We start from the raw sequence: 288,358 nt of genomic DNA, 5'->3' as shown, positions 1-288,358 counted from the left end.
GCAGCCCCATTGATTGACTCCTATGGGGAAACTAAATTTATGTTTACACCTAACACCCTAACATAAACCCTGAGTCTAAACACCCCTAATCTGCTGCCCCCGCTATCGCCGCCATCTACATTACACTTATTAACCCCTAATCTGCCGCCCCCGCCACCGCCGCCACCTACATTACAGTTATTAACCCCTAATATGCCGCCCCAATGTTGCCGCCACCTACATTACACTTATTAACCCCTAATCTGCCGCCCCCAATGTCGCCGCCACCTACATTACACTTATTAACCCCTAATCTGCCTCCCCCAATGTCGCCGTCACCTACCTACAGTTATTAACCCCTAATCTGCCGCCCCAATGTCGCCACCACCTACCTACACTTATTAACCCCTAATCTAATACTTACCTGTAAAATAAACCCTAAGCTAGCTACAATATAACTAATAGTTACATTGTATCTAGCTTAGGTTTTATTTTTATTTCACAGGCAAGTTTGTATTTATTTTAACTAGGTAGACTAGTTAGTAAATAGTTATTAACTATTTACTAACTACCTAGCTAAAATAAATACAAATTTACCTGTAAAATAAAACCTAACCTGAGTTACACTAACAACTAACCTTACACTACAATTACATAAATTACATAAAATAAATACAATTAACTAAATTACAAAAAAACAAACACTAAATTAAACAAAATAAAAAATAAATTATCAGATATTTAAACTAATTACACCTAATCTAATAGCCCTATCAAAATAAAAAAAGCCCCCCCAAAATAAAAAAAAACCTAGTCTAAACTAAACTACCAATAGCCCTTAAAAGGGCCTTTTGCAGGGCATTGCCCCAAAGAAGTCAGCTCTTTTACCAGTAAAAAAAAATACAAACAACCCCCCAACAGTAAAACCCACCACCCACACAACCAACTCCCCAAATAAAATCCTAACTAAAAAAAAACTAAGATCCCCATTGCCCTGAAAAGGGGATTTGGATGGGCATTGCCCTTAAAAGGGCATTTAACTCTTTTTCAAGTGCCCAAACCCCTAATCTAAAAATAAAATCCACCCAATAAACCCTTAAAAAAGCCTAACACTAACCCCAAAGATCCACTTACAGTTTTTGAAGACCCGACATCCATCCTCAACGAAACGGCAGAAGTCCTCATCGAAGCCGGCAGAAGTCTTCATCCAAGCGGCTGAAGTCTTCATCCAAGCCGGCAGAAGTCTTCATCCAGACGGCATCTTCTATCTTCATCCATCCGGCGCGGAGCAGCTCCATCTTCAAGACATCCGGCGTGGAGCATTCTCTTCAATCGACATCTTCTTGCAGAATGAAGGTTCCTTTAAATGATGTCATCCAAGATGGCGTCCCTTGAATTTCGATTGGCTGATAGAATTCTATCAGCCAATCAGAATTAAAGGTGAACAAATCCTATTGGCTGATGCAATCAGCCAATAGGATTGAGCTTCAATCCTATTGGCTGATCCAATCAGCCAATAGGATTGAGCTCGCATTCTATTGGCTGATTGGTACAGCCAATAGAATGCGAGCTCAATCCTATTGGCTGATGGATGAAGATAGAAGATGCTGTCTGGATGAAGACTTCTGCCTGCTTGGATGAAGACTTATTTTACAGGTAAGTATTTAGTTTTAAATAGGAATTATTTAGGTAATGATAGTAGGTTTTATTTAGATTTATTTTAATTATATTTAAGTTAGGGGGTGTTAGGGTTAGGGTTAGGTTTAGGGGTTAATAAATTTAGTATAGTGGCAGCGACGTTGGGGGCAGCAGATTATGGGTTAATAAATGTAGGTAGGTGGCGGCGATGTTAGGGGCGGCAGATTAGGGGTTAATTACTGTATGTAGGTGGCGGCGATGTTAGGGGCGGCAGATTATGGGTTAATAAATGTAGGTAGGTGGCGGCGATGTTAGGGGCGGCAGATTATGGGTTAATAAATGTAGGTAGGTGGCGGCGATGTTAGGGGCGGCAGATTACGGGTTAATAATATTTAACTAGTGTTTGTGATGCGGGAGTGCGGTGGTTTAGGGGTTAATGTGTTTATTATAGTGGCAAACTTCAAAAAACTCCAGCCACCATATCAGTTAAAATACCTTTATTTTCTTATCCTGGGTCCAAACATACAACGTTTCAAGCCAATGTGGCTCTTTGTCATGTTGGTACATGACTAAGAGCCACATTGGCTTGAAACGTTGTATGTTTGGACCCAGGATAAGAAAATAAAGGTCTTTTAACTGATATGGTGGCTGGAGTTTTTTGAAGTTTGTGATTGTGCTGTGGACCTGGCAAGTCTGCTGCTCCGTGCCCCATAAAAGAAAGATTCAGGTGTGCTGTTTTCCACTTTTTGGATTTTTTTATTATAGTGGTGGCAATGTCCGGAGCGGCAGATTAGGGGTTAATAATTTTATTTTAGTGTTTGCGATGCAGGAGGGCCTCGGTTTGGGGTTAATAGGTAGTTTATGGGTGTTAGTGTACTTTTTAGCACTTTAGTTATGAGAACGCAAAACTCTTAATGGCAGCGCTATGGGAATCCCATAAAAAAACGTCATTTTTAAGAGTGCGGTACTGACGTTGTGTTACAGGCTAAAAGATTTGCGGTACACCTATACTAACATGACTTGTAATGGCTGCATTGCTGTTTTAACGCTGAAAATACTATATTTTCAGCGTTAAAAGACAAACGCACAGACTTGTAATCTAGCTGATTGTTTAATATTGTGTATATTAGCAGTTTCCATTGGAAATAATGGCAACAAATCCAAATCCAATATTTGTATATTTGTATGAACTGAATGCCTGCATGGATAAAGTTCAGTCAAACCAAACGTTCGAAACAAATCCGAAAAAAAATCTTTCAGACTAAACAAATTTTCCACCTGTGCACAGAATATGTTGTACCTCAACATTTTCCCAATAGCTACGTCCTTTTGGGGAGGAACTTTAAGAAGCCAATCAAGATGCTTGTCATAGGACTTGCAAGAAATCATGCATCTGGCATGCACAGACACTTTATTTCCCTATGAAGTCTTGCAAGATAATGGACAAATTCCACATGATCACAGTAAAGCAAAGTGTGAAGTCTATGTAAAATATCTTCCTTTTTACATAGAGATGTTCATGTTATATTTTTAATCAGTTTTTTACAGATATGCTGCATCACTTTCAAATAATTTAGCACATGGGCAACACATCACATAAAGAAAGTCCAGTAAGCAATTAATTTTATTAACAAGCGGAATCTTCTAGGTCATAAAGCCAAGACATACCACCTACTAAACTATGTGAAACAACCAACAGTTCTATGAATTTTCAGTTCCTTCCTGACTGATTTTTAGATAAACTATGATACTTTGATATTCTACTTGCAATATAAAATCAATATAAAAACGTTCCAGACCAGGGCTTGTGTGTTCATATGAAATTTGCATGAGCTGAATAATATATACAAGCCTACAAGTTATTCATATAAGTAGGTAGACTGAAATGTTTACTTTTTTTCATACTTATATACACAAGGTCAATCACCCTATAACCTATTCATACCAGAGTGGGCAAAAAGATAACTACCAAACCTGTACATTATGCTACATATACTGTTTGAGTAAAAACACTCAACACTAAATATTGAGCAAAATAACATATAATAGTATGTTCCATTTATAAAATAAATTAAATTAAAATAAAAACAAAATTGTCCATTGGAATGCTTCTTTACATTTACCTACCCAGAATCCTTAACTGCACTGTATGATGTGGAAATCTGTGGGAATCTTGTCTGGCGTCTATAACTGTTCTGTATATAGGTAAACCAAGAGCATTTTCAATGCTCCAGTGACATCTAGAGCTCACTTGTTAGAATAACATCCTTACCAGTTGATACACAAAAAATAAATAAATGATGAACTAGAGCTAGCATAAAAGAAAGCTGCAGAATGAGAGCATTGGTATTTTGCTACTATACACATCTATACGGGTCACGCCATATGAATATTGTCAATCAGCTAGATTACGAGTTTTGAGCGCTATAGGGAAATTAACGATCGCAACATTTTCAGCGTTATTTCACCTCCCTATAGCGCTGCTATTACAAGTTTTAAAAAAGCAGGCTTGCGCGGGTTATATGGTTGCGTTGAGCTCCATACCGCACCGAAATCAATCGCTGCTTTGACATGCTTGTGCACAATTTCCCCATAGACATCAAAAAAAGCCTAACACCTGCGATCGCAGAAACAAATGCTCCGTAACACTGCCCCATTGATGGCTATGGGGAAATAAAAAGTTATGTTTAAACCTAACACCCTAACATAAACCCTGAGTCTAAACACTCCTAATCTGCTGCTCCTAACATCGCCGCCACCTATATTACAGTTATTAACCCCTAATCTGCCGCCCCTGATATCGCCGCCACCTACATACAGTAATTAACCCCTAATCTGCCGCCCCAATGTCGCCGCCACTATACTAAAGTTATTAACCCCTAACGTAACCCTAACACCCCCTAATTTAAATATAATTAAAATAAATCTAAATAAACTTTACAATTATTAACTAAATAATTCCTATTTAAAACTAAATACATACTTACCTGTAAAAAAAAACTAATCTAGCTACAATATAACTAATAGTTATATTGTAGCTATCTTAGGTTTTATTTTTATTTCACAGGTAAGTTTGTGTTTATTATTATTATTATTATTATTATTATCGGTTATTTGTAGAGCGCCAACAGATTCCGCAGTTTATTTTAACTAGGTAGACTAGTTAGTAAATAGTTATTAACTATTTACTAGCTACCTAGTTAAAATAAATACAAATTTACCTGTAAAATAAAACCTAAGCTACCTTACACTAAAAACTAACATTACAATAAAATAAAATAAATTAAATTATTAAAATACAATTTTCTAACTTACAAAAAAAATAAACACTAAATTACAAAAAATAAAAAACAAAATTATCAAAAATAAAAACAAATTACTCCAAATCTAATAGCCCTATCAAAATAAAAAAACCCTAGCCTACACTTCCAATGGCCCTTAAATGGGCCTTTTGCGGGGCATTGACCCAAAGAAATCAGCTCTTTTACCTGTAATAAAAAATACAAACACCCCCCCAACAGTAAAACCCACCACACACCCAACCAAATCCCCCAAATAAAAAACTATCTAAATAAACCTAGCTGATTAGAACAGCCAATAGAATGAGAGCTCAATTGATGTGCCGCTATGTGCAGCAGACATGATATGCTACTTCATATCATGCCCGCTCGCACATTGGTAAATAGGTACCATGGTCCATATCTTCCTGGCGAGACTTCTCACCAACAGTCTCTACTTTGGACTTAACATTTGTTATAAGTGTATGGAATAGTGGGAAAGAATACAATGTGACATGATATAGATAAGTAGTTGAACAGTTAAGTTTATAACAAATATTAAATACAATTGAAATATAAAATGGATCCAGTGACCTTTTGCAAGTTATTCCCTTGAATTGTTATTCGCAGGCAATCTAGCATAACATTGGAGGGAGGGGAAGGAGGGGGGGGACTCGGGGAGGGAAGTAGGGAGAGGAAGGGGTAAAATTAGCTCTACTGTAGTGTATGCTGCGGGATTGCAGAGTTTTATACTTTGTCACGCATTTTTAGTGGCATTCCACCTCATGAGCATCATTTAGTGGGTGCCAATCTTGCCCGTCCCATAGAAGTGGTATCTCTCTAAGGCGAGCAAAGCATCAACCTGATTTTTCCATAGAGTGAGATTGGTGTTTCTTGTGACTTCCACCTTTGTGATAATAGAAGTTTAGCACTGTTGATCATAATGTATAACAGTGAGGTTTTAGCTTCTTCTTTGAGGTTAGGTAGTTTATGTAAAAGAAAAATACTCGGGTTCACTGGGATTTGAGAGGAGAGTGTTTTGTTCATGTATGTTATTATGTTTTCCCAGTAAATTCCTAGTTTGGGGCAAGACCACCAGATGTGTAGGAGATCAGCTGTCTCATTGCAGTTCCACCAACATTTATCACTAGCGTGTTGTAGATTTTTTTTTGTTTTAGAGGGGTTAAGTACCATCTGGACAAGAATTTTGGCGGAGACAGAGGCTTTTTTTATGGATAAATATTGATAACAAAATCCTATAGAGGGATGAGATTGTGTGATGTGGGGGTATTGTAATGAGTATAGGGTTTCATATGCTGCTACAGGTTGGGTGATGTTTCTTTTTTGCTTATGAGAGTTTAAAGGGACATTATACACTCATTTTTTCTTTGCATAAATGTTTTGTAGATAATCTATTTATATAGCCCATAAAGTTTTTTTTTTAATTAATGTATAGTTTTGCTTATTTTTAAATAACATTGCTCTGATTTTCAGACTCCTAACCAAGCCCCAAAGTTTTATGTGAATACGCTCGACTACCTACTCCAGCTTGCTCCTGTTTGTGTAAAGGGTCTTTTCATATGCAAAAGAAGGGGGAGGGGGGGGAGTGTCTTATTTGCCACTTGCAGTGGGCTTTCCAGCTACCTTTTCAACAGAGGTAAACTGACAGCTTCTAAGTAAGTTTTTAAACAGTTTTATACTGAATTTTTATATCAGTATCTGTGCATATTATTCTTTATAGTAGTGTCTATTACATGCAGTTATATGAAAATGAGTGTATACTGTCCCTTTAAGTAATATGATAGTTGCATGTTGGTAAACCATGAGGAGGGAATCCATTCTTCCCTCTCTAGGACTCTCTGTCTCAAGCTTACTTTTCCCTTTTCAATTATATTTTTCCAGGTATGTGTAGGGAGCTGGGGGAGTATCTTGTAATCTCTTTAAGGGGTGGGAGAAAAGAGAGTTCAGGGTTATTTATTAAAGGAGTTAATAGAGATGGTATTGAGGAGACATGGGTGCTTGTTGCCAATAATATTTCCCATTGAAAAAAGAATTCCGTGAGAAGGGGGTAGTTCTGTATGGTGGAGCCACCCCAACCATCTTACATTGGACATATGGAGTAATTCTCTGTCTAATTGTACACATTGCTTTTTGGTTGAATTATGGCTACAATCTATTAGTCTCTGTATTATTGTTGTTATACTGTATCTTGCTCTGGTTGTTGTTATACTGTACATTGCTTTTTGGTTGAATTATGGCTCCAATCTATTAGTCTCTGTATTATTGTTGTTATACTGTATCTTGCTCTGGTTTTTTTTGGGACTCTCGGTTTCGTGGTGCCCCATATAAATTGCTCTATGTTTCTTAGTAGCTGGGCTATGAAGTCTTTTGGTAATGGGATTGGCAGGGTTTGTAAGAGATATAAAGCAAAAGGTAGGATGTTCATCTTAATCACGTGGATTCTACCAATCCACGAGAGTGGTTTGTTTTTCCAGCAGTATAAATCTCTAATGATATTATTTTGCAGATGTTTATAGTTTGATAAAAACAAATTTTGCATGTTTGCTGTCAATACTATCCCTAGGTATTTTAAATGTGCGGGTTGGAGGCATAGGGGGGCATGTTCTTTTCATGTCTTCTATGATATGGATCGGGGTGTTTAAATTTAGTATCTCAGATTTATTCATATTTAGGTGAAAGTTTGAGTGTTTTCTGTATTCTGTAATGGTGTCAAGCAGAGGATTTAATGAATTTTCTATGTCAGTAATTGTAAGTAGAATATCATCGGCATACATTGCTAGCTTGTATTCAGAAGTCGATGTAAGGATATCTTTTATATGAGGGTTAGTTCTAATTTTGTGGGCTATTTCAATGGATAGTGCAAAAAGAATAGGTTACAATGGGCCATTTTTTATATCAAAGGGTTTTGAGAGAATTGTATTAACCTTGACCTTGGTAGGGTAAAAAAAAAAAAATCACTAACAAAACTTTGCAACGGTAATTCCCATAGGGTCAGCTCCTAAACCTCAGACCTGTTGGGAGAAAATCCGTACCTCACATTAAGTTCAACCGATCCCCAATCTAATGTTTGTTAATAAGGTGCCCATCTGGGATGACAGTGTTTGAAGCACAGAGTCACCCCTCTGCAAGATATAGGTCTTAACATGGAAAACTCTGGGACAATGAGAGATCTTGAATCCAAGTGCGCGGGGAGGCCCCCTGATCTGTTGCAGTCTCAAGTCACAGCCCCAGGTGCTCATCTCTCTGATCCACGGGAACCCTCCACAAGTAAATAGCCTAGTGGTGCTGAGATAAGGGGTGTTACCTCGTTTTTGGGTGTCAGATCTCGGGTGCTCTTGAGCGTTTGTTGGGCTGACTCTTTCCCTCTCATGAACTTCGGATCCTACCGTAGGGCGCTGTGTCACAGCGAGGGTCCGGAGAGACGATTGTCAGTTGTGGCTAGGTTTCAGCTCCGGGAGCGGTTTGGAGCCATGGCAACCAGCTTCTAATGGAGGGAGTCGCTCCGTGTTCCCTGTGGGAGAGGAGGTAATATAGTGATCCATAATTGTGAGGACCAAAGAGCTGAGATTCCTTTAAATCTGGCGGTAAAACTGCGTGATCGCTTCTTGCATCGCACACTCCCAAGCTGTCACAGCCTCCAGAGCCTCCATTTTTTGCACTGTTAGACTCCCTTTCTCCGGATAATAAAGGAGTAGATTTGTTTAGCCCCTAACAATAAGGCTTAGAGCGATGTGGACTTGCTAACCCCGGGTCACTGGGGTGGGGGTGGGGGGGGTGGTGTTGCTGATTTTTCTGTTAGGCCGCTTCTTGAGATCTGCCACTGATTCAAATGGCGAGGATTCTGGGAGGATAAACTATAGTTTTTTAGTATCATCTGATTTAGCAGATATTCCTTGTTTGGAGCAGGCTATCCATTTGAAGGGATGATAAGTGTAGAAGACGATATTCGGCAGATTTTTTAGAAGTTATACAGAGCCTCTTATTTTGCGGCTTATCATGGCCGCTGCTTGGACATGCCCCCCTATGTATATGTTTTTAACCAGTGCTAGGCATAACACATCTGTCAGTATGTAATCAATATAAGAATAGGTGTTATGTGGGTGTGAATAAAAAATGTAGTAATACGTGGTAGGGTGTAGAACTTTCCTATAGTTTATTAATTTTTTTTGACAGTTGGCGCATAAATGTTTTTTGTGCTTGGTTAGGGAAATATACATTAATTACCATTATAGGTCTATCATACAGCAACCCGGTCAATATTAGAAGTCTGCCCTCGGTGTCATGTTCTATGTGTAGGTTCTGGAAGGGGATGTCCTGTCTGAGAAGTATGCCTACTACAAATGGCTACTATTTGTTTTTGCAGGGCCTGAGGAGAAATAGGTTGTTGGGTATTTGTGGTGAAGCCATTTGGGTTATTTTCCCTTTTTAAAGTGTGTCTCTTGAAGGAGTATGATTGCACTTTTTTGTTTATATAAATCAGTCAATATATTTCTTTTTTGTGGAGTTTTGAAACCCTTTACATTTACCGCAGTGAAAGTGATAGGGAGAGCACTGTCGTTTTGAGAAATCATAAGTGCTGTGAAGTGGAGGCCGGTGAGGAGGAGGAAGAGCGTTAAAGTAGAGCAATTTATGGGCATAATGATTATTCCATAAACGTGAATGTCCACAGTACCAGTAATATAAAAGTTATCTTTATTGACAAAAAAACAGCAACGTTCCGTGACTAGTGTCACTTAATCATGCTATATATATCACACACTGAATAGCCTCTTTTAAACTGTTTGGCTTGGTGCCATTCATTTGTGACCTCAGGCGCCATCTAGTATCAAAAGTTAGTTATTACATCTCTTTTATGCAACTTTTATGATCATTAATACCTTATTACACATTCATTATTGTTATACATTTACTTCTTACAATAACTAACTGTATACATACATATTTTAATTAAATTGAAATCAGCATTACTGCCTTTAATACGGACCATACTTTTACTGAACCAGGTACCTACAAATGGCTCACTTAGACACCAGCCCTTTTACCAGAATACTGACCGTTCAAAGTCCCTATTCATACCATTAGGGGCCATAGACCCCAATCTATTAATCCAGTACATTTCTTTTTGTTTAAGCAATTTCTCATGATCACCTCCCTTTCTTTGTGGGCACACATGATCTATTATTTGCTACCTGAGTTGGCTTATATTATGACCCCTTTCCAAAAAATGATGGGATACTGGGGCTTCCTTGTCCCCACATCTAATATTGGAGTGGTGCTGACTCATTCTATCCTTAAAGGGACAGTCTAGTCAAAATTAAACTTTCATTATTCAGATAGGGCATGCAATTTTACACAACTTTCCAATTTACTTTTATCATCAAATTTTCTTTATTCCCTTGGTGGTATTTTTTAAAAGCTAAACCTAGGAAGGCTCAAACTGATTTCTAAACCGTTGAAAACCACCTACTAGCTCAGAGCATTTTGAAAGTTTTTGACAGTTAGACAGTACTAGTTCATGTGTGTCATATAGATAACATTGTGCTCACTCCCGTGGAGTTATTTAGGAGTCTGCACTAATTGGCTAAACTGCATGTCTGTCAAAAGCACTGAGATAGGTGGGCAGTCTGCAGAGGCTTAGATACAAGGTAATCACAGAGGTAAAACATATATTAATATAACAGTGTTGGATATGCAAAACTGGTGAATAGGTAATAAAGGGATTATCTATCTATCTATCTATCTATCTATCTATCTATCTTTTTTTTTTTTAAACATTTTTTTTTATTGAGGTAAGGTTTGACATGTAAACAAAGTATTAAAGCATACAGAACATAGTACATTATGAGTATAGATATTGGCAATGTCCATTAGCAAATCGACATGGTAGCGGATGAATATTTTGTTTTTTAACAACATAATGCGAACATGTCAATCAAAGTCTGAGCCTTTTTTCTCGCTTAAAGGGCCACTCTTGGACCCCTGATCAATGCAAAAGATTGTGGTATCAGAAGGCTATCTGCAATAGAAAAGACCTCTCATGGGTCTTATGTATACCTCAGATTTTAAGATTTTATATTACAATAACTAAAATGAACAAATTCTAAAGGAATGAGACAACACTTTAAACTCTTACAGGCATTATATACATATAAAGAACTTTTAGTCCAATCGAGAGTAACAGTAGAGGGCACGCCAACACAAAATAGATTTGTCATATGAGACGGGGGGAGCACAGCCATGTATCTAATTAGAAGTTGGTATATTATATTATGAGCCTAAGCTTATATGCATATGAATTAATGTAGTACCTTATTACAGAAACTATATAAGGCAAGTATCTGAAAAGTATGCTCCCAGAGCAAAGACTTGTATGAACTAGTCCACTTTAGGAAGCTGTATGCAGGGCGATACTAATAATGCTCCCCTCAGCTACAGTCACTATTGCCCTGACCCCATGCAACAGAATAAAGGCTAGAGTGGGATGAATAACAATGGACCTAAATTGACCCGGGATCCAGCAGCATATATTATGACCTACCCCAACAAGAGCATACATTACTAGCCCTCTCCCCCATTAATATGTATACAGTTATGGTGCAGCTACATTAATAGTCTTGGAAAAGAAAGGCAGCTTTTTTAGCGGCTCAGCAGAGGAGACTAATGGGTGGCACACATGCACAGAATGACTCGCAGTGACGGATTGTGACTGAGCCATGGGAGTCCAGTTATAGCAATTAGGCACAGTACAGTAATACACTATGATACAGTCCTACATAGACCGGAGCTCAACTTAGGAACGCAGTATAATCAAAAGTACCGGGCTACAGCTAAGCATAACATCAAGACTTTTTTTCTGTTTGATGGGAGATACCTACGACCTTCGTGTTCCAAGTCATCAAAAGCAAGGTGTAGGGAAGTACAGAGTTTCAAATGCTGCGGCTGTATCCTGTGCCGTTATGTCAGTCCTCAATGAGCTCTATCTGTTCCCCTATGCGTACTCATCGTGCAGGCAAGCTTGAAAAAGTATGGGGACTTGTCTGGGACCCCCCAGGGTCAAAAAGTCGGCATAAGCAAAGTGCGTCCACATAAGCTAAGGGTTGACAGAGCATTCCCCAAGCGGCGTCCCAGTCTGACACTTGATCTCTGTTACTCACTCTTTTAACCAGGAGACCGCTATGCGCAGCCGAGAGCCTCAGCTCCGCAATCCAGGTCTCTGCAGGAGCGCTTTTCTTGTGGTATGTGGACTTTATCTCGGGAGGTGTCAGTTTCCCCCCTGTCGCTCTCCTCTCACAGATATCATTTAGGTGGAGTGTTAGGTAAGTTGTTTCAGGGCTTGGGAGCACGACAGTCTCTTCAGCACTGGCTGCTCTTGCAATTTCCGTTGCGATCCACTGTTGCCCTGGGACTTGGAGATGCCTCACGTTAGTGACCGGGGCGGCAGCTGGATATTCAACTGTAGCTGGAGGGTTCTGGACGGGTATATTCAGGTGCGTGACTGCCATAGTCGGGCCTCGAGTTTGCGGTGCAGTGCTCGGTAAGTTTGTAGTAAGCTCTTGAAAACTTGCAGCTTTGTCAGTTCGCTCTGTAAGGGCTCTTGGTCTCGCATGGCTGCGCCCAACTTGTCCGATCAGCTCATGCAGACCACCACACTCGGCTTCCCAGGTCTGCTTTATCTTCAGATGGTGGTCTTGCAGCAGCTTTGTCACGGCTGCGAGTAACTTTTCAGCACCGAACGCCATCTTTAGCGGATACGTGCTGATGAGGAAGGCACTAAAATCACCTTCTATCTATCTTGTATAATAGCATCTGTACCAAATAGACATAAGTAGTGTTGATTCAAATTGAAGTATATCTTGTAGTGTCTGTGCACTGTTTACCCGGCCTATATTATTACCGGGGGGGGGGGGTGTTGAGGGCCTCTCTCTGACGAGTTTGCCTTAGGCCTCAACGCTCCGGATTGGTATGCGACGGTGGAATACTCATAAAAAAAAAATACTTTTACTTTATCTTGATCTGTAGCAATCATACATAAAGGTAGTATATCAGGATGGTTATTAAATTCACTGATAATAGGCAGATTAACAGTGATCCACGCGGAGCTCCCAATATTGCTACCATTCAAGGTGCTGCCCAGAGACACGCCCCCATTATCTATCTTTTTAAATAATAAAAAATCTGGTGTAGACTGTCACTTTCACTTTTATCTCTCCAATATAGATGAGGGAACAAGGACACTTAATTAAATACACAGCATAAGTTGTGTCACATGTGAAGAAATCCCTAATGGTCAATTTTTGGCCACTTCTAGGATGTACAAATTCTTTTCCTCTGATTATAGAATTACAGCTCATACATCCCAAACATGGGTAACACCCTAAGTTCTTTTTACTCAAATAGCTTTGTCGTTTTTGTCTAGCTGGACCTATATCAGACCTCACAAAATGGTCACTCAGATTCTTAACCCTTTTATATGCTATCAAAGGCTTTTCCTTAAAGGGACACTCAGGTTAAATTCATTTTTCATGATTCAGATACAGTATGTCATTTTAAACAACTTTCCAATTTACTTCCATTAAAAAGAATGTGCACATTCTTTTATATTTACACTTTTTGAGTCACCAGATACTACTGAGCATGTGAAAGAATTCACAGACTATACGTATATGCATTTGTGATTGGCTGATTGCTATCACATGGTACAAGGGGAGTGGAAATATACATATCTTTAAAATTTGTTATAAAAAAACTACTAGTCATTTGAAGTTCAGACTAAGTGCTATTGCATTGTCTTGTTATCTTGCATTTGTTGATTATGCAAATCTAATGTGTTGACTGGTCCTTTAAATTCCTCCACCTGATTATTGCATTTTTGAAGGATAGGCCAATGTTTATTTATTATTTTAGCTATTTGGTTACCATGTGAACTGTACTGTGAAGAGAAAACAATTCTGTTTTTGTTCTTATTTGCCCTAGGATTTATTTCTCCCAAACCTTTGCTGCATTTATCTATAACATCTTGTGGATACCCTCTATTGAGAAATTTTATTTGCATTTATTTAAATCTTTTACAATAATTCTCAGGTTCTGTAACTATCCGTTGCACCCTCATTAGCTGGCTTTTAGGGAGTGATTCTACTAGGTGACGTGGATGAAAGCTGTCGTACTGTAGGAGTGTATTTCTATCTGTTTCCTTCGTATATAGATCAAATTCTAACAGTGTCTTTCTTATATACCCTGGTATCTAGGAACATTATACTTTCTTCACTATAGTTTAGTGTAAATTCCAAATCTCTGACTGACAAATTTAAATCAGCAACAAATCTAGTCAGGGAGTCCACGCTACCCCACCATACGCCAAAAATATAATCTATGAAGCTCCACCAGGTGCCCCCAAATGATTTAAACAGTCCATTTTAATAGATTACTTTCTCTTCAACCATATTCATAAATAAATTGGCGTATGATGGGGCTACGTTGGACCTCTTATCTGGATAAACCAGTCATCTTGAAATATAAAGTAATTCCAGTATAAGATAAGCCTTAATAATTCCTCAACAAATTCACATTGCTGTTGTATAAAGCTGATTTCAATTTAATTAAAATATGTATGTATACAGTTAGTTAGTTACTTAGTAAGAAGTAAATGTATAACAATAATGAATGTGTAATAATGTATTAATGATGATAAAAGTTGCTCTTGTAAAAAAACAGAATTTATGCTTACCTGATAAATTACTTTCTCTTGCGGTGTATCCAGTCCACGGATTCATCCTTTACTTGTGGGATATTCTCATTCCCTATAGGAAGTAGCAAAGAGAGCACACAGCAAAGCTGTATATATAGCTCCCCCTCTAGCTCCACCTCCCAGTCATTCGACCAAAGGTTAGGAAGAAAAAGGAGAAACCATAGGGCGCAGTGGTGACAACATTTTTTACCTGACTTAAATGCCAGGGCGGGCCGTGCACTGGATACACCACAAGAGAAAGAAATTTATCAGGTAAGCATAAATTCTGTTTTCTCTTGCAAGGTGTATCCAGTCCACGGATTCATCCTTTACTTGTGGGATACCAATACCAAAGCTTTAGGACACGGATGAAGGGAGGGAACAAGACAGGTACCTTAAACGGAAGGTACCACTGCTTGCAAAACCTTTCTCCCAAAAATAGCCTCCGAAGAAGCAAAAGTATCGAATTTGTAAAATTTGGCAAAAGTATGCAGTGAAGACCAAGTCGCTGCCTTACAAATCTGTTCAACAGAAGCCTCATTTTTGAAAGCCCATGTGGAAGCCACTGCTCTGGTAGAATGAGCAGTAATTCTTTCAAGAGGCTGCTGGCCAGTAGTCTCATAGGCCAAACGGATGATGCTTTTCAGCCAAAAGGAAAGAGAGGTAGCAGTCACTTTCTGACCTCTCCTCTTACCAGAATAGATAACAAACAAGGAAGATGTTTGTCTGAAATCCTTAGTTGCTTGTAAATAGAACTTTAAAGCACGAACTACATCAAGATTGTGTAATAGACGTTCCTTCTTCGAAGATGGATTAGGACACAGAGAAGGAACAACTATTTCCTGGTTAATATTCTTGTTAGAAACAACTTTAGGAAGAAAACCAGGCTTGGTACGCAAAACTACCTTATCTGCGTGGAACACCAGGTAAGATGAATCACACTGTAAGGCAGATAATTCTGAAACTCTTCGAGCAGAAGAGATAGCTATCAAAAACAAAACTTTCCAAGATAACAACTTAATGTCTATGGAATGTAAAGGTTCAAACGGAACCCCTTGAAGAACTGAAAGAACTAGATTCAAACTCCATGGCGGAGCCACAGGTTTATAGACAGGCTTGATTCTGACTAAAGCCTGAGCAAACGCTTGAACATCTGGTACCTCTGCCAGACGCTTGTGTAACAGGATAGACAAAGCAGATATTTGTCCTTTTAAGGAACTAGCTGACAATCCTTTTGCCAGTCCTTCTTGGTGAAAGGACAATATCCTGGGAATCCTAATCTTACTCCATGAGTAACCCTTGGATTCACACCAACAAAGATATTTCCGCCATATCTTATGGTAGATTTTCCTGGTGACAGGCTGTAATGTCAAAGATACTATGTTGTAGTATACAATAATTTAAATGAATCACAACTGCTGAGAGTATAGGAATTGTAGCAAGGTTTAAACTGGATAATAACATAAATTACTAAAAGAAGTAATGTCAGAATCCAAGTAAAAACTTAGCAATTTCTTATAAGGAAAAATAGCATTAGATATTTCTATAGTTGTCTCAAGTAAATGAATACTGGAGGAACAACAGAAAAACCGTGTCTATAACCAGAGAAAAAATAAACAGTGTTAACACATCAAAAATAGCTACAATGTCAATATAGACCTGACACATAATATATCATAAGTATATGAGTAAATTTGGGTAGGAGGTATTGTAGCAAAGATAGCAACTTGCAATAGGGCATGCGGTTACTAATAGTACCTGGAGGGTAAACAAAAGATTTGGAAATCTGTAGAGAAATCTCACAGCTTGTAGCGGAGAAGCGGTTGCAGCGCTGGAGCCGACAGGTTGGCGTGTGATGTTACAGCTCCACGATGCAGGGCGGAAGAATCAGCTGTATGGAGCAAGCTGGCAGCAACGGCTGAGCAAAGAGTCAATCCGATATCAAGAGAGGTAGGCTGGTTACAGCAGGAGGAGTTGGTGAATCCGGAAAGGTTGGTAATTAGTTGAATTCTCAAGAGGTAACAAAATACTAGAGCTCCGTTTGAATCACACTATGGTTAGTGGAAAACAATAACAAGCAAAGTGGAGAGGGGGGAGGAGGCTTAAATAGTGTAGCAGGTGAACTGATCAGACAATTAAAGGGATAGTCTCAGTAAAAGTAACAGGGTTGTTGTTAGGCAATATGTAATCGTGACACAGGCTTTCTAGCCTGAATCAGAGTATCTATAACTGACTCAGAGAACCCACGCTTTGATATAATTAAGCATTCAATCTCCAAGCAGTCAGACGTAGAGAAACTAAATTTGGATGCTTGAACGGACCCTGTATTAGAAGATCCTGCCTCATTGGCAGTGTCCATGGTGGGACAGATGACATGTCCACTAGGTCTGCATACCAAGTCCTGCGTGGCCACGCAGGCGCTATCAGAATCACCGAAGCCTTCTCCTGCTTGATTCTGGCAACCAGACGAAGGAGGAGAGGAAACGGTGGAAAAACATAAGCCAGATTGAAGGACCAAGGCGCTGCTAGAGCATCTATCAATACCGCCTTGGGATCCCAGAACCTGGACCCGTAGAGAGGAAGTTTGGTGTTCTGACGGGACGCCATCAGATCCAACTCTGGGGTGCCCCATAGCTGAGTCAGCTGGGAAAATATCTCTGGGTGGAGTTCCCACTCCCCCGGGTGAAAAGTCTGACGACTTAGAAAATCCGCCTCCCAGTTGTCTACTCCTGGGATGTGAATTGCTGAGAGATGGCAGGAGTGATCCTCCGCCCACCTGATTATTTTAGTTACTTCCGTCATCGCTAGGGAACTCTTTGTTCCCCCCTGATGATTGACGTAAGCTACAGTCGTGATGTTGTCCGACTGAAATCTGATGAATGTGGCCGCCGCTAGTTGAGGCCATGCCTGAAGAGCGCTGAATATCGCCCTCAGTTCCAGAATTTTTATCGGGAGAAGAGTTTCTTCCCGAGACCATAAGCCCTGAGCTTTCAGGGAGTCCCAGACCGCACCCCAGCCTAACAGACTGGCGTCGGTCGTTACGATGATCCACTCTGGCCTTTGGAAACATATTCCTTGAGACAGGTGATCCTGAGACAACCACCAGAGAAGAGAATCTCTGGTCTCCTGGGCCAACTGAATTTGAGGAGACAAATCTGCATAATCCCCATTCCACTGTTTGAGCATGCATAGTTGCAGTGGTCTGAGGTGTATCCGAGCAAAAGGGACTATGTCCATTGCCGCAACCATTAGTCTGATTGTCTCCATGCACTGAGCCACAGATGGCCGAGGAATGGAATAAAGAGCTCGGCAAGTAGTTAAGAGTTTTAGCTTTCTGACCTCCGTCAGAAATATTTTCATTTCTACCGAGTCTATCAGGGTTCCTAGGAATGGAACTCTTGTGAGGGGGGAGAGAGAACTCTTTTTAATGTTCACCTTCCACCCGTGAGACCTCAGAAAGGCCAATACTATCTCCGTGTGAGACTTGGTTCTTTGGAAAGTTGACGCCTGAATTAAGATGTCGAATAGGTAAGGCGCCACTGCTATGCCCCGCGGTCTTAGAACCGCCAGGAGGGACCCTAGCACCTTTGTGAAAATTCTGGGAGCAGTGGCCAACCCGAAAGGAAGAGCCACAAACTGAAAATGCTTGTCCATAAAGGCGAACCTGAGAAACTGGTGATGATCTTTGTGGATAGGAATGTGCAGATACGCATCCTTTAGATCCACGGTAGTCATATATTGACCCTCCTGGATCATTGGTAAGATTGTCCGAATGGTCTCCATCTTGAATGATGGGACTCTGAGGAATTTGTTTAGAATTTTGAGAACCAGGATTGGTCTGAAAGTTCCTTCTTTTTTTGGGAACCGCAAACAGGTTTGAGTAAAACCCCAGTCCTTGTTCTGCAATTGGAACTGGGTGGATCACTCCCATTGTATGTAGATCTTCTACACAGCGTAAAAACGCCTCTTTCTTTGTCTGATCTGTAGACAAACGAGAAATGTGGAACCTTCCCCTTGGAGGAGAGTCCTTGAATTCTAGAAGGTATCCCTGGGCTACAATCTCTAATGCCCAAGGATCGTGTACATCTCTTGCCCAGGCCTGAGCGAAGAGAGAGAGTCTGCCCCCTACTAGATCCGGTCCCGGATCGGGGGCTACCCCTTCATGCTGTCTAGGTGGCAGCTGCAGGCTTTTTGGCCTGTTTACCCTTATTCCAGCCCTGGTAAGGTTTCCAGTTTGCCTTGGGCTGTGAAGCGTTACCCTCTTGCTTTGCAGCCGGAGAGGATGAAGCGGGGCCGTTCCTGAAATTGCGAAAGGAACAAAAATTAGCTTTGTTCTTTGTTTTAAAGGCTTTGTCCTGAGGGAGAGCATGGCCTTTCCCCCCGGTAATATCTGAAATAATCTCTTTCAATTCAGGCCCGAATAGGGTCTTCCCTTTGAAAGGAATGTTCAAAAGCTTGGATTTAGATGACACATCGGCCGACCAGGACTTTAGCCATAGCGCCCTGCCCGCCAAAATGGCGAAACCTGAATTTTTTATTTTATTTTTTTTTTCGCCGCTAACTTAGCTATTTGGAAAGCGGCGTCAGTGATAAAATAATTAGCTAGCTTTAGAGCCTTAATTCTATCCATAATTTCCTCATATGAGGTCTCCGTCTGGAGCGAGTCTTCCAGCGCCTCAAACCAGAAAGCAGCTGCAGTAGTTACAGGAATAATGCAGGCAATAGGTTGGAGAAGAAAACCTTGTTGAACAAAAATTTTCTTAAGTAAACCCTCTACTTTTTTATCCATAGGGTCTTTAAAAGCACAACTGTCTTCAATTGGTATGGTTGTGCGTTTAGCTTGTGTAGAAACAGCCCCCTCCACCTTAGGGACCGTCTGCCACGAGTCCCGCATGGGGTCAGATATGGGGAACATTTTCTTAAAAACAGGAGGGGGGACAAAAGGGACACCTGGCCTATCCCACTCCCTAGTAACGATATCCGCAATCCTCTTAGGGACCGGAAACGCATCCGTGTAAACAGGGACCTCTAGGTACTTGTCCATTTTACACAATTTCTCTGGGATCACCAAAGGGTCACAGTCATCCAGAGTAGCTAATACCTCCCTAAGTAAAACACGGAGGTGTTCTAGTTTAAATTTAAAAGCCAATGTATCTGAATCTGTCTGGGGAGGAACCCTTCCTGAATCAGAGACTTCTCCCTCAGACATCAAATCCCTCGCTCCCATTTCAGAGCGTTGTGAGAGTATATCGGATACGGCTACTAAAGCGTCAGAATGCTCATAATCTGTTCTTAAAATGGAGCTATCACGCTTTGCAGGTAACACGGGCAGTTTAGATAAGAAGGCTGTAAGAGAATTATCCATGACTGCCGCTAAGTCTTGTAATGTAAAAGGGTTAGACGCACTAGAGGTACTAGGCGTCGCTTGCGCGGGCGTAACTGGTTGTGACACTTGGGGAGAGGCAGACGGGCTACCCTCGTTACCTTCAGTCTGAGAATCATCTTGGGCCACATTCTTAAGTGCAACAATATGATCTTTAAAGTGTATAGACATATCAGTACAAGTGGGACACATTCTGAGAGGGGGTTCCACCATGGCTTCTAAACACATTGAACAAGGATTTTCCTTAGTGTCAGACATGTTTAACAGACTAGTAGAGTACACAAAAAGGCTTGGAATCACTTTAATCAAATAAAAAACACAATTTAAAAAAAACAACACTGTGCCTTTAAGAAATAAAAAGAGCACACAATTTTACAAAACGGTGAAAAATGCAGCAATCTTTCTGAAATTTTCACAGTATGTAGCTAAAGCCTTAATAGGATTGCACCCCAAGTTTCAAAATGATTAACACCTTAATGCCCAAACCGGAGCAGCCTAAAGCCAACACCTGGTTAAATCACTACAGCACCTTGCCAGAGCCTTGCTGTGGCCCTACCTTCCCTTAGGGATCAGATTTGGGGGAATATAGCTTCTTTTAGGCCCTCAAACATCAGCAGGACCCTCCATGTGAAACAGCATGAACTTCTCTGCAATTCTAACTGTGCATCTGAGGCAATTAGGCCCCTCCCACTCTACTCCGGAGCTGTGAGGCCTAGTAAATCACTCCTAAGTGGCTAAAAAATAGCCATGTGGTAATAACCCCAGAAACCCCCCCAAAAGGGCTTTCAAAGTGTCTTGCAAAACGATTTTTCCTTAGCCAAACAATCAATTGCCCTGAATAAGTGTCAACCAGTATATTAGCCCTATTATGTAAGCATTCAATTCCTTACTAAGTCTGTGAACATAGCTTACCCTCCCCTCATGGGGATCTTGTCAGTCTTCTAGCATTATCTCAGTCTTGTCTAGAAATAAATGACTGAACATACCTTATTGCAGATCACCCTGCAAACTGTTCCCCCCAACTGAAGTTTTCTGGTACTCCTCAGTCCTGTGTGGGAACAGCAGTGGATTTTAGTTACAACATGCTAAAATAATTTTCCTCTCAGCAGAAATCTTCATCACTTTTCTGCTAGAGAGTAAATAGTACAAACCGGTACCATTTAAAATAACAAACTTTTGATTGAAGATAATAAAACTACAATTCTAACACCACTTTCACTTTACACTCCCGAGAGAGACCCTAGTGCTTAGAGCCAGCAAAGAGAATGACTGGGGGGTGGAGCTAGAGGGAGAGCTATATGGACAGCTTTGCTGTGTGCTCTCTTTGCTACTTCCTGTAGGGAATGAGAATATCCCACAAGTAAAGGATGAATCCGTGGACTGGATACACCTTGCAAGAGAAAGAGATGTAATAACTAACTTTTGATACAAGATGGCGCCTGAGGTCACAAACGAATGGCGCCAAACCAAACAGTTTAAAAGAGGCTATTCAGTGTGTGATATGTATAGCATTATTAAGTGACACTAGTCACGAAACGTTGCTGTTTTTTGTCAATAAAGATAACTTTTATATTACTGGTGCTGTGGACATTCACGTTTATGGACTACCGTTGAATGGAATAGGCAGTTTCCACGGTCTTCATGTGCACAGGATTATTTTTCCAGCAGCTGGTCCAATACCTCTAAGCATAATGATTATTGGCGGATGTATGGGGTAGGGGTGGAAGAAGCAAGGCAAGGAGGGTAAAGGTTGAGGAGGATTAGTTTTCTTTTAGCAATGCCTGCTCTTGGCTCGGTCACTGGAGGGGTATAAGGAATAGTAAATCAAAATATTAAACAACAAGGATGCTACAATAAGATGTCTTTGCTCACTAGCGAAAATTTCAGATACTCAAACAAAGTGTTGAGAATTAACTATGCAATAGTAATAACAGTTTCAAATATTCATGGGGAATGAGACCCTATGTTGCCTGTTTGAAAGATAATTCTAGTATATGGATTCAATATATCATGGTCAATCTTGATATAGTTATATATTGTTTGCAATGGGGAATAACAGTGAGAAGGGGGGGGGGGTTATGCGGACAATTTCGGTTGGGTGGTCGTAAATTGCAGCGCAGTGCATAAGTCATGCATTTCAATTATTCAGTAATACATTATATTACGTCACACTGGCACTGGTGACTAAGTTGCCATTTTCTATTGGGCAGATCTGAGTTAGTAGGCTTGTTCTGTACAATCAGTTAATAGTAGTAAATGATTGAATGTATGCTTTTTACAGGATTCTTAAGTAAATGTAGATATACACATGCGTAGAGACTCCTGGTAGTGAGGTTATATATTTGTGTCTCTCTTCTTTGGCTAGATGGTATTTTAAGGGGAAGCTCCATAAGCTTGTAAGGTCAATGTTAATGCAATTGTCAGATTGACACTGTGGACCATAAGAGCCTAAGTAATGTAGCAATGTAAGGGAAACTACAATTGTACCAAAGTCTTCTAAGGACTTCTCACTTGCTCTGTATTGACCATGCGTTCCCATGACATTGCGATTGACCTTACTGGTATTGCTGATATAGTGTGGCTATAGTTGCTCTAACTATGTAGCTCCTATGAATATTGGGCTTGTTGTGTAATATATGTAAATAACTTTAATCAGTTTTAAACACATAGGCCTCTATTTATCAAAGTCTGGCGGACCTGATCCGACAGTGCGGATCAGGTCCGCCAGACCTCGCTGAATACGGAGAGCAATACGCTCTCCGTATTCAGCATTGCACCAGCAGCTCACAATCGGCCGCCAGCAGGGGGGTGTCAATCAACCCGATCGTACTCGATCGGGTTGAATTGTGGTGATGTCTGCCCGCCTGCTCAGAGCAGGCGGACAGGTTATGGAGCAGCGGTCTTTAGACCGCTGCTTCATAACTGGTGTTTCTGGCGAGCCTGCAGGCTCGCCAGAAACATGGGGCCACAAGCTCTATCCGGAGCTTGATAGATAGGCCCCATAACCTTAATAGGAATAAGAGGAACTATAACATTTATAGTGAAAAAAACATTTAGGCGGCCTCAGAGGTGGGCCCTCTGGGCTAGTTAAAACAAGAATAACATTTTAAACAATGAAACTTAACAAACAGATAGACCATATGTATCATTACACAATTTACTTATCTGTCTTCTATCAGTTCTAGTACTGATGATATTGCTGACCAAGAGTTAATGTTTGGCTGTGTCTCCGCTGTAGCTGTAGGAGCCTGATAAGGGGCTCAAAAGAGCTTCTTGGCGGTGTCCTGAAGTGTTTGGGCTTGAGGTGTAGTGTTGGAAGCCAAATGTTCTTCCTGGTCGATGCCCAGTGTCTTGAATAAGTTCGGAAGATCATGTTCAGTTTTGAAGACTGCTGTCTTTCCATTATTGTTGGCAATAATGCGTATGGTGAACCCCCAGCAATAAGGGATTTTGTGGCTTCTGAGTGTCTCTGTTACATATTTAAGTTCTCTGTGTTTCTGCAATGTGGCCGGGGAAATGTCAGAAAAAACCTGTATTGCAAATCCCGCGTGTGTGATGGGTGCTTTAGCTCTTGCCCCTGTGGTGATTTCCTCCTTATCCACGAAACTCAGGAAGCAGATTATAACGTCTCTTGGGGGAGCTTTATTTGGTGGCCTGGGGCGCAGAGATCTGTGAGCCCTCTTGAGTGGTACATCTGGAGAGGATGGAGTGTCCTTAATTACTCTAAATAGGTCCTGTAAATAACCGTTCAGTGATGCTGGAGATACAGTTTCAGAAATGCCTCTGATGCAGAGGTTATTCCTCCTGTTACGGTTATCAAGTTCCTCAATTTTGTCGAGCAAGAAAGATATTGCTTAATTTTGTTGGGAAATATTTTGAGAGTTGCCTTGTACTTCAGTTTGTACTTCAGTTTGAGTATTTTCTAAGCTCTCAACTCTGGGCTCGCTTCCATTGAGCCGTAATTCCGTTTGCGTGCACTCGCAAACTGATAAATATGCTGTCAGAAGCAATATCGCTTATCGACTGCTTCCAAAGGCCCGTTATACCTCAATTTCGGCAACCGGACTCCTGCTGCTGAAAACATTATCGTGTCCCATACAAAGTATAATCTTTAAATTATACTCGGTTTTCAATGCCCGCGCAAACCGTTAGTACACTGTCGGAGGCTGCCGATACACTAACAAAAATAACACAAGGCGCCCCTCTGTCTTCTTGTACTTTTTCAACAAAAATAACACCCAGCTCAACTAGGTGTAAAACAGGAAAAAGGTGCCCTTTGAGACCTTTTTCCCATTGAAATCTAACCCAACACATCAAAACCCCTCTATCCGCCATCCCCCCACATTGCAACTTATAATAAATATATTAACCCCTAATCCGCAATGCCCCACAATGCAAACTATCTATTAACCCTTAATCCGCCATTCTCCACAACGCAATCAAGCTATTTAAACTATTAACCCCTAATATGCCAATAACCCACATTGCAATTAACCTAATAAATCTATTAACCCCTAAACCACCAATAACTCACATCGCTAATAACTAATCACTAAGCCCCCTAACTAATCACTAAGCCCCCTAACCTAACACCCCCTAAATTAACCCCATTACAAAAACATAATTTATGCTTACCTGATAAATTCCTTTCTTCTGTTGTGTGATCAGTCCACGGGTCATCATTACTTCTGGGATATTATCTGCTCCCCTACAGGAAGTGCAAGAGGATTCACCCAGCAGAGTTGCTATATAGCTCCTCCCCTCTACGTCACCTCCAGTCATTCGACCAAAGACCAACGAGAAAGGAGAAGCCAAGGGTGTAGTGGTGACTGAATTATAATTTAAAAAATATTTACCTGCCTTAAAAAACAGGGCGGGCCGTGGACTGATCACACAACAGAAGAAAGGAATTTATCAGGTAAGCATAAATTATGTTTTCTTCTGTTATGTGTGATCAGTCCACGGGTCATCATTACTTCTGGGATACCAATACCAAAGCAAAAGTACACGGATGACGGGAGGGATAGGCAGGCTCATTATACAGAAGGAACCACTGCCTGAAGAACCTTTCTCCCAAAAATAGCCTCCGAAGAAGCAAAAGTGTCAAATTTGTAAAATTTGGAAAAAGTATGAAGCGAAGACCAAGTTGCAGCCTTGCAAATCTGTTCAACAGAGGCCTCATTCTTAAAGGCCCAAGTGGAAGCCACAGCTCTAGTGGAATGAGCTGTAATTCTTTCAGGAGGCTGCTGTCCAGCAGTCTCATAGGCTAAACGTATTATGCTACGAAGCCAAAAAGAGAGAGAGGTAGCAGAAGCTTTTTGACCTCTCCTCTGTCCAGAATAAACGACAAACAGGGAAGAAGTTTGACGAAAATCTTTAGTTGCCTGCAAGTAGAACTTGAGGGCACGAACTACATCCAGATTGTGTAGAAGACGTTCCTTCTTTGAAGAAGGATTTGGACACAAGGATGGAACAACAATCTCTTGATTGATATTTCTGTTAGAAACAACCTTAGGTAAGAACCCAGGTTTAGTACGCAGAACCACCTTGTCTGAGTGAAAGATCAGATAAGGAGAATCACAATGTAGGGCTGATAACTCAGAGACTCTTCGAGCCGAGGAAATAGCCATTAAAAATAGAACTTTCCAAGATAACAATTTTATATCAATGGAATGAAGGGGTTCAAACGGAACACCCTGTAAAACGTTAAGAACTAAGTTTAAACTCCATGGCGGAGCAACAGTTTTAAACACAGGCTTGATCCTAGCTAAAGCCTGACAAAAGGCCTGGATGTCTGAATTTTCTGACAGACGCCTGTGTAACAAGATGGACAGAGCTGAGATCTGTCCCTTTAATGAGCTAGCCGATAAACCCTTTTCCAAACCTTCTTGTAGAAAAGACAAAATCCTAGGAATCCTAACCTTACTCCAGGAGTAATCTTTGGATTCACACCAGTATAGGTATTTACGCCATATTTTATGGTAAATCTTTCTGGTAACAGGCTTCCTAGCCTGTATCAGGGTATCAATAACCGACTCAGAAAAACCACGTTTTGATAAAATCAAGCGTTCAATTTCCAAGCAGTCAGCTTCAGAGAAGTTAGACTTTGATGTTTGAATGGACCCTGAATCAGAAGGTCCTGTCTTAGAGGTAGAGACCAAGGCGGACAGGATGACATGTCCACTAGATCTGCATACCAAGTCCTGCGCGGCCATGCAGGCGCTATTAGAATCACTGATGCTCTCTCCTGTTTGATTTTGGCAATCAATCGAGGAAGCAGCGGGAAGGGTGGAAACACATAAGCCATCCTGAAGTTCCAAGGTGCTGTCAAAGCATCTATCAGAACCGCTCCCGGATCCCTGGATCTGGATCCGTAGCGAGGAAGTTTGGCGTTCTGGCGAGACGCCATGAGATCTATCTCTGGTTTGCCCCAACGTCGAAGTATTTGGGCAAAGACCTCCGGATGAAGTTCCCACTCCCCCGGATGAAGAGTCTGGCGACTCAAGAAATCCGCCTCCCAGTTCTCCACTCCCGGGATGTGGATTGCTGACAGGTGGCAAGAGTGAGACTCTGCCCAGCGAATTATCTTTGATACTTCTATCATTGCTAGGGAGCTTCTTGTCCCTCCCTGATGGTTGATGTAAGCTACAGTCGTGATGTTGTCCGACTGAAACCTGATGAACCCCCGAGTCTTTAACTGGGGCCAAGCTAGAAGGGCATTGAGAACTGCTCTCAATACCAGAATGTTTATTGGCAGGAGACTTTCCTCCTGACTCCATTGTCCCTGAGCCTTCAGAGAATTCCAGACAGCGCCCCAACCTAGAAGGCTGGCGTCTGTTGTTACGATTGTCCAGTCCGGCCTGCTGAACGGCATCCCCCTGGACAGATGTGGCCGAGAAAGCCACCATAGAAGAGAGTTTCTGGTCTCTTGATCCAGATTCAGAGTGGGGGACAAATCTGAGTAATCCCCATTCCACTGACTCAGCATGCACAATTGCAGCGGTCTGAGATGTAGGCGTGCAAAGGGTACTATGTCCATTGCTGCTACCATTAAGCCGATCACCTCCATGCATTGAGCTACTGACGGGAGTTGAATGGAATGAAGGACACGGCATACATTTAGAAGCTTTGTTAATCTGTCTTCTGTCAGATAAATCTTCATTTCTACAGAATCTATAAGAGTCCCCAAGAATGGAACTCTTGTGAGAGGCAAGAGAGAACTCTTCTTTTCGTTCACTTTCCATCCATGCGACCTTAGAAATGCCAGAACTAACTCTGTATGAGACTTGGCAGTTTGAAAGCTTGAAGCTTGTATCAGAATGTCGTCTAGGTACGGAGCTACCGAAATTCCTCGCGGTCTCAGAACCGCTAGAAGGGCACCCAGAACCTTTGTGAAGATTCTTGGAGCCGTAGCCAATCCGAATGGAAGGGCTACAAACTGGTAATGCCTGTCTAAGAAGGCAAACCTTAGATACCGGTAATGATCTTTGTGAATCGGTATGTGAAGGTAAGCATCCTTTAAATCCACTGTGGTCATGTATTGACCCTTTTGGATCATGGGTAAGATTGTCCGAATAGTTTCCATTTTGAACGATGGAACTCTTAGGAATTTGTTTAGGATCTTTAAATCCAAGATTGGCCTGAAAGTTCCCTCTTTTTTGGGAACCACAAACAGGTTTGAGTAAAACCCTTGTCCTTGTTCCGACCGCGGAACCGGATGGATCACTCCCATTAATAATAGATCTTGTACACAGCGTAGAAACGCGTCTTTCTTTATTTGGTTTGTTGACAACCTTGACAGATGAAATCTCCCTCTTGGGGGAGATAATTTGAAGTCTAGAAGGTATCCCTGAGATATGATCTCTAGCGCCCAGGGATCCTGGACATCTCTTGCCCAAGCCTGGGCGAAGAGAGAGAGTCTGCCCCCCACTAGATCCGGTCCCGGATCGGGGGCCCTCGGTTCATGCTGTCTTAGGGGCAGCAGCAGGTTTTCTGGCCTGCTTGCCCTTATTCCAGGACTGGTTAGGTTTCCAGCCTTGTCTGTAACGAGCAACAGCTCCTTCCTGTTTTGGTGCAGTGGAAGTTGATGCTGCACCTGCTTTGAAATTCCGAAAGGGACGAAAATTAGACTGTCTAGCCTTAGCTTTGGCTTTGTCTTGAGGTAGAGCGTGGCCCTTACCTCCTGTAATGTCAGCGATAATTTCTTTCAAACCGGGCCCAAATAAAGTTTGCCCCTTGAAAGGTATATTAAGTAATTTGGACTTAGAAGTTACATCAGCCGACCAGGATTTTAGCCACAGCGCCCTACGTGCCTGAATGGCGAATCCTGAATTCTTAGCCGTAAGTTTGGTTAAATGTACTACGGCCTCCGAAATGAATGAATTAGCTAGTTTAAGGACTCTAAGCCTGTCCGTAATGTCGTCCAGCGTAGCGGAACTAAGGTTCTCTTCCAGAGACTCCATCCAAAATGCTGCCGCAGCCGTAATCGGCGCGATGCATGCAAGGGGTTGCAATATAAAACCTTGTTGAACAAACATTTTCTTAAGGTAACCCTCTAATTTTTTATCCATAGGATCTGAAAAAGCACAGCTATCCTCCACCGGGATAGTGGTGCGCTTAGCTAAAGTAGAAACTGCTCCCTCCACCTTAGGGACCGTTTGCCATAAGTCCCGTGTGGTGGCGTCTATTGGAAACATCTTTCTAAATATTGGAGGGGGTGAGAACGGCACACCGGGTCTATCCCACTCCTTAGTAACAATTTCAGTTAATCTCTTAGGTATAGGAAAAACGTCAGTACTCGCCGGTACCGCAAAGTATTTATCCAACCTACACATTTTCTCTGGTATTGCAACAGTGTTACAATCGTTAAGAGCCGCTAAGACCTCCCCTAGTAATACATGGAGGTTTTCCAATTTAAATTTAAAATTTGAAATATCTGAATCCAATCTGCTTGGATCAGAACCGTCACCTACAGAATGAAGCTCTCCGTCCTCATGCTCTGCAAGCTGTGACGCAGTATCAGACATGGCCCTAGAATTATCAGCGCACTCTGTTCTCACCCCAGAGTGATCACGCTTGCCTCTTAGTTCTGGTAATTTAGCCAAAACTTCAGTCATAACAGTAGCCATATCTTGTAATGTTATCTGTAATGGCTGCCCAGATGTACTAGGCGCCATAATATCACGCACCTCCCGGGCGGGAGACGCAGGTACTGACACGTGAGGCGAGTTAGACGGCATAACTCTCCCCTCGCTGTTTGGTGAAATTTGTTCAATTTGTACAGATTGGCTTTTATTTAAAGTAGCATCAATACAGTTAGTACATAAATTTCTATTGGGCTCCACCTTGGCATTGGAACAAATGACACAGGTATCTTCCTCTGAATCAGACATGTTTTAACACACTAGCAATAAACATGCAACTTGGTTACAATCTTATTTAACAAAAAACGTACTGTGCCTCAAAGAAGCACTAAACGATTAAATGACAGTTGAAATAATGAACTGAAAAACAGTTATAGCATCACTCTTTAAAAACAACACAACTTGTTAGCAAAGGTTTGTTCCCATTAGTAAAGTAACACTAATTAAATTTTAAACATAAAAATCACAGCAACGTTTTAAAACACAGTCACTACATAAGTCTCACAGCTCTGCTGAGAGAATCTACCTCCCTTCAAAGAAGTTTGAAGACCCCTGAGTTCTGTTAGAGATGAACCGGATCATGCAGAAATACAAGAGTAACTGACTGGAAATTTTTGATGCGTAGCAAAGAGCGCCAAAAACGGCCCCTCCTCCTCACACACAGCAGTGAAAGAGAAACGAAACTGTCATAATCAAAACAAGCAAACTGCCAAGTGGAAAAATAATGCCCAAATATTTAATCACTCAGTACCTCAGAAATGCAAACGATTCTACATTCCAGCAAAAACGTTTAACATGAATTAAATACCTATTAAAAGGTTTAATGTACATTTACAGAGTAATTCCGGTGAAATACCATCCCCAGAATACTGAAGTGTAGAGTATACATACATGTCATTATAGCGGTATGGCAGGATTTTCTCATCAATTCCATTCAGAAAATAAAAACTGCTACATACCTCAATGCAGATTCAACTGCCCGCTGTCCCCTGATCTGAAGCTTTTACCTCCCTCAGATGGCCGAGAAACAGCAATATGATCTTAACTACTCCGGTTAAAATCATAAGAAAAACTCTGGTAGATTCTTCTTCAAACTCTGCCAGAGAAGTAATAACACGCTCCGGTGCTATTGTAAAATAACAAACTTTTGATTGAAGTTATAAAAACTAAGTATAATCACCATAGTCCTCTCACACCTCCTATCTAGTCTTTGGGTGCAAGAGAATGACTGGAGGTGACGTAGAGGGGAGGAGCTATATAGCAACTCTGCTGGGTGAATCCTCTTGCACTTCCTGTAGGGGAGCAGATAATATCCCAGAAGTAATGATGACCCGTGGACTGATCACACATAACAGAAGAAAATTAAAATAATCCTAAATTACAATTAAAATAAAAACCTAAAATTACTTTAAAAATAATAAATAATCTAAGTTTAATTTAAGCTAAAATTACAGAAAATAAAAAAGTCTAACATTACATAAAAATAAACAAGATTATCAAAAATAAAAAAATGTAAACCTAATCCCTATGAAAAAAAACAAAAAAAACCACTCCCTAATCTAATACTACACTACCAAAAGCCCTTAAAAAGGCCTTTTGTAGGGCATTGCCCTAAGTTAAACAGCTCTTTTTCTTAAAAAAAATACTAAGTCCCCCCTCTAACAGTAAAAACCCCCACCCACCAAAATAAAAAAAATCCTAACACTTCGTACAATTGCCGCCGTACACTGAATAGTAAATTTAAGGTATGCGATTAAATATGTCGTCCCTTGCATTCCTTTTGGCTGATTTGATTCTTCAAATTCAAATCAGCCAATAGGATGAGAGCTACTAAAATCCTGTTGGCTGATTAGAATTTGAAGAATCAAATCAGCCAATAGATATGCAAGGGACACCATATTTAATCACATACCTTAAATTCACTATTCAGGGTACGATTGAACGAAGAGGATCCTCCACGCTCAATAGTTGCGATGTGGGTTATTGGTGGTTTAGGCGTTAATAGATTTATTAGGTTAATTGCGATGTGGGTTATTGGTAGATTAAGGGTTAATAGTTTAAATAGCTAGATATTGCGCATGCGTTAGGTGTTTGATTTTATTTTAACAGCGAGCGACGGGTAAAATATACAACACTGCACTTGTATGTGGCGCTGTATATGCGATCGAGTGTAGTGTAAGGTCAGGTTACAATAGTAACCTATTAATGTTTTAGAAATCGGGCATCAGGTGGAAGCGTTTACACAATGCTAACTTACAGCTACACGAAAAGAGCGACCGCTCGCAAAGCGGTAACCTTTTCAATGGAAACCTGGTACTGAAATGGAGCTGTAAATTACTTTTAGCTGTCAGGCGCTTCAGTAGCTTACAGCTCCATTTTTAACGGCTCAATGGAAGTGAGCTCTCTGTTAGTGATTTGGGAAATGTCTTTTTTAAGTTCGCCAAAAAGGCCCCTGACTTCAGATAAAACTTCTTTAATATTCTCTTTTGAAGAAAGTGATTTCAAATCTTCTCTGGTGATGCTGGAAGTGCTAGGCTGTTCCATGTCTTTTTCTTTGTATTTGTCCTGCCTCTGTGCTGGTTGCATGTCACAATCAGTGGCCTGATTTGTAGCTGCATTTTGGGCCTTCATGTAATGGCTCATGGTTATTGTTTGAACCTGTCTTTCAGACTTCTGTGCATGTTTGCAGGGCATGCCAGATGTCAGCGTTTGCTGTGGCGCAGAAAGTATAGAAGGGATATATAAGGCTCAGTCTAGATTAAAATGAGGACCGCAAAGTCCTTTAGGCCTATTCTTCTTATCTTGAGGTAGAAAAGACACTTTTCCGCCCATAATATTAGAGATAATTTCTGCCAAACCAGGTCCAAACAAGGTTTTGCCCTTGTAAGGAATCGCGAGAAGCTTGACTTTAGAGGAAACGTCTGCAGACCAGGATTTCAACCATAACACCCTATGGGTTAGGACAGCAAAACTAGAAGTTTTAGCTCCTAGTCTAACAACCTGTAAAATGGCATCTGCAATAAAGGAATTAGCCAATTTAAGAGCTTTAATCCTATCTTAATTTTCATCCAAGGAAGTCTCTACTTGAAGAGAATCAGACAAGGCGTTGAACCAATAAGATGTTGCACTAGTCACAGTGGCAATACACACCACAGGTTGCCATTGGAGACCTTGATGAACATAAATCTTTTTCAAATAAGCCTCCAGCTTCTTGTCCATTGGATCCTTAAAAGAGCAGCTATCAATAGGAATAGTGGTTCTCTTAGCCAGAGTGGAAATGGCCCCTTCAAATTTGTGTACAGTATACCAAGGGTCTTTAATGGAGTCCTCGACAGGAAACATTTTCTTAAAAATGGGAGACGGGGAAAAAGACATCCCAGGTTTCTCCCATTCCTGTGAGATAATCTCCCTAGCACGGTCCTGCACAGGAAAAACCTCCAAAGTGGAAGATTCATCAAAGAAACTATTAAGTTTACTAGATTTCTTAGGTGTGACAACGACAGGGGTGTCAGAGTAATCTAAAGTAGCTAAAACCTCCTTTAACAATACACAAAGGTGTTCAAGCTTAAATCTGAAGGATACCACCTCAGTCTAAAAACAAGGAATTTGTCATGAATTGGATCCGCTCATTGCCATGTCGCCGCAGCTCACAGATCCCCTCTGTATCACGTCACGTTGCCTAGCAACGTGACGCGATATCTGGCTCTCTTCCTGACGTCAGAGTCTCCCTGCCTTCAAATCTCGGCGGGAGATCTGAATTGGCGCCCATTTGTTTTTTCTCTTTCCTACCTACCGGACCTGTGTGAGTAATTCTTTTATGTCTCCCTTGCCTGAATATTCTCTGTCAGTTTGCTTAACCTGCTTTTGGAGATATTTGCTATAACAAACCTGCTAAAAGGATTATCTGTTTGTTTGCTAACCTGCATACAAGGACATTTGCTTTATTTAAACCTGCTAAAAGGATTTTATGTTTGTTTGCTAACCTGCATACTAGAACATTTGCTTTATTTAAACCTGCTAAAAGGATTTTCTATTTGTTTGCTAACCTGCATACAAGGACATTTGCTTTATCTAAACCTGCTAAAAGGAATATCTGTTTGTTTGCTACTCATCATAAAGGGACATTTGCTTTATTCAAATCTAATAAGAGGAAGATATTTCTGTTTGTTCATTAACCTGCTTAAAGGGACATTTGCTTTATTCAAACCTGCTAAAAGGAATCTCTGTTTGTTTGCTAACCTGCTTAAAGGGACATTTGCTTTATCCAAACCTGCTAAAAGGAAACTCAGTTTGTTTACTAAACCTGCTTAAAGGGACATTTGCTTTATCCAAATCTGCAAAAGGAATCTCTGTTTGTTTGCTAACCTGCTTAAAGGGACATTTGCTTTATCCAAACCTGCTAAAAGGAATCTTTGTTTATTTACTAACCTGCTTAAAGGGACATTTGCTTTATCACTTGCTAAAGGAATTTCACTTAGTTTTATTTATCTTCTTAAAGGGACATTTGCTTTCTTCAATCCTGAGTGGGTCACGTCCTGGATATTTCTCAGTGTGCTAGCGTGTGTTTTTTACTTTTCACGCTAGCAGTTGGGTTGAATCCTGGGCTGGTCCTTTACGGCTGACAGAATTATACTGTCCGAATCTGAGATTTCACCCTCAGAAAGTCCCGATGTATCTTCCTCATCAGACTTATGAGAAAGGGCTAATTGTGAAGCAGAACTAAGGACAGGCACCTTACTTTTTGAATTTCTAGATTTCCTCTTGCGTTTTCCCTGTAACCTGGGAATGGCAGCTAATGCAGCAGATACAGCTAAAGATACCCGGGCAGTAATTTCTGCTTTTAAAAAAACTCCACTAGGAGTTATAGAGGAACCGCAGGGCACTGCACATGACGCCATTGAGGCTTGGGACGTAGCAGGAGAAAGCTGAGGCATTATTTTAACAGCATCATTCTGAGAGACATGCTCAAAAATGTTACCTTTATTTTGCAAGGTTTTCTTGACACATGAAGAACAATATTGCATAGGAGCTGCAATTTGTGCATCTAAACATAATAAGCATGAATTCATGAGAGCACGCTCTTGCTCCATATCAGACATGTTGTGAAACATTAAATAAACTTGTACAGATAAGTTTCAAAGTTTTTAAATTTTATCCCAAATTAGGATCGATCCCCAGTTAAAATTATGTGAGAAAAGATAAGAAAAAACTTTTTATAAACATCAAATAAACTTCTAAAATACCCCTCAGGCAACCCCACACCTTAATTACTGAGGTGCCTTACCGCTACCAATTATGACCGGATCACCCAGAAATGGAGAAAAACAACTTTTTCCTCAGAAACTTTATGAAGTAATGCCGGTCATGTGACCGCAACTGCCAAGCTCAAATTACTGCTGCGACACAGAGAGGCACTACTTCCTGGTACACTGAGCAAAACCCAGAAATAACGTTTTTTTCAAACCTGACAGTTTAAAATGTTGCATTGTTTTATTTTAAAGCAAAGGGGAAATGAATAAGCTCCCGAAATAGAAAATTCAGCCTTACTTTCAGTTTAAACTTATATTGTTTTATCAAGTAAATATGTGTCAGAAAATAAAGCCTTATAAATACATTTTACCCTTTCTTTTTAAAAGAGTTTAAATGTTAGTCTCACACATGATATAGTGCCTGCTTCATGCCCCAGTGTAACCCATACAAAAGGATTATCTATGTCCCAATAAAAAAGCAGTGTCTTTTAATTTGTTAAGTGCATGGTCTCCCTGACTGGAAGAAAAAGCACTTACCTGCTCCGCTGTCCGGCATATAGACAGTAACAAGGTATGAGAGGACACAGTTCCTCACAGAGATCTTTGAAAAAGAAAGAACAGAGTAGCCAACTCTAACTTTCTAAACTAAGGCAGCAATTGTTAGGAAAACGCAGTAAGTACCTCTTTACAAGTTCCTAACTGCTTTAAAGCCACCACTACCCGACTGCAAGGAATGACGTGGAATAGGGCTATACCCCAAAATTTTCTTCAGACACTTAAACTTCACCTCCTCCATGCACGGAACACAAAGAGAATGACTGGAAGTTGTGGGTAAGGGAGTGATACTTAGCAGTTTAACTGTAGTGCTCTTTGCCTCCTCCTGCTGGCAAGGAGTGATATTCCTAACAGTAATTACTCAAGCTGTGGACTCACCATATCTTAGGAAAGAAAGCCTCTTAACAGGGTCCATCTCTGGAGAGCCCTGAAGATAGCACAGAGTTCCAAGATGTTGATTAACAACTTTGCCTCCCAATGGTACCAAACTCCCTTTGCTCCAGCACAAAAGGCTGGCGTCTGTGGTAATTACCACTCAATGTGGAAAGAGAAATTACGTTTCCTGAATCAATGAGTGATAAGTTTGCCACCAAATTAGAGATTTTCTTGCCTAAAATTTTGCCTTTTTTCAACTATTGCAACATTTGAAGTTACAAAGGATGTCAATGGAAACTGGGATAGTACAGGATCTAAAGCTGCTACCATGAGACCAACTACTTCCATGCATTGAAGCACTGTAGGAAGAAGACTTTGAAGGTAACAATATTTCTGTAATTTTAGTCTGCAAGCATCTGTGAGAGATAGTCTCATTGTTACAGAGATAGGTAATTCTGGTTTGTGGTAGCATAGAAATCTTCAGGAGGTTGATTTCTCAAACATGAGAACAAAGAAACGGAAAAACTGTGTTTGTATGTTCCTGAACCATCTGAAAGGATACAGACTGTACCAGAATTTTTGTCTAGGTAATACAATGCCCTGAGCTCTCATAATGGACAAAATAGCTCTGAGAACCTTTTTGAAAATTCTTGGCGCTGTTGCTAGACCAAATGGGATCACCACAAATTGGTAATGCCTGTTAAGAAAAGCAAATCTGAAGAATTTTGAATGATCACTGTAAATAGGGATATGCAAAAAGGCATCTTCAAGTCTATGGTAGACATAAATTGACCCTCCTTCACTAAAGGTAATATAGTGTGAATGGTCTCTATTTTGATTTAGACAAAGATGAACCAGGCTTCCACATGGACCTGGAGGTGTCTGACTTTTGAGATCCTAAAGAAAGAATATCTTTGTGTCTTGGAATGAGGAAAGAAGTTAAATCTTCAGCAGAATTAACCCTGCCCTTAGCTTTTAATCTTGTGGCAGAAAGGCTCCTTTACCCCCAGTGATTGAAGCATTGATAGCAACCAGTCCAGGTCCAAACAATATATTTTCCTAAAATGGGAGGGAAAGAAGTTTCTAGCCAAAGTGGAGATAGCACCTCCCATACCTTCATTTTTTTTATAGGGGTAAAGGGAATACTTTTTAGAATTTGTCAGAGGGAAAAAAATATGCCTAGTTTGTTCTATTTTTTGCTAATCAGCAAACTGCATCAGGAACTGGGAAGCTAGATGGTATCTGCTAGTTAGTCAGAAGAGGGTCCTAAATTTCTGAATAATCATACTCAGCTGAGGATTGTACAGGGTACCTAGAAAATTCTTTATAGAAGTCCCAGATGAGCCCAGGGCTTGTGGAGAGCTCTCTTCTGACTTTGCATGCATTTACATTTAGCTGGTGAAACATGAAAGCCATCATATGTGAAATTGTAGAGTGAATATACAGTTTTTGGGTAGGAGGCAGATCTGTAAAACTGGTCCCTGAATATTCTGCTGCGTAGGGGATACACCAACACTTCCTTATATAGCAAACACATATGAGAAGGGGTTAAATTGTCAGTGGATTGCCCCTTTAAAGGATCAGCGTTATGTCCTAAGACTTAAGTTACACCAGTTTGCTCCATAATGATTTTGAATAGCAGGGACAGGGGAGTATCTAAAATAAAATAGCAGCACAGAAATATAGTAAGAGGCACTGAATGGGTTAAGATCCTAGAAGGGAATCAGAAACAATTGGGTACCATCTCTTTAAACAATAAGACATTTTTATTGAAATAGCTATTGCAAGCTAAATATGAATAAGCCCTCCAAATAAGGGGTTAAAAATTAAATTTGCACCAGCTATGTTAAACTGGGGTGTCTAACTGACCTTTCCACCGAGAGTTCCTTGCCTGCTTTAGAAGATGGCTACAGCACTGCAGACCAGTTAAATTAAAAACTGTCTAAAGTCTAAAAATGATAGTAACCAATTTTTTTTTTATAGGCATTTTCCTTTGAAAAATTGCTTATACTGACTAAAACTGGATGCAGTGTTAAACTGTGTATGTGACTATGACCCCAGACTATATGAAACGTGTATATACATAATCATACTAAGAACTTGCAGGCTATGAAGGTGCATGATACTTACCGGTCAACACCTTTGTCTACCTTGCTCACCTTCTGAAGCAGAGCAAGCACAGTGCCAGTGATCTGTAAGGTGCTGAACACTGTAGACAAGGAGATTTGCGACCATGCCCACATTTCACTTGAGAGGCTGATGGCATCTCCGGACTGGGAGACTTTCACTGCCTGGCAGAACTACTGTCCACTTAAATGCACTGTTTGTAAGTTCTCTGAGGGGGGTAATGGGTCTTAGTAAATGTTATCCCTCCAGCAAGGAGTGATAGTAACCAATCTAAGGAATCATGGGAAAGAGGGAAGGATTACAGCTCTGTTATGTGGGGTGTTTTGTTTCCTCCTATAGGACTGGACTTAATCCCACATGTGATGGATTGTGGACTCTCAATATCTCATGAAAGATATCTGGCTTGTTTGCTCAGAGGAAGAATTCAGAAACATTGTTCTATAGGCACATCTGCATGCTTGGACTGATTTATTGTAAATATGTGTGTGTGTATATATATATATATATGTATAAATAAAACAAAATAATCCCTTTATTACCCTTTCCCCAGTTTTGCATAACCAACACTGTTATATTAATACACTTTTTATCTCTGTGATTGCCTTGTATCTAAGCCTCGGCAGACTTCCCCCTTATCTCCATTTTTTACAGACTTGCATTTTAGCCAATCAGTGCGGATTCATAAATAACTCAATGGGAAGGAGCACAATGTTATCTATATGACACACATGAACTAGCGCTGCCTAGCTGAAAAATAGTGTCAAAATGCACTGAGATAAGAGGTGGCTTTCAAGGGCTTAGAAATTAGCATATGAGCTTTCAAAAAAGAATGCCAAGAGAACAAATCAATTGATAAAAGTAAATTGGAAATGTTTAAAATTGCATGCCCTATCTGAATCATAAAGTTTAATTTTGACTAGAAAAATCCATCATATTTTAAAACCACATAGTTTATAAAACATAACATACAAAAAAAACATAATTTATGCTTACCTGACAAATTATTTTCTCTTGTAGTGTATCCAGTCCACGGATCATCCATTACTTGTGGGATATTCTCCTTCCCAACAGGAAGTTGCAAGAGGATCACCCACAGCAGAGCTGCTATATAGCTCCTCCCCTCACTGCCATATCCAGTCATTCGACCGAAACAAGCCGAGAAAGGAGAAACCATAGGGTGCAGTGGTGACTGTAGTTTAATTAAAATTTAGACCTGCCTGAAAAGGACAGGGCGGGCCGTGGACTGGATACACTACAAGAGAAATAAATTTATCAGGTAAGCATAAATTATGTTTTCTCTTGTTAAGTGTATCCAGTCCACGGATCATCCATTACTTGTGGGATACCAATACCAAAGCTAAAGGACAGGCAGGAACTTAAACAGAAGGAACCACTGCCTGTAGAACCTTTCTCCCAAAACAGCCTCCGAAGATGCAAAAGTATCAAATTTGTAAAATTTGGAAAAAGTATGAAGGGAAGACCAAGTTGCAGCCTTGCAAATCTGTTCAACAGAAGCCTCCTTTTTAAAGGCCCAGGTGGAAGCCACAGCTCTAGTAGAATGAGCTGTAATCCTTTCAGGAGGCTGCTGTCCAGCAATCTCATAGGCTAAACGGATTATACTCCGAAGCCAAAAAGAAAGAGAGGTTGCCGAGGCCTTTTGACCTCTCCTCTGTCCAGAGTAAACAACAAACAGGTTAGATGTTTGGCGAAAATCTTTAGTAGCCTGTAAGTAAAACTTCAAGGCACGGACTACATCTAGATTATGCAAAAGACGTTCCTTCTTTGAAGAAGGATTAGGACATAATGATGGAACAACAATCTCTTGATTGATATTCTTGTTAGAAACCACCTTAGGTAAAAACCCAGGTTTTGTACGCAGAACAACTTTATCTGAATGAAAGATCAGATAAGGAGAATCACAATGTAAGGCAGATAACTCCGAGACTCTTCGAGCCGAGGAAATAGCCATCAGAAAAAGAACTTTCCATGAAAGAAGTTTGATATCAATAGAATGAAGGGGTTCAAACGGAACCCCTTGAAGAACTTTAAGAACCAAGTTTAAGCTCCATGGAGGAGCCACACGTTTAAACACAGGCTTAATTCTAACTAAAGCCTGACAAAATGCCTGAACGTCTAGAACTTCTGCCAGACGCTTGTGTAAAAGAATAGACAGAACAGAAATCTGTCCCTTTAAAGAACTAGCTGATAATCCTTTGTCCAAACCCTCTTGGAGGAAGGACAATATCCTAGGAATCCTAACCCTACTCCATGAGTAATTCTTGGATTCACACCAATGAAGATATTTATGCCATATCTTGTGGTAAATTTTCCTGGTGACAGGCTTTCGTGCCTGGTATCAATTACTGACTCGGAGAAGCCACGCTTTGATAGGATCAAGCGTTCAATCTCCATGCAGTCAGTCTCAGAGAAAGTAGATTCGGATGATTGAAAGGACCTTGTATTAGAAGGTCTTGTTTCAGAGGCAGAGTCCATGGTGGAAAGGATGGCTTGTCCACTAGGTCTGCATACCAGGTCCTGCGTGGCCACGCAGGCGCTATCAATATCACTGATGCTCTTTCCTGTTTGATTTTGGCAATCAGACGAGGGAGCAGAGGAAACGGTGGAAACACATAAGCCAGGTTGAAGAACCAAGGCGCTGCTAGAGCATCTATCAGTGCCGCTTCTGGGTCCCTGGACCTGGATCCGTAACAAGGAAGCTTGGCGTTCTGTCGAGACGCCATGAGATCCAATTCTGGTTTGCCCCAACGGAGAACTAATTGAGCAAACACCTCCGGATGGAGTTCCCATTCCCCCAGATGAAAAGTCTGACGACTTAGAAAATCCGCCTCCCAGTTCTCTACACCTGGGATATGGATCGCTGACAGGTGGCAAGAGTGAGTCTCTGCCCAGCGAATTATCTTGGAGACTTCTGACATCGCTAGGGAACTCCTGGTTCCCCCTTGATGGTTGATGTAAGCCACAGTCGTGATGTTGTCCGACTGAAATCTGATGAACCTCAGTGTTGCTAGCTGAGGCCAAGCCAGAAGAGCATTGAATATTGCTCTTAACTCCAGAATATTTATTGGGAGGAGTTTTTCCTCCTGAGTCCATGAACCCTGAGCCTTCAGGGAGTTCCAGACTGCACCCCAACCTAGAAGGCTGGCATCTGTTGTTACAATTGTCCAATCTGGTCTGCGAAAGGTCATACCCTTGGACAGATGGGCCCGAGATAACCACCAGAGAAGAGAATCTCTGGTTTCCTGATCCAGATTTAGTAGAGGGGACAAATCTGTGTAATCCCCATTCCACTGACTGAGCATGCATAATTGCAGCGGTCTGAGATGCAGGCGCGCGAATGGCACTATGTCCATCGCCGCTACCATTAAGCCGATTACTTCCATGCACTGAGCCACCGTGGGGCGCGGAATGGAGTGAAGAACACGGCAAGCATTTAGAAGTTTTGATAACCTGGTTTCCGTCAGGTAAATTTTCATTTCTACAGACTCTATTAGAGTCCCTAGGAAGGAAACCCTCGTGAGAGGAGATAGAGAACTCTTTTCTTCGTTCTCTTTCCACCCATGCGACCTCAGGAATGCCAGAACTATCTCTGTATGAGATTTGGCAATTTGAAAGCTTGACGCCTGTATCAGGATATCGTCCAGGTAAGGAGCCACCGCTATGCCTCACGGTCTTAGGACCGCCAGAAGTGAGCCCAGAACCTTTGTAAAAATTCTTGGGGCTGTAGCCAACCCGAATGGAAAAGCTACAAATTGGTAATGCCTGTCTAGAAAGGCAAACCTCAGGAACTGATGATGATTCTTGTGAATCGGAATGTGAAGGTAGGCATCCTTTAAGTCCACTGTGGTCATGTACTGACCCTCTTGGATCATGGGTAAAATGGTTCGAATAGTTTCCATCTTGAATGACGGAACTCTGAGGAATTTGTTTAGGATCTTTAAATCCAAAATTGGTCTGAAGGTTCCCTCTTTTTTGGGAACCACAAACAGATTTGAATAAAACCCCTGTCCTTGTTCCGTCCGTGGAACTGGATGGATCACTCCCATTACAAGGAGATCTTGTACGCAGCTTAGGAATGCCTCTTTCTTTATCTGGTTTGCAGATAATCTTGAAAGGTGAAATCTCCCTTGTGGAGGAGAGGCTATGAAGTCCAGAAGATATCCTTGAGATATGATCTCCAACGCCCAGGGATCCTGAACATCCCTTGCCCACGCCTGGGCGAAGAGAGAGAGTCTGCCCCCTACTAGATCCGTTGTCGGATAGGGGGTCGCTCCTTCATGCTGTCTTAGAGGCAGCAGCAGGCTTTCTGGCCTGCTTGCCCTTGTTCCAGGACTGGTTAGGTTTCCAAGCCTGCTTGGATTGAGCAAAAGTTCCCTCTTGTTTTGAAGTAGAGGAAGTTGATGCTGCACCTGTCTTGAAATTTCGAAAGGCACGAAAATTAGACTGTTTGGCCTTTGATTTGGCCCTGTCCTGAGGAAGGGTATGACCCTTACCTCCAGTAATGTCAGCAATAATTTTTTTCAAACCAGGCCCAAATAAGGTCTGCCCCTTGAAAGGAATGTTGAGTAATTTAGACTTTGAAGTCACATCAGCTGACCAGGATTTGAGCCATAGCACCCTACGCGCCTGGATGGCGAATCCGGAATTCTTAGCCGTTAGTTTATTCAAATGAACAATGGCATCAGAAACAAATGAGTTAGCTAGCTTAAGAGTTCTAAGCTTGTCAACAATTTCAGTCAATGGAGCTGTATGGATGGCCTCTTCCAGGGCCTCAAACCAGAATGCCGCCGCAGCAGTGACAGGCGCAATGCATGCAAGGGGCTGTAAAATAAAACCTTGTTGAATAAACATTTTCTTAAGGTAACCCTCTAAATTTTTATCCATTGGATCTGAAAAAGCACAACTGTCCTCAACCGGGATAGTGGTACGCTTTGCTAAAGTAGAAACTGCTCCCTCCACCTTAGGGACAGTCTGCCATAAGTCCCGTGTAGTGGCATCTATTGGAAACATTTTTCTAAATATAGGAGGTGGGGAAAAGGGCACACCGGGCCTATCCCACTCCTTACTAATAATTTTTGTAAACCTTTTAGGTATTGGAAAAACATCAGTACTCACCGGCACTGCATAGTATTTATCCAGCCTACACAATTTCTCTGGCACTGCAATTGTGTCACAGTCATTCAGAGCAGCTAATACCTCCCCAAGCAATACACGGAGGTTCTCAAGCTTAAATTTAAAATTAGAAATCTCTGAATCAGGTCTCCCCGATTCAGAGACGTCACCCACAACTGTACTCAACCGGGATAGTGGTACACTTTGCTAAATTAGAAACTGCTCCCTCCACCTTAGGGACAGTCTGCCATAAGTCCCGTGTAGTGGCATCTATTGGAAACATTTTTCTAAATATAGGAGGTGGGGAAAAGGGCACACCGGGCCTATCCCACTCCTTACTAATAATTTCTGTAAGCCTTTTAGGTATTGGAAAAACATCAGTACTTACCGGCACTGCATAGTTTTTATCCAGCCTACACAATTTCTCTGGCACTGCAATTGTGTCACAGTCATTCAGAGCAGCTAATACCTCCCCAAGCAATACACGGAGGTTCTCAAGCTTAAATTTAAAATTAGAAATCTCTGAATCAGGTCTCCCCGATTCAGAGACATCACCCACAGACTGAAGCACTCCGTCCTCAGGTTCTGCATATTGTGACGCAGTATAAGACATGGCTCTTACAGCATCTACGCGCTCTGTATCTCGTCTAACCCCAGAGCTATCGCGCTTGCCCCACAATTCAGGCAATCTGGATAATACCTCTGACAGGGTATTATTCATGATTGCAGCCATGTCCTGCAAAGTAATCGCTATGGGCGTCCCTGATGTACTTGGCGCCATATTAGCGTGCATCCCTTGAGCGGGAGGCGAAGGGTCCGACAAGTGGGGAGAGTTAGTCGGCATAACTTCCCCCTCGACAGACCCCTCTGGTGACAATTCTTTTATAGATAAAGACTGATCTTTACTGTTTAAGGTGAAATCAATACATTTAGTACACATTCTCCTATGGGGCTCCACCATGGCTTTTAAACATAATGAACAAGTATCCTCTGTTTCAGACATGTTTGTACAGACTAGCAATGAGACTAGCAAGCTTGGAAAACACTTTAAAGCAAGTTAACAAGCAATATAAAAAAACGTTACTGTGCCTTTAAGAGAAACAAATTTTGACAAAATTTGAAATAACAGTGAAAAAAGGCAGTTACACTAACAAAATTTTTACAGTGTATGTAACAAGTCAGCAGAGCATTGCACCCACTTGCAAATGGATTATTAACCCCTTAATAACAAAAACAGAACAATAAATGACAAAAACGTTTTTTAAACACATTCACAACTGCCACAGTCTACTGTGATTGTTACCCTCCTCAAACACGACTTTGAAGCCTTTTGAGCCCTTCAGAGATGTCCTGTATCATGCAGAGGGAAGCTGAATGTCTCTGTCAGTATTTTTATCTGCACAGAAAAGCACTAAAATAGGCCCTTCCCACTCATATTGCAACAGTGGAAAGCCTGTTACTAGGCAAAAATCAAGCCAGCCATGTGGAAAAAAAAAAAATAGGCCCAGTAAGTTTTGTCACCAAACATATATAAAAACGATTAACATGATAGCAAATGTTTTATATTACACTTTTATAAGAGTATGTATCTCTGTTAATAAGCCTGATACCAGTCACTATCACTGCATTTAAGGCTTAACTTACATTAATCCGGTATCAGCAGCATTTTTCTAGCAAATTTCATTCCTAGAAATATGTTAACTGCACATACCTTATTACAGGAAAACCTGCACGCTATTCCCCCTCTGAAGTTACCTCACTCCTCAGAATATGTGAGAACAGCAAAGGATCTTAGTTACTTCTGCTAAGATCATAGAAATCACAGGCAGATTCTTCTTCTAATGCTGCCTGAGATGAAACAGTACACTCCGGTACCATTTAAAAATAACAAACTTTTGATTGAAGTTAAAAAACTAACTATAATACACCACTCTCCTCTTACTACGTCCATCTTTGTTGAGAGTTGCAAGATAATGACTGGGTATGGCAGTGAGGGGAGGAGCTATATAGCAGCTCTGCTGTGGGTGATCCTCTTGCAACTTCCTGTTGGGAAGGAGAATATCACACAAGTAATGGATGATCCGTGGACTGGATACACTTAACAAGAGAAAATACTATCTTCCTTTGGATTATTCTACATATATCTACTGTATATATAAATTATTCTCTGGCAAACTGTGTGACTGACACCTAGGTTTCAAATAAATGTCAATCCATTTTAGTGAATATTATATTTATATATATACTGTATATGGATTTATGGAAGATACACATTGTATATAATTATGTATGGTGTGCATTAAATTCATTGTTAAATATTTTTTTTGTAATAGGGTTCTTAGATTCTAATTTTGATTATTTAAGACTATTAAAAAAACCAATGCCTTTGATCTCATGCAAATAACATATTGTATATTTGCTCCTAGAATTCCCTTACATGTCTTTATTTTTCTTTATATATAAACATTTTAAAAAACAAGGTAATAGGATAAGCCACTTCTATTATTGTATGATAACCGTTATAATCACCTATGTCACAGCACTTACTTCATTTCAACCATCAACACATCAACCAGCAGCCTTCCAATGATAATCTACTGCTTTTGCCTACACTAAACGTGTTCATCCTTTTAATTTCAGTGGCTATTTTGCATTTGTTAACACTTGTGAGAACAGAAACATATTTTAGACACTTCAAAAATAGAAATAAAATTGATATATATATATATTGTACATAGACAAAGAAAGGAAAGGTAAGGTAAGGTAAGCCTAGCAAGGCTTTTGGTTGGACAACCCTTATTTATATCCATACGTGATAAAAGTATTCTGCTTCAAATATGAAGGCCATAATAAAAGACAACAGATCTACTGATCTGGAAAAAAATATGTCAATCTAGAGATTACATCTGCTAATCTACTTCTGTAAGAAAAATAAATATAAAACAATATTGTGAATGTAATTACAAATAACAATAATAACAAAATACATTTAAATAGTTTAGTAATTTTAAGTGTTTTAGTGAGGAGAGAATAAATGTATCCTTTAACCCCCCCCCCAAAAAAAATAGTTTGAAAAAAAAAAAAAAAAAACATGCAGAAAACTGTATATCACTTGATTATTAATATGCCCCTTTGCTGATGCAAGGACAAAAACAAAGATAAATCTTTATTTATAACTTTAGTGAACCCAGCATAAAAAAAAATCCAGTTAATAAATAAATGATGTATAACAACTTCTAGACAAAGTGAATGATGTATTCTGGATATATCTGGTTGTTGTCGAATATCACATAAATTTGCGGACTGAACGGATTGTCCACACAGCTGTCATATAAGTTAACTAAGCTGCCATCTTTTGATGGAGGTCTAATATAATGTGGTGCTCCAGTGGTATAGTCTCCCACAAGTACTCTGGCAAGGAACAAGGATTTTCTTAATTTTGAAGCACTATTGTCCAGTTCAACACCGTGGGATTGTAATATATTTCCATGCTTTATATTGTTTTTGCAGTAATTACTTGATAGTAATGCATCTCTTGCAAAGTATGTGCCTGAGAAAAAAGAAAAATCTCATTAGTTTATAAATGCACAATACTTGTTTTGTTATCTAAAAAGAATATCTGGAAACAATCCTGCTATTTGACCATCATTGCTCCACAAATAAGTATGTGGCATGCAAACCTGATTTTTTTTCTTTTTAATAACTCAAGATGAAATTGTATACAACAAAAAAAACGTCTAAAAAAAAATAACAACTGAAAAGATATCAATGTTTTGCCATTCATTATAAAATACAACTTATACTTAATATTTTAATGATCAAATAGCATTGTATTCAGTACAATTGGCTATACAGTTTGGGCCTTGGTAGAGAAGGTACAAAATCTTCAGCGCTCTTCCCACCACATTAACTACTCCAGTCCTGCTAGCTTCAGTTCATATAAAAGTTCAATGTATGCAATAGTACCAGAAAGGCAAAGTTGATGGAAGTTGCTTATAACATAACTCTAATACTGCTTCAAATAAATGAATTGCTTAAGAAATGCAATTTTATGAGTTTCACATGTAAAGTGAGATGTCCATTACAGCTACACAAAATTTGTATGTTTAGAGAACTAATACGGGACAAATTATTTCAGGCTCACCAGAAACAGCAGTTATGAAGCAGCGGTCTTAAGACCGCTGCTCCATAACTGGTCTGCTGCCTCTGAGGCTGTGGTCTGCAATCCGCTCGATCCTATACGATCGGGCTGATTGACACCCCCTGATAGGATTTGCAGGGGGCGGCATTGCACAAGCAGCTCTGGTGAACTGCTTGTGCAATGTTAAATGCTGACAGCGTATGCTGTCGGCATTCAGCAATGTCTGTCGGACATGACACATTGTATAATGTCGGACAGACATTGATAAATTGGCCCCATAGAGTTTAATAAAGATGGAGTTGAAATTGGTTATGCAATGTCTGTGGAACCAAGAGAACCCATAATCCAAAACAAGATAATTCATTTCATGTCTTCAGAAAAAAACATAGAAAAAAGTCCTAGGAGCTATTAATTCACCAAACAACAAATTACTGGACATTATCTTTTTAGAAAATGTCTTGTCCTTCAAAATCAACATTTCAGAAACATGCCAACATTGCTAATGCATTCATAGACACTACAGAAATTCAAAGTAACTAATGATTCTGATGCTGCTTATTGTGTTACAATGATTATCTATTTCACCATTTTTGGGAGGTTTTACATGTGAAATCTGTGTAATGAGACAATTCTCTATGATAGGTTCCCCAAATTCAAATTATATCTACCTTCAGACTTTAACTGGAATGTTAAACACTAAGGTTGCCCCAAAGTTGATCTTGGTCCACCTGAGAATGTGAGAAACCTTTGATACTGTGGATATAATGAACTAGCTGTGAACACCAACCCTGATGGTTGATATGAGCAACCACAGTTACGGTCATATTGTTATACCGAATCTACATATTGAGGCCCATTCGGAGCTTGAGGGCCCATGTTTCTGGCGAGTCTTCAGACTCGCCAGAAACAGCAGTTATGAAGCAGCGGTCTAAAGACTGCTGCTCCATAACCCTGTCTGCCTGCTCTGAGCAGGCGGACAGACATCGTCGGAATTTAACCGATCGAGTATGATCGGGTTGATTGACACCCCCTGCTGGTGGCGAGTCTGCAGGGGGCGGCGTTGCACCAGCAGCTCACAAGAGCTGCAGGTGCAATGCTGAATACGGGGAGCTTATTACTCTCCCCATTCAGCGATGTCTGTCGGACCTGATCCGCACTGTTGGATCAGGTCCGACAGACATTTGATAAATATGCCTCCCAGAATTGTTAAAAAAGGGAACCCTATGCCTTGAGAACAATAAAAAGTTCAAGAATATTTATTTGAAAGAGGACTCTTTACAGTATCTATAATTTTCTATGCACCAGTTGATGGGTATCAGAGACATTTAGAATTGTGGTTCTACTGGGCTTGAAAGCAAGTCACAATGGTCTCATTGAGCAAAGAAACTCGCTTCTCCAACTAATACCACCAAATTTATGATAATTATACAACCCTTGAAACAAGAACAACACATGATTATAAGATCCCTGACTATACTGGAAAGGCTTTAGTCTGAGAGAATAGGTTTGTATCTAAAATAACTCACAGGGACAAGATTAACCTCCCAACAATATCTTGAAGAAACCAGAGCCACCAAGCAGATATTAAAGGATGCTTTTTCTGCCAAATTAAGCCTTTACCAGGATGTTATCCAACCAAGGTTACTGTGATCTGTTCTTTACCAGAATAACAATCAGGGCCTGGTAAAACACTTGAAGCCATGGCAAGTCAAAAAGACAGATGAATATACTGGAAATGAAGAAGATTTATAGCAAATATATGGCTCTAGAACAATAATCAACAAATTTCTGAATATATATTTAAAGGGACAGTAAAACTTAAAAATAATGTTATATAATTCTGCACATAGTGCAGAATTATATAACATTATTTAAGTGCTATAGCTATAAATGCCTTTTTTACCTTTTAATATGTTAAAAATATGGCGCTTTTACAGACCCGCTCTCTGCTGAGCGGGTCTGTTATATTTAGTCAGCGCATCGGGCCAGCTGTATAGTCACAGCCCGGCCCGACTGCGCCATAAGACTAAGTGCAGCTCGCTCCTGTCACAGGAGCGAGCTGCACTTAGTGCTATGGCGCGGTCGGGTCGGGCCGGGCTGTGACTATACAGCTGGCCCGATGTGCTGACTAAATATAACAGACCCGCACAGCAGAGAGCAGAGAGCGGGTCTGTAAAAGCGCCATATTTTTAACATATTAAAAGGTAAAAAAGGCATTTATAGCTATAGCACTTAAATAATGTTATATAATTCTGCACTATGTGCAGAATTATATAACATTATTTTTAAGGTTTACTGTCCCTTTAAAAATAACAATAATTTGAAATATGAAAATTCTCAAAATTGTATAATTGCTTAAATTCCAAAATCTAAACAAAACTGCTTAGATGAAAGGACCAGAATGAAGCTGCTGACTGTTTTGAAAGGGAAGTCAGAGAGATTACCCAAAGTGCAAAATGTCATGAAAAACTACCAAAAATACCCAAAACAAAACACAATGGGGACGATTTATTAAGCCTCGTATAGGCCCCAATACCTCTGTTTCTGCATGAGCCTTCAGGTTTGCCGGAAACAGGAGTTAAGAAGTAGCGCTGCTTCTTAACTCGTCCGCCACCTCTGAGGTCCTAATTGGCTGTGAATGTGCAGGGGGCGGCATTGCACAAGCATTTCTAGTGAAATGCTTGTGCAATGATAAATGTCGACAGCATCCGCACATTGATAATTCTACCGTCCGCACATTGATAATTCGGCCCCAATATGTATTCTAACCTGATAATTTAATTTATGATGGTGAGAGTCCACAAGCCATCACATGTGGGATTGAAATCCAGACTAATAGGTGGAGGCAAAACACCCAACACAATAAAATGTTTAATTCCTCCCACTTTCACATGATCCCTCAGTGAGATACATAAATACATACAAGAGAAAGGAGAAATTTAAAAAAGTAGGAAAGATAAAACAGGTTAAATGAAGAGCAAACTGGTTCTGCTGCCAACAGTACTGATGAAACAAGGGCGGGTATAGTGGATTCTTAAAATCCTGAAATGAATTTATCAGGCAAGCAGAAATTTTGTTTTCATAACAAGGTAAGAGTCCACGAGCCATTATATGTGAGATCCTATACACAAGCTGCAAAGTTTACAAGACCCCCATGAAATAGGGTGGAAAAAACAATTAAGGTAGTATAGGCATTAAATAGGCACTGCAACCTATAGAACTTTCCAAACAAAAGCAGCATCAAAAGAAGCAAATGTGTAAAAATTGTAAAATTTGGTAAAAAGTATTTAAAGATAAGCATGTTGCTCCCTTACAAATCTGTTTAATGGAAGCTTCATTCTTGAAAGACCAAGAGGTGGCAACTGTTATAGTAGAATTAACAGTAATTTGTTCTGTGTGAGACTTCCCCACTGCCAAGTATGGTTTGCGAATCAAAGCTTTAAGCAGAGCTGCCAAGGTAATTGCTGTAGCTTTTTGTCCCTTTCAATGACCAGAACAATGGATATACAAGGATGAAGAATTTGTAAATTTTGTAGTTTAAAGATAGAGCTGGACAGAGAGAAAGAGCCACAATGTCCTGATTTATTTTATCTGAAGATACAGCCTTAGGAAAGGAAAGAGTAGTTGGTTCTCAGATAAGGAAAATCACAAGAGAAAGCAAAAAGTTATACACCCTTCTGATTGAGAAAAAGAGTTCCAAGGATTATTCTTAGGCCCACACTAGGAAAGGAAAACATTCTAGACTTTGTGATGAAGGTGTCTTTTACCAGGTATTTTAGCCTTCATCAAGGTGTCTATAACTTGACCTGAAAAACCTATCTGAGACAAGATTAGCCATTGAATTGCCAAGCTGTCAAATTGAGAGATTTGAGAACTTGATGAAAGAAGAGAGAGAAGGTCCTTGCTAAGAGGTAGATGCCAAGGCTGACTTGAAGACATTTCTAACAAATCTGCCTACCAAGTCCCGCAAGAAGATTTGGAAGCAATCAGAATCACAGAGATGCCCATTCCTGTATTATTGTCTATCAACCTATATAGAAACACAAAAAGAGGAAAGATGTAAATCAGATTGAACGACCAGGGAATCTATCAGAGTTGCTTGTAGATCCCAAGATCTCGCACAATACTGGGGTAGATTCATGCAAAGATTTACCATCAAGTCGAATACCTTCTGGTTCAAGGACCATTTACTGCTTACCATTATCTTGTCCACAACCACAATGTGGGCTGCTGAAATCATGCAATGATGGCATTCTTCCCAAGTCAGAATGCAGGTTACCTCTTTTATCTCTTCAAGTACCGCCTTTGTGATTGATGTAAGCCACTGCTAATATATTGTCTGCCTGAAACTTCAGGAAAGACTCCTGTCTTAACAAGGGTCGACTCAGGAGAGCTCTGAGGATAGCAGAGAGTTCCAAGATATTGATTGGTAACCTCAATTCCCCAGGAGGCCAAACTCCATGTGCTCTCCCTGTACCCTAGACTGCACCCCAAACTTACAAGCTGGTGTCCGTGGTGATTACCACCTAAGTTGAACAAAGAAAGTAGACCCACTGAATCAAAGATTTGAGTTTTCCCCCAAGTTAGATAATGTCTTGTCTGTGACAAATTGGTGTAATCTCTGTTCCTTTGTTGCAACATTCTTAGCAGCAAAGGACATAAATGAAATCCGGCAAAAGGTACGTCATCTGAAGATGCTACCATAAAACCAACCACTTCTATGCATTGAAGCACTATAGGAAGATGAGATTGATGGAGAAGGGCATAGGCTTTCAGAAATTTGAGTCTGCATTGATCTGTGAGAGATAGTCTCATTGATATAGAATCAATGAGGAAAGCAAGAAGGAATACACTACTTTGAGAAAGCAGAGAGCTCTTTGGGAGGTTGATTTTCCAACCATGGATACAAAGGAACTGAAGAACTGTGTTAATATGTTCTTGAGGAGATGTCTTGCCAGAATTTTTATCTAGGTAAGCTACTGCTTCTGATAACCTGTGTAAAGTTTCTTGGTGCTGCTGCCGACCAAAAAAAAGTACCACAAATGGATAATGCCTTTTTTTTTTTAGAAATGCAAATCTAAGGAATTGTGTATGATCCCTGTGGATAGGGATGTGTAAATAGGCATCTCTTGAGTCTATGAAAGACATACATTGAGCCTCCTGCACTAAAGGAAGAATAGTGTGTATTGTCACCATTTTGAAAGTGAGAACTTTCTGAAATGTGTGCAGAGTTTTGAAATCCAAAATGGTCTTAAAAGTCCCTTCTTTCTCTGGAACAATGAATAAGTTTGAATAGAACCCTTGATTCTGTTCCTCTAAGGGGACCAATGTAATCACTCCCATAGCTTCTAGGTCCATTACACATATTAATAAAACTCTGGCCTTTAAAAGATCTTTAGGGATATGAGACAGGAAGAGTCTTCCTCGAGGAGGGTGAGACCGAAAGCTTATGTGGTAATCTAGGAAATGATGTTCAGTACCCTAGGATATTGAATGGATGTTTCCCAAGCCTCCTGAAAAAGGTTCAGTCTGCCCCCCACCAGAACTGAGACTGGATTGGGGCTGCACCTTAATGCAGATGTGGAGGAAGGAGCAGGTTTATTGGTCTTTGTGGACTTAGATCAAGAGGAACAAGGCTTCTGCTTGTACTTGGAAGTGTCTAACTTTTGAGACACTGATGAGGAGGATATTTGGGTCTTGGAGTCACTAAAGGAGTAAAAACATCCTGCAGACTTAAAGGGATACTACACCCACATTTTTCTTTCATGATTCAGATAGAGCATGCAGTTTTAAACGACTTTCTAATTTACTCCTATTATCAATTTTTCTTCCTTCTCTTGCTATCTTTATTTGAAAAAGCAAGAATGTAAGGTTATGTGCCGGACGATTTTTGGTTCAGCACCTGTGTACAGCTTGCTGATTGGTTTGCTACATTTATCCACCAATCAGCAAGCGCTACCCAGGTAGTGAATCAAAAATGGGCTGGCTCTTAAGCTTATATTCCTACTTTTTCAAATAAAGTTAACATGAGAACAAAGAAAAATTGATAATAGGAGTAAACTAGAAAGTTGCTTAAAATTGCATGCTGTATCTGACTCATGAAAGAAAAACATTGGGTTTAGTATCCCTTTAACTTTTTTTGTCTTGCAGGAGAAAAGCTCCTTTACCACCAGTTTCTGTTGCAATAATAACATCCAGTCCAAGTCCACACAATTTTTTTCTCTAAGGTTTCTACTCTTAGGCACTATATCAGCTGACAATCACTTGAGCAAAAAGGCTCTTCTAGCCAGAACTGTCATAGCAGCACTTTTTGCATTAATACAAGTTATTTCAAGAGCTGCATCACAAATCTATTCACATTCTTTATCAACCTAAAGTGATCATGAATTTCTTCAAGGGAAGCTTCTTGGGAAATAAGGTCAGAGATACCGTCAAACCATAGATAAATGAGTTACAAAGTCTGTAGCAAAAAAAGAGTGCTTTACCCCTGCAATTATTTAGGAAAAATTCTCCCTGAATAATACAGGAATGATTTTTAAACATTCATACTTTATATTTATTGGTTTAACTATTAAATCATACACGTTTAAAAACACTTAAACTCTCTAGATATCAATATATAGCATAGATGTGTGAATAATACCTCTGAGGATAATGTATCTATATGTGAAACATACTTGGTTTGTATAATATCAAGCAGTCAGATACAAACATTATCTTTTGTAGCCGGTTATTAATAAATTCAGAAATAATGCTGTAACAAGAGGACCTGTTAGTATGTGGAATGTTAGGTTATGTGATTAAAGCTATCTAGCTAATACTCTATCTGTAATTATAAAGTCCTTGCTTGCACAGTTTAAAGTTAACTTGTTTCACTAACATAGCACAACGTCTGATCTCAGAATATAACACACATTTACAAGGTATTGGCAATCAACAGTTATCATAGAGAGTAAGCGGTTAAAAAATGAGAGTATGAACTCTCTGAAGCCAGACCCCTGACACGTGTTTCGCTCACGCTTCCTCAGAGAGGTTACACGCCAGCTGTTTGGAAAATCTATTTACTGGTTCATGAGTCCCACCTTGTGTGTGAGATTGGATGATCATGAGGAATTATCTTGATTCTGATTGGTAGGATTGCATGTCAATCATGTTTAGGCATCCAATGGGGATACATTTTTCATTTGAAGCCTTATGCTATACTCTGTTACATATTGCGAACTTATGCATGTTGGTTGCGAACTTATGGATGTGGGTTACGATGATATATGTTACTTTATCAGGAAGTTTTTTATGTTACTGCTGAAGAATAAGTTCTAATTTTTCTTATTGTACATACTTTCACTTGTTGTGTGTATTTTGTATTATACCACAGAAATATTGTTTGGTAATAGGACCATATGCAGGGTTTTCAATCTGTTTATTAGGTTGGTATTTGCAATAAAGGTATTGAATACATCAGTAGCATGACAATAATGACAGATGTTTTAAAGACAAAAGCAAGATTACACAGAACACTGTGTATACCATTTCTGACATATTTTAATAGAGTATCATAGGGGTATGGTGTCTAATAAAGTTAGTATTTCTCTAGGGTTAAGTAGGTTGTTTATAAATTTCTAGGGCAATAGATACCAGCGCTGTTTTGAATTTAGTTCACATTAGTATGTGTAGATTTTAAGGGTGCAGGAATAAATGTTTCCAAATATTATGTGAAAGTCAGTTTCTATGAATTTGTTACTTAAAAGTGTGTTATATTAAAAGAGTGGTTGTGTGCGCATATAGTTGAAGAGGTAGGTCACATAAATAAAAATGTAATAATAAAGTGAAGTGGATGTGAAGTATATTAAAAAAAAGTGATGGAGTGTCACAAATGAGTTGCCTTATTAAATATTGTGTATTATTTGTGTATTATTATTGTGTAATATTGTGCATACTTGCATAGTAAAGTGTTAAGTAATTAACATAAATAATTATTTAGAGACTAAGTGAAAAGTGCCTAGGAAAGGGATGAAGGACTAAATCAAACATTATTAAGTAAGTAATAATAAGCTGCGGTCAATGTGCAGAATGAAATATATTTGGTTGTGATGTAATATAATTATATATTAATTATATAATTACAAAGTAATTGTTATATTCATTGAGTCCTTTAGGTTGTATGGAGTCTAATAGATATATCCATCTACATTCTGACTTTAAAGTGAAGGTCAAGTCCGGGGTTGTGTTTATAATTTTTCAATAAGTTAGCTATAATTAATATGAGGTTCATTCATCAAATCATAGAAAAATGCAATAAAAAGTTTTATTTTTTACGATCTGAATGCGCTCCGTTTCAGCATTACAATCCGCCCGTCACAGTGCCTTTATTGATTGACAGTTTTTCTCTCCAATGTTTGGTTTACCCCCGTGGCGTCCAGCCCCTTTTCTGTTTCGTCATTGAAACAATATGCGCATGCGTGCAATTAAACAGCGCGTCATCATCTGCATGCTCGTTCAGGTTACGCGCATGCGTTCTCCACTGTCATATTTTTTGATGCATTGAATCGGCAGCATCTGTCTCCCGCATCCTAACAAACTAGCAGCGATCTCATCTAACCCACGAATTTGTTGTATTTGTTGTATTGCATACAAAGTTACGGCCGTAAATGAAACGCATGCGCTGTTTAGATGTGGCTACGCATGCGCATTTAGAAACAACACATGGGTGCACGAGCGTAGTCCGCTTGAAAGAAAGAATGCAACTGAATAAGGAAGTGCTGTATGGGCGGAGATTAGAGCGATAACGGAGGTACATTATAATAACTGTTTATTTGCAACGGATGCGTTATTTAGAGATATAAAGTGAGCGACTAAAGTGTTTATACTATAAGCTTCAAAATAATGTATTATGGAACCCAAAAATTGACCTTCACTTTAAAAGTGCTTCTTCCAGATTTCCTTCTCTTATGCCCAGAGAGATTTTCTGTATCACAGCATATTTCAGGTCAGTGATTCCACTTTTGTGAATTTTTAGAAAATGTTGTACCACTGATGTGATAGTTTTACCTTTGGATACATCCTTTGTGGCATTTTTGATATTACTGGCATGCTCCAAAATTCGTACCCTGGCTTTGCGGGTTGTCATGCCTACATAAACTTTCTTGCATGAACAAAAAAGAACATAGATCACTCCTGTCGACCGACATGTATAGTGTTGTTCTAATTTATGAATTTTGCCTGTTTTGTCAGTGATTTGTTTGATTTTAGTTACATATGGATACATTTCTAGGTCTTTTGGTGTTTTCTTTGGGATATGAATGTAATGGCTTTGAACCAACTGATCTTTTAGATTTCTGGGTCTTTTGTACCCTGTGGTTATTGTATGCCCTATCATAGGTGCAAGTGTGGTATCATTTTGTAGTATGTGCCAATTTGTATTCATAATCCCAATTACCTGTTGCATTTGGGGATTCTATATGGTAATTAATCTTGGACATATTTCTTCTTGATTTTTGGCTTTAGGTTTTAATAAGTTGTTTCCATCTTGTTTTAAAGCTGCCATTCTGGTTGATTTCACTGATCGTTTACTATATCCTCTTTGGATTAGTCTTTCCATCATTTCAGTGCTTTCTTGTAAATATGTTTGTACATTGGAGCAATTTCTTCGTAGCCCTATGAACTCCCCTTGGGGTATTGCTTTGAGTGTACTTGGAGGGTGGGCACTGGTATGGTGCAATAGGGTATTTGTAGATGTTTCTTTTCGATACATTTGTGTATCTATGCTGCCATCTTCATTTTTTCTGATGGTAAGATCTAAAAAGTTCACTTTACTTAAATCTGTTTGATAAGTCAGTTTGATGTGGCTGCAAGCAACTGAAGCTCCGGCATCATCCACCTGATGCATCATAACATAAGGGAGCAAAAGCACCACAAGCAGGCATAAAAAGATGCACTAAATGAGCTAACAACTGGGGGTGTGATTGGGGAGTCGGGGCGCTGTAACAGACGGCAGGAGAACTTGATACGCAAGGGACCATAACGGAGGCCTAGCTGAGGCGAGCCACGCTGCGCACAGTGTATCCTGACCGGAGGAAAAACAACGCAGTACTACTCCGAACAGCTCAGCAAGCAGATATAACGAGAACTGTAGCAGGACCCAAAACTATAGAAGACAGTTGGGAAGCTGAGATCGCCACCAAAGAGGGCGGGTGAACTATCTAAATACAGGACCTTCACAGAGGCCTAACGGACCACGCTACACGCAATGTGTTTTGGACGACCACGAGAAAAGTCACATACACGCCGCAAGCTGGGATCAGCATCAGAGACATTGTAAGTCGCTCAGAAGGTTGGATACTCACACTCTTATTGAGGAGCAAAAGATAAAAAGGGAAGCCCATAGAGGGTAAGTCAACAGCCACGAGATACTGATTAGCATACGGGAAGTCTCCCAGGCATACTATAAAAGGACATTAGGCAAGAGAGCTCTCCCTATCATAACCTCACAAGTGGGCCCTTCATAGTTGCAAAGTAAGAAATCACCGCTTGTAGAGAGGGCAATACAGCCCCAAGTAGAAACACTTTACAAAGCGTCTGCTCTGCTTGATATACAGGCCGCATTTTACACTACTGCTTTGAAATGGCAGCAAGGAAGCAGAAGGCAGACAAGACACAAAGGCCCGCAACCCCTGGAGGGGGGAAATTAAATTCATTTTTCAAACCATTTGACAGTGTGAACTCCGTTACAGCGGATGTCACACAGTTTGATATTTCAGAATCTACAGAACATTCTGAAGACCCCACTCCTATAACCAGAGCAGATCTAAGCTTGCTGCCCACTAAGGATGACCTCAACTCATTTATGACTAGGCTGACCATACATCCCGTTTTGAAAGGGACAGTACCGTTATTTTATGTTTCTTCCCCTGTCCCGTCGTTTCTTTAATAATATTCATTTTGTCCCGTTTTGAAGGTTATCAGACCGTGCGGCCAGTGCAAGTGTAATTTTTTTAGCACACACACCACTTGCTAAACTTTTTAAACTCCCCGCCGGGGGGAGGGCAGTTTTTTTTTTAACTGCAGGGTTGGGGTTTGGTGGCCATGCCCACATAATCCACAGCACCGCGTCTATGCCAACCGCGCTCAAAATTAGAGGCGTGATCATTGAAAGCAAGTGACAGCAGGTCAGTACTCAGTTGTGAGCTGTCAGACTGAGCTGAGGAGAGAGACTGGTCATGAAAGGGAAGTTAGAACTACAAGCTAGTGCCTAGTAAGGACAGGAGTCGGACTAGATCTGTCATCATCTGATGTGATGATCATCTGCCTCTGCCATTATCCGAATTAGCGGTTGACCATCACCAGCAAGATAATTCTTGCCATCTTCTTGTGTCACAATGTGAACATACAAAAATAGTGATCAATTGTTTAAGTTCTGCAAGAATTGTGCACGGCCAAGGTAAGACCAGTGTCTGTGCCTGTCAATCAATTTAATTGTCATTAATTATGCTTATTATTATGCTGTTGCAGTGCTGGTTGTACAGACGTTATAAATAACGGTTATCATTATCAAGTAACTATTTCCACATTTTTCTCAGTTCTTCCACCATGTAACAATGATTTTGGGCAACTCAGCTAAAAAAAAATCTACAACTACTAATCCAGATCTTTAAACCAAACGCCTGTTCAGAGGCTACACTTTTTCCATTTAAAATCAGTTAATATGGGGGAATTTGCCTTGACAACATAGAGGATAATTTAAATTTTGGAAACAATGGCCTCTATTTAACAAGGTCTGGCGGACCTGATCCGACAGTGCGGATCAGGTCCACCAGACCTCGCTGAATACGGAGAGCAATATGCTCTCCATATTCAGCATTGCACCAGCAGCTCACAAGAGCTGCAGGTACAATGGCCGCCAGCAGGGAGGTGTCAATCAACCTGATTGTACTCAGAGCAGGCGGACAGGGTTATGGAGCAGCGGTCTTTGTGACCTCTGCTTCATAACTGCTGTTTCTGGCGAGTATGCAGGCTCGCAAGAAACACGGGGCATCAAGCTCCATTCAGAGCTTGATAGATAGGCCCCATTGAGTTAAGGGCATGTGATTAAAAAATATACACATGCCACATTCCCAATTTAGATTGTCAGAACATTGTGAAAACACTGTGGATTGGTATTTAGATGTTATAGCTCTACGTGTAACTGAAGGATAATTGTTGGCTCAATTGTTTATATTCATGTCATAAAAGTTAACTTTTGTTAAAATCTTACTTTTTTCCCTATGAATAAAGAATATTAACCCCGTCCCGTTTTTGACATCTCAATGTCCCGTTTTTGTCTCAAGGAAATATGGTCAGCCTATTTATGACACAAGTTAGCAAAGTGATAAAGGATGGTTTGGCAGAGGTCAAGAGGGACATTAACGCTCTGGGCCACAGGGTACTCCAACTAGAAGAGCAAGCGGATGAAAATACAAAAACCACTGACAATATGACCCTAGCATTGCAACAGCAGAACACCACAATACTGCAGCTGCAGTCAGAAGTAGAAGATCTTGACAACAGAGGGCAACGTCAAAATCTGAGAATCAGGGGAGTACCTGAACAGATCTTGCCACCACAAATACCATCCTATCTGCAGAACTTATTCAAGTTCCTGTTGGGACTGGAAAGGGAAGACACCATACTTCTAGATAGAGCGCACCGCACACTAAGAGCCAGGCCCCCGCCATCAGCACTACCCAGAGACATAATCTTGTGCTGCAACAAATTTGTAGACAAAGAGAAAATATTGCTAGCAGAAAGCAAGAAATCTCCAGTTAAATTTGGCGAGGATTCCCTCCAGATCTTTGCGGACCTTAGCCTACTAACACTTGCAAAACGGAAAGAGGCAAGATACCACACTCTGCATTTATCAGACCTGGACATTCCTTACAGATGGGGCTTCCCCTTTGCCATCAAGGTTAACAAAAATGACAAAACCTTTACATACAAAGATCCAGAGGACCTGGAATCATTCTGCCAAAAATTGGGCATTCCACAACCGTCACTGCCCTCAATAAAGGACCTTATAGCCGACAAGCTGGCACAGAATAAACTCCCAAAGAACAATCAGCAGTCTGAATGGACATCATTGCCGAAAAAGAGGAAAAATACAGCTGCTGTCCCACAGTCCCCTAATGGAGTGGATTCAGAACCAACATGAAAATAATTTCCTGGGATGATTACAGGAAGGTGTTCTAATAGAGACTGCTACGAAAAAATGGTTGGACACAACCATTGATCCCTGCTTTATACATATAACAGACTAATTTGAAGTTTGTTTGGGGCCCCCCCTGATGCCCCCCTCCCCCCCCCACCTTTCCTATCACCCCCCCCCTCCCTTTCCAAAACAAATCGTTCATTATAGCATCAAGAGTGGATTGGCATGTTAGTTGCCTTATACCCCCCTTCTTTTATATTTTATTCCGTTTCTCTAATCACCAGGAATAATTGACCAACCCCCCGCCCCCCCCCCCACCTTTGCCTGTGTGATGCATACGCATTGCACAACATGTTGTTTGAAATGTTATTGTTGGATGTTTTATGATTTGATGTTCCATTTATGTTTGTTACTTGTCTATTGCAGCACAGATACCAATGTTTATACTTCTATGCTCAAATACGCCAAATCTGGAAAGCGGACTGCAGTTTGTTCCTTCACAACTCTCTTCTACCTCTGTCCTTTCCTACTTCATAGGGGACCTCAAATCCAGCCACTGACGGGACGTTTAAGGGTAAGACTTCATAATACACCAATACCCACACATATACATGGCTAATCCTTTAGTAAACATAATATCACAGAACACAATGACTCAATCATATTTCTTCAAGAAACTCACTTTGTGAAAGAAGCAGAACCCAAATTTCACTCCAAAGAATTCACAACAGGTTTTTATAGCTCAGATAGGAGTGAAAAAAAAAACGGGGTTTGTACACTACTACACAAAAATATACCATTTCAACTTCACAAAAAGGTGACAGACACTGAAGGTAGAATACTAATCTTGACAGGACTATTGTTCCACCGACCGGTGACATTGGTTAATGTGTATGCACCCAATAGTAAGAAGGCACAATTCTTTCAAACTTTACAAAATTTAGTGTCGGAACACAAAATCGGAACACTTATACTAGGAGGTGACTTAAATGTCACCCTTGACCCTACTCTGGACGCCTCCTCCAACAGACCTACCGCTCAAACAAGACCACCTAACACTGTGTTCAAATGCTTAGCACACCTAGGCTTAATTGACACCTGGAGGATAAGACACCCGACACAGCGAAATTACACCTTTTTCTCCCACCCCTGGTCGGTATACACTAGAATTGATTACATTTTAATAGATAGAAACCATCTTTCTCTACTTAAAGACTCTGACATCCAACCGACGCCCTGGTCGGATCATTCATTGACATGCACTCAGTTACAATGGCCAAACCCCCCGATCATCCCGTTTATTTGGAGGATGGACGATTCCTTGTTGCATCAGCCACATACATCGGAAGTAATAGCAAAATCCTTAAAAGAATACTTTCTTATTAATGCGACCCCAAGCACCCCCCCCCCCCCCTAGCACGGTTTGGGAAGCCCACAAAGCAGTGATTAGGGGAGATTGCATTAAACACACTGCATATAGGAAGAAAACATACAACCAAACCATAGACACTTTGACTACACAATTGAGCCACCTTGAACTGAGCCACAAAAACTCACCAAAAGACAATATGCTACTTAAGCAAGTAACAGAGACCAGACAAGAACTCAACAAGATTTTAATGAATGAGGCTCAAAGACAAGCATTAAATATCAAAAAGACCTATTTTTTTTAGGGTAATAGAGCCGGTCCACTGTTGGCCAGGGCATTAAAAGCTCAAACACTAAAATCACAAAAACATAAACTAACAACACTAGACAATCTAGATATTCTTGACAGTGAAGGAATCACAAACCACTTTAAGGATTATTATTCCAAGTTATATAATTTGGAACTAAATGACTCCCCTGAACATTTAACGCAAATGCGAGAGTATATCTATAAAGCTGACCTACCCACCCTACAACCTGCGCAGCAAGCAGTAATGGAAAGTCCCATAAGCCTACTTGAGGTCACGTCAGCAATAAGGGATCTACCGACTGGCAAAAGCCCAGGACCGGATGGTTTCACAAATGCGTATTACAAATCTTATAGAAACATTCTGGCTCCACACCTACTCAAATTATTCCATACATTAGAAGATAATTGTACATTCTCTCAAGACATGTTGACAGCGCACATCTCGGTCATACCCAAACCACACAAAAATTTAACAGATCCTAGTAGTTACAAACCAATATCCCTCCTAAATATGGATATTAAGATCCTAGGCAAGATTCTGGCAAAAAGAATTAACGTTGTATTGCAGTCTCTGATACATACTGATCAGGTGGGCTCTGTCCCTGGGAGGGAGGCGAGGGACAACACTATTAGAGCATTAACACTCTTCTCTTATGCCAAACATAATAAAATTCCAGTAGCCCAGGGGGGGGGGGGGGCAAGACCGGCCGCATCTAAGAAGGCAGCTTAAATCAGGAGCTCCGGTATAAAAGAGCATTTAAAGTCTTAAAATAGCTGCTATCACCAAAATTTGCAGTTGGAAAATGTATTGGGAGTTCAGGGTATTGGCAGGACCAGCTACATAGCTCCGCACTACGCCAGAAGGCAGATTACACGCAGCTGCAGCTAAATACAGACACGCGCGACTGGGGCCTACATGAAACAACATCCTGTCCTCGGGGAACCTCAACACAGCCAAATGGGAATCCGATAGATTGATCACACACCCACCGCCTACATTTGCCTCCGGTAAGCCTGGTATACCCAGAGAGATAAGTTACAGACGGTCAGCACCAACTTGGTCTCGCCTATACTCGGTATAAGCTTGTGAGACAAAAGGCCAGAGACCACGCAGCTGACGGCTCCTTAAAACTGGTGTACTAGATTCATCATCAACTAATGGAGATAGAAATATCTCTCCTGAGAGCGCTATGTGCTCGACTTGACAACTACCGAGAGGACCTAGTTGGCACGCTTCATGCTGCAATGACATCCACTTCTTGTACAGATCCCTTCACAGCCCTCCATGCTAGCAGCTATGACACCCTACCCGATCTCCTGGATGGCTGCTGCTGTAAATCATCCATCGCGAGCTATGACTCTCCCATTATGTCTGCTTTGCAAATCGAACAGGAGTTTGATGTCACTTCACAGCGGATAGTCTCAGCAAAAGCCTGCAGACCGGACACTGTCCCGATTTACTCACAGGCTGTAAGATGGTGCAACGGGACCCAGAAACTTGCGGCTCTCAAACACCGCTTGCAGACAGCAGCAAAAACCTACGAACTGAGTGGGGGAGAGATAAACGCAAAAATAGCACAGAAAACCTATCTCAAAGCTCACAGCCGCTACCCAACTATAATGGAGCCCTGGGGAAACTGACACTTCACCCACAACTGTATCTAGTGCTTCTTCTTGCCAATGCTCTTTCCACAAGCTGTGTTAGAAGAGGAATAGGCTGAATCTCTTATAGCTTTATCTTACTACCCCTGTATAATGCCCGACACTAGTAAGGTATCAATCTGCTATAATGTGCTGGACTTAAGGGTTTATATTTTTCTAGATAATATATCATTATATGGATCTCTATCTCTCAGGCACTGACTCAATACCTAGGGCATGGATGGCGACTACATTGTCTGATAATAGATCCCTATTTTTCCTTAGTTCTGTTATTACTAAAATTGTTCTTATGTAGTAATATGTCCAACACAGTTTAATACTCTTGTTTATTCCTATAGGTTCATTTACATTCTATATTTTAATTGGTTATGCAGGTTCTATGGACACTTCAGGGTGAAGCTATGCACAACCCACCTTAATGTTAGATATATATATATATATATATATATATATATACTATGCTAAAGTCATAGCCTGTAGTAAACACTACATAAGTGGGACATCTATTATTTTTTATAACTCCTCCATATCAGTGAAGTTATGTATTTGTTAAATCTCTATGCATAGTTAACCTAGCTTCACACAGTGCTTATAATCTGGTTTACTGAAACTATTACAGCACACCCATATCGCAATAATGTCACAAACATTAGAATCTTTGGTAGACACTTGCTTGAAACTCAATGCTAACATGGGATATTTGTACATATAGAGGTTCGCTATCTTAGTTTTTTCCCAATGCTATAGAACAACCCCCCAACTAGTGTTTTTAAATATATACTCGCAAAAGAAGTAAGTTTACTTGACAATGGGCACTTCTATCATTTTTTTTTTTTTTGGAATTGCAGCTGGATAATTCTAATACATTGAAATATATGGCACACTACCTTTGGAGTGCAATCATATTACATGAGAACAGAATATCAATTCTTTTGATTGTTCTTTTTCTTGCTCATAGAAGTTCAAATAAGTTATATACCCATTTAGGCTATATCTACAGTTTCCTACGCAAATTTACTATATACGAATTCATTCCATAGACCTGACTAATACCCATGTTTTGTGTACTATGTCTGATTTTAGTTATATGTTACCTGTTGTTAAGTATATAACAAGATGTTTAATTGCAGAATGTTTTTATCAGTCAAGTAGAGGCCTCCAAGTATTATGCATATGCCACATGTTATTTGCAGCAGGGAATTACTTTGTGGTGTGATGAGTAATGCTTAAAAAAGACATTTAGAGAAGAGCTTAACCCCATTGACTCGTCGTTCAGACTTCCTATGGGTTTTAGCTGACATATGTTCCGTCTGCATTCCACTTACTATTTGTCTAGTGGCTACTATGATTTTAGTTATTATATAATACTGATATTCTATCTTAACACATACTATCATAGTTCTACTGCCTACTCCCCACACCATCCTCCTTTAATTTTAAACAACTGATCTTGACATAGCTCCCCTTCCCATCTAAATTAAGAAGCTAGCATAATATATAAGGTCTGATCTCCAATAGATTGTGTAATACATATGCTTAATGTTAAAATATGCTCTGGATTTCCTTTAACGCATTAGTATATAACTCTTTCAAGTAGCATCTACCTACATTTACAGTATAACCTCCTGGTGACATATTATCTGTCATATATGCATACATCTCAAGCTGTCAAATGCCTTAAGGTCTACACTGATATTTTGGACCTACAACTAATTCTCTGATAAAAAAATATAAATATATATACTTTTGTATACCCCCAACAAGATTATACATGGCTCATAACAAATAGTTAATTCAGTTCCATAGCTCATCTATATTACTTCACTGGTACGTCTAAGAGATCCCGCCAAGTTCCTTAAAACACATATATATATGGATCCGCCCCCTACACCCTTTCCCTCATATATATAGCGGTGCTTACCTGCTGAATCCCCCCCCCTTACTATATACACATCCCTTCTCCTCTTGAAGCTCCTAAAGAGCTGTCTATCTGACCATCAGTTATATTTTATTTTTTATAATTCTGGTCCATTGGGCCTAAAACTATGTTCCCAACTGGTCAGTCATTTATGATATCTTATTGAAAAATTGAGGTTTCATTAGCCTTCCATCACTGTATTATGTAGCTGCCGAAATGCTTTGGTCAATTTTGTCTGTATATTTTTCTTTTATCAAAAAGGCGTATTGTGTTTTATATTTGTTATGCAGAAACCTCAATAAAAAAAATAATAAAAAAAAATTCCAGTAGCCCTCCTGACGACCGATGCGAAGAAGGCATTCGATCGTATTAGTTGGGTGTTCCTACAAGAAACTTTAGTGGCGATGGGGTTTGGCCCGCACATGATCGCGCGCATCCTTATTAGCTTATACGCAAATCCCTCGGCAAAAGTTAAAGCAAACAGGATGTTAGACATTAGACAAAATCAGGAGGTAAGGGGCGTTAGAATAGGCCCACACGACTTTAAAATCGCGTTATATGCTGACGACATGCTCTTCACAGTCACTGACCCGCTCCATACCATACCCATAATCTTAAACGAAATAAACACCTTTGGTCGGTTCTCAAATTTCTCGGTAAACACCCAGAAATCGGAGATCTTTAATGTCTCTATGTCCCAAGCTGACTTCCTTACTGTTTCGGCTACTTGCTCAATGATTCCCTGAAATAAGTCAATTAAATACTTAGGAGTCCACATATCCCCCATCCACACGCAATTATTTAATGAGAATTACATTAAACTCCTAACAATGACACAACAAGACCTCCGCTCCTGGGCTCTAAAGCCAATATCCTGGTGGGGGCGCACACAATGCATCAAAATGACCACATTGCCCAGGATATTGTATTTGTTCCAGACCGTTCCTATACCCCTCCCCAAATGGTACCTAGAACAACTCCAAAGACTTATCAACTCATTCATATGGGGAAAGAGCAAACCCAGGATTAACAGGGACAATATGTACAGAGCAACAATGCATGGGGGTCTAGGCTTACCAGACCTAGCAACATATTATAATGCAGTGATCCTACAGAGACTTTTAGACTGGCATAGAGTGGGAGATACAAAGGCATGGGTGTCCCTAGATTCGCATATCCTCAAAGTCCCATCAGTGGGAGCACTGTGTTGGGTGCCGAGATCTCTCCGACCACCAAAGTGCACCGAATTAGTGATACACAAACATGTTTTTGAAACTTGGGATGCTATCAAACTCCAACAAACCCATATTACTGGAGCTCGCTCCCCCCTCTTCCCTATTCCCATGAACGCTGAGATGATAGGGGGACTAGCTAAAGGACAACAGAGGCTAGCAGAGTGGGGTTACACAATACCGCTGAAAGAATTTACACAAAATGGGAAATTAACAGAAAGAGAGAGCCTAACATCAGTGGCAGGTGGACAGTACTCCAACTGGCTGAAATATTCCCAGCTAACACACTTCATACACACCTCTGCACATCAGAAAGATTATCTTAGAGAGTTGACCCCCTTCGAGAATCTATGCACAAATACAAATACCTTACGACACGCTTTATCTTTGGCACGTAAACTTCTCCAATCAGAACATGCACAAACACTCCCCTCATATACTGCAAAATGGCATGAGGAGTTGGGGATTATTTTGAGTAGGGAAGACTGGCTAAGGATTTTTCGTAACACTAAGAGGTCCTCGGGATCTCCCCAGCTTCTTGAGCTTAAAGGGACACTCAATCAAAATTAAACTTTCATTATTCAGATAGAGCATGCCATTTTAAACAACTTTCCAATTTGCTTCCATTAACAAAATGTGCACAGTCTTTTTATATTTAAACTTTTTGAGTCACCAGCTCCTACTGAGCATGTGCAAGAATAAATGTGTATGCATTTGTGAATGGCTGATGGCTGTCACATGGTACATGTATGCATTTGTGATTGGCTGATGGCTGTCACATGGTACAGGGGGAGTGGAAAAAGGCATAACTTTTAAAATTGTCAGAAAAAAAATCTACTACTCATTTGAAGTTCAGACTAAGTGCTATTGCATTGTCTTGTTATCTTGTATTTGTTGATTATGCAAATCTACTGTGTTGACTGGTCCTTTAATTTTAAAGTTCTGATGCGGTGGTACTTGACTTCCTCCCGTATTCACTCAATTTACCCTGAGGCAAACAACAAATGTTGGAGAGGTTGTTATACCAAAGGACACTACCTGAACATGTGGTGGGAATGTGGGAAAATTAGACCTCTTTGGCACACAATAGAAACCTTCTATCGGCAGTCACTAACAGACAAATTTACCTTGACACCTAGAATTGCATTGCTTAACGACCTCCCATCATTCCCCTGCCAATTGAGACTTAAACTATTACAGATAGGAATTATAGGTGCTAAAATACTTATTGCACAACATTGGAAAACAAAATATACACCGACACTGAAGGACTGGGTAAACAAAGTCTCAGACATATTGGTTCTTGAGGAATACGGGTACTTTAAGAAAAAATAAAATAAACCTATTTGCAGATATTAAATATTTATGGGAAGACCTGACCACACGACAAACTTCTCCACCTTCAAACGCAACATAGAATCTTCCCTTCCCATTCTTCCTACATTCCCTTCTCTTCCCCTCTTCTTTCTCCACCTTCCCGAGTTATTGTTATTCTCTCTATCTCTGCCTGCGTAGATAGGGGCAAATAAGCATCACAGCTCCTATCTTCACCTAACGGTGCTGTTTACTGCGATAGACAATTCTTATTTACTTATTGTTTTGGTTCTTGTTGAAGTTATATGTTTTCTAACTCTTATGATTATGTCATCTTTTTATTTGCAAACAGGCGGATATGTTTATCTAAGCCTAAATAATATTATTTTGATTTATTCCATCCTGTATTCTATATTCTGAATGTAACAATTTGATGAAAATAAAGCTCTTTTGAAAACACAAAAAAAAAATAGTCAACTTTTTCACAAACTTTAGGTTTCTCACTGAAATTATTTACAAACAGTTTGTGCAATTATGGCAAAATGGTTGTAAATGCTTCTCTGGGATCCTCTTTGTTCAGAAATAGCTGACATATATGGCTTTGGTGTTGCTTTTTGGTAATTAGAAGGCCGCTAAATGCCACTGCGCACAACACGTGAATTATGCCCAGCAGTGAAGGGGTTAATTAGGTAGCTTGTAGGGAGCTTGCAGGGTTAATTTTAGCTTTAGTGTAGAGATCAGCTTCCCACCTGACACATCAGACCCCCTGATCCCTCCCAAAGAGCTCTCTTCCCTCCCCCACCCCACAATTGTCCCTGCCATCTTAAGTACTGGCAGAAAGTCTGCCAGTACTAAAATAAAAGGTATCTTTTTTTTTGTTTTTGTTTTTATTTTTTTTATTTTTTTTCTGTAGTGTAGATTCCCCCCCAAGACCAATCCCCCACCCCTTCCCAGATCCCTTATATTACTTTTTATAGGGATTTTATTCCCCCTTTCTCCCACTTATAAAAAAAAAATTCTGTAGTGTAGCGGTTCCCACCTGCTCCCTCCCCGTGCACGCGCCCGCCGCCTCCCGTGCACGAGCCTGCGCGCGCCCCCGGCGTCCCGCCCCCCTCTCTGACTTAGAAGCCATCGGTGGCCGCCCACCCGCCTCCCACTTCAGCTCCCACCCACCAACGAATGTGGCCTAAATACCAGCGTTGCTTACGGACGCGGCCAGCTTCAAAAACGTGCTTGTGCACGATTCCCCCATAGAAAACAATGGGGCTGTTTGAGCTGAAAAAAAAACTAACACCTGCAAAAAAGCAGCGTTCAGCTCCTAACGCAGCCCCATTGTTTCCTATGGGGAAACACTTCCTAAGTCTGCACCTAACACCCTAACATGTACCTCGAGTCTAAACACCCCTAACCTTACACTTATTAACCCCTAATCTGCCGCCCCCGCTTTCGCTGACCCCTGCATATTATTTTTAACCCCTAATCTTCCGCTCCGTACACCGCCGCAACCTATGTTATCCCTATGAACCCCTAATCTGCAGCCCCCGCTATCGCTGACCCCTGCATATTATTATTAACCCCTAATCTGCCGCTCCGTACACCGCCGCAACGTACATTATACCTATGTACCCCTAATCTGCTGCCCCTAACACCGCCGACCCCTATATTATATTTATTAACCCCTAATCTGCTGCCCCCAACGTCGCCTCTACCTACCTAAATAATTAACCCCTAATCTGCCGACCGGATCTCATCGCTAATCTAATAAATGTATTAACCCCTAAAGCTAAGTCTAACCCTAGCACTAACACCCCCCTAAGTTAAATATAATTTAAATCTAAAGAAATAAATTAACTCTTATTAAATAAATTATTCCTATTTAAAGCTAAATACTTACCTGTAAAATAAACCCTAATATAGCTACAATATAAATTATAATTATATTGTAGCTATTTTAGGATTAATATTTATTTTACAGGCAACTTTGTATTTATTTTAACCAGGTACAATAGCTATTAAATAGTTAATAACTATTTAATAGCTACCTAGTTAAAATAATTACAAAATTACCTGTAAAATAAATCCTAACCTAAGTTACAATTAAACCTAACACTACACTATCAATAAATAAATTAAATAAAATACCTACAATTATCTACAATTAAACCTAACACTACACTATCAATAAATTAATTAAATACAATACCTACAAATAAATACAATGAAATAAACTAACTAAAGTACCAAAAATAAAAAAATATTTACAAACATTAGAAAAATATTACAACAATGTTAAACTAATTACACCTACTCTAAGCCCCCTAATAAAATAAGAAAGACCCCCAAAATAAAAAAATTCCCTACCCTATTCTAAAATTAAAATAGAAAAGCTCTTTTACCTTACCAGCCCTGAAAAGGGCCCTTTGCGGGCATGCCCCAAAGAATTCAGCTCTTTTGCCTGTAAAAAAAAACATACAATACCCCCCCCCCCCAACATACCCCTAATCTAACTCAAACCCCCCTTAAATAAACCTAACACTAAGCCCCTGAAGATATTCCTACCTTATCTTCACCACGCCGGGTTCACTGATCGATCCAGAAGAGCCTCCGATGTCTTGATCCAAGCCCAAGCGGGGGGCTGAAGATGTCCATGATCTGGCTGAAGTCTTCATCCAAGCGGGAGCTGAAGAGGTCCATGATCCGACTGAAGTCTTCTATCAAGCGGCATCTTCAATCTTCTTTCTTCCGGATCCATGTAGTTCATCCCGCCGACACGGAACATCCATCTTCACCGACGACTTCCCGACGAATGACGGTTCCTTTAAGGGATGTCATCCAAGATGGCGTCCCTCGAATTCCGATTGGCTGATAGGATTCTATCAGCCAATAGGAATTAAGGTAGGAAAATTCTGATTGGCTGATGGAATCAGCCAATCAGAATCAAGTTCAATCCGATTGGCTGATCCGATCAGCCAATCAGAGTGAGCTCGCATTCTATTGGCTGTTCCGATCAGCCAATAGAATGCGAGCTCAATCTGATCGAATCAGATTGAACTTGAATCTGATTGGCTGATTCCATCAGCCAATCAGAATTTTCTTACCTTAATTCCGATTGGCTGATAGAATCCTATCAGCCAATCGGAATTCGAGGGACGCCATCTTGGATGACGTCCCTTAAAGGAACCGTCATTCGTCGGGAAGTCGTCGGTGAAGATGGATGTTCCGCGTCGGCGGGATGAACTACATGGTTCCGGAAGAAAGAAGATTGAAGATGCCGCTTGATAGAAGACTTCAGTCGGATCATGGACCTCTTCAGCTCCCGCTTGGATGAAGACTTCAGCCCGATCATGGACCTCTTCAGCTCCCGCTTGGATGAAGACTTCAGTCGGATCATGGACATCTTCAGCCTCCCGCTTGGGCTTGGATCAAGACATCGGAGGAGCTCTTCTGGACGGATCGGTGAACCCGGCGTGGTGAAGACAAGGTAGGGAGATCTTCAGGGGCCTAGTGTTAGGTTTATTTAAGGGGGGTTTGGGTTAGATTAGGGGTATGTGGGTGGTGGGTTGTAATGTTGGGGGGGTATTGTATGTTTTTTTTTTACAGGCAAAAGAGCTGAATTCTTTGGGGCATGCCCCGCAAAGGGCCCTTTTCAGGGCTGGTAAGGTAAAAGAGCTTTTCTATTTTAATTTTAGAATAGGGTAGGGCATTTTTTTATTTTGGGGGTCTTTGTTATTTTATTAGGGGGCTTAGAGTAGGTGTAATTAGTTTAAAATTGTTGTAATATTTTTCTAATGTTTGTAAATATTTTTTTATTTTTTGTAACTTAGTTCTTTTTTATTTTTGTACTTTAGTTAGTTTATTTAATTGTATTTATTTGTAGGTATTGTATTTAATTAATTTATTGATAGTGTAGTATTAGGTTTAATTGTAGATAATTGTAGGTATTTTATTTAATTAATTTATTGATAGTGTAGTGTTAGGTTTAATTGTACCTTAGGTTAGGATTTATTTTACAGGTAATTTTGTAATTATTTTAACTAGGTAGCTATTAAATAGTTATTAACTATTTAATAGCTATTGTACCTGGTTAAAATAAATACAAAGTTGCCTGTAAAATAAATATTAATCCTAAAATAGCTACAATATAATTGTTATTTATATTGTAGCTATATTAGGGTTATTTTACAGGTAAGTATTTAGCTTTAAATAGGAATAATTTATTTAATAAGAGTTCATTTATTTCGTTAGATAAAAATTATATTTAACTTAGGGGGGTGTTAGGGTTAGAATTAGCTTTAGGGGTTAAAAAATTTATTAGAGTAGCGGTGAGCTCCGGTCGGCAGATTAGGGGTTAATGCTTGAAGTTAGGTGTCGGCGATGTCAGGGAGGGCAGATTAGGGGTTAATACTATTTATTATAGGGTTATTGAGGCGGGAGTGAGGCGGATTAGGGGTTAATACATTTATTATAGTAGCGGTGCGGTCCGGTCGACAGATTAGGGGTTAATAAGTGTAGGTAGGTGGCGGCGACGTTGGGGGCGGCAGATTAGGGGTTAATAAATATTATGTAGGTGTTGGCGGTATTAGGGGCAGCAGATTAGGGCTACATAGGGATAACGTAGGTGGCGGCGGTGTACGGAGCGGCAGATTAGGGGTTAAAAAAATTTAATAGAGTGGTGGCGATGTGGTGGGGCCTCGGTTTAGGGGTACATAGGTAGTTTATGGGTGTTAGTGTACTTTAGAGCACAGTAGTTAAGAGCTTTATAAACCGGCGTTAGCCCAGAAAGCTCTTAACTACTGACTTTTTTATGCGGCTGGAGTTTTGTCGTTAGATTTCTAACGCTCACTTCAGCCACGACTCTAAATACCGGCGTTAGAAAGATCCCATTGAAAAGATAGGATACGCAATTGACGTAAGGGGATCTGCGGTATGGAAAAGTCGCGGCTGGAAAGTGAGCGTTAGACCCTTTCCTGACTGACTCTAAATACCAGCGGTAGCCCAAAACCAGCGTTAGGAGCCTCTAACGCTTGTTTTCACGGCTACCGCCAAACTCTAAATCTAGCTGTTAGTTTTTTTCAAAAACAGACTGGCAGTTAAAAAAATCCACATAGTGTAATATATATATATATATATATATATATATATATATATATATATATATATATATATATGTGTGTGTGTGTGTGTGTGTGTGTGTGTATTGCAGTATAATATATATATATATATATATATATATATATATATATATATATATATTGCAATACATATATAAATATTTACATGTATGTAATATATACACTGCAATACATATCACAGGAAATTGAAGCTTTAGCAAGGGGAATGTTTGAAAATTAAACTTGTGTCCAAATGGAAAATGCAAATTTTAATAATCAACTAAGAGTGTTGTATAATGTAGGTACAGTATGTATGCCATTTTACCTCTGTGATTAAAATACATTGCTTACTTCTCATTTCAGTATATATCAACCATAACTTAGTTCACTTTTTTTTTTTTTTAAATTAAACTTATTTGTGAAAATATTAGTATATAATTACATGCTTGGCAATACCCCAAAATAAAAATATTTTTTCCTGCCATATGCAAACACTGATCCTGCCAGTTACAGGATAGGCTGAGAGAGGACATTTATTTTAATTAGCTTTTTCCCAGTGAAATTCAGCAAACAACATTTTATGATGTTCTAAAACTGCCAGTAGAAATCCAATACAAATCCTGACCTTTACAGTTATTGAGATACCTTGCCTTGCAGATTGCAAGGAAATATTTTTTGTTCCAATATGGGATCCACTAATGTAGCCTACCTTCACCTTCCCCTCATCAGCATCCCTGCCAAAACTGATTGCTGCCTGGCCTGCCATGGAGATCACGTGCGGTGCACATTTGCATGACTGCAGGAAGGCAGGCAACAGCTATTGGTGACGTTGACGACAAGCCAGACCAAGTCGCATTTTTTTTTAAGTAGAGTACTGTCAGACTACAAGTGCAGTGGCCGGGGGCAATGGAAAAAAGAGCTGCCCCCTCAAATTTGCTGCCCTAGGCATGGGCCTAGGCCTTAATACGCCCCTGGTTATCCTCCAAAGTAATGGTGGTTCTTTTTGCCAGAGTAGAAATGGCATTATCTGCTTTGGGAATTGATTCCCAAACCTCAGTCTTATTGACTGTTTTTCGGAACATCTTTTAAATTTTGGAAAAGTCTCATACCTTCTAAAAATGAGTGTCTCCTGGCGTACTTTAAATACTCTACCTGTTATGGAGCCTGCAGGCTGTGTGAGTGTAGGACTAAATGTAAAAAATATAATTTATGCTTACCTGATAAATTCATTTCTCCTGTAGTGTAGTCAGTCCACGGGTCATCCATTACTTATGGGATTATATCTCCTCCCTAACAGGAAGTGCAAGAGGATCACCCAAGCAGAGCTGCTATATAGCTCCTCCCCTCTACGTCATATAGAGTCATTCGACCGAAACCATACGAGAAAGGAGAAACTATAGGGTGCAGTGGTGACTGGAGATTAATTAAAATTTAGACCTGCCGTAAAAACAGGGCGGGCCGTGGACTGACTACACTACAGGAGAAATGAATTTATCAGGTAAGCATAAATTATATTTTCTCCTGTTAAGTGTAGTCAGTCCACGGGTCATCCATTACTTATGGGATACCAATACCAAAGCTAAAAGTACACGGATGACGGGAGGGACAGGCAGGATCTTTACACGGAAGGAACCACTGCCTGTAGAACCTTTCTCCCAAAAACAGCCTCCGAAGAAGCAAAAGTGTCAAATTTGTAAAATTTTGAAAAAGTGTGAAGTGAAGACCAAGTTGCAGCCTTGCAAATCTGTTCAACAGAGGCCTCATTCTTAAAGGCCCAAGTGGAAGCCACAGCTCTAGTAGAATGAGCTGTAATCCTTTCAGGAGGCTGCTGTCCAGCAGTCTCATAGGCTAAACGTATTTTGCTACGAAGCCAAAAAGAGAGAGAGGTAGCCGAAGCTTTTTGACCTCTCCTCTGTCCAGAATAAACGACAAACAGGGAAGAAGTTTGACGAAAATCTTTAGTTGCCTGCAAATAAAATTTCAGGGCACGGACGACGTCCAAATTGTGCAAAAGTCGTTCATTCTTTGAAGAAGGGTTAGGGCACAATGATGGAACAACAATCTCTTGATTGATATTCTTGTTAGTGACTACCTTAGGTAAGAACCCAGGTTTAGTACGCAGAACTACCTTGTCTGAATGAAAAATCAGATAAGGAGAATCACAATGTAAGGCCGATAACTCAGAGACTCTTCGAGCCGAGGAAATAGCCATTAAAAACAGAACTTTCCAAGATAACAGCTTGATATCGATGGAATGAAGGGGTTCAAACGGAACACCTTGCAGAACGTTAAGAACTAAGTTTAAGCTCCACGGCGGAGCAACAGTCTTAAACACAGGCTTAATCCTAGCCAAAGCCTGACAAAAAGCCTGAACGTCTGGAACTTCTGCCAGACGTTTGTGTAAAAGGATAGACAGAGCTGAAATCTGTCCCTTTAACGAACTAGCAGATAAACCCTTTTCTAAACCCTCTTGTAGAAAAGACAATATCCTAGGAATCCTAACCTTACTCCATGAGTAACTCTTGGATTCGCACCAATATAAGTATTTACGCCATATTTTATGGTAAATTTTCCTGGTAACAGGTTTCCTAGCCTGTATTAAGGTATCAATAACTGACTCCGAGAATCCACGCTTTGATAGAATCAAGCGTTCAATCTCCATGCAGTCAGCCTCAGAGAAATTAGATTTGGATGTTTGAAAGGACCCTGAATCAGAAGGTCCTGTCTCAGAGGCAGAGACTATGGTGGACAGGACGACATGTCCACTAGATCTGCATACCAGGTCCTGCGTGGCCACGCAGGCGCTATTAGAATCACCGATGCTCTCTCCTGTTTGATCCTGGCAATCAATCGAGGAAGCATCGGGAAAGGTGGAAACACATAAGCCATGTTGAAGACCCAAGGTGCTGTCAGAGCATCTATCAGCACCGCTCCCTGGTCCCTGGACCTGGATCCGTAACAAGGAAGCTTGGCGTTCTGGCGAGACGCCATGAGATCCAGATCTGGTTTGCCCCAATGATGAAGCAGTTGGGCAAACACCTCCGGATGAAGTTCCCACTCCCCCGGATGAAGGGTCTGGCGACTTAGAAAATCCGCCTCCCAGTTCTCCACGCCTGGGATGTGGATCGCTGACAGGTGGCAAGAGTGAGACTCTGCCCAGCGAATTATCTTTGAGACTTCCATCATCGCTAGGGAACTCCTTGTTCCTCCTTGATGGTTGATGTAAGCCACAGTCGTGATGTTGTCCGACTGAAACCTGATGAACCTCAGAGTTGCTAACTGAGGCCAAGCCAGAAGAGCATTGAAAATTGCTCTTAATTCCAGAATGTTTATTGGAAGGAGTCTCTCCTCCTGAGTCCATGATCCCTGAGCCTTCAGGGAATTCCAGACTGCGCCCCAACCTAGAAGGCTGGCGTCTGTTGTTACAATCGTCCAATCTGGCCTGCGGAAGGGCATCCCCTTGGACAGATGTGGCCGAGAAAGCCACCATAGAAGAGAATCTCTGGTCTCTTGATCCAGATTTAGCAGAGGGGACAAATCTGAGTAATCCCCATTCCACTGACTTAGCATGCACAATTGCAGCGGTCTGAGATGCAGGCGCGCAAATGGTACTATGTCCATTGCCGCTACCATTAAGCCGATTACCTCCATGCACTGAGCCACTGACGGGTGTTGAATGGAATGAAGGACACGGCAAGCATTTAGAAGTTTTGATAACCTGTCCTCCGTCAGGTAAATTTTCATTTCTACAGAATCTATAAGAGTCCCTAGAAAGGGAACTCTTGTGAGTGGCAATAGAGAACTCTTTTCTACGTTCACCTTCCACCCATGCGACCTTAGAAATGCCAGAACTAACTCTGTATGAGACTTGGCAGTTTGGAAACTTGACGCTTGTATCAGAATGTCGTCTAGGTACGGAGCTACCGCTATGCCTCGCGGTCTTAGTACCGCCAGAAGAGAGCCCAGAACCTTTGTAAAGATTCTTGGAGCCATAGCTAACCCGAAGGGAAGAGCTACAAACTGGTAATGCCTGTTTAGGAAGGCAAATCTTAGATACGGGTAATGATCCTTGTGAATCGGTATGTGAAGGTAGGCATCCTTTAAATCCACTGTGGTCATGTACTGACCCTCTTGGATCATGGGTAAGATGGTTCGAATAGTTTCCATTTTGAACGATGGAACTTTTAGGAATTTGTTTAGGATCTTTAAGTCCAAGATTGGTCTAAAGGTTCCCTCTTTTTTGGGAACCACAAACAGACCGCTGAACTGGGTGGATCACTCCCATTAGTAAGAGGAAGAAACGCCTCTTTCTTTATCTGGTTTGCTGATAACCTTGAAAGATGAAATCTCCCTTGTGGAGGAGAAGCTTTGAAGTCCAGAAGATATCCCTGAGATATGATTTCCAACGCCCAGGGATCCTGGACATCTCTTGCCCAAGCCTGGGCAAAGAGAGAAAGTCTGCCCCCCACTATATCCGTTTCCGGATCGGGGGCCCTCACTTCATGCTGTCTTAGGGGCAGCAGCAGGTTTTCTGGCCTGCTTGCCCTTGTTCCAGGACTGGTTAGGTTTCCAGCCCTGTCTGTAGCGAGCAACAGTTCCTTCCTGTCTTGGAGCGGAGGAAGTTGATGCTGCTCCTGCCTTGAAGTTACGAAAGGCACGAAAATTAGACTGTTTAGCCTTTGGCCTTTGGTTTGGCCCTGTCTTGAGGCAGGGCATGGCCCTTACCTCCAGTAATGTCAGCGATAATTTCTTTCAAGCCGGGCCCGAATAATGTCTGCCCTTTGAAAGGAATATTAAGCAATTTAGATTTAGAAGTCACATCAGCTGAACAGGATTTAAGCCACAGCGCTCTGCGCGCTTGAATGGCGAATCCGGAGTTCTTAGCCGTAAGTTTGGTTAAGTGTACTACGGCATCAGAAATAAATGAATTAGCTAGCTTAAGGGCTTTAAGCTTGTTCATAATCTCATCCAATGGAGCTGTGCTAAGGGTCTCTTCCAGAGACTCAAACCAGAATGTCGCCACAGCAGTGACAGGCGCGATGCATGCAAGGGGTTGTAATATAAAACCTTGCTGAACAAACATTTTCTTAAGGTAACCCTCTAACTTTTTATCCATTGGATCTGAAAAAGCACAGCTATCCTCCACTGGGATAGTGGTGCGCTTAGCCAGAGTAGAAACTGCTCCCTCCACCTTAGGGACCGTCTGCCATAGGTCCCGTGTGGTGGCGTCTATTGGAAACATTTTTCTAAATATAGGAGGGGGTGAAAAGGGCACACCGGGTCTATCCCACTCTTTGTTAACAATTTCTGTAAGCCTTTTAGGTATAGGAAAAACGTCAGTACACGCCGGTACCGCAAAATATTTATCCAGCCTACATACTTTCTCTGGAATTGCAACCGTGTTACAATCATTCAGAGCCGCTAATACCTCCCCTAGTAATACACGGAGGTTCTCAAGCTTAAATTTAAAAATTGAAATCTCTGAATCCAGTTTACTTGGATCAGATCCGTCACCCACAGAATGAAGCTCTCCGTCCTCATGTTCTGCAAATTGTGACGCAGTATCAGACATGGCTCTACTATTATCAGCGCACTCTGTTCTTACCCCAGAGTGATCGCGTTTACCTCTTAATTCTGGCAATTTAGATAGTACTTCAGTCATAACATTAGCCATGTCTTGCAAAGTGATTTGTATGGGCCGCCCTGATGTACTTGGCGCCACAATATCATGCACCTCCTGAGCGGGAGGCGAAGGTACTGACACGTGAGGAGAGTTAGTCGGCATAACTTCCCCCTCGTTGTCTGGTGATATTTTTTTAACATATAAAGTTTGACTTTTATTCAAAGTAACATCTATACATTGAGTGCACAAATTTCTATTGGGCTCCACATTGGCCTTTAATCATAGTGAACAAACAGATTCATCTGTGTCAGACATGTTTAAACAGACTAGCAATAACACTAGCAAGCTTGGAAAAAACTTTTAAATAAATTTACAAGCTATATAAAAAACGCTACTGCGCCTTTAAGAAACATAAAAATGTGACACAGTTGAATTAACAATGAACCAAATATGTTAAAACAACCAAATTTTAACAGAAAATGTATAAAGTTAGCAGAGGATTGCACCCACCAGCAAAAGGATGATTAACCCCTTAATACCCAAAACGGATAACAGTTGAAATAATAAACGTTTTTATCACAGTCAAACACACTGTCACAGGTCTGCTGTGACTGATTACCTCCCTCAAAACTAGTTTTGGAGACCCCTGGGCTCTGTAGAGACGTCCTGGATCATGGAGGAAGAAATAGGAAGACTGTGACTAAATTTTTACTGCGCAATAAAGCGCTAAAATAGGCCCCTCCCACTCATATTACAACTGCAAAACAGAATGAGAAGCAGTCTGCCAGGAACGAACAGCAGCATCAATAGCTTGTTCTATGGCCCGGTTGCCACCTGGTAGTAGCTTCTTTCTGCCCAATTGTGCTTTTCACAGAGGAAAACTTTCCTGTAGTATATCAGTCTGATCCCGCCGACATGGTCAGTCCAGCCCCAAAATACCAGGCAATTCTCCTCTGAACAAGGAACATGACAACCCCAGACGATCGTTTCGGCCTCCTTTGGGCCTCGTCAGTGAGGTGCAGCCATATCCCTCTAAGCACATTGGGCAAGGAGTCCACGTCTGGTTTCCCCCTAAAAGAGGCTGCCTCCGGGTGGTAAATCGCCATAGAACAAGCCACTGAGCTGTTGTTTGTTCCTGGTAGAGCGCTTCTCTCTTTGTATGCAACTCATATTACAACAGTGGGGAAGCTCAGTAAACGACAGCCATGTGGTAAAAATCATGCCCATAAAGTTTTATCACCAAGTACCTCAGAAAAAACGATTAACATGCCAGTAAACGTTTTAAAATTAAAAATTATGAAGTGTTATTAATAAGCCTGCTGCTAGTCGCTTTCACTGCAGTGCAGGCTCAAATATTACTTTAATATTGACAGTATTTTCTTAGTGAAATTCCATTCCCCAGAAATACCTCAGAGTATACATACATACATATCAGCCTGATACCAGTCGCTACTACTGCATTTAAGGCTGCACTTACATTACATCGGTATTAGCAGTATTTTCTCAGTCAATTCCATTCCTTAGAAAATAATTTACTGCACATACCTCCTTGCAGGTGGGCCCTGCATGCTATCCCCTGTTCTGAAGTTACCTCACTCCTCAGAATGGCCGAGAACAGCAAGTGGATCTTAGTTACGACCGCTAAGATCATAGAAAACTCAGGCAGATTCTTCTTCTAATGCTGCCTGAGAACAAACAACACACTCCGGTGCCGTTTAAAATAACAAACTTTTGATTGAAGAAATAAAAACTAAGTTTAACACACCACAGTCCTCTCACACGTCCTATCTTTAGTTAGGTGCAAGAGAATGACTGGATATGACGTAGAGGGGAGGAGCTATATAGCAGCTCTGCTTGGGTGATCCTCTTGCACTTCCTGTTAGGGAGGAGATATAATCCCATAAGTAATGGATGACCCGTGGACTGACTACACTTAACAGGAGAAATAAGTGACAGCTCTAGCGAGCACAGGTCTATATGTATTTAAAATACCACAAATATTTAGGTGATGGGAACAATTATGTATATGGTTAGTGTTAGTAATAAACTGAGATTATGCAAATACAAATAAATATAGAAATAGTTTACTATTGAGAGAGTATCTCTTTAAAACATACAAGGAACGTCTCCCTTAAAATACAGTACAATAAAATATGGTACAATAAAAGGTCTACTAATAAAGGATAGTGGCCACCTTAAACAGATTATAATCAATATGACGATGGTCTCTAAGTGCCAATACTATACACAAATAAACCAGCTTGAGTCCCAGTTATGATCAAGTGTCCGTTTAGGCTATACGTGGATACATTCTGATGTTGAAAAATGTTGTTATAATGTTGATAAAGTCCCCTAGTGGTGAAACACGTTGACCAGGACCACACTTTGCTTTGCTCTGTGAAACTGTTTAATCTGTAAATCTGTTTTTAAGTACAGCGAGTTCTAAACTAGACCAACGGTAGCTGTATGGGAACAGAAGTTTTCTACTACAAACTTTGCACAGAGCTTCTAACTAGTATCGTTCAGGAGTTGGATCATAAACGATCACACCACTACTATTGGTATTCACCATCGACGAAAAGAATCAAGTCTATGCAGCAAAATTGTTGCTTTGCACAAAGTTGTTTAAAATTGTTGCTATTTGTTCTAATGCGATCAACCTTTGATCAGGACGCACAACGGCTCATCACGTGACCACATCAAACTAAGAGGCACACAAACCACCGGAATTACCCGTTTGGAGGCACTGATATCAACTGACCAAAATTTGAGGTATTTGCACAACTTCATTACCATCTACTGAAGAAAAGCACAAGGTATTATATGCTACTTAAAGAACAAATCACACCAATAAGGTACCTTATTAACAACATTTTTCAACATCAGAATGTATCCAAGTATAGCCTAAACGGACACTTGATTATAACTGGGACTCAAGCTGGTTTATTTGTGTATAGTATTGGCACTTAGAGACCATCGTCATAACGATTATAATCTGTTTAAGGTGGCCACTATCCTTTATTAGTAGGCATTTTATTGTACCATATTTTATTGTACTGTATTTTAAGGGAGATATCCCTTGTATGTTTTAAAAAGATACTCTCTCAATAGTAAACTATTTCTATTTTTATTTGTATTTGCATAATCTCAGTTTATTACTAACACTAACCATATACATAATTGTTCCCATCACCTTAATATTTGTGGTATTTTAAATACATATAGACCTGTGCTCGGAGGGGTTAATCTTCAGTGACATCAAGATCTACTCCTCCCTTTATTTATCTTGGGAGCTTTTCCTATAGACTTGCTATTGTGTGAGTGTAGGACACATACTTAACCCAGTCACACTGACTATACTGTGCTTACCTCGCTGCATCCCTGCTGCGTCCAGTAGATGAGCCCATCTAAGTTAGTTGGTACTAGCTGTAGACCTTAAAGAGGAGGTACCCGATGAGGGTATCAGGAGGAGGCTGCAGAAGCAGTCCCAGCGACACCTGTGGCAGGCTAGTGAAAAACTCTCTCAGGAGAATTATTCTCACGGCCTATGATACTCCATTACACCCCTCTTCACTATTTTCTGTCCTCTGTGGGGGATAATGGGCCTCACAGCATTATGAGAACCCCTTTCCATGAACGATCTAAGCACCTCATATATTTACTTCCTCCTGTAAAGGCAAAAATTAAAAATGTGGGGAATCAGGAAGTGGGAGGGATTAAAGCTCTTGGGGTAGTTTTTACCTGCCACCTGGTGGCGAGGCATTTAATCCCATATGTTATAGTTCATGGACTCTCACCACTATGAAAGAAATACAGACAGCCTGCCAGTTGAAAAAAAAAATGCCTATGAAATCTCTCAAGCATACTGTCCATAGGATCATTAAAATAGATACTGTCCACTTTAGCTAGGAAAACTACCATTCCTTTGTAGCACCGTCCACCTTTGTAACAGACTCTCATACATCCAATTTTTCAAAGGTTAAAGGGAACATGTTTTTGAATTTGGTGAAGGGAGTGCCTGATTTGTTCCATTCCTTGTTAATTAGGTCAGAAACTAAACCAGGAACAGGGAAGGTAGATGTTTTGTTTTTCTTTCTTTGGGGCTGCCTTAAAGAACTTTTCAATCTTTTGAAAAGATTGCTTGTCTGCAGATTGAGGGGCCTCAACCTCCAAGGCAATGAAAACTTCTCATAAAATAGCATGTATGTGCTCTTAACCATCGTCATCGTAAAGGACACATCTTCTGCTACTTTTTCAGCAGTGGGGTACTGGGTTTCTGAATGATTGTCCTCAGCAGAGGAGGAGGATTCTAATTTAATTGTATTCCTGAAAGGTACAGGGTTATCTAAAAGGGTTTCTTCTTAGGAATGCCCCAGATGAGTCAAGGGCATACAAAGGGTTATATTCTGCTCTTTGCATGAGTTTGCACTTAACTAGTGGAGTCATGACTGTCACCAGGTGTAAAAACATAATTTATGCTTACCTGATAAATTTATTTCTAGTGGTGGATCCAGTCCACGGATCATCCATTACTTGTGGGATATTCTCCTTCCCAACAGGAAGTTGCAAGAGGATCACCCACAGCAGAGCTGCTATATAGCTCCTCCCCTAACTGCCATATCCAGTCATTCGACCGAAGACAAGCAGAGAAAGGAGAAACCATAGGGTGCAGTGGTGACTGTAGTTTAAAGTTAAAAAAATACCTGCCTTAAAATGACAGGGCGGGCCGTGGACTGGATACACCACAAGAGAAATACATTTATCAGGTAAGCATAAATTATGTTTTCTCTTGTAAGGTGTATCCAGTCCACGGATCATCCATTACTTGTGGGATACCAATACCAAAGCTAAAGTACACGGATGAAGCGAGGGACAAGGCAGGTACTTAAACGGAAGGTACCACTGCCTGTAAAACCTTTCTCCCAAAAATAGCCTCCGAAGAAGCAAAAGTATCAAATTTATAGAATTTTGAAAAGGTATGAAGTGAAGACCAAGTCGCCGCCTTGCAAATCTGTTCAACAGAAGCCTCATTTTTAAAGGCCCAAGTGGAAGCCACAGCTCTAGTAGAATGAGCTGTAATCCTTTTAGGAGGCTGCTGGCCAGCAGTCTCATAAGCTAGGCGTATTATACTCCTTAGCCAAAAAGAAAGAGAAGTTTCCGAAGCCTTTTGGCCTCTTCTCTGTCCAGAGTAGACAACAAACAAAGCAGATGTTTGACGAAAATCTTTAGTAGCTTGTAAATAATACTTTAAAGCACGAACCACGTCAAGATTGTGTAATAGACGTTCCTTCTTTGAAGAAGGATTAGGACACAATGACGGAACAACAATCTCCTGATTGATATTCTTATTAGATACCACCTTAGGTAAAAAAAAACAGGTTTGGTACGCAGAACTACCTTATCTGCATGGAAGATCAGATAGGGAGAATCACATTGTAAGGCAGATAACTCGGAAACTCTAGGAGCCGAGGAAATAGCTACCAAAAAAAGAACTTAACAAGATAAAAGTTTGATATCTATGGAATGAAGAGGTTCAAACAGAACCCCTTGAAGAACTTTAAGAACCAAATTTAAACTCCATGGCGGAGCAACAGGTTTAAACACAGGCTTGATTCTAACTAAAGCCTGACTAAATGCCTGAACGTCTGGAACATCCGCCAGACGCTTGTGCAAAATAGACAGAGCAGAAATCTGTCCCTTTAAGGAACTAGCTGACAATCCTTTTTCCAATCCTTCTTGGAGAAAAGATAATATCTTGGGAATCCTGACTTTACTCCATGAGTAACCCTTGGATTCACACCAATAAAGATATTTACGCCATATCTTAATGATAGATTTTCCTGGTGACAGGCTTTCGTGCCTGAATTAAGGTATCAATGACTGACTCGGAGAAGCCACGCTTTGATAAAATCAAGCGTTCAATCTCCAGGCAGTCAGTCTCAGAGAAATTAGATTTGGATTGTTGAAAGGACCTTGAAGTAGAAGGTCCTGTCTCAGCGGCAGAGTCCATGGTGGAAAGGATGACATGTCCACCAGATCTGCATACCAAGTCCTGCGCGGCCACGCAGGCGCTATCAAGATCACCAATGCTCTCTCCTGCTTGATTTTGGCAATCAGACGAGGGAGCAGAGGAAACGGTGGAAACACATAAGTCAGGTTGAAAGACCAAGGTGCTGCTAGAGCATCTATCAGCATCGCCTTGGGATCCCTGGACCTGGATCCGTAACAAGGAAGTTTGGCGTTCTGGCGAGACGCCATGAGATCCAGTTCTGGTTTGCCCCAACGATGAATCAATTGTGCAAACACCTCCGGATAGAGTTCCCACTCCCCCGGATGAAAAGTCTGACGACTTAGAAAATCCGCCTCCCAGTTCTCTACACCTGGGATATGGATAGCTGATAGGTGGCAAGAGTGAATCTCTGCCCAGCGAATTATCTTTGAGACTTCTAACATCGCTAGGGAACTCCTTGTTCCCCCTTGATGGTTGATGTAAGCCACAGTCGTGATGTTGTCCGACTGAAATCTGATGAACCTCATTGTCGCTAGCTGAGGCCAAGCCTGAAGAGCATTGAATATCGCTCTCAGTTCCAGAATGTTTATTGGAAGCAGTGTCTCCTCCTGAGTCCACAATCCCTGAGCCTTCAGGGAGTCCCAGACTGCCCCCCAGCCTAGAAGGCTGGCATCTGTCGTTACAATTGTCCAATCTGGCCTGCGAAAGGTCATACCTTTGGACAGATGGACCCGAGATAGCCACCAGAGAAGAGAATCCCTGGTCTCTTGATCCAGATTTAGTAGAGGGGACACATCTTTGTAATCCCCATTCCACTGACTGAGCATGCAGAGTTGCAGCGGTCTGAGATGTAGGCGTGCAAACGGCACTATGTCCATTGCCGCTACCATTAAGCCGATTACTTCCATACACTGAGCCACCGAAGGGCGAGAAGTGGAATAAAGGACACAGCAGGAATTTAGAAGTTTTGATAATCTGGACTCTGTCAGGTAAATCCTTATTTCTACGGAATCTATTAGAGTTCCCAGAAAGGAGACTCTTGTGAGAGGGGATATAGAACTCTTTTCTTCATTCACCTTCCACCCATGCGACCTCAGAAATGCCAGAACTATGTCCGTATGAGACTTGGCAATTTGGAAATTTGACGCCTGTATCAGGATGTCGTCTAAATAAGGGGCGACTGCTATGCCCGCGGTCTTAGGACCGCCAGAAGTGACCCCAGAACCTTCGTAAAGATTCTTGGGGCTGTAGCTAATCCAAAGGGAAGAGCTACAAACTGGTAATGCCTGTCTAGGAAGGCAAACCTGAGAAACCGATGATGATCTTTGTGTATCGGAATGTGAAGATAAGCATCCTTTAAATCCACTGTAGTCATATATTGACCCTCCTGGATCATAGGTAGGATGGTACGAATAGTCTCCATCTTGAATGATGGAACTCTGAGGAATTTGTTTAAGATTTTGAGATCTAAAATTGGTCTGAAGGTTCCCTCATTTTTGGGAACCACAAACAGATTTGAGTAAAATCCCTGTCCCTCTTTTGGAACTGGATGGATCACTCCCATAACTAGGAGGTCTTGAACACAGTGTAAGAATGCCTCTCTCTTTATCTGGTTTGCAGATAATTGTGAAAGGTGAAATCTCCCTTTTGGAGGGGAAGCTTTGAAGTCCAGAAGATATCCCTGGGGTATAATTTCCAACGCCCAGGGATCCTGGACATCTCTTGCCCAAGCCTGGGCGAAGAGTGAAAGTCTGCCCCCTACTAGATCCGTTACTGGATAGGGGGCCAATCCTTCATGCTGTCTTAGAGGCAGCAGCAGGCTTTTTGGCCTGCTTGCCTTTGTTCCAGGTCTGGTTAGGTTTCCAGACCGACTTGGACTGAGCAAAAGTTCCCTCTTGTTTTGCATTAGAGGAAGTTGATGCCGCACTCGCCTTGAAGTTTCGAAAGGCACGAAAATTAGTCTGTCTGGCCCTTGATTTGGACCTATCCTGAGGAAGGGCATGACCTTTTCCTCCAGTGATATCAGAAATGATCTCCTTCAAACCAGGCCCGAATAGGGTTTGCCCCTTGAAGGGAATGTTAAGCAGCTTAGACTTTGAAGTAACGTCAGCTGACCAAATTTAAGCCATAGCGCCCTGCGCGCCTGAATAGCAAAACCAGAATTCTTAGCCGTTAGTTTAGTCAAATGAACAATGGCATCAGAAACAAAAGAATTGGCTAGCTTAAGTGCTCTAAGCTTGTCAAGTATGTCATCCAATGGGATCTCTACCTGTAAAGCCTCTTCCAGAGACTCAAACCAGAAAGCCGCAGCAGCAGTGACTGGGGCAATGCATGCAAGGGGCTGTAGAATAAAACCTTGTTGAATAAACATTTTCTTAAGGTAACCCTCTAACTTTTTATCCATTGGATCTGAGAAAGCACAACTGTCCTCGACAGGGATAGTAGTACGCTTAGCTAGGGTAGAAACTGCTCCCTCCACCTTAGGAACTGTCTGCCATAAGTCCCGTGTGGTGGCATCTATTGGAAACATTTTCTTAAAAATAGGAGGGGGAGAGAACGGCACACCTGGTCTATCCCATTCCTTAGTAATAATTTCTGTAAACCTTTTAGGTATTGGAAAAACATCAGTGCACACCAGCACTGCATAGTATTTGTCCAATCTACACAATTTTTCTGGCACTGCAATTGTATCACAGTCATTCAGAGCAGCTAAAACCTCCCTGAGCAACACACGGAGGTGTTCAAGCTTAAATTTAAATGTAGACATATCAGAATCAGGTTGAATCTTTTTTCCTGAGTCAGAACCATCACCCACAGAAAGAAGCTCTCCTTCCTCAGCTTCTGTATATTGTGAGGGAGTATCAGACATATCTCTTAAAGCGTCAGTATGCTCTGTATTTCTTCTAACTCCAGAGCTGTCTCGCTTTCCTCTAAACCCAGGTAGTCTGGATAATACCGCTGACAGGGTATTATCCATGACCGCCGCCATATCTTGTAAAGTAAACGCTATGGGCGCACTAGATGTGCTTGGCGCCATGAGAGTGTGAGTCCCTCGAGCGGGAGTCAAAGGGTCTGACACGTGGGGCGAGTTAGTCGGCATCACTTCCCCCTCGTCAGATTCCTCTGGTGATAAATTTTTTAAAGACAGAATATGATCTTTATTACTTAAAGTGAAATCAGTACATTTGGTACACATTCTAAGAGGGGGTTCCACCATGGCTTCTAAACATAATGAACAAGGAGTTTCCTCTATGTCAGACATGTTTAAACAGACTAGCAATGAGACCAGCAAGCTTGGAAAACACTTTAAATCAAGTTAACAATCAAAAAAATAAAAACGGTACTGTGCCTTTAAGAGAAACAAATTTTGTCAGAATTTGAAAAACAGTGAAAAAAAGCAGTAAATCAAACAAAATTTTTACAGTTTGTATAATAAGCTAACAGAGCATTGCACCCACTTGCAAATGGATGATTAACCCCTTAGTTCAAAAAAACGGATCAAAAAAACGATATAGACGTTTTTTAACAGTCACAACAAACTGCCACAGCCCTGCTGTGGGCCTACCTTCCCAAACAAACGACTTTGGAAAGCCTAAGAGCCCTTTAGAGATGTCCTATAGCATTCAGGGGACTCCTGGAGGAAGCTGGATGTCTCAGTCTGTAAAAGTTTCTGCACAATAAAGCGCTAAATTAGGCCCCTCCCACTCATAGTAACACAGTGGAAAGCCTCAGGAAACTGTTTCTAGGCAATTTTAAGCCAGCCATGTGGAAAAAAACTAGGCCCCAATAAAGTTTTATCACCAAAGTATATATAAAAACGTTTAAACATGCCAGCAAACGTTTTATATTGTAAATATATAAGAGTATTACCTCAGAAAGTAAGCATGATACCAGTCGCTATTAAATCACTGTATTCAGGATTACCTTACATAAATCTAGTATCAGCAGCATTTTCTAGCATACACATCTTCTAGAAAAAAATTTAACTGCACATACCTCATAGCAGGATAACCTGCACGCCATTCCCCCGCTGAAGTTACCTCTCTCTTCAGTCATGTGTGAGAACAGCAATGGATCTTAGTTACAACCTGCTAAGATCATAGAAATCACAGGCAAATTCTTCTTCTATTTTCTGCCTGGGACAAAATAGTACAACTCCGGTTCCATTTAAAAATAACAAACTTTTGATTGAAAACAAAAAACAACTACGTTTCACCGCTCCTCTCTTACTACCTCCATGCTTGTCGAGAGTTGCAAGAGAATGACTGTATATGGCAGTTAGGGGAGGAGCTATATAGCAGCTCTGCTGTGGGTGATCCTCTTGCAACTTCCTGTTGGGAAGGAGAATATCCCACAAGTAATGGTGATCCGTGGACTGGATACACCTTACAAGAGAAATATGTTGTTTTAAATTTGGAGACAGTTCAGTGTTATGGGAGCAACCATGGTGGTGAAAAAAATCCTGAGCACTCTGATGCAAATGCAACACTGCATGGCCCTAGAATTAGACATAGACTTTGCACACAAGTGGCATAACTGATCAGAGGAGGGGTGGAGACACCAACACATTCTTACATAGCAAACATTGTTGAGAAGGGGTTAAATTATTAGTATAGTGCCTTTCTAAAGAATAAGCATTATGGGCTCCATATACAAAGCAGCGAAAGCTGCTCCGGAGCCCTTGCGGGGCAGGTTTGCATATGTGAGCCTGCTTCCCGCAATGTAAGAAGCAGCGGTCATTAGACCGCTGCTTCTTATACCCTACGCCACCTCTGAGGTGGCGAGGGAAAACCACCAAGAGCTCGCTTGCTCGCTCTCGGTGATTGATAGCCCCTTCGGTCGCGTGAATGAAGGGGCGGACATTACACACTCCGATGAGTGTGTAATGATACATACGGGCAAGCGGATCAACAGATCCACTGCCCGTGTGTAGCGAAGGTGGGCGGACAGCTTTGCGAGTTAGGAAGCTGTCCGCCCGCCGGTTAGTACATGGAGCCCTATGTCCTAAGACGTGAGCTGCACCAGTTTGCCCCTTAGTAATTAACATACACCTAGATTAGGAGTTTTGCCCTAAACAGGGTGCGAAACTAACGCCCAAAAAATTGCGTTATTGCAATCTCCATAGCACTGCCATTATGAGTTACTGAAAAGCCTCCTTGTGCTGTGCGTTAAAGCTCCATACTGCACAAAAGTCAAGGGCTGAGTTTATGTGCTCGTGCAAGCTTTCCCCTAGGCATCAATGGGGAGAGAGTGTTAGAAAAAAAACCTAACACTTGTGATCGCGGCATGGACATCCGCAACCCAATTGATGTCGATGGGGAAAAGAACGTTACGTTTAAACCTAAACACCCTAACATAAACCCCTAGTCTAAACACCGCTAATCCGCGTGCTCGTGCACGCTTTCCCCATAGGCATCAATGGGGAGAGAGTGTTAGAAAAAAAACCTAACACCTGTGATTGCGGCATGGAGATCGCCGTATCGCAACCCAATTGATGTCGATGGGGAAAAGAACGTTACGTTTAAACCTAAACACCCTAACATAAACCCCTAGTCTAAACACCCCTAATCCGCGGCTCCCAGACACGAAATAAAGTTATTAACCCCTAATCCGCCACTCCCCGACATCGTTGACACTAATAAAAATCATTAACCCCTATTCCGCCACTCCGCTACATCGCCGACACTAATACAAGTTATTAACCCGTAATCCGCCGCTCCACGACATCTAAATAAACCTATTATTCCCTAAACCACCGCCCCACCACATCGCAAAACACTATAATAAAGTATTAACCCCTAAATAACCAGGCCCCACATTGTAACTACTAAATGTGTATCTTCATGTGTAAGTGTATGCTATGTAGTGTGTGTATCTTCATGTGTAAGTGTATGCTATGTAGTGTGTGTGTATCTGCATGTATAAGTGTATGCTATGTAGTGTGTGTGTATCTGCATGTGTAAGTGTATGTTATGTAGTGTGTGTGTGTGTATCTGCATGTATAAGTGTATACTATGTAGTGTGTGTGTGTGTGTATCTGCATGTATAAGTGTATGCTATGTAGTGTGTGTATCTGCATGTATAAGTGTATACTATGTAGTGTGCTACTGTGCATTTTTGCTGACTTTAAAGGCCAGAATTTAGAATATTAATGGGGAATGCAGAGAGCAGTTTTAAAGAATTTATTATTAAATGTCCAATTAAGATAAAAATATTTAGCAATGTCTTTGTAAAGAAATACATAGCTCACATAGCCACACCAGTGGTTTGAGCTTGTATTTGATTTGCTGCCTAAGTGTATTAAAATCTCTGACTGTATTTAGAATTTTATTTATATTACTTTGGTCTTATGATTTTTAAGCCCCGCCCACCACATTTCATTTTTTTGCCGCGGGGGGGTGTCCCTCTTTTGAATTTTGAAATGTTGGGAGGTATGACACACTCATACAGATGCACACACACTCTCACTCTCATACACACACACTCTCACTCTCATACAGATGCACACACACTCATACAGATGCACACACAACACAGATACACTTATTCTCTCCCCTCCCATACATCTCAATATGTCACTTTATATAAAAAAACACAAGTACTGTAGAAAAACATACACATGCAGGCAATCTCATATTTTTAGACATAAGCATTGGAGTTATGTTTTACAGGGATCACTATAATACAAGCAGCTGCTGAATCAGTAAAGTCTGATGAAGGAGTTAACATCTATTTTCAAATAGGAATTCCCAATCCCCTACCCTTTTCCCATGTGATTTATTTTCTGATGACTCCTGACATCTCTTGAGGGATGAGATACAAACTACACCTCATGTCAGTTTTAACTTTAAAAAGCATGTTTCCCTTCAGTAAACATGCTCTATACAAAGCAGAGGTATCTACCAGCAGGAAGAGATATACCACACAGCCCTCAGACAAGAGGGAATGGAGGAAATGAGAGCAGGGAGGAGGGGAGACTACAAAGAAGAACAGACCAGCTAGCTACTGTTTGAGTGTGGACAGCTTTAGATCGCTAAAGCACTGACAGCAATATATCAGTTACAGCAAACTCCAGAGTTACCTCGTCCAAGCTCCACCCAATGAATTCCTGCAGCATCACCAGTGTAAAAAGATTCTGTGCAGGCTGTACATTCCAACACTACTGAGTAGCATTTGCTATAATGCAGTCAGTGTTAATAAAGACTGATTACATTTTTTAATGCAGTGATCGTCACTATGTGCAATTGTGCAGGTTCACACACTACAGAAACCTGCACAATTGCACATAGTGACGATCAATGCATTAAAAAATGTAATCAGTCTTTATTAACACTGACTGCATTATAGCAAATGCTACTCAGTAGTGTAACAGTACTGAGTAACATTTGCTATAACGCAGTCAGTGTTAATAAAGACTGATTACATTTTTTAATGCACTGCAGTCTTAATTAGAGGAGGTCAGGACTGGAGGATGACAAAGGAGGGTTTACAGCGATCTATTCTGAGCCCAGTGTTGGATGTCTGGAGCAAAACACACGCTGTCAGTTGGTGAGAGTACTCTCTATTACCACCAGCTAGTATGAACAGTTTAAATTCAAATTCAACACTGAGCTGTGACACAGGCTTAGCAGCGGCAGCCCTGCATAAAATTTCAAAATACTAATCTATGCTTGCTATGGCTATGTAAACTTTCAAGTCACCACTAGCACTCCTCCTCACTCTAGTACCCGGTACCGTGACTGCACTGACTTTCTTAGTGACTAAAAGTATCTACTACTGACTTAAACTTAATACTGTAATTAATAATCACTATTACTGACTAAGTAGTAGCTGTAGTACTCACTCAAAAAATGAAGACAAGAGGACATTGCTGGATACTCCTCCTCGCGACTCGCTCTGAGAGATCACAGAAGTGTGACAGTGACAGCCAGGAGGGACTGGGACAGTGTGACAGAGTGAGATCTCCCACATGGCTGGCTCCTAGCTCTTCTCTACGGTGCACGCAGCAGAAGCTCCCTCCTTACAGTCTGGCTCTGCTCTTCCTGTCAAGGCTCCAAATGTGACGTCACTCCCTCAGCCCGCGAGTCAGCCCAAGACCTGCAGGCAGTCACGCCTCCCCTGCAGCTCTGATGCTGTTGATTGTATGTAAATGAAGCTCTCTATTGGCGCGTGTATGGGGAACTTATTTCAGCATCCAGGTTGCGCAATCATGGAGGGCAGCGGTACAGCTCACAGCCTCCTTATTGCGCAACATTGATGTAAGTGTTGCAATCACAGCATCGGGTGGCTCTGGCGGAGTGTACCTGGGGGGGGCTTGACCAAAAAACTAAAACGGAAAATATATATATTTTTTTAATTATTATTTTTTTCTCTGATTTGACAGGGTAGACGGTGCTTCCTCTGCCTCCTATCACTGAACGTCACTAGGCGACACCCTCATCCATCTTGGGGATGTCTTTTATCTTCATCCCAGTTGCGCGGAGCTATCCTGGAGGGCAAAGACATCCTGCGTGGAGCGTCCTCTTCACATGGTCACCGTCATACTCTGAAGTTGAATGCAACTTAGCTGTTTCAAAATGGCGTACCCTGCATTCCTATTGGTTTTGATTCTTCAAATTCAAATCAGCCAATAGGATGAGAGCTTCTAAAATCCTCTCTGCGTCGCTGGGATGAAGATAGAAGACGTCCCCGAGATGGATTAAGGTGTCGCTGCCTGAATGAAGACTTCTCGCCACCAGGATGAAAATGGATGTCCGGACTTCAGGAACCATGAGTAGATTTTATGGGGTTAGTGTGGGGGTTTTTTTCAATTTTTTTGGAGTTTTTTTTTTTTTTTAGATTAGGGATTTGGGCACTTGTAAAAGAGCTGAATGCCCTTTTAAGGACAATGCCCATACAAATTTAGGGGCAATGGGTAGTTTAGGATTTTTTAGAGTTAGGTTTTTATATTTGGGGGGGGGGGTAGTTGGGAGAGTGTGTTACTTTTGGGGGGGGGGGCAATTTTTTTTAAGGTAAAAGAGCCGTTTAATTTAGGGCAATGGCTTACAAAAGGCCCTTTTAAGGGCTATTGGAAGATTATTGTAGGTTAGGGAGTGTTTTTATTTTAGGGGGTGCTTTTTTATTTTTATAGGGGTATTAGATTAAGTGTTTTTATTTTTGATAATTTTGTTTATTATTTTTTATAAGCTTAGAGTTTTTTATTTTTCGTAATTTAGTGTTTATTATTTTTTGTAATTTTATATATTTTACATTTTTTGTAGTGTTAGGTTTTTTGTAAATTTGTAATTTAGATTTTTTAATTGGTATTTTTTTTAATTTTATTAGAATAGTTAGGTTAATTTATAGTTTAAACTTATTTTTTTTTATTTCACAGGTAAGTTTTTATTTATTTTAAGATAGTTATATTTTAATTTAAAGTTAGGGGGGTGTTAGGTTTAGGGGTTAATAGTTTAATTTAGAGTTTTGCGATGTAGGGGGCAGTGGTTTAGGGGTTAATAGGTTTAGTTTAGTAGTTATGATGTGGGGGGGCTGGAGGTTTAGGGGTTAGTACTTTATTATAGTGTTGACGATGTGGGGAGGCGGCGGTTTAGGGGTTAATATAATTATTTAGGTGTTGGCTATGTCAGGGACGGCGGATTAGGGAGTTAATAACTTTTATTAGTGTTGACGATGTCGGGGAGCGGCGGAATAGGGGTTAATAATTATATTTAGTGTCAGCGATGTTGGGAAGCGGAGGATTAGGGGATAATAGGTTTATTTAATAGTCACGATGTGGATGGGTAGTAGATTAGGGGGTTAAGTTTAATATAGTGTTTGCGATGCGGGAGGGTGGCGATTTAGGTTAATAGGTAGTTTATGGGTGTTAGTGGACTTTGTAACATTTTAGTTATGAGTTTTGTGAAACATTTTTGTTTCGCAAAATCCATAACTACTACTCAGCTGGGGCATGGATCGTGTCGGTAAAGGCTGTAACACAAGAATTTTAGCCGGACCCGCACAACCTGTAATACGAGCGCAATGAAAATCCCGCACTCAAACTTAATTTTTTTTGAGTGTGGAATTGTGGAATGAACGATGCGTAATGGCCAATTTTTCATCGTTAATAGCCGTACCGCAAAACTTGTAATCTAGCCGATAGTAAGGATAGGTACATATCTAAAATTAGATGGCAGTACAGAAATACAGTAAATGTGGCACAGAAAGGGTCAACGCTAAGGGAAACACACAAATGTAAGCACAATGTAATACTGAAGTCCCTAGAAGGGAATCAGAAACATTTGTGTACTGTCTCTTTAAAAAAGGAAAATATGTGTTTTTAAATGTAAAAGTGTAAGAGTTAAAGTAATTGCCTACTGTCACTTTAAACTCTAAGAAAATATTATTTAAATTACTAAATTAAGCCAAATTCAATTAACCCCAGCAAATAAGGGGTTAAAATAATTAAATTTGCACCAACTCTGTTAAGCCTGAGTGTCTAACTGACCTTTCCCTTGAGAGCTCCTTTCCTGCTTGAGAAGATGGCAACTGCACTGCAGAGCAGCTTAAATTTAAACTAGTAAATAGCAAATGACAGTAACCCATTCATTTGGTATTTTTTCTTTTTAAAATTCACAAAAGTTCCTAAAATGTATGGAGTGTGAAATTGTGTATGTGACTATATCCCTAGGGCCCATCTAAGGCATTTCAATCACAGTGGCATGTATATGTATGGAGCATTGTAGACCAGGGGATTGGTTGGCATGCTCACATTGCATCTGGGAGGCTGGAGGCATCTCCACACTGGAAGATTTTCACTGCCTGGCTAAACTCCTGTCCACTCCTCTGCCCTGTTTGTAGGTTATCTTAGGAGAATAATTGGATCTCCCATCGGTTAAAGAACCCCCTTCACACAACGTGAAGATCAGCACTTCAAGTTTCACCATCACTCCTTGCTGGAGGCAAAACATTGACTAAGGGATCATGGGAAAGTGGGAGGGGGGATTAAAATTTGTGTTATTTTGAGTGCTTTCCCTCCTTTAATCCCACGTGTAATGATTTGCCGACTCTTACCATGAAAGAGAAAAAACTTTCACTGGGCCCTTGGGGACAAAAAAAAAAACAATTCTCTTTACCTATGAGGATAAATAACATTTCTTGAAGGGAGGACTGAGCAGAAAACATAATTTATGTAAGAACTTACCTGATAAATTAATTTCTTTCATATTGGCAAGAGTCCATGAGCTAGTGACGTATGGGATATACAATCCTACCAGGAGGGGCAAAGTTTACCAAACCTCAAAATGCCTATAAATACACCCCTCACCACACCCACAATTCAGTTTAACGAATAGCCAAGCAGTGGGGTTATAAAGAAAGGAGTAAAAAGCATCAACAAAAGAAATATAGAAATAATTGTGCTTTATACAAAAAAATCATAACCACCATAAAAAGGGTGGGCCTCATGGACTATTGCCAATATGAAAGAAATGAATTTATCAGGTAAGTTCTTACATAAATTATGTTTTCTTTCATGTAATTGGCAAGAGTCCATGAGCGAGTGACGTATGGGATAGCAATACCCAAGATGTGGAACTCCACGCAAGAGTCACTAGAGAGGGAGGGATAAAAATAAAAACAGCCATTTTCCGCTGAAAAAATTAATCCACAACCCAAAAAAATAAGTTTATTCTCATAAATGAAAGAAAAAAACTTAAATCAAAAGCAGAAGAATCAAACTGAAACAGCTGCCTGAAGAACTTTTCTACCAAAAACTGCTTCTGAAGAAGCAAATACATCAAAACGGTAGAATTTAGTAAATGTATGCAAAGAGGACCAAGTTGCCGCTTTGCAAATCTGATCAACTGAAGCTTCATTCTTAAAGGCCCACAAAGTGGAGACTGATCTAGTAGAATGAGCTGTAATTCTCTGAGGCGGGGCCTGACCCGACTCCAAATAAGCTTGATAAATCAAAAGTTTCAACCAAGAAGCCAAGGAAATAGCAGAAGCCTTCTGACCTTTCCTAGGACCAGAAAATAAAACAAATAGACTGGAAGTCTTCCTGAAATCTTTAGTAGCTTCCACACAATATTTCAAAGCTCTTACCACATCCAAAGAATGTAAGGATCTTTCCAAAGAATTCTTAGGATTAGGACATAAGGAAGGGACAACAATTGATCTATTAATGGTGTTAGAATTCACAACCTTTGGTAAAAATTGAAAATAAGTCCGCAAAACTGCCTTATCCTGATGAAAAATCAGAAAAGGAGACTCACAAGAAAGAGCAGATAGCTCAGAAACTCTTCTAGCAGAAGAGATAGCCAAAAGGAACAACACTTTCCAAGAAAGTACTTTAATGTCCAAAGAATGCATAGGCTCAAATGGAGGAGCCTGTAAAGCCTTCAGAACCAAATTAAGACTACAAGGAGGAGAAATTGATTTAATGACAGGCTTAATACGAACTAAAGCCTGTACAAAACAGTGAATATCAGGAAGTATAGCAATCTTTCTGTGAAATAAAACAGAAAGAGCAGAGATTTGTCCCTTCAAGGAACTTGCAGACAAACCCTTATCCAAACCATCCTGAAGAAACTGTAAAATTCTAGGAATTCTAAAAGAATGCCAAGAGAATTTATGAGAAGAACAACATGACATGTAAGTCTTCCAAACTCTATAATAAATCTTTATAGAGACAGATTTACGAGCTGGTAACATAGTATTAATCACTGAGTCAGAGAAACCTCTATGACTTAGTACTAAGCGTTCAATTTCCATACCTTCAAATTTAATGATTTGAGATCCTGATGGAAAAACGGACCTTGAGACAGTAGGTCTGGCCTTAACGGAAGTGGCCAAGGCTGGCAACTGGACATCCGAACCAGATCTGCATACCAAAACCTGTGTGGCCATGCTGGAGCCACCAGCAACACAAATGATTGTTCCATGATGATTTTGGAGATCACTCTTGGAAGGAGAACTAGAGGCGGGAAAATGTAAGCAGGATGATAACACCAAGGAAGTGTCAGCACATCCACTGCTTCTGCCTGAACATCCCTGGACCTGGACAAGTATCTGGGAAGTTTCTTGTTTAGATGAGAGGCCATGAGATCTATCTCTGGAAGACCCCACATCTGAACAATCGGAGAAAACACATCTGGATAGAGATTCCACTCCCATGGATGTAAAGTCTGACAGCTGAGATAATCCGCCTCCTAATTGTCTACACCTGGGATATGCACTGCAGAGATTAGACAGGAGCTGGATTCCGCCCAAGCAAGTATCCGAGATACTTCTTTCATAGCTTGGGGACTGTGAGCCCCACCCTGATTGACATATGCCACTGTTGTGATATTGTCTGTCTGAAAACAAATGAACGGTTCTCTCTTTAACAAAGGCCAAAACTGAAGAGCTCTGAGAATTGCACGGAGTTCTAAAATATTTATTGGTAATCTCGCCTCTTGAGATTTCCAAACCACTTGTGCTGTCAGAGATCCCCAAACAGCTCCCCAACCTGAAAGACTTGCATCTGTTGTGATCACAGTCCAGGTTGGCCGAACAAAAGAAGCCCCTTGAACTAAACGATGGTGATCTATCCACCACGTCAGAGAGTGTCGTACATTGGGATTTGAGGATATTAATTTGTGATATCTTTGTATAATCCCTGCACCATTGGTTCAGCATACAAAGCTGTAGAGGTCTCATGTGAAAACGAGCAAAGGGGATTGCGTCTGATGCTGCAGTCATGAGACCTAAAACTTCCATGCACATAGCCACTGAAGGGAATGACTGAGACTGAAGGTGCCGGCAGGCTGCAACCAATTTTAAACGTCTCTTGTCTGTTAGAGACAGAGTCATGGACACTGAATCTATCTGGAAGCCTAAAAAGGTGACCCTTGTCTGAGGAATCAAGAAACTTTTTGGTAAATTGATCCTCCAACCATGTTTCCGAAGAAACAACACTAGTTGATTTGTGTGAGATTCTGCAGAACGTAAAGACTGAGCTAGTACCAAGATATTGTCCAAATAAGGAAACACTGCAATACCCTGTACTCTGATTACAGAGAGTAGGGCACCTAGAACCTTTGAAAAGATTCTTGGAGCTGTTGCTAGGCCAAATGGAAGAGCAACAAATTGGTAATGCTTGTCTAGAAAAGAGAATCTCAGAAACTTATAATGTTCTGGATGAATCGGAATATGAAGGTATGCATCCTGCAAGTCTATTGTGGACATATAATGGCCTTGCTGAACAAAAGGCAGAATAGTCCTTATAGTCAGCATCTTAAAGGTGGTACTCTTACATAACGATTCAAAATTTTCAGATCCAGGACTGGTCTGAATAAATTTTCCTTCTTTGGGACAATTAATAGATTTGAATAAAACCCCAAACCTCGTTCCTGAAAAGGAACTGGCATGATTACCCCTGAAGACTCCTGGTCTGAAACACACTTCAGGAAAGCCTGAGCTTTTACTGGATTTGCTGGGATACGTGAGAGAAAAAATCTTCTCACAGGAGGTCTTACTCTGAATCCTATTCGATACCCTTGAGAGACAATGCTCTGAATCCATTGATTTTGGACAGAATTTATCCAAATATCCTTGAAAAACCTTAATCTGCCCCCTACCAGCTGAGCTAGAATGAGGGCTGACTTTGGTTTCTTAAATGGCTTGGATTTATTCCAATTTGAGGAAGGCCTCCAATTGGAAACATATTCCTTGGGGGAAGGATTAAGTTTTTGTTCCTTATTTTGACGAAAGGAACGAAAATGGTTAGAAGCCTTAGATTTACCCTTAGGTTTTTTATCCTGAGGCAGAAAAACTCCCTTTCCCCCAGTGACAGTTGAAATAATAGAATCCAACTGAGAACCAAATAAATTATTACCTTGGAAAGAAAGAGATAGCAATCTAGATTTAGATGTAATATCAGCATTCCAAGATTTAAGCCACAAAGCTCTTCTAGCTAATATAGCTAAAGACATGGATCTAACATCAATTTTGATAATATCAAAAATGGCATCACAAATAAAATGATTAGCATATTGCAGTAAGCGAATAATGCTAGATATGTCAGAATCCAATTCTTGTTGCGCTAAATTCTCCAACCAGAAAGTTGATGCAGCCGCAACATCAGCCAAAGAAATTGGAGGTCTGAGAAGATGACCTGAATATAAATAGACCTTCCTTAGATAAGATTCAAGCTTCCTATCTAAAGGACACTTAAAGGAAGTACTATCTTCCATAGGAATAGTGGTACGTTTAGCAAGAGTAGAAATAGCCCCATCAACTTTGGGGATTTTTTCCCAAAACTCTATAGAATTTGCTGGTAAAGGATACAATTTTTTAAACCTTGAAGAAGGAATAAAAGAAGTACCTGACTTATTCCATTCCTTAGAAATCATATCAGAAATAGCTTCAGCAATAGGAAAAACCCCTGGAGAAACCACAGGAGGTTTAAAAACAGCATTTAAACGTTTATTAGACTGAACGTCAAGAGGACTGGTTACCTCAATATCCAAAGTAATTAACACTTCTTTTAATAAAGAATGCATATACTCTATTTTAAATAAATAAGTAGATTTGTCAGTGTCAATGTCTGAGGAAGGATCTTCTGTATCAGATAGATCCTCAGCAGAAGAGGATAAATTATTATGTTGTTGGTCATTTGAAATTTCATCAACTGAATGAGAAGTTTTAAAAGACCTTTTACGTTTATTAGAAGGTGGAAATGCAGACAAAGCCTTCTGGATAGCATCAGAAACAAATTCTTTAAAATTCATAGGTATATCATGTACATTAGAAGTTGAAGGAACTGCAACTGACAATGTACTATTACTGATGGACACACTATCTGCATGTAAAAGTTTATCAAGACAACTATTACAAATGACATTCGGCGAAATAATTTCCACAATCTTACAACAAATGCCCTTAGCTTTGGTAGAACCGATGTCAGGCAGCAATGTTCCAGCAGAAACTTCTGAGGCAGGATCAGATTGAGACATCTTGCAAAATGTAAAAGAAAAAACAACATATAAAGCAAAATTATCAATTTCCTTATATGACAGTTTCAGGAATGGGAAAAAATGCAAATAGCATAGCCCTCTGATAGAGAAAAAGGCAAGAGGCAAACATCAATGGGGTATTGAAATAATGAAAAAGTTTGGCGCCAAGTATGACGCACAACGTAACTGAAAACTTTTTTGGCGCCAATAATAACCGGAAATGACACACTCGCGTCACTAATGACGCAACCGTGTGTAAGGCTTCGACGTCAACAATGACGCCGGAAATTACGAATTTGTGTCATAGACGTATTTTTCGCGCCAAAAAAATTCACCAAGAATGACGCATTTACGCACCCGCGGGCCTAATATTGCCCGCAATTTGCAAGAAGTAGTCAATTGAAAAAAAGACTAAACCCCAGGTAAGAAAAACATTTCTTAAAAAATTTTTTATATTCCCCAAATATGAAACTGACAGTCTGCAGAAGGAAATACATGAACCTGACTCATGGCAAATATAAGTACAATACATATATTTAGAACTTTATATAAATGCATAAAGTGCCAAATCATAGCTGAGGTGTCTTAAGTAATAAAAAAACATACTTACCAAAAGACACCCATCCACATATAGCAGATAGCCAAACCAGTACTGAAACAGTTAGTGGGATTAGCAGCTAAATAGAGGATATTCATATATGCACCAAAAAAGCCAAACACATTGTTCAACAAGTGATCTTATTAAAAATCTCATCTAATCGAATACAAAACACAAACCATTAAAAATAACTTGTTTTAGATGTAAAAAATGAAAATATGTGCAATTTCCCTTTCAATTTTGCATTTAACAAAAGATTTTTGTCATGGAAAATATTTTTTTAGTATACATTAATATATAAAAATAAAAACATGCCCAGTTATCATTTCATTTTTATATACAAATACTTGCCAATACATTTACCTTTTCCATATACAGTAGCATGCATTCCATTTATTCTCCAATCAAAGTTGTGAATGCAAATTGCATTTACAAAGTCATTGCTTGTACCATGGAACAACATCTGTTCATTTATTTCAGCTATACCTTTCTTCTTTTTTAATTGGGCCTTTTTCCTATAGAATACAATACATAGAACATAAATGCAGTTTAATATGATGAGGAAAATGACAAAAAAAGAAAAAACTGAATTTATACTTACCGATAAATTTCGGGATATATTTCCCGACACCAAGTGGAGTTCAAGAACCCTCACAAGAGCTTTTAATCCCTCCCATCTCCACTCCCTCTCTAGTTAACGTATAGCCGAGCACAGGAGCGAGGTAGAAAAAAGGTAGGAAAGACAGAAAACAGGGTTAAGAGGTGCAAATAAGAACAGTTGCCCGAATTCAACAAAAATAGGGCTGGTCCTATCCCAAAAGAAAGAAATTTATCGGTAAGTATAAATTCTGTTTTCTTTCGCAAGATGAGGAATGTTCACAGGTGTCCATAACATGTGGGAAACAATACCCACGCTGAGAGTCCATGTTAAAGAGACATGAAACCCTAAAAAATTATTTAATGATTCAGATAGAGAATACAATTTTAAACAACTTTCTAATTTACTTCTATAATCTAATTTGTTTTATAATCTTGGTATCATTTGTTGAGCCGTGCACTACTGGTTTCTAACTGAACACATTGGTGACCCAATGACAATCAGTTTATATATGCAGCCACTAATCAACAGCTAGAACCTAGGTTCTCTGCTGCACATGAACTTTCCTAGATAAACATTTCAGCAAAGGATAACAAGAGAAAGAAGCAAATTAAATAATAGAAGTAAATTGGAATGTTGTTTGAAATTGTATTCTCTATCTGAATCATGAAAGAACATTTTTGTGTTTCATGTCCCTTTAAGGATGGGTGGGACAAAGAAGAGGCAGTTCCTATTTGATCAAACGAAAGGGCTAATAGTTCAGAAACTCGTCTAGCTGAAGAGATGGTTTGAAGAAAGAGAACCTTCCAAAACAACAATTTTTTAAGTCAAAATTATGCATAGGTTCAAAGAGAGTACCTTGCAAAACATATAGAACATGATAAAAATTCCAAGATAGATCAATAGGCCTATAACAGCTTATTACCATGGCTTGAACAAAAGTTTGAACATCAGCCAACTTTGCCAACTTAAATCAAACAAAACAGATTAGCCCAATATCTGACCTTTTAAGGAACTAACCCATAAACCTTTCTTCCGACCATCCTGGAGAAACTGAAGAAATCTGGGAATTCTAAAGGATTTCCAAGAAAATGGATCTCTAGTGTGGAGATCACAGAATCTGAGAAACTTCTATTCTTGAGGACTAGGCGTTCAACATATACGCCGTCAAATTCAGAGATTTGAGATTCTGATGATGGATCTTGAGACAGCAAATCTTCCCTGAGAAGAAAAGTCCAAGGTGGAGAGAATGACATTTGGATGAGATCCGCATGCCAAGTACTGCTGGGCCACGCCAGGGTTATTAGAATTACTGAAGTCGATTCCTGTTTGATTCTTGTAATGAAGGAAGTAGGAAGTAGATAGGCCAGTTGAAAGTTCCAAGGACAGACTAGAGCATCTATCATTTGAGATCTTGGATCTCTTGACCTGGCGCAATAAACTGGAAGTTTGTAGTTCAGTTTGGACACCATAAACTCTATTTCTGGAAGACCCTATCTCAGGGCTAATTGATCGAACATGTCCTGAGTTAAGGACCATTCACCTGGATGTACCGACTGACAGCTTAAGTAATCTGCTTCCCAGTTGTTCACCCCGGGAATATGAATAGCTGAGGGATTGCAGGGGTTTTTTCTCTGCCCAAGACAGAATGTGATAAACTTCTTTCATAGCTAGGGAGTCCCTTCCTGATGATTGATGTATGCCACAGCCATGACGTCTGACTGAAAGTGAATTAATTTTTTTCTGTCTGAAAAGGGGCCAAGAATGGAGAGCCCAAAAAATTGCATGAAGTTCTAGGATGTTAATAGGTAACCTTGCCTCCTGAGGAGATCACACTCCTTGTGTCTTTTGGAACTCCCAAACAGCGCCCCAACCCATCAGGCCCAGATAGGACAAAGAAGTAAGGCTTCAAGGGTTAAATAAGGGCTGTCCCTCCACCATGATAGAGACTGTTTGACTTGTGGACTGAGCTCTATTTGCTGCTCCAGATGAAAACAATCCTTTGACCACTGTTGAAGCATGGTTAACTGAAGGGGAGGAAGATGAAAACAAACAAAAAGGTACTGTGTCTGATGTTGCTACCAGAAGACCTATTAATTCCATGCACTGTGCTACAGATAAGAAATGAGTCATCTGTAGAGAACAACAGGTCTTCTGAAGTTTGTCCTTGCAAGTCTCTATGAGAAACAAGCGCATTTGAACAAAGTCTATTGTCACTCCCAGAAAGACTACCCTAGAAGCTGGGGATAAAGAACTATTGGAAACATTGATGTTCCATCCATGTTTCTGAAGGAAGGAAATCACCTTCTGGGTATGAGAAGATGCCAGAGAAAGAGTCGGAGGTTGGTATCAAAATGTTGTCCAAATAAGGAGCAATGGGGATTTCCCCGTGTTCTGTTCACTGCTAACAAAGCCCCTAAAACCTTTTGTGTAGATGTGAGGGGCTGTGGCTAAACCAAAAGGTAGAGCCAGAAACTGCCAATGCTTGTTGAGAAAAGCAAATCTTAGAAACTGAAAATGTTTTTTGTGAATTGGGATGTGTAGATAAGCATCAATCAAGTCTATGATTGTCAAAAACTGACTCTCTTGAACTAGGGGCAAAATGGTGTTGACCGTTTTCATCTTGAATGTTCAGAGTCTTTAGATCCTGAATGGGATGTTAGGTGCCCTTCTTTGAGACAATAAAGAAGTTGGAATAGAAACCCATGCCTTGTTGAGAGACTGGGACAAGTTGGATTACTTCCAAATTCTCTAAATCCTGAACACATTGAATAATTCCTTTGGAATGAGAGACAGATAAAAATGTTCTCAGGGATCCTGAACTGATCTGTACCAGGCCTTCTGAAACCAAATCAATCTGCCTACCAGAGAATCCTCTGGACAGGGGACCGTCCCTTCATGCAGATATCTGATTAGAGTTGGGTTTCTTGGTCTGTTTGTTCTTAGACCAGGAAGATCCTGGCTTCCAGGAAGGGTTGAATGAGTCAGAATTGTGATTGGAAGAGGAAGAGGACTTCTGGTCTCTTGCAGAGCAAAAGGAAGAAAAAAATTAGCTTGCTTATATTTTGCCATATAGACGTCTTGTCCTGAGGAAGGAAAGCTCCTTTACCTCCAGTAACAATTAAAATGACAGCGTCTAACTCTGATCCAAAAGGCAATTTACCCTCAAAGGGAATTAACAAGAGCTTATTCTTAGAGACCATATCAGCTGACCAGGATTTAGGCCATACAACTCTCCTTAGTAGAACAGCAATGGACATATTTTTAAATCAATTTCAATGATGTCAAAAACTGTATTGCACATGAAATCATTAGACATCTTAATGACCTAAATGCAGTTACTGATATCCTCGGATGACTATTCAGGAAGCAATTGAGAAAGAAAATCAAACAAAAAGGAAGCAGAACGGCCACACAGGTAATTGCCACTGGTGCTCTAAGCTGAAAAACTGATTGAGAAAATAATTTTCTCAGCAAACACTCAGATTTGCAGCCCATTGGGTCCTTAAACGAGGAACTATCCTACATTGTGTGTTTGGTTAGAGTAGAAATAGCTCTATCAACCGTAGGAACCCCTTCCCAGGCTGTCAGATTCTCTCTTGAACCTGTTAAAAAGGAGTATAAGGAATGTCTTTCATTCTTTAGCAATATAGCCTGTAACCAAGTATGGAGCTTCAAAAGCCTTAGGAACATTTGGGGGAGCTATGAAAACCTGATTTAACTTAAAGGGTTTGAAGCTTCTGTAGTCTGGTCTAACATTTCTAAAGTGTTCAGAACTTCCTGTAGAAGGAATCTTATATTATCCACTATAAATCGGAATGTGAGGTCAGGCTCTGGCTCAGTTACCATTTCAGGATCTTCTGAGGAGATTTCACCCTCAGAACCCTCTGAAACTGACCCCTCAGAGTCAGAGGTTTGTAAACTAGATGGTAACAGAGCTAAAGGTTCAGTCCCCTGTGAGTGACAGAAGGGATGAGGTAAATCACCAGATTTACCGTTTATGCTTCCTTGGTCTGGGAATTGCCACTAACAGCTCTATCATAGTTCTCTGTAAAGTATTCTTGAACTTGGTGTATTCTTGAAATAAGTGTTACCCCTTGAGCCATATAGACAGGCATGGACATTAATATGTCTGCCAGGTAAACTAACAGAATTATGGCTTGCGAACTGGAAACGTGGAACACAGCTGGTTAATTTGGTTCACTCGAATAGTTTTACAAAATACACAGGGAAAATTAACAGCATTTGTTTCCTGAGCTCCATTACAATTCCCTGGGGGTTCCCTCTAATGGATCAAACATATTAAGTGGGATATAGACATGACTGAAATGAATTAGGCAAAACTGAGCATATATGGAAATACAGTATTAATCCAAAATGAAGAGATAAACAATTGTATTAATAAAATAATACAAGGAACAGTCCTTAAAAACACATAGTAACCCAACAGGACAGAAATAAAGGCCCCAAAAAAGTTTCCACAGAAAAAAATATATTTTAAACTCTCCCACCCACTTAACATCTCCTATAAGGGTATTCACAACCTCCTGTGCAAGGAAGGGTTCAAATTTAAATCATCACTAAATAAAAATGCCTGCAGAATGCCTCAGAAAAAAAATCTGTAGTTTTCAGACCATTGGGGAAGAGGAGAAAGGGCGCCATGAGAAGAGAGGGTGGAGCTTACTGCCAGAACAATGAACAGGCCAAAGCCTGAAGTAACAATAAAAATCACCAAACACTGATCTTTTAATAAAAAGAATCTTCTTTGAATGAAACTGGAAGAGGGAAATAGGATCTCAAGTCAGGTCTGAGCTGCCAATAAATTAAGTAGAAAATAATAAAATCTTGATTGCAGAGCACCTCACTCAACCTCTCACCTCAGAGGCCAAGAACTAACAGGAGAGGGAGTGGGGGTGGGAGGGATTAAAAGCTCTTATGAGGGTTCTTGACCACCACCTGGTGGCAGGAAATATATTGCATATTAATATAACAGTGTTGGTTATGCAAAACTGGGGAATGGGTAATAAAGGTATTATCTATCTTTTTAAACAATAACAATTTTGACATGATGCATAAGCCTAACATGTGAGTCCCATAAATCTTGTGACAAAGTTATCTTTCTCAGTGTCTCTATACTAGTCTAAACCTTTGCTGTCTCAACTGGTTCACCCGTTGAGTCAGACTTTAATCTAGCTATTTTAGTAATGGTAGCTTTATTATTGTATCTAAAAGCATCCTATATATTGAAGAAATTGAGTATATTCCTTGAGAAAAAAGTGTGATTACTCATGTAATGGGATGCGAGGGCTCTATGAGATTAACTGATTTGAGCAAAGCAGCTACATAATGTTTTGCCTGAAAATATGCAAAATGATGTGTGTTTGGTAGGGAATATTGTACCTGCAGTTCCCTAAATGTCTGAATTTGATTAAAATCAGCTATAAGCATATGTTGTACACAGCATAGCCCTTTTGATACAAAAGTTCAAATGGGGAAGTTGTAAAACCGGCTATAAAATTGGGGTTTCCTTGTAGAGGCAAGTTCAACTGCACAGAGAACACCAAGCCCACAGCGGTTTTGTAATCTGGACTAACTGTACAAAATTATTTACAATCTGTTTTGATGACAAATTGGTTAACATCGCCAGGGACCAAGGTTTAACTAATTCCTTTTCGAGATCTATCAGTGTGAAATGGCCGACATTACTCAGCTAGTCTAGGACAAACTTAGAGAGTGCTGCCCAGTTATAAAGTTGTAGACTCAATGCTCCGTTCATCCCTAAAACTTGTCAATTTTAGAAATGCAATGTTTTTTCCTTGCCCATATAAAATTAAGTATTTTTGAGTTAAAGGGACATGAAACCCAAATTTTTTCTTTTATGATTTAGAAAGAGCATGCAATTTTAAACAACTTTCTAAAATACTTCTATTATCTAATTTGCTTTATTCTCTTGATATACTGTGCTGAAAAGCATATCTAGATATGCTCAGTAGCTGCTGATTGGTTGCTGTACATAGATGCCTCGTATGATTGGCTCACCCATGTGAATTGCTATTTCTTCAACAAAGGATAGCTAAAGAATGAAGCAAACTAGATAATAGAAGTAAATTGAAATATTGTTTAAAAACAGAATTTATGTTTACCTGATAAATTACTTTCTCCAACGGTGTGTCCGGTCCACGGCGTCATCCTTACTTGTGGGATATTCTCCTCCCCAACAGGAAATGGCAAAGAGCCCAGCAAAGCTGGTCACATGATCCCTCCTAGGCTCCGCCTACCCCAGTCATTCGACCGACGTTAAGGAGGAATATTTGCATAGGAGAAACCATATGGTACCGTGGTGACTGTAGTTAAAGAAAATAAATTATCAGACCTGATTAAAAAAACCAGGGCGGGCCGTGGACCGGACACACCGTTGGAGAAAGTAATTTATCAGGTAAACATAAATTCTGTTTTCTCCAACATAGGTGTGTCCGGTCCACGGCGTCATCCTTACTTGTGGGAACCAATACCAAAGCTTTAGGACACGGATGAAGGGAGGGAGCAAATCAGGTCACCTAAATGGAAGGCACCACGGCTTGCAAAACCTTTCTCCCAAAAATAGCCTCAGAAGAAGCAAAAGTATCAAACTTGTAAAATTTGGTAAAAGTGTGCAGTGAAGACCAAGTCGCTGCCCTACATATCTGATCAACAGAAGCCTCGTTCTTGAAGGCCCATGTGGAAGCCACAGCCCTAGTGGAATGAGCTGTGATTCTTTCGGGAGGCTGCCGTCCGGCAGTCTCATAAGCCAATCTGATGATGCTTTTAATCCAAAAAGAGAGAGAGGTAGAAGTTGCTTTTTGACCTCTCCTTTTACCAGAATAAACAACAAACAAGGAAGATGTTTGTCTAAAATCCTTTGTAGCATCTAAATAGAATTTTAGAGCGCGAACAACATCCAAATTGTGCAACAAACGTTCCTTCTTTGAAACTGGTTTCGGACACAGAGAAGGTACGATAATCTCCTGGTTAATGTTTTTGTTAGAAACAACTTTTGGAAAAAAACCAGGTTTAGTACGTAAAACCACCTTATCTGCATGGAACACCAGATAAGGAGGAGAACACTGCAGAGCAGATAATTCTGAAACTCTTCTAGCAGAAGAGATTGCAACCAAAAACAAAACTTTCCAAGATAATAACTTAATATCAACGGAATGTAAGGGTTCAAACGGAACCCCCTGAAGAACTGAAAGAACTAAATTGAGACTCCAAGGAGGAGTCAAAGGTTTGTAAACAGGCTTAATTCTAACCAGAGCCTGAACAAAGGCTTGAACATCTGGCACAGCTGCCAGCTTTTTGTGAAGTAACACAGACAAGGCAGAAATCTGTCCCTTCAGGGAACTTGCAGATAATCCTTTTTCCAATCCTTCTTGAAGGAAGGATAGAATCTTAGGAATCTTAACCTTGTCCCAAGGGAATCCTTTAGATTCACACCAACAGATATATTTTTTCCAAATTTTGTGGTAAATCTTTCTAGTTACAGGCTTTCTGGCCTGAACAAGAGTATCGATAACAGAATCTGAGAACCCTCGCTTCGATAAGATCAAGCGTTCAATCTCCAAGCAGTCAGCTGGAGTGAAACCAGGTTCGGATGTTCGAACGGACCCTGAACAAGAAGGTCTCGTCTCAAAGGTAGCTTCCAAGGTGGAGCCGATGACATATTCACCAGATCTGCATACCAAGTCCTGCGTGGCCACGCAGGAGCTATCAAGATCACCGACGCCCTCTCCTGATTGATCCTGGCTACCAGCCTGGGGATGAGAGGGAACGGCGGGAACACATAAGCTAGTTTGAAGGTCCAAGGTGCTACTAGTGCATCCACTAGAGCCGCCTTGGGATCCCTGGATCTGGACCCGTAGCAAGGAACTTTGAAGTTCTGACGAGAGGCCATCAGATCCATGTCTGGAATGCCCCACAGCTGAGTGACTTGGGCAAAGATTTCCGGATGGAGTTCCCACTCCCCCGGATGCAATGTCTGACGACTCAGAAAATCCGCTTCCCAATTTTCCACTCCTGGGATGTGGATAGCGGACAGGTGGCAGGAGTGAGACTCCGCCCATAGAATGATTTTGGTCACTACTTCCATCGCTAGGGAACTCCTTGTTCCCCCCTGATGGTTGATGTACGCAACAGTTGTCATGTTGTCTGATTGAAACCGTATGAACTTGGCCCTCGCTAGCTGAGGCCAAGCCTTGAGAGCATTGAATATCGCTCTCAGTTCCAGAATATTTATCGGTAGAAGAGATTCTTCCCGAGACCAAAGACCCTGAGCTTTCAGGGATCCCCAGACCGCGCCCCAGCCCATCAGACTGGCGTCGGTCGTGACAATGACCCACTCTGGTCTGCGGAATGTCATCCCTTGTGACAGGTTGTCCAGGGACAGCCACCAACGGAGTGAGTCTCTGGTCCTCTGATTTACTTGTATCTTCGGAGACAAGTCTGTATAATCCCCATTCCACTGACTGAGCATGCACAGTTGTAATGGTCTTAGATGAATGCGCGCAAAAGGAACTATGTCCATAGCCGCTACCATCAACCCGATCACTTCCATGCACTGAGCTATGGAAGGAAGAGGAACGGAATGAAGTATCCGACAAGAGTCTAGAAGCTTTGATTTTCTGGCCTCTGTCAGAAATATCCTCATTTCTAAGGAGTCTATTATTGTTCCCAAGAAGGGAACCCTTGTTGACGGAGATAGAGAACTCTTTTCCACGTTCACTTTCCATCCGTGAGATCTGAGAAAGGCCAGGACGATGTCCGTGTGAGCCTTTGCTTGAGGAAGGGACGACGCTTGAATCAGAATGTCGTCCAAGTAAGGTACTACAGCAATGCCCCTTGGTCTTAGCACAGCTAGAAGGGACCCTAGTACCTTTGTGAAAATCCTTGGAGCAGTGGCTAATCCGAAAGGAAGCGCCACGAACTGGTAATGCCTGTCCAGGAATGCGAACCTTAGGAACCGATGATGTTCCTTGTGGATAGGAATATGTAGATACGCATCCTTTAAATCCACCGTGGTCATGAATTGACCTTCCTGGATGGAAGGAATAATAGTTCGAATGGTTTCCATCTTGAACGATGGAACCTTGAGAAACTTGTTTAAGATCTTGAGATCTAAGATTGGTCTGAACGTTCCCTCTTTTTTGGGAACTATGAACAGATTGGAGTAGAACCCCATCCCTTGTTCTCTTAATGGAACAGGATGAATCACTCCCATTTTTAACAGGTCTTCTACACAATGTAAGAATGCCTGTCTTTTTATGTGGTCTGAAGACAACTGAGACCTGTGGAACCTCCCCCTTGGGGGAAGTCCCTTGAATTCCAGAAGATAACCTTGGGAGACTATTTCTAGCGCCCAAGGATCCAGAACATCTCTTGCCCAAGCCTGAGCGAAGAGAGAGAGTCTGCCCCCCACCAGATCCGGTCCCGGATCGGGGGCCAACATTTCATGCAGTCTTGGTAGCAGCGGCAGGTTTCTTGGCCTGCTTTCCCTTGTTCCAGCCTTGCATTGGTCTCCAAGCTGGCTTGGCTTGAGAAGTATTACCCTCTTGCTTAGAGGACGTAGCACCTCGGGCTGGTCCGTTTCTACGAAAGGGACGAAAATTAGGTTTATTTTTTGCCTTGAAAGGCCGATCCTGAGGAAGGGCGTGGCCCTTACCCCCAGTGATATCAGAGATAATCTCTTTCAAGTCAGGGCCAAACAGCGTTTTCCCCTTGAAAGGAATGTTAAGTAGCTTGTTCTTGGAAGACGCATCAGCCGACCAAGATTTCAACCAAAGCGCTCTGCGCGCCACAATAGCAAACCCAGAATTCTTAGCCGCTAACCTAGCCAATTGCAAAGTGGCGTCTAGGGTGAAAGAATTAGCCAATTTGAGAGCATTGATTCTGTCCATAATCTCCTCATAAGGAGGAGAATCACTATCGACCGCCTTTATCAGCTCATCGAACCAGAAACATGCGGCTGTAGCGACAGGGACAATGCATGCAATTGGTTGTAGAAGGTAACCCTGCTGAACAAACATCTTTTTAAGCAAACCTTCTAATTTTTTATCCATAGGATCTTTGAAAGCACAACTATCCTCTATGGGTATAGTGGTGCGTTTGTTTAAAGTGGAAACCGCTCCCTCGACCTTGGGGACTGTCTGCCATAAGTCCTTTCTGGGGTCGACCAAAGGAAACAATTTTTTAAATATGGGGGGAGGGACGAAAGGAATACCGGGCCTTTCCCATTCTTTATTAACAATGTCCGCCACCCGCTTGGGTATAGGAAAAGCTTCTGGGAGCCCCGGCACCTCTAGGAACTTGTCCATTTTACATAGCTTCTCTGGGATGACCAACTTGTCACAATCATCCAGAGTGGATAATACCTCCTTAAGCAGAATGCGGAGATGTTCCAACTTAAATTTAAATGCAATCACATCAGGTTCAGCCTGTTGAGAAATGTTCCCTGAATCAGTAATTTCTCCCTCAGACAAAACCTCCCTGGCCCCATCAGACTGGGTTAGGGGCCCTTCAGAGATATTAGTATCAGCGTTGCCATGCTCTTCAGTATCTAAAACAGAGCAGCCGCGCTTACGCTGACAAGTGTTCATTTGGGCTAAAATGTTTTTGACAGAATTATCCATTACAGCCGTTAATTGTTGCATAGTAAGGAGTATTGGCGCGCTAGATGTACTAGGGGCCTCCTGAGTGGGCAAGACTCGTGTAGACGAAGGAGGGAATGATGCAGTACCATGCTTACTCCCCTCACTTGAGGAATCATCTTGGGCATCATTGTCATTATCACATAAATCACATTTATTTAAATGAATAGGAATTCTGGCTTCCCCACATTCAGAACACAGTCTATCTGGTAGTTCAGACATGTTAAACAGGCATAAACTTGATAACAAAGTACGAAAAACGTTTTAAAATAAAACCGTTACTGTCACTTTAAATTTTAAACTGAACACACTTTATTACTGCAATTGCGAAAAAACATGAAGGAATTGTACAAAATTCACCAAATTTTCACCACAGTGTCTTAAAGCCTTAAAAGTATTGCACACCAAATTTGGAAGCTTTAACCCTTAAAATAACGGAACCGGAGCCGTTTTAAACTTTAACCCCTTTACAGTCCCTGGTATCTGCTTTGCTGAGACCCAACCAAGCCCAAAGGGGAATACGATACCAAATGACGCCTTCAGAAAGTCTTTTCTAAGTATCAGAGCTCCACACACATGCGACTGCATGCCATGCCTCTCAAAAACAAGTGCGCCACACCGGCGCGAAAATGAGGCTCTGCTTATGCTTTGGGAAAGCCCCTAAGGAATAAGGTGCCTAATACAGTGCCTGCCGATATTCTTATATCAAAATACCCAGATAAAATGATTCCTCAAGGCTAAATATGTGTTAATAATGAATCGATTTAGCCCAGAAAAGTCTACAGTCTTAATAAGCCCTTGTGAAGCCCTTATTTATGATCGTAATAAACATGGCTTACCGGATCCCATAGGGAAAATGACAGCTTCCAGCATTACATCGTCTTGTTAGAATGTGTCATACCTCAAGCAGCAAGAGACTGCATACTGTTCCCCCAACTGAAGTTAGTAGCTCTCAACAGTCCTGTGTGGAACAGCCATGGATTTTAGTTACGGTTGCTAAAATCATTTTCCTCATACAAACAGAAATCTTCATCTCTTTTCTGTTTCTGAGTAAATAGTACATACCAGCACTATTTCAAAATAACAAACTCTTGATTGAATAATAAAAACTACAGTTAAACACTAAAAAACTCTAAGCCATCTCCGTGGAGATGTTGCCTGTACAACGGCAAAGAGAATGACTGGGGTAGGCGGAGCCTAGGAGGGATCATGTGACCAGCTTTGCTGGGCTCTTTGCCATTTCCTGTTGGGGAGGAGAATATCCCACAAGTAAGGATGACGCCGTGGACCGGACACACCTATGTTGGAGAAATTGTATTCTCTACTTTTTGGGTTTAGTGTCCCTTTAAGCAATTTGAGGTCATGTTACTCAAAGAATTCTGGTAGCATTTAAAAAAACATACAACAGCTTAGGGAACATTTTTAAACTTAATTTACACATCCTAATAAAGGGAGAGACAACCCTAGGTAATATTATTTTTATAAAGTACTGTGGCACTTCATTGTATGGCCAGCAGATACATAACAAGGCAAAATGTAAAATATATTAAATATGTACCAAAATAATATAATAGTCAAAACTTTTACTCAAATGTAAAAAAAAAGAAACATTACTGATCACTACAGTATGTAAAACAGAGATAGCCAATGGTTTACTAAAACTGTACAATATCTGTGTGGTGATGTTAAAGATAAAGAGCTTTGAAAGGCCACTGAGTTAAAGTTAATAAGTTCTATTGAGACAGTATTTAAATCCAGGATTTGTATCCATGGCAATGAAAGCTGTTAAGGGATTTTGAACAAAAAAACAAAATTTATGCTTACCTGATAAATGTCTTTCTTTCCGTATATGGTCCACGACGTCATTAATTACTGTTGGGAATACCACTCCTGGCCAGCAGAAGGAGAAAAAGAGCACCAAAGCATAGCTGTAAAGTGTCACTCCCAAACCCACCCACAATCCCCAGTCATTCGACCGAAGGGAAATGGAAAAGGAATAACACAAAGGTGTAGAGGTGCCTGAGGTTTAGTCAAAACTGTCTGAAATTTAAGGATGGGGTCGTGGACTCACCATATCCGGAAAGAAAGAAATTTATCAGATAAAAATATTTTTTTTGTTTTCTTTCTAAGATATGGTGAGTCCACAACGTCAACAATTACTGTTGGGAACCAATACCCAAGCTAGTGGACACAGATGACTAGGGAGGGAAAACAATTAAGGCAGACCTAAACAGAAGGCACCACAGCTTGAAGAACCTTTCTCCCAAAAGAAGCCTCAGTCGATGAAAAAGTATCAAATTTGGAAAATTTGGAAAAAGTATGCAGAGAGGACCAAGTTGCAGCCTTGCAAATCTGTTCCACAGAAGCTTCATTTTTGAAAGCCCAAGATGAGGAGACAGCCCTAGTGGAATGAGCTGTTATTCTCTCAGGAGGCTGCTATCCAGCAGTCTCATAAGCAAAACGGATCATACTTCTCAACCAGAGAGAAAGAGAAGTAGCAGTAGCTTTCTGACCTTTACGCTTTCCAGAACAACAAACAAACAAGGCAGAGGACTGACGAAAGTCCTTAGTCATTTGTAGGTAGAATTTTAGAGCACCCACAACATCCAAGTTGCGCAACAAACGTTCCTTATGAGAAGAAGGATTAGGACATAGAGAAGAAACAATGATTTCCTGGTTAATATTTCTACCAGAAACCACTTTAGGAAGAAACCCCAACTTAGTCTGAAGAACCGCTGTATCAGCATGAAAGATAAGATAAGGCGAATCATACTGCAGGGCTGAGAGTTCCGAGACCCTCCGAGCAGAAGAGATAGCAACAAGAAACAAAACCGTCCAAGATAACAACTTAATATCTATGGAATGTAAAGGCTCAAAAGGGAGCCTGTTGTAAAAACTTAAGAACCAAGTTAAGGCTCCAAGGAGGAGCAATAGACTTAAAGACAGGCCTGATTCTGAACAGGGTCTGACAAAATCATTGAACATCTGGCACATCTGCCAGACACTTATGTAACAAAACAGATAATGTAGAAATCTGACCCTTCAGAGAACTGGCTGACAAACCTTTCTCCAGACCTTCCTGGAGAAAATACAAAATCCTAGGAATCCTGACCGTACTCCAAGAGTAGCCCTTAGATTAGCACCAATAAAGATATTTACGCCATATCTTATGGTAAATATTTCTAGTAACAGGTTTGCGAGCCTGAAACATGGTCTCAATGACCGACTCAGAAAAGCCACGCTTAGACAACACTAAGTGTTCATTCTCCAAGCAGTCAGTTTCAGAGATTTGGATGAAGGAATGGACCCTGAGTTAGAAGGTCCTTCCTCAGAGGCAGCCTCCAAGGTGGAAGAGATGACATCTTCACTAGATCTACATACCAGGTCCTGCAAGGCCACGCAGGAGCTATTAGAATTACCGATGCTTTCTCCTGCTTGATACGAGCAATGACTTGAGGAAGGATATTATCAAAATTGATGTTAGATCCATGTCTTTAGCTATATTAGCTAGAAGAGCTTTGTGGCTTAAATCTTGGAATGCTGATATGACATCTAAATCTAGATTGCTATCTCTTTCTTTCCAAGGTAATAATTTATTTGGTTCTCAGTTGGATTCTATTATTTCAACTGTCACTGGGGGAAAGGGAGTTGGTACCATGATTGTCATTGGTGAGCCAATGACAATCAGTTTATATATGCAGCCACTAATCAACAGCTAGAACCTAGGTTCTCTGCTGCACATGAACTTTCCTAGATAAACATTTCAGCAAAGGATAACAAGAGAAAGAAGCAAATTAAATAATAGAAGTAAATTGGAAAGTTGTTTGAAATTGTATTCTCTATCTGAATCATGAAAGAACATTTTTGTGTTTCATGTCCCTTTAAGGATGGGTGGGACAAAGAAGAGGCAGTTCCTATTTGATCAAACGAAAGGGCTAATAGTTCAGAAACTCGTCTAGCTGAAGAGATGGTTTGAAGAAAGAGAACCTTCCAAAACAACAATTTTTTAAGTCAAAATTATGCATAGGTTCAAAGAGAGTACCTTGCAAAACATATAGAACATGATAAAAATTCCAAGATAGATCAATAGGCCTATAACAGCTTATTACCATGGCTTGCACAAAAGTTTGAACATCAGCCAACTTTGCCAACTTAAATCAAACAAAACAGATTAGCCCAATATCTGACCTTTTAAGGAACTAACCCATAAACCTTTCTTCCGACCATCCTGGAGAAACTGAAGAAATCTGGGAATTCTAAAGGATTTCCAAGAAAATGGATCTCTAGTGTGGAGATCACAGAATCTGAGAAACTTCTATTCTTGAGGACTAGGCGTTCAACATATACGCCGTCAAATTCAGAGATTTGAGATTCTGATGATGGATCTTGAGACAGCAAATCTTCCCTGAGAAGAAAAGTCCAAGGTGGAGAGAATGACATTTGGATGAGATCCGCATGCCAAGTACTGCTGGGCCACGCCAGGGTTATTAGAATTACTGAAGTCGATTCCTGTTTGATTCTTGTAATGAAGGAAGTAGGAAGTAGATAGGCCAGTTGAAAGTTCCAAGGACAGACTAGAGCATCTATCATTTGAGATCTTGGATCTCTTGACCTGGCGCAATAAACTGGAAGTTTGTAGTTCAGTTTGGACACCATAAACTCTATTTCTGGAAGACCCTATCTCAGGGCTAATTGATCGAACATGTCCTGAGTTAAGGACCATTCACCTGGATGTACCGACTGACAGCTTAAGTAATCTGCTTCCCAGTTGCTCCCCCCCGGGAATATGAATAGCTGAGGGATTGCAGGGGTTTTTTTCTCTGCCCAAGACAGAATGTGATAAACTTCTTTCATAGCTAGGGAGTCCCTTCCTGATGATTGATGTATGCCACAGCCATGACGTCTGACTGAAAGTGAATTAATTTTTTTCTGTCTGAAAAGGGGCCAAGAATGGAGAGCCCAAAAAATTGCATGAAGTTCTAGGATATTAATAGGTAACCTTGCCTCCTGAGGAGATCACACTGCTTGTGTCTTTTGGAACTCCCAAACAGCGCCCCAACCCATCAGGCCCAGATAGGACAAAGAAGTAAGGCTTCAAGGGTTAAATAAGGGCTGTCCCTCCACCATGATAGAGACTGTTTGACTTGTGGACTGAGCTCTATTTGCTGCTCCAGATGAAAACAATCCTTTGACCACTGTTGAAGCATGGTTAACTGAAGGGGAGGAAGATGAAAACAAACAAAAAGGTACTGTGTCTGATGTTGCTACCAGAAGACCTATTAATTCCATGCACTGTGCTACAGATAAGAAATGAGTCATCTGTAGAGAACAACAGGTCTTCTGAAGTTTGTCCTTGCAAGTCTCTATGAGAAACAAGCGCATTTGAACAAAGTCTATTGTCACTCCCAGAAAGACTACCCTAGAAGCTGGGGATAAAGAACTATTGGAAACATTGATGTTCCATCCATGTTTCTGAAGGAAGGAAATCACCTTCTGGGTATGAGAAGATGCCAGAGAAAGAGTCGGAGGTTGGTATCAAAATGTTGTCCAAATAAGGAGCAATGGGGATTCCCCGTGTTCTGTACACTGCTAACAAAGCCCCTAAAACCTTTTGTGTAGATGTGAGGGGCTGTATGTGAGGGGCTGTGGCTAAACCAAAAGGTAGAGCCAGAAACTGTCAATGCTTGTTGAGAAAAGCAAATCTTAGAAACTGAAAATGTTTTTTGTGAATTGGGATGTGTAGATAAGCATCAATCAAGTCTATGATTGTCAAAAACTGACTCTCTTGAACTAGGGGCAAAATGGTGTTGACAGTTTTCATCTTGAATGTTCAGGGTCTTTAGATCCTGAATGGGATGTTAGGTGCCCTTCTTTGAGACAATAAAGAAGTTGGAATAGAAACCCATGCCTTGTTGAGAGACTGGGACAAGTTGGATTACTTCCAAATTCTCTAAATCCTGAACACATTGAATAATTCCTTTGGAATGTGAGACAGATAAAAATGTTCTCAGGGATCCTGAACTGATCTGTACCAGGCCTTCTGAAACCAAATCAATCTGCCTACCAGAGAATCCTCTGGACAGGGGACCGTCCCTTCATGCAGATATCTGATTAGAGTTGGGTTTCTTGGTCTGTTTGTTCTTAGACCAGGAAGATCCTTGCTTCCAGGAAGGGTTGAATGAGTCAGAATTGTGATTGGAAGAGGAAGAGGACTTCTGGTCTCTTGCAGAGCAAAAGGAAGAAAAAAATTAGCTTGCTTATATTTTGCCATATAGACGTCTTGTCCTGAGGAAGGAAAGCTCCTTTACCTCCAGTAACAATTAAAATGACAGCGTCTAACTCTGATCCAAAAGGCAATTTACCCTCAAAGGGAATTAACAAGAGCTTATTCTTAGAGACCATATCAGCTGAGCAGGATTTAGGCCATACAACTCTCCTTAGTAGAACAGCAATGGACATATTTTTAAATCAATTTCAATGATGTCAAAAACTGTATTGCACATGAAATCATTAGACATCTTAATGACCTAAATGCAGTTACTGATATCCTCGGATGACTATTCAGGAAGCAATTGAGAAAGAAAATCAAACAAAAAGGAAGCAGAACGGCCACACAGGTAATTGCTACTGGTGCTCTAAGCTGAAAAACTGATTGAGAAAACAATTTTCTCAGCAAACACTCAGATTTGCAGCCCATTGGGTCCTTAAATGAGGAACTATCCTACATTGTGTGTTTGGTTAGAGTAGAAATAGCTCTATCAACCGTAGGAACCCCTTCCCAGGCTGTCAGATTCTCTCTTGAACCTGTTAAAAAGGAGTATAAGGAATGTCTTTCATTCTTTAGAAATATAATCTGTAACCAAGTCTGGAGCTTCAAAAGCCTTAGGAACTTTTGGGGGAGCTATGAAAACCTGATTTAACTTAAAGGGTTTGAAGCTTCTGTAGTCTGGTCTAACATTTCTAAAGTGTTCAGAACTTCCTGTAGAAGGAATCTTATATGATCCACTATAAATCGGAATGTGAGGTCAGGCTCTGGCTCAGTTACCATTTCAGGATCTTCTGAGGAGATTTCACCCTCAGAACCCTCTGAAACTGACCCCTCAGAGTCAGAGGTTTGTAAACTAGATTGTAACAGAGCTAAAGGTTCAGTCCCCTGTGAGTGACAGAAGGGATGAGGTAAATCACCAGATTTACCGTTTATGCTTCCTTGGTCTGGGAATTGCCACTAACAGCTCTATCATAGTTCTCTGTAAAGTATTCTTGAACTTGGTGTATTCTTGAAATAAGTGTTACCCCTTGAGCCATATAGACAGGCATGGACATTAATATGTCTGCCAGGTAAACTAACAGAATTATGGCTTGCGAACTGGAAACGTGGAACACAGCTGGTTAATTTGGTTCACTCGAATAGTTTTACAAAATACACAGGGAAAAATTAACAGCATTTGTTTCCTGAGCTCCATTACAATTCCCTGGGGGTTCCCTCTAATGGATCAAACATATTAAGTGGGATATAGACATGACTGAAATCAATTAGGCAAAACTGAGCATATATGGAAATATAGTATTAATCCAAAATGAAGAGATAAACAATTGTATTAATAAAATAATACAAGGAACAGTCCTTAAAAACACATAGTAACCCAACAGGACAGAAATAAAGGCCCCAAAAAAGTTTCCACAGAAAAAAATATATTTTAAACTCTCCCACCCACTTAACATCTCCTATAAGGGTACTCACAACCTCCTGTGCAAGGAAGGGTTCAAATTTAAATCATCACTAAATAAAAATGCCTGCAGAATGCCTCAGAAAAAAAATCTGTAGTTTTCAGACCATTGGGGAAGAGGAGAAAGGGCGCCATGAGAAGAGAGGGTGGAGCTTACTGCCAGAACAATGAACAGGCCAAAGCCTGAAGTAACAATAAAAATCACCAAACACTGATCTTTTAATAAAAAGAATCTTCTTTGAATGAAACTGGAAGAGGGAAATAGGATCTCAAGTCAGGTCTGAGCTGCCAATAAATTAAGTAGAAAATAATAAAATCTTGATTGCAGAGCACCTCACTCAACCTCTCACCTCAGTGGCCAAGAACTAACTGGAGAGGGAGTGGGGGTGGGAGGGATTAAAAGCTCTTATGAGGGTTCTTGACCACCACCTGGTGGCAGGAAATATATTGCATATTAATATAACAGTGTTGGTTATGCAAAACTGGGGAATGGGTAATAAAGGGATTATCTATCTTTTTAAACAATAACAATTTTGACATGATGCATAAGCCTAACATGTGAGACCCATAAATCTTGTGACAAAGTTATCTTTCTCAGTGTCTCTATACTAGTCTAAACCTTTGCTGTCTCAACTGGTTCACCCGTTGAGTCAGACTTTAATCTAGCTATTTTAGTAATGGTAGCTTTATTATTGTATCTAAAAGCATCCTATATATTGAAGAAATTGAGTATATTCCTTGAGAAAAAAGTGTGATTACTCATGTAATGAGATGCAAGGGCTCTATGAGATTAAAGGGACACTGTACCCAAAAATTTTCTTTCGTGATTCAGATTGAGCATGAAATTTTAAGCAACTTTCTAATTTACTCCTATTATCAAATTTTCTTCATTCTCTTGGTATCTTTATTTGAAATGCAAGATTGTAAGTTTAGATGCCGGCCCATTTTTGGTGAACAACCTGGGTTGTCCTTGCTGATTGGTGGATAAATTCATCCACCAATAAAAAAAGTGCTCTCCAGAGTACTGAAACCAAAAAAAAGCTTAGATGCCTTCTTTTTCAAATAATGATAGCAAGAGAACGAAGAAAAATTGATAATAGGAGTAAATTAGAAAGTTGCTTAAAATTGCACGCTCTTTCTGAATTACAAAAGAAAAAATTTGGGTTCAGTGTCCCTTTAACTGATTTGAGCAAAGCAGCTACATAATGTTTTGCCTGAAAATATGCAAAATGATGTGTGTTTGGTAGGGAATATTGTACCTGCAGTTCCCTAAATGTCTGAATTTGATTAAAATCAGCTATAAGCATATGTTGTACACAGCATAGCCCTTTTGATACAAAAGTTCAAATGGGGAAGTTGTAAAACCAGCTATAAAATTGGGGTTTCCTTGTAGAGGCAAGTTCAACTGCACAGAGAACACCAAGCCCACAGCGGTTTTGTAATCTGGACTAACTGTACAAAATTATTTACAATCTGTTTTGATGACAAATTGGTTAACATCGCCAGGGACCAAGGTTTAACTAATTCCTTTTCGAGATCTATCAGTGTGAAATGGCCGACATTACTCAGCTAGTCTAGGACAAACTTAGAGAGTGCTGCCCAGTTATAAAGTTGTAGACTCAATGCTCCGCTCATCCCTAAAACTTGTCAATTTTAGAAATGCAATGTTTTTTCCTTGCCCATATAAAATTAAGTATTTTTGAGTTAAAGGGACATGAAACCCAAATTTTTTCTTTTATGATTTAGAAAGAGCATGCAATTTTAAACAACTTTCTAAAATACTTCTATTATCTAATTTGCTTTATTCTCTTGATATACTGTGCTGAAAAGCATATCTAGATATGCTCAGTAGCTGCTGATTGGTTGCTGTACATAGATGCCTCGTATGATTGGCTCACCCATGTGAATTGCTATTTCTTCAACAAAGGATAGCTAAATAATGAAGCAAACTAGATAATAGAAGTAAATTGAAATATTGTTTAAAATTGTATTCTCTACTTGAATCATGAAAGAAAATTTTTGGGTTTAGTGTCCCTTTAAGCAATTTGAGGTCATGTTACTCAAAGAATTCTGGTAGCATTTAAAAAAACATACAACAGCTTAGGGAACATTTTTAAACTTAATTTACACATCCTAATAAAGGGAGAGACAACCCTAGGTAATATTATTTTTATAAAGTACTGTGGCACTTCATTGTATGGCCAGCAGATACATAACAAGGCAAAATGTAAAATATATTAAATATGTACCAAAATAATATAATGGTCAAAACTTTTACTCAAATGTAAAAAAAAAGAAACATTACTGATCACTACAGTATGTAAAACAGAGATAGCCAATGGTTTACTAAAACTGTACAATATCTGTGTGGTGATGTTAAAGATAAAGAGCTTTGAAAGGCCACTGAGTTAAAGTTAATAAGTTCTATTGAGACAGTATTTAAATCCAGGATTTGTATCCATGGCAATGAAAGCTGTTAAGGGATTTTGAACAAAAAAACAAAATTTATGCTTACCTGATAAATGTCTTTCTTTCCGTATATGGTCCTCGACGTCATCAATTACTGTTGGGAATACCACTCCTGGCCAGCAGAAGGAGAAAAAGAGCACCAAAGCAAAGCTGTAAAGTGTCACTCCCAAACCCACTCACAATCCCCAGTCATTCGACCGAAGGGAAATGGAAAAGCAATAACATAAAGGCGTAGAGGTGCCTGAGGTTTAGTCAAAACTGTCTGAAATTTAAGGATGGGGTCGTGGACTCACCATATCCGGAAAGAAAGAAATTTATCAGATAAAAATATTTTTTTTGTTTTCTTTCTAAGATATGGTGAGTCCACAACGTCAACAATTACTGTTGGGAACCAATACCCAAGCTAGTGGACACAGATGACTAGGGAGGGAAAACAATTAAGGCAGACCTAAACAGAAGGCACCACAGCTTGAAGAACCTTTCTCCCAAAAGAAGCCTCAGTCGATGAAAAAGTATCAAATTTGGAAAATTTGGAAAAAGTATGCAGAGAGGACCAAGTTGCAGCCTTGCAAATCTGTTCCACAGAAGCTTCATTTTTGAAAGCCCAAGATGAGGAGACAGCCCTAGTGGAATGAGCTGTTATTCTCTCAGGAGGCTGCTATCCAGCAGCCTCATAAGCAAAACGGATCATACTTCTCAACCAGAGAGAAAGAGAAGTAGCAGTAGCTTTCTGACCTTTACGCTTTCCAGAACAACAAACAAACAAGGCAGAGGACTGACGAAAGTCCTTAGTCATTTGTAGGTAGAATTTTAGAGCACCCACAACATCCAAGTTGCGCAACAAACGTTCCTTATGAGAAGAAGGATTAGGACATAGAGAAGAAACAATGATTTCCTGGTTAATATTTCTACCAGAAACCACTTTAGGAAGAAACCCCAACTTAGTCTGAAGAACCGCTGTATCAGCATGAAAGATAAGATAAGGCGAATCATACTGCAGGGCTGAGAGTTCCGAGACCCTCCGAGCAGAAGAGATAGCAACAAGAAACAAAACCGTCCAAGATAACAACTTAATATCTATGGAATGTAAAGGCTCAAAAGGGAGCCTGTTGTAAAAACTTAAGAACCAAGTTAAGGCTCCAAGGAGGAGCAATAGACTTAAAGACAGGCCTGATTCTGAACAGGGTCTGACAAAATCATTGAACATCTGGCACATCTGCCAGACACTTATGTAACAAAACAGATAATGTAGAAATCTGACCCTTCAGAGAACTGGCTGACAAACCTTTCTCCAGACCTTCCTGGAGAAAATACAAAATCCTAGGAATCCTGACCGTACTCCAAGAGTAGCCCTTAGATTAGCACCAATAAAGATATTTACGCCATATCTTATGGTAAATATTTCTAGTAACAGGTTTGCGAGCCTGAATCATGGTCTCAATGACCGACTCAGAAAAGCCACGCTTAGACAACACTAAGTGTTCATTCTCCAAGCAGTCAGTTTCAGAGATTTGGATGAAGGAATGGACCCTGAGTTAGAAGGTCCTTCCTCAGAGGCAGCCTCCAAGGTGGAAGAGATGACATCTTCACTAGATCTACATACCAGGTCCTGCAAGGCCACGCAGGAGCTATTAGAATTACCGATGCTTTCTCCTGCTTGATACGAGCAATGACTTGTGGAAGGACAGCAAACTGAGGAAACGGGTATGCTAGATTGAAAATCCAAGGTACCTCAGAGCATCTATTAGGATAACCTGAGGATCTCTCGACCTTGTACCGTACCTCGGAAGCTTGGTGTTCTGTTGAGATGCCATCAGATCCAACTCCGGCATCCACCATTTGAGGGTTAACCTGGAGAACACTTCCGGATGGAGTGCCCACTCCCCGGGATGAAAAGTCTATCTGCTCAAAAAGTCCGCTTCCCAGTTGTCCACCCCTGGAATGTGGATGGCAGATAAACAATTGTGAGATTCTGCCCACTGAATAATCCAAACCACCTACTTCATAGCTAAGGAACTCTGAGTTCCTCCCTGGTGGTTGATGTAAGCCACTGAGGTGATATTGTCGGACTGGAACCTTATAAACCAGGCTAAGGACAACTGAGGCCACTCTATCAGAGCATTGTAAATTGCTCTCAACTCCAAGATATTTATGGGGAGAGCAGACTCCTCCCGAGTCCATAGACCCTGTGCTTTTAAAGAGTCCCAGACTGCTCCCCAGCCCAGCAGACAGGTGTCTGTGGTTACAATGACCCAGGAAGGTCTCCGGAAGCATGTGCCTTGAGATAGATGCTCTTGAGAACACCACCACAGGAGAGAGTCTCTCGTCGACTGATCTAGATTTATCCTCTAAGACCGATCCGAATGGTCCCCGTTCCATTGTCTGACCATACATAGCTGTAGTGCACTCAAATGGAATTGAGCAAAGGGAATGATGTCCATGGAAGCAACCATCAGACCAATTGCCTCCATACATTGAGCCACTGATGGACAAACAGTAGACTGTAGAGAGGGGCAAGAGGAGAGAAATTTGCATTTTCTGACCTCCGTCAGAAAAATTTTCATAGACAGAGAATCCCTGGCTTCTCCCATTCCTGCGCAATAATCTCCGTTGCACTGTCTGGAACAGGAAACACTTCCACCGAGGAAGAAACATCAAAGTATTTATTAAGTTTACTTGATTTTTTAGGGTTGACAACGACAGACGGGTCGGAGTCGTCCACAGTAGCTAAAACCTTCTTTAACAATACACAAAGGTGTTCAAGCTTAAATCTGAAGGATACTACTTCAGCATCAGATGAAGGAATTATAATGTCTAAATCTGAGATTTCACCCTCAGAGGCTACTGACGTATCCTCCTCATCAGACTTATGAGAGAAGGCTATCTGATTAGCAGAGGTAGGAGCGGAAACCTTAACATCTGATCCTCTAATGTTCCTCTTGCATTTTTAGGAACGTCAGATAGGGCCTCAGATACCACTGAAGATACCTGGGCAGTAATTTATGCAGGCAAATAAACTCCTCCAGGAGACTGAGAGGAACCACAGGGCACTGTATGTGACACCACTAAGGCTCTGGACATTTGAGGAGAAAACTGTGGCATTGCCTGAACAGCATTATCCTGAGAGACTGTTGGCTCAGAAATGAAATAAAAAGTTTATCTTTATTTTTCAAAGTACTCTCTATACATGAGGGGCAAAATTGCAATAGTGGCACAACTTGATTCTTCAAACAAAAGGAGACACTTGTCCATAATAGCAGAATCCTCCATTTAATAATAGTCTTTTATTTTAATGAGGTACTGTCGCTTTAAATTAACAGCCATTTTAGACTAAAGGCAAAAATATTACTGTCTCCCTGCTTATGAAGTATGACTCCCAATCAACTATTTAATATTTAAATGATAGGAAAATACTTAGGACTCCTCTACACCTCCGTCTTGACTCCAACAAAAGTAGCCGCAGACAACCACTCCAATAGTCTGTAGGAGCAGAGATACAAGTCAATGGAAACTGCGCCATACAAGAAAGTGCACTAGATTCAAACCGGAAGAGTCATATCGGAAAAGCCGCTGCCTGACAGAGATACGTCAGAGCCGGCAAGAGACCGCAGACATATGTAGTCACTATGTGCCATAGACATAAGACACAATGGCCACTCATATATAAAAATAAAATTCATGAGCCGAAACAGGGTTAACTCCTTATTGCCACAAAGAAATTTAACCCCTAGTCTCTATGTCACATTACAAAAGTGCCTGCTCACTGCCAAAATTGATGCTACCCCCAGAATACTAGTCCCATAATTGATGCAGGAATACTGGGCAGCTCTTCAGCTTAACCCCTTCAGTGCCAGCTTCCTAGTCCCAGAAGAAGAAAAAAAAGGCACTTACCTGCACATCTCACTGTCCGGCAGGGGAACAGCTCACACGGCGTGGAAGGATGCCATTCCTTACAGAGACCTGTGAAACACAGAAAGAACAGAATAAACCTACTCTGGCTTTCTAAAATAGGGCAGCAACCTATTAGGAAAATGCAGTTAGGCCCACCTCACAAGTTCCTAACTGCTTTAAAGCCACCACTGCCCTACTGAAGAGACTAACATGGAGTACAGCTAGACCCAAAAAAACTTGTTTGTACCAAAAGAAATCCAATTTTCTTCAGACACCAGAACTTCACCTCCTCCATTGACAAAGACAAAGAGAATGACTCTGGATTGTGAGTAGGGGAGTGACACTTAACAGCTTCGCTGTGGTGCTCTTTGCCTCCTCCTTCTGGCCAGGAGTGGTATTCCCAAGAGTAATTGATGGCGTTGTGGACTCACCATATCTTAGGAAAGAAACTTGATAAGCAGACGCCAGGCACATCTACTCTTGTGCTACCTGACCTGTACATCTTGTCAGAGTTTTAAGATAAGCTTTGACATATGACTCAAAAGTGTCTTCACTAGAAATTGAACCAAAGCAATATGAATCGGATATTCTAACCACTAAACTATTCATTTTTTCATTTTAAATTCACGATAAACTAGTTATTTGGTCGATTTTACAAACAAGAACTCTAAGCAAATTTGCTTCCATGAAGATTTGTTTAGATTTGTTGCTGAAAACATAACAAAGCATAAGCTCAGACAATGGCCTCTATTTATCAAAGGTCTTGCGGACCTGATCCGACAGTGCGGATCAGGTCCGCAAGACCTCGCTAAATGCGGAGAGCAATACGCTCTCCGCATTTAACATTGCACCAGCAGCTCACAAGAGCTGCTGGTGCAACGCCGCCCCCTGCTGACTCACGGCCAATCGCCCTCCAGCAGGGGGTGTCAATCAACCTGATCGTACTCGATCGGTTTGAATTGCGGCGATGTCTGTACGCCTGCTCAGAGCAGGCGGACAGGTTATGGAGCAGCTGTCTTTAGATCGCTGCTTCATAACTGCTGTTTCTGGCGAGTCTGCAGGCTCGCCAGAAACACAGGGCATCAAGCTCCATTCGGAGCTTGATAGATATGCCCCTATATAGCTAACATAGCTCATCTAATTTTTAAATTTACATAACCCCTATTTTATGGAACAGATAGCATGATCAGATAACTTAGGATTTTCCTGATATTAATACTTTCATCTCTAGAAATAATGTATTATTAAATTGTGTTTTTATATATGCAAACTTCAGTTGTATGTTAGGTAAATATAGTATTTTTTTATTTGAACCTTTAGTTGTTACTGGTATTTAAAAACAATTAATTAGCAGTTTCAAGTACATTTAAAAAAAAAAAAAAAAACAAGCAAAAAAAACCCACCAATATTGAGAATTAATTATAAAGTACACAATTTAAAGGGATACGAAAACAATTTTTTTCTTTCATGATTCAAACAGAGCACCCTGGATAGTGCTTGCTTATTGGTGGCTACATTTAGCAAAACATTAAGCAAGCATAACTCAGGTTTTGAACCAAAAATGGGACGGCTCTTAAGCTTTACATTCCTGCTTTTTAAATAAAGATAGCAAGAGATTGAAGAAAAATTAATAGAAGTAAATTAGAAAGTTGCTTAAAATTGCATGCATTCTATCTGAATCATTAAGGAAACAAATGTGGGTTTAGTGTCCCTTTAACAACAATAAAAATAAAAAATAGAGCAATACATTATAATCTATAACCAAGAGGACAATTGTGTTGAATGTATGTTCTTTAATTACGTTGTCCTGTATTATTCTCAAATAAATCCTAAACAAATTCTCACCTGCAATAAAACTCCCATAAATCTAGATTTTGAATTCTTACAATTGCTTTAATACGATCCTTATTCATGGTACCTCCAAAGCGATCAGCAACTTGAGTATATTCGTTAGATAGCTTGATTAAGGGGACGAGCTGTTCAAAATAAAAAATATATCATTTTTATTTTGTTTTAGATACAGAAAACAAATTATAGTTTGTGCTTAGCTCTTACCTGATAGGGTTCTGCATTATTTACATTCTCCCAGTGGGAAGGCAAAGGAATAGATCCATTTTCACAGATGTAACTATTACAAAAAAAGTGATGATTAGACAACCAACTACTAGGATTCCATAAAGAATACTATGCTAAGGAAGGAAATATCATATACACAACAATTTAAATGTATTTTTTATTTATTGTAACAATCATCAGTGAGGATTGTTCTCTTTAAGGGCAATGGAAAGGAACCCTAAGCTCTACCTGTTTCTACAGGTCAGTAGTTGAAGTGTAAAACAATAAATAAAAAATAAAAGGAAGGAAAATATCAAACCAGATCAAAATAATTTTAATGGCAAAAAAGAGGAAAAAGAGAGCTCAAAATGTGCAATCTGTAAAAAACAAAATTAATATATTAGCCAAAAATGAGAAACCTGGAATCAGCAAATGAAAAGACTACATATGAAGGATAGATTTATCAATTTGCGAATGGACACGATTCACATGTTGTGAATCTGTCGCATTTCATTGCTTCTAAAATTTCATCTGTTCCTTATTTTTTTTTATTCATGAATGTATATAATGTACATTAAGAGTTCTACCTTGCATCTGAACACCCTACTCATATTATTGTTGATGGTCAAATTGATATTAGCCCGATTTTGGATTCTTGTAGATTTCACGCATTTGGAGGGAAGAATATTTAATTATTTATTGATTATGATTTCTATATCCTAGGCTTGGTGGTTTTGCTGGTATTGCTGGTTTCCTTCTATGTCTGCTATTATTAATTTGGTGGTTGAACCTTTGAACCATGAGGTGGGTACTGTAAGGCTTGCAACATATTAGGGAGACTGCAAAGACTGCCAGAATGCAGTCAATCACAGTAGAACCCTTACATTTACAATTCATGCTAGCCACTCCACCTTGCTTGCGCAATGACCACTTCTCTTTGAAGGAGCACTGTTTCTCATCACGCTGAATAAGCCTTGTTTTGAATTATTTATCCTTGATTTTGGACTGGTATACTAACCTCTATTAGTCTTCACTCTTTTGTACTGTGTCTGGACACTGAAAACGTTCTCTGGCCTTGACTTTAGCTGAACAATGGCTAATATCCTGCTTGGTAAACTGGTGTGCTTGTCTAGTTAACAAAAATGTATGCTTACCTGATAAATACATTTCTTCTATGGTGGTGAGAGTGCAAGAGCAAACTCTTGGTCACTAGGAAGAGCCAAAGATACCCAACATTCCACAAGTGTTTAATCCCTATCACCTCTCTGGTAAATGAAAGGACGGGTCTTGTGGGCTCTCACCACCATGATTTTTTTTCAATCAGGTAAGCATAATTTTTTCTTTCTTTCACAAGGTGGTGAGAGGCCACGAGCCACTACACCTGAGATCTAATACCCAAGCTTTGGCATCCACGAGTAAATGGTAAAAAAATAAAAACATACACCTATTTACCAGCCACTAAGACTGTAGGAATTTCCAGTGAACAACTATCCCTGAAAAAAGTGAGTAAAGAAGAAAAAGTTACTGCTGTGCAATCTACATAACATAAGCCTCATTTTTAAAAAAAACAATTTATGGAAGAAAATTTCCTGCTTCCCATAAAGCTATACTTAATAAAAACTTTAACCTTGAAGCTAAAGTAACAACTGTAGTCGTCTGATCCATACGTGGATCAATGTAGATGCAAATTCAGTCGCATGGTAAAGTCTACAAAGACTCTCAGAAATACAAAATCATAACTGTGGAGAATTTTTTTCTGAAAATTGATTCTCCTCCCATGCCTGCAAAGAACAACAGAAAAATGTTGTTAAAATAGAGCTAAACATGGAGTCTGTCCCAAAATAGGTTTGTCATGAATACCTCATTATTTAGATGCTAAGGAGTTAATTTTCTTTAGCTGGTGTGCTAAAAACATTAGTTTTTTTGTTCAGAAGAAATGTGCTGTGTGTGTTTTCCCTTTGATCAGCCAGAACCCCCTAATAAATAGTTTCTAAGTTCCGCTTGACCAAATGTTATTGCGTATGCATTGATGCATCAAGAAAAATAGAAGTGTCAGCTCAAGAGACAATAAGCAGTGCACCCTCACCCACCAGAACTGGATAAGGTCAATAAGAGGACACTAGTACAATTTGAGACTTGCTTTTAACCATATTATGACACTAAATGATGAAAATATGACAACCATGTCATATTTAGTACCAAACTAATTCTCATGATGTCACTGGGAAATTGCTTATATAGGTGTATGAGCTGACTATGCATATCAGAAGTTATAAGGTGTTCTATAAATTCAGCCAGAGATTCAGAACTTTATGACCTGTCGTAAAAAAAGAGGGAAATTAATATTTCTGGCCCCTCTGTAAGGAGGTTGGGTCAATCTATTTGATATAAGAGAAACAGCTAGACATTTTGTGTTTAACCCCTTAATGACCACAGCACTTTTCCATTTTCTGGCCGTTTGGGACCAAGGCTATTTTTACATTTCTGCGGTGTTTGTGTTTAGCTGTAATTTTCCCCTTACTCATTTACTGTACCCAGACATATTATATACAGTTTTTCTCGCCATTAAATGGACTTTCAAAATATACCATTATTTTCATCATATCTTATAATTTACTATAAAAAAAATTATAAAATATGAGGAAAAAATGGAAAAAAAAACACACTTTTTCTAACTTTGACCCCCAAAATCTGTTATACATCTACAACCACCAAAAAAAACATATGCTAAATAGTTTCTAAATTTTGTCCTGAGTTTAGAAATACCCAATGTTTACATGTTCTTTGCTTTTTTTGCAAGTTATAGGGCCATAAATACAAGTAGCACTTTGCTATTTCCAAACCACTTTTTTTCAGAATTAGCGATAGTTATATTGGGACACTGATATCTTTCAGGAATCCCTGAATATCCATTGACATGTATATATTTTTTTTTAGAAGACATCCCAAAGTATTGATCTAGGCCCATTTTGGTATATTTCATGCCACCATTTCACCACCAAATGCGATCAAAAAAAAAATTGTTCACTTTTTCACAATTTTTTTCACAAACTTTAGGTTTCTCACTGAAATTATTTACAAAAAACTTATGCAATTATAGCATACATGGTTGTAAATGCTTCTCTGGGATCCCCTTTGTTCATAAATAGCAGACATATATGGCTTTGGTTTTGCTTTTTACTAATTAGAAGGCTGCTAAATGCGACTGCGCACCACACGTGTATTATGCCCAGCGGTGAAGGGGTTAATTAGGGAGCATGTAGGGAGCTTCTAGGGTTAATTTTAGCTTCAGTGTAGTGTAGTAGACAACCCCAACTATTGATCTAGGCCCATTTTGGTATATTTCATGCCACCATTTCACCGTCAAATGCAATCAAATTTAAAAAAACGCAAAATTTTTCACAATTTTCGGTTTCTCACTAAAATTATTTACAAACAGCATGTGCAATTATGGCACAAATGGTTGTAAATGATTCTCTGGGATCCCCTTTGTTCAGAAATAACAGACATATATGACTTTGGCGTTGCTTTTTGGTAATTAGAAGGCCGCTAAGTGCTGCTGCGCATCACACGTGTATTATGGCTAGCAATGAAGGGGTTAATTAGGTAGTTTGTAGGGAGCTTGCAGGGTTAATTTTAGCTTTAGTGTAGAGATCAGATTCCCACCTGACACATCAGACCCCCTGATCCCTCCCAAACAGCTCCCTTCCCTTCCCCACCCCACAATTGTCCCCGCCATCTTAAGTACTGGCAGAAAGTCTGCCAGTACTAAAATAAAAGTGTTTTTTTTTTAAAAATAAAATACATTTTTAGCATATTTACATATGCTACTTTGTAGGATCCCCCCTTAGCCCCCAACCTCCCTGATCCCCCCAAAACAGCTCTCTAACCCCCCCTCTGCCTTATTGGGGGCCATCTTGGGTACTGGCAGCTGTCTGCCAGTACCCAGTTTGCAAGAAAAATTGTTTTTTTTTAATGATTACGTTATTTTTCTGTAGTGTAGCTTCCCCCCCCCCCCACAGACCAATCCCCCACCCCCTGATTAAAGTATTTATATATATATTTTTTTAACTTTATAACTTTTAATACAAACTTTTTTTCTGTAGTGTAGCGGTTCCCACCCGCTCCCTCCCCGTGCACGTGCCCGCCCTCCCGTGCACGCGCGCGCGCCTCCGATTACCCCCGCCCACGATCCCACCCCCCTACACATCATCAAGGCCATCGATGGCCGCCATCCGCCTCCCGAACCGGCTCCCACCCACCAACGAATTTAGCCGGTGATGTCCGGTGCAGAGAGGGCCACAGAGTGGCTCTCTCTGCACCGGACTGCTAAAAAAGGTTATTGCAGGATGCCTCAATATCGAGGCATCACTGCAATAACCGGAAAGCAACTGGAAGCGATCAGGATCGCTTCCAGCTGCTTTCCAGACCAAGGACGTACGCCACACGTCCTCGGTCATTAAGTGCATTTTTTTTGAGGACGTGTGGCGTACGTCCTTGGTCGTTAAGGGGTTAACAATTCAAGTTGCTTATTCTACTTGGGAGGCTGCTGCAGTGTGAGTGACCATCTTTCTGACCATTTCCCTGGGCAGATACCAAAGTTAGTAAAGTATAAGGTTTCTGTTATTTCTCCTTTTTATTTTAAAACTGTTTGCTCGTGTATAATTCTATCTGTTAACATATTTTTTATTAATAATGCACTGTGCATCATTTTTCACATAATAAACATTCAGTTATTAAGCTTTTGCCTTTGTCTAATATTTGAACCACGTTACTGAAGTAGTATTAAGACTGTGTTTTAGATTATTTTTTCTAAATTGTATTCTCGGATTTAATTTGTAAATGTTTTTTTTCTTAAGATTTCCCATAAATAAATTGGTGGCAGCTTAGAGATAGTTTTAGTGTGGGTGGCATTAAAGGGGAGTTTGGTCTCTAGTACAGACTAGAGAGTGTTGTTAACCCTTGCACCCACTGAACTAAGTCACAGGCTTGTCTGGAGTGGCTAGACTGTGACATATTAGTTAAACAGAATATATAAAAAGAAGAACAGAGGGGCGCCTCATGTGTAGTATCATCAGGATAAAGGATTAAATTCAAATCAATAGCCAAATGTGTACTCACATATCCCAGAAGCACACTTATGTGCTGGTAGTAGCAGGCTGTAGATTGGGACAGGTGTAACAGCTCACCCACAACAAAGACAATTCCTTAATATTGATGAACTGGAAGGACAATAAGAAGGCATGCACTACATGTGCAGATCATCCAAGATACAGTTGCAGTATTGCTAATAAGTTTCCCAAGTGGGTACTCACATTTAGGGCGAGCACACCAATGTGCTGGTAGGAGCGGGCTGGCAATTTGGAGAGGTATGTCAGCTAACCTCTTGAACTCCCAGCTGTGGTCTGTGTCCAAAAATGTGGCAACTCCACAAATAGGTGATGAGATGTGTAAGGCAGGTAGGATTTTAAGATGAATATGTCCACTCAGTATGGTAATAGAATAAAAACAATTTTTATTTTAAAAACAAAATATATAAAATAACACCGTAGTGTTGATAAAGTGGACCCAGGGTGACATATTAGTTAAAGTGGAAAGGGTCTGTTAACCCTTTCTGTGCCAAACAAGTGACTGGTGCAGGGTTGGTTAACCATGGTCATCATAAGGTTCCATAAGTGGAACCAAGTAAATACCTAGCTATAGTTCCCAGAACTTACGCAAAAAAGTCTGGGACCTATAGTAGGTTCCAAAGGAAGAACCACAATCAGAAATAAATTGTTTTAAAAGGAACTGGTGGTGGTCCTTAGTATAGGAATATGAAGGAAATCATCCTTCAAATCTACTGTGAACATAAATAAAACCTGATCAACTGAGTAAAATGGCCATTTTCGGACTCCACCGGAATGCAGCGAAGGCAAACGGAGCATAAAAAAAAACAACAAAAAAAAAAACTGCCCACAATAAGTATGTAAAAAAACACCTAACCGCACGTATTAAGTATTAAAAAAAAAACTAAAAAACTAACCGCCCGCACCAAGTATTAACAAACTACCTAATAAAATTATTAACCCCTAAACCTCCAACCCCCCACAATGCATTAAACCTAATTTACCTATTAACTCCTACACCACCAACCCCCACAATGCAAAAAACAGAATTTATGCTTACCTGATAAATTACTTTCTCCAACGGTGTGTCCGGTCCACGGCGTCATCCATAACTTGTGGGAATATTCTCTTCCCCAACAGGAAATGGCAAAGAGCACAGCAAAAGCTGTCCATATAGTCCCTCCTAGGCTCCGCCCACCCCAGTCATTCGACCGACGGACAGGAGAAAAACAGGAGAAACCATAGGGTGCAGTGGTGACTGTAGTTAAAGAAAGAAATTAATCAAACCTGATTAAAAAACCAGGGCGGGCCGTGGACCGGACACACCATTAGAGAAAGTAATTTATCAGGTAAGCATAAATTCTGTTTTCTCCAACATTGGTGTGTCCGGTCCACGGCGTCATCCATAACTTGTGGGAACCAATACCAAAGCTTTAGGACACGGATGAAGGGAGGGAGCCAATCAGGTTACCTAAACAGAAGGCACCACGGCTTGCAAAACCTTTCTCCCAAAAATAGCCTCCGAAGAAGCAAAAGTATCAAATTTGTAGAATTTGGCAAAAGTGTGCAGGGAAGACCAAGTCGCTGCCTTACATATCTGATCAACAGAAGCCTCGCTCTTGAAGGCCCATGTGGAAGCCACAGCCCTAGTAGAGTGAGCTGTCATGACTTCGGGAGGCTGCCGTCCGGCAGTCTCTTAAGCCAATCGGATGATGCTTTTCAGCCAAAAGGAAAGAGAGGTAGCAGTAGCTTTTTGACCTCTCCTCTTGCCAGAATAAACGACAAACAGAGAAGACGTTTGTCTGAAATCCTTTGTTGCTTCTAAATAGAACTTTAAAGCACGAACTACATCTAAATTGTGTAACAAACGTTCCTTCTTTGAAACTGGATTCGGACACAAAGAAGGCACAACTATTTCCTGGTTAATATTCTTGTTGGAAACAACCTTAGGAAGGAAACCAGGCTTAGTACGCAAAACAACCATATCTGAATGGAACACCAGATAGGGCGGATTACACTGCAGAGCAGATAACTCAGAAACTCTTCTAGCAGAAGAAATAGCAACCAAAAACAGAACTTTCCAAGATAACATCTTGATATCTATGGAATGTAGAGGTTCAAACGGAACCCCTTGAAGAACTGAAAGAACTAAATTCAGACTCCAGGGAGGAGTCAAAGGTCTGTAAACAGGCTTGATCCTGACCAAAGCCTGAACAAAAGCTTGAACATCTGGCACAGCTGCCAGTCGTTTGTGTAACAAGACAGATAAAGCAGAAATCTGTCCCTTTAGAGAACTCGCTGATAACCCCTTATCCAAACCTTCTTGGAGAAAGGAAAGGATCCTAGGAATTTTGATCTTACTCCATGAAAATCCCTTGGATTCACACCAACAGATATATCTTTTCTATATTTTATGGTAAATTTTTCTAGTTACAGGTTTTCTGGCTTGTACCAGAGTATCTATCACAGAATCCGAAAACCCACGCTTAGATAAAATCAAGCGTTCAATTTCCAAGCCGTCAGCTGGAGAGAGACTAGATTTGAATGTTCGAATGGACCCTGTATTAGAAGATCCTGTCTCAAAGGTAGCTTCCATGGTGGAGCCGATGACATATTCACCAGGTCTGCATACCAAGTCCTGCGTGGCCACGCAGGAGCTATCAAAATCACTGAGGCCCTATCCTGTTTGATCCTGGCTACCAGCCTGGGAATGAGAGGAAACGGTGGAAACACATAAGCTAGGTTGAAGGTCCAAGGCGCTACTAATGCATCCACTAGACACACCTTGGGATCCCTGGATCTGGACCCGTAGCAAGGAACCTTGAAGTTCTGACGAGATGCCATCAGATCCATGTCTGGAATGCCCCATAATTGAGTCAACTGGGCAAATATCTCCGGGTGGAGTTCCCACTCCCCCGGATGGAATGTCTGATGACTCAGATAATCCGCCTCCCAGTTTTCCACTCCTGGGATGTGGATCGCAGATAGGTGGCAGGAGTGATCCTCCGCCCATTTTATGATTTTGGTCACTTCTCTCATCGCCAGGGAACTCCTTGTTCCCCCTTGATGGTTGATGTAAGCAACAGTCGTCATGTTGTCTGATTGGAATCTTATGAATCTGGCCTTTGCTAGTTGAGGCCAAGCCCTGAGAGTATTGAATATCGCTCTCAGTTCCAGAATGTTTATCGGGAGAAGGGACTCCTCCCGAGACCATAGACCCTGAGCTTTCAGGGAGTCCCATACCGCGCCCCAGCCCACTAGACTGGCGTCGGTCGTGACGATGACCCACTCTGGTCTGCAGAAGCTCATTCCCTGGGACAGGTGATCCTGGGTTAGCCACCAACGGAGTGAGTCTCTGGTCTTCTGATCTACTTGAATCACTGGAGACAAGTCTGTATAGTCCCCATTCCACTGTTTCAGCATGCACAGTTGTAATGATCTTAGATGAATTTGCGCAAAAGGAACTATGTCCATTGCTGCAACCATCAACCCTACTACTTCCATGCACTGAGCTATGGAAGGTCGTGGAACAGAGTGAAGAACTTGACAAGCGTTTAGAAGTTTTGACTTTCTGACATCTGTCAGGAAAATCTTCATTTCTAAAGAATCTATTATTGTCCCCAAGAAAGGAACTCTTGTCGACGGAGACAGGGAACTTTTTTCTATGTTCACCTTCCACCCGTGAGATCTGAGAAAGGCCAGAACGATGTCTGTGTGAGCCTTTGCCTTTGAAAGAGACGACGCTTGTATCAGAATGTCGTCCAAGTAAGGTGCCACTGCAATGCCCCTTGGTCTTAGAACCGCTAAAAGGGACCAGAGTACCTTTGTGAAAATCCTTGGAGCAGTGGCTAGCCCGAATGGGAGAGCCACAAACTGGTAATGTTTGTCCAGAAAGGCGAACCTTAGGAACTGATGATGATCTTTGTGGATAGGAATATGTAGATACGCATCCTTTAGATCCACGGTAGTGATAAATTGACCCTCCTGGATTGTAGGTAAAATCGTTCGAATAGTTTCCATTTTGAACGATGGCACTCTGAGAAATTTGTTTAGAATCTTTAAGTCCAGAATTGGTCTGAAAGTTCCCTCTTTTTTGGGAACTACAAACAGATTTGAGTAAAACCCCATTCCTTGTTCCACAGTTGGAACTGGGTGTATCACTCCCATTTTTAACAGGTCTTCTACACAATGTAAGAATGCCTGTCTCTTTATTTGGTTTGAAGATAAGTGAGACATGTGGAACCTTCCCCTTGGGGGTAGTTCCTTGAATTCCAGAAGATAACCCTGGGAAACTATTTCTAGTGCCCAGGGATCCTGAACATCTCTTGCCCAAGCCTGAGCAAAGAGAGAGAGTCTGCCCCCTACTAAATCCGGTCCCGGGTCGGGGGCTACTCCTTCATGCTGTTTTGGTAGCAGCAACAGGCTTCTTGGCCTGCTTACCCTTGTTCCAGCCTTGCATGGGTTTCCAAGCTGGTTTGTGAAGCATTACCCTCTTGTCTAGAGGCTGCCGAGTTGGAGGCCGGTCCGTTCCTGAAATTGCGAAAGGAACGAAAATTAGACTTATTCTTGGCCTTGAAAGGCCTATCTTGTGGGAGGGCGTGGCCCTTACCTCCAGTGATGTCTGAGATAATCTCTTTCAACTCTGGCCCAAAAAGGGTTTTACCCTTGAAAGGGATATTAAGCAATTTTGTCTTGGAAGATACATCCGCTGACCAAGATTTTAGCCAGAGCGCTCTGCGCGCCACAATTGCAAACCCTGAATTTTTCGCCGCTAATCTAGCTAACTGCAAAGCGGCATCTAAAATAAAGGAATTAGCTAACTTAAGTGCGTGAATTCTGTCCATAACCTCCTCATACAGAGTCTCTCTACTGAGCGACTTTTCTAGTTCCTCGAACCAGAACCATGCTGCTGTAGTGACAGGAATAATGCACGAAATAGGTTGCAGGAGGTAACCTTGCTGTACAAAAATCTTTTTAAGCAAACCCTCCAATTTTTTATCCATAGGATCTTTGAAAGCACAATTATCCTCGATAGGAATAGTAGTGCGCTTGGCTAGTGTAGAAACTGCCCCCTCGACCTTAGGGACTGTCTGCCATAAGTCCTTTCTGGGGTCGACCATAGGAAATAATTTTTTAAATATAGGAGGGGGGACAAAAGGTATGCCGGGCTTCTCCCACTCCTTATTCACTATGTCCGCCACCCGCTTGGGTATAGGAAAAGCGTCGGGGTGCACCGGAACCTCTAGGAACTTGTCCATCTTGCACAATTTTTCTGGAATGACCAGGTTGTCACAATCATCCAGAGTAGATAGCACCTCCTTAAGCAGTGCGCGGAGATGTTCTAATTTAAATTTAAATGTCACAACATCAGGTTCTGCCTGTTGAGAAATTTTACCTGAATCAGAAATTTCCCCATCTGACAAAACCTCCCTCATGGCCACATCAGATTGGTGTGAGGGTATGACAGAGCAATTATCATCAGCGCCCTCCTGCTCTACAGTGTTTAAAACAGAGAATCGCGCTTTCTCTGAAATGCAGGCATTTTGGATAAAATATTTGCTATGGAGTTATCCATTACTGCCGTCAATTGTTGCATAGTAACAAGCATTGGTGCGCTAGAAGTACTAGGGGTCTCCTGCGTGGGCAAAACTGGTGTAGACACAGAAGGAGATGATGTAGAACTATGACTACTCCCTTCATCTGATGAATCATCTTGGGCAACTTTACTATCTGTGGCAGTACTGTCCTTACTTTGTTTGGACGCTATGGCACAATTATCACACAATTTTGAGGGGGGAGACACATTGGCTTCCATACATACAGAACATAGTTTATCTGAAGGCACAGACATGTTAAACAGGCTTAAACTTGTCAATAAAGTACAAAAACCGTTTTAAAACAAAACCGTTACTGTCTCTTTAAATTTTAAACAGGGCACACTTTTTTACTGAATATGTGAAAAACTATGAAGGAATTGTTCAAATTTAACCAAATTTTCACCACAGTGTCTTAAAGCATTCAAAGCATTGCACCCCAAATTTCAGCCCTTTAAACCTTAAAATGAGGAAACCGGAGCCGTTTACAGTTTTAACCCCTCTACAGTCCCAGCTACAGCCTTTGCTGTGACTTTACCAAACCCAGGGGGGTATACAATACCAAATGAAGCCTTCTAGGAACCTTTTCAACTACTTCCAGACCCACACACATGCAGCTGCATGTCCTGCTCTCAAAAGTAACTGCGCAGTAATGGCGCGAAAATGAGGCTCTGCCTACTACAGAGAAGGCCCTTCCTGACTGGGAAGGTGTCTAAACCAGTGCCTGACGTAAAAAAACGTTCCCCAAAGTTATAAAGTGTGAATTTCAACATCAAGCTGTATAAAATGCCCAAATAAAGCAATCGATCTAGCCCATAAAAGTGTCTACCAGTTTTATAGCCCATATTAAGCCCTTTATTCTGTTTGAGACTAAGAAAATGGCTTACCGGTCCCCATGAGGGGAAATGACAGCCTTCCAGCATTACACAGTCTTGTTAGAAATATGGCTAGTCATACCTTAAGCAGAAAAGTCTGCCAACTGTTCCCCCCAACTGAAGTTATCTCATCTCAACAGTCCTGTGTGGGAACAGAAACCGATTTTAGTTACTGCTGCTAAAATCATACTCCTCTCACAAACAGAACTCTTCATCCTTTTCTGTTTCAGAGTAAATAGTACATACCAGCACTATTTTAAAATAACAAACTCTTGATAGTAGAATAAAAAACTACAACTAAACACCACATACTCTTCACCATCTCCGTGGAGATGCTGCTTGTTCAGCGGCAAAGAGAATGACTGGGGTGGGCGGAGCCTAGGAGGGACTATATGGACAGCTTTTGCTGTGCTCTTTGCCATTTCCTGTTGGGGAAGAGAATATTCCCACAAGTTATGGATGACGCCGTGGACCGGACACACCAATGTTGGAGAAAACTAATTTAATGACTAAGCCCCCTAACCTAACACCCCCTAAATTAACCCCTTATTTACAATAAAAATAAACTACATTACTATAAAAAATACAAAAAAATTACATTACCTTAACATAACATTACAGAAAATAAAAAAGGCTAACATTACAAAAAATAATAAACACATTATCCAAAATAAAAAAAAATTAAACCTAATCTCTATAAAAATTAAAAAAACAAAAAAAAAAACACCCCCCTAATCTAATGCTAAACTACCAATAGCTCTTAAAAGGGCTTTTTGTGGGGCATTGCCCTAAGTTAAACAGCTCTTTTACATTAAAAATAAACAAAGTCCAACAGTAAAACCCCCCACCCACCAAAACCCCCAAAATAAAAAAACTTAACACTAAAAAAACCTAAGCTACCAATTGCCCTGAAAAGGGCATTTGTATGAGCATTGCCCTTAAAAGGGTATTTAGCTCTTTTTTTTACTGCCCTTAAAAGGGCATTTATCTATTTTAAGAAAGCCCCCCAAAAAACCCTAAGTTAAAAAAACTAAAAAAAACTAACACTAAAGCCCCAAATAGGTACGCACGGTTTCAGAAGTCCGGCGGAGAAGGTCTTTTACCAGACGGGTCTATCATCTTCATCCACAGCGAAGGCCACGCGGAGTAGAGGTCCTTTGTTTTTTTTGTTTTGTTTTTTTTTAACAGGTTTTTTTGGTCTTTCTTAAAAGAGCTAAATGCCCTTTTAAGGGCAGTGAAAAAAGAGCTAAATGCACTTTTAAGGGCAGTGAAAAAAGAGCTAAATGCCCTTTTAAGGGCAGTGAAAAACAGAATTTATGTTTACCTGATAAATTACTTTCTCCAACGGTGTGTCCGGTCCACGGCGTCATCCTTACTTGTGGGATATTCTCTTCCCCAACAGGAAATGGCAAAGAGCAAAGGAAAAATGGTCACATGATCCCTCCTAGGCTCCGCCTTCCCCAGTCATTCGACCGACGTAAAGGAGGAATATTTGCATAGGAGAAATCATATGATACCGTGGTGACTGTAGTTAAAGAAAATAAATCATCAGACCTGATTAAAAAACCAGGGCGGGCCGTGGACCGGACACACCGTTGGAGAAAGTAATTTATCAGGTAAACATAAATTCTGTTTTCTCCAACATAGGTGTGTCCGGTCCACGGCGTCATCCTTACTTGTGGGAACCAATACCAAAGCTTTAGGACACGGATGATGGGAGGGAGCAAATCAGGTCACCTAGATGGAAGGCACCACGGCTTGCAAAACCTTTCTCCCAAAAATAGCCTCAGAAGAAGCAAAAGTATCAAATTTGTAAAATTTGGTAAAAGTGTGCAGTGAAGACCAAGTCGCTGCCTTACATATCTGATCAACAGAAGCCTCGTTCTTGAAGGCCCATGTGGAAGCCACGGCCCTAGTGGAATGAGCTGTGATTCGTTCAGGAGGCTGCCGTCCGGCAGTCTCATAAGCCAATCTGATGATGCTTTTAAGCCAAAAAGAGAGAGAGGTAGAAGTTGCTTTTTGACCTCTCCTTTTACCAGAATAAACAACAAACAAGGAAGATGTTTGTCTGAAATCCTTTGTAGCATCTAAATAGAATTTTAGAGCACGAACTACATCCAGATTGTGCAACAAACGTTCCTTCTTTGAAACTGGATTCGGACACAAAGAAGGCACGACTATCTCCTGGTTAATGTTTTTGTTAGAAACAACTTTCGGAAGAAAACCAGGTTTAGTACGCAAAACCACCTTATCTGCATGGAACACCAGATAAGGAGGAGAACACTGCAGAGCAGATAACTCTGAAACTCTTCTAGCAGAAGAAATTGCAACCAAAAACAAAACTTTCCAAGATAATAACTTGATATCAACGGAATGTAGGGGTTCAAACGGAACCCCCTGAAGAACTGAAAGAACTAAATTGAGACTCCAAGGAGGAGTCAAAGGTTTGTAAACAGGCTTGATTCTAACCAGAGCCTGAACAAACGCTTGAACATCTGGCACAGCCGCCAGCTTTTTGTGAAGTAAAACAGATAAAGCAGAAATCTGTCCCTTCAAAGAACTTGCAGATAATCCTTTCTCCAAACCTTCTTGAAGAAAGGATAGAATCTTAGGAAGTTTTATCTTGTTCCATGGGAATCCTTTAGATTCACACCAACAGATATATTTTTTCCATATTTTATGGTAGATTTTTCTAGTTACAGGCTTTCTGGCCTGAACAAGAGTATCAATGACAGAATCTGAGAACCCTCGCTTTGATAAAATCAAGCGTTCAATCTCCAAGCAGTCAGTTGGAGTGAGACCAGATTCGGATGTTCGAACGGACCTTGAACAAGAAGGTCCTGTCTCAAAGGTAGCTTCCATGGTGGAGCCGATGACATATTTACCAGGTCTGCATACCAAGTCCTGCGTGGCCACGCAGGAGCTATCAAGATCACCAGCCTGGGGATGAGAGGAAACGGTGGGAATACATAAGCTAGGTTGAAGGTCCAAGGTGCTACTAGTGCATCTACTAGAGTCGCCTTGGGATCCCTGGATCTGGACCCGTAGCAAGGAACCTTGAAGTTCTGACGAGAGGCCATCAGATCCATGTCTGGAATGCCCCACAATTGAGTTATTTGGGCAAAGATTTCCGGATGGAGTTCCCACTCCCCCGGATGAAATGTCTGACGACTCAGAAAATCCGCTTCCCAATTTTCCACTCCTGGGATGTGGATTGCAGACAAGTGGCAGGAGTGAGTCTCCGCCCATTGAATGATTTTGGTCACTTCTTCCATCGCCAGGGAACTCCTTGTTCCCCCCTGATGGTTGATATACGCAACAGTCGTCATGTTGTCTGATTGAAACCGTATGAATTTGGCCTTTGCTAGCTGAGGCCAAGCCTTGAGAGCATTGAATATCGCTCTCAGTTCCAGAATGTTTATCGGGAGAAGAGATTCTTCCCGAGACCAAAGACCCTGAGCTTTCAGGGGTTCCCAGACCGCGCCCCAGCCCACCAGACTGGCGTCGGTCGTGACAATGACCCACTCTGGTCTGCGGAAGCTCATCCCCTGTGACAGGTTGTCCAGGGTCAGCCACCAACGGAGTGAATCTCTGGTCCTCTGATCTACTTGTATCGTCGGAGACAAGTCTGTATAATCCCCATTCCACTGACTGAGCATGCACAGTTGTAATGGTCTCAGATGAATTCGCGCAAAAGGAACTATGTCCATTGCCGCGACCATCAAACCTATTACTTCCATGCACTGTGCTATGGAAGGAAGAAGAACAGAATGAAGTACTTGACAAGAGCTTAGAAGTTTTGATTTTCTGGCCTCTGTCAGAAAAATCCTCATTTCTAAGGAGTCTATTATTGTTCCCAAGAAGGGAACTCTTGTTGACGGAGATAGAGAACTTTTTTCTACGTTCACTTTCCACCCGTGAGATCTGAGAAAGGCCAGGACAATGTCCGTATGAGCCTTTGCTTGTGGTAGGGACGACGCTTGAATCAGTATGTCGTCCAAGTAAGGTACTACTGCAATGCCCCTTGGTCGTAGCACCGCTAGAAGGGACCCTAGTACCTTTGTGAAAATTCTTGGAGCAGTGGCTAATCCGAATGGAAGTGCCACAAACTGGTAATGCTTGTCCAGAAAGGCGAACCTTAGGAACCGATGATATTCCTTGTGGATAGGAATATGTAGATACGCATCCTTTAAATCCACCGTGGTCATGAATTGACCTTCCTGGATGGAAGGAAGAATTGTCCGAATGGTTTCCATTTTGAACGATGGAACCTTGAGAAACTTGTTTAGGATCTTGAGATCTAAGATTGGTCTGAATGTTCCCTCTTTTTTGGGAACTATGAACAGATTGGAGTAGAATCCCATCCCTTGTTCTCCTAATGGAACAGGATGAATCACTCCCATTTTTAACAGGTCTTCTACACAATGTAAGAATGCCTGTCTTTTTATGTGGTCTGAAGACAATTGAGACCTGTGGAACCTCCCCCTTGGGGGAAGCTCCTTGAATTCCAGAAGATAACCTTGGGAGACTATTTCTAGCGCCCAAGGATCCAGAACATCTCTTGCCTAAGCCTGAGCGAAGAGAGAAAGTCTGCCCCCCACCAGATCCGGTCCCGGATCGGGGGCCAACATCTCATGCTGTCTTGGTAGCAGTGGCAGGTTTCTTGGCCTGCTTACCTTTGTTCCAGCCTTGCATTGGCCTCCAGGCTGGCTTGGTTTGAGAAGTATTACCCTCTTGCTTAGAGGATGTAGAACTTGGGGCTGGTCCGTTTCTGCGAAAGGGACGAAAATTTGGTTTATTTTTAGCCTTGAAAGACCTATCCTGAGGAAGGGCGTGGCCCTTACCCCCAGTGATATCTGAAATAATCTCTTTCAAGTCAGGGCCAAACAGCGTTTTCCCCTTGAAAGGTATGTTAAGCAATTTGTTCTTGGAAGACGCATCCGCTGACCAAGATTTTAGCCAAAGCGCTCTGCGCGCCACAATAGCAAACCCCGAATTTTTCGCCGCTAATCTAGCCAATTGCAAAGTGGCGTCTAAAGTAAAAGAGTTAGCCAATTTGAGAGCATGAATTCTGTCCATAATCTCCTCATAAGAAGAATCTTTATTGAGCGACTTTTCTAGTTCATCGAACCAGAAACACGCTGCTGTAGTGACAGGAACAATGCATGAAATTGGTTGTAGAAGGTAACCTTGCTGAACAAACATCTTTTTAAGCAAACCCTCTAATTTTTTATCCATAGGATCTTTGAAAGCACAACTATATTCTATAGGGATAGTAGTGCGTTTGTTTAGAGTAGAAACCGCCCCCTCGACCTTGGGGACTGTCTGCCATAAGTCCTTTCTGGGGTCGACCATAGGAAACAATTTCTTAAATATAGGGGGAGGGACAAAAGGTATGCCGGGCCTTTCCCATTCTTTGTTTACAATGTCCGCCACCCGCTTGGGTATAGGAAAAGCTTCGGGGGGCCCCGGGACCTCTAGGAACTTGTCCATCTTACATAATTTCTCTGGAATGACCAAATTCTCACAATCATCCAGAGTAGATAACACCTCCTTAAGCAGAGCGCGGAGATGTTCCAATTTAAATTTGAATGTAATCACATCAGGTTCAGCTTGTTGAGAAATTTTCCCTGAATCTGAAATTTCTCCCTCAGACAAAACCTCCCTGGCCCCCTCAGACTGGTGTAGGGGCATTTCAGAACCATTATCATCAGCGTCCTCATGCTCTTCAGTATTTTCTAAAACAGAGCAGTCGCGCTTTCGCTGATAAGTGGGCATTTTGGCTAAAATGTTTTTGATAGAATTATCCATTACAGCCGTTAATTGTTGCATAGTAAGGAGTATTGGCGCACTAGATGTACTAGGGGCCTCCTGTGTGGGCAAGACTGGCGTAGACGAAGGGGGGATGATGCAGTACCATGCTTACTCCCCTCACTTGAGGAATCATCTTGGGCATCATTTTCTCTAAATTTTGTGTCACATACATCACATCTATTTAAATGAGAAGGAACTTTGGCTTCCTCACATACAGAACATAGTCTATCTGATAGTTCAGACATGTTAAACAGGCATAAACTTGATAACAAAGTACAAAAAACGTTTTAAAATAAAACCGTTACTGTCACTTTAAATTTTAAACTGAACACACTTTATTACTGAAAATGTGAAAAAGTATGAAGGAATTGTTCAAAATTCACCAAAATTTCACCACAGTGACTTAAAGCCTTAAAAGTATTGCACACCAAATTTGAAAGCTTTAACTCTTAAAATAACGGAACCGGAGCCGTTTTTATATTTAACCCCTATACAGTCCCTGGTATCTGCTTTGCTGAGACCCAACCAAGCCCAAAGGGGAATACGATACCAAATGACGCCTTCAGTAAGCTTTTTCTATGTATCTGAGCTCCTCACACATGCATCTGCATGCCTTGCTTCCCAAAAACAACTGCGCAATAGAGGCGCGAAAATGAGGCTCTGCCTATGATTAGAGAAGGCCCCCAGTGAAAAAGGTGTCCAATACAGTGCCTGCCGGTTATTTAACATAATTCCCAAGACTAAAATAACTCCTCAAAGCTATAAACTATTAAAAATGCATATAAATCAATCGTTTTAGCCCAGAAAAATGTCTACCAGTCTTTAAAGCCCTTGTGAAGCCCTTTATTCTTATTTAATAAAAATGGCTTACCGGATCCCATAGGGAAAATGACAGCTTCCAGCATTACCAAGTCTTGTTAGAAATGTGTCATACCTCAAGCAGCAAAAGTCTGCTCACTGTTTCCCCCAACTGAAGTTAATTCCTCTCAACAGTCCTGTGTGGAAACAGCCATCGATTTTAGTAACGGTTGCTAAAATCATTTTCCTCTTTCAAACAGAAATCTTCATCTCTTTTCTGTTTCAGAGTAAATAGTACATACCAGCACTATTTTAAAATAACAAACTCTTGATTGAAGAATAAAAACTACATTTAAACACCAAAAAACTCTAAGCCATCTCCGTGGAGATGTTGCCTGTACAACGGCAAAGAGAATGACTGGGGAAGGCGGAGCCTAGGAGGGATCATGTGACCAGCTTTGCTGGGCTCTTTGCCATTTCCTGTTGGGGAAGAGAATATCCCACAAGTAAGGATGACGCCGTGGACCGGACACACCTATGTTGGAGAAAAAAAGCTAAATGCACTTTTAAGGACATTGCCCATACAAATGCCCTTTTCAGGGCAATGGGAAGTTAAGATTTTTTTTGTGTTAGTTTTTTTTTATTTTGGGGGGTTTGGTGGGTGGGGGGTTTACTGTTAGGGGGGACTTTTAAGGGCTATTGGTAGTTTAGCATTAGATTAGGAGGTGTTTTTATTTTGGGGGTTTATTTTCATAAGGATTAGGTTTAATTTTTTTTATTTTGGATAATGTGTTTATTTTTTTCTGTAGTTCTATTTTTTATTTTTTGTATGTACAAGATATAGACTGCCCTCTTGGAAGGCTTACCAACATACTGTATATATATATATATATATATATATATATATATATATATATATATATATATATATATTCATATATATATATATATACACATACATACACACATATATATATATATATATATATATATATACATATACACACACATACATATATAATATAATTTACAATATAAATCTGGCTCTTAAAAGGAGTAACTTAAAATTAAAAACTGGGCCTTAGCATGCAGTGCAAATGTCAGGAATATTGCAGTGGGAAAACTACCTGCTATTGAACAGCGCTGTTCAACTGCCAAATAAGATTAATGTAAACTGTCAAAAAAAATTATTAGAAAATAAGAAAAAGCTGGGAAGTGCTAAACTATTTAGTAAAATATAAATGAATTTAAAAAGGACCTGTTATGCGTGTTCAGAAAAACCAACGCGTGCAAACCATGCCCGGCGCTATCAAATGCCCAGTGTGCTATAAAACTCTTAGAGCGCACTATAAATCTAGTAGTGTGGCTGCATAGCACTGACAGAAAAAAAATCGCAGATGCGAGCTACCGTAAAATGTAAGCGCGCAAATAGAGTACCTCTCAAATAAAATAAAAATCTCACATATAAAACATATATACAAATAAACTGGACTAATAGGATATGTATTCTAGAAAGGTGGAAATGTCTGCATATGAGATGTGTCCCCTGGCAATCATGTATCTCAAATTTGGTGTACCTGCTTATAGCCTGTGGGCTACGTGAGTGCAAGAAATGGTTGCACTTACCTCAAATGCACCCACTCTACCCTGCTTACAGCTGAAGAAAAGACAGCTTCCAGTAGAGAGCCCATCCAGTAGTGTGCCAGCAACAGCAGAGGATATTACAAAGAGTACAAAGGCAAGTCAACAGGAAAAGTCCCCACGTCACCTGTGCCAGACTAATTAAACAGGAGGAGGCTAAGGGACTGGTCCCAGCAACATCTGTGGTACATTCACTGCCTAAGTGCTCTAATATCCCCCTCTATTTAAATCCAGGGTTCCTTAGGGGTCTCACTAGGGCTGCAACAACTAATCAGTAAGATTGATCATAAAAACATAATTTATGCTTACCTGATAAATTCCTTTCTTCTGTTGTGTGATCAGTCCACGGGTCATCATTACTTCTGGGATATTATCTGCTCCCCTACAGGAAGTGCAAGAGGATTCACCCAGCAGAGTTGCTATATAGCTCCTCCCCTCTACGTCACCTCCAGTCATTCGACCAAAGACCAACGAGAAAGGAGAAGCCAAGGGTGTAGTGGTGACTGAATTATAATTTAAAAAATATGTACCTGCCTTAAAAAACAGGGCGGGCCGTGGACTGATCACACAACAGAAGAAAGGAATTTATCAGGTAAGCATAAATTATGTTTTCTTCTGTTATGTGTGATCAGTCCACGGGTCATCATTACTTCTGGGATACCAATACCAAAGCAAAAGTACACGGATGACGGGAGGGATAGGCAGGCTCATTATACAGAAGGAACCACTGCCTGAAGAACCTTTCTCCCAAAAATAGCCTCCGAAGAAGCAAAAGTGTCAAATTTGTAAAATTTGGAAAAAGTATGAAGCGAAGACCAAGTTGCAGCCTTGCAAATCTGTTCAACAGAGGCCTCATTCTTAAAGGCCCAAGTGGAAGCCACAGCTCTAGTGGAATGAGCTGTAATTCTTTCAGGAGGCTGCTGTCCAGCAGTCTCATAGGCTAAACGTATTATGCTACGAAGCCAAAAAGAGAGAGAGGTAGCAGAAGCTTTTTGACCTCTCCTCTGTCCAGAATAAACGACAAACAGGGAAGAAGTTTGGCGAAAATCTTTAGTTGCCTGCAAGTAGAACTTGAGGGCACGAACTACATCCAGATTGTGTAGAAGACGTTCCTTCTTTGAAGAAGGATTTGGACACAAGGAGGGAACAACAATCTCTTGATTGATATTCCTGTTAGAGACAACCTTAGGTAAGAACCCAGGTTTAGTACGCAGAACTACCTTGTCTGAGTGAAAGATCAGATAAGGAGAATCACAATGTAGGGCTGATAACTCAGAGACTCTTCGAGCCGAGGAAATAGCCATTAAAAATAGAACTTTCCAAGATAACAATCTTATATCAATGGAATGAAGGGGTTCAAACGGAACACCCTGTAAAACGTTAAGAACTAAGTTTAAACTCCATGGCGGAGCAACAGTTTTAAACACAGGCTTGATCCTAGCTAAAGCCTGACAAAAGGCCTGGATGTCTGAATTTTCTGACAGACGCCTGTGTAACAAGATGGACAGAGCTGAGATCTGTCCCTTTAATGAGCTAGCCGATAAACCCTTTTCTAAACCTTCTTGTAAAAAAGACAATATCCTAGGAATCCTAACCTTACTCCAGGAGTAATCTTTGGATTCACACCAGTATAGGTATTTACGCCATATTTTATGGTAAATCTTTCTGGTAACAGGCTTCCTAGCCTGTATCAGGGTATCAATAACCGACTCAGAAAACCCACGTTTTGATAAAATCAAGCGTTCAATTTCCAAGCAGTCAGCTTCAGAGAAGTTAGACTTTGATGTTTGAATGGACCCTGAATCAGAAGGTCCTGTCTTAGAGGTAGAGACCACGGCGGACAGGATGACATGTCCACTAGATCTGCATACCAAGTCCTGCGCGGCCATGCAGGCGCTATTAGAATCACTGATGCTCTCTCCTGTTTGATTTTGGCAATCAATCGAGGAAGCAGCGGGAAGGGTGGAAACACATAAGCCATCCTGAAGTTCCAAGGTGCTGTCAAAGCATCTATCAGAACCGCTCCCGGATCCCTGGATCTGGATCCGTAGCGAGGAAGTTTGGCGTTCTGGCGAGACGCCATGAGATCTATCTCTGGTTTGCCCCAACGTCGAAGTATTTGGGCAAAGACCTCCGGATGAAGTTCCCACTCCCCCGGATGAAGAGTCTGGCGACTCAAGAAATCCGCCTCCCAGTTCTCCACTCCCGGGATGTGGATTGCTGACAGGTGGCAAGAGTGAGACTCTGCCCAGCGAATTATCTTTGATACTTCTATCATTGCTAGGGAGCTTCTTGTCCCTCCCTGATGGTTGATGTAAGCTACAGTCGTGATGTTGTCCGACTGAAACCTGATGAACCCCCGAGTCTTTAACTGGGGCCAAGCTAGAAGGGCATTGAGAACTGCTCTCAATTCCAGAATGTTTATTGGCAGGAGACTTTCCTCCTGACTCCATTGTCCCTGAGCCTTCAGAGAATTCCAGACAGCGCCCCAACCTAGAAGGCTGGCGTCTGTTGTTACAATTGTCCAGTCCGGCCTGCTGAAAGGCATCCCCCTGGACAGATGTGGCCGAGAAAGCCACCATAGAAGAGAGTTTCTGGTCTCTTGATCCAGATTCAGAGTGGGGGACAAATCTGAGTAATCCCCATTCCACTGACTCAGCATGCACAATTGCAGCGGTCTGAGATGTAGGCGTGCAAAGGGTACTATGTCCATTGCTGCTACCATTAAGCCGATCACCTCCATGCATTGAGCTACTGACGGGAGTTGAATGGAATGAAGGACACGGCATGCATTTAGAAGCTTTGTTAATCTGTCTTCTGTCAGATAAATCTTCATTTCTACAGAATCTATAAGAGTCCCCAAGAATGGAACCCTTGTGAGAGGCAAGAGAGAACTCTTCTTTTCGTTCACTTTCCATCCATGCGACCTTAGAAATGCCAGAACTAACTCTGTATGAGACTTGGCAGTTTGAAAGCTTGAAGCTTGTATCAGAATGTCGTCTAGGTACGGAGCTACCGAAATTCCTCGCGGTCTCAGAACCGCTAGAAGGGCACCCAGAACCTTTGTGAAAATTCTTGGAGCCGTAGCCAATCCGAATGGAAGGGCTACAAACTGGTAATGCCTGTCTAAGAAGGCAAACCTTAGATATCGGTAATGATCTTTGTGAATCGGTATGTGAAGGTAAGCATCCTTTAAATCCACTGTGGTCATGTACTGACCCTTTTGGATCATGGGTAAGATTGTCCGAATAGTTTCCATTTTGAACGATGGAACTCTTAGGAATTTGTTTAGGATCTTTAAATCCAAGATTGGCCTGAAAGTTCCCTCTTTTTTGGGAACCACAAACAGGTTTGAGTAAAACCCTTGTCCTTGTTCCGACCGCGGAACCGGATGGATCACTCCCATTAATAATAGATCTTGTACACAGCGTAGAAACGCGTCTTTCTTTATTTGGTTTGTTGACAACCTTGACAGATGAAATCTCCCTCGTGGGGGAGATAATTTGAAGTCTAGAAGGTATCCCTGAGATATGATCTCTAGCGCCCAGGGATCCTGGACATCTCTTGCCCAAGCCTGGGCGAAGAGAGAGAGTCTGCCCCCCACTAGATCCGGTCCCGGATCGGGGGCCCTCGGTTCATGCTGTCTTAGGGGCAGCAGCAGGTTTTCTGGCCTGCTTGCCCTTATTCCAGGACTGGTTAGGTTTCCAGCCTTGTCTGTAACGAGCAACAGCTCCTTCCTGTTTTGGTGCAGTGGAAGTTGATGCTGCACCTGCTTTGAAATTCCGAAAGGGACGAAAATTAGACTGTCTAGCCTTAGCTTTGGCTTTGTCTTGAGGTAGAGCGTGGCCCTTACCTCCTGTAATGTCAGCGATAATTTCTTTCAAACCGGGCCCAAATAAAGTTTGCCCCTTGAAAGGTATATTAAGTAATTTGGACTTAGAAGTTACATCAGCCGACCAGGATTTTAGCCACAGCGCCCTACGTGCCTGAATGGCGAATCCTGAATTCTTAGCCGTAAGTTTGGTTAAATGTACTACGGCCTCCGAAATGAATGAATTAGCTAGTTTAAGGACTCTAAGCCTGTCCGTAATGTCGTCCAGCGTAGCGGAACTAAGGTTCTCTTCCAGAGACTCAATCCAAAATGCTGCCGCAGCCGTAATCGGCGCGATGCATGCAAGGGGTTGCAATATAAAACCTTGTTGAACAAACATTTTCTTAAGGTAACCCTCTAATTTTTTATCCATAGGATCTGAAAAAGCACAGCTATCCTCCACCGGGATAGTGGTGCGCTTAGCTAAAGTAGAAACTGCTCCCTCCACCTTAGGGACCGTTTGCCATAAGTCCCGTGTGGTGGCGTCTATTGGAAACATCTTTCTAAATATTGGAGGGGGTGAGAACGGCACACCGGGTCTATCCCACTCCTTAGTAACAATTTCAGTTAATCTCTTAGGTATAGGAAAAACGTCAGTACTCGCCGGTACCAGCAAAGTATTTATCCAACCTACACATTTTCTCTGGTATTGCAACAGTGTTACAATCGTTAAGAGCCGCTAAGACCTCCCCTAGTAATACACGGAGGTTTTCCAATTTAAATTTAAAATTTGAAATATCTGAATCCAATCTGCTTGGATCAGAACCGTCACCTACAGAATGAAGCTCTCCGTCCTCATGCTCTGCAAGCTGTGACGCAGTATCAGACATGGCCCTAGAATTATCAGCGCACTCTGTTCTCACCCCAGAGTGATCACGCTTGCCTCTTAGTTCTGGTAACTTAGCCAAAACTTCAGTCATAACAGTAGCCATATCTTGTAATGTTATCTGTAATGGCTGCCCAGATGTACTAGGCGCCATAATATCACGCACCTCCCGGGCGGGAGACGCAGGTACTGACACGTGAGGCGAGTTAGACGGCATAACTCTCCCCTCGCTGTTTGGTGAAATTTGTTCAATTTGTACAGATTGGCTTTTATTTAAAGTAGCATCAATACAGTTAGTACATAAATTTCTATTGGGCTCCACCTTGGCATTGGAACAAATGACACAGGTATCTTCCTCTGAATCAGACATGTTTAACACACTAGCAATAAACATGCAACTTGGTTACAATCTTATTTAACAAAAACGTACTGTGCCTCAAAGAAGCACTAAACGATTAAATGACAGTTGAAATAATGAACTGAAAAACAGTTATAGCATCACTCTTTAAAAACAACACAACTTGTTAGCAAAGGTTTGTTCCCATTAGTAAAGCAACACTAATTAAATTTTAAACATAAAAATCACAGAGCAACGTTTTAAAACACAGTCACTACATAAATCTCACAGCTCTGCTGAGAGAATCTACCTCCCTTCAAAGAAGTTTGAAGACCCCTGAGTTCTGTTAGAGATGAACCGGATCATGCAGAAAATACAAGTGTAACTGACTGGAAATTTTTTGATGCGTAGCAAAGAGCGCCAAAAACGGCCCCTCCCCCTCACACACAGCAGTGAGAGAGAAACGAAACTGTCATAATCAAAACAAGCAAACTGCCAAGTGGAAAAATAATGCCCAAATATTTATTCACTCAGTACCTCAGAAATGCAAACGATTCTACATTCCAGCAAAAACGTTTAACATGAATTAAATACCTATTAAAAGGTTTAATGTACTTTTACAGAGTAATTCCGGTGAAATACCATCCCCAGAATACTGAAGTGTAGAGTATACATACATGTCATTATAACGGTATAGCAGGATTTTCTCATCAATTCCATTCAGAAAATAAAAACTGCTACATACCTCAATGCAGATTCAACTGCCCGCTGTCCCCTGATCTGAAGCTTTTACCTCCCTCAGATGGCCGAGAAACAGCAATATGATCTTAACTACTCCGGTTAAAATCATAAGAAAAACTCTGGTAGATTCTTCTTCAAACTCTGCCAGAGAAGTAATAACACGCTCCGGTGCTATTGTAAAATAACAAACTTTTGATTGAAGTTATAAAAACTAAGTATAATCACCATAGTCCTCTCACACCTCCTATCTAGTCTTTGGGTGCAAGAGAATGACTGGGGGTGACGTAGAGGGGAGGAGCTATATAGCAACTCTGCTGGGTGAATCCTCTTGCACTTCCTGTAGGGGAGCAGATAATATCCCAGAAGTAATGATGACCCGTGGACTGATCACACATAACAGAAGAAAAAGGGTATGTCGTGGTCATTAACCCCTTAATGACCACAGCACTTTTCCATTTTCTGTCCGTTTGGGACCAAGGCTATTTTTACATTTTTGCGGTCTTTGTGTTTAGCTGTAATTTCCCTCTTACTCATTTACTGTACCCACACATATTATATACCGTTTTTCTCGCCATTAAATGGACTTTCTAAAGATACCATTATTTTCATCATATCTTATAATTTACTATAAAAAAAATTATAAAATATGAGGAAAAAATGGAAAAAACCACACTTTTTCTAACTTTGACCCCCAAAATCTGTTACACATCTACAACCACCAAAAAACACCCATGCTAAATAGTTTCTAAATTTTGTCCAGAGTTTATAAATACCCAATGTTTACATGTTCTTTGCTTTTTTTGCAAGTTATAGGGCCATAAATATAAGTAGCACTTTGCTATTTCCAAACCACTTTTTTTCAAAATTAGCGCTAGTTACATTGGAACACTGATATCTTTCAGGAATCCCTGAATATCCCTTGACATGTATATATATATATTTTTTAGAAGACATCCCAAAGTATTGATCTAGGCCCATTTTGGTATATTTCAGGCCACCATTTCACCGCGAAATACGATTAAATTAAAAAAAATAGTCAACTTTTTCACAAACTTTAGGTTTCTCACTGAAATTATTTAGAAACAACTTGTGCAATTATGGTACAAATGGTTGTAAATGATTCTCTGGGATCCCCTTTGTTCAGAAATAGCAGACATATATGGCTTTGGTGTTGCTTTTTGGTAATTAAAAGGCCGCTAAATGCCACTGCGCACAAAACGTGAATTATGCCCAGCAGTGAAGGGGTTAATTAGGTAGCTTGTAGGGAGCTTGCAGGGTTAATTTTAGCTTTAGTGTAGAGATCAGCTTCCCACCTGACACATCAGACCCCCTGATCCCTCCCATAGAGCTCTCTTCCCTCCCCCACCCCACAATTGTCCCCGCCATCTTAAGTACTGGCAGAAAGTCTGCCAGTACTAAAATAAAAGGTTTTTTTTTTTACTTTTTTTTTTTAAGCATATTTACATATGCTGCTATGTAGGATCCCCCCTTAGCCCCCAACCTCTCTGATCCCCCCCCAAAACAGCTCTCTACCCCCCCCCCCCACTGCCTTATTGGGGGCCATCTTGGGTACTGGCAGCTGTCTGCCAGTACCCAGTTTGCATATAAAAATGTTTTTTTTTTTCATTTATTTCAGTTTTTTTCTGTAGTGTAGCTCCCCCCCCCCCCCAGATCAATCCCCCACCCCCTCCCAGATCCCTTCCATTACGTTTTATTTTTATTATATTGTACAAAAATATGTACAATTTTCTGTAGTGTAAGCGGTTCCCACCCGCTCCCTCCCCGTGCACGCGCCCTCACCGCCGCCCCCTGTGCACGCGCGCGCGCCTGTGCGCGCCCCCGGCGATCCCGCCCCCCGATCCCGCCCCCCTCTCTGACTAAGAAGCCATCGATGGCCGCCCACCCACCTCCCATTTACGCTCCCACCCACCAACGAATGCGGCCATCGATGTCCGGTGCAGAGAGGGCCACAGAGTGGCTCTCTCTGCACCGGAGGGGCAAAAATTGTTATTGCAGGATGCCTCGATATCGAGGCATCCTGCAATAACCGGAAAGCAGCTGGAAGTGATCAGGATCGCTTCCAGCTGCTTTCCAAACCGAGGACGTGCAGGGTACGTTCTCAGGCATTAACTGCCTTTTTTCTGAGGACGTACCCTGCACGTCCTCGGTCGTTAAGGGGTTAAGGGGTTAAGCACGAAAACTGGGAAAGCCCTTGATCCTTAAGGGGTTAACAGATTAATAAAATTGGAATACCTTTATCAAGATGAAAAAGCTCAAAACATAACTAGAATTATTGCAACTGTGCAGTTAGCCATTTTATGATTTTTAAAATGCGTAGTTAATACACCTATTGCAGATGTGCAGAATGTTACAAAATGCAATTGCAAGCAAAGAACCAACCTTGAGTCTTCATGGTACATTTGACAAAGAACAGTCCTAATTATAGACATCAGTTGGACATCACATACGAACGTAAAACATTATGTGCAATCAGCTGATGATAACATAATTTATGCTTACCTGATAAATTTATTTCTCTTGTAGTGTATCCAGTCCACGGATCATCCATTACTTTTCGTAATTTCAAAGCAGGAGCAGCATCAACTTCCTCTGCACCAAAACAGGAAGGAGCTGTTGCTCGCTACAGACAAGGCTGGAGACAAGGATTAGGACACAAAGATGGAACCACAATCTCTTGATTGATATTCCTGTTAGTGACCACCTTAGGTAGGAACCCAGGTTTAGTACGCAGAACTACCTTGTCTGAATGAAAAATCAGATAAGGAGAATCACAATGTAAGGCAGATAACTCAGAGACTCTTCGAGCCGAGGAAATCGCCATTAAAAACAGAACTTTCCAAGATAACAACTTGATATCAATGGAATGAAGGGGTTCAAACGGAACCCCCTGTAAAACATTAAGAACTAAGTTCAAACTCCATGGTGGAGCAACAGTTTTAAACACAGGCTTGATCCTAGCTAAAGCCTGACAAAAAGCTTGAACGTCCGGAACTTCTGACAGACGTTTGTGTAAAAGAATGGACAGAGCTGAAATCTGTCCCTTTAAGGAACTAGCGGATAAACCCTTTTCTAAACCTTTTCTAAACCTTCTTGTAGAAAAGACAATATCCTCGGAATCCTAACCTTACTCCATGAGTAACTCTTGGATTCGCACCAATATAAGTATTTGCGCCATATCTTATGGTAAATCTTTCTGGTAACAGGCTTCCTAGCCTGTATTAAGGTATCAATAACTGACTCAGAAAAAACCACGTTTTGATAAAATCAAGCGTTCAATTTCCAAGCAGTCAGCTTCAGAGAAATTAGATTTTGATGTTTGAAGGGACCCTGGATCAGAAGGTCCTGTTTCAGAGGTAGCGACCAAGGTGGACAGGATGACATGTCCACTAGATCTGCATACCAAGTCCTGCGTGGCCATGCAGGCGCTATTAGAATCACTGATGCTCTCTCCTGTTTGATTCTGGCAATCAATCGAGGAAGCATCGGGAAGGGTGGAAACACATAAGCCATCCCAAAGGTCCAAGGTGCTGTCAAAGCATCTATCAGAACCGCTCCTGGATCCCTGGATCTGGACCCGTAACGAGGAAGCTTGGCGTTCTGTCGAGACGCCATGAGATCTATCTCTGGTTTGCCCCAACGTCGAAGTATTTGGGCAAAGACCTCCGGATGAAGTTCCCACTCCCCCGGATGAAAAGTCTGACGACTTAAGAAATCCGCCTCCCAGTTCTCCACTCCCGGGATGTGGATTGCTGACAGGTGGCAAGAGTGAGACTCTGCCCAGCGAATTATCTTTGATACTTCCATCATTGCTAGGGAGCTTCTTGTCCCTCCCTGATGGTTGATGTAAGCTACAGTCGTGATGTTGTCCGACTGAAACCTGATGAACCCCCGAGTTGTTAACTGGGGCCAAGCCAGAAGGGCATTGAGAACTGCTCTCAATTCCAGAATGTTTATTGGTAGGAGACTCTCCTCCTGATTCCATTGCCCCTGAGCCTTCAGAGAATTCCAGACAGCGCCCCAACCTAGTAGGCTGGCGTCTGTTGTTACAATTGTCCAGTCCGGCCTGCTGAATGGCATCCCCCTGGACAGATGTGGCCGAGAAAGCCACCATAGAAGAGAATTTCTGGTCTCTTGATCCAGATTCAGAGTAGGGGACAAGTCTGAGTAATCCCCATTCCACTGACTTAGCATGCACAATTGCAGCGGTCTGAGATGTAGGCGTGCAAAGGGTACTATGTCCATTGCTGCTACCATTAAGCCGATCACCTCCATGCATTGAGCTACTGACGGGTGTTGAATGGAATGAAGGACACGGCATGCATTTTGAAGCTTTGTTAACCTGTCTTCTGTCAGGTAAATCTTCATTTCTACAGAATCTATAAGAGTCCCCAAGAAGGGAACTCTTGTGAGTGGAAAGAGAGAACTCTTCTTTTCGTTCACCTTCCATCCATGCGACCTTAGAAACGCCAGTACTAACTCTGTATGAGACTTGGCAGTTTGAAAGCTTGAAGCTTGTATCAGAATGTCGTCTAGGTACGGAGCTACCGCAATTCCTCGCGGTCTTAGTACCGCCAGAAGAGCACCCAGAACCTTTGTGAAGATTCTCGGAGCCGTAGCCAATCCGAATGGAAGAGCTACAAACTGGTAATGCCTGTCTAGAAAGGCAAACCTTAGATACCGGTAATGATCTTTGTGAATCGGTATGTGAAGGTAAGCATCCTTTAAATCCACTGTGGTCATGTACTGACCCTTTTGGATCATGGGTAAAATTGTCCGAATAGTTTCCATTTTGAACGATGGAACTCTTAGGAATTTGTTTAGGATCTTTAAATCCAAGATTGGCCTGAAAGTTCCCTCTTTTTTGGGAACCACAAACAGATTTGAGTAAAACCCTTGTCCTTGTTCCGACCGCGGAACCGGATGGATCACTCCCATTAATAAAAGATCTTGTACGCAGCGTAGAAACGCCTCTTTCTTTATTTGGTTTGTTGACAACCTTGACAGATGAAATCTCCCTCTTGGGGGAGAGAATTTGAAGTCTAGAAGGTATCCCTGAGATATGATCTCTAACGCCCAGGGATCCTGGACATCTCTTGCCCAAGCCTGGGCGAAGAGAGAAAGTCTGCCCCCCACTAGATCCGTTCCCGGATCGGGGGCCCTCGATTCATGCTGTCTTAGGGGCAGCAGCAGGTTTCCTGGCCTGCTTGCCCTTGTTCCAGGACTGATTAGGTCTCCAGCCTTGTCTGTAGCGAGCAACAGCTCCTTCCTGTTTTGGTGCAGAGGAAGTTGAGGCTGCTCCTGCTTTGAAATTACGAAAAGTAATGGATGATCCGTGGACTGGATACACTTAACAAGAGAAATAAGGATTGAGCATAAAATAATGCATACTATCCTATTTTCTGAGTTTACACATAGCCAAATATTTTGGAATTGCTCTGATACACTTTTTTATGTTTACTAGATATCTTCAGACTACTCGAAATGTAAGAATGACACTACTAGTTATCCTCTCACTATATTTTACAGTGTGTGTAGCAACTACACAATTATTGTGTGTGTTTTATGCCCATCAGCCTAGTAACTGTAAATATATAATTTAATGAATACTTTTAGTCATATACTGACAACATCTAAAGACATGCAATGTCTGGTAGGAAATTAATCCTCACACCATCTGTAAAATCATGAACATTTCTATGCGACATCAAGAAAGCATGTGTTAAGTTACCTAAAAGCAGTAATTGAAAAAGGCGCTCTCTTTACTGGTCTTTTTTTCCCGGTGCATAAGTTGGTTTGGCTCATTTCTAAAATAAAAAATAAAAATACTATGAAAGCATTTTGTTCTCACCAATTTTCAGTTACAAATGCAAATGAAAGTGACAACTATTAGATCTTATTATGATCCTCATATATTTGTAAAGTGCTGCAAACTTCTGTAGTGCTGGGTGCATTAGTCCCACTGATTAACAATAAAATCAAATCAGATACCCAAAACAGATTAAACAAAACAAATTAATACATTAGGTGCTAGGAACAGCTTACAAGAGTACATAGAAGGAGTAACTTGATTTGTTGATTGTAGTTGCTGCACTGAGACAAGGCAATGCAAGATTTATTTTGTCTGGAAAGTTAAACTTTCGAAGGAGAGGTGATAGGTTAGGTTTTACAGAGCGCATTGATTGTGTACAAGGTGGGAGATATGAGGACTGGGACATATCCTGTGGCTTATGTGTAGTTTCTAGTCCTTAGGCATATTTTTCATGGCATAGACTTTCAAGTTGTGGGGACAAGTACAGTAAGTTAACCCCTTAAGGACCAGCGACGTACCCTGTATGTCGCTGGCCTTTTTTTGGGACTTGATTGTTTTATAGTGCGGTCTTGCCACCAGCGTTGAGACTGCTCTATTCCACAAAGCCTGCTGGAGGGAGGGCATTAATAGCGTGTTCTTGCTAGACTTGTGCTATTATGTCCTGAAAAAAACCTTAACGACCAGTGACATACAGGGTACATTGTGGTCATAAAGGGGTTAATATAAGAATGCCATGGGGGTATCCTAAAGGCTAATTAAAGGAATAGCCTAGTCAAAATTAAACTTTCATGATTCAGATAGAGCAGGCAATTTAAGCAACTTTCTAATTTACTCCAAATTTCAAATTTTCTTCGTTCTCTTGGTATCTTTATTTGAATGTAAGCTAAGAGCCGGACCATTTTTGGTTCAGCACCTGGGTAGGGCTTGGTGATTGGTGGCTGTATTTAGACACCAATCAGAAAGTGCTACCCATGTGCTGAACAAAAAATGGGCCGGCTCCTATGCGTACAGTCTTGCTTTTTCAAATAAAGATAGTAAGAGAACAAAGAAAAAAATGATAATAGGAGTAAATTAGAAAATTGCTTAAAAACATAATTTATGTAAGAACTTACCTGATAAATTCATTTCTTTCATATTAGCAAGAGTCCATGAGCTAGTGACGTATGGGATATACATTCCTACCAGGAGGGGCAAAGTTTCCCAAACCTCAAAATGCCCATAAATACACCCCTCACCACACCCACAAATCAGTTTAACGAATAGCCAAGAAGTGGGGTGATAAGAAAAAGTGCGAAAGCATAAAAAATAAGGAATTGGAATAATTGTGCTTTATACAAAAAAATCATAACCACCACAAAAAGGGCGGGCCTCATGGACTCTTGCTAATATGAAAGAAATGAATTTATCAGGTAAGTTCTTACATAAATTAGGTTTTCTTTCATGTAATTAGCAAGAGTCCATGAGCTAGTGACGTATGGGATAATGACTACCCAAGATGTGGATCTTCCACGCAAGAGTCACTAGAGAGGAAGGGATAAAATAAAGACAGCCAATTCCGCTGAAAATAATCCACACCCAAAATAAAGTTTAATATTAAAAATATAAGCAGAAGATTCAAACTGAAACAGCTGCCTGAAGTACTTTTCTACCAAAAACAGCTTCAGAAGAAGAAAACACATCAAAATGGTAGAATTTAGTAAAAGTATGGAAAGAAGACCAAGTTGCTGCTTTGCAAATCTGATCAACCGAAGCTTCATTCCTAAACGCCCAGGAAGTAGAAACTGACCTAGTAGAATGAGCTGTAATCCTCTGAGGCGGAGTTTTACCCGACTCAACATAGGCATGATGAATTAAAGATTTCAACCAAGATGCCAAAGAAATGGCAGAAGCTTTCTGGCCTTTTCTAGAACCGGAAAAGATGACAAATAGACTAGAAGTCTTTCAGAAAGTCTTAGTAGCTTCAACATAATATTTTAAAGCTCTAACAACATCCAAAGAATGCAATGATTTCTCCTTAGAATTCTTAGGATTAGGGCATAATGAAGGAACCACAATTTCTCTACTAATGTTGTTGGAATTCACAACCTTAGGTAAAAATTTAAAAGAAGTTCGCAACACCGCCTTATCCTGATGAAAAATCAGAAAAGGAGACTCACAAGAAAGAGCAGACAATTCAGAGACTCTTCTGGCAGAAGAGATGACCAAAAGGAACAAAACTTTCCAAGAAAGTAATTTAATGTCCAATGAATGCATAGGTTCAAACGGAGGAGCTTGAAGAGCTCCCAGAACCAAATTCAAACTCCAAGGAGGAGAAATTGACTTAATGACAGATTTTATACGAACCAAGGCTTGTACAAAACAATGAATATCAGGAAGATTAGCAATCTTTCTGTGAAAAAGAACAGAAAGAGCAGAGATTTGACCTTTCAAGGAACTTGCGGACAAACCTTTATCTAAACCATCCTGAAGAAACTGTAAAATTCTCGGAATTCTAAAAGAATGCCAGGAAAAATGATGAGAAAGACACCAAGAAATATAAGTCTTCCAGACTCTATAATATATCTCTCTAGATACAGATTTAAGAGCCTGTAACATAGTATTAATCACAGAGTCAGAGAAACCTCTTTGACCAAGAATCAAGCGTTCAATCTCCATACCTTTAAATTTAAGGATTTGAGATCCTGATGGAAAAAAGGACCTTGCGACAGAAGGTCTGGTCTTAACGGAAGAGTCCACGGTTGGCAAGAGGCCATCCGGACAAGATCCGCATACCAAAACCTGTGAGGCCATGCTGGAGCTACCAGCAGAACAAACGAGCATTCCTTCAGAATCTTGGAGATTACTCTTGGAAGAAGAACTAGAGGCGGAAAGATATAGGCAGGATGATACTTCCAAGGAAGTGATAATGCATCCACTGCCTCCGCCTGAGGATCCCGGGATCTGGACAGATACCTGGGAAGTTTCTTGTTTAGATGAGAAGCCATCAGATCTATTTCTGGAAGTTCCCACATTTGAACAATCTGAAGAAATACCTCTGGGTGAAGAGACCATTCGCCCGGATGCAACGTTTGGCGACTGAGATAATCCGCTTCCCAATTGTCTATACCTGGAATATGAACCGCAGAGATTAGACAGGAGCTGGATTCCGCCCAAACCAGAATTCGAGATACTTCTTTCATAGCCAGAGGACTGTGAGTCCCTCCTTGATGATTGATGTATGCCACAGTTGTGACATTGTCTGTCTGAAAACAAATGAACGATTCTCTCTTCAGAAGAGGCCAAGACTGAAGAGCTCTGAAAATTGCACGGAGTTCCATAATATTGATCGGTAATCTCACCTCCTGAGATTCCCAAACCTGTAAGACTTGCATCTGTTGAAATTACAGTCCAGGTCGGAAGAACAAAAGAAGCCCCCTGAACTAAACGATGGTGATCTGTCCACCACGTCAGAGAGTGTCGTACAATCGGTTTTAAAGATATTAATTGAGATATCTTTGTGTAATCCCTGCACCATTGGTTCAGCATACAGAGCTGAAGAGGTCGCATGTGAAAATGAGCAAAGGGGATCGCGTCCGATGCAGCAGTCATAAGACCTAGAATTTCCATGCATAAGGCTACCGAAGGGAATGATTGTGACTGAAGGTTTCGACAAGCTGAAATCAATTTTAGACGTCTCTTGTCTGTCAAAGACAGAGTCATGGACACTGAATCTATCTGGAAACCCAAAAAGGTTACCCTTGTCTGAGGAATCAATGAACTTTTTAGTGAATTGATCCTCCAACCATGATCTTGAAGAAACAACAAAAGTCGATTCGTATGAAATTCTGCTAAATGTGAAGACTGAGCAAGTACCAAGATATCGTCCAAATAAGGAAATACCACAATACCCTGTTCTCTGATTACAGACAGAAGGGCACCGAGAACCTTTGTAAAAATTCTTGGAGCTGTTGCTAGGCCAAATGGCAGAGCCACAAACTGGTAATGCTTGTCCAGGAAAGAGAATCTCAGAAACTGATAGTGAGCTGGATGAATCGGAATATGCAGATATGCATCCTGTAAATCTATTGTAGACATATAATGCCCTTGCTGAACAAAAGGCAGGATAGTCCTTACAGTTACCATTTTGAATGTTGGTAACCTTACATAACGATTCAATATTTTTAGATCCAGAACTGGTCTGAAGGAATTCTCCTTCTTTGGTACAATGAAGAGATTCAAATAAAACCCCAGCCCCTGTTCCAGAACTGGAACTGGCATAATTACTCCAGCCAACTCTAGATCTGAAACACATTTCAGAAATGCTTGAGCTTTCGCTGGGTTTATTGGGACACGGGAAAGAAAAAATCTCTTTGCAGGAGGTCTTATCTTGAAACCAATTCTGTACCCTTCTGAAACAATGTTCTGAATCCAAAGATTGTGAACAGAATTGATCCAAATTTCTTTGAAAAAACATAATCTGCCCCCTACCAGCTGAGCTGGAATGAGGGCCGCACCTTCATGTGGACTTAGAAGCTGGCATTGCTTTTCTAGAAGGCTTGGATTTATTCCAGACTGGAGATGGTTTCCAAACTGAAACTGCTCCTGAGGATGAAGGATCAGGCTTTTGTTCTTTGTTGAAACGAAAGGAACGAAAACGATTATTAGCCCTGTTTATACCCTTAGATTTTTTATCCTGTGGTAAAAAAGTTCCTTTCCCACCAGTAACAGTTGAGATAATAGAATCCAACTGAGAACCAAATAATTTATTACCCTGGAAAGAAAGGGAAAGTAGAGTCGATTTAGAAGACATATCAGCATTCCAAGTTTTAAGCCATAAAGCTCTTCTAGCTAAAATAGCTAGAGACATAAACCTGACATCAACTCTGATAATATAAAAAATGGCATCACAGATAAAATTATTAGCATGTTGAAGAAGAATAATAATGTTATGAGAATCATGATCTGTTACTTGTTGCGCTAAAGTTTCCAACCAAAAAGTTGAAGCTGCAGCAACATCCGCCAAAGATATAGCAGGTCTAAGAAGATTACCTGAACACAAATAAGCTTTTCTTAGAAAGGATTCAATTTTCCTATCTAAAGGATCCTTAAAGGAAGTACCATCTGCCGTAGGAATAGTAGTACGTTTAGCAAGGGTAGAGATAGCCCCATCAACTTTAGGGATTTTGTCCCAAAACTCTAATCTGTCAGACGGCACAGGATATAATTGCTTAAAACGTTTAGAAGGAGTAAATGAATTACCCAAATTATTCCATTCCCTGGAAATTACTTCAGAAATAGCACCAGGAACAGGAAAAACTTCTGGAATAACAGGAGATTTAAAGACCTTGTCTAAATGTTTAGATTTAGTATCAAGAGGACCAGAATCCTCAATTTCTAATGCAATTAGGACTTCTTTAAGTAAAGAACGAATAAATTCCATTTTAAATAAATATGAAGATTTATCAGCATCAACCTCTGAAACAGAATCCTCTGAACCAGAAGAATCATTAGAATCAGAATGATGATGTTCATTTAAAAATTCATCTGGATAAAGAGAAGTTTTAAAAGACTTTTTTATGTTTACTAGAAGGAGGAATAACAGACATAGCCTTCTTAATGGATTCAGAAACAAAATCTCTTATGTTATCAGGAACACTCTGAACATTAGATGTTGATGGAACTGCAACAGGTAATGGTATTTTACTAAAGGAAATATTTTCTGCATTAACAAGTTTGTCATGACATTTAATACAAACAGCTGGAGGAACAGCTACCAAAAGTTTACAGCAGATACACTTAGCTTTGGTAGTTCCAGCACCAGGCAGCGATTTTCCTGAAGTATCTTCTGACTCAGATGCAACATGAGACATCTTGCAATATGTAAGAGAAAAAACAACATATAAAGCAAAATTGATCAAATTCCTTAAATGACAGTTTCAGGAATGGGAAAAAATGCCAAAGAACAAGCTTCTAGCAACCAGAAGCAATGAAAAATGAGACTTAAATAATGTGGAGACAAAAGCGACGCCCATATTTTTTTAGCGCCAAATAAGACGCCCACATTATTTGGCACCTAAATGCTTTTGGCGCCAAAAATGACGCCACATCCGGAACGCCGACATTTTTGGCGCAAAAGAACGTCAAAAAATGACGCAACTTCCGGCGACACGTATGACGCCGGAAACAGAAAAGATTTTTTGCGCCAAAAAAGTCTGTGCCAAGAATGACGCAATAAAATGAAGCATTTTCAGCCCCCGCGAGCCTAACAGCCCACAGGGAAAAAGTCAAATTTTTTAAGGTAAGAAAAAAATGATTGATTCAAATGCATTATCCCAAATATGAAACTGACTGTCTGAAAATAAGGAATGTTGAACATCCTGAGTCAAGGCAAATAAATGTTTGAATACATATATTTAGAACTTTATAAAAAAGCGCCCAACCATAGCTTAGAGTGTCACAAAAAATAAGACTTACTTACCCCAGGACACTCGTCTACATGTTGTAGAAAGCCAAACCAGTACTGAAACGAAAATCAGCAGAGGTAATGGTATATATATAAGAGTATATCGTCGATCTGAAAAGGGAGGTAAGAGATGAATCTCTACGACCGATAACAGAGAACCTATGAAATAGACCCCGTAGAAGGAGATCATTGCATTCAAATAGGCAATACTCTCCTCACATCCCTCTGACATTCACTGCACGCTGAGAGGAAAACCGGGCTCCAACCTGCTGCGGAGCGCATATCAACGTAGAATCTAGCACAAACTTACTTCACCACCTCCATAGGAGGCAAAGTTTGTAAAACTGATTTGTGGGTGTGGTGAGGAGTGTATTTATGGGCATTTTGAGGTTTGGGAAACTTTGCCCCTCCTGGTAGGAATGTATATCCCATACGTCACTAGCTCATGGACTCTTGCTAATTACATGAAAGAAATTGCATGCTCTATCTGAATCATGAAAGTTTAATTTTGACTAGACTCTTCCTTTAAACCTTCATTCTTGGTAGGAATATAGGCAAACTAGATAGGCTTTCTGTTTCTTACTTGCCATCAAAGTCTGTGCTTCTCTGTTAGGGAAAAAAATGAAAACTGATGTTATTTTTGCTATATTGTTTTAAAAGAAATTTCCCTTTAAAATGATTCACACTGTTGCCATGTTTTCTGCTGGTTAGTAATTAAAGGAATATTAAAATAAAAACATATTTTTTTGTAAAAACTGTGCATCATCTATGCTCCATAAGGAGGCAAAAAAAATCATAACCTAATTTTCTTTCAAAATGCTGCAAAATTGCCAAAACCATTGACATATTACAAAATGAGTGTACAGAGAAGCGTACTAATTTACAGCTAACACAAACTGGCCACAATTAAGAGATAGATAACATAAAGAATACACACCAAGTCTTTCAAGTAATCTTAAATAGTAATAATAAAATGTCAGTTTTAAATTATTTTAAAGCATTTTTTGCATGTAGGCATTTTGCTATTCAGCACAGTACGTATAAAGCAACTCCAAGAGTAGATGCATAAAAGCGTCTGAATAATATATATAAATTGTAACATATAGAATTAGCATGTATTGTTTACTATTACATTATGAAAGATCTTATAATGAATTTTATTTAAAAGCAAGTTAGAATTTGTAGGTGCAGATATGTAAACTGAGAGTGTGTGTGAATTTATCTGGGGTTTTCTAAAAAAAACTACATATCTGAATGATAATTAAGCTGTTTGTGCAAACACCTCTCTCAAGATTTGCAGGGCCCCTGCTCGGTAATATTTGCCTATTGTGTTACGTTTTCCTACCTACGTAAAGCGTACAGCCAAGCCTACATCTAGATAGAGCACTTTCATATCCGCCATTTTTGTTTCAAACGGAGGCTGATGTCAAAATATTGATCGGATGGTTATATTTGGCTGTTTTGAGTGCAGATCTCGTTCAAACATAAAACTTTAAAACATAAACCAAAAATATTATGTATGTTATTAACTTGTGATGATAGCATCAATTTTATAAATGTAGCTTTTCAGGGTACAGATATGTTTAGATTATTAGCCTGCAAAATACATTTATAAAATTAACGCTATCATCACAAGCTAATACTATACATATTTTGTGACCATACTATTTTAACATCAGCCTCCGTTTCTAAAAACAAAACAAAAATGGCGGATATGAAAGTTCTCTATCTAGATGTAGGCTTAGCCGTACGCGTTACGTAAGTAGGACAACGTAACGAGGTAGAGAAATATTACAGAACACCCCCATTCATATCTTTATAGACACAAACTTCTGAGTTTATGTGTGTGTGTATACGACTCACTATTAACCTCTCTTTGTCTCATATATATTTCTCAAAAATGTATTGAGCAGTTAACTATTCACTCATTCCTGCCAGACACACAAAAAACATGCCTTTTCTGGGCCACCTTTACACCAGCTATAAACCATTTCTATCTCTTGGAGTGTATGGGAGTGACACAAAGATAGTCTTAAAAATTTGCTGCCCCCACTAAAACCCTGTGGCCCTTGGCTTATCACTAATTGGCACGGGCCAAAAACTGTCCCTGACTTTAACACTGGGGTGAAAAAATAAGACACATAAACACACTGGCAGTAACACCACAAATCGTCATAGACTTTAAGGAAGATTTGTTATTGTTACTAACAGTTAAAGTGAATGTTAACTAAAGTGCCCAGTTTTAAAAAAAATACTATTAAAAACAGGGGCACTGACGGACTTCCGGTGGGCGGCCGATGTGAGAGGACGCAAGTCTGTGGAGCTCCGGGAACACTAGCCCACAACTTAAGCCTTTCAACAAAACTACGGCCGGATAAGTTAGAATCCTTGGCAGAACTATTCCATATACCTGCCCGACATCAAATAACAAGGAGCACAGTAGATCTGCTCCACCACCGGTGAGGAATAAAAGAATTAAAGCGGAAGGCGAGAGACCGTGGCAACGGTCAGAGAAACAACAGGACGGCAGAGGAAAGAAGGACAGCGGTCGGTTCTAGTGTGGCTGGTCTGGCAGGACATACCATTTGAGGGTCAGAGATAAGCACGGACAGTGAGGGCAGCTGGTGGTGAGTTGCAAAGCGGCGCTCCGGCCGCCATTTTACCCACTTTATCTTTTATCCTGCTGGGGAACTTGAAAAAGACATAACACAAGGGCCTTGAGGCAGAAAGCATTACTAATAGCCCCCGACCCCCGGTAAAGCTGAGGAAAGGGCTTAGGAAAGGTGGAAGACATAATTTTCAGATGGTGAGCAGGCTAATAGGAAAGAAAAAAGAACTACGCAATCTAATCTGCTCCCCAGCTGCCGCTACACGTGGCCACAGCCGTACACATTTTCTCAAAAGACACTGCACCAGAACCTGATACACAAGAGGTAGATAATAAGACATAGAAGAGACTGTGTGTTAGATTGGATAACCTCTTTTGCCCAGCGGTATATATGTTTTTCCTCTTTTTGCCACTCGGATAACTCACGGCACTGAACTTGCTAGATATGCGGGCATCCCCCTGGGGCCTTCTGGGGCGGGAAGATGCTGAAAAACGACCGAATGTGATATAAAAAACATGCAGTGCACTGAACCCCTACAGTCTGCAAATGTATAAACGTTAGAGGCACAAGCTACCTAAAGGAGACCAGAACACCAGCAAATAATAGCTGGGCCTAGAGACTCTTTTATCTGTCTGATTTTCACTACTGGGGGCGAGAATAAGATTCGGGATAGGTGCATGCAGAAATACTACTCCAGCTACGTCAAAACTACCGGCACCATGTCTAATAGGCAGAAACATCAAGAAAGGAAATCTAAAGTTGCTGCCGAGGTACACGCTGCAGAAAACATGACCGCAGAGATTATGGATGAGGGTCTGACGGACACCCACCCAATTGTTTCTCAAATCTCGGCCCTATTTCTACCCAAGATAGAGCAGCTACAGACAGGGATGGACTCACTCTCATCTGATTTTAAGTCTTTCTCATCTAGGCTCCAACATGTGGAGCAGAGAGTTGGAGATGGAGAAGTCTTGCAAAGAGAAAGTTCTACAAAGATCAGAGCACTTGAGGCCCAGAACAAGTTATTGCTAGATAAAGTTGACGACCTTGAAAACCGCTCGAGGCGCAATAACCTGCGCATTGTCGGTCTTCCAGAAACTGTGCCAAATACAGACTTAATTGAGTTTGCTGAACGAACCTTACCCACTTTGCTACACTTGAGGCCTGAAGACATACCATGTATTGTTGAGAGAGCTCATAGAGTAGGTAGCTCTAGTCAAGACCAGAAAAATGTGAGAGGGCCACGGCAAGTAATGATCCGATATCTTAATTTCAAGGACAAAATTCTACTTCTGAGAGCCTATCGCCAGTCCTCGCCCCTAAGTTTTGAGGGGAAGAAGATTCTGATATTCCAAGACTACTCAGCGGAAATATCTAGAAGGAGAAGGGAGTTCTCGCCTTATTGTAAATCACTAACAGAGGCTGGTCGCACCTTTTCCTTAATGTTCCCTGCGAAACTTAAGCTTCAGACCCAGAAAGGGGTTAAATTCTTTGAGGACCCTAGACAACTCCAGAAATTCCTGAGACAGGAAAAAGATCCTGCAGCAAATGGCACCTGAGAGGGTGTAGATGAGTCCCAAGAGACAATAAATAAAGACTCTTATTATCTGGCATATAGCTTATAAGAGAGGGACAAACCTAGACCAACAATAGGTCAACTATTTAGCAAGTACTCCTACCATGGAGATGGTTTGATGTTTTTCCTTTTCATATTTGTTCAACAGTTCATACTTTTGTTATTGTTATGTTACACTACATATACCTAAAATTTTCTTAGTCAGGATGCCGTAATATTCATGATAAATTAGGTAATGCTGATCTTAGCGAAGTAAGAGTAGCCCTTTCCAAAAGACTATTAGAACTGGTCAGTGAGAAGACATTCAGCACCTGTAGGGTTGCAGTCCATATAAATGGCCACTAATTGTCGTAAGCCTGAAATGGAGAGTTGGAAAGAGATCCTCCCCTGTATACTTATGTACTTATCGTAGCTGCTAGAAAAGGGATCTGGGGAGGTAACCAATCACTCATATTAGATGGGGAAGAACGCTACATTTAAGACATCCCTAAGTGGCTCAATTTCTTGGGCTGAAATTGCCCACAAAAAGGAAAGGAATAAAAGAGAAAAGAGGAGGAGGGAATGGGAACTAAGAGTATATAAACTTGCCTTATATCAGGGGATCTAGAATCAGGGGGAAGTGTACTGCACACACAAAATTGCACTATGCACACCAATCTAGTGTTGAAGGAAAATTGGTGTGACTTGATAGAAATGTCATTGTTTGTTCAAAACAGTTTTTTATGTTATTTACTTAACTTTTTTTTTTCTAGCCAACAGGATGCTTGCCTCTCTCCCGGGGAACCAGTGAGGGGGGAAATTAGTCATAGTCGGAAGACCATTGTCACAATACTAACAAAACTCCTAAGGTATTTCACAACTGTCATAGCACCTCTCCCCACAATAACACACACATCTGCATATCCAGCACATAATACAGTCCCTCATGTCATGTAGTAACCTATCTATCATGAGTTGGAATGTGGGAGGTATTACGTCCCCGCAAAAGCGTAGATCAATATTAAGGTATTTACACTCTAGAGGAACCGACATTGCTATTCTGGAAGAGACACACCTTTCACAATTAGAGCACCAGAAGCTGAGGCAGAGTTGGGTGGGAGAGGTTATCTATACGCCATATGAACAGAGAAGGGCTAGAGGGGTGGCGATCCTGTTTAAGAAGTCCTTGCAATACACTATTACCAAAACACTAATTGATCAAGAAGGTAGATATATCATGATTCAGCTAGAAACGGGGGGGGGGTTGTCTTTTGCGCTAGTTGGTGTATATGGACCGCAAACCCAGAAGCAAATGTTCTGGAAGACACTACACTCAGAAATGTTGAAATTTACCACTTTACCTCTCCTCATTGGAGGTGATTTTAACATAGCCCCACAGGTCCCCGCTGACAGATTTTCTAATCCAGACAGAAACACCCCTTCAGCACAAAGAGTACAGAACTCAAAAAAGGAGTCACTGATTATACGCACATTGGCGAGATCTCTGAACTTGCAAGATGTGTGGAGAGCCAAACACCCAGAAAGTAGAGAATTCACATGTATGTCCGTGGCAAAGGATACTCTTTCGAGATTAGACTATTTTCTGGTTTCCTCGAGCTTCTGCCCAAGAGTTGCAGAGGCTGCGGTGGACCCTATTACAATCTCCGACCACGCTCCTATAGGGATCAAGTTCCACGCGGGTGGCAATGCTCGCACACCTAATAAATGGATTTTCCCAACTTACCTATATAGAGACCCAAACTTCTATAGGCATATTCTTGAAGAATGGCACACATACATGGACCTTAATAGAGAACACATAGACGACCCTCTCCTATTTTGGGAAACGGCCAAGGCAGTTCTGAGAGGAACCATATCAACTTATGCTGCATCAATTAAAAAACAAAACAAGCAAAAAACAGAACAGCTTTTAGTACGCCTTATAAATGCTAGGAACAGATACCTCAGAAATCCCACCACCACAACCAGATATAAATATAAGGAAGCTAAAACACTTAGAGATAACTACATCTTCCAACAAACTAACAGAGCTTATTCCAAAACGCAAGCTAAATACTACAGGTTTGGAAGTAAAACTGGGAAATTACTAGCTAGAGTGACTAGACTGACCAGAAAGAGAAGCTCAATCCTAGCGATTAAACAAGGAGCCGCCATACTTAATAGGGAAACAGACATTCAAAATGCATTCACCAATTTCTATAGAGGTCTCTATTCTAAACAACATATACATGACTCTGACAGAGACAGATTTTGGGGCCCCATTCAGCTGCCACAAATAGAACAAGACCAACTCAGGGGAATTAATTCCCCCATTACCCCAGAGGAAATTGTAGACACAATTAAAGATTTGAAATTGGAGAAGTCCCCCGGCCCGGACGGGCTGCCGGCGGAGTTCTACAAAATTATGGGGCCAGATATAGCTGAGACTCTCGCAAGGTTATTTAATGGACTATTGGATGATACAGTGGTGCCATCGGCTAGATTTGCAGAAGCCCACATCAGTATTATACCAAAAGAAGGTCGCGATCCTCTTCTACCCCAATCCTATCGGCCTATATCCCTGTTAAATCAGGATTATAAAATCCTTACAAAAATCCTAGCAAACAGGCTAGCTAATGTTCTGCCGTTACTAATCCACAGTGACCAGACAGGTTTTGTTAAAGGACGATCCTCGGTACTTAATATCAGGAAAATTCAAACAATCATACAGTACTATTGGAGGGTCTCACAAGACAATAAGGAAAGGAGAAATCATAGGGAAGCAGCCTTGTTACTGATCGATGCTGAAAAAGCTTTCGATAAAGTCCTATGGGAACATCTTTTTCACACTTTTGGAAAAATGGGGATAGAAGGTCCATTTGTAAAGGCGATATCCAACTTATACAAGGTCCCGCAGGCCTCCATTCTTGTGAATGGGACGGCTACTCCACCCTTTATGCTCCATAGAGGCACGAGGCAGGGTTGCCCCCTGTCTCCGCTTCTTTTTGATATTGCGATTGAACCCCTGGCGTGGAAAATTAGGGCACAATTGGAAGGAATGCAGATAGGAGACACGGTCTCACATATCTCGCTTTTTGCCGATGATATGGTACTGTTTATTCAAGACCCCTGTAGGAATATTCCTAAGGTGATGGAGTTGATTGAGGAGTTTAGTAAGATCTCAGGGTACGTGATTAATACAGACAAAACAGAATTAACATGGTTACTTGCCAAAGGTGATAGGCAAATCCCAAACTTTGATTTTAAGGTGGTTGAAGGAAACTTTAAATATTTGGGAATAACCCTTCATACCGACCCACAGAGGTGGTACTCGATAAATTATGGCCCCCTGCTGAGAAACTTGAAAAATATGCTTAAAGCATGGTCCCCGCTCCCGTTGTCCCTCTGTGGTAGAGTGGGACTCATAAAAATGGTATTTTTCCCAAAAATGCTTTATTTTTTTCAGACGTTACCCTTTCTCCTTAAAAAGTCAGATCTGCAAAATGTGGTCCATATGGTCCTTCAGTTCGTTTGGACTAATAAGAAACATAGGGTCAGTTACTTAAAGCTCACGGCGGCCCGAGAGATGGGAGGCTTAGCATTGCCCAACTTTGAACTTTATAACTGGGCAGCTCAGTGTAAGTTCGCCATTGACTGGCTAACCGGGAAAGAAAAATTTACAAACATTAAATTAGAGAATACACTAATAAAACCCTGGACATTAGACATGATACCACACTTGACACACTCGCAAGCTACTAAATACTTGACGGACATTGATCTGCTGAGTCAACCTGCGAGAGCCTGGAGGTTGGTCTGCAAATATTTGGGAGGTAACAATAGACTGCTGACCTACTTGCCCTGGGGAGGGAACCCCGAATTCCCTGCGGGTATCACATCCGAAGCATTTGCTCGATGGAGAGAGTTAGGATTAAGAACAGTGGGCCAGACCCTGACACCAGGGGGGGAACACATGCAATCATTTGAAGACTTGAGACGAACATTTGGGATGCCCAGCACACACCACTATGCGTACCTTCAGGCTAGGCATTACCACACAGCACTACAAAAGGAAAATCAGGAAGCTACACAATTGCATATTAAACAAGTAATGCAGTTAGCAGAGCAGGGCAACACATCCATTTCCCCACTTTATAAGAACCTGAACAACTCAACTAACACATCGTGCAGCAGTAAAATGGCTGAAGTTTGGAGTTCTTTGCTGGGGGAGGTAGTCACTGGTAAAGACATAGAGGAGAGTATCCTTAAGGTCAAACGAGCCACTCTCTCTTCAGATGTAAGGGAGTCACATTTCAAACTCATGCATGACAGTTACATAACACCCAAGAAATACCAAAAATGGAGAACTGACAGGGACGACAAATGCCCAAAGTGCGGGAAGAAAGATGCAGACATTAAGCACATGACGTGGAGCTGCCCCAAGTTAGTAAAATTTTGGAAAATTACAAATTACTGGGCGACTCTGAACACACATTCCCACATTCCTGAACTAACATTTAGAAACATTGTACTGTTAGATTTTGGGGATGTCCCAAGACAACTTAAGATATTCACCTCTAACATAGTTTTGGTAGCCAGGCGTTTAATATTCCAAAACTGGCTCAAACGTAATCCACCTACTGTAACACAGCTGAGACAGACATTGCTTAACCAAATGTTTATCGAACAATCAGACGGACTAGGCGACATGACTAAGAGGGTTAAATCTTTCGTCACTAAGTGGGAACCCTTCATACACACACTCCCAACAGCGCTACAAAAGATCATTATAACACCATTTAAAAACACGGAGTACATACTTGAAGCCAATTTGAGAGGGGAGTGGGTATTCGACTAACTAGGAACTGAGGGAGGGGGGGGAGAGAGGTGAGTAATCCGAGTTGGCAAATATCATTGTTTAATTAGGTTATTAGAATTTGTTTGTTTTGTTTGTATGTTACAAAAAGTGCCCTAAGGGAGGACTAAATCATGCTACACAAGTCTAGTTATTCTATTAAATGATATCGTATTCACCATGTAAGCCTTAGCTGCCCCATAGCTACGGGCACAATTGGTTCAGACTAGTCTCTCTTGTTGAAAAGAATGTTGTTGAATTATCATTTGATGGTTGTACTGCATATATGATGTAATGGTCTTCCTGAAAGTGGCACACAAAAATAAAGATATTTAAAAAAAAACAGGGGCACTTTCATTCCTGAAAGTTTACATTGCAGCGTATTTTTACAAATACTTACCTTTCTCTTGAGCAAGGCAGGATCGGCGATCCCTTACCCGCAGCTCCTCTGTACTTACGTCACCAATGACAAAACCTGCTTCTTCCAATCATGGCTTCCCCCCCAGAGCGTCCATCTCGTGAGGCCAGGCTGTGATTGGAGGAAGCCAGTTTCTTCATTGCTGTGTAAGTACAGCATGAGAAGCAGGTGGGGGATCGCCGATCCGGCTTTGCTCAAGAGAAAGGTAAGTATTTGTAAAAATACGCTGCAATGAAAACTTTCATGACTGAAAGTGCCCCTGTTTTTAATATTATTTTTAAAAACCGGGCACTAATTCATGAAATTTTACATTCACTTTAAGCTTACAATGAGAGAGACATCTAGCCAATAATTGTATTGTGTGAATGTAAGATGAATGAAAGACAATAAATCAGTACGATGGAATAAACACTTTTTTAATATAACTACTAATATTTGCCAGTGGTAGACTAAACATTTACCATTCATACATATTTTCAAGGACTGACAGGATAACTTACCTATAAAATCAAGTCTGTAGTTAAACTTTGCTGTAGAAAAAAGTACTGCTGCATGTGGATTCATTCTGTAATGCTGTTCAATTTCTTCACTGCTAATGGAACAGTGTGCAGTGCAACTGGTCTTTAAAGGAAACAAAAATAAAATTAAAAAAATTATGCTTACCTGATAAATTAATTTATTTAATGATGGAAAGAGTTGACATGTGGAATTAAAGCCCAGTCCTACAGGAGGGGGAAAAACACCCTACAAAGCAGAGCTTTAATTGCTCACACTTTCCCATGATTCCTAAGTTATACATATGGCCAAGAGAAAGGAGAAAAAAAGAAAAGGCGGAAAGGAAAAGCAGGGTAAAAGAAGTGCAAAATAGTACTGCCACCAACTGTTATTTTAATACACGTTTTACCTCTGTGATTACCTTGTATTTAAGCCTCTGCAAACTGCCACCTTATTTTAGTTCTTTTGACAGACTTGCTTTTTAACCAATCAGTGCTCACTCCAGGGTAACTTCACGTGCATGAGCTCAATGGTATCTATATGAAACACATGAACTAATGCCCTCTAGTGGTTAAAATGCATTCAGGTTAGAGGCAGTCTTCAAGATCTAAGAAATTAGCATATGAACCTCCTAGAATTAGCTTTCAACTAAGAATATTAAGAGAACAAAGCAAAATTTGTGAAAATTGGTGACTGTCCCTTTAAGTACACAAGACCACCAAAGAATAGGGAGGTTAAAACAGTTAAAGCAGGTAGAGGTACTAAACAGGCACTAAGACCTGCACAATTTCTTATCAAAAGCAGCCTCAGAAGAGGCAAAGGTCTCAAAATGGTAGAATTTGGTAAAGGTATGTAAAAAAGGACAAGTATCTGCCTTCCAAATCTATTCAAAGGAAGCTTCATTTCTAAAAGCCCAAGATGAGGGACCTATCTGGTAGAATTATCAGAAATTCGTTCAGGGGAGACTTTCTTTTATGATTCATAAAGAGAATACAATTTCAAACAACTTTCTAATTTACTTCTATTAACTTATTTGCTTCATTCTGTTGCTATACTCTGTTGAAGAAGCATCAATGCACTACGGGGAGCTAGTTAACGCAATGGGTGAGCAAATAACGTGAAGCATATATGTGCAGCCACCAATCATCAGCTGAGCCTACCTAGGAAACCTTTTTAACAAAGGCTACTAAGAGATTATAGAAGTTTCAAAGTTGTTTAAAATCACAAGCTCTTTTTGAATCATGAAAGAGAAAAAACAAAATTTAGGCTTACCTGATAAATTTATTTCTCTTGTGGTGTATCCAGTCCACGGGTTCATCCATTACTTGTGGGATATTCTCATTCCCCATGTCTGATTGGAACCTTATGAATCTGGCCTTTGCTAGTTGAGGCCAAGCCCTGAGAGCATTGAATATCGCTCTCAGTTCCAGAATGTTTATCGGGAGAAGAGACTCTTCCCGAGACCATAGACCCTGAGCTTTCAGGGATTCCCAGACCGCTCCCCAGCCCACTAGACTGGCCTTGGTCGTGACAATGACCCACTCTGGTCTGCGGAAGCTCATTCCCTGGGACAGATGGTCCAGGGTCAGCCACCAACGGAGTGAATCTCTGGTCTTCTGATCTACTTGAATCATTGGAGACAAGTCTGTATAATCCCCATTCCACTGTTTGAGCATGCACAGTTGTAATGGTCTTAGATGAATTCGTGCAAAAGGAACTATGTCCATTGCTGCAACCATCAACCCTACTACTTCCATGCACTGCGCTATGGAAGGACGAGGAACAGAATGAAGAGCTTGACAAGAGCTTAGAAGTTTTGATTTTCTGACCTCTGTCAGAAAAATCCTCATTTCTAAGGAATCTATTATTGTTCCCAAGAAGGGAACTCTTGTCGACGGAGACAGAGAACTTTTTTCTATGTTCACCTTCCATCCGTGTGATCTGAGAAAGGCCAGAACGATGTCTGTATGAGCCTTTGCTTTTGACAGGGACGACGCTTGTATTAGAATGTCGTCCAAGTAAGGTACTACTGCAATGCCCCTCGGTCTTAGAACAGCTAGAAGGGACCCTAGCACCTTTGTGAAAATCCTTGGAGCAGTGGCTAACCCGAATGGGAGGGCCACAAACTGGTAATGCTTGTCCAGAAAAGCGAACCTTAGGAACTGATGATGTTCTTTGTGGATAGGAATATGTAGGTACGCATCCTTTAGATCCACGGTAGTCATAAATTGACTTTCCTGGATAGTGTGTAGAATCGTTCGAATGGTTTCCATCTTGAACGATGGTACCCTGAGAAATTTGTTTAGGATCTTCAAATCCAAAATTGGTCTGAAAGTTCTTTCTTTTTTGGGAACTACGAACAGATTGGAATAAAATCCCATTCCTTGTTCCTTTATTGGAACTGGGTATATCACTCCCATCTTTAACAGGTCTTCTACACAATGTAAGAATGCCTGTCTCTTTATTTGGTTTGAGGATAAGTGAGACATGTGGAACCTTCCCCTTGGGGGTAGTTCCTTGAATTCCAGGAGATAACCTTGAGAAACTATTTCTAGCGCCCAGGGATCCTGAACATCTCTTGCCCAAGCCTGAGCAAAGAGAGAGAGTCTGCCCCCCACTAGATCCGGTCCCGGATCGGGGGCTACTCCTTCATGCTGTTTTGTTAGCAGCGGCAGGCTTCTTGGCCTGCTTACCCTTGTTCCAGCCTTGCATCGGTTTCCAGGCTGGTTTGGGTTGTGAGGCATTACCCTCTTGCTTAGAGGATGCAGAATTAGAGGCCGGTCCGTTCCTGAAATTGCGAAAGGAACGAAAATTAGACTTATTTTTAGCCTTGAAAGACCTATCTTGTGGAAGGGCGTGGCCCTTTCCCCCAGTGATGTCTGAAATAATCTCTTTCAATTCTGGTCCAAATAGAGTTTTACCTTTGAAAGGGATGTTAAGCAATTTTGTCTTGGATGATACATCCGCTGACCAAGACTTTAGCCAAAGCGCTCTGCGCGCCACGATAGCAAACCCTGAATTTTTCGCCGCTAATCTAGCTAATTGCAAAGCGGCATCTAAAATAAAAGAGTTAGCCAATTTAAGTGCGTGAACTCTGTCCATAACCTCCTCATATGGAGTCTCTCTACTGAGCGACTTTTCTAGTTCCTCGAACCAGAACCACGCTGCTGTAGTGACAGGAACAATGCACGAAATGGGTTGTAGAAGGTAACCTTGCTGTACAAAAATATTTTTAAGCAAACCTTCCAATTTTTTATCCATAGGATCTTTGAAAGCACAACTATCTTCGAATAGAAACTGCCCCCTCGACCTTAGGGACTGTCTGCCATAAGTCCTTTCTGGGGTCGACCATAGGAAATAATTTCTTAAATATAGGGGGGGGAACAAAAAGGTATGCCGGGCTTTTCCCACTCCTTATTTACTATGTCCGCCACCCGCTTGGGTATAGGAAAAGCGTCGGGGTGCACCGGAACCTCTAGGAACTTGTCCATCTTGCATAATTTCTCTGGAATGACCAAGTTGTCACAATCATCCAGAGTAGATAACACCTCCTTAAGCAGTGCGCGGAGATGTTCTAATTTAAATTTAAAAGTCACAACATCAGGTTCAGCTTGTTGCGAAATTTTTCCTGAATCTGAAATTTCTCCATCTGACAAAACCTCCCTCATGGCCCCTTCAGATTGGTGTGAGGGTATGACAGAACAATTATCATCAGCGCCCTCCTGCTCTTCAGTGTTTAAAACAGAGCAATCGCGCTTTCTCTGATAAGTAGGCATTTTGGATAAAATATTTGCTATGGAGTTATCCATTACAGCCGTCAATTGTTGCATGGTAATAAGCATTGGCGCACTAGATGTACTAGGGGCCTCCTGCGTGGGCAAAACTGGTGTAGACACAGTAGGAGATGGTGTAATATCATGTTTACTCCCCTCATCTGAGGAATCATCTTGGGCAATTTCATTATCTGTGGCAGTACTGTCCTTACTTTGTTTGGACGCTATGGCACAATTATCACATAAATTTAAATGGGGAGACACATTGGCTTTCATACATATAGAACATAGCTTATCTGAAGGTACAGACATGTTAAACAGGCTTAAACTTGTCAACAAAGCACAAAAAACGTTTTAAAACAAAACCGTTACTGTCTCTTTAAATTTTAAACAGAAAACACTTTATTACTGAATATGTGAAAAAGTATGAAGGAATTGTTCAAAAATTACCAAAATTTCACCACAGTGTCTTAAAGCATTAATAGTATTGCACACCAAATTTCAGAGCTTTAACCCTTAAAATAACGGAACCGGAGCCGTTTATAAATTTAACCCCTATACAGTCCCAGCTATAGTCTTTGCTGAGACCCAACCAAGCCCAGAGGGGAATACGATACCAATTGACGCCTTCTAGAAGCTTTTCCAGCAATTTTTAGATCCTCACACATGCATCTGCATGCCCTGCTCTCAAAAAACAACTGCGCAGTAATGGCGCGAAAATGAGGCTCAATCTACAACTAGGAAGGCCCCCTGACTGGAAAAGGTGTCTAACACAGTGCCTGCCGTTTAATAAACGTTCCCCAAGTTTATAAATGCAAATTGTCAGCATAAATATGAATAAAATGCCCAAATAAAGCAATCGATTTAGCCCATAAAAATGTCTACCAGTTTTTTTAGCCCATAATAAGCCCTTTATTCTGTTTGTTTGACTAAGAAAATGGCTTACCATGAGGGGAAATGACAGCCTTCCAGCATTACATCGTCTTGTTAGAAATATGGCTAGTCATACCTTAAGCAGAAAAGTCTGCTAACTGCTTCCCCCAACTGAAGTTACTTCATCTCAACAGTCCTATGTGGAAACAGCAATCGATTTTAGTTACTGTCTGCTAATATCATCTTCCTCTCACAAACAGAAATCTTCATCCTTTTCTGTTTCAGAGTAAATAGTACATACCAGCACTATTTTAAAATAACAAACACTTGATAGAAGAATAAAAACTACATTTAAACACCAAAAAAACTCTTAACCATCTCCGTGGAGATGTTGCCTGTGCAACGGCAAAGAGAATGACTGGGGTGGGCGGAGCCTAGGAGGGACTATATGGCCAGCTTTGCTGGGACTCTTTGCCATTTCCTGTTGGGGAAGAGATATCCCACAAGTAAGGATGAAGCCGTGGACCGGACACACCAATGTTGGAGAAAACATCAGTGCACACCGGCACTGCATAGTATTTATCCAATCTACACAATTTCTCTGGCACTGCAATTGTATCACAGTCATTCAGAGCAGGTAAAACATCCATGAGCAATACGCGGAGGTGTTCAAGCTTAAATTTAAATGTTGACATATCAGAATCAGGTTGAATCCTCTTCCCTGAGTCAGAAACATCACCCACAGAAAGAAGCTCTCCTTCCTCAGCTTCTGCATATTGTGAGGGAGTATCAGACATAGCTCTTAAAGCGTCAGTATGCTCTGTATTTCTTATAACTCCAGAGCTGTCTCGCTTTCCTCTAAACCCAGGTAGTCTGGATAATACCGCTGACAGTGTATTATCCATGACCGCCGCCATGTCTTGTAAAGTAAACGCTATGGGCGCACTAGAAGTACTTGGCGCCATTTGAGCGTGAGTCCCTTGAGCGGGAGTCAAAGGGTCTGACACGTGGGGCGAGTTAGTCGGCATAACTTCCCCCTCGTCAGATTCCTCTGGTGATAAATTTTTTAAAGACAGAATATGATCTTTATTACTTAAAGTGAAATCATTACATTTGGTACACATTCTAAGAGGGGGTTCCACCATGGCTTCTAAACATAATGAACAAAGAGCTTCCACTATGTCAGACATGTTTAAACAGACTAGCAATGAGACCAGCAAGCTTGGAAAACACTTTAAATCAAGTTAACAAGCATAAAATAAAAACGGTACTGTGCCTTTAAGAGAAACAAATTTTGTCAGAATTTGAAAAACAGTGAAAAAAAGCAGTAAATCAAACAAAATTTTTACAGTGTGTATAATAAGCTAACAGAGCATTGCACCCACTTGCAAATGGATGATTAACCCCTTAGTTCAAAAAACGGATCAAAAAAACGATATAGACGTTTTTTAACAGTCACAACAAACTGCCACAGCTCTGCTGTGGCCCTACCTTCCCAAACAAACGACTTTGGAAAGCCTAAGAGCCTTTCAGAGAGGTTCTATAGCATTCAGGGGACTCCTGGAGGAAGCTGGATGTCTCAGTCTGTAAAAGTTACTGCACAATAAAGCGCTAAATTAGGCCCCTCCCACTCATGTTAAAACAGTGGAAAGCCTCAGGAAACAGTTTCTAGGCAAATTTAAGCCAGCCATGTGGAAAAAAACTAGGCCCCAATAAAATTTTATCACCAAAGCATATATAAAAACGCTTAAACATTACCAGCAAACATTTTATATTGCAAATCTATAAGAGTATTACCTCTGAAAGTAAGCATGATACCAGTCGCTATTAAATCACTGTATTCAGGCTTACCTTACACAAATCTGGTATCAGCAGCATTTTCTAGTATTTACATTACAATTTTTTAACTGCACATACCTCATAGCAGGATAACCTGCACGCCATTCCCCAGCTGAAGTTACCTCTCTCTTCAGTTATGTGTGAGAACAGCAATGGATCTTAGTTACAACCTGCTAAGATCATAGAGATCACAGGCAGATTCTTCTTCTATTTTCTGCCTGGGACAAAATAGTACAACTCCGGTACCATTTAAAAATAACAAACTTTTGATTGAAGAAAAAAACAACTACGTTTCACCACTTCTCTCTTACTACCTCCATGCTTGTCGAGAGTTGCAAGAGAATGACTGGATATGGCAGTTAGGGGAGGAGCTATATAGCAGCTCTGCTTGGGTGATCCTCTTGCGACTTCCTGTTGGGAAGGAGAATATCCCACAAGTAATGGATGATCCATGGACTGGATACACCTTACAAGAGAAATGTTGATTGCAACAGCTATTTGGATTTTACCAGCAACCACCACCTACCTTGGAAAAGGAATGTCCCTTATGGACAATTTAAGAGACTTAGAAGGAACTGTAACAATATAGAAGATTACAATAACCAAAGTATGATACTAAAGGAGATATTTATAGAAAAAGGCTATCCTAGGGAGCTCATAGAAGCAAGTTTGAATAAGGCCAAATCTGACAATAGAGATGACTATTTTCGTAAAAAAATTGAAGTGGATGTAACTAAAGAACAAACTCAAGCTAAATATAGCAAAAGTATGTTCATTACACAATATAACACCAGCCATAAAAACATAATTTATGCTTACCTGATAAATTTATTTCTCTTGTAGTGTATCCAGTCCACGGATCATCCATTACTTGTGGGATATTCTCCTTTCCAACAGGAAGTTGAAAGAGGATCACCCACAGCAGAGCTGCTATATAGCTCCTCCCCCAACTGTCATATCCAGTCATTCGACCGAAAACAAACAGAGAAAGGAGAAACCATAGGGTGCAGTGGTGACTGTAGTTTAATTAAAATTTAGACCTGCCTTAAAAGGACAGGGCGGGCCGTGGACTGGATACACTACAAGAGAAATAAATTTATCAGGTAAGCATAAATTATGTTTTCTCTTGTTAAGTGTATCCAGTCCACGGATCATCCATTACTTGTGGGATACCAATACCAAAGCTAAAGTACACGGATGATGGGAGGGACAAGGCAGGATTAAGCGGAAGGAACCACTGCCTGAAGAACGTTTCTCCCAAACACAGCCTCCGAAGAAGCAAAAGTATCAAATTTGTAAAATTTTGAAAAAGTGTGAAGCGAAGACCAAGTCGCAGCCTTGCAAATCTGTTCAACAGAGGCCTCATTTTTGAAGGCCCAGGTGGAAGCCACAGCTCTAGTAGAATGAGCTGTAATCCTTTCAGGGGGCTGCTGTCCAGCAGTCTCATAGGCTAGGCGTATTACGCTCCGAAGCCAAAAGGAAAGAGAGGTTGCCGAAGCTTTTTGACCTCTCCTCTGTCCAGAGTAAACGACAAACAGGGAAGATGTTTAACGAAAATCCTTAGTAGCTCGTAAGTAAAACTTCAAGGCACGGACTACGTCCAGATTATGTAAAAGACGTTCCTTCTTTGAAGAAGGATTAGGACACAATGATGGAACAACAATCTCTTGATTGATATTCTTGTTAGAAACCACCTCAGGTAAAAACCCAGGTTTGGTACGCAGAACTACCTTATCTGCATGAAAAATCAGATAAGGAGAATCACATTGTAAGGCAGATAGCTCAGAGACTCTCCGAGCCGAGGAAATAGCGATCAAAAACAGAACTTTCCAAGATAAAAGTTTAATATCAATGGAATGAAGGGGTTCAAACGGAACTCCTTGAAGAACCTTAAGAACCAAGTTTAAGCTCCACGGGGGAGCAACAGGTTTAAACACAGGCTTAATTCTAACCAAAGCCTGGCAAAACGCCTGGACGTCTGGAACCTCTGCCAGACGCTTGTGCAAAAGAATAGACAGAGCAGAAATCTGTCCCTTTAAGGAACTAGCTGATAATCCTTTGTCCAAGCCCTCTTGGAGAAAGGACAATATTCTAGGAATCCTAACCTTACTCCATGAGTAATTCTTGGATTCACACCAATAAAGATATTTACTCCATATTTTGTGGTAGATTTTCCTGGTAACAGGCTTTCGTGCCTGTATTAAAGTATCAATGACTGACTCGGAGAAGCCACGCTTTGATAGAATCAAGCGTTCAATGTCCATGCAGTCAGTCTCAGAGAAATTAGATTTGGATGATTGAAAGGACCTTGTATCAGAAGGTCCTGTCTTAGAGGCAGAGTCTATGGTGGAAAGGATGACATGTCCACTAGGTCTGCATGACAAGTCCTGCGTGGCCACGCAGGTGCTATCAGAATCACCGATGCTCCCTCCTGTTTGATTTTGGCAATCAGTCGAGGGAGCAGAGGAAACGGTGGAACCACATAAGCCAGGTTGAAGAACCAAGGCGCTGCTAGAGCATCTATCAGCGTCGCTTCTGGGTCCCTGGACCTGTAACAAGGAAGCTTGGCGTTCTGGCGAGACGCCATGAGATCCAACTCTGGTTTGCCCCAACGATGAATCAACTGAGCAAACACCTCCGGATGGAGTTCCCACTCCCCCGGATGGAAAGTCTGACGACTTAGAAAATCCGCCTCCCAGTTCTCCACGCCTGGGATATGGATTGCTGACAGGTGGCAAGAGTGGTACTCTGCCCAGCGAATTATTTTTGAGACTTCTAACATCGCTAGGGAACTCCTGGTTCCCCCTTGATGGTTGATGTAAGCCACAGTCGTGATGTTGTCCGACTGAAATCTGATGAACCTCAGTGTTGCTAACTGAGGCCAAGCCAGAAGAGCATTGAATATCGCTCTTAACTCCAGAATATTTATTGGAAGGAGTTTCTCCTCCTGAGTCCACGATCCCTGTGCCTTCAGGGAATTCCAGACTGCACCCCAACCTAAAAGGCTGGCATCTGTTGTTACAATTGTCCAATCTGGCCTGTGAAAGGTCATACCCTTGGACAGGTGTACCCGAGACAACCACCAGAGAAGAGAATCTCTGGTCTCTTGATCCAGATTTAGCAGAGGGGACAAATCTGTGTAATCCCCATTCCACTGACTCAGCATGCATAATTGCAGCGGTCTGAGATGAAGGCGCGCAAATGGCACTATGTCCATTGCCGCTACCATTAAGCCGATTACCTCCATACACTGAGCTACCGAAGGGCACAGAATGGAGTGAAGAACACGGCAAGCATTTAGAAGTTTTGATAACCTGGACTCCATCAGGTAAATTTTCATTTCTACAGAATCTATAAGAGTCCCTAAGAAGGAGACTCTTGTGAGTGGGGATAGAGAACTCTTTTCCTCGTTCACTTTCCACCCGTGCGACCTCAGAAATGCCAGAACTATCTCTGTATGAGACTTGGCAACTTGAAAGCTTGACGCCTGTATCAGGATGTCATCTAGATACGGAACCGCCATGCCTCGCGGTTTTAGAACCGCCAGAAGTGAGCCCAGAACCTTTGTAAAGATTCTCGGGGCTGTAGCCAACCCGAAGGGAAGAGCTACAAATTGGTAATGCCTGTCTAGAAAGGCAAACATTAGAAACCGATAAAGATCTTTGTGAATCGGTATGTGAAGTTAGGCCTCCTTTAAGTCCACTGTGGTCATGTACTGACCTTCTTGGATAATGGGTAGGATGGTCCGAATAGTTTCCATTTTGAACGATGGAACTCTGAGGAATTTGTTTAAGATCTTTAGATCCAAAATTGGTCTGAAGGTTCCCTCTTTTTTGGGAACCACAAACAGATTTGAATAAAAACCCTGTCCTTGTTCCGTCCGCGGAACTGGATGGATCACTCCCATAACTAGGAGGTCTTGCACACAGCGTAGGAATGCCTCTTTCTTTATCTGATTTGCAGATAGCCTTGAAAGATGAAATCTCCCTTGTGGAGGGGAAGCTTTGAAGTCCAGAAGATATCCCTGAGATATGATCTCCAACGCCCAGGGATCCTGAACATCTCTTGCCCACGCCTGGGCGAAGAGAGAAAGTCTGCCCCCTACTAGATCCGTCGCCGGATAGGGGGCCATTCCTTCATGCTGTCTTAGAGGCAGCAGCAGGCTTTCTGGCCTGCTTGCCTTTGTTCCAGGACTGCTTAGATTGAGCAAAAGTTCCCTCTTGTTTTGAAGCGGAGGAAGTTGATGCTGCACCTGCCTTGAAATTTCGAAAGGCACGAAAATTAGACTGTTTGGCCTTTGCTTTGGCCCTGTCCTGAGGAAGGGTATGACCCTTATCTCCAGTAATGTCAGCAATAATTTCCTTCAAACCAGGCCCGAATAAGGTCTGCCCCTTGAAAGGAATGTTGAGTAATTTAGACTTCGAAGTCATGTCAGCTGACCAGGATTTAAGCCATAGCGCCCTACGCGCTTGGATGGCGAATCCGGAATTCTTAGCCGTTAGTTTAGTCAAATGAACAATGGCATCAGAAACAAATGAGTTATCTAGCTTAAGAGTTCTAAGCTTGTCAATAATTTCAGTCAATGGAGCTGTATGGATGGCCTCTTCCAGAGCCTCAAACCAGAATGCTGCTGCGGCCGTGACAGGCGCAATGCATGCAAGGGGCTGTAAAATAAAACCTTGTTGAATAAACATTTTCTTAAGGTAACCCTCAAATTTTTTTATCCATTGGATCTGAAAAAGCACAACTGTCCTCAACCGGGATAGTAGTACGCTTTGCTAAAGTAGAAACTGCTCCCTCCACCTTAGGGACCGTCTGCCATAAGTCCCGTATAGTGGCGTCTCTTGGAAACATTTTTCTAAATATAGGAGGTGGGGAAAAAGGCACACCCGGTCTATCCCACTCCTTGCTAATAATTTCTTTTAGGTATAGGAAAAACATCAGTACACACCGGCACCGCATAGTATTTATCCAGCCGACACAATTTCTCTGGTACTGCAACTGTGTTACAGTCATTCAGAGCAGCTAATACCTCCCCAAGCAACACACGGAGGTTCTCAAGCTTAAATTTAAAATTAGAAATCTCTGAATCAGGTTTCCCCGAATCAGAGATGTCACCCACAGACTGAAGCTCTCTGTCCTCATGATCTGCATATTGTGACGCAGTATCAGACATGGCCCTTACAGCATCTGCACGCTCTGTATTTCTCCTAACCCCAGAGCAATCGCGCTTGCCTCTTAATTCAGGCAACCTGGATAATACCTCTGACAGGGTATTATTCATGATTGCAGCCATGTCCTGCAAGGTAATCGCTATGGGCGTCCCTGATGTAATTGGTGCCATATTAGCGTGCATCCCCTGAGCGGGAGGCGAAGGGTCTGGCACGTGGGGAGAGTTAGTCGGCATAACTTCCCCCTCGTCAGAATCTTCTGGTGATATTTATTTTATAGTTAAAGACTGATCTTTACTGTTTAAGGTGAAATCAATACATTTAGTACACATTCTCCTATGGGGCTCCACCATGGCTTTCAAACATAATGAACAAGTAGTTTCCTCTGTGTCAGACATGTTTAAACAGACTAGCAATGAGACTAGCAAGCTTGGAAAACAACGTTACTGCACCTTTAAGAAACACAAATTTTGTAAAAATTTGAAATAACAGTGAAAAAAGGCAGTTACACTAACAAAATTTTTACAGTGTATGTAACAAGTTAGCAGAGCATTGCACCCACTTGCAAATGGATGATTAACCCCTTAATACCAAAAACGGAATAATAAATGACAAAAACGTTTTTTCAAACAGTCACAACAACTGCCACAGCTCTACTGTGGCTTTTTACCTCCCTCAAAAACGACTCTGAAGCCTTTTGAGCCCTCCAGAGATGTCCTGGATCATGCAGAGGGAAGCTGAATGTCTCTGTCAGTATTTTTAGCTGCACAGAAAAGCACTAAAAAAGGCCCCTCCCACTCATATTACAACAGTGGAAAGCCTAAGGAAACTGTTACTAGGCAAAATTCAAGCCAGCCATGTGGAAAAAAACTAGGCCCCAATAAGTTTTATCACCAAATACATATAAAAACGATTAAACATGCCAGCAAACGTTTTATATTACATTTTTATAAGAGTATGTATCTCTATTAATAAGCCTGATACCAGTCGCTATCACTGCATTTAAGGCTTTACTTACATTAGTTCGGTATCAGCAGCAATTTCTAGCAAATTCCATCCCTAGAAAAATATTAACTGCACATACCTTATTGCAGGAAAACATGCACGCCATTCCCTCTCTGAAGTTACCTCACTCCTCAGAATATGTGAGAACAGCCATGGATCTTAGTTACTTCTGCTAAGATCATAGAAAACGCAGGCAGATTCTTCTTCTAAATACTGCCTGAGATAAACAGTACACTCCGGCACCATTTAAAAATAACAAACTTTTGATTGAAGAATAAACTAAGTATAAAACACCACACTCCTCTTTCGACCTCCATCTTTGTTGAGGCTTGCAAGAGAATGACTGGATATGACAGTTGGGGGAGGAGCTATATAGCAGCTCTGCTGTGGGTGATCCTCTTGCAACTTCCTGTTGGGAAGGAGAATATCCCACAAGTAATGGATGATCCGTGGACTGGATACACTTAACAAGAGAAAAATAGGCAATATAATAAAAAAACACTGGGGTACTTTAATTAAAAGACCCAGTATTGAATAAAAACATCAGTGAAAAACCAAGGTGTGTCTTAAGACGTGCACCAACTCTAAAGAACTTACTAGCACCAAGTAAGATAGTAATAAACAAGAAGAAAACAAGTAGAATATTTAAGAATAGCTACAAGAAAGGTATATTCAATTGTTTAAAGAAACAGTGTAGGTGTCAGGGATTTATCTCTTTTCCTACTGTGCCTTTAAGGATGTCAACTCACTACCACTATTTAAGGCTCCTCCCAACAGAACTCATTGCTTGGTAATTTGTTGCTCAGTGTGAAGCTGCTTCAGAAGAGACCTAGCCGTTTATACTACTTTGTATTCTCAACTTATTGCTCCCCAGGAGTATCTGCCTATTTGAATCAACTTGCAGATTCTCTTTTGTGCTTGAAGATTTACTCCGTTTGTTCACTAAGAGATTTCTCAGTCTCTCTCCTGTAGTGAGGTTGTTCCCCTGCAGCGTGTGACGTCACGCTCCTCATTCTCCCGCCGCGGATCTCTGCCAGGCTTACTGCGATACTCCTAGGACTTGTTGCTGTGTGGTAACTGTATCGCTATGTGCTAATATCATCTACAATATTTCTAGTCTATATATATTGCATTCTATGAACTGTGTGTATTGCTGCAACCTCATTTTTCCTTCACTTGCTATATATTGTGGAACGCTCATTTGCTGGATTTCCATATTCGCTTCAGATATCAAATATGCACTAAACCTTTTTACTGCTATTTACCATATTACAAACAAATAACTGTGACAAAGATTATTACAAAGTACCATTATTCATTATCGGATTGCATAAGCATAATTCAAACTTTACGCAATTAACCTCTATTGTGCTTGAAATGAACTGTTTGCTCTAACTTAAACTATATCTGTTTCCTCAAGTTTACCACAGCTTATATTACTCTGATTGAACAACTCTGCAAAGTATTAATATTCATTATCAAAGTATGGTTTACAAAATGACCAGAGGTTGATTTATTCACTTATCAAAGTACTGTGTTAATTTCAGTGTGTTTGTTAAAGCCTGCTGCATAAACTATTTCCATTGCAACTCTGTTTGAATTAAGGCACCTGCACTAATTAACTCTTTCACTACTGCTGCAGTCAATCCTATAAGACTTACTCTCTTTTCTGCTTTAAGCATTTATTGTTGCGTGAAGGTTCCGGTTTCACTCAGCAACCCTGCTGTAGTGACCCTCAGATCAATGAGCATATCAGGGTTCCCTTAAGTTAAATCTGTGGGAATCCGAGGTAAGGTGTGAGACTGAGTGGTCCTGCATAAAGCAGGGGCTGTAATTGTAGTGTTCTCTAAAAACAACTAAACATATCCTTACATATTACCAAGCCTTAAAAAAAAAAAGGAATACTACTAACAGCTAAAATCATGGATGTAAGTGAACTGTCCAGGAGAGTTGGTTCTTTAGCTCAGAGTATGGATCACATGATTCAAGGCTTAAGGGATATACAACTAGAGAATCAGAGTATAAAATTTTTTATTAATGATCATCTTGCAAACAAAACTACTAATGTTGAGTCATGTCCAGAACCCATTGTTAGTCCACCGGAAAAGTTCTCTGGGGACAGAGCTATGTTTAGGGATTTCAGGAATTCCTGCACTCTGCTTTTTACTTTGAAACCTAAGTCATACCCAACTGACAGGATTAGAGTTCTAACTGTAATTTCATTTCTCAGAGGTGAGGCCAGGTCTTGGGCCAATGCTTTCTATGAAAAAAATGATCCTATTCTAAATTCACTAGAAGATTTTTTTTCTGCAATGTCTCTTTTATATGAAGATCACAATAGAAAAAATACTGCTGAAACTGCCATTAGGTCTCTAAGACAGGGCAAAAGAATGGTAGAAGACTACATTACTGAATTTAAAAGATGGGCTCCTGACACCCTGTGGAATATTCCTGCTCTACGCAATCAGTTCCGTTTGGGACTCAATGATGCAGTTAAGGATGAATTGGCAAGGGGTGTGATTCCAGAGGACTTGGATGAATTGATGACTCTCTCTATTGGCATAGATTGTCGGCTTAGGGAAAGGAAGTCAGAGAGATCCCATTCAGAGACTACCCCCAGAAGAAACCCCAATTATCATCACTCAACACCTTCCACAGCATTCACTAGACCCATAGAAGAACCCATGGATGTTGCAGTTATTAGGGGACCCTTGAGACCTGAGGAGAAAGCTAGGCGTAAGCTACTAAACCTATGTCTATACTGTGCTGAAAAGAACCATGCTGTTAGGGACTGTCCCTCTCTGATTCGACAAAAGAAGGGTAAGACTTCGTCCAATGACCATACTGTTAATTTGGTTGACAGCATAAAATCTCATCTATCTATTTATGTCTCCCTACAGTGGTCCCATCAGAAGATAAACGTTCAGGCCATAATTGACTCTGGGGCTTCTGGGAATTTTGCTGATAACACTTTTGTTGTTAATAATCACATCCCACTAATAAAGAAGAGTGTTGCTTTAGCTATTCGTCTGGTTGACGGTTCATTCTTTACCTCTGGTCCCATAACTCACCACACTATCCCACTCAAAGTTGTTACCCCTTCAGGACACACAGAGCTTATTTGTTTTGATGCTCTTCCATCTTCTGTCTATCCATTAATCCTTGGACTGAATTGGTTAATAAAGCATAATCCCACTATATCGTGGTCCACAGCATCAGTAGTTTTTGATTCAAACCACTGTAAACAATCCTGTTTTGGGGTACACACACTTTGTCATATCACTGAACATAAGTTACCAGAATGTTATAGTGAATTTGCTGATGTTTTTGATAAAAAGGAGGCTGAGTCTTTACCTCCACACAGAGACTATGATTGTCCTATTGATCTTATACCTGGAAGCTCCATACCATATGGACATATATATCCATTGTCACAGCCAGAATTAAATCATTTGAAAGAATATTTAGATGATAACTTGAAAAAAGGCTTTATTAGACCTTCCACATCCTCTGCAGCTGCAGCAATGTTCTTTGTAAAAAACAAGGATGGCAGTCTTAGACCCATCATTGATTATAGGCAGTTGAACAAATGCACAAAAAAGAACAGATACCCCCTGCCCCTCATACCTGAACTTATTGAACGTTTACAAGGTGCCACAGTTTTTACTAAACTTGACCTCAGAGGTGCTTACAATCTGATTAGGATGAGGGCAGGGGATGAATGGTTAACTGCATTCCGTACTAGATACGGTTTATATGAATACACTGTAATGCCCTTTGGGTTGTGCAATGCCCCAGCGACTTTTCAATGTTTTATAAATGATGTCTTTCATGAATTGTTAGATATCTGTATTGTCGTATACTTGGATGACATCTTGGTTTACTCAAATTCTCTACAGGATCACATTTTACATGTCAAACAAGTGTTGGCACGTTTAAGGGCACACCGTCTTTATGCAAAGCTTGAAAAGTGTATTTTTAATACAAACACTATATCATTCCTTGGTTATTGCATCTCACCAGCTGGAATTTCAATGGAGTCAAGCAAAGTAGAAGCTATCACTAATTGGCCTATTCCTCGTAATAAAAAAGATATTCAAAGATTCCTTGGCTTTGCGAACTTTTATAGAAAGTTCATTAAAGACTTTTCACTTATTGTTAGACCTCTCACTACGTTAACACGTAAACAAGTTAAGTTTGTATGGAATCAAGATGCTGATCATTCCTTCAATACTCTAAAAACTAAATTTGTTTCAGCCCCTATTTTACAGTTTCCAGATCCCACATGTCAATTTACGCTAGAAGTCGATGCTTCTGAGTTTGCTGTGGGGGCTGTTTTATCTCAAAGACGTTCTGAAAAAGAACCTTTACATCCTGCCTCCTACTATTCTAGAACTATGAGTTCAGCAGAGATTAACTATGGAATCGGTGATAAGGAACTTCTCGCAATCAAATCATCTTTGGAGTTCTGGCGACACCTCCTAGAGGGTGCAACATATCCAATCACCATCTATACCGATCACCGTAATTTAGAATATTTAAAATCAAACAAGACCCTCACTGCTCGTCAGGTTCGATGGAGTTTGTTCTTCTCTCGTTTTGACTACGTCATTACTTATAGACCAGGTTCAAAAAATATGAAAGCTGATGCTCTTTCTAGAAAAGACCCTCGTCCTACTGATGTGGTTTCTCCTTCATCTATCATACCTCCGGATAGAATTATTTGTTTAACAACTGAGTTTAAAACCATCTTACAAGAACATCTGAAGGATGATTCATCTTTGGGTCATTTGGATGTACTAAAACATTCCGACAACTTATACTATCATGGCACTTTATTGTATATACCTCCTTCTCTCAGGAATGAGATACTTACCTCTGCTCACGACTCTTTATTGGCTGGTCATCCTGGAGTTCATAGAACTGCTCATTTGATTAAAAGGAATTACTGGTGGCCAAAGATGAATGATACTATTAAACAATATATTGATTCCTGTATGGTATGTACAACTAAGAAACATCAGCATAAGAGTCCTTATGGTTACCTTCTCTCTTTACCAGTACCAGACAGACCCTGGGCAGCGATTGCTATGGATTTTGTTGTTGATCTGCCCTCGTCAGCTAATTATAATACCATATTGGTAGTAGTGGACTTATTCTCTAAAATGGCTCATTTCCTTCCACATAGAGGATTGCCTACGTCTTCAGAAACTGCTTCACTATTTTTGAATCACATTGTAAAACTACATGGTTTACCTGAAACAATCACCACAGATAGAGGTACGCAATTCACCTCTCTTCCTCTGTTCCTCTCTTAACATTACTAAACGGTTGAGTACCGCTTATCATCCACAAACGAATGGTCAAACAGAAAGAACAAATCAAACATTAGAGCAGTACCTTCGTTGCTACTGCACTCAACAACAAGATAACTGGCATTCTCTACTTGCTACTGCTGAATTTGCTCATAATAATGCCGTAAATACATCAACTAAAATGACACCATTTTACATCAATTATGGATTTCATCCCTCATACTATCCAAATCAGATCAACAATTCCGACATGCCTATAGTTAATGATCTTGTTAATACCATTGCTACCAATTTCTCAACATTGAAACAAGTTTTACTAGAAGCCCAGGCTGTTCAGAAACATCACTATGACCTACGTAGATCCAAGCCTCCAGATTACAAGATTGGTGACAAAGTTTGGTTAAGCACTAAACATTTACGCTTACAAGTTCCATCTAAAAAACTGGCTTCCCTATATTTAGGGCCTTATCCGATACAAAAGATCATCAATGTTAATGCTGTAACACTTAAACTACCAGATTCCATGAAGATACATCCCACATTCCACGTTTCTCTTTTGAAACCTTACAGTGCAATCAGAGATTCAACTCAAAATGAGACGGTGGATCCTACAGTCATTGATGGCATGGAATATGAGATTGAGTCTATCATAGACTCTCGTTACCATCGTAATCAACTTCAGTATCTTGTCAGTTGGAAGGGATTTGGTCCTGAGGAGGACTCTTAGGAGCCTTCCAATAATGTCTCTGCACCACGTCTTGTCTCTTTGTTTCATCGTAGACATCCTGATCGTCCTGGTCCTTGATCCGCGGAGCGGCTCCTTGGGGGGGGGTGTCCTGTCAGGGATTTATCTCTTTTCCTACTGTGCCTTTAAGGATGTCAACTCACTACCACTATTTAAGGCTCCTCCCAACAGAACTCATTGCTTGGTAATTTGTTGCTCAGTGTGAAGCTGCTTCAGAAGAGACCTAGCCGTTTATACTACTTTGTATTCTCAACTTATTGCTCCCCAGGAGTATCTGCCTATTTGAATCAACTTGCAGATTCTCTTTTGTGCTTGAAGATTTACTCCGTTTGTTCACTAAGAGATTTCTCAGTCTCTCTCCTGTAGTGAGGTTGTTCCCCTGCAGCGTGTGACGTCACGCTCCTCATTCTCCCGCCGCGGATCTCTGCCAGGCTTACTGCGATACTCCTAGGACTTGTTGCTGTGTGGTAACTGTATCGCTATGTGCTAATATCATCTACAATATTTCTAGTCTATATATATATTGCATTCTATGAACTGTGTGTATTGCTGCAACCTCATTTTTCCTTCACTTGCTATATATTGTGGAACGCTCATTTGCTGGATTTCCATATTCGCTTCAGATATCAAATATGCACTAAACCTTTTTACTGCTATTTACCATATTACAAACAAATAACTGTGACAAAGATTATTACAAAGTACCATTATTCATTATCGGATTGCATAAGCATAATTCAAACTTTACGCAATTAACCTCTATTGTGCTTGAAATGAACTGTTTGCTCTAACTTAAACTATATCTGTTTCCTCAAGTTTACCACAGCTTATATTACTCTGATTGAACAACTCTGCAAAGTATTAATATTCATTATCAAAGTATGGTTTACAAAATGACCAGAGGTTGATTTATTCACTTATCAAAGTACTGTGTTAATTTCAGTGTGTTTGTTAAAGCCTGCTGCATAAACTATTTCCATTGCAACTCTGTTTGAATTAAGGCACCTGCACTAATTAACTCTTTCACTACTGCTGCAGTCAATCCTATAAGACTTACTCTCTTTTCTGCTTTAAGCATTTATTGTTGCGTGAAGGTTCCGGTTTCACTCAGCAACCCTGCTGTAGTGACCCTCAGATCAATGAGCATATCAGGGTTCCCTTAAGTTAAATCTGTGGGAATCCGAGGTAAGGTGTGAGACTGAGTGGTCCTGCATAAAGCAGGGGCTGTAATTGTAGTGTTCTCTAAAAACAACTAAACATATCCTTACATATTACCAAGCCTTAAAAAAAAAAAGGAATACTACTAACAGCTAAAATCATGGATGTAAGTGAACTGTCCAGGAGAGTTGGTTCTTTAGCTCAGAGTATGGATCACATGATTCAAGGCTTAAGGGATATACAACTAGAGAATCAGAGTATAAAATTTTTTATTAATGATCATCTTGCAAACAAAACTACTAATGTTGAGTCATGTCCAGAACCCATTGTTAGTCCACCGGAAAAGTTCTCTGGGGACAGAGCTATGTTTAGGGATTTCAGGAATTCCTGCACTCTGCTTTTTACTTTGAAACCTAAGTCATACCCAACTGACAGGATTAGAGTTCTAACTGTAATTTCATTTCTCAGAGGTGAGGCCAGGTCTTGGGCCAATGCTTTCTATGAAAAAAATGATCCTATTCTAAATTCACTAGAAGATTTTTTTTCTGCAATGTCTCTTTTATATGAAGATCACAATAGAAAAAATACTGCTGAAACTGCCATTAGGTCTCTAAGACAGGGCAAAAGAATGGTAGAAGACTACATTACTGAATTTAAAAGATGGGCTCCTGACACCCTGTGGAATATTCCTGCTCTACGCAATCAGTTCCGTTTGGGACTCAATGATGCAGTTAAGGATGAATTGGCAAGGGGTGTGATTCCAGAGGACTTGGATGAATTGATGACTCTCTCTATTGGCATAGATTGTCGGCTTAGGGAAAGGAAGTCAGAGAGATCCCATTCAGAGACTACCCCCAGAAGAAACCCCAATTATCATCACTCAACACCTTCCACAGCATTCACTAGACCCATAGAAGAACCCATGGATGTTGCAGTTATTAGGGGACCCTTGAGACCTGAGGAGAAAGCTAGGCGTAAGCTACTAAACCTATGTCTATACTGTGCTGAAAAGAACCATGCTGTTAGGGACTGTCCCTCTCTGATTCGACAAAAGAAGGGTAAGACTTCGTCCAATGACCATACTGTTAATTTGGTTGACAGCATAAAATCTCATCTATCTATTTATGTCTCCCTACAGTGGTCCCATCAGAAGATAAACGTTCAGGCCATAATTGACTCTGGGGCTTCTGGGAATTTTGCTGATAACACTTTTGTTGTTAATAATCACATCCCACTAATAAAGAAGAGTGTTGCTTTAGCTATTCGTCTGGTTGACGGTTCATTCTTTACCTCTGGTCCCATAACTCACCACACTATCCCACTCAAAGTTGTTACCCCTTCAGGACACACAGAGCTTATTTGTTTTGATGCTCTTCCATCTTCTGTCTATCCATTAATCCTTGGACTGAATTGGTTAATAAAGCATAATCCCACTATATCGTGGTCCACAGCATCAGTAGTTTTTGATTCAAACCACTGTAAACAATCCTGTTTTGGGGTACACACACTTTGTCATATCACTGAACATAAGTTACCAGAATGTTATAGTGAATTTGCTGATGTTTTTGATAAAAAGGAGGCTGAGTCTTTACCTCCACACAGAGACTATGATTGTCCTATTGATCTTATACCTGGAAGCTCCATACCATATGGACATATATATCCATTGTCACAGCCAGAATTAAATCATTTGAAAGAATATTTAGATGATAACTTGAAAAAAGGCTTTATTAGACCTTCCACATCCTCTGCAGCTGCAGCAATGTTCTTTGTAAAAAACAAGGATGGCAGTCTTAGACCCATCATTGATTATAGGCAGTTGAACAAATGCACAAAAAAGAACAGATACCCCCTGCCCCTCATACCTGAACTTATTGAACGTTTACAAGGTGCCACAGTTTTTACTAAACTTGACCTCAGAGGTGCTTACAATCTGATTAGGATGAGGGCAGGGGATGAATGGTTAACTGCATTCCGTACTAGATACGGTTTATATGAATACACTGTAATGCCCTTTGGGTTGTGCAATGCCCCAGCGACTTTTCAATGTTTTATAAATGATGTCTTTCATGAATTGTTAGATATCTGTATTGTCGTATACTTGGATGACATCTTGGTTTACTCAAATTCTCTACAGGATCACATTTTACATGTCAAACAAGTGTTGGCACGTTTAAGGGCACACCGTCTTTATGCAAAGCTTGAAAAGTGTATTTTTAATACAAACACTATATCATTCCTTGGTTATTGCATCTCACCAGCTGGAATTTCAATGGAGTCAAGCAAAGTAGAAGCTATCACTAATTGGCCTATTCCTCGTAATAAAAAAGATATTCAAAGATTCCTTGGCTTTGCGAACTTTTATAGAAAGTTCATTAAAGACTTTTCACTTATTGTTAGACCTCTCACTACGTTAACACGTAAACAAGTTAAGTTTGTATGGAATCAAGATGCTGATCATTCCTTCAATACTCTAAAAACTAAATTTGTTTCAGCCCCTATTTTACAGTTTCCAGATCCCACATGTCAATTTACGCTAGAAGTCGATGCTTCTGAGTTTGCTGTGGGGGCTGTTTTATCTCAAAGACGTTCTGAAAAAGAACCTTTACATCCTGCCTCCTACTATTCTAGAACTATGAGTTCAGCAGAGATTAACTATGGAATCGGTGATAAGGAACTTCTCGCAATCAAATCATCTTTGGAGTTCTGGCGACACCTCCTAGAGGGTGCAACATATCCAATCACCATCTATACCGATCACCGTAATTTAGAATATTTAAAATCAAACAAGACCCTCACTGCTCGTCAGGTTCGATGGAGTTTGTTCTTCTCTCGTTTTGACTACGTCATTACTTATAGACCAGGTTCAAAAAATATGAAAGCTGATGCTCTTTCTAGAAAAGACCCTCGTCCTACTGATGTGGTTTCTCCTTCATCTATCATACCTCCGGATAGAATTATTTGTTTAACAACTGAGTTTAAAACCATCTTACAAGAACATCTGAAGGATGATTCATCTTTGGGTCATTTGGATGTACTAAAACATTCCGACAACTTATACTATCATGGCACTTTATTGTATATACCTCCTTCTCTCAGGAATGAGATACTTACCTCTGCTCACGACTCTTTATTGGCTGGTCATCCTGGAGTTCATAGAACTGCTCATTTGATTAAAAGGAATTACTGGTGGCCAAAGATGAATGATACTATTAAACAATATATTGATTCCTGTATGGTATGTACAACTAAGAAACATCAGCATAAGAGTCCTTATGGTTACCTTCTCTCTTTACCAGTACCAGACAGACCCTGGGCAGCGATTGCTATGGATTTTGTTGTTGATCTGCCCTCGTCAGCTAATTATAATACCATATTGGTAGTAGTGGACTTATTCTCTAAAATGGCTCATTTCCTTCCACATAGAGGATTGCCTACGTCTTCAGAAACTGCTTCACTATTTTTGAATCACATTGTAAAACTACATGGTTTACCTGAAACAATCACCACAGATAGAGGTACGCAATTCACCTCTCTTCCTCTGTTCCTCTCTTAACATTACTAAACGGTTGAGTACCGCTTATCATCCACAAACGAATGGTCAAACAGAAAGAACAAATCAAACATTAGAGCAGTACCTTCGTTGCTACTGCACTCAACAACAAGATAACTGGCATTCTCTACTTGCTACTGCTGAATTTGCTCATAATAATGCCGTAAATACATCAACTAAAATGACACCATTTTACATCAATTATGGATTTCATCCCTCATACTATCCAAATCAGATCAACAATTCCGACATGCCTATAGTTAATGATCTTGTTAATACCATTGCTACCAATTTCTCAACATTGAAACAAGTTTTACTAGAAGCCCAGGCTGTTCAGAAACATCACTATGACCTACGTAGATCCAAGCCTCCAGATTACAAGATTGGTGACAAAGTTTGGTTAAGCACTAAACATTTACGCTTACAAGTTCCATCTAAAAAACTGGCTTCCCTATATTTAGGGCCTTATCCGATACAAAAGATCATCAATGTTAATGCTGTAACACTTAAACTACCAGATTCCATGAAGATACATCCCACATTCCACGTTTCTCTTTTGAAACCTTACAGTGCAATCAGAGATTCAACTCAAAATGAGACGGTGGATCCTACAGTCATTGATGGCATGGAATATGAGATTGAGTCTATCATAGACTCTCGTTACCATCGTAATCAACTTCAGTATCTTGTCAGTTGGAAGGGATTTGGTCCTGAGGAGGACTCTTAGGAGCCTTCCAATAATGTCTCTGCACCACGTCTTGTCTCTTTGTTTCATCGTAGACATCCTGATCGTCCTGGTCCTTGATCCGCGGAGCGGCTCCTTGGGGGGGGGTGTCCTGTCAGGGATTTATCTCTTTTCCTACTGTGCCTTTAAGGATGTCAACTCACTACCACTATTTAAGGCTCCTCCCAACAGAACTCATTGCTTGGTAATTTGTTGCTCAGTGTGAAGCTGCTTCAGAAGAGACCTAGCCGTTTATACTACTTTGTATTCTCAACTTATTGCTCCCCAGGAGTATCTGCCTATTTGAATCAACTTGCAGATTCTCTTTTGTGCTTGAAGATTTACTCCGTTTGTTCACTAAGAGATTTCTCAGTCTCTCTCCTGTAGTGAGGTTGTTCCCCTGCAGCGTGTGACGTCACGCTCCTCATTCTCCCGCCGCGGATCTCTGCCAGGCTTACTGCGATACTCCTAGGACTTGTTGCTGTGTGGTAACTGTATCGCTATGTGCTAATATCATCTACAATATTTCTAGTCTATATATATTGCATTCTATGAACTGTGTGTATTGCTGCAACCTCATTTTTCCTTCACTTGCTATATATTGTGGAACGCTCATTTGCTGGATTTCCATATTCGCTTCAGATATCAAATATGCACTAAACCTTTTTACTGCTATTTACCATATTACAAACAAATAACTGTGACAAAGATTATTACAAAGTACCATTATTCATTATCGGATTGCATAAGCATAATTCAAACTTTACGCAATTAACCTCTATTGTGCTTGAAATGAACTGTTTGCTCTAACTTAAACTATATCTGTTTCCTCAAGTTTACCACAGCTTATATTACTCTGATTGAACAACTCTGCAAAGTATTAATATTCATTATCAAAGTATGGTTTACAAAATGACCAGAGGTTGATTTATTCACTTATCAAAGTACTGTGTTAATTTCAGTGTGTTTGTTAAAGCCTGCTGCATAAACTATTTCCATTGCAACTCTGTTTGAATTAAGGCACCTGCACTAATTAACTCTTTCACTACTGCTGCAGTCAATCCTATAAGACTTACTCTCTTTTCTGCTTTAAGCATTTATTGTTGCGTGAAGGTTCCGGTTTCACTCAGCAACCCTGCTGTAGTGACCCTCAGATCAATGAGCATATCAGGGTTCCCTTAAGTTAAATCTGTGGGAATCCGAGGTAAGGTGTGAGACTGAGTGGTCCTGCATAAAGCAGGGGCTGTAATTGTAGTGTTCTCTAAAAACAACTAAACATATCCTTACAGTAGGATGTGCACTTTTTCTAAATCAGGTACTGAAGAATTTGTATCTCATACAACAGGGAACAAGTACCAAATTGCACATCATTTTACTTGTTCTTCATCTTATGTAGTGTATCTATTAACCTGCCAATTGTGCGGAATACAGTATATAGGTCGCACGTGTAGGGTTATACGCACTATGTGGAATGAGCACTACAGGAATATGAAAAACATCATCAAAAATCACAGTGTACCGAGACATTGCAACCAAGCACATAAAGGGAACCTCAATGTTTTTAATATTATTCGAATAGAATTTATTCCAGCTTCCAACCTATACAATAGGTTTAGTAGATTACGCCAAAGGGAAACCTTTTGGATATATCAGCTAGACACTTTGTATCCAAATGGTTTAAATATGAATATGGACCTAGCAGCGTTCCATCCTTAACATCGTATAGAAATGCATACATATTTGATTTTAGTTCTTATGATATATATTGTGGATGTGCACATTCTAGAGTATATATTTATGTGCCTTTATATATAGACACGTCCATAATTATATTAAGCAATTTTAATTAAAATGTCATTTTTATGTATTACATTTTATATTTGTGAAATGAAGTTATGTTATTATTTATTAATTTTTATTTTACATTTAATATTTTATATCCTATATATGGTTGCCAATCTATTTAGTTCCAAAGGTTATCGGACACAATACTAGTTTTTATTACTTTAAGGATTATAAATTATAGACTATATAATATGGGTCGCTTTTTATCTCATGGTTATTGACACTCACACTACATTGTAAATTTACACGCTTAATATTGGTGCCTGGTATCAGTATAGCTATTAACTATGACATGTTTGAGGGAAACCCAGAAAATCATTCACAAGGCTTAAAATAACATCAAAACACACACATGCAAGATACACTAAAGTTGCAACTTTAATCACGATGATATCAATTTATAAATTGTAGTACAGTCACACATAATTATAAGCACAAGTGATTAAAAATATTCACAAGTTTAATAGAAGCACACCAACTAGTCACTAACACAAATAGTTTTATATTACACATTCAAATCACAAAGTTTTACAAAAGACTAGACCAATCACAGTAGAATAAAATTGAGTTTGAACGACGTCTTGTGGCTATTGACAGACGCACCAACACACAAATTAACATAAGCATGCTTTTATTTAACACAATGGACCGATAACATATTGGCACCTCCATTTGAATATGACGTGGCATATGGCCATTGGTTATTAGACTGAGCAACATATGTAAACAAACATCAGCATAGTTTTAGTGTGGTGCTGCAGACCGATCGCATGGTAGCTCTATATGATTTAGGCACACCGCCCATAAGGTGTGAGTTGGCGCATAGTTATTGTTTGCGAGGATAGAGTGACATATGTGATTCACCCACAGCATATAACGCTCAACTAATGATAAAGATTGCCAATGTTTAGTGTAAAAATGGTTAAATAATAGTACTATTATGAATTTTAATTAATTTTATTTTATAGTCCACATTCGTTTTTAATAAATGTTGTTAATAATATGTTATAATATTGTAATTCCCACACGCAACCCTAGACTGTGGACCTAATACAAGAAAGGGGTGTGTTGTTTTTAGAACGCATATGATTGGTCACATATGCGTATATTAAGTAGCAAGTTTTTATAATGTGTATCAGCCTGATGAAACAGTTTGGAGACTGAGAAACGCGTTGCTGAATGATATATGTGTTTAATAAACACTTGTTTTATGCAACCTGCTACTTTCCTGTAACTTTTTTGCTACTAATCTCACTAACACCTGCCAGTCTGGAGTAGTTTTGTGTGTTTTGGAAACCACACACACGCCAACACACTTAGAGGGAGGAGGGATTGAGATCAGCTGTATGTTCCAGAACTTGAGAGGAGAGTTTACCGGACAACTCTGAGGATCCGGTCTGGTAAGCCAGCACTACGTTTTAGTGCCTTACTACAAGTGAGTGCATATTATTCTACACCACAAGAGATATATATTGCACAGAATTATGCTATGTAGCACCTTCTCTACTCTTTTACAGGTCCAAACATAGTTTTACCCTTATAAGGCAAAGCCAAAAGCTTGGCCTTTGAAAAAACATCAGCTGACCAAGATTTTAACCACAGAGCTCTGCGAGCTAAAAGAGTGATGCTAGATATCTTAGCTCCCATTCTAATTACCTGCATGTTGGCATCACAGATAAAGGTATTGGCCAATTTAAGAGCCTTGATCCTGTCTTGGATCGCCTCTACTGTAGTCTCTTCTGAAATCAGATCAGACAGGGCATCACACCAATAAGATGCTGCTCCCACAACCATGGCAATACTCGCCGCAGGTTGCCACTGTAAACCCTGATGGACATACATTTTTTTTTAAATAAGCCTACAGCTTTTTATCCATAGGATCCTTAAAAGAACAACTATCCTCTATAGGAATGGCAGTCCTCCTAGCTAGAGTAGAAATAGCTCCCTCAACCTTAGGTATGGTGTGCCATGAGTCTTGAATAGAGTCAGCAACAGGAAACATCTTTTTAAAAACAGGAGAAGGGGAAAAAGGGACCCCTGGCTTATCCCATTGCTGAACTATTACTTCAGAAATTTTCCTAGGAACAGGAAAAACATCATCAGAAGAAGGAAAATCATAAACTCTATCTAGTTTAGAAGACGTCTTAGGGTTGGCAGCAACTAAAGGTTCAAAGTCGTCCAAAGTAGCTAGAACTTCCTTCAGAAGTAACCGAAGATGTTCAAGCTTAAACCTAAAATGAACTTCTTCAGATTCAGAAGATTTCACCGCCAAAGAGTCAGAGTCTGAAATTTCACCTTCAGAAGCTACTGAAGTATTATCCTCATCAGACATTGAGAACGGTTGACCAGTGCAGATTCAGAGGGGTCAGAAGCCTTACTAGCGGAAAAATGTTTGTTTAGATTTTCTCTTACGCTTACCCGAAGAAGGGAAAGCTGACAAAGCTGCTGTCACTGCAGAAGTAATCTGAGTGGCAAAATCCCCAGGTAAATAAACACCCCAAGGAGTTTGAGAGGACACAGAAGGTACAGTATGGGAAACCATCAAGGCTTGAGGAGAAAGCTGAGGCATGTCACGCACAGCATTATCCTGAGAGACATTTAGCTCAGAAGGGAGTAATTTGTCTTTAAATTTTAACATTTTGGATAAACATGAGGAACAAAATTGCACTTGAGCCTCTAAACATAATAAGCATTTATCAACAGACATGGATTGATCTAACTCTGAATCCATTTTACAGAATTCAACAGTTAATAATATTAAGAAAGAATAAAATCTGACCAAATTTATTAGAATTTATAAATTTTTAGAGCAATAAAGAAACCTTAACAGCAACCCTTCAGATTGCATGAAGCTCCTACCGGACAAGATTTGACACCCCTACTAGTCAGGAAACAAAATCTTTTTACAAGGATCTTCTCCTTCTAGCACAGAAAATGATCTGTTGATGAAAAGAATAACAAAATTTAGCATCCGACAGAGCCCTGCAACGCGATACATCTCAGCGCAATGAAAAGCTCACTAAGCTCCGCTCCGATATACCGGAAGTGCGGGCGTCACATGAGCAAGGTGAATAACTAACTGCGCCACTTGAAAGAGCGCGAAAAAAGAAAGTGCTCACGGATTTACCGTTTATGAAAATAAAGCCTCTCAAACTGTTTCTCAAGAACAAGTCAGAAAACACTAACAAAGTGCCCTGTATTCTACTAATGAAAAACTCCATGATCCATCTTATAAGTTATAAGTCCCTTCAGCCAAATAACGTCTCCATTTAACCCATAAGTGTCCAAATAAAATATCCTTAACAATAAAGATGCAAGGATCTTCTATTTATATCGCATTGCCATAATCTGTCCTACGTATCCTTAATTATAAAGGATATATGTCCTAATTTGGTTTCGAGTGAGGATAAACCTCTTAAGTGCTGCTATCCTTCAATACCTAGAAGGAAAAGGCCCACCTGAGATCCAGCTGCAGGACAGATGCTGCTACGTAGGTGTGACAGGCACATTGCTCCCTGTCATGGGCCTGTAGTAAAAGAAAGACCAGAGTAACTAACTCTAGCTCTCTGCAAAGGGGTAGCAAAATGTTAAAAGTAAAGCAAAGACTATCTTGCCGCATTTTAACTGCTTAAAAGCCACCACTACTCTTACTAAAGAGATTGACATGGACACAGCTAGATCCCAATCCTTGCTTGCAGGGAAGAGTACCCATAAAAGGATTAATATCTTCACCACCAACTTCGCACATCCTCCATTTACAGAGGCAAAGAGAATGACTGGGGAATATGGGTAAGGGAAGTTACACTTAACAGCTTTGCTAGGATGCTCTTTGCCTCCTCCTGGTCAGGAGTTGAATATCCCACTAGTAATTAGAATGACGTCATGGACTCTCCATGCCATAGGAAAGAAATATAATTTAATACTGATGTATTTTAACAATGGTAAGTAATGTAAAACAATCTAGTTATGAAATAAACCAGGTATTAAGCAATTTTGACTCCTACAGGGACTCACTACAATACGTATAATTCTTGTACATACATATACATACCACATGCCTATATTAACATATATAGGCACTACACAAATGCGAAAGGGCTTCTTCTAGATTAATTACTTTAAATCATACATGAAAGGTTTGATTACTTATGTTTTATAATTACCTCAAACATATGCCACTTGCCGCATTCTGCAAGGTAAAACCAACCCCACTGAGTATTAGATACATCCATAGGTTCACCATTGTCATTGTTTATGTGGGTTCCCATCTCTTCTTAGGCATACATTTAATCTAGTTAAATAAAAATCACAAGAAACAATACCATTAAATGTCAGTATGTTTTAATGTAATAAAAATGCCGTCAAATTAGAAACTTAAATTAAACATACTTTGTATTGTGAGCCACTATATACCCTTTTAGCAGAAATTAAAAATGTTGCTTTCGTGATTCAGTTTTAAAAAAAAGTTTGCATTTTTCTTCTACTACCAAATTTGCTTTATTCTTATAATATTCTTTGTTGATACCTAGGTAGGTAGCGTGCTCATGTCTGGAGCACTACATGGCAGGAAAAAATGCTGCAATCTAGTGCTCGTGCCAATGTATAACATTATTGCAAAACTGATGTCACATAGCGCTGCTGACATGTGCACGCTCCTGAGCATATGTCCCTGCTTTTCAACAATGGATACCAGGAGAACGAAGGAAATGTGATAAAATAAGTAAATTAGAAAGAGGTTTAAAACTGCATACTCTATCAGAATAAATCATGAAAGAAAATATTTGGGTTTCATGTCCCTTCAACAACCAATAGTAATCATATGTGTTCAATATAAATCACTAATAAACTAAAATGATCCTCATTAGTAATAAAATCTCCTTTTTCCTAGCATTTGCACAATCAGTTCAGAACTTAAACTCTGACATTAAAGGAACACAAAGCTATTATTTTTATTTATGCATTAGAAATTATTCACAGAATTACAAAAGATCTGTATTCAAAACAAATGTTTTAAAATTATTTAAAACTGTCATTTTGTTAGTAAAATGTGCACTATTTTGCACGCATAGGACACACCCCTTGAAAAGTTTTTGCAAAACAAAATGTATGCTTACCTGATAAATTTATTTCTCTTGTGGTGTATCCAGTCCAAGGGTTCATCCATTACTTGTGGGATATTCTCCTTCCCAACAGGAAGTTGCAAGAGGACACCCACAGCAGAGCTGTCTATATAGCTCCTCCCCTAACTGCCACCCCCAGTCATTCGACCGAAGACAAGCAAGAAAAAAGGAGAAACTATAGGGTGCAGTGGTGACTGTAGTTTAAAAATAAAAAACACCTGCCTTAAAGTGACAGGGCGGGCCGTGGACTGGATACACCACAAGAGAAAGAAATTTATCAGGTAAGCATAAATTTTGTTTTCTCTTGTAAGGTGTATCCAGTCCACGGTTTCATCCATTACTTGTGGGATACCAATACCAAAGCTTTAGGACACGGATGAAGGGAGGGACAAGGCAGGAACTTAAACGGAAGGCACCACTGCCTGCAAGACTTTTCTCCCAAAAATAGCCTCCGAGGAAGCAAAAGTATCAAATTTGTAGAATTTAGGGGGGGCGGAGCCAGCAGACCAACAATACAGACGCACATTTTAGTAGCTCCGTCTACATTGCATGTAAAAATTACATTTTCGGACTGTTCTAACCTTAACAATTATTATTTCTCGAGGATTGCCTAAATACTAATGACCTGCGCATCTAATTTTACTGCTGTGAGCTCTGCCAAAGAGATAGACCTTTAAAACCTTCGTGTGCAACCCGTTGGCAAGTCGGCCATCTTGGGCCTACCCTTACTGTGTTCGTGGAGCCCACTGCTTCCCCTCATCATGTTACCTGCCGAGCAAATTATGGAGGAGATTCATCTCTTCCTTGACGGATGCCGAGACATGCTTTAACGCTTCCCAGGTCTAGCGCTCCAACATATAGTTGCTAAGCCTCAGGCTCTACATATTCACACTCCCATCTGCACAGTCCCGCCGGGGGGTGGGGGTGCTTTGGGGCCCCGGCGTCCCTCACCTCCCAAACGTGCTGCCTTGGAGGTGGAGACCAAAACTACTCTTACCGGCTTATCGCAGGACAGGCTGGGACGATTTGGTTCCCTGCAGCGCCGGGAGCCCCTCACTGTGCCCAGCAATCATATTCAGATACAGCTGCCTGCAGCTAAAGTATCCCAAGGAGACTCATACCCTACATCGGCGGTAGCCTTCTCATCGCCGGTCTGCTCTGTTTGGCCCTCTTCTAGTGCAGCTGCCCGTACTATAACTGCGCAGAGACTTGCAGATCTACACCGCCTCTATTCTGGCAAGGCCCAGCTGGCCCCTTTCATCTGCAGACGGCACCGGTCAGACATCCAAGCCAAGCTGCACAAGCTAGGTATCGGCTAGAACTCTCAGAACAGTTTGAAAGAGTTTCACAACAGGAGCGTCTGGAACTCTACCTATGCAACCATTATCATGAAGCAGGCTAACTAACAATGGACTCTGGATTTTGCCCCATGAGACATTAGACAGCGAACTGAATAGAGATAATTGTCTCATCCCTATGCACCATGCATGCAAGTTTTTTTACGGTCATTTTAAAAATGTGCTTGTTAGCATAGCCATGAGTTATACAATTTAAATCTAACTCTCTAATGCACTCTATATGGACTCTCATTACTTTTCTATAGTCCAGAAGTTATGAGGTTAATGCATCTATCCTTTACCCTGTAACAGTTTATTTTTTATAGAATAATATCTATAGTCTTTAGCTTTCTAATGAATATGTTTAGATGTGATAAGTTATACTGCTGTTGTATGCCATACTCTGACTCACAATTTATGAAGCTGTCTTATTGTGATTTATTGCTATGCCCTAATCTCAGATTTCATTATGGTTATTATATCTTTAGCTACATTGATATCCAGCTCTTAGCCTAACATTGTGACATAGTTGCCCCCAGGTCTCTGTTACCCATAAGACATATGACAATACTACTAATGCCTCCCTTCTCCCACTCCTTCATATATCTATATTTATATTTTCGTCACACTGTCTGGTTACATTTATATTTGTTCTTGTTAATGATGCGTCGTCCGCGGCCGAGATGGCGCATCTATTATTATTTATTCATTTAAATGCAGTAACCAGCTTGGAAGTATATAGCTCTTTATCATAGATATATTTCAGCTAGGATGGGACGGGTGTCGGGGAGGGGGAGGAAGAGTAAGAGGTCCTGGGGAGCTTTGAATGACAACACTAATGCTGGAGTGGATACGTTTTAAGTATCGGTATTATTGTGCTAAATGATAAATTACTCCAATACTTGCTTTTTACAGTCTCTGGCCATTTTAGGTTTGAGACACTCCGCCTATTACACTCCTATAACAGATCCCACCTCTAGCAGTGTGCTGTGTCTGCAGCACTCATTATTTACAAATTGCTAGACTGAGCTTCAGGTGAGACTTGTTTTAAACCCAGCAAATACTATTGCTTGTACTGAAGAGTGAATATGTCCCATGCAGGGTTCTCTGCATTAGTGGAGACCACATCTCTGACTATAGCGTTAGTCTTAATAAGCAGTGGACTAACTAAGCCATTGGCAAAACATATAATGTGACGCAGCAGACAGCATATTTAAGGTAGTCGTTATTGTTTGACTGCTCTATCCTGCTCTATTTGTATAGCCTAACATTCACTGTATTTTAAAACCCCCGGTATCTCATGCTCCACAGCTTACTGGACTGTTAAATTCCTGCCATGCTTCCAAGATTATAGTGGTTGTTACACGGTTGAACTTTATTATACCTATTCATCAGTCCTTCATCATGGTGCAGTATTTAGTGCACTAAGCATCCATGATGCAGTATATTTGTTTGCCTGCTCTTCTCTTTATCCGCAACAAACCTCTGAGTCCCTAGGTCACTTACTTCATCCATTTTACTCTCACTACCACCTCCTCCCCCCCCACTTCTATAAAGTACCTCCTTTTATAGGAGAACTAACTACGCGGCTTATCTTCTCTATGTCGCATCTTTCTCAACAACACCATATGTCTTCACTTAATGTCAACCCTTATTGGACTGCACCCTAACTACCTTCTTTAAATTTTATGCTAATTTACCATAAGTTCAGGAGAGACTGTTTCTAACACTCTATTTCCTCTAATCACCATTTCAGATGTCAGGAGTCCGAAAGTGGCTTCTTTTTCTAGGAGAGGAAAATTCTATAAAGTTGAAAATGAGGTTTCAGTTTTGCCTGTTACATATAAATATAGCAATGTTGCTTTGGGATTTCTCATGAAAAATCTTTATCTATGTGTGACTACGATATAGTTTTGAACTCCTAAGTAATGTCATAGTTATAGGAATGTTTCTAAATACCTGTGTAATATGTTTATTTGATATTGTTTTGTCAATAACCTCAATAAAAATCTATTTAAATAAATTTGTAGAATTTAGAAAAAGTATGAAACAAAGACCAAGTCGCCGCCTTACAAATCTGTTCAACAGAGACCTCATTTTTAAAAGCCCATGTGGAAGCTACCGCTCTAGTGGAATGAGCTGTAATTCTTTCAGGAGGCTGATGGCCAGCAGTCTCATAAGCTAAACGGATTATGCTTCTCAGCCAAAAAGAAAGAGAAGATGCCGAAGCCTTTTGGCCTCTCCTCTGTCCAGAGTAGACAACAAACAATGCAGATGTTTGACGAAAATCTTTAGTAGCTTGTAAATAAAACTTTAAAGTACGAACCACGTCAAGATTGTGTAATCAATGTTCCTTCTTTGAAGAAGGATTAGGACACAGTGACGGAACAACAATCTCCTGATTGATATTATTATTAGATACCACCTTAGGAAGAAACCCAGGTTTGGTACGCAAAACTACCTTATCTGCATGGAAGATCAGATAAGGGGAATCACACTGTAAGGCAGATAACTCTGAAACTCTACGAGCCGAAGAGATAGCTACCAAAAACAGAACTTTCCAAGATAAAAGCTTGATATCTATGGAATGCAGAGGTTCAAACGGACCCCTTGAAGAACTTTAAGAACTAAATTTAAACTCCATGGTGGAGCAACAGGTTTAAACACAGGCTTGATTCTAACTAAAGCCTGACAAAACGCCTGAACGTCTGGAACATCTGTCAGACGCTTGTGTAGAAGAATAGACAGAGCAGAAATATGTCCCTTTAAGGAACTAGCTGACAATCCCTTCTCCAATCCTTCTTGGAGAAAGGATAATATCCTAGGAATCCTGACTTTACTCCATGAGTAACCCTTGGATTCACACCAATGAAGATATTTACACCATATCTTATGATAGATTTTCCTGGTGACAGGCGTTCGAGCCTGAATTAAGGTATCAATGACCGACTCGGAGAAACCACGTTTTGATAAAATCAAGCGTTCAATCTCCAAGCAGTCAGCCGCAGAGAAATTAGATTTGGTTGTTTGAATGGACCTTGGAGTAGAAGGTCCTGCCTCAGCGGCAGAGACCATGGTGGAAGGGATGACATGTCCACCAGATCTGCATACCAAGTCCTGCGTGGCCATGCAGGTGCTATCAAACTCACCGAAGCTCTCTCCTGCTTGATCTTGGCAATCAGACGAGGGAGGAGAGGAAATGGTGGGAACACATAAGCCAGGCTGAAGGACCAGGGCGCTGCTAGAGCATCTATCAGCGCTGTCTGGGGATCCCTTGACCTGGACTCATAACAAGGAAGCTTGGCGTTCTGACGAGACGCCATCAGATCCAGTTCTGGTTTGCCCCATAGTTGAATCAGCTGGGCAAATAACTCCGGATGGAGCTCCCACTCCCCCGGATGAAAAGTCTGCCGACTTAGAAAATCCGCCTCCCAGATCTCTACTCCTGGGATATGGATAGCTGAGAGATGGCAAGAGTGAACCTCTGCCCATAGAATTATCTTTGAAACCTCCAAAATTGCCAGGGGGCTTCTTGTTCCCCCCTGATGGTTGATATAGGCTACAGTCGTGATATTGTCCGACTGAAATCTGATGAACTTGACCGCAGCTAGTTGAGGCCAAGCCTGAAGAGCATTGAATATCGCTCTTAGTTCCAGAATGTTTATCGGAAGGAGGGCTTCCTCCTGAGTCCACGAACCCTGAGCCTTCAGGGAGTTCCAGACTGCGCCCCAGCCCAGAAGGCTGGCATCTGTCTTCACTATAGTCCCCTCTGGCCTGCGGAAACTCATTCCCCTGGACAGATGGACCCGAGACAACCACCAGAGAAGAGAATCCCTGGTCTCTTGATCCAGATTTAGCAGAGGGGACAAATCTGTGTAGTCCCCATTCCACTGATTGAGCATGCAAAGTTGCAGTGGTCTGAGATGTAGGCGGGCAAACGGAACTATGTCCATTGCCGCTACCATTAGGCCGATTACTTCCATACACTGAGCCACTGACGGCCGAGAAGTGGAATAAAGAGCACGGCAGGAAGTTAGAAGCATTGATAATCTGACCTCTGTCAGAAAAATTTTCATTTCTACTGAATCTATCAGTGTTCCTAGGAAGGAAACTCTTGTGAGAGGGGAGAGAGAACTCTTTTCTTCGTTCACCTTCCACCCGTGAGACCTCAGAAAGGCCAGAACAATGTCCGTATGGGACGCGATTTGAAAAGTCGACGCCTGTATCAGAATGTCGTCTAGGTAAGGAGCAACTGCTATGCCCCGTGGCCTTAGAACCGCCAGTAGGGACCCTAGAACCTTCATAAAGATTCTTGGTGCCATGGCTAACCCGAAGGGAAGAGCCACAAACTGGTAATGCCTGTCTAAGAAGGCGAACCTGAGGAACTGATGATGATCTTTGTGAATTGGAATGTGGAGATAAGCATCCTTTAAGTCCACGGTAGTCATATATTGACCCTCCTGGATCATAGGGAGGATGGTTCGGATAGTCTCCATCTTGAAGGATGGGACCCTGAGAAATTTGTTTAGGATCTTGAGATCCAAGATTGGTCTGAAAGTTCCCTCTTTTTTGGGAACTATAAACAGATTTGAATAGAAGCCCTGCCCCTGTTCCTCCCTTGGAACTGGGTGGATCACTCCCATAACCAGTAGGTCTTTTTTTTATTTTTTATTTATAGTTCAACAGCATAACAGAATTGTCAAAAACAATAACACCAAAAATAATAATATAGCATTGGTTTACAACAAAATCAGATTTTTCTATTCACTTCTCACAGTATTCTTTAAAAGAAATAATACATAAATCTTTCTCTTAACAACATTACTAATACATAGCTCAATTCCTCTAATCTCGTCTTGTTAGATTCTTATACTGTTGACTGTTTTATTAATTTTTATAGCACCACACAGAACATACACACGCACAAACAGAACAAAACAAAACAAAACAAAAAAAAAAAAACAACAAAAAAAAAAAAGGTCCCCTCCCTCCTCAGTTTCTCGTATTATTTATTTTTGTCAAGAGAATAGGTTATTTGTAATTGCTATTTAAAAACAAGTAGTCCCCCTGAATGGTGCCTTAAACTGTCTCTGATTTTCTTCTGGTAGGTCAGAAATAATGTTTTTCCATTTTTTAAAAAAAATATTTATAAGGGCTTCAGAGTTAGTCGACATATCAAATTGTTCCACTATAGCTTGGTTATATAGTTTTTGTTGAAGTTCTCTCAGATAGGGGGCTTTATTAGATTTCCAATATTTTAAGATTAGCAATCGTCCTATAATAATTATACTATTCAGCTGAAGTACGTTCTCAGACCGAGATACTACCTTATAAAAAAAGAAAATTGTTTCTTCTGACATTTGTATATTAGTCAGGTTGATCTTATTAAACCAGGCATTAACCTTAAACCAAAATTTTTTGATCTTTGGACATTCCCAGAATGAATGATATAAGTTTGTTCTTGGCCTTTTGCATTTGGGACAAAAAGTTCCTATTTCTGACCATCTAGCCTTTACAGCCGGGGTAATGTAGACTTTATTAATAAGTTTTGTATGAGTTTCTCTCCACGAGATAGATATTGTTGCTAGGTCTAAAGCCTTAAAACTTTCTTTAATTTTTTTCTGGATTAGATTGCCAACTAATCGCTAAAAGATGTAAATTTCTTATACCCAGTGATGTCATAACTGTCTTATAAAACCAGTAGGTCTTGAACACAACGTAAGAATGCCTCTCTCTTTATCTGGTTTACAGATAATTGTGAGAGATGAAATCTCCCCTTGGGAGATGAAGCTTTGAAGTCCAGAAGATATCCCTGGGAAACAATCTCTAATGCCCAGGGATCCTGGATGTCTCTTGCCCAAGCCTGGGCAAAGAGGGAAAGTCTGCCCCCTACTAGATCCGGTCCCAGATCGGGGGCTACTCCTTCATGCTGTCTTAGAGGCAGCCGCAGGTTTCTTGGCCTGCTTCCCCTTGTTCCAAGCCTGGTTAGGTTTCCAGACTGGTTTGGACTGGGCGAAATTTCCCTCTTGTTTTGCATTAGAGGAAACTGAAGCTGCGCCACTCTTGAAGTTTCGAAAGGAACGAAAATTATTCTGTTTGGTCCTTAACTTATTGGACCTATCCTGAGGAAGGGCCGTGACCTTTTCCTCCAGTAATATCAGAAATGATCTCCTTCAGATCAGGCCCGAATAGGGTCTGTCCCTTGAAGGGGATGTTAAGAAGCTTAGACTTTGAAGTAACGTCTGCTGACCAGGACTTAAGCCATAGCGCCCTACGCGCCAAAATGGCAAAACCTGAATTCTTAGCCGTTAGCTTGGCTAAATGAAAAATGGCGTCAGAAATAAAGGAGTTAGCGAACTTAAGAGCTTTAATCCTGTCTAGAATATCGTCTAGCGGGGTCTCCACCTGTAGAGCCTCCTCAAGAGGCTCAAACCAAAAAGCCGCTGCAGCAGTAACTGGGGCAATGCATGCAAGAGGCTGGAGAATAAAACCTTGATGAATAAAAAATTTCTTAAGGAGACCCTCCAATTTTTTATCCATAGGATCTAGGAAAGCACAACTGTCCTTGACGGGGATAGTTGTACGCTTAGCTAGGGTAGAGACTGCTCCCTCCACCTTAGGAACCGTCTGCCACGAGTCCCGTATGGCGGCATCTATGGGAAACATCTTTTTGAAAGCAGGAGGGGGAGAGAACAGCACACCTGGTCTATCCCATTCCTTAGTAATAATTTCCGAAAACCTCTTAGGGACTGGAAAAACATCAGTGTAAACAGGCACTGCAAAGTATTTGTCCATTTTACACAATTTATCTGGAACCACAATAGGGTCACAGTCATCCAGAGTCGCTAAAACCTCCCTAAGCAATAAGCAAAGGTGTTCAAGCTTAAATTTAAACGCTGTCATTTCAGAATCAGACTGAAGTAACGCCTTCCCTGAGTCTGAAATGTCACCCACAGATAGAAGCTCACCTGCCTCAGCTTATGAGCATTGTGAGGGTATATCGGACACAGGCATTAAAGCGTCAGAAAGCTCTGTATTAGTTCTAGCCCCAGAGCTGTCTCGCTTTCCTTGTAACCCTGGCAGTTTGGAGAATACCTCTGAGAAGGTAGCATTCATAACTGCCGCCATGTCCTGTAAGGTAAAAGAATTAGACCCGCTAGATGTACTTGGCGTCACTTGAGCGGGAGTTATAGGCTCTTTAAGCGCCATAATATGGTCTTTATAGTTTATAGAAATATCAGTACATTTGGTACACATTCTAAGAGGGGGTTCCACCATGGCTTCCAAACATATTGAACAAGGAGTTTCCTCTATGTCAGACATGTTTAACAGACTAGTAATGAGGCAAGCAAGCTTGGAAAACACTTTAATAAAGGTGAAACAGCAATTAAACAAAAACGTTACTGTGCCTTTAAGAGAAAAAAACTAGCACTTAAACTGCAAAACAGTGTAAAAATACAGTAAAGTCTTTGAACATTTTACAGTGTATGTAAGGGACTAAAGCAACATTGCTCCCACTTGCAAATGGCTGATTAACCCCTTAGGCCCCAAACCAGATTGAAAAACGTTAAAAAAACGTTAAAAGTCAATTGAGCACCTTGCCACAGCTCTGCTGAGGCTCCTACCTGCCCTCAAATACGATTTTGTGCAGAAATAACCCCTTTGAAATGGTCGTCAGATGCCAGAGGACTCCTCTAGGGAAGCTGGATGTCTCAGTCTGAATTAAAACTGTGCAGTTAGAGCGCTAAAATAGGCCCCTCCCACCATGTACTGGATGCCAGAGGGGCCTTAAGAAAATACTCCTAGGAGTATCTGACTAGCCATGTGGAAACTAGGCCCCAAATAAAGACTTATCTCCCTCAGAGAAAAAATGTCCTATTTATGAAATCACGTAAACGTTTTGTCGTAATAGGATTATTAACATGAGTATTACCCTGTTTTGTAAGCATGATCCCAGTCGCTGTTAAATCACTGCATCAGGCTTACCTCAAATACACAAGGCTTTGTCAGCATTTTCTAGAACTTATTCATCTCTCTAGAAATAAAAATACTGAACATACCTCAAAGCAGGTAATCTGCAGACCGTTCCCCCAACTGAAGTTTTCCCATATTCTTCAGTTATGTGTGAGAACAGCAATGGACCTTAGTTACAAACCGCTAAGATCATCAACCTCCAGGCAGATTCATCTTCTAATTTCTGCCTGAGAGTAAAACAGTACAACGCCGGTACCGTTTAAAAATAACAAACTTTTGATTGAAGGTAAAACTACACTAAGTCACCACATATCTCTTGATACTTCCTTTCTTGTCAAGAGTTGCAAGAGAATGACTGGGGGTGGCAGTTAGGGGAGGAGCTATATAGACAGCTCTGCTGTGGGTGTCCTCTTGCAACTTCCTGTTGGGAAGGAGAATATCCCACAAGTAATGGATGAACCCGTGGACTGGATACACCTTACAAGAAAAATGTTTATTTTACTTGCAAAAATATTGCAGTCCATCCGTAAACACCTTTTCATTTTTTGCAGTTATCTAATTTAACAGGTGCTACCCACTGAAATCACATATTGGATCATTTTTATCTCTTATTCCAATCCATTAGAGTTTGCCATGTAAAAAACAGAATTTATGCTTACCTGATAAATTACTTTCTCTTGCGGTGTATCCAGTCCACGGATTCATCCTTACTTGTGGGATATTCTCATTCCCTACAGGAAGTGTCAAAGAGAGCACACAGCAGAGCTGTCCATATAGCTCCCCCTCTAGCTCCACCCCCCAGTCATTCGACCAAAGATTAGGAGAAAAGGAGAAACCATAGGGTGCAGTGGTGACTGTAGTTTAAACAAAATTTTTTAACCTGACTTAATTGCCAGGGCGGGCCGTGGACTGGATACACCGCAAGAGAAAGTAATTTATCAGGTAAGCATAAATTCTGATTTCTCTTGCAAGGTGTATCCAGTCCACGGATTCATCCTTACTTGTGGGATACCAATACCAAAGCTTTAGGACACGGATGAAGGGAGGGAACAAGACAGGTAACCTAAACGGAAGGCACCAAAGCTTGCAAAACCTTTCTCCCAAAAATAGCCTCCGAAGAAGCAAAAGTATTGAATTTGTAAAATTTGGCAAAAGTATGCAGTGAAGACCAAGTCGCTGCCTTACAAATCTGTTCAACAGAAGCCTCATTTTTGAAAGCCCATGTGGAAGCCACAGCTCTGGTAGAATGAGCGGTAATTCGTTCAGGAGGCTGCTGTCCATCAGTCTCATAAGCCAATCGGATGATGCTTTTCAGCCAGAAGGAAAGAGAGGTAGCAGTCGCTTTCTGACCTCTCCTCTTACCAGAATAGACAACAAACATGGATGATGTTTGTCTGAAATCTTTAGTTGCTTGTAAATAGAATTTTAAAGCCCGAACCACATCAAGATTGTGTAATAGCCATTCCTTCTTTGAAGATGGATTAGGACACAGAGAAGGAACAATGATTTCCTGGTTAATATTCTTATTAGAAACAAATTTAGAAAGAAAACCAGGTACGCAAAACTACCTTATCTGCATGGAACACCAGATAGGATGAATTACAATGCAAAGCAGACAATTCTGAAACTCTTTGAGCAGAAGATATAGCTACCAGAAACAAAACTTTCCAAGATAATAACTTAATATCTATGGAATGTAAAGGTTCAAACGGAACCCCTTGAAGAACTGAAAGAACTAAATTTAGACTCCATGGCGGAGCCACAGGTTTATAGACAGGCTTGATTCTGACTAAAGCCTGAGCAAACGCTTGAACATCTGGTACCTCTGCCAGAAGCTTGTGTAAAAGGATAGACAGAGCAGATATCTGTCCCTTTAAGGAACTAGCTGACAAACCTTTCTCCAATCCTTCTTGGAGAAAAGACAATATCCTGGGAATCCTAATTTTACTCCACGAGTAACCCTTGGATTCACACCAACAAAGATATTTCCGCCATATCTTATGGTAAATGTTCCTGGTGACAGGCTTTCTAGCCTGGATCAGAGTATCTATAACTGATTCAGAGAAACCACGCTTAGATAGAATTAAGCGTTCAATCTCCAAGCAGTCAGCCCCAGAGAAACTAGATTTGGATGCTTGAATGGACCCTGTATTAGAAGATCCTGCCTCGTTGGCAGCGTTCGTGGTGGGACAGATGACGTCCACTAGGTCTGCATACCAAGTCCTGCGTGGCCACGCAGGCGCTATCAGAATTACCGAAGCCTTCTCCTGTTTGATTTTGGCGACCAGACGAGGGAGAAGAGGAAACGGTGGAAAGACATAAGCCAGATTGAAGGTCCAAGGCGCTGCTAGAGCATCTATCAATGCCGCCTTGGGGTCCCTGGACCTGGATCCGTAGAGAGGAAGTTTGGTGTCATCAGATCCAACTCTGGAATGCCCCATAGCTGGGTCAGCTGAGCAAAAACCTCCGGGTGGAGTTCCCACTCCCCCGGGTGAAAAGTCTGACGACTTAGAAAATCCGCCTCCCAGTTGTCTACTCCTGGGATGTGAATTGCTGATAGATGGCAGGAGTGATCCTCCGCCCACCTGATTATTTTGGTAACTTCCTTCATCGCTAGAGAACTCTTTGTTCCCCCCTGACGATTGATGTACGCTACAGTCGTGATGTTGTCCAACTGAAATCTGATGAATTTGGCCGCAGCTAGTTAAGGCCATGCCTGAAGCGTGTTGAATATCGCTCTCAGTTCCAAAATGTTTATCGGGAGAAGAGACTCTTCCCGAGACCATAAGCCCTGAGCTTTCAGGGAGTCCCAGACCGCACCCCAGCCTAACAGACTGGCGTTGGTCGTTACAATGATCCACTCTGGTCTGCGGAAGCATATTCCCTGAGACAGGTGATCCTGAGACAACCACCAGAGAAGAGAATCTCTGGTTCCCTGTTCCAGTTGTATTTGAGGAGACAAATCTGCATAATCCCCATTCCACTGTTTGAGCATGCACAGTTGCAGTGGTCTGAGATGTATTCGCGCAAAAGGGACTACGTCCATTAATCCGATTACCTCCATGCACTGAGCTACAGATGGCCGAGGAATGGAATGAAGAACTCGGCAAGTAGTTAAAAGCTTTAACTTTCTGACCTCCGTCAGAAATATTTTCATTTCTACCGAGACTATTAGTGTTCCCAGGAAGGGAACCCTTGTGAGCGGGGACAGAGAACTTTTTTCGATGTTCACCTTCCACCCGTGAGACCTTAGAAAGGCCAGTACAATCTCTGTGTGAGCCTTGGCTCTGGGAAAAGACGACGCCTGAATTAAGATGTCGTCCAGATAAGGTGCTACTGCAATGCCCCGCGGTCTTAGTACCGCCAGAAGGGACCCTAGCACCTTTGTGAAAATTCTGGGAGCAGTGGCCAAACCGAAAGGAAGGGCCACAAACTGGTAATGCTTGTCCAGAAAAGCGAACCTTAGGAACTGGTGATGATCTTTGTGGATAGGAATATGTAGGTACGCATCCTTTAGATCCACGGTAGTCATATATTGACCTTCCTGGATCATAGGTAAGATTGTTCGAATGGTCTCCATCTTGAATGATGGAACTCTGAGGAATTTGTAGATCCAGGATTGGTCTGAAAGTTCCTTCCTTTTTGGGAACCACAAACAGGTTTGAGTAAAAGCCCAGTCCTTGTTCTTCAATTGGAACTGGATATATCACTCTCATTGTGAGTAGATCTTCTACGCAGCGTAAGAACGCCTCTTTATTTGTCTGGTCTGCAGACAGACGAGAAATGTGGAACCTTCCCCTTGGAGGGGAGTCCTTGAATTCTAGAAGATATCCCTGAGTAACAATCTCTAATGCCCAGGGATCGTTAACATCTCTTGCCCAAGCCTGAGCGAAGAGAGAGAGTCTGCCCCCTACCAGATCCGGGTCCCGGATCGGGGGCTACCTCTTCATGCTGTCTTAGTAGCAGCTGCAGGCTTCTTCGCCTGCTTACCCTTGTTCCAGCCCTGCAAAGGCTTCCAGGTTGCCTTGGGCTGTGAAGCGTTACCCTCTTGCTTTGCAGCTGTAGAGGTTGAAGCAGGACCGCTCCTGAAGTTGTGAAAGGAATGAAAATTAGCTTTGTTTTTAGCCTTAAAAGGCCTATCCTGCGGGAGGGCATGGTCCTTTCCCCCGGTGATATCTGAAATAATCTCTTTCAACTCTGGCCCGAAAAGGGTCTTTCCCTTGAAAGGGATATTTAGTAATTTTGATTTGGACGACACGTCGGCCGACCATGACTTGAGCCAAAGCGCTCTGTGCGCCATAATGGCGAAACCAGAATTTTTTGCCGCTAACTTAGCTAATTGCAAAGCGGCATCTGTGATAAAAGAATTAGCCAGTTTTAGAGCATTAATTCTATCCATGACTTCGTCATATGAGGTCTCCCTCTGGAGCGACTCCTCCAGCGCCTCAAATTAAAAAGCCGCTGCAGTAGTTACAGTAATAATGCAGGCAATAGGTTGGAGAAGGAAACCTTGTTGAACAAATATTTTCTTAAGTAAACCTAACTTTTTATCCATAGGATCTTTGAAAGCACAACTGTCTTTGATAGGAATGGTTGTACGCTTGGCCAGTGTCGAAACTGCCCCCTCTACCTTAGGGACCGTCTGCCACGAGTCCCGCCTGGGGTCAGTTATGGGGAACATTTTCTTAAAGATAGGGGGGGGGGGGAACAAAAGGGACACCTGGTCTCTCCCACTCCCTAGCAACAATATCCGCCACCCTCTTAGGGATCGGAAACGCATCAGTGTATACAGGGACTTCTAGGTATTTGTCCATCTTACACATTTTCTCTGGAACCACCATAGGGTCACAATCATCCAGAGTGGATAAAACCTCCCTAAGCAATACGCGGAGGTGTTCCAACTTAAATTTAAACGCTAGTGAATCTGATTCTGCCCGTTGAGAAACCTTTCCTGAGTCAGAAATTTCTCCTTCAGACATCACATCCCTCGCCCCTACTTCAGAGTGTTGTGAGGGTACGTCAGATAAACCTCCCAAAGCTTCCGACTGCTCATAATCCGTTCTTAAAACAGAGCTATCTCGCTTTGTAGGGAAAACTGGCAGTTTGGATAGAAAGGCCGCAAGGGAATTATCCATGACTGTCGCTAGTTGTTGCAATGTAATAGGTGCCAATGCACTAGAGGTACTAGGTATTGCTTGAGCGGGCGTTACTGGTGATGACACCTGGGGAGAGGAAGGTGGACTATCCTCATTACCTTCCGTCATAGAATCATCTAGGTCTACATTTTTAAGTGACACAATATGATCTTTAAAGTGTATAGACACATTAGTGCACTTGGGACATATTTTGAGAGGGGGTTCCACCACGGCTACTGAACACATAGAACAAGGCTTTTCCTTAGTGTCAGACATGTTAAACAGATTAGTATTCTATGCAAGCAGGCTTGGAAAACACTTTAAACAAGTAAAATCACAATTTGAAAAAAAAAAAAACGGTACTGTGCCTTTAAGAAATAAAAAGCGCACACAATTTTACAAATCAGTGAAAAATGTACCAATCCTTTTGAAATTTTCACAGTATGTGCCTAATGCTTCGATATGATTGAACAACCGGTTAACAAACTACAGCACCTTGCCACAGAAGCCTGCTGTGGCCCTACCTGCCCTTAGGGATTAGTTTTGGGGAAAACAGCTTCTTTGAGGTCCTCAAACAGTCTCTGGACCCTCCATGTGAAGCAGCATGAACTGTCTGATGAAATGAACTGTGCCACTGAGGCGCGAAATTAGCCCCCCTCCCACTCCACTCCGGAGTTGTGAGGCCTTCAAAATCACCATTAGGTGACTAAAATTATGCCATGTGGAAAAAAAACCTGTAATAATCACACCAAAAGTGTTTAAAAGTGTCTACAGCGAGTATTTTGTGAGATTAAATAATCGATGCCCTGCAACAGTGTCAACCAGCCTATTGAGCCCTGTTAAAAAAGCCTTTAATTCTATACTGAGTCTCAGAACATGGCTTACCCTTCCCACATGGGGATTCTTGTCAGTCTTCTAGCATTATCTGGTCTTGACTAGAAAAAAAGATGACTGAACATACCTTGATGCAGTTAAGCCTGCAAACTGTTCCCCCCAACTGAAGTTTTCTGGTACTCCTCAGTCCTGTGTGGGAACAGCAGTGGATTTTAGTTACAACATGCTAAAATCGTTTTCCTCTCAGCAGAATTCTTCATCACTTTTCTGCCAGAGAGTAAATAGTACAAACCGGTACCATTTAAAAATAACAAACTTTTGATTGAAGATATAAAACTACAAATCTAACACCACATTCACTTTACCCTCCCGTGGAGAGACCCTACTGCTAGAGCCGGCAAAGAGAATGACTGGGGGGTGGAGCTAGAGTGGGAGCTATATGGACAGCTCTGCTGTGTGCTCTCTTTGCCACTTCCTGTAGGGAATGAGAATATCCCACAAGTAAGGATGAATCCGTGGACTGGATACACCGTGTAAGAGAAATATCATATTTCATTTTCTGATTATTATTTTATGGCATTTCAATCGATTTGAAGCACTGCCATTATATAAAAGGGACATAATAGCACAAAAAAAATTCTGTTTAGTATTAGATCACTTTTTCATTGGAAAAATAATTGTCTCTGTATTTAACATCCAGAAAGGGCTTAAACACATACTTTCTGCTCACGAAAAAGACGTAATACATAGCCGATTTTGTAAAGGTGAGTCTGTTCTGGACATTCACTGCACCACCTATTGTTCTATGCTTGGCATTGTCATACAATAAAGTTCTGATGGCATGGAGGACAGTACTAACTGTGAGGCACTAACAAAATGCCATAATGTATGAAGCATCAGGCGCCAATATATGTAGACATAGGTAAGCAGGCATTTTTGGGTGATAGCTGATTTATCCATCATTACAATGACCTGACATTCAAAATTTGTCAGATATAGAGACACAATCAACCCCACCCAAGAAAACAAAAATACTGAATGGATTTACTTATAAAGGAGCTGGTTATACTCAAATAGTTCTTGTTTTTCATATAATTTAGATGAAAGGATTTACATACCTTATATTTCTGATGTAAACAATCTTTCTATAGCCTGTCTACATGAAAAAGGCTTCAAAATTATTTCTGGAAAACATTCTTGCCACATTGATGAAGTTCTTGGCTATTCTGTACCAGTTTCAGTTGTTTTAGATGTAGTATCAGTCTAAAAAGTATTGTAAATGAAAATGTAAAACACCAATTATACAATTATTAAATAATATATAGGTACACCCCAAAACATCACCATAAATATTGACTTTTATTTGAAAAATCAGTGAGTGCAGGACGGTTTTATAAACAAATTTTCTCTAGATTATACATTTTTGATTTTGAACAAATCTATTTACCTTGGTGTCTGGTCAATGGTTTCTTCCACAAAGCCTCAAATTATAAATTACACTTCACAAAGAGATAGTATAGATAAGGCCTTTGATTTTATTGCCCAAATAATCAAGACAGTTCTGTAGAATTAAACAAATTCCAGTGGAACTAGAGTTAGTTTTAATTCACTAAACAACCAATCTTGCAATTGATGCCTAACCTGAAGAAGTAATTTTCTATAAATTATAGGGATCACAAGAAATTTTTTAAGAAGGCCCCTAAGAAGGCAGTTTGGGGCCTTCTTAGTTGTATCAATTCAAACCCACGTGAGAGCCGCTGTGAGCTAGATAAAAAGAACTGTGCCGACATCTTTTTGAAGTGGTTGATCTTCTGCTGGAAGGGTGTACACACTGTCTGAAGAGAGAGTAGGAGGCTGAACACAGAAAGGGGTCTGGATTGCCTTTTCCCAAGTGGATAATTGATTTGTGTCTTATATATACCTCATAGAGTTGAGGTTATAACATGTGAGTGTTCATTTGTCACTGCATCACACTATATATAAGAAATATCTTGACATACTACACCAGGAGGCTTTTTTTGCTGTGCACCCTTCCCTCTTCTGTTTTAGATTTGTTCCAAGAAGCTCTCCTGTCTACAGGGGGATTTCGTTTTTCTGGGAGTTGGCTGCAGGTAGAAGAAAAGAACCCTCTCTTCCCTCCAGATATCAAAGATTTAGTGTAATTGGAATATCACAGGGAAACCTATAAATATAGGACAGTACTGGTACTTTTCTTGATTGGGGACTATCTACATTTATAGCGCTGTATTCATCTGTTTTTGTTTATATATATATATATATATATATATATATATATATATATATATATATATATATATATATATATATATATATATATATATATATATACTGTATATATATATCTGATACTGTTAATGTAAAATATATATATATAGGAATAGATATACATATAGATATATATAGAAATATGTATTTACAATAAAACTAACATTGTTCTGTGAAGAACATTGGAATGAACTATTCATAATTCTATTATCAAATTTGCCTCAATCTCTTGGTGTCTTTTGTTAGAGGAGCAGCACTGCACTACAAGGAGCTAGCTGAGCACTTCAGGTGGCCAATCACAAGTGCAGTCACCAATCAGCAGCCAGCTCCTAGTAGTGACTTGTGGGTCCTGAGCCTACCTAGGCATTCTTTTTTTAACAAAGGATACCAAGAGAACAAAGCAAATAAGATAATAGAAGTAAACTGGAAAGTTATTTAAAATTGCAAGCTCAATCTGTATCTTGAAAGAAAACTTTTGGGTTTTATTTCCCTTTCAGTAAATATCAGCTTCCCATATTGTAGGTACTAATTCTCTCTTCTCAGATATGTAAACCTACATGACTACTGCATCCTGGAGTCACATATATGACTGAAATGTGCGACAGCACCAGCAAATACCACAAATAATCTACAGGCTCTTTGTTAGCTATAACTGACACACTAACTGACCATTACAATTATCGTTCTAGCATGCACAGAAAAAGAAGGCGTTATTTGTTTTGCATCAAATAAGGACCTCCTATTGCAAAAATATAACATCCTTTTCTTTACTTATGGCATTTTATTTTTAAACAAATTCCATTCCTTACTAAGCAATCTGGTGCAGAAAATAGGTGGATGCGGCAGACCAAATGCCTGAAAATATACACGTGCCTAATCTTTAGACCATTTAAACATGGAAATGTGTTTATTAACAAAATATGTTTAACAGTTAACAGTCAGATGTTGTCATGCTTAAAGGGACATGAAGCCCAAAATGTTTCCATCATGATTCAGATAGGGCATACAATTTTAAACAACTTTCAATTGTACTTTTATTATCTGATCTGCATAATTCTCTTAATATTATTTGTTGAAAAGCATACCTTGGTTGGCCCAGAAGCTGGGTGCTAGCTGCTGATTGGTGAATGTACATATATGCCGCGTCATTTTTCTACCTTAATTCCGATTGGCTGATAGAATCCTATCAGCCAATAGGAATTCGACGGACGCCATCTTGGACGACGTCATTTAAAGGAACCTCATTCGTCGGGAAGTCGTCGTGCCGGATGGATGTTCCGCGTCGGAGGAGCGAAGAAAGAAGATTGAAGATGTCGCTTGGAAGAAAACTTTGCCCCGATGGAGGACCTCTTCTCTGCCGCTTGACTGAAGACATCGCCGGATGGAAGACTTCTTCTTTGCTGCTTGGATGAAGACATCGCCGGATGGAAGACTTCTCTGCCATTTGATTGAAGACATCGCCCGGATCGGATGAAGAGTTCTGTCCGGCTGGGTGAAGACAAGGTAGGGAGATCTTCAGGGGGGTAGTGTTAGGTTTATTTAAGGGGGGTTTGGGTGGGTTGTAATGTTGGGGGGGTGGTATTGTATTTTTTTTTTTACAGGCAAAAGAGCTGATTTCTTTGGGGCATGCCCCGCAAAAGACCCTTTTAAGGGCTGGTAATGTAATAGAGCTGTTAACTTTTTAAATTTAGAATAGGATAGGGAATTTTTTTTATTTTGGGGGGCTTTATTATTGTGTTAAGTGGCTTAGAATAGGTGTAATTAGCTTAAAAATCTTGTAATCTTTTTTTATTAGTGTTGTTTTTTTTTTTGTAATTTAGTTTAGTTTATTTTATTGTATTTTAGATATTTGTAGTTTATTTAATTTATTGATAGTGTAGGTGTATTTGTAACTTAGGTTAGGATTTATTTTACAGGTAAATTGGTAATTATTTTAACTAGGCATCTATTAAATAGTTATTAACTATTTAATAGCTATTGTACCTAGTTAAAATAAATACCAAGTTACCTGTAAAATAAATATAAACCCTAAAATAGCTACAATGCAATTATTAATTACATTGTAGCTATCTTAGGGTTTATTTTATACGTAAGTATTTAGATTTAAATAGGAATATTTTAATTAATAATATTATTAATTAGATTTATTTTAATAAGAATTTAGTTAGGGATGTTAGAGTTAGATAGGATTATTATACTTATTATATATAATATAATAACGATATTAACTATATTAACCCTAATATAATTAGGGTTAATATAGTTAATATATATAATAACTATATTAACTATATTAACCCTAATATAATTAGGGTTAATATAGTTAATATATATAATATAATAACTATATTAACCCTAATATAATTAGGGTTAATATAGTTAATATAGCTGGCGGCGGTGTAGGGGGATTAAATTAGGGGTTAATGTAATTAATATAGCTGGCGGCAGTATAGGGGGATTAAATTAGGGGTTAATGTAATTAATATAGCTGGCGGCGGTGTAGGGGGATTAAATTAGGGGTTAATAATTTTAAAATAGCTGGCAGTGGGGTAGGAGCTCACATTAGGGGGTAGGTAATATAGATGGCGGCAGTGTAAGGGGCTCACATTAGGGGGTATGTAATGTAGCTGGCGACGATGTAGGGGGATCACATTTGGGGGTTATACTTTTAATGTAGGTGGCGGCGGGGTCCAGGAGCGGCGGTTTAGGGGTTAAATACTTTATTAGGGATTGCGGCGGGGGATCGCGGTTGACAGGTAGATAGACATTGCGCATGCGTTAGGCTTTATTTGGCAGGTAGTTTAGGGAGTTACGGGGCTCCAATAGACAGCGTAAGGCTTACTACGGCTTCATTTTGTGGCGAGGTGAAAATGGAGTAAGATTTCTCCATTTTCGCCACGTAAGTCCTTACGCTGTATATTGGATACCAAACTGCGCGGGTTTGGTATACCTGCCTATGGTCCAAAAAACTACGGCCAAAGGCAGAAATATATGAGCGTAACTTCTAGGTTACGCCGTATATAGGATACCAAACCCGCACAAATTTTGGTGTCGCCGGCTTCTGCGGGCGACGCTGTATATCGGATCGGGCCGTATGTTCTTAATATTTTGGGTTCTTCTATAACCCCCCTTAACTGATTCCCCTATAATGTATTTTAGATCTTTATTGATAATTTCAGTTATTAAATGTACAGAGGGATTATACGTTAATATCAGTCTGGTATGTACATCTTTCTCTTTATTTGTCTTTTTTCGGAGTAAATCCGGACGATCCATATTAAGAGCCCTAGATCTGGCTTTTTTAATTCCTCTCTTGCTGTATCCTCTATCCAATAGTCTATTCTCTAATTCTTTAGCTTGTGATTTAAATAGCGTTAGATCACTACAGTTTCTTCTCACTCTGAGAAATTTTCCAACTGGTAGGGATTTAGTAGTGCTTGGTGCATGGGCGCTAGTTTTATGTAGCAGACTGTTGGTAGCAGTAGGTTTTCTGTAAAGGTCAGTGTGGATTTTACCATCCTCATCTTTAAATATCGTTAGATCTAGGAATTCTATCTTTGATTGGCTCATGATATATGTTTCCCTGTTTCTGTTAATCTTATTGATGGTACCCCTATCTCTTCTGGTCCAATGACACTCCAGACCATCCCTCTACTTATGTGCACTAATATAGGACATAGAAAAATTTTAACTTTTGATGTACTAAGCTCTCCCATGTTCCCTATCATTTTAGGTATTTATTGGCTCAAATTATACCAACCTACTATCATTTGAGAAGTCTTTAAAGCTCGAATAACATTACTGTAAACAAGACATGTTATCCATTAAAAAATATATTGCTACTATCCAATTCTGAACTCCCCAAACATTACACTGATTTTACTGATGTCTTTAGTAAAAAGAATCTGAGTCTCTTCCATCTCATAGGTCATATGACTGCCCAATTGATCTCCTCCCAGGTGCCTCTATTCCACATGGCCACATATACCCCCCTATCCAAGCCAGAACTAGTTCATTTAAAGAACTATATTCAAGAGAATTTAGCCAAAGGTTTTATCAGATCCTCTACATCCCCAGCTGGGGCAGGTATATTTTTTGTCAAAAATAAGGATAACTCCCTAAGACCCATAATAGATTACAGAGAACTCAATAAAGAGGACTCGGAGAAATCGATATCCTTTACCATTAATTCCGGAATTAATTGAGAGGTTACGTGGTGCAGAAGTCTTCACTAAATTGGACCTCAGGGGTGCCTATAACCTCATGAGAATCAGAGCCGGTGATGAATGGCTAACAGCATTCCGCACTCGGTATGGCCTGTTTGAATATACTGTTATGCCCTCCGATCTATGCAATGCCCCGGCTACATTTCAATGTTTCATTAATGACATATTCAGAGATATACTAGACATACTCATTGTTGTTTATCTCAACGACATATTAATATATTCTCAGACTCCAGAACAACACATTGTTCGCGTTGGGACAGTACTTGCCAGTTTGCGTAATCATAATCTTTATGCCAAATTTGAAAAATGCACATTTAATGCAAAAGAGGTTTCCTATTTAGGATATCATATATCAAAGACTGGTATAAAAATGGTAGACACGAAAATTCTCGCAGTTACACAGTGGCCAACACCTAAGAGCAGAAAAGATGTTCAGAGATTCTTAGGCTTTGCGAATTTCTATCACAAGTTTATACAAAATTTTGCAGCCATAGCCAAACCTTTGACTGACTTGACCAAACAAGACAAAAACGTTCAATTGGACTCCTACCGCTCAAAAGGTATTCAATCAACTCAAGACTAGTTTTACCACAGCTTCAATATTACAGTTCCCAGATTCAAACCAACAATTCATCCTTGAGGTGGACGCCTCAGAATTCGCTTTAGGGGCTGTTCTCTCATAAAATAGTTCTGTTAAAGACATCATGCACCCAGTGGCCTTTTTCTCAAGGGGTCATGAGTTCTGAAGAGAGAAACTACCCAGTGGGAGAAAAGGAGTTTTTAGCTATTAAATGTTTTTTTGAACATTGGCGGCATCTCTTGAAAGGAGTAACTCATCCAATAATAGTATTAACTGACCATAAGAACCTTCAATACCTGCAGATGAACAGGACCTTATCAGCACGACAATTGAGATGGAGTCTCTATTTCTCTCGATTTGACTTTGTTATCACCTATTGTCCTAGGAAGAGAAACAGCAAGGCTGATGCCTTATCAAGAAAAGATCCCAGACCTCCGATGGATAACACACTATCATCTGTTGTTCCAAAACATAGGTTTCTCTGCATTCTCATTCAATCCATCTCCAATATCAAGAATGAAGAGGAGCACAATGCTTCCAAACCATCACACTTACTCCAACAACTCGAAGACGGTCTGTTATATCAGAGACGATTGTACATTCCATCTACATTGAGATCTGAAGTCGTAACTTCCACTCACGATTCTCCCCTCACAGGGCATTTGGGTTACCAAAAGACATTAGATCTTCTACAAAGGTTTTGTTGGTGGCCATCTATGACTACCTTTGACAAGAAATACTTATCTCAATGTTCGATTTGTTCCACCTCCAAGAACTCCCATCAACTACCCGTCGGTTTGCTTCAACCTTATCCTGTCTCTAAAATTCCTTGGACAGACGTCTCAATGGATTTCATTGTGGATCTCCCAAAATCCTCTTCTTATACGATTATTTTTGTTGTGGTTGATCTGTTTACGAAGATGGCACATTTTGTTCCTATTGCTAGGACATTTTCATCAAAGAGATAGTACAGTTACATGGACTTCCCACTTCAGTTCTTAGTGATAGGGGTTCACAATTCACCTCTAAGTTTTGGAGACACCTCTGCAAATTATTACGTATTACCCAGAAACTCAGCACCTCTTACCACCCTCAGACCAATGGCCAAACGGAGAGGACAAACCAGTGGATCAAGCAATATCTCTGTTGCTACTGTTCATATCAACAGGACACCTGAGCCAGTTACCTTCCTTTGGCTGAGTTTGCCTATAATAACGCAAAAAATTCCACTACCGAACATAGCCCTTTCTATGTTAATTATGGGTTACACCCTAGGATAAACTTCTATCCACGTATTGAAGCAGAGTGTCCTCAAGTTAACTATATCATCAATAACATCACCCAAACTTTCTCGATAATTGAAGACAACATTAAACACGCACAGTCTACTCATATAAAATATTATGATCTAAGACATAGACCACAACCATTGTATCATGTCGGTCAATTGGTTTGGTTGTCTACCAGGAATTTAAGATTACAGACCCCATCAAGGAAACTCAGCAAATTGTTCATAGGACCTTTTCCTATAATCGCTATGACTAACCCTGTAACAGTTACGTTAAAATTGCCGGATTCATACAGAATACATCCTACGTTCCATGTATCCTTGGTCAACCCTGTCTAGCTGCAGACTCAAATCCTGTTGCATCTCCACAGCCTTTAACCCCTGACACCCAGTACGAAGTTCATAGCATCTTGGATTCTAGACGACGTAAAGGCGTACTTGAATATCTCGTTCACTGGAGTGGATATGATCATGCAGATGATTCTTGGGAGCCTGCTACCAACCGCAACGCTTCTAGGTTAGTGTCTATTTTTCATTGACGCAATCCAGACAGACCATCTCCGTAGAACCTACCTGCGGTTCCCTTTGGGGGGGGGGGACTATGTCAGATCGTGATGACTGCACTATCACTGCCTGTACCTTTAATTGCTACCATACCCTTCAACCGGCCTATATAAGGCTCCTCCTACCAGCACACCATGCTGGATTAATAAAGAGTATTGCTCATGTAGCTCTCTAAGTTACTTTCTAGCCTTGGTATTTCAATACCTACACGCTTGTTGCCTAATACAACTTTGTTATCCAGACGAGCATCTGTATAGTGTTCATTTCCTGCTACCTCTCACGACTTCCAGCGTCTATTTGCTGACGTCATCAGGTAATTCCCAGATCTCTCCTCACTCTGGGCGACGCAGCTTCACTGAGTTTCCACAGAGACGTTACTGTGTTCACTTCACCCTCTTTCCCGGCCTGCACTTGTAAACAGGCGCACGGGGAATCAGTGAACACCTCGCTCTTCAGACTGCCAGCAACCATGAACGGACATGCAAGTAATAAGGTTGTATAACAAGTTGTCATACAGAACTGTAAATACCTGTACTTGTTTTACTTCCACAGAAGCTGCATACTCTTAAGCCTGTAGTTTCAGTCCTCTTATGTTCTCTCATATATTTTGTGTTATCACTAAACCAACGTTGTTGGAGCACCAGAAGTGAACAAAAAATACTCTTTATTGATTAAAAAGGTACATGGAAAAACAGCATAAAAAGCTTGCAAAACCTCAGAGCGAGGTAGAGGATGCAGATGTCCGCGTACCCTAACGCGGACGCGTTACGGCTTTTGCCGTAATCGTAGCTGTTGGGTACCTTTTTAAATGTTAAAACACTTTCTTATTGGTAAAAACAAACCACATGGTTTACCACACCTCCACATCTACATATAAGAATTACGCCCATGTGAATGGCCTATAAATATTAACCAAATCACATTCACCACTGTTCTAAAGCGTATAGGGATCTTTCACAATGTAATGATTAACTGGAAACACTGGGGGATATTATAGCTAGCAAAAATCTGTATATTGAACATCTTGCTGTCTGCAAGCCCTCGGCCTCTAATATTTGTCCCATTGTTAAAGTTTTAAACAGTTATTTAAATATTTTGTAGGTTGATTAAAGGGATACCTTCTCTTGTGTGACATTGTCCCAAAATTCTGTATTTTATTATTATTATATATACAAATTGCTGTCAGTGGGCTGGTCATCATAACCGTCTTAGCCGCTATATGATACATTCCGTCAATAGGTACAGTAGGTGTAATGAAATTAAAAACTATGTTTGATACTTGTCTGATGTCATGTATGGCATAGGAGCACTTTTGGATATTCCGGATGCACACACTAACACCAATAATTTATCAGGTCAAACTCAGAGTTAAAACCGTTAGGGACCCTGGTTTTTAGTCTGTGTATCCAGAATATCTCTCTTTTCGAGAGAATTGCTTCTCTATCTCCTCCCCTCCTATCCGTCTTGGCCACTTCAATGATGGTCCAAGACAGTGATGTGGGTTCCTTGTCATGCATTTCTCTGAAATGGCGCACTAAGGGTGTAGTGAGTTCCCCTTGTTTAATATTATTGATGTATTCTCCTGATATCAAATTGTAACCTAAGAATATATAAGCAGAGTAGGTTAGACTCATTCTAATCAATATATGTATACACCATTGTGTTGTCTAAAGTATTTTTCCCTGTTTAGACTGATGAGTGTTAAGTACGCTATGTTGCCACTTTTTAACCTGTCAAATTCACCAGTGTGTCATTTTGTCTAAAATTAAGTGGCTAGAAAAAGACAGAGATGTAACTTTTACTATAGAGCATAGTTGTTACCTCCTCTGTCACAAAACTACTATTTGGTTCATATAAATACTTGTTACACTCACATTTACTGGATCTATCAATTATGACCATCTGTTGAATATACTGTGGTGTGACACTAAGGGGGCACAGGCTGTTGTCGCTGAAGTGCATGAAATGTAGAATCCTTTCATACCTCTTCCTCGACATACATTGGGAGAAAATGTGGGTACAGCAGATGGGGCTACTGCTCCAATAGGAGCGAATGGAGGGTTTCTTTATGATGCCCATCAGCATAGTCAATGCCCAGAATTTTTTTAATTCTGGCACATCGATAGGGGCCCATTGCTGCTTTGCCAAATATGAGTCCGGCTTTGCAGCACGGAACTGATGGGCATATAAATTCGTTTGGGCGACAATGTTCCCCAATACATCATCGCCCAGAAACACCTCCAGAAATTGTTGCCGCTAAGTCCTGCAACATCCATATTTATGCTAGGATTTGCTGTGAAGGGTGGGATATCTGGCCTCTGGTGATGAGGCGTTACCCACTCTTCAGCAGCAATGGCAGCTGGAGCAACACGTCTCCTTCTGGCAGGGGGGGCTACCTGGGAGGCTGGCAGCCACAGATACATCACTATCAGTTGAGACTGGGACGAAAGTTCCACCAGAGAAAAACAATACATTCATTATAGCCTGAAGAACATCTGTGGTGGGACTAGCCTGTAAAAATGTGAGAGAATGAATTATTGCCAACATAAAAATGCAAGAACAATGTGCAAGTGCCAGTGCGTAGTGGTATCCTTAGTTGGGCAAACTTTTGCTAACACAAATGAAATTGCAAAATATTTCTATTTAAAATTAAAGTGCATTTTAAAATATAACAAGAATATCCATTTAAAATTAATGTTTTAAACCTATAGCAAGTTCTAAAATCCTGAAGCAAGAGGGCTGACTGATTACTTCATAGATAGTAAAAGGATATTGTATTGTAAAACTGCTTTCGACTTAATGTGCTTCCGATGAACAGTATAAAATGTATGGAAGATTGCTAATTTGGGTTTATTTTTGTATATAAAATAGTTGTTTTTGAAACTACAATGCATTAAACTGTACTGAACTTGCAAGAAGAACAAACCCCCTTATCTTATCTCTGTCTGTATACAGAAAACCCAATAATATGGGCTTAATGATTTAAATTTCTCTGTTCTGGTGAGATTATCTAAGATATCTTGTAAGTATTGTGAGGTTCCATAAAAAAAAAATTATAAAGGCAAATTTTAGTTTTAGAGACGTTTATTTAGCTATGCAGGGCTCTGGATCTGAACCCAAAACCCAAATAATAAAATTCCTAAAATTGTCCAGTTGCGCAGGACTAGATTTTGCAGACTGTACTTACCTCAAAAGAGCTTTTTTTGTTTAAAATTTTTCCCTAGGGCCACAAAAACTAGTGCAGAGGGCTGTATATGGCCCTTGGGTCGCCATTTGTCCATCCTTGCTATAAATCATATGACTTGCAGTGTTCTCCCCAGGCCCTTTTTAAATGGGTGCACCACCCTGACCACCCGGCTAAAACCATAGAAAAGCTAAATTGGCTAATAATAATTTTCAGTTTATTCCTCAAATTATCATTAATTAAATGTATAATAAATTATGAAATTACCTTGTGCTTTGGATAGCAGAAAATCTACCCCCAAACTACTTTATAATGGCACCCAGCTAGCAAAATTTAACATAAAAATTGAAAAATGATATGCTCTAATTTATTAGAGTATGTAATTATAATAGTATCTACCCTGCACTACTCTGTGTTAAACTGCCACAAGGGGTTAAACATACAATAGAAGTATCATTCATGATCTGCAGAGCACTGCTAGTTCCTAGTGGAAACCACTGCTGATCCACTCAGCAGTGCTAATCACACAGCTGAGTTGTGCGACTAGCGCAGCTGATTGGATCAGTTGCAGTTTCGGTGGGGAGGCCAGAAGTGCTCTGTGGGTCCCAAGTGGTGCTTCTACTGTGTATTTAACCTCTCTGCGGGGGGTTCAACATCCCGTAGTGCTGGGTTGATAGTCATAAAACTATATGCTCTAATGAATAATCATTTGTAATTTTTCATCTATTATGCAGGGGTCAAGTCCAGCGGGAACGCAGTGGAACTGAGTTCAAGTACTATTTTTGAAGGTGGAACTAAGTTCCCCCTGAACAGCAAACAGAAACGCTACAGTAAACACTGCTGCTGCTGGTGGGAGGAGCTGAGCACAGTCTTGTTAGAGGGATAGTGTGATCCTCTAGTAATGGGCAGAAACACGTCTTACAATACACTAAATGCAAGCCTGTCAGCGGTCCTGCTGTGTGATCACCCCGCACTGTGTGGAACACATGGTGCTTACAGTTCTGTGTGGCTTGCTCTGGAGTTTTTTAGCTCCCCTCAGCAGAAATAGGACTATTGCACTTTAAAAGTGGGTGAGACTCTGTGACAGAGGAGTCTAAAGTTGCTTTCAGACATGGAGGTTACAGCCCGCCCTGGAAAGGAAGATGGGGGGAGGAAGGAGGGTTTGAGGCACTGAAGCTAAGCTGGCTATGCACCATGTGAGTTAAAAACAAAGTATGGACACCCTGGGTCTTGACATTCACGCACAAGGTGCAGGAGTTGTCTATCTCCCCGGTCAGAAGAGACTGGGGAGATTAAAATTCTCCACCTAAGAGGTGAAGAACAGGGCAGGGAAGCGGTCTGATGACTGCTGCTTGATAAATCCTGACTGCAGGTTCGCTTGAGCAAACTTGCAGTTAAAGGGGAGTGAAGGGCTTGATAAATCAAGTTGCAAACAAAAGACAGGGGTATCCGGAAAACGGCCTAAACCATCGGTCCGTGCACACAATAGAAAAAATATATGAAAGTTTGTGATACAGGGATACTTGGAGTGCCGTAGCTGTATAGCTGATCAGGCTAAAGAACGTGCGAGTAAACAAATGGAAGCAGGCACTCTTTGATTAGGCGAAAAATATATGAAAAACTTACCTTTATTTAACCTTTAAAAATAACAGCAGTGTATCCCAAACAGAGGGCAGACATAGACAGTGACAGTCTGACGCGTTTCGCGCCCCCTAGTGGCGCTTCCTCATAGACTGGTGTGGCAAGGCAGAGACAAGTAATTTATACCCTAGGTAACCATCACTTAACTTAAATCAAGCCCTAAACAACAGGCGTTTATGTGTGTTATTTTAAAGTTGTTTTAAAAAAAAGCTCAGTGTTTCATCAAATAAAAAAAGCTGCTCATCAAGCAGGGAAGAGACATGTCCTTCCAGCCTCCTGCTTTCTCTGTGATTGAAATGTATTTCTTTTAGTTCTTCCAGAGATAGCTGGGATAAGATACATGTGTACACACAAATGAAAATAGTCCTTGCAATTAAAGGTGTTTGTGTAACATCTTGTAGTAGGATAAGACCAATTACATTATTTTATACGCCAATAGTATGTGCAGTCTGTTTATCTATGTTGGTGTTTGTATGTCTATCAATTTATGGTCTGCAGGCCAGGTTCTCTGCATAATGCTGACCTGTGCAATATATTATATTTGCTACAGATTCAACCTTATCAGTTGCATCCCAAAGTACAAGGTGACCTGTTTTGCTTTCAATGTTACTGTGCCCTCATGCCTCCTCTGCCAGTGTTATTTGCTTACATTTACTTGGTATACTTGTTAATGGTAAAAGTAAATGACACTCAAATGCCTTGTGACCATAATTTTACTAAATCAAATTATCATTGTTTCTTACTGCAGAGAGAATGGGTGGGTCCCGGAGGCGGAAGACATGTAGGAGGAGGGGCCCGTTGACCGGATGGGAGGAGAAGGCCCCGGTCGCTGGGCGGAGCTCAGACAGGAAGTGACGTGCGAGGACCAGGGCGAGGCTAGGCAGTTCCTGATCTTACCTGGTCGGGAAGCAGCTCCCGAAGATTGTCCAGCAGAAGAATCGGTGATTGAAGATGGAGATCGAAGATTTGCTGGCGAGGATCCGGTCACCAGCAGCGGAGAAAGGCTCTTCTTGGATACAGGACCGGATCGGCAGGCTCCTGGGCGAAGAAGAAGGCGGAGTGGAGGAAGGTGAAGTGGCTCCAAGATCCAGACCGGTGCGACAGACACGGCCTCCCAATCGGCTCAGCCCAGAGCACAGGCCACAAGGGGCGCGACGCAGACGGAGTCCAAGCAGAGAGGCGAGGCCGGGTAAGAAGTCGGGGAGTGTGTCGGTCGAACAGGCAAGGGCAGTGGGGGACGCACGGCGGCTCATGGTAGAGGCAGAGGTGGAGGCACAGAAAAAAAGGCCATCAGCAGGTATGAGCAGGGTTAATGCCAACGGCCCAGGGGGGCCTCTTTGTACAGGGGGGGAAGTGACAGTGGCGAAGGGGGGGGGGGAGCGGAGCATAATAGGTGTGGCACTGGGGGCAATGAATCAGGCAGCCGGGGAGCAGGAGACACGGAGAGCATGCAGGGCAGCAGGCGGGAAAGGGATCCGGAGCATAGCACAGCGGGGCTTTCTTTGCAAGCGGGAGATAGGCAGCCGGAAGAATTAAGGGCGGGGCCGCAGCGGGAACCCATAGTGGCTAATAAAGCAGGCACCCAGCTGGGAGAGCATAGGGAGGGGCAACACAGGGTCGTTCCGGCGGCTTGCGAGGGGAGTGTAAACATAAGGGGGCAACATGAGGCTTTGAGGGGCACGGCGGCCCGTGCCGTTACACAAGCAGAGACAGTTTGGAAGAGGTAGGTAGGGAAAAGAGCCCAATATTATTCAATGATGATGGGGAGGGGGGAGAAATGTTTAATGACGGTAATGGTCATTTCGAAAGGGAGAGGCCCAGTGGGGGAAGCAGGGTGGCGAGTGGGACAAGTCAACACTGGCACAGGGCATCCCGCCCCCTTAAGGGCCATGGGAGTGGGAGGGGCAGCAGTAAAAAATACAACCCGAGTGTATATAGCGAACCAGTGTGCATTGAGGAATTGGCTAGCTCTTCAGACGGGGAAGACATGATTCCCCCGTCCCCTGACCATAGGGGGGATAGTTACAATGCAAGCGGGCGGGAGCAGGGTAAAGAAATTAATTTACATGGAAGAACAGATGTCGAAAAAAATGTGGGGCAAGATTTGGAAAAAAGGTTGGATATGAGTAACAATCAGGTTATATATTTAACAGATGCAATGGTGTCCAGGTTACAAGGTAGAGAATTCAGGGACGGCGGCGAGGACGAGCCTTTCCGCCTAGCAGAATCTTGGACGGACACTATACAGCTGGACACGGGTGAAGAGTCATACAGTGAGCAGCCCTCTCGGGTCGGAATGGTAAGTGGCTACGCAAAAAGGGGTAGTGGGGTAAGGGACAGGGGGGGTTATGTTCTACACCAGGTGGGGGAGGCGGTTAGGAGTAGAGTTTTGGGGAGGAGCCCTCTGGGGCAGAGGGGAGGTACGGCCAGGACGGCCAGCAAAGGGAGGGGGAGTGTGACACAAAACAGGAGAGGTATAGCACAAAACAGAATTATGGCAAAAAGTGTTGTCAGGGAGCGGGTGGTAAACACACTAAGTCGGGCAAGCGACGCAATACCAAAAATCAATACGGAACCATTTGCCGGGGGTCATGCAGTTGCTATATTACAGGTTCACCATGAGGACAAAGGGCCAGCAGAAAGTGACCAAGGAAAGAGACGATCACAGTGTGGGGGTCCGCCGCAGACGGAAGTGCCGGCGGTGACGGCTTTGGCAGGTGAGAGTTTTTCTTCGTCACAGCGGAAGGGGGAAGGGGCAAGTAGTGATACAGTATCCAGGCAGTTGGTTGAAGGGTTGAGGGCGCTGTTGCGGTCAGTTGAGGCTTCAGCTGTACCCGCGAGTACACAGTTGCCGCTGGAGAGGGCATGGGCCCCGAATGGGGCTGAAGGGCCGATGGTGACGGTGGCTAGGCCAAATGCGGGGCCACAAACGGACGCGGCAGTAGTCAGCAATGGGGAAGTAGTAGCGATGGCATCTTCGGTAGGGCAACAAGGGGGGGCCGAACCCTCGGAGCTCCGAGTGGCGGATACAGCCATGGCTAGGTCATGCTTATGCTCGATTGGTCCGTTAGGGCTGCATTTAACAAAGGAGGTTAGGGGCAGGGTATGGTCAAGGGAATATATAGAGTTGTTCTCTTTGCTTCCTTTGGAACAGTCTTTTGAAGTAACAGATGATCCCAAAAAAGACAGCGTTAAAAAAGAGGAAGATGAGAGAAAGAGGCGATATAGGAAGCTACCAAAAACCTTTTCCAATTGGCTTCAATCTTTCGTGATTTACACTAGTGTTATGTCAGAGAGGTTTCCAGAACAGGGAGCTTCCATGTACTGTTATCTAGACGAGATCGCAGCAGCCCAGCGCACATACGGGGGTATGGCGTGGTGGACATACGACGAACAGTTTCGTCAGAGGATGGCAGTAAAGCCTGCGATGAGGCGGGATGACCGGGACATGGGGCTTTGGTTAAAAATCATGACGCCACTGAGATCGGTGCAGTCCTTTCGGTCGGGGGCCGGCAGTCCGGCCACAGCTACTTCCACATCGCAGTCCGCGAGCAGAAAAGGTTTCTGCTTTGCATACAATGAAGGGCAGTGTAAATGGGGAACTTCATGTAAGTTTCGACACGAATGCTCAGGTTGTGGCGGGGCCCACGCCTTTGCCAAGTGTTTCAGGAAAGGAAAAGTTGGTTGGAAAGCCGAGTCCCCTAAAGAAGGGGGTGTCCCCAATCAGGGTGGAAAAGATGGAGCCCTGGCTAGGTCATTACGCCAGTAGATGGGGCTGCAGGGAGGAAGCGGCAAGGTTATTACATGGATTTAGGTTTGGTTTTATCATTCCATCGGTTGGAGGTTCTGACCATTTCGTGGGCAATTTGAAATCGGCTAGGGAATGGTCGCAGGTGGTGAAAGAAAAATTGGGGAAGGAAGTGGAACTGGGTAGGATGGCGGGTCCTTTTGACGCCCCGCCTTTTCCAGGATTAAGGCTATCTCCGTTAGGAGTGGTCCCTAAGAAGGATCCTGGAAAATTTAGGCTGATACATCACCTATCCTTCCCGAAGGGTAATTCGGTGAATGAGGGGATCCCACCTGAACTGGCATCAGTAAAATATGCCTCATTTGACTCGGCGGTGGCTATGGTTAGGACGGCAGGAAATGGAGCGCAGTTGGCAAAAGTTGACATCGAATCGGCTTTTCGGTTACTCCCAGTGCACCCAATCTCACACAAGTTGCTGGGGTGCTGTTTTGAAGAGAAAGTGTTCGTGGACCTATGCCTGCCCATGGGATGTTCCATAGCATGTGCATTATTTGAGAGTTTTAGCACTTTTTTGGAATGGGTGGTCAAGGTGCAGGCTGGATTTTCGTCGGTGGTACATTACCTGGACGATTTTCTATTTGTGGGTCCCGAGGGGACCCCAGTTTGCGAAAGGTTGAGAGATGTTTTTTACAGAGTAGCGGAAGATTTTGGAGTACCCATTGCAATGGAAAAATCTGAGGGTCCAGTGACAAAGCTGAATTTCCTAGGCATTACGATTGATTCTAGATTGATGGAGTGCAGGCTCCCGGAGGATAAGGTGCAGGACCTAGTAAGCATCATCTTACGATTCTTGTCAGTTTCAAAAGTGCAACTAGTGCAAATGCAGTCCTTGATCGGCAAGCTAAACTTTGCATGCCGGATCATTCCAGTGGGTAGGGTGTTCTGTCGCAGGCTATCATTGGCGACAGCGGGCATTCAACAGCCGCATCATTTCATACGGCTGACGTCGCCCCTTAAGAAAGATCTCAAGGTATGGAAAGTATTTCTGGAGAATTTCAATGGGGTCGCGTTGATTCAGCCACCCAGAATATCGGGTGAGGAGCTTGGGCTAGTGACTGATGCTGCAGGGAGTAAAGGCTTTGGGGCAGTTTTTGGCAACGAATGGTGCGCGGCAGCGTGGCCAACAGAATGGTCTGTGAGTGAATTGATAACAAACTTGGTATTTCTAGAATTCTTTCCGATTTTGGTAGCATTGTTTGTTTGGAGCAGTGAACTTCGGGACAAGTCGCTCCTGTTGTTCACGGACAACATGGGTGTTGTGGCTGCAATTAATAGTTTGTCATCATCCTCGCAGGCGGTGATACGGCTGTTGAGGGTTTTTGTGCTGCAGTGTATGAAATTGAACATCTTGGTCAGGGCAAAGCACATACCTGGGGTGCAGAACTCAGTAGCTGACGCACTCTCTCGTTTTCAGTGGCAGCGCTTTCGGGAGCTGGCTCCGGGGGCAGACAAGTTGGGGAAGGAAGTTCCAGAACATTTATGGAGCCTTGGCTCGGGGGATTGGCAGATGTGGTAAAATCTTCACTGGCCCCGAGTTCGTGGAGAGCATACGAAAAGATTTGGAGAGAGTGGGAACTTTTGCTAGTTCAGCAGGGAGTCACAGAGGGCGGACAAGGGTGTCAGAACCTCTTGTTGAAATGGATATGGCAGTGGAAGGGGTGTGGTTTATCCCCCTCCGCTATTGAAAAAAGGCTGACGGCGTTAGCCTTCAGATTTAAGTTGATGGGGATGGTCGATATCACCAAGATGTTTTGCGTCAGGCAAATTGTGAGAGGTTTGAAGAAAAAAAAAGAAGTGGGGCGGATAGTAGAAGGCCGATTTCCTTTTCCTTACTGGCACATCTTTGGAGAGTACTGAAGGTTGTGTGTAAATCCGAGTATGAAACAATACTTTTCCAAACGGCCTTTGCGTTGGCCTTCTTCGGAGCATTCCGGATATCAGAATTGATAAGTTGCTCGAAGAGTGCGCAAGGTGGAGTGGGTATTTGTGATATCGAGGTGACAGACTCATATGTGTCCATATTTTTGAAACGGTCAAAAACTGATCAAGGAGGAAAGGGCAAAACGGTGAGGTTGTATCCCACGGGAGTGGAGTTGTGTCCGTGTAGGGCATTGCAAGAATTTTTGGCAATTAGACCAAAGATGGGAGGGTCATTGCTGTTGCATAAGGATAGCGAGGCTTTATCACAATTTCAATTCCGGAGGGTGTTAGGTAGGGCATTAGACACGGCAGGATTCAATCCGGGGGAATTTGGTTCACATTCCTTTAGGATAGGCGCAGCAACCGAGGCAGCCGCCCTGGGATTGGGGGAGGGAGTGGTAAAAGGGGTGGGGAGATGGTCATCCAAGTGTTATCGGACTTACGTCCGTCCTCATCTGTTGCTATAATCATGTGTCCCCCCCCCCATCCCCTCCTCCTCTTGTCTCACAGAGCCGCTGCAGGTCTGGTTAGTGGGCCATTCTTTCATTTATTGGGCTCGAAGGGCGGCAGGGTACAAGGAAGACGGCCTGCAGCTAGGCATTCCGAAAGAAAAAGCGGTTCTCCGGTGGTTCGGGATTCGGGGCCTGCGATGGGACCAAGTCGTTTTTTCTGTCGTCGGGTATGCCAAACAATTTACCCGTCCTGACGTATTGGTCATTCATGCCGGTGGAAACGATCTGGGGTCTCTGCCACAAAAAGAGCTGGTCAGGAGGATTAAGAGAGATATGTCAAGATTACGAGAATTATTTCCCGGGATAAGGATCGTTTGGTCCACAATGGTCCCGCGCTTACATTGGAGAACAGCATGGGACCAGGCTAGGTTGGATAATAGTAGGCGAAAAGTGAACAAATTGGTCACAGCATTTATGAAGAAGATTAGTGGGGCAGTGGTCCATCATGAAGACCTAGAGGACGTGGGAAAAGGTGAATTTTACCTACAGGACGGTGTTCACCTGAACGAATTTGGATTACGGCTTTTCATCCTAGCCATTCGGGAAAGACTCCAATTGCTGATGTGATTGGTGGGGGAACTGGGGAAGAGGTGTCTTCCCAGTTGGTGGCGGTGTGCTAGCATCATCAATTGGCAGACCAAGGCAAGAAGTGGTTGGTGGTTAGCCTCCCAATGGGTGGGGAGAGCTAGGTAATTGGCTCCTTGGGCACGGGGTCCCTTGGAGCTGGTATTTGGTGGTTGGAACGGACTTAGCGCCTTGCGAAGTCCTGAGAAAAAGACGGCCTGGTCTATTAGTGGTGATGATGAATTTTAACCCCTTGGGGTGGGGGTTAAGAAAAAGGGAGTACAGTGATGCTAGCGCATTGAGAGTTGGGTTATTGTTATTATTGTTTTGTTATTGCACTTCGTTTATTTATTGATTTGGTTATTTAAATTATGTTAAATTAATAAACAGGCTGTGGCCAGAATTTTATACCATGATATACGAGTATGTTTCTTTATTCTTAAAGTGATAAGTTATTAATGATGTGGTTTGGTAAAGGGGCCGGTAATGGACGACTCAATAGGTCATGGGTGGGCCCCGGAGGCGGAAGACATGTAGGAGGAGGGGCCCGTTGACCGGATGGGAGGAGAAGGCCCCGGTCGCTGGGCGGAGCTCAGACAGGAAGTGACGTGCGAGGACCAGGGCGAGGCTAGGCAGTTCCTGATCTTACCTGGTCGCGGAAGCAGCTCCCGAAGATTGTCCCTCCCTCCCTCCCCAAAGAAAAGTAATGTTAAGTTAATAGGATTGTGAGGGTGCGATGGCCTAGGGGCCAGGGCGGTGTGCTAGCATCATCAATTGGCAGACCAAGGCAAGAAGTGGTTGGTGGTTAGCCTCCCAATGGGTGGGGAGAGCTAGGTAATTGGCTCCTTGGGCACGGGGTCCCTTGGAGCTGGTATTTGGTGGTTGGAACGGACTTAGCGCCTTGCGAAGTCCTGAGAAAAAGACGGCCTGGTCTATTAGTGGTGATGATGAATTTTAACCCCTTGGGGTGGGGGGTTAAGAAAAAGGGAGTACAGTGATGCTAGCGCATTGAGAGTTGGGTTATTGTTATTATTGTTTTGTTATTGCACTTCGTTTATTTATTGATTTGGTTATTTAAATTATGTTAAATTAATAAACAGGCTGTGGCCAGAATTTTATACCATGATATACGAGTATGTTTCTTTATTCTTAAAGTGATAAGTTATTAATGATGTGGTTTGGTAAAGGGGCCGGTAATGGACAACTCAATAGGTCATGCACACACAAACGTTATCAAGATCACAATATCAGATGTTTACATTACAGAGCCTTACACATCCTGAGTGCCAGAGTAGCATCTCCTAATATTTTACTAAGGGTCTTAGCTTTTTGTATTATTCAAATTCATCGATGTACAAAGAAAATGAAAGCAAATAAATTAAAACCAATGAAGGGCTAATTGGTTGCCTTTGGGCCTGAGGATGGACACCCATGGTTACATTTATACTAGGCATGGGGGACATTTTTATTTGTAATTTAGGACTCATCTGATACTGAATACTGAGAAGCCAGAAACACACCTTTTAGAACACATAAAGGCCCCTTCATGTGTTCTAAAGTGTCTGGCTTCTTAGTATTCAGTATCAGTTGAGTCCTAAATTACAAATAAAAATGTCACTCCTGTCTGGTATAAATGTAACCATGGGTGTCCATCCTCAGGCCCAAGGGCAACCAATGGTTTTCATTTGATTTAATTAACCAGAGTGTATAGATTACACACATATAAATGAAGTGTGTGTGTGTGTGTATAAAACAATATAAATTGTGAAGGGGTGGAAGTTTTGGTGAGTTCCCACACTCTTTTGTAGGACTTGGCCTATTCTATTATGGCCGTTTAAAGGGACAGTCAACACCAGAATTTTTGTTGTTTTAAAAGCTAGATAATCCCTTTATTACCCATTCCCCAGTTTTGCATAACCAACACAGTTATAATAATACACTTTTTACCTCTGTGATTACCTTGTATCTAATCATCTTCTGACAGCCCCCTGATCACATGACATTTTATTTATTATCTATTGACTTTCATTTTAGCCAATTAGTGCAGTGTCTGCCACAATCCACGGGCGTGCTCACAATGCTATCTATAGGGTTTACCTGAACTAGCTCTCCCCTGCTGTGAAAAGCAAATACAAAAGCATGTGATTAGAGGCGGTCTTCAAGGGCTTAGAAATTATCATATGAGCCTTCCTAGGTTAAGCTTTCAACTAAGAATACCAAAAGAACAAAGCAAAATTGGTGATAAAAGTAAATTGGAAAGTTGTTTAAAATTACTTGCCCTATTTGAAAAATGAAAGTTTTTTTTGTACTTGACTGTCCCTTTAATCTAAGAATGAAGAATTAAGTTTTAGTAAAGTGAAAGAAAGATTTGTTATTTTAAAATATAAAAGGCTGTCAGATGTGCAATTCAGAAACCACTTCTGCCTAAGCATTACCCTGTTTGCTGTCAGCTTTATGCTATCCATGTCCCTCCCTGGAGGTGGGATTTACAGATTACATCACTGCTAGGAAATATTCCACTCCCTACAATGACATTTCAGTGAAGTAACAGAAACTTTTTCAAAGCTCACATTTATACTGGAAGCCAGGATTGTAAAAATGTATTACAGTCAGTTTTTTAATGTCTACTCCTGAGCTGAACAAAACTAATGCTTCATTTCACGCACATTAAAGGGACACTAACCCCATTTTTTTCTGTCATGATTCAGATAGAGCATTCAATTTAAAGGGCCATAATACCCAAATGTTTAAACACTTGAAAGTGATGCAGCATAGCTGTAAAAAGCTGATTAGAAAATATCACCTGAACATCTCTATGTAAAAAAGAAAGATATTTTACCTCAAAAGTTCCTCAGTAGCCACCTCCCATTGTAAAGGATTTCTAAGCAGCATTTTAGTGTGTTTGTCCTGGGACATCTGAAGGGACTAGCATCGTGCACTCTCATATTATTTCACCAATCAGGTAAAGGAAGCTTACTATGAAATCTCATGAGAGTTAAGTCAAATCTCATGAGATCACAGTAAGAGTTCATGACCTCAGCACTGCTGATGCTGATTGGCTGCTGTTCATTTCTTCATTTTTTTTTACCTGCAGCTGGGAGCAGCTGAGTATAACTTTTTACACAGAACTTACTCTGCTGAGCTGAGGAGATTGTGAGGTAAAATATCTTCCTTTTTTACATAGAGATGCTCAGGTGATATTTTCCTGTCAGCTTTTTATAGTTATACTGCATCAGTTTCAAGTGATTTAGCATATGAGTATTATGTCCCTTTAAAGCAACTTTTTAATTTACTCCTATTATCAATTTTTTCTTTGTTCTCTAGCTATCTTTATTTTAAAAAGCAGGAATGTAATTGTTTGGGTTTAGTATCTCTTTAAGGTTTGCTTTCTCCATCAGTACAGCTAGGGAAATATCCCTATCAGCTAGTGAGCCAGAATACTGCAGTATCTATTGTGCACAAACATTCATATCCTCATAATTTACCTTAAATTGAAAGATATTCTATTAACCCATCTTATTCATGAAAAATGTTTGTAACTATTGTTTTTATATACATATTATAGTTTATTTTCCATAGGCCAGTATGCACATATATAAACAAATGCAGTTCTGGTAAAAGAAAACCACAATTCGTATAAGTGGTAATAGTGCATTCGTATTCCACCCTGGTCAGAGCTAGAAAAAGGAATATTCTTCATTATTACACCATTACGAAATATGTTTAAGAAAAAAACAGGATATCCTGAATGTTTATGTTTTCACATATCGATGAGACTACAAGGAACTTTAGCATAATAGGACACAAAACGATGTAACTTTATGGGTTTGGGGAAAATAAAACCCTCTGTAAACATTACATGGTGATTTTTGGTTCAGCAAATGTGCCATAGACAGCTTCACACGACCAATACTCACCTCTTGACATGTAGACAGTTCCTGCCTTGATCAGCTGTTATCTAGTACGTAAGAACCCAGGCAACTGTAAAAACGAAACCAAAGACAGGTGGGCGGGGCAAGTGCGTGTGAGAGTACTGTCAGCTGACCTGTATAGCGTACACGGGGCGGAGTTTTGAGCGTTGCGTCATTGGGGGCGTAACTTCACGGGCTTCTGCCAATACATCTAGTGAATGTGTAAATAGTTTGTAAACAAGTTCAGTGAGTGGAGTACACGCTGCTGCCCGAGGGCATTCTGGGTTACTGTCCGCGAGCGAGGCGATGATGTAAAAGTGAGTACCTGAGCCCTATGTTGTGTACTGTTACCTGTGTTGGGAAAACGGCTGGGAGGCTTAGGTGGGGGCATTATTTAACTCGTCAACTGCCAAGTTGTGTCAACGTACCAGTGACATGAACTGAAGAGTTTTGTAAAACATAGTTACGTGTCCTCTACCTGCTGTCATGTCATATTGCTAATCACATTGATAATTACATTGAGGAGCAAATAAAACTATGTGTGTAAGAGAAAACTGCTATTGTGTCATTTATATATCTAAAGTTGTACAATTGCTTTTCTTGTTGGCTGAATGTGACATTAGCGAATTGCATAAGGTTCAGACATTAAAAGAAAAATACTGTAAAAGAAAACAAAAAAACAATCTTTGTTGCCTTTATTGATATGCAACAAATATATACAGTATATTGTTTTGGGTTGTGTCCAAATACTGCAGTGTAAACCTAAATGTTTGCAGAACTGTATGTTTGATATTAAGTTGTTTTGTTTTAAGAGAATGTTTTCTTTCACTTCTATATAAACCTACACAAAACATGATACATATGCTAATATTTTTACTGCAAAATGCATATTTTGTTTTTTAATTTACAAATTTAATTTAGAATGTTGTGCTTAAAATTGAAAAAAAGTGTTTGGAGTTTAAAGAATTGTTGCCACAATGTCCCATGGGTTAGAGGAAGAACAGATGTGCCCAAAAGGTAGATTGTTGTCTACTAGTACAGTTCTGAAGACTGGATCTCAAAATGAGTGGTTTCCTGTTTTCCCCACAGGCAGTGCTGATGATATACCTTCAAGTTAAAATATTTTTTCACAAGTATATTTTGCACCACCATAGGTGTTTGTGTGGCACCCATGGCAATGCAAACTTCTGTTTCAACACACCTGTATAATCAACCTTAAAGGTATAGTATTTTACTGTCAGTACACTAACTATATAATGTATGGAGTGTAAACTGCCTACATTACCTATAAGGCACATTGCATATTTTTTTAATAACATATAATTTTTTATTTTTTTTGTTTCAAAAAGCTTTATTGAAAGTAACAAGAAATGACAATGGCAGAAAGGTAATAGCATCACATAAGAATCGTAAAGCAGTACACTCCATTAAATCAGAATTTAGATGGCAAAACCAGGGGATAATTATAACACAAAAGCTTACAGGAGGAAGTTAGATGACTAATGTCCGTGATCTTAGGAGGAAAACAGTTCGTGCCTCCATTGAGTCTTATCCTCTGCAACCTGAGAGGGCAGTGTAGTGATGTATACCAAACTCTGCAACATGCATCTCAAAAACAATAACAGCATTAATCAACTCAAGTGCTTTTGTGCGCACCTGTACGCTAGAGTCTGACATGCGACATAGGGTTCAGTGCATGTCAGTAGTTAGTGAAAAGAGAAAAGGAAGGACTATAGAAAGAGAGAGAGGAAAAAAAAAAAAAAAAAAAAAGGGGGGTGAATAACATATAATTTTAACAAACATGCATGCACCTGCATCATTTGCTTAAAAAAAGTAATGTTACTGCATTACTTGTACTTGCATTAATGAAGTAATGCTAGGACATGAGGTATTTTTTAAATAACTGATGCAGGGACACGTGATATGGCTCACTGTAATAAAAAAAAAAACTATGGAGAGAGATGCCATTTTTTTAATATATATTTTTTTAAGATGCAGTAAGTTACCTAAATAGCCCAAAGTAATAGATTAAGCAGTCACTCACAATAAACACAACAAAAGCCTCTAACTCCTCCACCCGTCTCAACAAGAACTGAGTGGGAAATCAACCCCTTTTAAGAGGATCAGTGGGGATGTATGTCGTGTGTAAACCCTGTATTGCTGGGAATTGTAGTTCTCAATAGTCCAGTTTAGCATAGCTGACAGTGATGCACTAGCTCATTTCAACAGGCTGTGAGCAGAGGCACGAATGACAGTTTGTGGTTCCGAAAATGCCCATCCACAACTGCTAGCACAGCTTTCAGCACTGTACTTACTATTTTAACTGGACTGTGACTAGAGATAGAAAGGAAGGACCCCCAAACATTTTATGTTATTTAGTATCAAATGTTTTGTCTTACAGTAATATATAAAGTATATAAGTTCAGTACCAGTCTGGACAACATTCTACACTGTCTGAGAATAGAAGTCCTTCTTTCTCATGCAAAATACATTTTATGACTGTGACAGTTTTTACTTACCTGTGGACCTCCCGGCCTTCAATCGTTAGCACAACTGTCGGCACTGCACAAGCACATTTACCCAGGTAGTGAGCCTAGGGACAGACAGCAAAATGTGTGGAGGTTTGGAACAACATAATTTTGTTGCCACCTGCCCTTCAGTGTTCCCTGACTGCACATGCTACTTTGTAGTTGCTGGTGAAAGCATCACTGTAAACTAAGCCTGCTTATTTTACAGTAATCATTTCACAAGTGGTTAGTGGTGCATAGCTTGAAACGTCATGACACACCTCTGGCTCATTAACGGCACACCAGTGTGTCACAAAACACTGTTTGAGAAGCTCTGTTCTCTCTATAGGGATCATGAAAGCCATAAATGGGGAATATGTAGGGTGTGTTCACTATAGAGTTCATGTACAAATGGTCCTCAAAGGTACCCAGTGACGAATTAACAGTCCAATAAATCTCACTATGGGAGAGATCTCCTATCCCCCTCAGCGCATTATAGTAATGAATGACTGGCAACACACATAGAAATAGTTACTAAGTAACTCACCACTTGTAGGTTGTGTGCTCAGATTTCCATAGTCTTCGCTTCAGCAACCACTTCCAGCTTACTTTGGTGCAGCATGAACCACTTGCTAGTTTTCTTACTGTTCGCACAAGTGCCCGGTTTGCTGATGCTTATCTTTGTTGAACGCTGCACAGATTCAGCTTTTTTTCTGCATCCTCTCTGTCCCAATTTCTTGGGTCTGTCCTCTGTGATTGTTAGCCCCTCCGCAGCATCTTGCCCTATACCTCGTTTTAACTAACGACCAATGTTAGTTCAACATACAAAAATAAAGTTATTGGGAGCACCGTGGTTAGGGTAAAACATTAAACTTTATTCTGAAATGTCCAGGGTATCCACACCCTGAGGATAAAAAAACAGATACAATATCAGACACAAATAGATGGCTGACTGGTTTCGGCTTCTGCCTTATTCCCAGCCCGCTTTAAAAACTGCATTGTCTTGCAAGTTTAAAAACCCTAAGTCTGACCGCCTATTGGATAATGGGGGTACACATACCTCCCTTAACTTATCCAATCAGGCTCCTTGCTGATCGTAACAGTCCTAAGATACGGACAGCTAATAGGGACTACTCCTAGTTTCTATAGTATTCTCCTAATTGTTACTGATGTTTTAAATGAGTGAACTCTGATACTTGTTATGAGAGCTTTTGTATTAAGTGATGCACTCAACTATAGCAATGATACTTCACTAGCCTTATACACTTATCCAGTGTGCACTTTTGTTTATATGACACTCCCCCTTGCTTTGTCCAATCATGCTCTTAGTTTATCGGAGCCGTCCTGAGCTTCAGTCAACTGCCTACGACTATACTCCGCCAGTGTTTCAAGCACTTATGCGTTACTGATATCCCTTGTAAGTTCATTGCCTTCCTCCATGTGAGGAGGGCACATTACAGCAATCTAACAATAGTATGTATTAAATACCCATACAAATCTTGTCAGATTTAACTTATATTTGCACACACTGTAATAAATGCAAATGCCTCAAAATAAAGCATTTGATCACAATGTTGTACCCCAATGAATATGGCCAGTGAGCGCTTGTGATTCTGTAACACGCTCCCTTGTTTTACCCAATTAGGCTCCTAGAGTACCGTAGCAGTCCTGGGCTACGGACCGCTGTATGGGAATATACTTGATAAAAATTTCAATCATCCTTTTATTACCAAACTCTCATGAGAGTGCATAAACCTCCCTATATGTGAGAAGGGCACACACTACTAAATACTGCAGCTGTGTGACAGAAATGTGTCCTTACTGCCCTTGCAAACCTTATTAGTACCCGTAACCCTGAAGGGAGATATGGCTAAACCTGAAGTATAAAGGCAACAAAGTAGACGTCAATCCGTCCGGATATAAAAGTAATTAACTTTATTGTGCCAAGTAAAACAAATAACAAGGAGAGTCCATAACAAAGCTTGAAGGAGGTGCTGTGAACAAAAACGGCTTACGCGTTTCGGCTGGAGCCGTAATCCTAGCCTGCGGTTTCTAGTTTACATTACCCATATAGAACACCACGTATTTCATTGGATAAAACAAATTGATAAAACACACCTCCATTTAAAGTTATACATTAATGGTGATCATACATAACCCCATACAGCTAGAAAAATGCAAAAATATTACAATTCATATTACTATATACAGTTTATTTCAATAACTAAAGTTAGGAATATATAATTTTCCTTATGGAACTTCTATAGAGAAGAAACATATGCATACAGTATATGCAGTACTAAATGGGTACTGTGAACTAGAAACAGCAGGCTATGATTACGGCTCCAGCCAAAACGCGTAAGCCGTTTCTGTTCACAGCACCTCCTTCAAGCTTTGTTATGGACTCTCCTTGTTATTTGTTTTAATTAGCACAATAACGTTAATTACTTTTATATCCGGACGGATCGACGACTTCTTTGTTGCCTTTATCCTTTTGACAGAGATCTGCTCCGTTTGAAGCTCTGTTTAGCCGGCAAGTTCCTCTTTGGCTATACTGTGGACCTGTGATTCCCCGCGTCACCAGATGACGTCATCGGCTAAATGCCTATTTTAACGCTGAAATGCTGCAAGTGGATAGAAGAGCTTTACGCTAGCTCAACGGAGGTCAACGCCTGGAAAGGCTTATAGTCTCTGGTCCACCAGCAGTTTGCCCAGCGAGGGAAGGGATCTTGTTGCAGTAGCAGTGAGCAAGTATCTTATCTATGTACTGCTGTCCATGTTTTTGGTGCATTTATTTGTTGCCAGCCGATAAGAGGGAAAAGCTGCTAACCCTGAAGGGGCGTACAATACGCCAGGGTTATTTATCTGATATCCTACTGACTTTCCTTTTTGTAAACCTGAAGTATGCCTTTTGTGAGCATTACTTGGAAATATTTGCAGAATTGCTTACTTCTATGTTACCACCTAATAGATGTTTAGAATTCATATTTATCCTATATCCTAATATCCTAACATATAAGTGCCAATGGCACATGTTCAAAAAATCTGTAGCTAATATATTTCTTGATTAACTGCCATATTACAGAAATATTCTATTTTGACAGACTCTAATCCAAATTATCATCCCAAGCATTTACTTAAAGCTTATATGCCTCTGAAGAGGTAGACTTTTATATGTTTGGGAGTGTGATACCAATTATGTATAAGTGGGTTATACCAATATGAGTACTAATTAAAATGATTTGCTGAAAAGGGTCTATTTTGTCCATTATGGTACTAAACTACCAGAAATTTATAAGGTCAAATTCTGAATTGAGACCTTCTGGAACTCTGTTTTTTAGTCTAAAGATCCAGAAGGCCTCTCTTTCCCCAAGTTTGCGTATCCTATCCTCTCTCCTTTTTTTTAGTTATGTTCAAGGTTTTACCTCTTTGAACTACATACTGGAGCTTGGTGAGGTCAGCTTCCACTCTTCTTTTTTTTTTTTTTTTTTTTTTTAAATTTCTCCAAGAAAGGCCCCCTGCTCTGTATAGGGTAGAAAGAAGACTTGCAAATTAGAGCAGGAGTTTTGGGTTGCATGTTCCCCTTGGAAAACCCCTCTTCTTGGAAAGACTCCAAAATTCTGACGTCATACATTTCCTGAAAATCTAGGTCTGTGCTAGAAATAAAATTTCTCTCTTCACTGTCAATTGTATTAATGGAACCATAGCTCTCATTTGATCCATACTGATTCTGAACCTTTTCAGTGTCAGGTTTTGGATCAGTTTGTTCACGTCAAAGAGAGTCCTGAACAGATTAAAATCAGCTGTTGGCACAAATGTTAATCCTAGCCTAAGAACATCCAGTTAATTTTCGTTCAAAATGTGTTCTGACAGATTCATCACTTTCATTCTCTGTAGTTCCCCCTCCTTTGGTCTCTCCTCTGGGGATAGCGTCTCTGTTCTCTCTCTGTTGGTATTGGGGTTCTGGGTTTCCTCTTCCCACCCCCCCACCCCTTCAAGTGCTTTTGGGGGGACCTGAAAAACCTGTTCCAGTTGGGCTCTTTCTGTTTCTCCAGTGTTCTTTTGTCCTCCCCCCCCCTGTCTGTATGGGATCCTCTCTGTAATGGGAGGTTGAAGGAAGGCTGTTCATTGTTCATTAATATAGGGGGTAATCTGTTAGGTCCCTACTTTGGTCTCACTGTCTGGTCTTCTTTTTTTATATTGGATCATGAAAGCCCTCATGAATTTCTTTTAATATGCTACCCTTATCCAGAAGAAACTATCTTGTACAGTACTTATGGCAGAAGACATTTCTTAAATCTTTCCATAAAATAACATTGCAATCTACATTTGTTTACATTGTTTGCTTTTCTATTAAAATAATGCTTGTTCTGCGAACCATAGAGAAGCTGATGTGCCTCAGTCACACTAAAGAGTAGGAAAACTTAGCTGAGCCTGCAACAGTCTACATAGTGATTGATTAGCTCAGAGCACAAGTTAATTTACATCTGTCCCAAGTTAGCCACCACTAAGGATACCAGAAAATTTGATTCCACCAGAATTTTCAAGGGATATATCCCCCTTTTACACATTTATTAGAGACATGAAACACACAATTGTTCTTTCAAGATTCAGATAGAGCATACTATTGTACAATTTTCCAATTCACTTTTATTATCCCAGTGCCTTTCCCCTGAGCCACGAAAGGGCAATTACCAACAGTTTATTTAAACCTGTCTGGCTAATCAGCCTTTGCCCTGACATTGAGTCTACTCAGTCTGTCCTTTACCTGCTTAACCCCTTAATGACCACAGCACTTTTCAATTTTCTGTCCGTTTGGGACCAAGGCTATTTTTACATTTCTGCAGTGTTTGTGTTTAGCTGTAATTTTCCTCTTACTCATTTACTGTACCCACACATATTATATATCGTTTTTCTCGCCATTAAATTGACTTTCTAAAGATACCATTATTTTCATCATATCTTATAATTTACTATAAAAAATTTTATAAAATATGAGGAAAAAATAGAAAAAAACACACTTTTTCTAACTTTGACCCCCAAAATCTGTTACACATCTACAACCACCAAAAAACACCCATGCTAAATAGTTTCTAAATTTTGTCCTGAGTTTAGAGATACCCAATGTTTACAAGTTCTTTGCTTTTTTTGTAAACTATAGGGCCATAAATACAAGTAGCACTTTGCTATTTCCAAACCATTTCTTTTCAAAATTAGTGATAGTTACATTAGAGCACTGATATCTTTCAGGAATCTCTGAATATCCATTGACATGTATATATTTTTTTTTTAGTAGACATCCCAAAGTATTGATCTAGGCCCGTTTTGGTATATTTCATGCCACCATTTCACCGCCAAATGCAATCAAATACCAAAAAATCGTTCACTTTTCACAAATTTTTTCACAAACTTTTGGTTTCTAACTTAAATTATTTACAAACAGCTTGTGCAATTATGGCATAAATGGTTGTAAATTCTTCTCTGGGATCCCCTTTGTTCAGAAATAACAGACTTATATGACTTTGGTGTTGCTTTTTGGTAATTAGAAGGCCGCTAAATGCCACTGCGCACCACACGTGTATTATGCCCAGCAGTGAAGGGGTTAATTAGGGAGCATGTAGGGAGCTTTTTGGGGTAGTTTTAGCTTTAGTGTAGTGTAGTAGACAACCCCAAGTATTGATCTATGCCAATTTTGGTATATTTCATGCCACCATTTCACCGCCAAATGCGATCAAATTAAAAAAAACGTTAATTTTTTTCTCAATTTTAGGTTTCTCACTGAAATTATTTACAAACAGCTTCTGCAATTATGGCACAAATGGTTGTAAATGCTTCTCTGGGATCCCCTTTGTTCAGAAATAGCAGACATATATGGCTTTGGCATTGCTTTTTGGTAATTAGAAGGCCTCTAAATGCCGCTGCGCATCACACGTGTATTATGGCTAGCAGTGAAGGGGTTAATTATGTAGCTTGTAGGGAGCTTGCAGGGTTAATTTTAGCTTTAGTGTAGAGCTCAGCCTCCCACCTGAAACATCAGACCCCCTGATCCCTCCCAAACAGCTCTCTTCCCTCCCCCACCCCACAATTGTCCCCACCATCTTAAGTACTGGCAGAAACTCTGCCAGTACTAAAATAAAAGGTATTTGGCCCTTTTTAAAAAAAAAAAAAAAAAAAAAAAAAAGCATATTTACATATGCTGATGTGTAGGATCCCCCCTTAGACCCCAACCTCACTGATCCCCCACCAAACTGCTCTCTAACCCTTCCCCTCTGCAATAATGGGCGCCATCTTGGGTACTGGCAGCTGTCTGCAAGTACCCAGTTTTGTAACAAAATGTGCCTTTTTTTTTAAAAAAAAATTCCCTTTTCTGTAGTGTAGCTTTCCCCCCCCCCACCGAGACCAACCCCCAACCCCTTCCAGGTCCCTTAGATGATATTTTACAGTAATGGTGTTTTTAATTTTTAACCTTTTTTTTCTGTAGTGTAGCGGTTCCCACCCGCTCCCGCCCCGTGCACGCGCCCGCCCACCACCCCCGTGCACGCGCGCGCTCCCGTGCGCGCCCCCGTAGATCCCGCCCCCGATCCCGCCCCCCTCCACTCCACACTGAGCACCGATGGCCGCCCACCCGCCTCCCACGTAAGCTCCCACCCACCAACGATACCGGCCACCGATGTCCGGTGCAGAGAGGGCCACAGAGTGGCTCTCTCTGCATCGGATGGCCAAGGGGGGTTATTGCAGGATGCTTCCATATCGAGGCATCACTGCAATAACCGGAAAGCAGCTGGAAGCGAGCAGGATCGCTTCCAGCTGCTTTCCAGACCAAGGACGTACGCCACACGTCCTCGGTCATTAACTGTCTTTTTTTTGAGGACGTGTGGCGTACGTCCTTGGTCGTTAAGGGGTTAAAGGAATAGTCTAGTTAAAATTAAACTTTCATGATTCAGATAAAGCAGACAATTTTAAGCAACTTTCTAATTTGCTCATATTATCAATTCTTCTTTATTCTCTTGTTTATCTATATTTGAACAAGCAAGAAAGTAAGCAAAGGAGTCGGCCTATTTTTGGTTCATCACCTGGGTAGCGCTTTCTGATTGGTGTCTAAATGTAGCCACCAATCAGCAACTGCTACCCAGGTGCTGAACCAAAAATGGTCCGTCTTCTAAGCTTGCATTCAAATAAAGATACAAAGAGAACAAAAAAAATTGTTAATAGGAGTAAATTAGAAAGTTGCTTAAAATTGCATGCTCTATCTGAATCCTAAAAGTTTAATTTTGACTTGACTATTCCTTTAAGTAGAATCCTTGTTGCTTTCTGGTATTGACATTGGCTCTGATTCTGTTTGTGTGTAACCCCTTGCTTTACACCTGATTTTGGACTGACCTGGATTTTCTACCTTGCCTGTTTTCTGACCAAGCCTCCAGATTACCCTTGTACTGTATTTGCCAGAGAGATACTGACCCTGCTAGTCTGACCTTATTTCCTGCTTTAAGCTGCAACTCCGAAGCACTTTCTCATCTGCAGCTCCTGAATGCTCTGCAGCTCCTGAATGCATCTTTTTTGCTGCAGTTCCGGAGTTCTCCTTGTCCTCTGCAGCGCCAGTTTATACCTTGTCTGCTGCAGCTCATGACTACATCTTGTTGCATCTAGCTACTAATTCTTCGAAGACTGTTAAGCCGTGTTGCGCCTGAAACTAGTGCCATGTCTGTCTACAGATACCAGCTCCTTTATGTCTAATCTCTGTACTGCCATTGCTCATCCTCTGCTGTGACCTGCCATTGCTCAGCCTCTGCTGTGACCTGCCATTGCTCAGCATGCTCAGCCTCTGCTGTGACCTGCCATTGCTCAGCCTCTGCTGTGACCTGCCATTGCTCAACCTCTGCTGTGACCTGCCATTGCTCAACCTCTGCTGTGACCTGCCATTGCTCAGCCTCTGCTGTGACCTGCCATTGCTCAGCCTCTGCTTTGACCTGCCATTGCTCAGCCTCTGCTGTGACCTGCCATTGCTCAGCATGCTCAGCCTCTGCTGTGACCTGCCATTGCTCAGCCTCTGCTGTGACCTGCCATTGCTCAACCTCTGCTGTGACCTGCCATTGCTCAACCTCTGCTGTGACCTGCCATTGCTCAGCCTCTGCTGTGACCTGCCATTGCTCAGCCTCTGCTGTGACCTGCCATTGCTCAGCCTCTGCTGTGACCTGCCATTGCTCAACCTCTGCTGTGACCTGCCATTGCTCAGCCTCTGCTGTGACCTGCCATTGCTCAGCCTCTGCTTTGACCTGCCATTGCTCAGCCTCTGCAGTGACCTGCCAGTAAGAAAGCTACACTAGCCCATTGAATAAATAAGAGCCTGTAAACAAATATGCCTCTGCAAATGAGCTTCACTCTCCAGGCCCGGCACCAAGCGTGACACTAATATGCTTTGTTCTTTTGGTATCCTTTGTTACAGAACATAACTAGGTATGCTCAGAAGTAGCTAGCTGCTGATTGGTGGCTGCACATATATGCCACTTATATACCCTATGTGTGCATCTAGTTCCCAGTATTGCATTGCTGCTCCATAAACAAAGCATACCAAGAGAATAAAACAAATTTAATAATAGAAGCAAATTGGAAAGTTGTTTAACATTGTATGCTTTAGCTGAATCATCAAAGAAAAATGTTGGGTTTCATGTCCATTTTAAGGGGCTCAATTTTTAACCTGCCAATAACAAACTTTACTTGAAATAAGGCTGGAGCCTACACATTATAGTAAACAAAAATGACATGCTCTATTTCATTAGAGCTTGTAATTTATAGAGTAGTGTCCATGACGATGGGTTAAACAAATAGTAGAAGTACCACTCCGGACTCGCAGAGCGATGCTGTTCCTGAGCAGAAACTGCCACTGATCAGCAGAGCTAGATGCATAGCTGTTATCTATTCTAACTATAATGGACCTTTAAACAGGCTTATAAACTCTACCTAGGCAAGAGGATGGATAGTAGAAAAGGCTTCTATTTGGGACTATATTGCTAGGATTTACAAGCTGTTGTGATTGCTTGTGATTGTTTCAACATTAAAATATTTTATTAGATATTAGAGGGAAGAGCTTGGCCTTTAAAAAGTTTAGTTTTGCTAATGTATATATTCGTATGTACAGAGTCATTGTATATATTAAAATGTACTGTTTGGAATGCCTAATAGTTGACATGAGAATGAAAGTAAAAGTTTCCATCAAACTTGAAAGAGCAGCAATTGAATATATTGAACTTTATCTTTGTGAAAAAAATTGAAGGTAAAATGAAAAAGATATTTGTTTACAACTACAGCCATCACAGTGTGGCCCAACAGATTTGTTAAAAATGAAATCTAGGCCTTAGAAATGTTGCAGCTATGATGGTGTTGTAATGGACATCATATAATGTCATGAATGCCGCAGGTAACATTGCAGCCAGTAATCCAACCCTAATCCCTCTACTAACCCTAAGTAGAATGTTGCCACTCAGCTGTCTTTACATGAGTAATTAGTAAATTTGTAGAAATGTGATATAGAGATTTATGGCAGTGATTGACCTCTTTATTTCTCTCCTTACCTTTCCAGATCCATGAGCCAGGTCACCTACTTGTAGTACTCAGCTTCTGCTGTTAGAGACTTTAAATATGCTTGCACATTCACAGATCAGTGATATTCTTTTCTTCTTGACAAGCCGCATCATGCACTTCAGTTTACCTGACTTGCAGAATACAGAGAGGGAGCTCTACATTTTTAAATGGCTGCATTTCTCCAAATTATACCTGAGGGCTTTTTTATATTTGTTATATAACTTTTAAACTGTAAACAAATGCAACTGCTGCTTTCTATTGTGCAAGGAACAGCTATCAAAAACCCAGCAATGTCACTGATCTGTAAAAGTGCACTTCTTCTGTGACTGGATGCAACAGTTTGTGCTTGACTCCTATCTGATTGTTTTACACACTGAGAACCTGGCAGGTATATAAAAACAATTTATCACAATCTCATATACAGATCTTTTGGACAGTTATTTAAAGATTTCATATTAACTCAGACTGTTCCTGATGCAATATCATTTTATAGAACAGTTTTTTTTTTATATGAAAGAACTCTTTTTTTTTTATTAACTTGTTTTTTAATATATATATGAATTACTGTATTTTTAAACTATTGTTTTTATTTAAATTTTCTCTGAGAAGTATATTTAACAGTTTATGAATATATTGTACTAATAAATGTGTGAATTAGAACTTATTTTTATATATTATATAATTTAGCCTATGGAGCACACCATAGTTATAAGCCTTCTCACGACTCCATGTTTACAGAGTTTTAAAAGGTTATTTCTGTTGTAACTGGTGGTGCTAGGGAATACTTTTTAGCCATTTGCACAGGGTGTGTGCTCTGGATTTGCATAATTTCCTCATTTGTGACCAATGAGCAGAACAATTTTGAGTGTTGTTTTTTTATCACATTGGGCGGTAGAGATTTTTGGGGCCTACATTTACATTTTCATTCTATAATTATTGCATTATAAATGAGATTGATATTAAACGAATGTTGCAGTGTAAAATATGAATACATACATATATGGGTGTAAACTGTGGTTTACTAGTCCACTCAGTGTTAAAGCTTTTTTTACTCATCTAATTCTTACTTGTCTGGGAGAAGTGGAAATCTCTCTATCTCTTCTCTCTCTTTTTTTTTTTTCTCTCTTTCCTCTTTTTTTTTTTTTCTCTCTCTCTTCCCCTTTTTGGGCAACATTTGATTCCATGTTCCCTAATATGACTTAACACGTTTCTAAGGTGGAACAAATTCATTATTTTTTATTTTTTATTTAAACGAAGTATGTCATCCCAATATTGAGCACAGCACTCATCTCTTATACCCTCTAACACTCCTTCCATACGTATCTGAAAGGCTGCTGTGACATTGTTGTTTTTTCATCTTGGACTAACCAATGTTCACCCAGGCTATCCAAAAGATCTTGTATCCTTTGCAGAGGATGCCAGTCTGTTGATTTTCAACAATTGAATCTTAAAACTATACCAAACAGACCAAGGCTGATGAGTGTTTTTTTGATCCAGCTTTTATCTGGAATTGAGTTATAGAACTTTTTAACAGGAGCTTGATGCCCTGTGTTTCTGGCGAGCCTGCAGGCTCACCAGAAACAGCAGTTATGAAGCAGCGGTCACAAAGACCGCTGCTCCATAACCTGTCCGCCTGCTCTGAGCAGGCGGACACACATCGCCGGAAATCAACCCGATTGCGTACGATCGGGTTGATTGACACCCCCTGCTGGCGGCCCATTGGCCGCTAGTCTGCAGGGGGCGGCGTTGCACCAGCAGCTCTTGTGAGCTGCTGGTGCAATTCTGAATACGGCGAGCGTATTGCTCGCCGTATTCATCGAGGTCTGGCGGACCTGAAGCCTTAATAACTAGAGGCCATTGGATTGATTTTCAGCTTCAAAGTGGCAATGCAACCAATGTCTCTATCTTCACAAGCCATATACATCTGATTCCTCTTAAAATGTTAGTCTCATTAAAGCTTGTTCATGCTTCTTGATATGTGTGAGATCAACAGGTAGGTGCCATTTTTCTCTGGGAATACTTTTCTTACACTCTCCTTTATGATGATTATTAACATTCATATTAAAGAATTGGGGACTGCTATTCTGGTTCACTTGACTCTGGGCACTAAGTTCAATGCTTACTGGTCTGTGTTCTCTAATGGGCTCAATGCTTCCTTATACCACTCCCTAAATAAGATGTATGTTATGTTGTCTGTAAAGGAACCCTCACTAAGGGCCTGAAGATCAAAGCCTCGAAGGCATGGAGAGAAATCGCACAGAATCTTTGTGATTTTTACTAGACTTTGTATTGTAATGTAGGAGTCTCTGTTTCACATAAAGAACACTACATAGCAACATAAACATTTAAGGAAAAATTGTGTTTGTAAAAAATTTTTAAGCGTCTCGCCTCACCGAAGAGACTTCTTGGCTCATCTCGCCTGAGCGCCAAGCTTTATTTCATTGGGTTCTAACTATGAGGCACAAGGACAGAAACCAAATCCAAATCTAATCCATCTGGCAAACAGTTCCCCAGGGCTGGCTCAGACACTTTACTTCCCTTTGCACAAGCCCTCAAATGACACCTCACTTCCTGTATTTCACCGCAATGACTCATAACGCCTCCTTTCCCAGTTTTCACATTTGAACTTGTGGTCCCTACCTGGAGAAAATTTGTATTCCAAATCGAGACCAGATTCCTAGCAGTGTTTTGTTAATTCATCACTTCTGAAAGTAGATCAATTAAAGAGATATTGACCCGATTACTGTTCTGTTTGATTTATCTCTAAAGTTACATTGAAGCCAATCAGTTAGGGGTCCTAACTTTAATTTACTAACATAGGCACATGGATGGCTATTTATTCCATATTTGCCACTTGTGATCTTCAGTAGAGTTTCAATTCCACCCATCAAACGGTATAGCTGTTCTATTGTCTGTAGTGACCTTAATCTTGTAGTAAAACAGTAAGCTTTCTAGGTGTGGGATTCTGACAGTTGGTAAAGTTTGCTTAACCCATGATTTACCCACTATGCTGGCCTGAGCTCCACTGCTTTAAAAGCATTTGAATTTTTACTTCATTTAAATAACAGGCCATCATACATCTAGAGTGAATTAACTGGGCAACCCCTTTTCTTTTTAGCTCTAAAGTCCTGTGTGGTATCTTGTACTGCTCTAATCTCCTCCTTGATGCAATATTCTGTAGTTAAGGGCACATAGGTTTTAGTGGTCCCTTCCCAGGGACCTCACCTCTTTTGGCACTTGAAGGTTTCTTTAGAAGAAAACAAATTGCTCTGTGACCTTCCATGAGTACATTTGTCCTTGCTGTCATTTCTCCTTGTGTTTTAGGTGTGTTTGCTCTTTTTAGTACTGGTGAAGCTGTATGGAAGAGTTCTTGATTCCCACTACCATCTGATCTGAATACTTTCTCTAGACTTTTTGCCAAGCCCGGTTGGCTTTAACTTCGGCTTGAGCCTGGAGAGCACATTTCCCATTGCCTTCATCTTGCTGCTTTGTACTAGCACTTTTTTTGTCTCTCAGCCTTCTCACTAACTGTGTTATCAAATCTAGAATCATGTCATTTGTAATACTCTATTTTAATATAGCTAACTTAATGTCTCTCCTTAACATATTTCTCATTCAGGCCCCAGGGCCAGATTGGGCCGCCGGAATACTGGGAAAAATCCGGGTGGGCCGGCAGAGCAGCAGCTGCAGTGGATACTGGAGAGCAGCAATTTGCCACTTGCCAGCAAACAAGCACAGTTTGTGTGAGGGAGCGCACTAGCTCAGAGGCAGTACCACCAGCAAGCAGCATTCAGCACTGCCACTGTGACTGCACACACACAGACTGACAGGCTCAGCCACAACCATTCAGCCACTCATTCAGACTGGCATTTGCCGAATTGCCGTATTACATGGATGTGATCATGTGATGGTCTGGACCGGAATCGGATGTGAAACTGACTGAGCAGCTGAGGTGGTTGGGAGCGGAGCGACCGCAGGCGCAGCCTAGAGTCGCAGTGTGCTCAGCCTCAGTATGCTGACAGCTTGCAGTTGCATAGGTGATGTGGCAGTGCAGTGGCTGCTCACGTCACGCTTTGCCGACTGCCTCCCAGGCACTTATGGTGACTGTCTGTCACTCACACTGGGTGAGGAGGGAATAGGAGGGCTGGGGTGGGGCGGCCCCGGCTAGAACCGTTACGTCAGTCGTCACACACACAAGTGACATAGTCAGGAGAGAGCCTAGGGAGGCCACATGGGATGGCAGCCGGCGCAGTCACCGGTAACACGGATCATCATCATCAGTGATCACGACAAAGACCACCAGTGCACTAACAGTACAAAAAGGAAACTTAAAAAAGAAAAGTATGAATGTTAATTCAAAATACTGAGTTTAGGCATAGGGGAAAGCGAGAAGGGGCACAATTAAGTATATGTATTCAATAGGGTAATAAGACTGTACTGTACAGTAGTGGAATGACACATTTGTAATTGTGTATAAGTTTTTATTTAAATTATTTAAATCAACAGTAAGAAATATACATGACTCTTTAGTCTGCCCTATTATCCACCTATCATTATCTGCCCTGGTCAAGGCTGCTTCTGCCTTCTTCTTCTGCAAACAGTGGAAAAGAAACCGTTATATAATAATTAAATTGACTTATGAAATTATACCTCAGGTTAGTAGCAGTGTTAGTGTAGCACCGCTGTTAGGGATTGGTGGGGAGATCGACTGCTGTGTTGCCTGGATTTGATTTATGCAGGTTTTTTATGTGGGATAAAACGGTTGAAACTAAGGGGCATAGTTAGGGTGACCATATTGCCGCTTTTAAAAGGGACACACATGAAAAATACATATGTCAGGGTTCTTATAAAAAAACATTTCTTTATTAAGCCCTGAAAACAGCCCTGGCACATGTATTTTCTTCTACAAGATACGACGAGTCCACGGATTTCATCCTTACTTGTGGGATATTATCCTCCTGCTAACAAGAAGTGGCAAAGAGCACCACAGCAGAGCTGTATATATAGCTCCTCCCTTCCCCTCCACCTCCAGTCATTCTCTTTGCCTGTGTTATACTAGGAAGAGGTAAAGTGAGGTGTGAGTTTTATTTTCTTCAATCAAGACATTTTTTATTTTAAATGGTACCGGTGTGTACTATTTTTCTCAGGGGGTTATGGAAGAAGATTTCTGCCCTGAGGTTGATGATCTTAGCAGTTGTAACTAAGATCCACGCTGGTCCCTACAAGACTTCTGAAGGTAACACATGAGAAATCTTCAGTGTGGAGACCGGTTTCATGCTACAAGCAGCATTAAGGTATGTGCAGCCTTTTATTTCTGAGGAGACTTGATTTATCAGAATTGGCTGGCATTTATTTCCCTGTATGGGAATGGGGTAAGCAGTAGATCTGTTATACAGAGGGGTGTTACTGGAGTTCCCTGTTTTTTATTTTTTGCTAGTTGACAATAAGGGCATTATATGACACTATGGGAGAGGCACAAAAACGTTTATAGAGTTTTTATTTTTTATAACCAGTATGACTTACTGGGATGTGTTTTGGGGTGTTCATGTTTATTCTCTTAGCTTGGTGTAAAACCGCTTCTCCATGCGGTTGTGTTTAGGCCTTCTCTGGCATCGGCCTTAAGGGGCGGGGCTTACTTTTGCGCGCTCAGATGCACACTTCCTTCTGACTAGGCTGCAGCAAGCAGTAACTCCGGTTGCTCCTGGACAGTGTATCTCTGGTCCGGAGTGTTGGCAAGTCGTTTCGAAGTACCCTGGGACAGGTAGGTGCCACAGCAGAGCTGTGGCGAGGTGCAGGGGGTATTTTTGGTTTGAACTGACATTTTGCTGATCTAAGTTACTTTAGAGCCTTATTTCTCCCCTTACTACTGGGGTGCAGTAATTTTTGGATAAACAAACAAGTTTTAGTTAAATTTTGAGACAATTTAACGTTATTTAGGCAGTTTTGGAAAAATTAACTTTTTATTTTCTTAAAGGCGCAGTACACGTTTTTCAAAAAGTTTATTTAAGCAATAAATAAAGTGTTTAAACGACTTCTGTGGTTATTACTAGTCTGTTCAACATGTCTGACATCGATGAATCTCATTGTTCTATGTGTTTAGAAGCTATTGTGGAACCCCCTTTAACATTGTGTACCTCTTGTACTGAAAGAGCCTTATATTTTAAAGACCATATTTTAGGTCAAGAAAGTGTGTCTAAGGATGATTCTCAGTCTGAAGACAATCAGGATATGCCATCCAATTCTCCCCAAGTGTCACAACCTTTAACGCCCACACAAGCGACGCCAAGTACTTCTAGTGTGTCTAATTCCTTTACTCTGCAGGAGATGGCTGCAGTTATGTCAACTACCCTTACAGAGGTATTATCTAAATTACCAGTGTTGCAGGGTAAACGCAGTAGGTCAGGTATTAACGTGAATACTGAATCCTCTGATGCTTTATTGGCTATTTCCGATGTACCCTCACAGTGTTCTGAGTTGGGGGTCAGGGAATTGCTGTCTGAGGGAGAAATTTCAGACTCAGGGAATGTATTACCTCAGACAGATTCGGACACTACAGGGAGTGCAGAATTATTAGGCAAATGAGTATTTTGACCACATTATCCTCTTTATGCATGTTGTCTTACTCCAAGCTGTATAGGCTCGAAAGCCTACTACCAATTAAGCATATTAGGTGAAGTGCATCTCTGTAATGAGAAGGGGTGTGGTCTAATGACATCAACACCCTATATCAGGTGTGCATAATTATTAGGCAACTTCCTTTCCTTTGGCAAAATGGGTCAAAAGAAGGACTTGACAGGCTCAGAAAAGTCAAAAATAGTGAGATATCTTGCAGAGGGATGCAGCACTCTTAAAATTGCAAAGCTTCTGAAGCGTGATCATCGAACAATCAAGCGTTTCATTCAAAATAGTCAACAGGGTCGCAAGAAGCGTGTGGAAAAACCAAGGCGCAAAATAACTGCCCATGAACTGAGAAAAGTCAAGCGTGCAGCTGCCAAGATGCCACTTGCCACCAGTTTGGCCATATTTCAGAGCTGCAACATCACTGGAGTGCCCAAAAGCACAAGGTGTGCAATACTCAGAGACATGGCCAAGGTAAGAAAGGCTGAAAGACGACCACCACTGAACAAGAAACACAAGCTGAAACGTCAAGACTGGGCCAAGAAATATCTCAAGACTGATTTTTCTAAGGTTTTATGGACTGATGAAATGAGAGTGAGTCTTGATGGGCCAGATGGATGGGCCCGTGGCTGGATTGGTAAAGGGCAGAGAGCTCCAGTCCGACTCAGACGCCAGCAAGGTGGAGGTGGAGTACTGGTTTGGGCTGGTATCATCAAAGATGAGCTTGTGGGGCCTTTTCGGGTTGAGGATGGAGTCAAGCTCAACTCCCAGTCCAACTGCCAGTTTCTGGAAGACACCTTCTTCAAGCAGTGGTACAGGAAGAAGTCTGCATCCTTCAAGAAAAACATGATTTTCATGCAGGACAATGCTCCATCACACGCGTCCAAGTACTCCACAGCGTGGCTGGCAAGAAAGGGTATAAAAGAAGAAAATCTAATGACATGGCCTCCTTGTTCACCTGATCTGAACCCCATTGAGAACCTGTGGTCCATCATCAAATGTGAGATTTACAAGGAGGGAAAACAGTACACCTCTCTGAACAGTGTCTGGGAGGCTGTGGTTGCTGCTGCACGCAATGTTGATGGTGAACAGATCAAAACACTGACAGAATCCATGGATGGCAGGCTTTTGAGTGTCCTTGCAAAGAAAGGTGGCTATATTGGTCACTGATTTGTTTTGTTTTTGAATGTCAGAAATGTATATTTGTGAATGTTGAGATGTTATATTGGTTTCACTGGTAAAAATAAATAATTGAAATGGGTATATATTTGTTTTTTGTTAAGTTGCCTAATAATTATGCACAGTAATAGTCACCTGCACACACAGATATCCCCCTAAAAATAGCTAAAACTAAAAACAAACTAAAAACTACTTCCAAAAATATTCAGCTTTGATATTAATGAGTTTTTTTGGGTTCATTGAGAACATGGTTGTTGTTCAATAATAAAATTAATCCTCAAAAATACAACTTGCCTAATAATTCTGCACTCCCTGTATGTCCTTTTAAATTTAAGCTTGAACACCTCCGCCTGTTACTTCGGGAGGTTTTAGCGACTCTGGATGATTGTGACCCTATTGTTATACCACCAGAGAAATTGTGTAAGATGGATAAATATCTAGAAGTTCCTACTTACACAGATGTTTTTCCGGTTCCTAAAAGAATTTCGGAAATTATAAAAAAGGAATGGGATAGACCAGGTACACCGTTTTCTCCCCCTCCTAATTTTAAGAAAATGTTTCCCATATCAGACACCATTCGGGACTCGTGGCAAACGGTCCCTAAAGTAGAGGGAGCAATATCTACCCTGGCTAAGCGTACAACTATACCCATTGAGGACAGTTGTGCTTTCAAAGACCCTATGGATAAAAAATTAGAGGGTCTTCTAAAGAAATTATTTATTAATCAGGATTTTCTTTTACAACCTACGGCTTGCATTGTTCCAGTAACTACTGCAGCAGCTTTTTGGTTTGAGGCTCTGGAAGAGTCTCTTAAGGTTGAGACCCCGTTAGATGACATTTTGGATAGAATTAAGGCTCTCAAGCTAGCTAATTCTTTTATCACTGATGGCGCTTTTAAAATTGCTAAATTAGCGGCGAAAAATGCAGGATTTGCTATTCTAGCGCGTAGAGCGTTGGGGCTCAAATCTTGGTCTGCTGATGTGTCATCAAAAACTAAGCTTTTAGCTATTCCATTTAAAGGTAAGACCCTTTGTGGGCCTGAATTGAAGGAAATCATTTCTGACATTACAGGAGGTAAAGGCCATGCCCTACCTCAGGATAAGTCTGTTAAGATGAGGGGTACACAAAATAATTTTCATTCCTTTTGGAACTTTAAAGGAGGACCCTCCGCTTCCTCTTCTTCCACAAAGCAGGAAGGGAATTTTACCCAATCTAAGTCAGTCTGGAAACCCAACCAGAACTGGAATAAAGGTAAACAATCCAAAAAGCCCGCTGCTGCTACTAAGACAGCATGAAGGGGCGGCCCCGGATCCTGGACCGGATCTAGTAGGGGGCAGACTCTCTTTCTTTGCCCAGGCTTGGGCAAGAGATGTTCAGGACCCCTGGGCACTAGAAATAGTGACCCTGGAATTCAAGGACTTTCTCCCAAGGGGGAGATTTCATCTTTCAAGATTATCTGCAGACCAGGTAAAGAGAGGCGTTCTTACACTGTGTAAAAGACCTTTTTACCATGGGAGTGATTTGCCCCGTTCCAAAATCGGAACAGGGACAGGGGTTCTACTCAAATCTATTTGTGGTTCCCAAAAAAGAGGGAACTTTCAGACCCATCTTAGACCTCAAGTGTCTAAACAAGTTTCTCAGAGTCCCATCATTCAAGATGGAGACTATACGAACAATTTTACCAATGATCCAGGAGGGTCAATATATGACTACCGTGGACTTGAAGGATGCTTACCTTCATATTCCTATCCACAAGGATCATCATCAGTTTCTAAGGTTTGCCTTCTTGGACAAACATTATCAGTTCGTGGATCTTCCCTTCGGGTTGGCCACAGCACCCAAAATCCTCACAAAGGTTCTAGGGTCTCTTTTGGTGGTTCTCAGACTGCGAGGCATAGCAGTGGCGCCTTAACTGGACGATATTCTGATCCAGGCGTCAACATATCAACTGACAAAATCTCACACAGATACAGTGTTGTCTTTCCTGAGAACTCACGGTTGGAAGGTGAACATAGAGAAAAGTTCACTTGTTCCACAGACAAGGTTTGAAAATATTTCTGATGGAGGTCAGAAAATCAAAGATTCTAAATAATTGCCGAGCACTTCAGTCCATTCCTCGGCCATCAGTGGCTCAGTGTATGGAAGTAATTGGATTAATGGTAGCGACAATGGACATCATTCCGTTTGCTCGCTTTAATCTCAGACCGCTGCGGCTGTGCATGCTCGGACAGTGGAATGGGGACTATGCGAATTTATCTCCTCAGATAAATCTGGTTCAAGAGACCAGAGACTCTCTTCTTTGGTGGTTGTCGCCGGATCATCTGTCCCAGGGGACTTGTTTCCGCAGACCCTCGTGGGTGATAGTGACAACGGACGCCAGCCTTCTGGGGTGCAGTCTGGAATTCCCTGAAGGCTCAGGGTGTTTGGACTCAGGTGGAGTCTCTACTTCCAATCAATATTCTGGAACTGAGGGCAATATTCAATGCGCTTCAGGCGTGGCCTTAGTTGGCTTCGGCCAAATTCATCAGATTCCAGTTGGACAACATCACGACTGTGGCTTATATCAATCATCAAGGGGAAACAAGGAGTTCCTTAGCGATGAGAGAAGTATCCAAGATAATCCGTTGGGTGGAGGCCCACTCTTGTCATCTGTCAGCAATCTACATCCCAGTAGAGAACTGGGAAGCAGATTTTCTAAGTCGACAGACTTTTCATCCGGGGCAGTGGGAACTTCACCCGGAGGTATTTGCCTCATTGATTCTCTGATGGGGCAGACCGGAATTGGAATCTCGACAGAATGCCAAGCTTCCAAGATACGGATCCAGGTCGAGGGATCCTCAGGTCGAACTGATGCCTTGGCAGTGCCTTGGTTGTTCAGCCTCGCTTATGTGTTTCCACCGTTTCCTCGCCTTCCACGCGTGATTGCTCAAATCAAACAGGAGAGAGCTTCAGTGATCCGATAGTGCCTGCGTGGCCACGCTGGACTTGGTATGCGGATCTAGTGGACATGTCCTCTCTGCCACCGTGGAAACTTCCTTTGAGACGGGACCTTCTCATTCAAGGTCCTTTCCAACATCCAAATCTAATTTCTCTGCAGCTGACTGCGTGGAGATTGAACGCTTGATTTTATCGAAGCGAGGATTCTCTGATTCGGTTATCAGTACTTTAATACAGGCCAGAAAGCCTGTCAATAGAAAAATCTATCATAAGATATGGCGTAAATATATTTATTGGTGTGAATCAAAGGGTTATTCATGGAGTAAAGTTAGGATTCCTAGGATTCTGTCTTTTCTCCAAGAAGGATTGGAGAAAGGGTTATCAGCGGGTTCCTTAAAGGGACAAATTTCTGCATTGTCAATTTTGTTTCACAAACGTTTGGCAGATGTTCAGTCTTTTTTTGTCAGGCTCTAACCAGAATTAAGCCTGTATTTAGACCAATTACTCCTCCCTGGAGTTTGAATTTAGTTCTTCGAGTTCTTCAAGGGGTTCCGTTTGAACCTATGCATTCCATAGATATTAAATTATTATCTGGGAAAGTTCTGTTTTTAGTTGCTATTTCTTCTGCTTGACGAGTTTCTGAGCTTTCAGCGTTACAGTGTGATTCACCTTATCTCATATTTCATTCTGATAAGGTGGTTTTACGTACTAAACCTGGTTTTCTTCCCAAGGTTGTTTCCAATAAGAATATTAATCAGGAAATTGTTGTTCCTTCCTTGTGTCCTAATCCTTCTTCTAAGAAGGAGCGTTTGTTACATAACCTGGACGTGGTCCGTGCCTTAAAGTTTTACTTACAGGCAACTAAGGATTTCCGTCAATCATCTTCATTATTCATTGTTTATTCTGGAAAGTGTAGGGGTCAGAAAGCTACGGCTACCTCTTTCTTTTTGGCTGAGGAGTATCATCCGCCTGGCATATGAGACTGCTGGACAGCATCCTCCTGAAAGAATTACGGCTCATTCTACTAGGGCTGGGGCTTCCACATGGGCCTTTAAAAACGATGTTTCTTTTGAACAGATTTGTAAGGCTGCGACTTGGTCGTCCCTTCACACTTTTTTTACAAATTTTACAAATTTAATACTTTTGCTTCTTCTCAGGCTGTTTTTGGGAGGAAAGTTCTTCAAGCAGTGGTTCCTTCCATTTAGGTCTCTGTCTTGTCCCTCCCTTTCATCCGTGTCCTGTTGCTTTGGTATTGTATCCCACAAGTAAGCATGAAATCTGTGGACTAGTCGTATCTTGTAGAAGAAAAGGAAATTTATGCTTACCTGATAAATTGATTTCTTCTACGATACGTCGATTCCACGGCCCTCCCTGTCAATTTAAGGCAGATTATTTTTTTATTTACAACTTCAATCACCTCTGCACCTTTTTAGCTTTTCCTTTCTCTTCCTTTAACCTTCGGTCGAATGACTGGGGGTGGAGGAGAAGGGAGGAGCTATATATACATCTCTGCTGTGGTGCTCTTTGCCACTTCCTGTTAGCAGGAGGATAATATCCCACAAGTAAGGATGAAATCCGTGGACTCGTCGTATAGTAGAAGAATTCAATTTATCAGGTAAGCATACATTTCCTTTTTCATATGTGTCCCTTTTTAAAGCGGCAATATGGTCACCTTAGGCATTGTCGACTGGACTGGAGGGAGACGGGGCTGGGCCGGTCTATAAAAATTTCCAGGGTTGGTCTGACTTCCCAGTCAGGCCCTGATATAGAAAATGAATAAAGACACCTTGGACCAATTTGCTGTCATACTGTAAGTCACACCCATTTCATTTCTGAGCAAACAAAATATGTTGCCTTAAAGGGACAGTCAAGTCCAAACAAAACTTTCATGTTTCAAATAGGGCATGTAATTTTAATCAACTTTCCAATTTACTTTTATCACCAATTTTGCTTTGTTCTCTTGATATTCTTAGTTGAAACGTTGAAGGCTGCATCTAATCTAAATGCATTTTGATAGTTTTTCAACACTAGAGGGCATTAGTTCACGTGTTTCATATAGATAACATTGAGCTCAGGCACGTGAATTTGCCATGGAGACAGCTCTGATTGGCTAAAATGCAAGTCTGTCAAAAGAACTGAAATAAGGGGGCAGTCTACTGAGGCTTAGATACAAGGTAATTACAGAGGTAAAATGTGTATAATTATAACTGTGTTGGTTATTCAAAACTGGGGACTTGTTAATTAAGGGATTATCTATCTTTTAAAACAACAAAAATTCTGGTGTTGACTGTCCCTTTAACCTCATCACTCTATTAAGTAATTGATTTTGAGATTCCTTATCTTGCAGCCTTTCATTTCTTAGTTCCTTCATTACTGTTCTTATTATTTCTGACTTAGCAGACTTCTCTGCCAGTTCTTTGTCAAGTTGTCCGCAAATACTTTTGTAATTCAAATCAGACTCTGTATCTTTCTGAAATATTGCCACCCAGTATCTTAAAGGGACACTGAACCCAATTTTTTTTCTTTCATGATTCAGATAGAGCATGCAATTTTAAGCAACTTTCTAATTTACTCCTATTTTTCTTCGTTCTCTTGCTATCTTTATTTGAAAAAGAAGGCATCTAAGCTAAGGAGCCGGGCAATTTTTGGTTCAGACCCTGGACAGTACTTTTTTATTGGTGCTGTCCAACCCAGGTTGTGAACCAAAAATGGGCCGGCTTCTAAACATACATTCTTGCTTTTCAAATATAGACAGTAAGAGAATAAAGAAAAATTGATAATAGGAGTAAATTAAAGTTGCTTAAAATTGCATGCTCTGTCTCAATCATGAAAGAAAAAAATTGGGTTCAGTGTCCCTTTAAAGTCTTCAGGGTATTACATTGGTCGTCTGGGGTTGTCATGTTCCTTGTTCAGAGGAGAATTGCCTGGTATTTTTGGGCTGGACTAACCTTAATTGGCGGGATCAGACTGGTATACTTAAGGGAAGTTTTCCTTTGTGAAAATCACACTGGTCTAAAAGATACTGCTTCCGGGTGGTAAATCACCATAGAACTAGCTGATGAGCTGTTGTTCGTTCCTGGTAGAGCGCTTCTCTCTTTGTATGCATATTACATTGGTCTATACTTGGTGCTTGCAGTTCATTAATGAGATAATGGAAGGCAGGCAAGCTGATCATCCCTTGGTACTCCAGACTCCCCCAGTTGTTTACTTCTCAAGAATTCACTAATAAAGTCATAGAATTCCACTTCTGGTGCACCCAAACTTGGCAAATCTTCCTCCATACCCTTTTGGCAAGCAACTGCAAGTTTGTATAGTACTATCTTGTTCTCCATGCTGACCAACTGGAACAGCTGTTTCTGAATTTCTCATTGTAGTTTCTGTAGTAAGACCATCACTGAAGAACTGGCATCAGTGACCTGTACGTATAAATCTAGGTATATGATGACTAATTCCAGTGATTCTTACCAATTAGCACAAACCACTAGGTGGCGCTAATCCCTGAATTTTGAACCCTGCCCCATATAAGGGGTGTAATAGTTGAAGTCTTCTGTAAAAAAATAACATCGGACACCATTAAATGTGTGCATGTTGTAACAATTTATTTCCTTTCACTTGTAGAACAGTACAGCCTTTATTTACAAATATACAGCTGTTATTAAGCATTTCCAGATATTACCAGAATAAATTATTTTATTCTTAAATTATTTTATTTTAGCCCTCTATATGTGTTCTGTGCACCAGCATTTTAAACAAAGCACTTGCTTAGAGAACTTCTAGTGTGCTTGTATCATCTGACAATTGTTAAATTTATGTCATTGCTGACTTAAAGGGATACTAAACCCACATTTTTTCTTTCATGATTCAGATACAACATGCAATTTTAAAGGGACAGTCAAGTCCAAATAAAACTTTATTGAAACCAATAGGGCATGTGATTTTAAATAACTTTCCAATTTACTTTTATCAACAATTTTGCTTTGTTCTCTTGGTATTCTTAGTTGAAAGTTAAACCTAGGAGGTTCATATGCTAATTTCTTAGACCTTAAAGGCCGCCTCTAATCTGAAAGCATTGTAACGGCTTTTCACCACTAGATGGCATTAGGTCATGTGTTTCACATAGATAACATTGAGCTTACGCACATGAATTTACAGAGGAGTGAGCACTGATTGGCAGTCCAAGTCTGTCAAATGAACTGAAATAAGGGGGCAGTCTGCAGAGGCTTAGATACAAGGTTATTACAGAGGTAAAACGTGTATTATGTGTTTGATATGCAAAACTGGGGAATGGGTAATAAAGGGATTATGCATCTACAACAAAAATTCTGGTGTTGACTGTCCCTTTAAGCAAATTTCTAATTTACTTTAATTTTTCTTCAATCTCTTGCTATCTTTATTTGAAAAAGCAACAAAATCTTTTACTAGAAACATTTTTGTTAATATATGTAGATTGTAAATAAATTTCTATCCAAGGATGTAATTCATCTATGTAATGTTTTAATTTTTATTGGAATGACCATTTGAAGGTATCCCCTCTTATATTGGTTAAAGTGAAAGACACATTTTTCATCTGTTTTATAGGGGAAGAGAGAGAGAGGAGAGAGAGATTATTATTTTTACATCACTTGTAATTTATGATTACATACTAAACTAATGACCTTCATAACTAAACATTTATAATGGTACGTGTACGTAGCAAGCTGTCAGTTAAATTATGCTTTGTATATATATTTATGCTATATGGCCATTATATACACATCTTTCTCAGCATATGTACATCAGGGTAAAATGACTAAACTCTATGCATTATCAGTGTTAAATAATGTAAAACCTCATACATTACAACTTATATTTTAAAGATGAACCAACCACGTTAATAGTTTGTTAACCGACTGCTTCTGTTACTCAAAGGTACATGAAGTTGTTGGCAATGAGCAGTCCATTTTGTTTAGTTTGCAAGCTTCATCTACCTCATAGTATGGCCATGGGATGGTAAAGGCCATTAGTAATAGCAACAATATTTGCTTTAAAAAAATTATACACCTTCACCTACTGAACTTTTAGAGAAACACAGTGTGCTAGTCCATTTGTTACCTAGAAAGAATCTATTATGGATAACCTCAAAACTACTAATGTTTTGAAAAAAGGACTTAGCCACTCTGTAATGGTTTCATCTACATCATAGTTTGGATCCTTTAAATGTATTTGAAATCACAATAAAACTTTGGTATTTTTGGTTAAAAAGCATACATAGGCAGCTCTCAGTAGTGCATTGCTGCTTCTGAGACTAGCTTGTGATTGGAGGCTACACATATATGCCTCTTATGTGATTGACTCACCAAATGTGTTCAGGTTACTCCCAGTAGTGCATGCATTCCTTCTCCAGAACTATGTGTTTTTTTTTTACTCCTTTCCAGGGGTTAAACACTTTGGCCTCAATCACAATCTATCAGGAGCTGTGTTGTGTTTTTTTTTTTTATTCGGCGCAATCACTATAGTTCGATTTTGGATGATTCTCGCAAATGGTTTTTCAGTTGCTAGAAAAAAGCCTTATGGATCTGAAAACTGCTTGGCTGTCACAATAAGTTTTTCGCTCACCGTTCCACTACTTTTTGAGTCCAGTTTTGGCTTATCGAATTTGGTACCCCCATGCAGGCAATCCTGTATCAGCATTGATTAGCCCCATATGAAAATTAAGCACAATTCCTTTATCTGCAATCTAGTTTCCCATGTCATACAGAGACTTAAAATGTCAGTTTGTCTGAAAAATAGGTTATTAATTCTTAAAATAAATTGATTGTATAGCTAGTTGTTCAATACAGCTGACATGTATCCAATATAGTATCAGTTTCAGGTCTATATATATATATATATATATATATATATATATATATATATATATATATATATATATATATATATGTATGTATGTGTATATATATATATATATATATATATATATATATATATATGTATGTGTGTGTGTTTTTAATATGATCTGTGTATTTTAAATTATTATGAAGATTTAGTCACAGCATTCCCACATGTCTGTAAGTAACTTGAGTTCAGATGCCTTATGTGTATTTAGTTGGCTCAGGGGCAATTAACAGGTCTGTGCTAATTACTATATTCCTGGCTTTAGTGATGCATATCTTACACCGAAGGGGTTTTTACAGACATTTAAGCTCCCTCTGTATTACGCAGTGAGGGGGGTCTGTAAATCTATTATCCATTTAGGGCAGAAAACTGCATATATGGACATATACATCTGAGCGTTCCAAATGAATACTATGACGTCATTAATAACAGCAGAGAACTCTGACATTAATACGAGCAATGCCACTGAAACCTTTTTTTCACTATCTAAAGTGGATGATTTAGATCTACAGGGCCTTGAACTGGAGGATTTATTCGGTTTAGATGGGCCAGATGTACAACTTAGTGAACTCTTTTCACAAATGGAACGATTAAGGTTAAAAGAACAAAGACTTAAACTTGATACCTGGACTCTGAACAAATATTTGTTGCTTAGAATGATCCCAAGAGGTTTGCGTGTTTATAAATTTCCAACCTTTGAAACCTCAGACGAAACCTTCATTCAGGAGTGGAATGAGGTTTTGACTGAATGCTCACTACGTTTAATGCAATTACTTGTCAATTATAAAACTGTACAATTGGTAGTTGTAAGACAGGCAATAGAAGGTTTACAACAGGAGCTAAACAAATTTAGAGAGATAGATGGATATGGGGTTTTGGATAAAACCTTACAAAACATTATTGAGACATATAAAACTGAGATTATTCATGTTAAACACACTAAATATATTAGGGATAAAAATGACTATCAGAACAAGCAGGTTTTTATTTGGAAAAGGAAGAACAGGAAAAGAAAGTCAAAGAATTCTAACAAACATAACCAGCAGGTGTTAGATACTTTGAATGAAAATGCTCAAACTAAAACCAGTAAAAGGAAATTTAGATCTAAGGGCAAACATAGAGTTACTTTTTCTGACACAGAGCCAGAATCCACAGATGAAGATGGCTCATTATCAGCCTTCTCAAGCTCTTATGAAGAGAGTGGGGATTCAGACACAGGTATTACTGAAGCCATAAGTAATATGGCATCATCTGTAGCAGTTGATCAGGGTACTGCCTGTGGAAACACTACTAATAATGGGGATCTGGTGGTAAGATCTAAAACACAGGTAGATAAATCCAAGAATCCTATTAAGCCAATTTTGACAAATAAACAGCCACTAAATGTTGAGCAACATAGGGTTAAGGAGCAGGTTTTTCAGGTAGACACGATACAAACCAAAGGGGGAGGAGGGCAGAAAAAGCCCCAACCTCAGAGAGGGAGAGACAAATATTTGCTCAGGAAGACAACGATTCCAAAACAATAAAACAAATGGATGTGATTAATATTTCTTCACATACTTTGAGTGATTTGGAAACAAAGGTGCTTAAACTTGGTTTAAATTTTAGTCCTACTAGGAATTTTGATCTCTTCCAGACCATCCTTGATGTAAATAAGTTTGTAAGACAGCTTACACTCAAAAAACACTATTCAGAATTAGTTGATTCTGTTACAGATATGAGAACCAGGGATGGTCTGGAGGAGATACATCTCCTAAACTTTGAGGACACACGTAGTATGTTAACTCTAAGGACACTAGACAGCACTGACACACTTGATACTCCATATGAACATGCAAAAGGACAGCTTACTAACACTAAATCTAACTTTTATCCCATTCAAACAAGGGGTAAACAGTTGGAATTGTTCCATAAGCGTGTATTGGAGGACCTTACTGTACTCTCAGAGAATAATACCCATATTGGATCTAATCTCAATTTTAAAGAAAGGGAGGCTCTTAGGTCATTGCAGTCAAACAGTTCACTGGTCATAAAAAATTCTGACAAAGGTGGCAGCATCGTTGTTATGGACAGAAGTTCATATGTATTGGAAGCACAACGACAACTGGGTGACTGCAATGTCTATGTGGAACTTTCCTTCAATCCCACTGCTAGGTTCCAGAGGGAGCTTATGTCATTGGTGGATGATGGTGTGGAAATAGGCATTTTAGACAGAAAAACAGCTACCATACTGAATGTAAAGGATCCTGTTTTGCCTATTTTCCACCATCTTCCAAAAATACATAAAGGCCTGGAAAATGTGAAAGGTCGCCCGATTGTGGCGGGGATAGGCTCTCTATTGGAGCCTATGTCAGAGTGGCTTGACACTTACTTACAGCCCCTTGTTAGGAAGTTACCCAGCTACATCAGAGACACAACACATGTTTTGAGGCTTATGGAAACGGTAGAACATTTGCCTAATCAAAAATGGTTGACTGTGGATGTGGTCTCTTTGTATTCAGCAATTCCTCATAACAAGGGGCTGGAAGCTATTAAATTTTTCCTAGATACTGAAACCGATCTAAGCGAGGTTCATAGGGGCTTTATTCTGAGAGTGACAGAATTCCTTTTAAGCCACAATTATTTTTTGTTTGAGGGGGTTTTCTTTCTACAGAGGCGTGGAACAGCCATGGGGGCCAAATTTGCGCCCTCATACGCCAACCTATTTATGGGTTGGTGGGAGCTGTTCCACGTCTTTGCGGATGATAACCCTTTCATAAGTAATATATCTTTTTATAGGAGATTCATAGACGATCTCTTGTTCATTTGGCAAGGAGATGAAAATTCTATAAACAATTTTGTGCGAACCCTCAATACAAATGATATGGGCATTGAATTTACACATAATTGTCATGCATCTGAGATCGTCTTTTTGGATCTCCTGTTAAGGTTTGATGGCTTAACTGGAAAGGTCAGTACTACATTACACCGTAAACCAATTGCAGGCAACTGTCTCCTGCATGCACACAGTAACCACCCTCCACATGTGTACAAAGGTATAGTCAAAGGGCAGTTCCTGAGGGCACGAAGAAATTGTAGCCTAGACCAAGATTTTGAAAAAGAATCTAAAGATCTAGTGTCACGTTTTGTGGAGAGAGGATATAATAGGAATATGGTTGATAAGGTGTCCAAGGAAGTTGCTACTCTGGATAGGGGGCAAATGCTTGGTGGGACCAAGTGGAGACCTGAACGTAAGGGTCTAAAATTTATCACCAAATATTCGAATCAATTCTCTGAAGTTTGCAACATTGTCAAAAAATATATGCCCATTCTATATGGGGATGATACCTTGAAGCATATAGTTGACAAAGGTTGTGAATTTATATATTCTAAAAACTTGACAATTGGTAACATGCTCTCACCTAGCATGCTCCCAGACCAAGGTCCACAGAGTTCATGGTTAAATACTATGGGGACTTACAAATGTGGGAAGTCTCTTTGTAAACCATGTAAATACTTAAAGCAAGGGAACGGCTTTGAATCGTATGTAACTAACGAATCATTCACCACTAGGGGATGTGTAAAATGTTCTTCAACATTTGTAATCTATTTGGTTGAATGTACTCAACATAGATTGCAGTATGTTGGGTTAACTACCCGGGACATACGCACTAGGATTAAGGAGCATTTGGGATATATCTCAAATGATATCCATTGTTCGGCACTCTCCAGACACTTTATTGAAGTACACGGGAAAAATGTTGATATGTTTAAATGGAACGCAATTGAAGCGATTTGCAAGCCACGAAGAGGGGGCAGCAAACAAAAAATACTTGAAAGACAAGAAATCTATTGGATCCATAGACTAAAAACATTGGTCCCGTGTGGATTCAATTCACAATTTGATGTAATCAATTATTGGGAATGACCTATTTATAATTATAAGCTTGAGTAGAGACCTGGTTTGATACTATATGTTGATATCCTTTATTTAAGTCAGTGTAGAGCAAATTTGAACAATAGGATTTCAAATGGATTTAACATATAAACATATGTCTTTATAATTTAGATATCTATGATAGAAGGAATACTGGATTATGTACTTTGTGCCAGTCTTTAGCATTATAGTCATTGTGTGATTCTGGGTTATGTTTTCATGTAATTATGAATAGTATCATGCTTGTATGATATGTCTTCACTAAGTAGACAACTATAAGCAATCAGTTTAGCACAATATATTGCAACCAATCTAAGCACACAGTATATATAGCACAGAGGTGTCAGCTAAAGTATTGATAGCACCTCTGTGCCTTACCATCCCTCCTGTATTAACCATGAGTCTCCATTTTCTGCTAATTAATTGTTTTGTTTATCATATTTGTGATCTACAAATGAAAGTATGTTTGTTTATATCATGTTCATTTCCATTTACATTAAGATTGCGAATAGGTTCATTAGTGTTGTACTATATATATATAAAATGATAGTGATAGGCATTGCATTTATTAATTAAAATCAATTACAGTGTTTGTTTTTTAATTGTTTAAGGGGCGGAGTATTACCCTTTAAATAGCACACCCTCTGAGAAGGGGGATATGTCTATGATTACGGCCAGGCTGGCCGAAACATGTTAGGCTGTGCTTGCTGAATTGTTGTTTTTTTATCAGAGGCTCTGCTGCACAGGGTCTTTTATTGTGATATGACCTGCTGAGAATAAAGATTTGGATTTTTTACCTTATGACGACGCCTGGATATCATTTCATCTTTATTTCAATATTATTCGGAGTTTGGGGAGCTCCATTTTTCTTTTCCGGAGCGTCCGGTGACGTCATTTTCCAAGGACGGAGAGAGGGGATCTGAATTGTGGTGCACCCGGAAGTCATGTGATAGCGTTTGTCGGCATTTCCGCTGCTGTGGAGTGGAGGGCTAGAGATACGTACCTGAAAAGCTAAGCGGTCCGCTAAGAGGAAGGACCGGTGAATTGAAGTAAAGAAACAGGACTACTACATCCAGGGTAGACGAATATTGCCCCGAAGAGTGAGTAGATGGTCAAATCTGTTTACATTATTCACGCTTCCTGTATGTTGCTGCCTCCATGTTGCCTGCTATTTATCGCTTGTGAGCTATCTCATTTTTGACTGTGCACCTTACATAATCAGTTTGATTGTTTTATCCCCCATCTGGCTGCGGGCTGTTTGAAGCCTTATAGGAAAGCTGATTTCAGCACTTGGGAACTGTTTTTTCTGCTTTTTGATTACCCCATTTCGCGAGTGCTGTTGTTTGGTTTTTCTTGCTTTCCCTGGAATAAATGATATATATATTCTAATGAATACTATGACGTCATTAATAACAGCAGAGAACTCTGACATTAATACGAGCAATGCCACTGAAACCTTTTTTTCACTATCTAAAGTGGATGATTTAGATCTACAGGGCCTTGAACTGGAGGATTTATTCGGTTTAGATGGGCCAGATGTACAACTTAGTGAACTCTTTTCACAAATGGAACGATTAAGGTTAAAAGAACAAAGACTTAAACTTGATACCTGGACTCTGAACAAATATTTGTTGCTTAGAATGATCCCAAGAGGTTTGCGTGTTTATAAATTTCCAACCTTTGAAACCTCAGACGAAACCTTCATTCAGGAGTGGAATGAGGTTTTGACTGAATGCTCACTACGTTTAATGCAATTACTTGTCAATTATAAAACTGTACAATTGGTAGTTGTAAGACAGGCAATAGAAGGTTTACAACAGGAGCTAAACAAATTTAGAGAGATAGATGGATATGGGGTTTTGGATAAAACCTTACAAAACATTATTGAGACAAATAAAACTGAGATTATTCATGTTAAACACACTAAATATATTAGGGATAAAAATGACTATCAGAACAAGCAGGTTTTTATTTGGAAAAGGAAGAACAGGAAAAGAAAGTCAAAGAATTCTAACAAACATAACCAGCAGGTGTTAGATACTTTGAATGAAAATGCTCAAACTAAAACCAGTAAAAGGAAATTTAGATCTAAGGGCAAACATAGAGTTACTTTTTCTGACACAGAGCCAGAATCCACAGATGAAGATGGCTCATTATCAGCCTTCTCAAGCTCTTATGAAGAGAGTGGGGATTCAGACACAGGTATTACTGAAGCCATAAGTAATATGGCATCATCTGTAGCAGTTGATCAGGGTACTGCCTGTGGAAACACTACTAATAATGGGGATCTGGTGGTAAGATCTAAAACACAGGTAGATAAATCCAAGAATCCTATTAAGCCAATTTTGACAAATAAACAGCCACTAAATGTTGAGCAACATAGGGTTAAGGAGCAGGTTTTTCAGGTAGACACGATACAAACCAAAGGGGGAGGAGGGCAGAAAAAGCCCCAACCTCAGAGAGGGAGAGACAAATATTTGCTCAGGAAGACAACGATTCCAAAACAATAAAACAAATGGATGTGATTAATATTTCTTCACATACTTTGAGTGATTTGGAAACAAAGGTGCTTAAACTTGGTTTAAATTTTAGTCCTACTAGGAATTTTGATCTCTTCCAGACCATCCTTGATGTAAATAAGTTTGTAAGACAGCTTACACTCAAAAAACACTATTCAGAATTAGTTGATTCTGTTACAGATATGAGAACCAGGGATGGTCTGGAGGAGATACATCTCCTAAACTTTGAGGACACACGTAGTATGTTAACTCTAAGGACACTAGACAGCACTGACACACTTGATACTCCATATGAACATGCAAAAGGACAGCTTACTAACACTAAATCTAACTTTTATCCCATTCAAACAAGGGGTAAACAGTTGGAATTGTTCCATAAGCGTGTATTGGAGGACCTTACTGTACTCTCAGAGAATAATACCCATATTGGATCTAATCTCAATTTTAAAGAAAGGGAGGCTCTTAGGTCATTGCAGTCAAACAGTTCACTGGTCATAAAAAATTCTGACAAAGGTGGCAGCATCGTTGTTATGGACAGAAGTTCATATGTATTGGAAGCACAACGACAACTGGGTGACTGCAATGTCTATGTGGAACTTTCCTTCAATCCCACTGCTAGGTTCCAGAGGGAGCTTATGTCATTGGTGGATGATGGTGTGGAAATAGGCATTTTAGACAGAAAAACAGCTACCATACTGAATGTAAAGGATCCTGTTTTGCCTATTTTCCACCATCTTCCAAAAATACATAAAGGCCTGGAAAATGTGAAAGGTCGCCCGATTGTGGCGGGGATAGGCTCTCTATTGGAGCCTATGTCAGAGTGGCTTGACACTTACTTACAGCCCCTTGTTAGGAAGTTACCCAGCTACATCAGAGACACAACACATGTTTTGAGGCTTATGGAAACGGTAGAACATTTGCCTAATCAAAAATGGTTGACTGTGGATGTGGTCTCTTTGTATTCAGCAATTCCTCATAACAAGGGGCTGGAAGCTATTAAATTTTTCCTAGATACTGAAACCGATCTAAGCGAGGTTCATAGGGGCTTTATTCTGAGAGTGACAGAATTCCTTTTAAGCCACAATTATTTTTTGTTTGAGGGGGTTTTCTTTCTACAGAGGCGTGGAACAGCCATGGGGGCCAAATTTGCGCCCTCATACGCCAACCTATTTATGGGTTGGTGGGAGCTGTTCCACGTCTTTGCGGATGATAACCCTTTCATAAGTAATATATCTTTTTATAGGAGATTCATAGACGATCTCTTGTTCATTTGGCAAGGAGATGAAAATTCTATAAACAATTTTGTGCGAACCCTCAATACAAATGATATGGGCATTGAATTTACACATAATTGTCATGCATCTGAGATCGTCTTTTTGGATCTCCTGTTAAGGTTTGATGGCTTAACTGGAAAGGTCAGTACTACATTACACCGTAAACCAATTGCAGGCAACTGTCTCCTGCATGCACACAGTAACCACCCTCCACATGTGTACAAAGGTATAGTCAAAGGGCAGTTCCTGAGGGCACGAAGAAATTGTAGCCTAGACCAAGATTTTGAAAAAGAATCTAAAGATCTAGTGTCACGTTTTGTGGAGAGAGGATATAATAGGAATATGGTTGATAAGGTGTCCAAGGAAGTTGCTACTCTGGATAGGGGGCAAATGCTTGGTGGGACCAAGTGGAGACCTGAACGTAAGGGTCTAAAATTTATCACCAAATATTCGAATCAATTCTCTGAAGTTTGCAACATTGTCAAAAAATATATGCCCATTCTATATGGGGATGATACCTTGAAGCATATAGTTGACAAAGGTTGTGAATTTATATATTCTAAAAACTTGACAATTGGTAACATGCTCTCACCTAGCATGCTCCCAGACCAAGGTCCACAGAGTTCATGGTTAAATACTATGGGGACTTACAAATGTGGGAAGTCTCTTTGTAAACCATGTAAATACTTAAAGCAAGGGAACGGCTTTGAATCGTATGTAACTAACGAATCATTCACCACTAGGGGATGTGTAAAATGTTCTTCAACATTTGTAATCTATTTGGTTGAATGTACTCAACATAGATTGCAGTATGTTGGGTTAACTACCCGGGACATACGCACTAGGATTAAGGAGCATTTGGGATATATCTCAAATGATATCCATTGTTCGGCACTCTCCAGACACTTTATTGAAGTACACGGGAAAAATGTTGATATGTTTAAATGGAACGCAATTGAAGCGATTTGCAAGCCACGAAGAGGGGGCAGCAAACAAAAAATACTTGAAAGACAAGAAATCTATTGGATCCATAGACTAAAAACATTGGTCCCGTGTGGATTCAATTCACAATTTGATGTAATCAATTATTGGGAATGACCTATTTATAATTATAAGCTTGAGTAGAGACCTGGTTTGATACTATATGTTGATATCCTTTATTTAAGTCAGTGTAGAGCAAATTTGAACAATAGGATTTCAAATGGATTTAACATATAAACATATGTCTTTATAATTTAGATATCTATGATAGAAGGAATACTGGATTATGTACTTTGTGCCAGTCTTTAGCATTATAGTCATTGTGTGATTCTGGGTTATGTTTTCATGTAATTATGAATAGTATCATGCTTGTATGATATGTCTTCACTAAGTAGACAACTATAAGCAATCAGTTTAGCACAATATATTGCAACCAATCTAAGCACACAGTATATATAGCACAGAGGTGTCAGCTAAAGTATTGATAGCACCTCTGTGCCTTACCATCCCTCCTGTATTAACCATGAGTCTCCATTTTCTGCTAATTAATTGTTTTGTTTATCATATTTGTGATCTACAAATGAAAGTATGTTTGTTTATATCATGTTCATTTCCATTTACATTAAGATTGCGAATAGGTTCATTAGTGTTGTACTATATATATATAAAATGATAGTGATAGGCATTGCATTTATTAATTAAAATCAATTACAGTGTTTGTTTTTTAATTGTTTAAGGGGCGGAGTATTACCCTTTAAATAGCACACCCTCTGAGAAGGGGGATATGTCTATGATTACGGCCAGGCTGGCCGAAACATGTTAGGCTGTGCTTGCTGAATTGTTGTTTTTTTATCAGAGGCTCTGCTGCACAGGGTCTTTTATTGTGATATGACCTGCTGAGAATAAAGATTTGGATTTTTTACCTTATGACGACGCCTGGATATCATTTCATCTTTATTTCAATATATATATATATATATATATATATGTATGTGTGTGTGTTTTTAATATGATCTGTGTATTTTAAATTATTATGAAGATTTAGTCACAGCATTCCCACATGTCTGTAAGTAACTTGAGTTCAGATGCCTTATGTGTATTTAGTTGGCTCAGGGGCAATTAACAGGTCTGTGCTAATTACTATATTCCTGGCTTTAGTGATGCATATCTTACACCGAAGGGGTTTTTACAGACATTTAAGCTCCCTCTGTATTACGCAGTGAGGGGGGTCTGTAAATCTATTATCCATTTAGGGCAGAAAACTGCATATATGGACATATACATCTGAGCGTTCCAAAATGCTAATATTTACTTTTGAAGTGGCTCACTGGCCTTATCTTATACAGGGAGTGCAGAATTATTAGGCAAGTTGTATTTTTGAGGATTAATTTTATTATTGAACAACAACCATGTTCTCAATGAACCCAAAAAACTCATTAATATCAAAGCTGAATAGTTTTGGAAGTAGTTTTTAGTTTGTTTTTAGTTATAGCTATTTTAGGGGGATATCTGTGTGTGCAGATGACTATTACTGTGCATAATTATTAGGCAACTTAACAAAAAACAAATATATACCCATTTCAATTATTTATTTTTACCAGTGAAACCAAAATAACATCTCAACATTCACAAATATACATTTCTGACATTCAAAAACAAAACAAAAACAAATCAGTGACCAATATAGCCACCTTTCTTTGCAAGGACACTCAAAAGCCTGCCATCCATGGATTCTGTCAGTGTTTTGATCTGTTCACCATCAACATTGCGTGCAGCAGCAACCACAGCCTCCCAGACACTGTTCAGAGAGGTGTACTGTTTTCCCTCCTTGTAAATCTCACATTTGATGATGGACCACAGGTTCTCAATGGGGTTCAGATCAGGTGAACAAGGAGGCCATGTCATTAGATTTTCTTCTTTTATACCCTTTCTTGCCAGCAACGCTGTGGAGTACTTGGACACGTGTGATGGAGCATTGTCCTGCATGAAAATCATGTTTTTCTTGAAGGATGCAGACTTCTTCCTGTACCACTGCTTGAAGAAGGTGTCTTCCAGAAACTGGCAGTAGGACTGGGAGTTGAGCTTGACTCCATCCTCAACCCGAAAAGGCCCCACAAGCTCATCTTTGATGATACCAGCCCAAACCAGTACTCTACCTCCACCTTGCTGGCGTCTGAGTCGGACTGGAGCTCTCTGCCCTTTACCAATCCAGCCACAGGCCCCTCCATCTGGCACATCAAGACTCACTCTCACTTCATCAGTCCATAAAACCTTAGAAAAATCAGTCTTGAGATATTTCTTGGCCCAGTCTTGACGTTTCAGCTTGTGTGTCTTGTTCAGTGGTGGTCGTCTTTCAGCCTTTCTTACCTTGGCCATGTCTCTGAGTATTGCACACCTTGTGCTTTTGGGCACTCCAGTGATGTTGCAGCTCTGAAATATGGCCAAACTGGTGGGTAGTGGCATCTTGGCAGCTGCACGCTTGACTTTTCTCAGTTCATGGGCAGTTATTTTGCGCTATGGTTTTTCCACACGCTTCTTGAGACCCTGTTGACTATTTTGAATGAAACGCTTGATTGTTCGATGATCACGCTTCAGAAGCTTTGCAATTTTAAGAGTGCTGCATCCCTCTGCAAGATATCTCACTATTTTTGACTTTTCTGAGCCTGTCAAGTCCTTCTTTTGACCCATTTTGCCAAAGGAAAGGAAGTTGCCTAATAATTATGCACACCTGATATAGGGTGTTGATGTCATTAGACCACACCCCTTCTCATTACAGAGATGCACATCACCTAATATGCTTAATTGGTAGTAGGCTTTCAAGCCTATACAGCTTGGAGTAAGACAACATGCATAAAGAGGATGATGTGGTCAAAATACTCATTTGCCTAATAATTCTGCACTCCCTGTACAAAGGGCTAAACCTTTTGTTCTTTCCTGTGTAACGAAGAAGAAGTGGGGGTTAGTCTGCCATGGCTACAGCCCACAAAATTCATGTCAAATTAGATTTTAGCTAAAAAATGAAATATTAGATTCCATAATACATTTGTAGTTTATTTATTTGTCAGGGCACCTGTGAAGTAACCTTAAATAAATATATACATAAATATATATATATATATATATATATATATATATATATATATATATATATATATATAATTTTGTTTAAAGGATTTTCACTTCTTTTAAACTGTATATCGTGGCCCTCTTCCTTACTGCTTAGTATCTTTCTAAGGGACCATTCAATGAGATTACGTAATCATGAGCGAGTTTTTATAGGGGACAAGCCTACATTCATGCTAAGTGCAGCCTCGCTTATGACAGTGCATTTATTATTTAACTCCTATTCATGAATGCTCGTTCCAGATTACAAATTCATTAATATGTGCACTGTTGTGAATGAGGTTAGACTTTTATATATCCATGACTCACCCACCTCTGTTGTGTCCTGATTCTGCCCCTGGGTTACCGTGACTTCACTCACAGGGCTTCCTGGCTCCACTCCCACCCTCCCTAGCCAAGAATGGTTAAGGTTATGGTCCTTAAAGTGACATAAAACCCAAAGTTTTTCTTTTTTCTTTCATGATTCAGAAAGAACAAGCAATTTTAAACAACTTTCCAGTTTGATTCTATTATCAAGTGTTCTTCATTCTCTTGATATCCTTTATTGAAGGGGCAGCAGCGTACTACTGGAAGCTAGCTGAACACATTGGTTAATGTATTGCTTTTCTAAAGCAAATTAGATGATAGGAGTAAATTTGGAAAGTTATCTGAATCACATTTTAATTTTGACTTTACTGTCCCTTTTTAAGAAA

At 40.7% G+C, this 288,358-nt stretch overlaps 1 protein-coding gene across 1 annotated transcript; it reads right to left on the bottom strand.

Moving 5' to 3' along the window:
- Positions 1-45,714: 45,714 nt before the first annotated feature.
- Positions 45,715-247,254, bottom strand: PARP11 (poly(ADP-ribose) polymerase family member 11). Its single transcript, XM_053718746.1, has 9 exons — positions 247,166-247,254; positions 223,791-223,935; positions 206,436-206,563; positions 176,277-176,397; positions 159,817-159,892; positions 128,463-128,535; positions 128,253-128,383; positions 101,407-101,558; positions 45,715-46,152 (listed from the first exon to the last, which is right to left on the bottom strand). The coding sequence occupies exons 3-9, from the start codon at positions 206,538-206,540 to the stop codon at positions 45,839-45,841; spliced, it is 972 nt and encodes a 323-aa protein (XP_053574721.1). The 5' UTR covers positions 206,541-206,563; positions 223,791-223,935; positions 247,166-247,254; the 3' UTR covers positions 45,715-45,838.
- Between the last annotated feature and the right edge of the window lie 41,104 nt (positions 247,255-288,358).

The sequence above is a fragment of the Bombina bombina genome, chromosome 6 (assembly GCF_027579735.1).
Source record: "Bombina bombina isolate aBomBom1 chromosome 6, aBomBom1.pri, whole genome shotgun sequence".
Lineage (NCBI taxonomy): Eukaryota > Metazoa > Chordata > Amphibia > Anura > Bombinatoridae > Bombina > Bombina bombina.
This window is presented reverse-complemented; position numbering and strand designations above follow the sequence as displayed.

What these genes read in the sequence shown, in the direction of transcription:
- PARP11 (XM_053718746.1), bottom strand. Translation starts at nt 206,540, where the DNA reads ATGGGAACCCACATAAACAATGACAATGGTGAACCTATGGATGTATCT. An exon ending in TTTTCAATTACTGCTTTTAG is followed by an intron (nt 128,536 to 159,816) that starts GTAACTTAACAC and finishes TTTTTGTAATAG; the next exon opens with TTACATCTGTGAAAATGGAT. An exon ending in TTATGGGAGTTTTATTGCAG is followed by an intron (nt 101,559 to 128,252) that starts GTGAGAATTTGT and finishes TGTATTCTATAG; the next exon opens with GAAAAAGGCCCAATTAAAAA.